The sequence below is a fragment of the Lycorma delicatula genome, chromosome 12, assembly GCF_047948215.1.
Source record: "Lycorma delicatula isolate Av1 chromosome 12, ASM4794821v1, whole genome shotgun sequence".
Taxonomy (NCBI): Eukaryota; Metazoa; Arthropoda; class Insecta; order Hemiptera; family Fulgoridae; genus Lycorma; species Lycorma delicatula.
In genome coordinates, this window is record NC_134466.1 from 29,005,404 (window position 1) to 29,293,761 (window position 288,358).

At 31.6% G+C, this 288,358-nt stretch overlaps 3 protein-coding genes across 6 annotated transcripts; all 3 read right to left on the bottom strand.

Moving 5' to 3' along the window:
* Window positions 1-6,593: 6,593 nt before the first annotated feature.
* On the bottom strand, window positions 6,594-94,682 carry kermit (PDZ domain-containing protein GIPC-like protein kermit). 2 transcript variants are annotated; one of them, XM_075379862.1, is made up of 8 exons: window positions 94,404-94,681; window positions 93,912-94,188; window positions 31,818-31,914; window positions 24,711-24,844; window positions 22,699-22,837; window positions 20,465-20,574; window positions 8,110-8,191; window positions 6,594-7,025 (listed from the first exon to the last, which is right to left on the bottom strand). In XM_075379862.1, the coding sequence occupies exons 2-8, from the start codon at window positions 94,053-94,055 to the stop codon at window positions 6,859-6,861; spliced, it is 873 nt and encodes a 290-aa protein (XP_075235977.1). In that variant the 5' UTR covers window positions 94,056-94,188; window positions 94,404-94,681; the 3' UTR covers window positions 6,594-6,858. The 2 variants fall into 2 exon arrangements, with proteins under 2 accessions (XP_075235977.1, XP_075235975.1); XM_075379860.1 differs by having other exon boundaries at window positions 93,912-94,682.
* A 3,732-nt stretch (window positions 94,683-98,414) lies between these two features.
* Window positions 98,415-152,561, bottom strand: LOC142332868 (4'-phosphopantetheine phosphatase-like). Of its 3 annotated transcripts, none has more exons than XM_075379546.1 (15): window positions 152,353-152,561; window positions 146,394-146,482; window positions 146,014-146,210; window positions 135,761-135,944; window positions 134,559-134,651; window positions 131,628-131,778; window positions 128,062-128,168; window positions 125,271-125,433; window positions 120,016-120,226; window positions 116,651-116,803; window positions 113,768-113,855; window positions 110,011-110,215; window positions 106,788-106,942; window positions 105,374-105,543; window positions 98,415-98,746 (listed from the first exon to the last, which is right to left on the bottom strand). In XM_075379546.1, exons 1-15 carry the CDS (start codon window positions 152,447-152,449, stop codon window positions 98,503-98,505), a joined length of 2,307 nt encoding a protein of 768 aa, XP_075235661.1. In that variant the 5' UTR covers window positions 152,450-152,561; the 3' UTR covers window positions 98,415-98,502. The 3 variants fall into 3 exon arrangements, with proteins under 3 accessions (XP_075235661.1, XP_075235660.1, XP_075235662.1); XM_075379545.1 differs by having other exon boundaries at window positions 131,622-131,778; XM_075379547.1 differs by lacking the exon at window positions 105,374-105,543 and having other exon boundaries at window positions 98,601-98,746; window positions 131,622-131,778.
* Window positions 152,562-162,033: 9,472 nt separating this feature from the next.
* Window positions 162,034-167,473, bottom strand: RpL37a (ribosomal protein L37a). The gene is made up of 4 exons (XM_075380031.1): window positions 167,341-167,473; window positions 165,648-165,783; window positions 163,465-163,549; window positions 162,034-162,175 (listed from the first exon to the last, which is right to left on the bottom strand). Exons 1-4 carry the CDS (start codon window positions 167,341-167,343, stop codon window positions 162,121-162,123), a joined length of 279 nt encoding a protein of 92 aa, XP_075236146.1. The 5' UTR covers window positions 167,344-167,473; the 3' UTR covers window positions 162,034-162,120.
* Between the last annotated feature and the right edge of the window lie 120,885 nt (window positions 167,474-288,358).

The window sequence follows — 288,358 nt, forward strand, 5'->3', positions numbered from 1 at the left end:
AATGAAGACTAAAGTGAATATTAGTGTCTTACTAAAATAAAATTACGTTTAGAATGAAATGTATTAACAAGTCTCAATTTTTTAATATTTATTAACTACAGTGCTTCAAAAAAGTAACAGTTAAAATTGTCCACTCTACATAATTAAAAAAAATTGTACAATTACAACAAATAGTAATTTACATGAGTAAAAGTGAAGCAAATCAAGTTCCCATTCACAGATCTTGAATTAAAGATATACACATCTGTGTAACTTTTATTTCTATTTATTAAACATTCAACTGAAAAAATAAAAATCTCAAGGTATTATGCTATAACATGTGTGCAGGCCTACCTTGTTTTTTATCAATTATATAAAATAATACATATTCACATGATTAAGTATTATAAATTGTACTGTCACTTAAAGGTATGACTCGTTAAGTCTAGACTCTAAAGTTGAATCTAACTTTTTGAAGTATAATAATTTGTTTGTAAATAAATAAAAATTAACATCATTGTCTAGGTACGCAATATTAATTAATTTTTAATTGCAGATATAAAACCGTTAACAGAAGACACAAAGTATACTTAAAAGTACAAAAATGATTACGTTGAGATATAGTTGCAGTTGTAAAGAATGTAATTCAACACGCATCAGTCCAATCATCTGCAGTACTACAATTTAGGTTTTGTTTTGATTACATATTGACAAAACATATTTTACGGAAGTAAACTTAATGGTTAAATATTTACCGCTATCAAACTTTGTTGTTTTAAATCCTCTTGAATTTAATTAATTACTAAATAAAAACATAAAATTAAGAGACATGAGATGACCTAAAAAATTATCTTAAAATACACTATTATCAAACAAATGTATATAAAAACTAGTTTCACAACAAATGAGTTGTTACTTTTTGAGAAACAAAAGGTTAATTATTTATTAATAATTATTGTTATTCATGAACGTCTGAGATAATTTATATACCTACAATCAATAAAATAACTTTAACCCTAATAAGTTTCACAGATCTTTATTTATTTTTGTAAACATGCTTTATCAAAAATTGTTTTTTACTTTCAATGAATCGCTGGAGTATATCATAAAATCTTCAAAATGCTACTGCAATTTATTGGTGAAAAAGTTTACCGAGAAAATTAAAATCATTTAATATTTTTCATTTGTTTGTTTAACGTTTACACATAACCTCAAAAATGACAAAAGGTAATACTAACAAAAAATAACTAGTACTTACATAATTTAGTTCTTAAATTTATCGTAGTATAAAAACTGCTTATAATTGGATAGTTAATTTAATAAGCAATAAGTTTGACAATAGCAAAAAGGCATTAATCTAAGAACGTTTACTAACCTTCACTCTTTGGAGGGAATTCACCTACGCTTAAAACTTTGAATTTGAAACTTGCCTCCTTACAACAGCTGACTAAAAAAATATTTCCCTGCAATGTTACGAAGTGGAAGTGTAAAATGTATTATTATTGGAAGTTATTTTTTAAAAAGTATTCTATTTATTAAACTGTAAGAACAGGAAATTAAAGCAACAGGTAAATAAATACGTACATAGTTTTCATTTCGTAACATTTTTGAAACTATACGTTTGTAAGCAAAAAAAATTACCAATTTTAAATATTTTTCCAGTAAAATTTGTTTTATCAATTACTTTAAATAACTAAAATTGTAAATCTTTTCATAATAAGGATATTTTTTTACAGTGTCACTAGATGGCATCATCACGTTACTGCTAAAAATTTTATTAGTTATTGTTTTTATTTTGCGGAAAATTACTTTCATTATATTAATATATTTAAGAGATAAATGAAAATTACCATTTCAGTAGTAAGCTAATGGTTTTTTTTTCAAATTTATCTTTCTTCAACTGTACGATATAATTGTATTTGTCAGAAAGGACACCTTTAGGTCCCAGAATAGCCTTCATAGCCCCAGGTGGATGCAATCTCAACCCGCTGAGAAAAATTTGCAGACGGGTTCAGTTGGTAATCAATGGTGTTGAGGCGTTTCCACGGCTAGAGTGCTCAAACGAAAAACTTATTCATGTTCCGTAGTTTTCGCACGATTGATATTATTTGATACGGTTCAGTTCTTAAAACACAATAATTTTCGTATTATCTGTATTACATTCTTTGACAATTATTTCAGTCGGAATGGAAATCATTATAGTTTTTACAAAATCTATCTTCTGTGATGTGTTTGTTAATGACGTCAGATCTGAAAATGATTTAATTTAAAAACACAAACTTAATCGTATTAATTTAATATAACGAAATTTAAATTTTAATAACTTAAAGCCACTACTTAAGATGCCCGCAATACGACTGAAAATGTTACGACGTGAGTTTTTAAAATGTTATGTTCAATAGATTTGGTTCGGTTAGTTAATAAATTAACGAACTAAATATCCACATAAAATTAGATGAAGCAAAACTGAAAATTAACGTTAATAGAATTTAACGCATAATCTTAAATCCCAACCCAATTCTTCAATTACTTGACCCTAATAACAATTAATACATTTTTGTGGTTTGATGTTATATGAATTAAGAAGTGAAAAATTCCAAGTTTTGAACCCAGAACTGAGATGAAATTTATTACTTGATAAGATATGTAAATGCATGACTACTCACAAAAAAAATACATGTGAAAATTAATACAAATTGGTCACATGCATAGTTCATTTTGTGTTTTTCATTACAAGGATTTTTGTATTAACTGTATATATATTAACCAACCAAGTTGGTGTAGTGGAGAACTTGTTATCACAAATCAGCTGATTTCAGTCTAAAGTTCTTCGGTTCAAATCTTAGTACGTGCAGTTAATTTTATACATGTTTGAGTACTAGTGTTCTTTGGTGGTGGTTGGGTTTCAATTAACCACACATCTCAGGAATGGTTAACCTGAGATTGTACAAGACCACACTTCATTTACATTCATATAAATAATGCTCATTCATCCTCTGAAGTAAGGAATGGTTAACCTGAGATTGTACAAGACCACACTTCATTTACATTCATATAAATAATGCTCATTCATCCTCTGAAGTAATACCTTAAGGTGGTTCTGGAGGTCAAACAGAAAAAAAACTAAATATCTGCTGCTCAGATTTACCAAAGAAATATCCTAAAAAAGATTTTAAATTGGAAGCACCAATAGAGTAAAATGCATATTGTTAAATTTTTTCTTGTTTGATTGAATTATTTTTTTATAATTAACTATAGTTTTGCCAGATGCGATACACAGGTACAATTTATTACAGTTTTGTATAAAATAGATGAATTTATAAATTCCTTATGTTTAATTGTAAGAATATTAACATTTATTGTACAGAGACAGTTTTTTTGAGTAGCTTGTGAGATTCATTATGCATTCTATTGTTAAGTATTATACAAGATATTTCGTCTATTATTAATTACTTTTGTTTTTAATGAGATTTTTGTTATTATTTATTAGTGTAAGAGTATAAATTATCTACTTATAATGCCATACAGTGGCGGCTTGCATATAGACACTGTAGAACTGGCACCTCCCTATTTCCACTTGATATAATCAATAACATTTAATATAATGAAAACTTTTCTTTATACTTGTACAATATATAATCCTCAAGCTTAATGTCAGTAGCCATCCCCCAGTTTATGAAACAGATATACAAAAATCTTTGTTAGGAACTGTGCACTTCAGTTCCAGTGGCATGGTATTTGGCTGGTATGCATATGCGTACATGGAAAGCTGCAAGGGAGAGAGAGCATGGTCGCTCCTGGCGTGCTGGTGGAAGGTAGTTTTTTTTTACTCTGTGTATGTATGGAACATTCCTGTTCGTTCCCTTTTCTAGTTTAGTTGGTGGAAGGAATATGAAAGTGGTTTACTTTTTTCAGTAGTGATCAGATGGCAGAAAGTAAGGCCCCTGTTTGCCAAATCTGTCCAAAAACACACTGGAAGGGTGAAAGTTAAACTGAAGGTTAACTGGAAGTTAGTAAACTAATTATGTTTTTGTTTCTGTGTACATAGAAATTTAAATTAACTATAGTTAATTTAAAACACTCAAAAACACTATAGTTGGACTATAGTGTTTTTGAGTGGACATTTTATTATTTATTCGGTTAAACCGAATAAAAACAGCGTTTCCATATTCTTAAATGTGATAAATGTAGAATTAGATTATTACTTCCAGCTATTCTATTTGATTCTTTTATTTTACAGAAAATTTTAACCATGGCCTTGAAAATGCCCAGAAAAATAATTTCTGTAGCAGCACCCCCATGAATTTTAGCTATGAGCTGCGACTGGTGCTCTACATTCTACAGTAGGCTGCAACTTTCACAATTCGTCCAATTTATTCAAAATCCTGAACCACAGCTTTCTTCCCCCTTTTGTACACCAGGAGTTTTTAGTAGATAAATTCATGGCATTCAGAACACTTTCATTAATCAGATAATCTCGGATAATCTCTACATTCTTCCTGCCTATGAAAAATTTTATTAGATTATACAATTCTCATGAGTTGATTTTACTGTTTTCTTGCAAAGCACCCTAATAAAATGCTAAACTTATTATCATTATTAAACATTATGCTTGACTTGTACATTATTTTTCCTACTTTATAAATGAATATGAAATGACACAAAATGTACCTTTTCTTCCATATGCCCTTTTGAATCTAATTAGCAGCATCTAAAGAGTAGTTGGTAATGTTGATGGCCCTATTATAAAATGGTTAGGAAACCTGTTAAGCATGTAATCAAATAATGTATCAATTTATGTTTAATACATAAATTATATATCATTTAATATGTTATTTTTTTGAAAATTCTATGTATATCTTGGTTTTTTTGTGATATGTAAAATTTGCATGTCCAATTATGTGTGTTCTGAGCTGATTTGAAAAGTTTGATTTAGTTTTGTGTGCATTGCCTGTTTGTGTTCTTGTATCTATGAGTGAATTTGCATCCTGATTTACTACGAAGTAGTACACATGTACACATACACACACACTTATATTTCATTTATTTTAGTAAAATAAATTATTTTTTTGTCCATATCTTCCTCTGTACAAATTAATACCAAAAGCATAAACAAAATTCAGCATAATTTTGTTTATGCTTTTGATATACATATAAAAGCCCCCCCTCATTGGCTTACTCGCGTCAGTTATTCTTCCATTTCTTGAATAGTTCAAAAGCAAAAATCTGGCAAAAAAAATTTTTTTATTAATTTTTATAATCTCCAAGAGTCAAATTAAAAAGAGGTTACCAAGAATAAGAGAGTGGAAAACTGAAACCAAGCAAGTATATTTCTGTTTTGTAGTATGATGCATTATTAAGGAATTATTTGTCAATTTATTACTAAAGGCATTGAAAGTGACTTATATTTTATAAATTGCTCCAACTGAAAAACTAAATATACAAAACTGAAATTAATCAGAAATATTTACTTCAACAATAATGATTTGTATTTATTGCAAGTTTAAAATTTTAATTTAACAATATTTCAAATGGAACTAACGTTATGTTTCATAATGTGTAGGTATTTTTTTTATATTACATGCCATAAATACATATTTTAATAATCAAGAGTTTGATAAAATTGAAGATAAAAATGCCAGCACTAACAACTACTAAACTAACTAGCTAATTTTCTGAACCTTTTTACAGAAAGTTGAAATTAAGTGCCAAAAAGTGCTTGTCCAGCCAATAACAGACTTCAAATTTGCTCTGAGGAATTCCCATGTTGTTCAATAATTGGCACGCTTCAATCCACAGACACAGAAAATTCATTTTCTTGATATAATCCAGCAGATTGGTTTCTACTTCCGGGTATTTCACCTTTCCGTGAAAAAATTGTCAAATTTGTGATTTTTTCAACAGCATCTTTCATTCCAAACCATCTTGGAACATTTTTCTTATCGAGACTGAAATTTTTCCCAACTGCTTAGTTACAATTTTCTTGTGCATAATGCATTGTTTGCAACTTAAATTTACAACTATTGCTCTTATGCGGCCCATGTTTCGCTGCTTAGTGAGACCAGTCATCTGAAGAAAGAGTGTAGACAATCCTGGTAGCAGATGAAACTTCTCAACATTCATCCCTCTGTGCAGAGGAGTACAATTATGTGGACAGTGCAGATCTAAGTAATTTGCAATGTTGTCAAGTTTCTTGATAATACTGTTTTGGTCTCAGAAACCGGGTCTGGCTTATACACATGTAGCCTATATATGGGTAAATACAGTAAAATCTCTTGTAAGTTCTGACTGGATATGATTAATTTAGGTCACATTTAATAACTATGGGATTCTGTGTGTCTTTTCCAATAATGATAAGAACTTCAGTAAAATAGAAATCAGATTTTTTTTAGATTTTCAGTAGTAGGAAATTAACTTTCAAGTCAGATTAATTCTCTTTCAAGATATAGAATTGAGCTTGTACACTTAAGTAAATTATAAATAAGAAGCTGTTTGGACTGTAAGTACTCCTGTAATTTAACCTATTAAATAAATAAGGAGCAAAAATGTGAGCTGGTCAATTGATAATCAAAAAGACCTAAAGGATAAAAAGGAAAAATATTGAATTAATACGCTTAACAAATTAAAATATATTTTAATATACACATGTTTCATTTATTAATTTAAAAAAATACTCATGTCATATAAATATATATATATATTTAAACACTAAAATAACTGAATGCATAGTAATTTGATCAATGTAAAGATTGAACTTATTCGTCTTCAGATAATAGCCTCTATACATTATATATTAATTCAAATACATAAACATATATTGAGTTGACAGGAATGCACTGTAATTCTGTTTTCTCTCAATATTGTTTTGAATTATAACATTTAACTAGGAGTTTGAATACGACCGGATCTAGCATCAGTAATGATACCCCATAATTCAATAATAAAATCATCAGTAAATCCAAATTCTTCTAGATCAGAATTATCAATTGCTTCAGCAAAATCCATACTATTAGCTTTACCTTCTGCTTGTTCCCATATTTGGGTTGCTGTAACAACAAACAAAACAATATACATATCATTTTTTTTTTAATTATTTCAAGGTTATACTGTGTTAGTGATTCAGAGTAAAGAATAATTCACATCTGGCTCAAAGATCTGATTATACTGCACCAAACATTCAGATAAATATAAATTAAACGTTAAAAAAAAAGAAGTAATTCCTGAAAGCAATAAAGAAATAAATAATGAACGATAAAAGAAACGTGAAAACTATTCTAAAGCATAACATACTCATAATTTTGATACAGCACAATAAACTAGGACTACTGGTATGTTTTCATTAATTGATTGTTTACTTCTTTATATACTTAGTGCATTTATTTTTACATAGCATCTACAGATTATGATTGTTTAACAATTTAACAGTTAAAAATACATTTTCAGTCACTTTTTAAAAGTATTTAATTAAAATGAAATTTAAATACAATAATAATAAAAAATTTAATAGAATAATTAAATTCTGCTGAAAGGATACAGTTTGCTTAACTATTCACATGTACATAATTATATTATTGTAAGTATAGGAAAAAAAGGAGTTTTACAATGGGAAAGAAAATATTTATAAGTCTGATTACAACCGATTAACTTGACATATTTTATAATTTAATGTAAAATGTATCAGTTGTGCTAGGTATAAGCATATACTTTGTTGTCATTAATTTATTTTCATAAACATGAATGTATAATATTATAGAATTTAAGAAGAAAGCATTATGAATTCATTTCAGAATTTGTGATTTATTTATCAACATATATAATAATTTATGTACATTAATCATTACATGATGAACAAATCTTGCTTTCCTTCAAAAATAAAAAGAGGCACGAAGAAAAGTAAAAGTTTCATAAACATCCCTGAACTAATGCATAGGTATCTAACAACAATAAACCATTCAGCCAGAAAATGTATACAATTGGATAAAGAATGATAAATTACTTGCATAAAGGTGTACAACCACATTAAATTACTTCACATAACAATAACTGATCTGATTATTTATTACAAGCATGATCCAAGGAGTATTAAAATGATCTATAAATTAAAAGTATGAAAAAAAGCAACAAACCTACCTAGTTCAGAATCATTAATTCCCATAAAATTTTCCAGTAACTGATTTATATTTTCTATTCCAACTTGTTTAATACCACTTGCCTAAAAAAAAAAAAAAAAAATATTAAAAATACATGCATTGCATATACCTTACAATTTCATAATAAATTTATTACACTCGCACGTTGAAAGAATTTACATCTTTTTTTTTTATGAAATATTTTATGCTCATGAGTTTAGAAAAAAATTTCAATGAATAAAAATAATAAAGTTTCTAAGAAAATAAACTGAATTCCTTATAGTGTAATAGTACCAAAATACTTGAAATTAATAGGTAAAAATAATAAAATTAAAAGGAATAAATAGGAAATTATAATAAATAATAAATTAATAGGAAGTTGATAGTTAAAATTAATAGGTATTACTTAATCTAAAATGGTAACAAACTGATGATATATATTGTTACAATTAATGCTGCACCCACTTCTACTGCTTTTTTAGCGTTTAACAACAGCTAAGTCACAGCAATCATTGACAATTAAATGAAAAAAAAATTTACCATTTTTACATATGATCTTTTATTACACAAAAATTACATATGTTGTTTTGTTTACAAGAATTGAAGCTGAAGTTAACCTCTGTTGATTTCAACCAGACAGCTAAGAACTGAGGAAATAACATCAAACAGGTGCAGAATATTGTGATTATAAGGAAGTTCCTTTAAAGCTGCTGTAAATTAAATAATTAATCATAAAATTAATTTGGATGTTATGTACAGAGAATGGAAAATAGTATTGATATAAAGGTTGCTTTTAAATGTCCTTAATTTAAATCAAAAGAAATACTAAAATGGGTGATAGGGCCTATAAACTATAACTGAAGATGATGTACATTCTTTTACAGTTTAATTTGAAATATTTATTCAGCAATATAGTTATAGTTTTTAATTCACTATATATTACGAACTAGAGAGATTAAAGAATGGAAAGAACAAGAAAGAATTAAAGGTGCTTTACATGGAAAGTAGAACATTATACACACTCTTAACATAATTTGGATGACATTTTAATTAAGAAATGCTTTTTGAAAGCCTATTATTCAGTAACTGGTATATAGAATTGAAGAGACAGTTTCAGTAGAAAGAAACAAGACAAATCACAAACACCAAGATCAAGTAAAAAGCTAGGTTGTAGAAAAATGTATTCATAAAGTACCGGAAACTTTATCCTGAAGATATACTAATATATTAGGGTTAAAGAGATGTTGCTACAGCACATTTTAAAACAAGATATTTTAAGGTGCCAATTTAACATCCAGCTTGAGCAAGAAATTCATTCAGCTGAGTTTAGATTACAGTTGTGCCATATTAAATAACACAAATGAAGATACAGATTTTTTAAAAAAAAATTATGGATGTTAGACAAAACAGATTTTACCAAAATAGTTTTGTAAACAAACAAAATTCTCTTTACTGGGATACAACAAATTTTTACCAAAAGCCTCTTCAAGGTGATACAGCAACAATTTAGTGAAAAGAAAAATGATCAGACCTTACCTTCAAAAATGAAGGGTATTCAGAAACTGTAAATGATAACTGAAGTAGGGATTTGTGTAAAATCTTTTTTTAATCGGTTAGAAGCCATATGATTATTAATCATGATTGTAATAGTGCCACAGCCACAATGGCTCTTTTAAAGGGTCAATCCATTTGAAGTGTCCCAATAAGACAGCTGGTTGCTTGACCAATTCAAAAAAAAAAAATTGAACTTACCTTACCTACTTCTTTCCTACATGTTTCAGAACCTTAAAACTATTGGTCCTGGAAGAATGAAACAAAAAACAATCTAATCATATTTTTTCAAGGTAAAAATATTGTTCCAGTTGTTTATTTACCTCTCTTCTTTCTATGAGAAAATTATCAATAAAGTTGAACATGAAAAATGATGAAATTTCACTTTTGGTATTTTTTTCAACAAGCAGGGATGGCATACACAGTTTGGATTATTTTGTATATGTGGATATACATTAGTAGTTTTACCATAAATAATATTAATGGTGACATTAATATTTCAATTTTGGCTTGAAATAACTCTGATGTGGCTGGTGATAAAAATCTCAAATTTGCACAACTTGCAGTGTTCTTGTAGATGTTTATGGCAAATAAAAAAAAAAAATTCTTGTATGTTGTACTAATAAAAAAGATATAACCTGTCAAAAATAATGAAAAACCTGTTAAAAGCGATACTATTTTGACTCACTAAATAAGTGCTCCAATGGGGTTTCTTGTCTTCTTTACACTTTACATTTTTTATATTTAGCCCCTAACTTTGTTAAAGTTGACATTTTCAATATTTTTCAAATAGTTTTTTTTTTTTTTTAATTATTAATGGTAGGTCATAATTTAATGATAACTTAACCAATTCCAGTAACCTAATACAATTTTGATTCAAAAATGCTTGTAAAACTTACCCAAACTGAGATTTCAATAAATAGCCTCTATATTTTTTCAAGAATTCATTTTTATTTTTGTAAACACTATCGAAGAAAAAATTAATTGTAGCAAAATTTTAATTATTCTTCTATGAAACGGCCTGTTTTTGTAGCAATGAAAGTTTATTATTAGTGTGGTTAACCAACCAACAGCTGTGATATCTCTTCTGATAATTCTCTTGAAATTCTGTGAGAATGACCCGTCACTGTAGTAAGTTCAAGTGATGTCAACTTTCTCAGGACTTGGCAGATCAGTACCTACACTTGGTCTTATTGAGACTTCTGAAACGATGTATGTGGCCCAGTTGGATGGAAAATATGAATCTGCACATCATCAATTTTGAGGTTAATATCTACTACTTTTCCTATCCACCACTGATCGTCATACATACAAGCAATAATTTTTTTTCTTAAGTGAAAGTAGTACAATACTTGACACAGGCTGGTCTTCATAGTCCTCAGAGTCTGAAGTAAAGTAACATCTTACAGTGCCTTGTGACACAGGATCATACTTGTGGTACCAGGCTTCTAGTACCAACAACTCTTTCATAGCAGTCAAAATGGTTTTTTAGAGTTTCTGAAATTTTAGCTATCTTAAATGATTTAATCAAAAAATACTTGATGTTTTTCAGCTTGTGATTACAAAATGAATGCATTTCATCAACATTTAGTATCCGACTGTTTAATGGCCTTTTGCTACCTTTTGTTTTGTTGTTCCTCCCACACCATCACAGGTGTTTTTCCCATGGGATGATCCAAAGAAGTACCATTTGGCTTCAAGTTTGAAGTCTTTTTGTGACTGCACAAATTAGCAAAATTCTTTTTATTTTTATACTGACTTGAAACACCATTAGTAAAATGGATGAGTTTTTTAATGTTCTGATATACTTACTTGATATGGTCTGTTAAAAGTTTTTGAAAGCTAAAATGCTGCTGCACCGTGCTTAAAGTAATCACTTAAAATATACAGACACTTTTGTGTTGTAATACATCATTTTCCTTGAAATAGAACACAAAAGGACAAACTGTGGTTTGGCTTTTGATCCAATGGAAACTTTGTATCTGATTTTGAACAAGAAATGAAAAGTTCTCTGCAAGTCTGCCAACACCAAACATTCTTCTTCACCTAATTCTGATTTTTTTCTTCTTGAAAAACTGAGCTTGAGATTTTGACATTAAATGGGGAGTTTTCAGTTTTTCCAATTTTTCAACTAATGATTTGAAAAACTCATCTTTGGTCTGAAGAAGAATCATCTCTGCCCTATCAGCTGTTATCAACTGTTTGTACATTAGTGTATCTGGCAACACATCATACTCTTCAGAAAAATTGAGCATATCGAACACTGACTGCTTACCTGGACAATTGGTTCCACATTCATCATACATATATATACTTGTCACAGACAAAGATATCTACTAAGTTTTTATAATCAACATTAAGTTTGGGATCATCAATCAGGAGTTTGATGTCCTGGTGATGGGGGAAGACACAAACTGTACGAGTCCTGGATGCATCATCTAAGATTCACCATTTTAGACAGAGTTCACAGAACTTTGTGAACTCTTGTCACAAAACTGAATTTCAATTCAATTTTACAATTTTTTCTCAGGGTTTACACTTTTAAAGGAGACATACAATTCGTTTATCAAAACAAGGCGCTTTTGCTGATGCACTGTGACACATCAATATGCGTGCTAACACAATCCTTTTTACCAGGACAGTCTGCTGTTATTATCATTTTCATAAAATAACACAACTTTTTTAATTGTGTCATTACCCATTCCTGTTTATATCTTTTACCTAACTCCAGTAGGAATGCCTTGCTCATTAATCAATTCTCTAATAAGTCTAACCAAATGCTCATACATTGAACTCTGATATTATTTTAGATCTGGTCCAAGGTTGGGGAAATAAACTGATAATTTTAACCTTGTCTTTAGAAACAAGAACACATTTTTCTTTTAATTTTAAAATAAGATCATCATATTCATGTGAAGAAGATTGAGCTGGATTTCCATTTTCTGAAACTGAGTCAAAACACAATTCAAGATTCTTTTATAATTTTTCAGATACTTATCTATTTTAAATTTTACTGCTGATGGCCTTTGATCTGTGCTTAATTTTTTTGATTTTGATGGAGGTGATACACCGAAAATGCATCCAAATGTTCAATATTGTGATGAGGGGCAATGGTCTTCACATTTATAGTTCTTTGTTCTGCTGAGAAAAAATACTTTTGAAGCAGTTAACTCAAAGAGACTTTCCAGGAACTAAATTTAAATTTGGAAAAATGTGTTCTTTAAGAGCTTGCTGTAATGTTAATTGTTTTAAGTTTTTCTTAACTGTTTTTTAATGAATTCTCAAAGGGTCATAACAGAACTCTCCCTTTTTTCATGATATTTACAAACATTAGTAACATCTGAATTAACATGTAAAAAGGATAAGTTGTTGGTTTTCATCACTAAATTCACAAATTTTAACGAGTTCTTTTGGCACTATATCATACACTGCTTTATGGCATTCACATAAATTCCTATGGAACATTGTTCTTCCATTGTTTTATGTGAAATTACTTGAAAGTAATGTAAAAATTTAACTGATTTTAAAATTTGCAAATATAATATTATTACGTAAAACTTATTTATATTTAATAAACACTTCCAAACACAGGATGAAATTTGAGACACTCTGTAAAGATGTGAAGAGGTCACTGACTAATATCAGACTGACCAGTCTGTAACTGAGAAGCTAAATGATGCAACAAGCATAAATGAGCATATTGCAACATGAATTTTCCTGACTACTAGGAATGACTTCAAGCGCTTGTTATAATATGATCAGTACAGTACCAAGAAGACAAGAACCCCTTGGAGCACTTATTTAGTGAGTCAAATAGTATTACTTTTAATAGATTTTTCATGATTTTTGAGATATAACTTTTTTATTAGTACAATACACAAGAAACTTTTTTATTTTCCATAAACATCTACAAAACACTGCAAGTTGTGCAAATTTGAGATTTTTATCACTATCCCCATCAGAGTTATTTGAATTAAAAAAAAATTAGTTTTCAAAAATTCATAAACACTTAGGGGTAAGTATATCACCATTAATATTATTTATGGTAAAACTACTAACATATACCTACATATAAAAAATAATTCAAAGTGTATATGCCAAACCTCTTGTTGAAAAAATTATCAAAAATGAAATTTCACCATTTTTTATGTTCAACTTTTTTGGTAATTTTCTCACAGAAAGAAGAGAAATAGGTAAATAAACCAGTGTGCCAATCTTTTACCTTGAGAAAATATGATTAGATTGCTTTTTGTTTCCTCCTTCCAGGACCAATAAGTTCTTTAGTTACGATTTTTTCTGTAAATCCTTAGAATCACAAAAGTAAGTGTGCTCACTGCAACAAAGATGGCCAAGTACAGGTAAACTGCTTAAATAAAAAATTAAAAAAAAAAAATAGTTTTAAGGTTCTGAGAAATGTAGTTAACAAGTGGGTAAGTTCCAATTTTTTTTTTGTATTGGTCAAGCAACTACCATTGGGTCACTTCAAATGGATTACTAAAAAACAATATTTTCTCAATTTCTTCACTAAAAAAAGAAACTGTTGACGACTCCCAAAAATGACTGCTGCATATCTTTTCCTGTGGAAATTCTCAAAGAAGAGGTTCATACGGATAAACGTCAAGGTTTACAACTGAAAGAAAATATCTGTTTGAGAAATATTGGGGATAATTTAGGTTACATTAAAAGAAACCAGGAAGAATGTTTTGAAAATTTTTCTAAATTGTGAGTCCCTCAAAGGATGACACTTGATGGTATAATTTTTCACAAATGGCTTTAAAAAAATTACAATGTTAACATTAATTTACAATCAAAATAAATAACAGCCTTATTTTTCTCAATATTTTTATAGTTAAAATTGAAAAGAAACCACTCAGTATCATCATTATTGTATTTATACTAAATTGTTAAATCTTAATGAAAAACGAATTAAATTAAATGTAACTGTTTTCTTTTTTCATAGACATAAACATATTTCTGTTTGATGTCTTTTTCAGGGACATTAGTAAACTATTGTTTTATATTTCAACTTCATCAAAACTGTAATGCTTTTTTTTTCAGGATGGAGTAAAATAGGGTAGACATTAACTAGCAATATTATATAGGTATTCTCGTTTATTTTTGAATAATTTTATATTATCTATAGGATTAAGTGTTTTACATTTCCAGCTGCAACACTTTAATTTTACCTGACTATGACAGAAGGGGAGGTTTGTTTGATTGGTATATTTATGCCCCCTGCAACTCCAGAGTAGAGTCGCAGGGATAGTGATTTATATAAAAAAGATTTGACAAATTTTCAGGAAATTCTCAGGAAAAAATGTAAATACGTTTATAGATAGTGCCATTTCATATGGCTCGTGAACTTACTACTACTACTTTAGCAGAATAACTATATCTATCCCCCCCCATCCATCCATAAGTGTACAATTAATTACGCATAAATGAGTGATCTGCTGTAAACAGAAATGATCAGCAACAAAACCTTATTATTCATACATATGTGTGTACATTAAGTACGTACTTTGTATTCAGAAAGTATTCATAAAAAAGAAACTATTACATCTGTTAGATTAATTATCTTAAATTAAATAACAAGTAATTTCATTATTAATGTACAAGTACTAATATTATGGGAATACCTTTCTATAGTTCATCATTACTGTTCGCTGTGTTCACATCACAGACATATTTCATAAGTTATGTTTTTTTAAGAGTAAAATATATAAATTATTTTTGTTAAAAGTACATAAGTTACTTATACAGGCTAGTTGTAGTGTTAGTTTGTTAAATTATGTCTAAACTCAGGGGAAGAAAATTTGTACATAGTCAGTCTCGTGAATTGTGGGTAATGTTGTGAAATTTATGACTGAAGAGGCAAAAATGGGGTATTTATTATTGATCCTAAAAAAAAATGGAAAAATTTTGCATGCCAGTGAAGATATGGGATTCATACCACACTGCCTTACTATGTGGAAATTCATGAGAGACTATCTCAAAATGAATTTTTCAGAGTGGATTAAAGAGAAACTGCTTTCAAATTTTCCACCTAATTCAGTAATTGTGCTAAGTAATGTTCCTTATCACAATAATTAAAAGAGAACAAAGACCCTAATTTGAATTCAAAAAATCAATACGCAAGACTGGCTGAAGTGACACGACATTCCTTTCTATGAAACCAATCTTAAAGTAGAACTTTATGAAGTAGTTAAAGAACATACAGCGTCATCTGAAGTTTTTTCAGTAGACAAAATCATTAAAAACACTGGTCATGATATTTTACAATTTTCCCATACCATCCCGAGCTGAACCTGATAGAATTGATTTGGGCAGATATCAAAAATTGGGTTGCTGTGCAAAATACTACATTTATCCATGAAGATGTTGACAGACTTTGCAAAAACAAATTTGCATCAATGGTTATAGAACACTTGAGAGAAAAAATCAAACACTGCTTGAAAATAGAGAAAAATTACCAGGATATGCAAGGTCCACTGGTGGAGGCTATCAAATCAGTCATAATAAACTTAAGCTATGTTAATGGCAGCGACGACATGCGTTCTACAGAAATTGAAAGCACTGATGAATATGAAGATGGGAACAGTGAAGGAACTGTGAATGCCATGAATGAAATGTAATTGTTCAGATAACAATAGCAAACAGGTAAGTATTTATAATTTCAATACTGAATCAAATAGGAAAAAGAAAAGCAATTATTTTATAACGCATGAATATTTAAACAGCGTTTGTTTATAAAAAAAAATATCTATTTAGTTTATTTTATTAATTTGTTTGTAAAAACTATAATTCACAGTAATATTGGCAGTTAAATTCATTAATGAAATAATAAATAAACTGTAAATTATAATGTTAAATTATATTTTATTGTTTTTTTATACAATTATAGGCCGACATGACATCTACCATTACCGATTGTAATGCTATAAAAAAAACCATAACGCACTTATTAGCATCCAGTATTAGCAATTCTAAGTCTGTTGTGCAATGGTTTTACTGCCCCCATTCTCCACAAGCTACATGAAATAGCACTATCTATACATCTATCTCTATTGGTTTCAACTTATTTTTTTTTTAAATATGGCTGTAGATTTTAGATTAAATCTTCTAAAGCCTTCATGTCAGCAATTGAAACATGATTTTATATAAAAATATCTAAACACAGCAGAACATGTCATGAAAGATTAAAATGATATTGTGCTAGATAATGCATGCATTTTATAACTTTTAAAATATGGTACTACATCATGCCCTATATAAAAATTACACTTTTAGAATGTACTGCATTTTGAGATATTTTTCTGCTCCACTAAAACAATTCCCCAGTTGCATAAATGCTTTTATTCTCTTGTATGTTTTTTCAATAAAATATAATTTGACACTGATGAAGGTTATAGTGCCTCTGTTGATAATAAAACTAAACAATTTTAAAAACTATTAAGTCTTATATACTGTTCATTAAAAAATAAATAAAAAAGCTGGCAAAAAGCTTAACAAATTTGCTTAAGTAAATTTTTATCTAAATCTAACACTCCCCTCAATAAATACTAAAATATAAAAAGAAAGAAAATTAAAAACCAAATTTTTCTGCATTTTACATCAGGGGGTCAATAATGTAATAGCTCTGGATATGAAGTATAAACTTTCAAAAAAATATTTAAACTGAAGAGAGATAGAGTAAAAGAACAAAAAAAGTACACTTAAATTTAAGAAGGGGTTGATTTTTGAAAACTTTTTATTTTATTTATAAATTCATTGTAGGTAATAAATTTTCTTTAATAGTTTCCTCTAAAATGCCTCTTAAGAAAATCAAAATTGGTTTTATTGCGACATCCCGCCACCATCTAGACAAATTTTGAAAAAAATTAATGTGATCAATGCCCCCATATATAGAAACATTTACAAGTCTGAAGAAAATTGGTTCAGTTAATCCTGAGATGTAACGCCAAAAGTAGTGAGATAAAAATATGTATGCACACATACATATTAGTGGATCCTAAAATGTACAGATTTGTAAAAAAAAAAAAACCACCGTACTTCATTTTTGACATGGTCACCATACTTTCCTGTTCAACATAGCTACTCTAGCTATATTTGTCAGGAAAATAAAAGCAATACCTTCAAAAAATGTTATTGATAAATATTTTTATTTGTGAATAGAAAACAATTTTCAATTATTGCTTAAGCTCAGAAAAATTCTGTGTCCATGTTGAATTTAACAACTAGATTAACAGAAAAAGTGCAAATGATATCAGATTTAAACCTTGCAGAATTATATCCTGCAGCAGGTTAAATACGTAAAATGGTTAAGTGGCTATATTCATGAAATCATGAATATATACACGGACACATGAATGGTATCTATGAGCTATGATAAAGCCAAGAGGAAAATCCCTTCCTCTTAACAAATTCTATGGCTATTCATGGACTGGCTGGTGGTAAAAGTTATCAAAACACAGCACATAACAGACAAGAGTGGGAGTCAGACAAGGAATAAATTGACTTATCTCCAATTTGAAGGCTATGTCACTTAAATATTAAAAATTGTTACATAATAAAGGAATCTTTAACTTTTTTCCTTCACTTAATATATATGTGTGTGCTGCTTTAAGATTTGTTCCATTTACTATGTATTGTATTAAATACTGTAATCACTGTTTAAACATTTCAGTTAATTTTTATAACTATTGATACAATTTTTCTTAACTAAAATATTTACATATGTAATTTTTTAATGTTCTGATAAGCTACCAGTCAGAAAAGATTCTGATATTAAGTGTTATACGCTACCAAATAAATATCAGATAATTTATTTATTTTATTATTTTTTTTAATAAAATTCAGTTAACTTTTCTATAACTAATATATTATTTCAATCCAAACATGACCACCATTCTAATTCTTGGTGTTTTAAGGTTCCATGCCACCAAAAGTTGTAAAATTTGATTACTATAAAAAACAAACCTTAAAATCGACTTCAGAAACATACAAAAGTCAAAAGAAACAAATTATCTTTAAATTTTGACTTTTAGACGTAAGTGCCAAATTACAAACAACTATCACAGACATAAATTTAAAGAATTGAAAAGTTCATTTTAGGAAATTGTTTTTCATTTCTTTCAGTTTAATTTTTATTTAAAATATGGATAAGCATATAAAAAAAATACTAAATCAGAATGAAAAAAAGCTGTATTTAAGAAATGAAAAGGTTAGAACATTTTAAATACCTTGATAAAAAAAAGAAAAGGAATGCATACAAAAAATGTGTGGAGATAATTACCAAGAGTAAGATTTTTGGAAATATGTAAATTATATTATTTTTTTACTGTATTTCATAAATTTGAGCGAAAGTACATTGAGTATCAAAATGATAACGGGCTACATATCATTAAATTATAATAATTCATTACTAAACAAGAATGGCAAAAAATATTTTTTTAAATGTTCAAATCATCATGTAATTTTTTTGTTAAAAGAAATTCTTTCTATATTTGTTATGTGGAGAAAAATTTATTTAGACCACAGGAATTTTCCCCTAGATAATAAGAAATTATTATTGAAATCAGTCCATCTCGTAAAAAGTAGGTTATTTATTAATAATTGAGAACCTTCTTATTTTTAAATCTGTTAAAAAAGATAATAAATAACTGCATTTTATTATTTGATTAAAAGATTTATGGATTCTGGAAAAGTTTTACATAATTTTATTCTTTTGTACAAAGGACTTCTATCTGTTTAGAGGTCCCTTTAGAAACCCCTTTTAGATCTTTTAATTTACTGTATACCATACTTGAAAATTTGTTTTGTTTTTTTTTATGTAAATTTATTTAGAGATTTTACTTTCCTGGTTACATAGTTAAACTACTAATACTACAGTTATGCTTATGGCATAACTGTAGTATTTACTATGCAAGGAAAAGTATGCTAATCTGGTAAAATCTTAATCTGTTTTTTGCAGAACTTGATGTATCATAACTCCCCTCTCTAACAAAAAAAAAAACACAATTACAGCATTGAAATTTGTGTGTATGTTGGTCTGATTTTGCTTGATATCTCAAGGCTGAATGAAATATGACAATGATTTCTGAATATGGGGCATTAATGCCATTTAATTTTGGTCACAATCATGAAGGGGATAGGGAGATGGTCTTTACAGGTACTACATCTCAAAATTTTACTTAAGGTTAGTTAAATTTTTTACATAATTTAATGTCCCTTAGCAAATAGGATACTTTCTAAAGGGATTTGGGTTTATTCAAACATCCATAAAGAGGTAGGAGCAAAAAACATTTTTTTTGTTTGCAAGACTGCAATCACTGCAAGACTTAGTTACAGTCTTGCAGTGATAAGATGATTCCATTAGATTAATATGTCACATCGGTTATGTATCTGGTTGATTTCATTCAGGAATATGAGAAAAGTCTTAACTTTTTTGCTGGTTATGGTATTTCTTAATATCTTCAGTTTGGAGCAATGATTTTTACAAAATTTTGTAAATGTCTTCTGATTTACTTAATGTATCAATCTCAGCAAGAAGTTAATCAAATTCCTGTAAAGATTCTGCAAAGAATGATCATCTAAAAGATGTTACTTTTAAATCATACAATGTTTTGATGTAATTTAATACTTTTAAATTTAAAAATGAAATAAATGAAGAATTTCGTGTTCATTATATTTTTAAATCACAATTCATTGATGGAAATTGTATAATAATACAAAGGTAAAAGTTTTTACTTTAAAAAATAAAACTAATTTAAAAAAAAACAAATATATATGATAATTTACTTTACCTCTTCTTCAATTTGACATTTTCCATTTGCTTTAAAACGTAATGTTTCTCTACCGGTTCCATAACCAGGTTTTTTACCCTTTCTTGGATTGCTACGAGCCTCAATATTTGCTAAAAATAATTTTATAAAACATTTCATTAATTTTTTTTATAAAGAGATACAGTGATAAAAAGGGGTTTGTCATGTAATTGCAATGTAATTAAGTATTACATGAAATTGCATTAAATCTACATAATAAACCTAATAAAATTATAAGATTAAATATAATTATAAGCAGATATTAATAACAGAAAAAAAATTCAAACAGCTGATAAACAATGTTACCAAATTTAAACTCATTATCATCATTAATTCATTTACACAATTTTCAAATACATTAAAAACTGTACTTGTTATCAGAATCATCGTGTTTTACATATTCATTGAGATTGTAAGTATTAAGTGTTTATAAAAATGAAATTAAAGTTCTTTATAATAAAATCCTTTTAATAGAACGAACTTAACAGAAATAAAATTTAATAACCCAAACCTATTCCATTTAAATTAATAATAAAAATATTCTGTAATAGGAAACAAATAATTATAATTAATTAAAACAATAAATTTACATTGTATAATAAATAATCACATGTTCTTTTCTACATTTAGAGAAATATAGTATAAGAAATACGGTTAAAGGACCGCCCACTGTCATTATACAATCATACACTGTAGAAATGTGCAAATAGAAAATGAGTCAAAAATTATAACTTTAGATTTTTTCAACAAGCATCTTTGGCCATTTAATTATCAAACGACCACGGCAATCTATCATAACATGTAAAAAAGTTATGGAAAAATAAACAAAATTTTCAGTTTCAGCAGAAAGCAAATAGGAAGAGATCACAATGAAAGATTGGCTTAAGAAATTATAAATGCTTGTCAAATGATAAGAAAATGAAGCTTAACCATATACAGAATGTGAAAGTTATTATTAACTTTATCATTAATATGTACTTCTCTATGACTGAAACAAGATTGCTCACTGCTGGTCGATCTTGAAGTAGCTGCAGAAATGAAGTTCTTGTGAGTATTGCACAATATACGCAGTGAAATTACCAATGAAGCGAAGACATCTAGAAAGAGATAAATGTAAAAGTAAAAAAATAGTCAGCATCGCTTTGACTTATGTTCCTTTCGTCAGCCTTGGAAGTATGGCGATTTCCATTACGACTAAATATTAAATTCTCCTTTATGGATTGTAACCATACACTCAAAATTCATTACCGGTATCACAGTGGAAGTTAGTCTGGTACACGCAAGCATGCACAGTGTAATGTTAAAAATTCTGTTTCTGTTCAAGGTTTGGCAAAAATTTCATACCCACTCAGTGCATGCTCAAATCACTTGTTAAAATCATGGGTAAGAAACCATCACTAATCTCAATATCATTTACAATTTCTGGAATCGTCAACTAATGATTTTCCATTATCAGCTCTGCATATTGATAATTCAGATTTTGGCTTGTTCACAGCTTACTGGTATGCTACTCACTCCCATCTGAAGTTCAGCCATTTTGAAAACAATTATACCACATTTTAATTTGTGTAACCCCTTCATAGTTTATTCCTGAGACCCTGCTTAATCTGACAAATTGGTTCACTTTGAGTATCACCAAGCAATTGACAGAACTTGATGCATTAACACTGTTCAGTGTATTCTGTTATGCACAAAATAAAAAAAAATCACTGTTACACTAACACGCAATAAATAATGCACTACCAATTTTTACCATTGGCATTCAAATGCTTTACAAGAAAAAAAAGTCGGAAAATAATAAATATATATATATATATATATATATTTTACAGAAATTAATCTTTTTAAGATTCATATTATTTCTCTGAACTATTAAATTATATTATAACTATTAAATCACCTAGTTCAGAATATTGAGACAATTCATATCCTATCTTAATTTTACCCTGAAAGTACTTTCGCAGTTTCCTGTATCCTCGGTCATGATTGTAATATTCAATAGAAAATAGATATTCAAAGATTGAAATATTCTTGGTAAAATTAAGCTAAGACATGATAAAATTAAATAGTTTCAAGACAAATTAAGGTAACACATGTCTAATTTCAATATTCTGTACTAGGTGGTTTAATTAATAAATTTAAACTATATATATATATATATATAGTGTGTGTGTGTGTGACATATATAAAAAAACAAAAATATTATCTGAACTTACAAAAACCAGCTTTTAGTGGTTCAACCAATCGTATCGTAAACGTTGAACCACGTGGTATATCTTTTAATAACTTTGCTACTTCAAAATGCCTTCTTCCAACTAAATTAACGTTATCAATTTTTTCTATATGATCGCCCACCTAAAACAAACAAAAATGACAAAATATTTTAAAATTAAGATGCTTATTAAATTTAATATGAAACAAAAGAAAAATTGGCATCATTAGAAATACGGTGATTTCCATTCTAACTACTTAAATATTGGTTTATGGATTGTTCATCACCAGTATCACAATTTTGGTTAGGATATCAGTGGTGCACTTCATAACTTAAATTATTATTATGGCATGTCCAGTATAACTGTCTGGACCCATTACAAAATACAGAAGTGCTTTTTCTTAGCGCTCAGAATGGAGAGGAATACGCAGATCAATGGTCAATGTCAGGGGGCCTGATGACACTTTAAGAAGAGAAGATTCTGTAAGTGCAAATGGCGAATAGGATTAAGTTATCAGTTTTTTACTTCCTTGTATGAAGTAAATAAAGTATTGTGATTACAAAAAATTTCAGATTTCAATGAAAGTATCCATTTTTTGTACATTTTATATAATTACAACAAAAATGTTTCTCCAGTAACAATGGATTGATTATTTGAGAAATTTATTACAAATGCTATATGTACTCTGAGAATTGGAAAATAGCATCTAAAATGAGACAAAAAATTGAATCAACGTAGATGAACATGTTGGCCAATGATTTTGGACTGTATTCAAAATTCAGAACAAAACTGGTGTAAAACATCACTTTAACGTATAAAGAGTAACATTTATCATGATATGGTCACCTAAATAAAATGTCTTAGGAATGAATTACTCAAATTCTTATACATAGATTCTAGTTTGATACAGAAAGAAGAGAAGACCCAGAAAGAAATGGTTAAATGGCGTAATATTGGCTATAGGTTGCGGTTCCAGTTATAAATGAGGACCTGCCACATCATTTGCTGGGATAGATCAAGGGAACCTTTGTTAAGCAAGTAATCAGTTGCAAAAAAAACAATTAATAATAAATATATGAAGAAGTTGTAAATAACATGTGAAAATAGTACAAAATAAATAATAATTTAGAGAGTATTAATTAAAATTATTTAAGCATATATTATTTGCATTAACTGAATAAAAATGTAGAAAATTTAAGGTATTTATATTACTTTTTAATTACTATTATTTAAAAACTCATTTACAGAATAATATTTTTTTTTTTTTCAATTAGTTGTTAGTTGATAAAGGTAAATTTGTTAAAAAAGATAATATGTACGAAAAACAAGCTACATATTTATGCTGTAGGGGAGGTGTTAGATGGGTAGTAACGCATACTCTCTTAACTTTTTAAAATGGGGTCCATCAATAACAATGCTGCTGGATATTCCACCAAAGAAGAAAAAGCTCCATTAATTTGAAAATAAGGCATTCATATTAATTAATTTTTGAAGTTATCATGTCTCATTATGCTGCTCAATTATTTTATGCATTTAATGAATTTCTAGATACTAATGTAAATGTTCAATATTGAACTCTAATTTGTTTAATCTTTTAACATTCTTGATTTAATTAGTATTTATTATGCATGTTTATGCTGCAATATAAAATAGTGAATTACATATAATTTATTCAATTAATAAATAAAATTTATTTATTTTTTTGGGATATCAGGAAAAGATTTTGCTAACATTTTTATATGGATGCTACTTAAATAAAAATCATTCAAAATTGTACAATAATATTCTTGCCAACCACCATGGCAGAATGGTCTCTACATTTCTTCACTACCTTTCAACCAGAAGCTTCTGGGTTTGAATTCTCATCAGGCTTGGTGTTTGTCACATATTATAAAACTCATTTTTTATCATCTAAAAAAGAAAAAGGTAAGTAGGATAACTAATTGGTTGTAGGACTTTAGTTATCGTACAGAAAATATAAAAAGCATTTCTACAAAAAAATTCAAAAAACTTACTTGAATATATTCTATATTGTCAATTATACTTCCTTCTTTGATTCGTTTTATAAAGGCATATCCAGCACCATTATCAGTTATAGTCAATCCAAGTGCATCTTCAGATTTTGTTATTTCTATCTCCTTTGGACGACCTAAACAATTACCAAAAAAAGATATTTTTTTTGTTACCATCATTTGGTTGCATTATAGAGTGAGCCTTAAGTTAAATCTAATACTAAATCTGTAACTATATAACAGATAAAATTCCTGTTATTTAACGTATAGTAAGCATCATTATCTCCTTATTGTAAATGACCTTACAAGTGATACAAATCTCTCTAAATACACACAGCCTTTCTCAAAAATAACAATATCCTATGCCAGGTTTACTAGGAAAAGAGTAATGAATTGATTTCACATAATCCTCTCTACTTAACTGAACACACTAATCTGATATTTAAACGACACATAAATCAAACTGACTAAGAAAAACCTCTCAAAAACTTCAAAATATTCTCTATCATATTCACAATCATCCTCAGTGAATAATGAAGCTGTTTTCACTCTGATCTCCGCTAATGTTATTGTTGGCAGTTTTTTTCTTTTAATTACGCAGATATGTATTAAGAATACAGCTAAAAAGTGTATGTTCATTTAATTTATCATTGTTATGTATTTTTACATATTTCATAATGTACAAGTGACATATATGACAATGTTCAAATGTGTGTTATTGGGTTTAGATATTTTACATACAAATAAGCAATTGATTTGGCCAGAATTTTACATGTAGATGAACACAAATCGCAAAAATATACCACAATAATGTTCAAGTGAGCTCAACTACAGCACTCTTTTGCTGTATGTGTTTATCATACTAAAATGTATTATACCATGTGTTATTAGTTCAACAAAATATATCGAGAGATCTACATTTGTTAAATTTCCTAAAATTAAACAAATTATTCGTGATCATCTAATTTACAAAATAAGTAAATTATATGTCACTAACAATAATAATTCTGATTTTACTGTGAAATTGACATTAACTAATGAAAATTAATAAAAAATTAAGAACTGATTTTGACAATGAGATTACAATTACAAATGTAATATTTACATCTATCACTTACAAAAGGAAACTAGCTTACACTTTTATCTTGAAAGTTCACAATGATTTCATAAAACAGCTTTTTACACCTAACACACAACAGGATACTGTCAAACCTTTATAGCAAAATTATACTTATAACATGCTCTTCATTCACATGTTTTGACTATTATCATGCACGCATCTCTATTTACCTAGTCTTGACAGTATTTCTACACCCAAGCCTAGGGATTGTCCTGATGTAACAGCGACTGAATTATCTCCTTGTTTATTCAAGCATAATAGTTTTAGAACTACTGTCCCAACTACCTATTATTTTATTTTTCAGAATTTTCTTAATTTCAAATTTTCTACTCTATTCTAAAATTTATTTTCATTGTTATTCTTTGTTGTTTCTCAATTTTTCTCTTTTTACATTTATTTGCGTTTTTACATCCTTCCTTCATCTTTCTTGTCCTCATTCTTGCATTTTCCACTTCTAGCTTCTCTATTTATCACAATAGATTATGAAATATATTAACATTCAACTAGAATAAGACTGTTCTTGGATGGCTCATTAGCAACTCGAGAAAAATTATCGCTACAGCATATGATCAGTGCAAAATTATTGATCAGTAATGTGCTGTTCCTATCCCAAATAAAATAAACTGATCTCCTGAGGAATCATAGACAGATTATCATCTACAACCGTGAAAGAATTTTAGAGCACTTCTTTCAGGTAGATTATTTTAGTCTCTAAACAGGTTTATTTTCTACCCTTCCTCTTAGGCTTGATCACAACTTCTCAAGTGTACTGTGATTTTTTTAACAACAAGCTCACTGCATCTATGCTGTGAAAGATATATGACAGCTGTACAATTGCTATAACTGTTATTATTATGGCCTAGTAGAAATTGATGCTCCTTATCGATGTGTCCCAAGAGACATTTTACTTTTTATAAGAAACTATACAAAAATCTAAAACTGGAGTTGCTTATTGGTTAAATTTAGGCCTTTTAATACTCACATATATTTAAATGTTTAAAAACGAACACAATCCTTAGTATGAAGATGTAAAACTCATAAATGAGTAAATTCTATGTTACTCTATTTGATCTAAGGTAAAATTGCATTCAAAATTAGCTGTATGAAACACATGCACTAATTTTACTTCAGTATCCATTCCTTAGTTTATATCAGCAACTTATTTTCCAGTGATGACTCTGAGTTTTTGTTACATATCTGTATATAAATCTTATACACACACAAAAGACTTGTAAAAATTACATGACTTTTATGAACTGAAAGAAGTAGGCAATGAAAAACATTTAGAGTATTATCACTGATTTTGATATTTTGCTATGAGAATAGGATTGGGGTGTGAGTGTATGCACACACAAACACACACAATGAATGCTTATTGTAGAAACTCTCACCATGTGAAATAGATCTTTTATTACTTGCTATATTAAAGAGAAAAGTATAGTGATTGTCAAAAATCGGGTATCGGTTTTTTTGCAAATCTTTACATATTAAGAATCAGCTAGTTAATCTAGACCAGTGATTCTCAACCTTTTTAGCTAAATGAGCCCAAAAAGTAATAATTTAATGAATATTTCACGACCCTCCAATCCAATAAAACATAGTACTTGTCTGTAACAACAGCGTTGTTACAGACGGGTATGAACATGCATGTATAAAGTGTACAAACATGAGCAATTTTTTACAGGTTCCAACTAGATGTGTACATGCTTCTTGTAATTTGGTATGCTTGCATATAATATTCACTGCGAGAGATACGTTTGAACATGTCATGTTTTCGGCAGTACAAAACAGGCGTAAGGGATTGCAGAACATCAGTTTACTTTCGGATGTGAATGTGTCTGGTGCCTTTATTTAAGTTTTTAAAAATGCAGTTTCACTGAAAATAATAATAATTGAGGTTTCAGTTTTTTAGTGTGTGGTCAGTGTAACAGTTTTTTTTCAATTAGATTCTTATGCAAAATTGGATAAATTTGTAAAAAAACGATGTGAGCCATCTATATCCAGTGAATCGATTGGTAAAAAGACAAAATTGTATATCAGTTATATAAATTAAAGTTTTACCTCATTGGATGGAAAGCTACAGTCCTCTCTGATGAAAGCATGAAACCATTAAAATTAATTTGACACATGCAAACTAAACATCTGAATCGTAAAAGCAATCCCTTGGGAATTTTTCAAAATTACATACTCTGAGAAATCAACAAGTTTCTTTTTGTAAATCAAGCCATACTGATAAAAGTACTCTTGAAACATCATATTTCAAAGAATTAAGAGTAGCTAAGATGTTCAAACCCCATACAATCAACAAAAACTTCATATGGCATGCTGCAAATGATACGGTCAATGTTTTAATAGGCACTGAAGAAGCAAAAAAATTGAAAAAAATTTCACTTTCTAACAGCAGAGTATCAAGGTGAATCAATGACATGGCTTCCAATGTTCATGATCAGATAATTCAACAACTGAGGTCAAGTGAATTTTTTACTATTCAATTAGATGAATCAACAGATTTGGCAAACATTTTTTAGTTCTTATGTTTTTTGAGGTATGGGTGGGATTGGGACAGATCAATCAAAGAAGATGCATTGTTTTGCAAATCAATACCTGGTCATGCAACAGGACAATGTCTTTTTGATATTTTTTATGAAGCCACTAAAGATTAAAATATAGATTGGACAATATAAAATGTACTGCAGTATGTAGTGATGGTGCAAAGGCGATAACAGGAAGAACAGTGAATTTCTAGAAAAATTATAAGATCATCTTATACAAAGGGTGGAATGGACACACTGCTTCCTTCACAGACCTGTTCTTTCCACAAAAAATATGCCGGAAAATCTCAAACTAATTTTTTGTAAAGTTGTAAAAATGGTTAACTTTATTAAAAGTCAACCATTACAGAATAAGCTGTTTGCTAAACTATGTGATGAAATGGATGAAAAGAAAAAACATCTTCTTTTCCATACAGAAGTCCAATGGTTATCACAGAGGAAAATATTAACCCAGTTATTGGAATTCCTAGGTGAATTAATAATATTTTTCGAGGATTAGAAGCATCATATGTACTGTTTTTATAGAACAATGAGTATATGTTGTAATTGTCTTACTTACCTGATGTATTTTTACATTTAAATTACTTGAATGTGAATTTACAAGAACATGATAAAAAAATTTTATTAATGACAGACAAACTTCATCCTTTCATTAAGAAGCTTGATATCTAGATTACTCGCCTTCAAAGCAAACATTTTGATATGTTTCCAATCGCTTCCAATTATATTGAGAAAAATTTGGATGAAGAAGACACTATTATTCACCACAGTTCGGATAGCAAGAAGATCTATTGCATGAGCTTAAAAATTCAGTTGACTGAGTATATCCCAGAAGATAAAAATGATTTCTCGAAGATATGGATACTGAATCCTTTTAGTGAAACTGTTATTGAAACTACTAAGTTAACAATTAAGATTCACAACCAGCTCATCAAAATTTCTGCGAATAAAACATAACTACAATTCACATCTAAAGATTTACATACGTTTTGGCTTGCTCATCGAAGTGAATATGTAAATTCAGTCACAGAAGCATTAAAAATATTAATCTCTTTTGCCATATTTTACTTCTGTGAAAAGGATTTTTCAAGTATGGTTGCACTAAAAACTAAACATAGGAATTGTCTTTTATTACTTGAAAATAATTTGCTTTAAACGTTGATCTAGATCAAAAAAACATAGCGTCACAAAAGTCAAATATAGTGTCAAAAATCAGTGTGTCATACTGCTTTTGGCCTTTACCTCAGTAATGGTAAATCCTGAGGAATGAAAAATGAATACCCAATGCATATCTATCTAATGAGGGTTAAGTTTTCTATAATATACATATTCATACTAATGGATGACTTTATAGTCATATTACGATTGTACAAAATACTCATTTTCATAGTTACAGATCAGTCAGACTATGGAGGTGAAGAAACTTTATCCCTTTGCATATCATTGGCTATGAAATGAGATGGCTAATTCATATAACTCTTATAAATATTATCTTTAGTTCAAAGATAACCCAATTAATTACTTAGTGGTTTTTCAAATAAAATTTTGTTATTAAAATATAGAATAATAATAATAATATTACAAAAATAAAATATTTGTAAAGACAAATTACAAATGAAATTACTGTCTTTATTTTGTTAAATCTGTTATAATCAGAATAATTCTTCCAACTGAATTGCTGTATTGTAGTATTTGGAAATAGTGTATCTTTTTCATTTATTTTATTATATGAATGTGTGAAAAATTAACCAGCCTGAAGGTTGCAAATTGAGCTTCTACAATGGCATCATTAACTGCTGTATAAGTCTTATAGCAGTAGCAATATATATTGACTCTATTATGAGATAAGAGTTCATTTCAGACAACATTCATTTTGTTTACACAACAAATTTATTCCTTTCACAGAGTCGGAAGAATGGTCTTAAGAACCATTAATTTGAGTTACAGTTTAATTTTAAATTCACACTTTGAATAATTTTATGAAAGTGAATTTTAAAAAAATTATGAAGTGAGCAGTTCCTTTACAATTAAAACCTTAACACAAATTATACAGTAACCAGATAAAAATGTATTTTACAAAGTTAAGCAGTTCCTTTACAATTAAAACCTTAACACAAATTATACAGTAACCAGATAAAAATGTATTTTACAAAGTTAATACATGTCCATTATATTCTGATTATAACTAACTGGTAAGATATACCTCAGTAGCCATAAACCATTACATTACATATTTTAACTATTTGAGATAGTTTTAAACCAGAAATTCGTGTTTTGTAATTTATTATTTTTTTAAAGGGAAAAATGCCAACAATACGTTTTTATAGAGTGAAATGAAATCCACACATAGCATAATTTAACTACAGTTATTTAAAATAATAGGTTTTCAAAATGTAGCTTTGGTTGCTGACATTCATTCTTTATTAAATTTTGCTTTATTTTTAAATGTTCTAAAGAACTGGAACAAGTTATAAGAATTATATGGTTAATGGAACAAGTTCTTAATCACAATTTTACTAAGAACTTACCTGTATTTGTAATTAATAACAAGATCAAATACAAATACTAAATGTTTTGTAATAAATTAGATCTTCCCATAAAGAAAGAATAGGAAGTGGCTTTTTTTTAAGTATGTGATTTGCATTCTTAAAGAGTAGTGATGTTATTACACAGTAAGTTCCTGTGGTGGCCAGCCTCTGTGGCAGAGTAATAGCATTTTGGCCTTTCATCCGGAGGTCCCAGGTTCAACTCCCGGTCAGGCATGGCATTTTCACACGCTACAAAAATTGTCATTCATCTCATCCTCTGAAGCAATATCTAATGGTGGTCCCCCCCAGAGGTTAAAAAAAAAGTTCCTGTGGTGAACAGAATAAAGTGAAGGATCACTTGGAGGGTTTAGTTTCATCTTATTTTCAGATGATATGCTGTAGTATAGTCAAGCTAAGTGAAAAAGGCAACAAGAAACCATTTCGCTTCTCATAATCCTTTCAAGGCTGGTATAGGATGCTTGTTTTTGGTGAGAATGATTGTCAGTTTTTGTGTGATTCAAGTCAGGCTGCTGATATTCATTATTTTAATCGTAATAGTATACAATCTATAATGATGAAATGTTGTAGAAGTTAATACTTTCTTTCCAATAAAATGGTCATTTTCAAGCAGGCAAAGCCAAATGAATTATATTTTTATAATGGATTCTAGATTCTATCACCTGACTGCCATTCCATTACTGAATTGTAAACTACATATTCTTTCCTAATAGTCCAGTAATATAACATACTATATATTCGACCACTAAACTGCAGTTACAGTTCCCCCCCCCCGAAATCAATAAAGCTCTACAAGATCCAGAATGTTGTATGATTCAATCCATTTATTTCACAGATTCAGTGAAAAGGAAAAGAAATATTTAATTAATCAATATAAAATAAAATAACATACCTTTTCTATGTACAAAAATGAAGTCTTCTAGCCCAATTTGTCCACCCAATAATTTTGTCATGTCAACTTTGTGCGTATTTAATGTACAGTATAAAATCTGTAACAAATAAACAGTACTAAATTTATAAAAATATAATTAATTAATACAGCAAAATCAACATATTTTTTTAAAAAAAGCAGCTTTCTTGATAGGTGTGTGATGCGAGTAGGAGTAATGTTTGTCCAAAGTTATTCTAGTGGAAATTCTGCACAAACAGGTTAGGCGATGAAAATGTGACTGGTAGGGTACACTAATTCTAAGACTTTTATGAGGAGATTTATACAAACAAAGAATGAGCTCTTAATATATCTTCAATACATTGCAGTATAATTCAATAATCTCCTTCATTTACTAGATATCAACACAAAGGCATTGGAAAATACATTCTCCACAACCATTATCTATACTAGAAAGTTTTACAAATTGTACGTAGATGAAAATGTATTGTCATTATTATTGTTTCAAATGAAAAATGAGACTTATGAATATCAGTAGTAAAATTGGACAACATACCTGGTTACATTCATTTTAAATATTATTACAGCCGATTTATATAGCTTAAAAGTAAAAGATCTGGTGGGGGCATTTTCATATTATTAGGAATGAAACAATCAATAATAGATAAGTCAAAACTTATACACAACCGAAGTAACATGCATCTGATTTTTGAAATTATTAAACTAATTTTAACTGTTTTATTGATTTTCTTAGTTAATTTTAATTTAAACATTTTGTATGCATTTGTTTGAGTAGTTCCAAGTGTATGGACAAAACAAAGCCGGCAAAGTATCGCATGACTTTCCTGGTTAATAATAAAAATTAAAATAGTTAAAGCAAAAAATAGAATATATATTATTCAAAGAAATTGTAAACATTTCTTAACAGCTCTATATATGTAGTGTAAATTTAAAAAAAAATTTCAAAAATATTTAAACTGAGGAAAAATAGAGTGAAAGAACAAAAACATATAATTTCAATTTAAGAGGTGGGGTTAATTTTTTGAAAAGATTTTTTTTTAGATTAATTTATATATGCATTGTAGCTAAAAAAATTTGCTGTAATAAAGTTTTTTATAAAATAACTACCTCTGAAGAAAATCAAAATTGGTTTTTTGCAATATCCCCCACCACCATAAGGAATTTTGAAAAAATTAATGATGCATGCCCCATTATACAGAAATATTTGAGTGAAGAAAATCGGTTTGGTCAATCCTGAGATATAAGGCCAGTCAGTATGACACACACACGTTTTTTTATCTAGATGAACTAGCTAGACCCTATGTTAAAAATCTGCAAAAACTCAATAATCCATTTTTAACATGATCACTACACTTTTCCCTTTAATACAGCTACTTTAACTATACTCCCCAGGAAAGCAAAAGAAAGTAATAATACAAAATGTAAATAATTATGAGCACTAATTTAGCACAGCAGAAGATATCTATCATCTTTTGTGGATGGGTTTGAATTATTTAATTACAAATGAAACATTTTTTCTTAAGGATAAATCTACCCATTCAATAATTTTTATGATGTCTCTTTATGTTAATAACTGACTATATCATTTGGAAATTTAATTTATTGTAAACTGAGAAGCACATTTCCAGCACCAAGGGATTCAGTTGTAATTTTTCACTATCAGTTTTTCCCCGAAAATCAGAACTTAATAAATTTTTTTATAAAAATATTAAAATACTGTATCAACATCAAAGATTACCATGAGGTAGGATGTGCACAGACTGGAGTCCAAGGATTTAATTCATTTCCTTCTCCAAAACACTAGTACACAATTCAGGGACTAAACCTGAAATGATATTTCAGGAAGGGTATATGGATCTTTGCTGAAATATCTGGATTAGCGCTTAACAAAATAATCTTTAAACTCTAATTTTAATAATTATTAGTATTATATCTAAATTTAAATAAACAAAGCAACTTTATTACATGTTTATCAACATCACAACCACCAAATCCATTAATGCCGCTGAAATAAATAAACTAAGATACTCTGACTGCATATTGTTTTACAGTGGACAAACAGGATGTAATATTTTTTTTATACTCATACACATAAAATTAATTATATTTTGAGAATTCTTCAAAAAGTTAAAATGGATTTTAGAATGAAAAATTGATCATATCAAAAACAAGTTTGCCAATATTTAAGACATTACAAATTCTGCATAAAGAAAGAGTATCGACCTTTATCAAACCAGATAGCAGAAGAATTGTCACATAATACAATACAATACAATAAATGGTCAATGAATAAAAGCCACATTATGTTTTTATTTCAATTTTAAATATGGGAATAGAAGCATACTAAATTAACAGCCCTTATGATTGAATGTAGAACAGCAAAAGAATGGCTTCAAAAATGTATGTTAGGCTTAAAGATAGAGTAAAACAAATAATAATGAAGTATCTAACTCTAGCCGCTGAGAAACAGACTAAAAATAATATGTGGGACATCAGAAGTAGGTCATATAAAGAGAAGAGACCAGATGTTCAGTCTGCAGAAATGGCTTGGCGATTGAAATTTCCCCTCCATTGTAACCTCTCCTTTCCCTTATTTAAGAAAGATAGTAGAGTACAGCTAACATTTTAAAATGTAAAATTTTATGAAAACTAATAATTCATATGTTGTTCCATATAACAGCAAGGAAATTCACTGTAAATTGGAAAACATGTTGGCTGTAATTATGTTATAAATACTGACTAATTGAGTTAGTTAATTCAGGACTTTCGTCAAATTAGTATATTAATTAGCATTGGCACTTAAGTACTAGCAATAATTTTATTAATGAAAAATAATTAATTGATATTGTAGATGATTTTTTTTTTTGATTAAGAATGTACAGATTACACAACAAATAGACGTGCAAAATATAACATGATGAATGAAACAGTACAGCAATAAGAAATAAAGAGAACAAATAAATATAGATCAGGGCAAATGAAATTATTGTATTACAAACTGGACAGTGAATTGACTTCAGTGATCAAGAACTACTACTGTAATAGAATGAATTCAGACATAATCAACAAACTGTGTAGTTATCTCTACACTACTGTACTTTTTACTAGCCTTCAATAGCAGTGGACCATAAAAAACCAACTGACAATCCTCCTTTCTCTCTGTAACAACTATACACATACACACAATCTTAAAACTATTTTCTGTTCTAATCATTAATAATTCTCTTATTTTGTTCTCCTATCTTTCATTTGTTTTAGTAATCATTATATTTAATGTCTTTTTATACAGAATAAATGCAATTTTATACTTATAATAGGTTTATACGAAGCAATTCTCATTCAGTTTTTTTATTTCTAACGTTAACCACAAGAATAACTTTTTCTTAGTAATATTAAAATCTTTCATGACTTCTTTCAGTCAAATATTTTCTAATTTATACAATAAATTCTATATTTAGACTATTGTAATGTAATATGGCACAATATCTTAACCAACATGTACGGTGTATAATTTTTTTCTTCCTTCATTTCTAAACAAATATTGTTCTTTTTTATTGAATGAGACCGGTTTAATCTGGCGTAATCCACACATTATAACTGACTAAATAACATACAGATGTCATATCAATTACTAAAGTTAACACAACAGCATCTCAAAATGTACAATTAATCATAAATTAAAAAAATAGACATGATTAAAGTTGATATTAGTTATTTAAATTTAATGAAATAATGGTAAAGTAGATAGATACTAAATATAAAAAACAATTCATAATTCAAAAGGCTTTATTTTGGCACATATTTAGTACATGCACATGTACAACACAGGTTGCTGAAAAATCAGTTTTTTTATTAATTAATATTACATAATTTGAATAATTGTTTATTAATATTATTTAAAAATTTACTGACAAATTATTTCTGTAAAAGCAAATTGTTAAATTTTATTTCAAATAAATGGATGGGAAGAGTTTTTAAAAGTCGTTTGGTAATTTATTAAAAATAGCAACAGAAGCATAATAAAGTTCTTTCTTTTACTAAGCTAAAATATTATGACCAGTTAAATGAAACCAGTTCTGTTGTCTGGTTAGTTATAGATGGATATTCTTAACTAGAAAATCACAATTCAAAAGGTATTAATTGAAATTATTGGACACAATGTTTATACACAAACTGAATGGAATTCAGAAAATTCAGAATTTTTACAATTTTTTATTAATATTATTTAAAAATTAATTGACAGATGGTGGTATTTTTGTAAAAGAAAACCTTCCCAAATCATTTAAACTTATTTTAAATGAAATGATGAAAAGATTTTAAAAATGTTGTGTAATTTATTCAAAATGACAATTGAAGAGTAATAAGACTCTTTCTTGTTAGCCGAAGTAATATGTTATATAATGTGAAAAGAGTACTATCACCTAACCCACCAGGATGGTCTAGTAGTTAAACTCATCATCGCAAATCAACTCATTTCGAAGTCAACAGTTCTAAGGTTCAAATCCTAGTAAAGGCACTTTTACATAGATTCTAATATTAGATTAAGGATACCGGTGTTCTTTAGCGGTTGAGTTTCAATTAGCCATACATCTCAGGAATGGTCGATACCTGAGACTATACATCATTTCCACATTCATCCTCTGAAATAATACCTTACGGTGGTTTTGGAGGCTAAACAGAAGGAGAGAGTGCTGTCATCTGGTTTAACAGAGGAAGAATGCGATTCAGGCTACAAACAAAATTTGATGTTTATGGAAATGATGCGATGTCAGTAGGTGTGATATAAAGCAGGTTCAAGTGTTTTCATTCTGGAAATTTTGATGTCATAATGCACTTTTCTCTGATTGGGCAATCAAGAAAGAAATTGAGCAACAGTAGAACACTACCAGTCACGATATCAGTAACCAACTAAACATCGATCAGAAAATAGTAATAAACCGTTTGAAGAACGGTGGAAACAAAAATCTAAACGTTTGGGTGGCGTATGATTCAACAGTGAAAAATTTATTTGATGGAATTTCCATCAGCGAATCGCTGCTAAAACCGAAATTATATCCAACCGTTTTTGAAACTGCTCATTACAGGCGATGAAAAATTGATCGCCTACGACAATACTTTAAGGAAAAAATCATGGTTAGGCAAAATGAACCTTCACAAACGGTGGGAGAGCTGGGACTGACGTCAAGAAAAGTGATCGTGTGTTTGGTGGGATCGGGAGGAATCGTTCATAATGAGCTGCTGCCGTCCGGTCAAACGATTGATTCTTATCTCTGTCAAAATCTTTCTTTTTCCGTTTAGCTTCCGGAACCACCGTACGGTATTACTTCAAAGGATGATATAAATGAAGTGTAGTCTTGAACAGTCTCGGTTGACCGTTACTGAGACTCAAAAACTGGGAAGATTTCGCCGAACGATCGAGATAATGTGACCAGAAATAATGTGATAGATAATGTGACCAGAGATAATATGATCGATAGGAAAGGTACAGTCATCATGAAAACGCCAGACCAAATACATATTTGGTGAACCGTCAAAAATTGAGAGAGCTTGGCAAGTTTGGAAGTTTTGATGCAACCACCGTATAGTCCTGATCTTGCACCGTCGAACTACCACTTGTTTCGGTCTCTACAGAACTCTTCTAACGATATAAAGTTGGATTTAAAAGAGAACTTTGAAAATCATTTATCAGTTTTTCGTCTAGAAAATACAGAAGTTCTACAGTGACGAAATTATGATTTTTTTTATCTCAAAAATGCTAAAACTTGATCGATCAAAACGGCTTATTATGGGTTTAATAATAATAAACTTAAAATATTAAAAAAATCTGTTTTAATTTTTCATTAAAATACGAAAAACATTTTCCCCGACCCGATATTTTCCACTAAAATAATTTGTTTCTTTCACAAACTTCTCTCCTCTACTATTGGTCTGAAGACCTCTAAATTTTATATTTTTTTAACCCATCTAAAAATTTTCAACATCCTTTTGTAAAAAAGGAACAGATCCAGATAATTACAGAGGAATTACTCTGCTGGACTGTACCTATAAAATTTGATCACGAATAATTTTAAATAAAATTAAAAATACTCTAGAAATACAACTCGGAGAATATCAAGGCGGATGAATTTAGACCGTACATAAGTTGCTCAAACTAAATTCTAACCGTAAAATTAATTATAGAAAATTGTACAATACGCCAAAAACAATTGTTTATTTTATTTATAGATTTAAAAAAAACGTACGTTTGTATTCAGACAAACCCTGTTAAAAATCCTAAAATATTATGGATTACACCCAAAATTGATAGTCGTATAACTGGTCTGACTTTAAAACAAGGCGATGGATTTTCACCACTTATTTCCAACGTTGACCTTGATTTTATCATGAAATTATGATCCAAAGAAAATCAACAAAATATAAAAATCGGAACTGGGATCAACGCAATAAAGAGAAACCGTCTGTGATTTACCTAAAATATGGGAGAAGTTAAAAAGCAAATAATCAGCCTGGAAAAAATTGCTGGGAAAACTGAGCTAAAACTATCGTATGAAAACACCGATATTACGGCCATAGAACCTTTGTACATAATAAGATAAAAATTAATAACAAACAAATTAAATTTAAATATTTGGGCGAAATTATAGGTAGATTAAAAGAAAATTTAACCTAGAACAACAAAGCGACAAAAATGAGAAACGTTTAACTAAAGTGTTAACAAAATCAATATACAATATAGAATGTTACTCAACAAACGCAAAAATGCGACGCTAAAGAACAGTAATTTTACCAGAAGCACTTTACGCTTACGAAACATTATACCAAATTAAAAACGAAAATAAAAGCGATCAAACAAAACAGAACGAAAAATAATCAGAATATACGTAAATAAAAATTATAAAAAAGATATTACACAAAAGAATTATACAAAGATATTACAGTACCTTAAAATATGGTGGGAAATACATAAAAGAAATAAAGACCTAGAAAATATCGGACTAAAAATTGAAGACGTAAATGATAAACCAAAACTCAACGAAATTCAAAAACAAGATATTTTTATACAGACAAACGAACCCGAAATACAACGGTTTCGGACGAACTAAGAAAGATCAGATACGATAGGATCTGATCTCGGTTTCTTCTAATACTGCTTTCGTCATAGCGGGTGTGTCGCCTGTGGAGCTGAGAGTTGCCGAGCGTGTAGGCCTGGCAAATGGCGTCTCGAAACACGATGCTCGGAAAAGGGGTACTGGTAAGGTGGCAGGAAATGTGAGAAAAATCAACAGTGGAAGGTGGACCTTTCGCATTCACCCAAACACAAGAAGGTGGATCTGTCGGGAGCATGGGGAAACTAATTTTTGGTTGACCCAACTCCTGACGGGCTACGGTGCGTTCAACAATTATCTGTTTCACCGATAGAAGAGAAACGCCCCCGACGTGTTCCTACTGTGAGTGTGAGGATACAGTATGACACATCTTCTTCGACTGCGAAAGTTGAGCGGCGAGAGAGCCCGATACTGTGCGGAAGTTGGTCAGCTGGATGTAGACAATCTACTAGAGTTGATACTGGCCAACGAGACTTCTGGGAGGGGTGGTTGCCATCTTAGCAGAAAGCATCCTAAGGGTAGAGATGGCCGAAGAACATCAGTAAGGATAATCGTCAGCAGTGTGGATGGTGAGGGGACAGCCTGGGTAAGGAAGCAGTCGGGGGTCTCTCGGGGTCGTCACAGCTGCTGACACGCCCATGACTTCTCAACCCAACCCGAGAAGACCCGCAGGTGATACCGGCAACCCGTGAGTTATGCCGTAAGGCAGGTATCAGGGCTAACCCACCGGGTTGGTCTAGTGGTGAACGCGTCTTCCCAAATCAGCTGATTTGGAAGTCGAGAGTTCCAGCGTTCAAGTTCTAGTAAAGCCAGCTATTTTTACACGGACTTGAATACTAGATCGTGGATACCGGTGTTCTTTGGTGGTTGGGTTTCAATTAACCACACATCTCAGGAACGGTCGAACTGAGAATGTACAAGACTACACTTCATTTACACTCATACATATCATCCTCTGAAGAATTATCTAAACGGTAGTTACCGGAGGCTAAACAGGAAAAGGAAAGGTATCAGGGCTCCTGAACAAAAGGAGGAGGTGTTTTTAGCGGGTCACCGCACTATGCGGAAAACCCCGCACACCCAGTAGCGCGGGCTCCTGAGCGTCCGATTGCAGATTTTTCCTTCTCCTACCGAAAAAAAAAAGAAAGATCAGATCTAATACCCTAAAGAAATATCGGAAAATACAGAAGACCGAGCCAACGAAGAAAGTCAGAAGGAAAACTGACATAAATTGTCTACAGCGGTCATAAAATAAAAATAGAAATAAAAAAATTATTCTACATGAATATTTTTAAAAATCTTTTCTAGTTCTTGTATCTATGAGTTTCTGATACTAGCAGATTCCTCCTTCTTTAAACTAATTTGATATTTTCGTTAATATCTACATTTCTACAAGTAGAGTAAGTATCATCTCTCTTTAAGCTCCCTCAAGAAGTCAAAACGTGTTTTCAAAATACAAAATTTAATTGCCAAATTTTGTTTGGTGCTCATAATGACCCACAATTAAGACCGACATATAGAAAATTGAAAATTTTAACCTATTCTCGTGTTTATATTTATGAATATGCAACCTTTGCTAAAAAGAATGGTCACTTATTTAAAAAAAAGAAAAGAAAAGGAAACACAATATCCACCTCTATCAAACCAAACAAGGGAACTGTTTTCTTATAACTGACCGTAATAATATTTTATCTAGAAAAAACGAAAATTAAAAAATGACTTTTTTCAAACACAAATTTTATAAAATAAAACCAAAAGATTTTCTTTTACAGAAATAATCAGTCGGTGAATTTTTAAATAATATTAATAAAAAATGAACCCTATATAGTATTAATTAATAAAAACCCTATATTTTCAGCGTCCTGTTCAACTGTTTACACATATATGTGCTCAAATAATTTCCAATAATGTCTTTTGGATTGTGAATTACGTTTTATATTTATTATCTTCATTTATTTACCTTAACATTATTTCACGTATTAATGTTTAAATAATTAATATGGGATTAAATCATATCTGCTTTTTACTTTATTATTAATTGTATATCTGTGATGTTGTTCCGATCAAGGTTTTACCATAGTTTCCCCTGCTCCATCAAGGAACTGCTGGGGCTGATCGTTTTGTTTTCCGTACGTACTACATCTAGAAATTCCAGAGTGACGTATATTACTACGAATCTATAAAAAAAAAAAATCTATTTATTTACTAACCGATCCGGGCTCGCTTCGTTCACCCTGTCCATCCAGCTAAGGGTCTCCGCCCCCTGGACCCCTGCTGTGTTTGTTATCCTCATGGATGTTACAATAATACTGATAAAAATCTCCAAACCAAGTCGTTTGAAAGGCGCTGTTGTAGGCTCTTATACAGTTTATAAAATCTTTGGATTTAGGATGATCTCCGTTCAACATTAATACTTAATCAGTACATTATAGCTAAAGCCATTTGTATCCTTATGTGACCACGGTAGCTCTACAACGACATCAGTATGAACGCAAATTCGCGTTACAAATTTATTGTACCTCGAGTCTGGGCTCAATTCTATCGCTCTCGGCCAGCAGCTAACCGAGAAACTCTCATTCTTATAGCAGGCTTCGAATAATAAGAAAAGTTAATTTTCTTCCTTGAAGGCATACTTTTTTAAACTTTGACTTTACAAAATCGACGGCCAAAATAAACAATCAAATCCATAAAAGCTCATTAAATGTGCTAATTTAAGCTGATTACAATAACAATAAAATGTATATTTAAAAGTATGTAGATCTAAGCCCAAGAACTCTTTTTCCATTACCAACGTCACAGAAATATAATGAATTAAAAGGATTAATTTTTTTTCTTTAATGAATATCTTTAACATCTAACTCCCATTAGGAATATCGAGATAATTCTAATTGGAAATAACCATAACTCAAATGTATAAATCTGCAGTTTTTTTAAAATCTGTCCAATAGTTTTTGCGTGATGCGCACACAGGGACAACCCTATACATATGTAAATGTTCGTTTGTTCAAAATCTTAATTCTCCGAAGTTCTTCACCGATTGCTTTGAAATTTTAACACAACGTTGCATTCGAATACGCACGTGTTTTTATATATCTACTATTTATATAGCTAAGATGTCAACACCTCTCTCTTTTTTCCTGTTTAGCCTCCGGTAACTACCGTTTAGATAATTCTTCAAAGGATGATATGTATGAGTGTAAATGAAGTGTAGTCTTGTACATTCTCAGTTCGACCGTTCCTGAGATGTGTGGTTAATTGAAACCCAACCATCAAAGAACACCGGTATCCACGATCTAGTATTCAAATCTACATGTCAACACCCGTGTGAGGTAAAACATGCTTTTTTTGTAAAAACAGCGCTCTCTGTTGGACGTAAAAGCAACACACGCTATACTAAATATTTTACAATTCCATTTCAATGTTTCCGATATGTCCGCTGTAGACTAAAAAACTACTGGACCGATTTACGCGCGGGGAAAAGGGAAATAGGGAGTAATCGGTAAAGGGAAAATCTAAAAAGGTAAAAGGGAAGAAGGGGGAAACGAAAAAAGAAAAAGGGGGAAAACGGGGAAACGGAAAGGAGAAAAGAAAAAAGAAAATGGAAAGTGGGAAATTCGAAGGAGAAAGGGAAATAACGGAAAGATATATTGGGAGGAAACGGGAAAAAGGAAAGGGGGATATGTGGAAAGGGAAAGGGAATATGGTAAAAATGAAAATGAGAAAAGGAAATGGGGAAAAAGGAAAGGAGGGAAAGGGAAAAGAGCAATAGGGAAGGGTTAAATTTTGTGAATTTCCGTAATGTTCATTTTGTAAATGTTTTATCAAACTTTCAACTGCGTTCATTTAATCTATATATATATATTCAAATCTAGCAATAGCGAAGCATTGCTAGTGTGTGTGTGTGTGTGTAAAAATAAAGCGAAAGTTTGTTGCCTGTTTGCAACAGCACTACGCAAAAACCAACCGACCGATTGCTTTAAAATTTTCAGGATACATTCGGGTAATCCCAGGGAAGGTTTTAAGCTACATATCAAGGCTCTAACCCCCTTGGGGGTGAAGTTGTGAATTAAAAATATTCATTAAAGAAACAAAAATTAACCTTTTACTCAATTATACTTCTTTCATAATGACAACAGAAATGTAATTTAGTAAAATGACGAATTCATTCTTCTTTAATGAATATCACACTATAATATATATTCACACTACTATCGTTACTACAATTCAGTCTTTTGTAATACAGTTTTTTCTTTTCAAGTATTTATAGTCTGCACACTTACTTCTTTGTCATTTCCTCTTCTCTTTTCTTTTTTTTGCCCCCTTTCATTATTAATTTTTGTTCTTCCTTCCAGGTAGTTTTTTAAATTTTTTTCATTAAGAGATCGAATCTAGGAAAATCACCAGCGCCGCTAAGCGTAGTCGAGTTCCACGAAAACAAGAAAACAAAGAGGAAAAAGATCAGCCGCTGAAGAATGAATGAGCATATAAATGCGAAAGTGTCTCACAACCTTGGGAAAAACGAACGCGTCGGAGGTCCAGACTAGTTTTCTTATATATATAGATAGATAAATCTTCACACTCATCGGTAAAGATCCAACTGTATAATTATTCTAATTGATTTTATAAATATGTATGTATGTATGCTTTAAATAAATTATTTTATAAACATAAATGTATTAGTCTGTGTTGTTTATATTACTTAATAATAAAAAAAAAAAAAACTGCTGATCTGCAAAACGATAGAAGAAATGAAACAAGCTGTGTGTGTGTATTTATTATTAAAAACAATAACAATAAAGATATACGATTGACCAATCAAACGTTGATTGGTATGCCGCATAATTTTGTCACGTAGCCACGTACTGTCGTATATTTTATCATTATTTAACATTTGACAACTATAAAATGGATAATTTAGGCGTGTAAAGAATACTCAAAATTAGTTTACACGTACTGTTTAGTGTTCCTGATCGAAATATCAATCTTGGTAATAAAGTACGTTTCATTAAATTATTATACGGAGGAAATGTTTATTTATTTTTTTAACTATAAGTACATATTTTATCAATTTTTACAAATAATTATGGCCAATATACAAACTTCTATCTCGGAAGAATCCAAACGAAGCCGTTGATAAAAGTAGAATTACAATAAAAATAAAAATTCAGAATCTTTTGGAAAAATTAAAATAACATTACAAAATAAAAGTCGGTAACAAATATTTTAAAAGAATAATTCAAGAAAGTTTTTCCTTTAATAAATCTACGACACACAAGAAAAATTCTAGTTAAAAAAGAAACTATTAATTAAAAATAAAGCAAGAAAACAAAAAGCGTAAAAAAAGGTACGATATCTGTTAGAACTGCAATATAAAAGAGGTATTTAAAAATTAAATAAAAAAAAACTAATTAAGTAAAATGAAAAACAAAAATGGTAAAACCATAATGAAAGAGAGTGGATGGAAAGAACACCATCCTGTTATTTTTTAATATTGTAAAATTTTTATTTTATAAATTCTAACGTAAAACTGTGTATTAAACAATTTTTTATTTATTTATTTATTTTTTTATAAAATTAGCTAGTTTCGTTCTAATTGACGTTAATCATTCTGTTTGTGTTTATTGCGTTTTCGTTGCTTATTGTAATAATTCGAATTAGGTTAATAACAAAACAATATTCTTTTAAATTTATCACAGGAATCCCTACTGCCTTAATAATAATTATATTGATAAATTGCCGTATATTCCCATATATCACGCACACCCAGGTTTGGAAAATTAAAAATGTAAAAAAAACTTACTTTTATGCATTTTATTAAAAAAAATGACCATAGAAGATTGAATGTAGTATTTGTTATTTTCAAACACCAGTAATACTAAATATTTAATTAAAAGCACACAAATTATAGTAGGTATTTAAGTTAATTACTGTTATCAATGTTCGAGTTCCGTCATTTGTAGAATTGCAATTTCTTCGTAATCAGTTTTACTATAAACAATCTTCATTGATTCTATCGATAGCGTTCGAAATAAATTTTTTGAGCGATCTTTCAAGCAAATTGACCGGTATTTCTGGGCGAACCGCAATATAATCAACTCATAAATCTTTATCAAAGACAGTTTATTAATTTAAAAAAAAAAAAATTAGTTTTGTGTATCAAAATCGCCATCCGATTTGTGTAGTACTTAAGGAGTTTGTTTGATTTTATATGGTCGGTTTACTCATATCTAATGGTTGAAGAACAGATGTCATTAATAATCTAATAATAATTAATAATCTGATCGTACTTTCCAGCAATCCGTCTTCGCTTTACATCATCGAACGTATGGTCCCTAAAACTGTCTACCAAAAGTACGGGAGGTTTTCCTAATAAAGCGCCTGGTTGACGCTCCCAGAAGTTTTTAATCCAGTCCAGTAATAATTCATTATTCATCCAGCTATTTTCTTGTGGTCGTACGACAATATCGGTGGAAATTTTTCATATTTCGGTAGATGTTTTCTTTTAAAAATTATATACGGAAGTAATTTTTTCCCGTCCGAAAATATTGTCAGAATCACCAAGCGATTTCGTTTTTCGTAACCGGAAATTTGTAACTGAACACTCTTTGCGACCTTTCTTACTTTTTCCTGTTTAGCCTCCGGTAATTACCTTTCAGATAATACTTCAGAGGATGATATGTATGAATGTAAATGAAGTGTAGTCTTGTACAGTCTCAGGTCGACCATTCCTGAGATGTGTGATTAATTGAAATCCAACCACCAAAGAACACCGATATCCACGATCTAGTATTCAAATCCGTATAAAAGTAAAACCTTTACTAGGCTTTGAACCTTAGAACTGTCGACTTCGAAATCAGTTGATTTACGATGACGATTTTACCACTACACCAACCTAGTGGGTCAATCGGCGTACCCAGTCCAGACTATCTTTAAATTCTTCCCTACCGATATTTATTCATCGGTGATATTCGTTTTCATTCTTTTTTCGCTCACACATGCACTCTGCTACATTAAATTTTCTGCCAGTAACACGATTTCCGTGCTCCTTTGTGTATGTAACAACAACTTTGCAACAGTGAATAAACGCAATCTCTTTTTTTCACTAGTTCTGTAGCTCTAATGTATAAAAGACTTTAACAAACTGAGTGGTAGCTGTCAAATTGAAAACTCATACTTGTAAGAATAATAGTAAAAAATCACAATTAAAGCTTGTTCAACTTATAAAAATAAAAAGTGTAATGGAATTTCTTCACAGCAACAGTTTGGTCAGCATAGGATGAAAACTTGGAGTGTTCTGAAGTATGCGAGTTTCAGAATCTGGCCCAATCTTAAAAATAATAGTTATAACTGGTTACCGTCCTTTGTATAGGTAAAAAAGGATTTTGCGCGGTTCTTGACATTACTCGAAAAACATCGTACTTCGTTTCTCATTTTTACTTCCTTGTACGAAGTAAAGGATGTATTGTGATCGCGAAAAATTTCAGTTTTCAGATTTTAACGGAAATATCAATTTTGATCATCCCTGAATCCATTTTGACTAGTTTCGGCATGACGTCTGTACATACGTCCGTATGTATGTATCCCGCATAACTCAAAAACGATTAGCCGTACGATGTTGAAATTTTTGATTTAAGACTATTGTCTTAAATCTGTTGTCTTAGATCACAACATTTAGTTGTGCATCTCCCTTTTGATTGCAATCGACTGAACCAAAAGTGTCCAAAAGTCCAAAATCCAAAAACAAATTAGATGGGACTTTTTCTTAGTAATAAGTCCATTGAGAGCCTTTTAAACGATATATCATAAGTGGTACTTATTTTCATTTGTTACAAAGTTACAGCCAAATAAAACTTTAATTAATGAAATATTTGGATCTTATAAGAAGAAGGCACATCGGTTCGAATCGGACTTTATTTCCTTTTTCTTTTAACTTTATTTTTAATTTAAATATACTGATTTATTAATAATTAATTATTAACCTCTAATCATAAAGACTTTTACGATAAATAATAATTCAATGATAACAATAAAAACATTTTTAAATATCATAAGTTATTAATAAAATAAAATTTTATGTACTTCTCATTTAAAAAAAAAATTGTATATGTAATTTAATAGGCCTACAAAAAAGTCATGTGGTGTCCACATCAGATTTTTAATTTTTGTTTTTTGTTTACAACACAATCTATACAATGGACTTGTATACAATATTTACAGCTTTTTTCTCTGGAGTGTATGTATGCAGCACATTCCCACAAGAGACTGAAAAAAGCCTTCTTTTTCCTGTTTGGCCTCCGGTAACTATCGTTTAGATAATTCTTCAGAGGATGAATGAGGATGATATGTATGAGTGTAAATGAAGTGTAGTCTTGTACATTCTCAGTTCGACCGTTCCTGAGATGTGTGGCTAATTGAAACCCAACCACCAAAGAACACCGGTATCCACGATCTAGTATTCAAATCCGTGTAAAAATAACTGGCTATTACTAGGACTTGAACGCTGGAACTCTCGACTTCCAAATCAGCTGATTTTGGAAGTCGCGTTCACCACTAGACCAACCCGGTGGGTCTCTGAAAAAAGCCGCATAAAGTTGCCCATACGAGAGGCATTATCTCTACAAGTGAAAATCGCCGCTAGAAACGTCTGCCCTTGTGTTTTATTTATTCTCATCGAAAAATCAGTTTTACACGGAAACTGAAAGCGTTTGAAGTAAAGAACAAGCGGCAAAAAAAAATGTACACCGTAAACCGTCGCACCTTTAAAGCTATTTTTCAGTATATCCGAAAGAAATATTGAAAAAGACCTTTTTTGTAAAAAAGTTAATTTCAAATACTGCAAGCGGTCTCCGAATTCAATATGATCAATGGTTTGGCCATAATAAAGTTGAATATCGGCAAGGAATATTATCCAGTTTTAACCGCAAGCCTTTAAATGGCCACCATCTTGAATCGGTGAAACATTTCGTAACGGCCTATGTTCTTCTCAGGTATAAAAACTATGTTGCATCTAAAATTTCACCTCAATCGGTCGAATAATTTTTACGTGAAAGAGTAATAAACTCACAAAAACTACTAGATTTTCATATTAAGTATTTGAAATAATAGTAAAATACTTTATTTATAGAATGGCCTCTTGACGAACAATAACCTTTTATTATTGTTTCGGTATATACATATAGCACAATTAGACTACAGGTACCCAAAACAAGTAACACGTCACAACATATTAGATGAAGAAAAATAATAAACTATACACTATAATCATGTGATTGCTCTCTCTCTTACTCTCTCTCTCTCTCTCTCTCTCTATATATATATATATATATATATATATATATATATAGTCATGTGTATAAACTATAACATGTCATTTTATTCAAGGCCTAAAACGAGTATTCTAAATGGAAAAATTACAAGATATTACAAAAGAACAAACAGTGAATCCCCATACCCACTTCACCGTATCTATCTCTTTTAATAAGCAACCGAGCTTCATGCCACCTGTTGAACTTACACACGAGTATAACTGAATTCTTACTACATTTTTAATATATATATATATTAAAAAAAAACTGTAATCACAACGTAACGATGAGAGATTATGATACCACAAGCTATTTGCAGGTGTAAAACAAACCGTGCGTATCGGAAAACGTTTCAACGTAAAGTTAAATAAAGTAAAAAAAATCCCGTTATTATTAAAATTTGATTCGCTTTGTCTTAAATGCTTTTACAAACTTCTTTATTTACACCAAGATAATACGAGTAAACGGTAAAGTAGAATGGACTACAATTATAATTTCTATTTATTTCGTTCGCCCTTCTACAGTATTTAACTAACGTAATCTAATGAATATTAAAAGAATTAATTATAATAATTAGAATTTTTTTTTCTTTTTTGTTTGATTTAATTGTATAAAACAAAGGACGAAATAAAAATAGAATTAAAAAAAAAACAAAACAGATTGCACGTGTATACAGATGAACAGGGAGTATTTTATAGAAGAGAGGGTGAGTTGGAATAAGTTAGACCGAGAGAAAAATAGCGACAAATAATGTTTAATTTTAAAATACATAAAACAGTAGGCTTACTAGTGACGTCACAGGATTGGAATTACGGGCCATCAGACTCGAACGGAAATCCTGCCTTTTGTAAAACACCGGATATGCTCGGATGCTAAATGCTTTGTTATACATTATTTCACTTTTATTTACTAGTCGCATAACATAAATTAACCGATAAAAATAATGCTATATAAAAACATAAAATAGTAATAAAAGTTATGCCGCTAGTGCATTGTTAATGTAATAAATAACATTTTAATTTTGTTATACCATAATATAAATGTAAGCATAATACATGTTAAATTTTCTTAACATCTAACACCGTTGGTATGATAAAATTTATATAAAAATAAGAGTATCCACTTACCAACAATTGTGAGTATTGACTATCCAAGCGTTTTCGGATTATTCCTCCATCATCTGGGATTAATTATGAATTTTATAGTTATGCATATAAATTTTTATAAATGAGAATTAAAATGAAAATAAAATTTAAAATTATAATGTTCATAACAGTTAAATGTCAATGGTTAAAATAAATCAACGTTAAAAGGAAAACGTCTTGTCAGTAAGATGTTTACAACTGTTATAATTAATCAGTAATTCCTGATGATGGAGCAATAATCCGAAAACGCTTGGATAGTCAATACTCACAATTGTTTGTAAATGGATAATCTATTTTTATATAAATAATACATGTTATTAAAAATAATAATAATAATTCCACTTACAGATTTTATATTTGAAGGAGTAGTTTTTATTATTAATTCGAACATTTCCAATTCCTCCTCTAGTTCAGTTGTAGTATAATTTACATTGAATATTGAATTAATTAAGAGCCATGATGATTTTTTTTACGTCAATAATAGCTTGCTTTTAAAATTTCGATAAGCTGCTCCTATACGCAGGCAGTGAGGGAGCGTAAATTTGTACACAGATTTTTTCAAATACTGTTGATCTTCCTAAATTTCCATACGACCTTTTATTTTCCCGGCGAATGTAGCTTGAACAGTTATATTAACGGGGAAAATATGATGATCATGTGAAAAATAGAGTATAAGGTTTTTTTGCAATCTTTACGTTTTAGGGTCAACTAGTTCATATATACCAAAAAACATACGTAGATGAGTCCCACTGCTTTTGGCCTTCTATCTTAGAACTGACCGAACCAATTTGCTTGAAATTTAGCTCAAATATATCTATATATGGGACATTGATCAAGTTAATTTTTTTTTCAAAATTTGTTAAGGGGTAGGAGGGGAGCGAAAAACGATTTCGATTTTTTAAATATTTTAGAGAAAACTTTATTAAAGCAAATTTGTTATCTACAATAAATAATCTAAAAAAACATTTTTTTTTAAAACAACTCCCACCTATTGAAAATATATGTTATTTTTCGTTCAATCTGCCTTCGCTTTAAATATTTTTCAAAACCTTTTATAAGGTTTATACTTCATATATACAGCTTACAAGAAATGTCTATTTTTTTTTTTTAATTATAAAATTAAAATGGAGCAAAGTTTTTTGAAATTTTTCTTTTCCTTATTTTATTTAACATATTTGTAAAACTTTTTGACCAGTATAGCGGGAAATTCATGTAACTTAGGTAGTTTTTTTAAACGTACAGAATTCTCGATTTTTTATGCCGCCTGCCCCTTTTTTTTCAAATGGATTTATATAAAATTATGATAAAATATCATTTACATCATTACATCAAATGATTAAATAATGTCACAGACATCTGGTAAAATTGTTATTTTTTTCTGCTCTCCTGGGTCGAATTAACAACCAAGTATTTTTCCATTCTAGGGAAGTGTCCTTGGAACTCTAACGGGCCTTCCCACCCACCGTCAGTACGTCCGACACGGCAGGTCGGCCCGCCGTTTCTGGATCTTTTTTCTCTTTATGCCTGCCTCAAATGGCCGGACAGGGGTAAATCCGGACCCGGCTATACAGTTCCAAGGGTCCCTGCCCAGGCAGCCGAGACTAGGTCTTTCCACTTTAGTTTATTGCCTGCCTCAAACCGAGAGACAAGAAGATCGGGCCCGGCTATGGCGTTCCCGGCTCCCGTTTTTTGAGTGACTTCAATTCCTTCTCCAATCCTGGATGTCTTCCTCTTTCTGTTTCAAGATATCCGTCACCAAGTTCTTAATGGCTCTCCATTCTTCTGCGCCGCGTAGCATATGCCCAATCGTGTTCTCCTAGGTAATCCAACTCAGGTGTGTTGTTTCCTTAATTTCATCCCATTTCGGGTACTCATAAAAAGTATGTAGTGGCGAATCCAGTGCTCCACAATATACGCAGTTTGGAAACTCTCGTCTTTTGAATCTATACCGATATTCTCCAAACTCTCTGTGGCCAGAGAGGAGCTGGGAAACATAGTATCCCACGTCCCCATGCTTTCTCTCCAACCACGGTTCTAAATCAGGTATCAACGGGCGTGTCCAGGCCCCACAGCATGCATCATTCCAGCTCTCTTGCCACTCTTGAAGAAGGTGTGTGTGTGTGTGTGTGTGTGTGTGTGAATGCGCGCGCGGCCTCTTTTGTAAAATTGTTATCTATGTCGGCCTGTACGGTTTATCGATAAGACAGCGATCTGGCATCGTCTATTTGTACGCAATATTAATATCTCGTTATTCTGTGCACAAACATTAATGCGCCTGCATGTCCCGTTATTCGAAATATTTTTTAGGTTAGTTGTAATTAGTTAATTGTGTAGCATCGTTTTAAAAAGTACTTTACACTCGTTGGTTACTTTTCTACGTACGGTAAATCTGCTTTTGGATGACCTAATTCTAAAAATTATAAACGAGAAATTTTTTATTTGTAATTTCTTTGTAAGATTTAAGCGATGTTTCGTTAGTTGCGTGTATAATAGTATGCTGTAAAACCGTTGTTATGGTTGAAACGACTGTATAAGCTAAAAGTTGTCCTACATTACTGTAAACTTGCAGTGTCCGAGAGGAAAAAGTGCTAATCTTCTGCGATGGTCGTAAGTTCCAAGCTCAGCGAATATGTGAAAAAACTACAATAATTAAAAAAATAAATAAAGCAGGGCGCATAACAGAAAAGACCCGAATTCTCTACAATTAGGTACGTATGTACGTACTCTGCACGATGAAATATAATCGATTTTTTAACCTTTGCGAGAAAGAGCCTGTTGTTTAATCTTTAACGCTCCATTTTTTTGCGAATAAATTTGGAACAACGAATAAAATATATTTTAGAAAATTTATTTTCTTATAATTTTCATTAAAAACTTGCCGAGTCAACTGACGGAAAAACCCGGACAACATTCTGGGTTCTCAATCTAAAATTGAAGAAAAGATATTTAAGACGGAGAAACTGGGGTGCTTCAACACAGTCAAACCATCCCGATCAAGCTTCTGACTTTAGCCTTCTTTCCTTTCTTTTTCCTGTTTAGCCTCCGGTAATTACCGTTCAGATAATACTTCAGAGGATGATATGTATGAGTGTAAATGAAGTGTAAATTTTGTAAAGTCTCAGTTCTACCATTCCTGAGATGTGAAGTTAATTGAAAACCCAGCCACCAAAGTACACCGGTATCCACGACTTTACCCTCCTGATGACAAGTTTCTAACGGTTCTTTTAAATTCCGTTAAGTTCAATTAACTAACGACCGTCGCGTCGATTCTTCGTTACCGGTCGGCGGTTTGGCTGTACACGAAAAATAATATTCCTGAATTCAAGGTCAGACGTGGTCGTGACGTTGACTACCGTGTATAAGTTATTTCCACCGGAGACAGCTGTAACGCCGTGCTGACGCGTCAATGAGAGCGGTGACTAAGTACCCTCTCTCATCTCTCTTTTTCCTGTTTAGCCTCCGGTAACACCGTTTAGATAATTCTTCCGAGGATGAATGAGGATATGCATGAGTGTGAAGTGTAATCTTGTACATTCTCAGTTCGACCATTCCTGAGATGTGTGGTTAATTGAAACCCAACCACCAAAGAACACCGGTATCCACAATCTAATATTCAAATCCGTGTAAAAATATCTGGCTTTACTAGGACTTGAACGCTGGAACTCTCGACTTCCAAATCAGCTGATTTGGGAAGACGCGTTCACCACTAGACCAACCCGGTGGGATGACTAAGTACCCTGGCACTGCTCTAATACACAGACTTTGATAAGATTTTATAGAAATTATACTTCCGTACAATATTACTGTATATATTTTTTCTGAACCGATCGCTATTCTCATATTGATATCCTAAGTACGTATCATGTATTTAATTTAAACGCCGAGTCATTATTCATTTCAAAGTAGTTCAAAATACGTTCTTCTTCACCGCACAAGTCAATATTGTAGAGGATTTTACATGCTTCTTCAGAAGTCTGTTTTTCTGTAAGGAGAGTTTTTTAATAATTTTAACCTTTATTTTCGATTTGATTTTTTAGTTTAATTTTACTATCCGGGATAGGGATTTTTGCACAACCCATCAGAGTTAGGTAAGTTTTTATACTTTCTTTATTCAATTATTTTATCTTTAATGTTTTGTCAACTTTGTCTGTGATATTAGTTTTGGGTTTTATTTTGCCTTCTCGGCTTGTTTTAGTAAATTTTTATTATATGATTACTATTACATTTGCACCTTGTATAGCTTATTATTTCGGAGTTATTTTACCCTTTTAATAATACCTACCGGGCGATGATAACGCCCAAGCGTTTTTCGCCAACAAACACCCAAAATAAAAAAAAATAAAAAAGAAGTCTGTCAGTAACGGGTAAACAAAAAAAGTTTTTTTTTCTGGACGTATAAGTATTTGCAAACTAATATCCAAACGTCATCGTTTTCTTTTGATACGCCTTTATTTATTTCAAAGATGATACAACTCTATACAATCAGAAAGAGTAAGGGCGATTGGAAGGCGGGATAGAAAAGGAGTGCAAGATAGTTCCCGGTCGGTGTTGAGGAGGTTTTACTATACTTTGTCGCGATGACGGTACTCTTCCGTTCATAAGATCTACCACTGAACGTTGGCCAGCCTGTAACGTCGCGTCAACCGGTAAAATTGACGGTCCCGGTCAGGCTTCAGATTCCGGTCACCGAATGACAAACCAAATATGTTTTTTAATAATTATACCAACTTTTGGAATGTCAGGCTGGTCCAGCCGTTGCTATTTTATTAACATTATTTATCAATTTTCATAATTTCTCTCTCTTTCTCTTAGTCAACATGCCATGAAATAACTCTTCTCAGTATACTTATCATCTAAAAGATCTTTCATGGTAAAACCTATGAACTTTATTTTAACAATTTAAACTATAAAATAAGTTCAAATTAGAATATAATTTTAATACGGCGATCTAAATATAAATTCAGCCTAAAATATAATAAAATCGAAGGCAAACTAAACAAATTTATTTTAATTTTGATCCTGTGCTCCTAAATCCCTGACGTCTTGAATAGGAATAGAATAATGTGTAGCTTTTCACATATAGGTAAAATACAGTACAAACTGCTGATTTTTCTTAAATCAGTGCAAATCGATCGGAATTCGTTTCGGTGTTTTAGCACTAACGGAGTTCAGAGTCAAAATTACACTGATCCCTCAGACCATTTGATTTTATTATAAATTTTTTCCGGGTTTTTGACAATTTTGAATTCACAATTTATACATCGGAAGGCGAATATCCTTTCTTAATACTGTAAAACATATATTTCAAGAAGGGATATTCATCACCAAGAACTGAAATAGCAACTTTTTTAAAATGTCAACCTAACTGAGACCGATTCAAATACCATGGCGATTAAATAGTCTATTAAACCAATATATTTAATCGTAAATGATGGTCAGCAAATGAATGTTACAGTATATAGTTAAAAAAAAATCTTTGTCGTCATAACCTCAGATTGAGGTTATGTTGACTTAAGAACGACCAAACCGGTCTTCATCTGGGACTGTCCTCCCACGGGGCAATGGGAACACCGTCTGATCCGGCAGGTCGAGCCTTGGGTCAACCGCAGCTTAGGTGAAGTCACCTACTGGTTGACCCAATTTTTATCTGGCCACGGCGTGTTACGGGTGTGCTTACGTGCCAGGAAGAGAGCTGACGACCCCTTTTGCCTTTTTTGCGGAGAGATCGATACACCGGAACACGTCGTGTTCGACTGCCGGACGGGCTACTGAACGTCGCTCCTGTGAGTCGGTGACTGGGCTCTTACAGTTAACACAATCATATACTGTATGTTAGTGGCAGAGAGGTTTCGTGCGGTAACGGACTTTGTGACACGGATACTTCAGCACAAGGCGTGGGAGGATGGGACGGCGAGGGGTTGAAGGACAGCCCTCTGCGGAGCTGCCGTTCGTCTGCGCTTGCACGGATGGGCGGCAGTGATGAGGCTCTGGGACTCTCTCATCCCTTCGCGAAAAGGACCGAGACCCGGTGTGAGTGCCCTGAACAGAGAGCTCTCACTACAGGCACTGGCGTCAAGACCGAATCCAGGCTTCTGGGGTGGGGTCCAGGAACGACATAGTCGGGCTTGGATACCCCCCTAGGGGTTAGAGGCAGGCCCGTCTGAGCAGACAACCTCCTTGGCTGTGCTTTGCTTTGTTGTGAATCCGGCCCAGGGGGTAAGGTGTAAAAGAAAACCAATCTTCAACAAGTTTTCACATGCACAACTTCAGTTACACTACTACAGCCTAAATTTCAAAGAAACTGATTAAGTGGTTTTGGAAATTTTCAACTCGCAAATTTTAAACATAGGCGTATGTATGTGTATGTGTGTGTGTGTATATATATATATATATATACATTTAAGGAAATTACATTTTAAGTGAATGGTATTTTCATACTCCACATACCTCAAAACGTAAAGAAAATTCAATTTCTCCCTCCCCTCACAACTCCATCGTGCGACCGAAAGTAATACTGTAATTTTCTTCAAAATGTCAGTAAAAAAAGAATATGAAATTAATAGGAATTAGATTAAATGAAAATCCTAATTTAAAAATAATAAAGATGAAGAAATCTCGTTGTTAAAAATTTATTAAAAATTCTTTTCTGAAGAAATTAAAACCATTAAGAGTTATCCCCTCCCTTACATTTTATTTATGGGAGGGGACATCTTTGATCGGTTTAATTTGATTGGTTCATGCCATCTCGAGTTTTATTGTGTTAAAATGTTTCTCTTATCCTATATAAGAAAAGTGGTATTAGATATTAGATAATCTGGATTGCAGGGGTTAGGTGTTTTTAAAAAATTGAAGTGTTTAGATTACCTAAACCGACAACAGCCGTTTTAGTTTAAAAAAAAAACACAATCCTTTTTTATATTTCGTAACTATTGCTTCTTTTCTCATTATCTAATGATGATGAATGCTTTACAATCGAAATAACTTTTTTTAAGCGGTTTTTGAGTATTTCATCATTAAAAATGTATAAATAATAACAATAATTTTTCAGTGGGAAGAGAGTTTATCTATTTTCTAAATAATTTATACAAATTATATTGTAAATCATTAATACTCCAGGTTGGCAGTTGAAATATATAATATGGTTAGGAGTAACACAAAATCAATCAAGAGTAACCTTTCTTTTATTTTACGGTTTTAACATAGGATGACACACACACACACACACACACACACACACACACACACACACACAAAGAGAAAGAAAGGGAAGGAGAGTGAACATGAGAGGGGGAATGCATGTTAACTGTTTACGAATGAGGCCACCGTACAGCTTCAGTAGAGTCAATGACCCCTTAACTACTTTCAGGATATTTTTTATTGAAAAAAAAAAATTAAACCAACCTGTTTTCTACGGATGTATATTTATAAAAAATTAAATTGTTGTTTACCTAAAATCGTTTGATATCTCGAGAGAATAAATCACTAAATATAACTGTTTTGGTCCAAGGAAGCAGAGCTCCCGATCGAAAAATAAAATTAAACATTCCATGAAAATTTATTAACATTTCTGTTTGTTTTTATTTAATTTTATTGATTTTCTTTTTAAGTGGTTCTAAAACTGAGTGAAATAATTTCAGCATGATCCACCGCCAAAATTAACCAATCACTGTCTTATTAGAATTGCACGGGCTGTGTTTTTTACTACCTTGTACGAAGTAAAGCAAGTATTGTGATCGCAAAAAATTTCAGATTTCAACGGAAAATATCCATTTTGACCAACCCTGAATCCATTTTGACTAGTTTCGGCGTGACGTCTGTACGTATGTATCTCGCATAACTCAAAAACGATTAGCCGTAGGATGTTGAAATTTTGGATTTAAGTCTGTTGTAGCATCTAGTTGTGAATCTCCCCCTTTTGATTGCAATCTACTGAACCAAAAGTGTACAAAAAAGCCTAAAATAAAATAAAAATTAGATTTAGGACTTTTTCTTAACTGCAGCCCTAATTGAGAGCTTTTCAACGATATATCATATGCGTTACTTATTTTCATCGGTTCCAGAGTAACAGCCAAATAAAATTTTAATTGATGAAATGTTTGAATTTTACAAGGAGAAGGCACATCGGTTCGAATTGGACTCTCCTTTTTTTAAATTTAAATATATTGATTTATTAATAATTATTAACCTCCGATTATAAAGAAATTTTACAATAAATAATGATTCAATAATAACAATAAAAATAAAAAAATCATAAGTTTTAGGCGTTAGTCATGTGGTGTCCACATCAGATTTGTTTTTTTTTTTCAAAGCGAACGTACGAAGTGAAAAGATGTACGTGTAACGATTTTTCATAAAAGTTTCTGTTTCAAAAAAGATGATCAGCGCTGATAGGAAGATTACTGCTCCTGAACTCATTCACCGACCTGATGAATGCTCATTTGTACATATTGTAAAGTAAAAATATTATTTTTTTTATTTATTTTTTTTTTTATAGGATCTCCGCATGAAATGCGGAGATCCTATCGAATTCCGGTCAGGAATGGCATCTTTTCATACGCCAGGGAAAAAAAGCCTTGGAAAATCGTTTAAAACTGTAAAACAATAGTTGATAAACTGGACAAAAACATGAGAAAGAATTAATTACTTAACATTAAATGTAGAATATTTTTTTTCTAGCAAAGGATTTAAGTTGTGTTGCAGAAAGATTTATTAATAAATAATAAACAGTTTTTTTTTAATTTTGTTTCAATATTTTGAATATAAATTTTACTAATGAAATGAAATTTTAAATAATTTAAAAAAAAAGTGAATGAGAAATAAGATTACCCATTATTTTTATTAAACTTCAAATTTATCGGTAAAGATATAACGCAATTATATTGACGTATACTCTTATTCTGAAAAGCTTAAAAAACTCTGAGAAAAAACTTTATAAGCACACTTGATGAAATCATTATCAATTAACTATAACATTTGTCGTGCAATATCAATGAATATAAATAGAAATACAAATCATATCTAAGTTTAATTATTATACCAAGGCGCATATGAATACAAAATAAAAAATGAAATTTATAATGTTTTATAATTGTAATATAAGCTCCATATAAAAATAATCTAGAATAAAATCAGTAACACCAAGGTTCCTTTCTCTTTAACTGCCTGAATTCTAATAAGTAATATTTCAATATTATCTCTTACTGAACTTTACTTTTACCCAATACACTTATATACACCAGTTTCAATGTTAAAAGAACAAACTTATTTCCTATACAATAATCTTAATTTTTAAACTAAAACAACAATTTATACCAAATCTATCTTTAAAAAATAACTTAGGAACGTAATAAATATATAAGGCTCAGGAAATTGTGGAAAATGTTATATTTTTCTTTTTTCCAAAATTATATCAGACTCTCCTTACCTCAAAAAATTACAAAGCTAATTACAAACAGCCTTTAAATCGGTGAATAAGACAACGGGAAATATGACAACGGGTTTCAGTTATTGTTTTCCCAAATAAGTATTTGGGATGGCCTGCTAGTTATTCTTGAATAGTTTAGTACGGATTTGTACCGCGCATGAGGTCGCTTCTAACAAATTTATTTTATCACGATGTTCGTTAGAACTTCATCGGTAAGACGCGACGAAGTCAACGAACTACGTATACAGTTCTAAACATGACCTAACCTAACAGTGAAATGAAAATGGGGGGAAAAAATACGCGTGAAAACATTACATTTTGTCTAGATAAGGTTTTTTTTCCATTTGCTGAACCGCGGAACTCGAATGTCATTTCATTCATTTTTTAATGTTTCTTTACGAATCGCGCCGCTAGATAGCAGTACTTGATAGTACTAGGTAGCGTACAAAAACTTTATAATGTACTGAAATAATAAAATTTAAAAGAATATATACTACAGCTTGTTTTAATAGTAAATTCTGTTATGTAAATGAAAATACTGAAGATGAAACTTTTTATTTTAATTCCCAACATTTCTTTAAAAAAAATAATAAAAGTATTAGTTTACAAAAAATTATACTAGTTTTATTAAAAAAGAAATAAATTCGATCGGTAAATATTGAATTTAACGATAAAAATCGAGGGTTACATTTACAAAGTGAGTGCAATATTACATCACGGATTTTCGATTCGTGAAGGTCATTATACTAGTTTTATTTAAAAAAGGAAAAATGTGGTATGAAGTGAATGATATGACTATCAACAAAAAACAAATGGCCGTGAAATTCAATTTGTTTGTTCTAAGGCAATAAATTTTAATAGAAAATCCATAAGATAACAATCAGTAATTCACAAAAAAAAAGAATAAACTAATAAAATGCAGTGATATAAAAAAAAATTACATTGAAATTGTAAACCGTACGGTAAAAGTCTAGCAGATAACATTTCCTCCGCTCAAAAAACAAAAGTTTCTTAATATAAATAAAACTGTTTTTAACAAAACGAATCAAAAAAGGTAAAACACTACATTTTTGTTAATTTAGAATTTTCTTTAAAAAAATACATGTTAAATATATATAATAGACAATATATATACAATAATAGATAATGTTTAAGCGTTCCATAAAAGCAAAAAAAAAAAAAAAAAAATTTGTTACAAAACTCTTACCGGCCCGATTTCATTTATATGTAATACATATCACATTTACAGAAATAATACAATTCTTATGATTATTCGTTGTTTAAAAAATGAAATCGGACAGGTAAAAGTATTGTAACAAATTTTTATTTTTTTTTACTTATTATGTGGAACGCTTAAACATTGTTTATTATCTATTATTGTATATATATTGTCTATTATATATATTTAACATGTATTTTTTTTAAAGAAAATTCTAAATTAACAGAAATGTAGTGTTTTACCTTTTTTTATTTCAGTATCGTTTTGTTAAGAACAGTTTTATTTATAATTAAGAAATTTTTGTTATCTGAGTGGAAGAAATGACATCTACATGATTCTTACCGTACGGTTTACAATTTTATCATAATTTTTTTGAATTGTATTTAAAAAATAAAACGGTCTTTTTATTCTGCTACATAATATTTATTTAATTTGGATTATCCCTTCACACGGGCAAATAAAAAGTTTGTTCTTTCCCGCATAAAAAGAGAAAAAAATAAATAAACATTTTGTACCTAGTAACCAATAAGCAGTTTTTACAGTTATGTTAATTTTAAATTTATTTTTTTAAATCTGATATATATACATATATAAATCGAGTGGTTTCTGTGAGTCACCCTTTCACTAGACCGATTGATCTGAAATTTTTCACGAACATAGTTTTTATATCTGGAAAGAACAAAGGACTTACTGCCGTTACGAAATGTTTCATCGTTTCAAGATCGTGGCCGTTTTAATATGGCTTGCCGATATTCAACTTTACTATGGTTAAATCGAATTTGGAAACCACTTGCAATATTTAAGATTAAATTTTCTACAAAAGAGATTTATGTTTTTTTTTCAATATATTTTCTGGTTATCGAGAAAAGTAGCTTTAAAGGTGTGACGGTACACAGCGCGGCGGCTCAACTAATAAATTTACTGCCTTGTTAACAGTGTGCGACGCGACTAGTTGTACCTGTCTGCGGTTACTTAACTAAAAATAAATGCTAAATAATAATAAAAAGATAAAAAACGAAAAACGAAGTATCATCACCTCGTGATGTTTGTTGGATAGTACCCGTACGAAGGACGGGTAACAAAAAAACTGACGTATGTTAATTGTTAGACAAAGAGAGTATTCAGAGATTACTGATGTAAAAATTCTTACAAATTCAATTTATTTATTTTTTAATACCTTAATATTTACAAAATAAATTATACTTGACCGCAGAACGGAATATTATCGCTCTTTCCTCGAAAATCGGAATATGCTCGTGAAGTCCTCTTCTTTAGTATGTATATACTATCTCATTCGAAAAACAGAAGTGTATAAAGGGATGCTTTATCCTCCTATACGCGTCGTAGACGTTGGATATTATCTCTTGCTGCTGGCTTTTTCTAACTAAATGACAGGTATATATTTGATTTTCTTTACACTATTTATTTTTTACCTTATATTTTGGATGCCTTAATTTGTAAGATACCTCTTAATTTATCTTATTCTATTTGAAATTTGGGACTGCATTCGGATCTAGATGGAGAATCTTCTCCAATTCACTGCGGTTATTCCTCAGGAGAAATGTAATATTATGCGTCCTTCTCCCATAGCGATTCCCTCTTAATCGTATGCACTGGTGTGTTTAAAACAACCTCCTAAGAGGTTACCACCGTACGGGAAAGGCTCTCCCAATCGATTTAGTGTGCCATGTGGAAATTGCGAAGAGGCAGGGAGGCCGAGGTATTTGGGATGTGGTTTCGAGCCGGGCATACCGAAGCGGAACGGTGATCTCAATGCACCGGTTCTAAATTTCAAACAGTTGCCCATCTCCCGCCTGTGGAGAAGGCTTTACAGCCTCGCGATAGAAGCATGGCAGCAAGAACGGCACGCCACGACTAAGGAAAGATCCTAGAATAAGTTTATACAGGATTTGGGGGGATGGTATGGCTGTCCTTCGTTTATAAGAGCAACCATGCCCGAGCGCCGGAATGCTCTCCAACCATGTAAATTTAAAACAATAATTGATCCGGTTCCGCCTGGCAGCTGAAGAGCTGTGCGTCTGCGGGGAGGTCCAGTCGAACGAAGACATGATGTTCGACTGCTCTTGAGGGGGCCAGAACTTCAGGCCATCCTGGAAGGTCAAGGGGAAAATTGGCCACTCACAAGGGCGAGTCAATGTGGCGTGAGCTACATTATCGGACCGTATGGAAGTTCCTTGGTGGCGTTGCTTTGTTCAACCGGCATCAGTAGTTTAAGGGATATAAGACTCCTACCGATAGCCGTAGGAAGCTACCCTAGAGAAATGGCTGGCCATCGGTCAAATATAGCTCCAAGCGCTATAAAGTGGTGGACAGGTACTTGCTGGCATGCAGCGACCTAGGCGTGGCAGCAAATTGCTGTCCTTGACAGAATAAATTTTAATTTATTGACAAGTCATATATTTTAGTATGTAGACGGGGGGCGCCTACCAATTTTAGTAAGTAAGCGGTGGGACACGCAAGCGAGTGGTGTAGGGCACCACGCTTATTCCGTTCACGCAGTTAGGTAGGCTCCAGGAGCTAATTAGGAGCTAAACCGTTTTGAGGCACAGTAGCCGTTTGTGGTACGGCCAATCGGTCTTATTCTTTAGGGCGACCTAACGGGGTGGTGGTGGGAGAAATGCCAGACAAACTAAGACGGCTGGGCCAATTTTGATGCGGTTTTATGCATTATATAGGCCTCCCCTGGAGGTTATACGCCGCCAGGGAGCTCTGCAGTAGATAAGTTTCTTCAAAACGGCTTTTGAATATTTCTAAGTCTTTCTAATTAATATTTTTTTTACTTAACGTTTCTTCATCGTGGGTTTTTTAACATTTTTAATTTTATCTACTAGTTAAATTAAAAAAAAAAAAAAAACATTAATCAGTATACTTCTAAGACGGTAGGTTATTAGTCACAACCCACCGGGTTGGTCTAGTGGTTAACGCGTCTTCCAAACTCAGCTGATTTGGAAGTCGAGAGTTCCAGCGTTCAAGTCCTAGTAATAGCCAGTTATTTTTACACGGATTTGAATACTAGATCGTGGATACCGGTGTTCTTTGGTGGTTGGGTTTCAATTAACCACACATCTCAGTAATGGTTAAACTGAGACTGTACAAGACTACACTTCATTTACACTCATACATATCATCCTCATTCATCCTCTGAAGAATTATCTAAACGGTAGTTACCGGAGGCTAAACAGGAAAAAGAGAGAGAGGGTACTCTCTCACAGGAAATAGGAAAAGAAAGGAAGAGAGGAGAGGTTATTAGTCACAATTTCTGCCTTTTCTTGTTAAAAGACAATTATTTCTCAAAATGCGACATAATTAACAAAAGGATAACGAGTGTAATATAGAATCTTAGATACCTATCAGTGTACTTTAGAATTAACTTCCGCTTGCTATCTGCCAAATCGGAAAATTGAAGTAAAAAAACAGCTACACATTTTGACTAATACCAGCTTCTGATCGGTAATCCCAACCCCCATACGGGAAGACACCCGCCTTGTGACGATTCCGGTCGCCAAGCCCCCCTCAATAGCCCTGATGAGCTTTAATGGGATTCTGAATAGTCAATGGTTGAACACCTGTTTCGTAACGACACTCAATATTATACAGGTTCCAGCCGCGTAATTCGAACGTTATAATACAACCGTATAAAACATTTTTATTTAATTGTCTTACATACAACATTTAAAATTATTTGTTTGTTATAAATATAAAATATTAAAAAAAACAACGTTTTTATATTTTTATTTATATAAAAAAGCCTTTATTGCTTGGCTACATGTAAACCATAATTCCTTGAATACAGGAAAAAGCGCAAATTAAACTATTTGGAGAAGAATGGTTAAGTGCGTACATAAGGTTTCTTAGAAGCGCATTAAAGCCTACTTATTATTAAATTCAAGAAGCCTGTTCGTAAAAAACGCGTTTGTGTGTATGAACAACCGTAAATAATACAATATTATTTCACGATTAAAACTAGCAATCTTAATAATTTAATTACGTACTTAATTTAGCTCTTTATTAACGCTTAAGTACATCAAACAACAGATTTCAATATTATGAAACATTAATTCTTTTAAATTAATTATTGGATTTCATATAACAAAAAAATTACGTTTCCTATCACCTAAATGTTTATTACATCCTGCAAAAAACAAAACAAAAAATACTAAAGGAATGGACTTATCTTAATCCGAACTGAGATTTAGAATATATTTTTAAAATATTAATTGGAAGTACCCCATTCAAAAAAGGTGAAATTTTAAGTAGATAAACAATTTAAATATAGTTAAATAAACAATTTAACTTTATTTATTTAACTTTAACACTGTTCGTCAACAAATCGGCTATAAATGACCGATATAAACAGCATTAGGAAAATTTCATTTTACGCATTTCATTAACGATTAAAATCATGATGAATTAAAAGGTACTTTGAAAATGTACATTTTTTTAGTTTTTTTTATTTATTTATTTATTTTTTAAATTAAAAACTTATAAAATAAAATTTTGACCAGTTGGATCAATAATAAAAATGTAAAGAACAAAATTAAAAATTTTATCGAACAAGGTGAAATTTCATTACTGACATAGTGAAAACTTTGGGTAAAAGAAAAAATCTTTCTATATCTTTCTTTATGAGTAGGAAAATAAAATCTAATCAGCAGAGGGCTTTCTGAGGGAGATCCAGGCGAGATAAAATTCCCGAAAGAGATATCCTTTCGGAACTCTGATTTCAGACACTGAATGACCGTATCAAGGACTATAGGATGCAGTGGAATAGAAACGATGTCGTCTGGGAAACTTCCTCTTGAAGCCATAAAATATCGTGTCTTTCAAAATGAATATCGAGGTTTTAAAGTTATGTAAAATTTATTAAATTTTACTTCCACTGATAAATTATACATAAAATGAAAGAGCAACTCAAACGGTTTTTCCTATAAGTGTTTAATGTGAGCACCGTTCGCTACACGGAACACATCCAGCCGATAGGAGAGTTCATCCTCTACATCAGAGGTCGACAACCTTTTTTTCAGTACGGGCGCAAAATAGATTCAAAAATTATTCGGGGCGCCGTACTATTATTACACAATAAATAGATACATTTGCCTTTAAAGTTAATAAAACAAAATTGTTCTTCCCAGTCAACATTAAAACAATAAATTCTCTTTCTTTTACAATTATTCATGATAGGTTATTTATAAAATCCATTTAATCAGTACGACACGTATTTGATAGTGAAAAGCGCGACTATCTTGCGTGATATGGTTACTAATAATACGTAAATAATAAAATATAGTCAATAATGATAACACTCAAAATACGGTAACATACTACCAAATTTATCAGAAGCGAGAATATTCCTACGTGCTAAGTAGCAAGTGTGTCAGTGTATGACCTTGATTGCTATTTGCTGAAACTGAGCTTGTTCAATTATACTGTCTTATATACGCGCGACGCCGATGCGGTTATTGGTCTTAGTAGGTGTGTAATATAGCGAGGGCTTAAAAAAATCGCATCGAGGGCGCCACGGCATCCGCGGGTACCGCGTTGCCGACCCCTGCTGTACATCATTGATTCTCAAACTTTTTCGCCCACCACCCACAATGAGAATCAAACATACATTTTCTAGCCTCCCCCCCCCCCCCCACCACATGGTGATCACAATGTACCGGATCTAAATTTCGTTCAGTTGCCCATATCCCGCCTGCGGAAGAGGCTGCAGAGCCTCGCAATGGAAGCATGGCAGCTGGATTGAAACACCACGATTAAGGGTAGATCCTTGTATAAGTTTATACAGGATTTGGGGGATGGTATGCTTAAAGTTCGTTTTTAAGGGCAACGGATGCCCGAATGATCACAAACCACGCTAACTTGAACCAATAATATCTGTTTCGGTTCCGCCTGGAAGCTGATAAGCTCTGAGTCTGCGGAAAGGTCCAGTCAGATGAACACCTGATGTTTGACTGCCCTGCTCTTGGGGGGGCCAGGGACCGGGCCATCCTGGAACTTAGAGGTCAAAGGGAAAATTGGCCGCTCACAAGAAATTGCTGTTTTTAAGGTGCGCTTTTAAAAACCCTTTAATTTCCATATTTATTTGTGTCAGTACGTTACTTAGATCGGAAGATATGCAGCATTAAAGACAAAAGTGGCCTTTTTTTCTTTAAAGTGGAATATTTCGGTTCAGAATAAATCATACAATACAAAAAAAAGAAGAAATTAAAGCCAAAGTCTTACGTTTTTAAACGAGTTTAATACAGTTTACTGAAATAAATTCGTTTTCCCCATGTGCTCGATCAAACACAAAGAAAACCTTTCACATTTTTACAACTTTTCTTCTCACTTTATTTTTTAATTTGATGATTTTTGAAATCTGAAGTATACTGTCAAAAAGTCGAGTATTCAAACTTTAATTTCCTTTTTCGTCTCTCTAAGCCTTTTGGTTGCAAAGTTAAAGTAGTTTCAATACAATAATTTTTTAATCATAAAATATACATATCCCTTCAATTTTTTGTACTAGTGAAATAGGTATTTAATTTTCGTTTGAAATATCAGGAAAAAATATTTTTTTTTTTTAATCAGCCATCACCTTCCTAGACCACCTGAACGCCCCCAATTTTCTGTGGGCCTTCTACCGCCCCCCCCCCATGAAGGCCTCCAACGCCCAAGGGGGCGTTATTGCCCACTTTGAGAACGAATGCCCTACATTAATCAGATAGTCTGGAGTAATCGATGCGATAGCTGCTTCAATCTTGTGTCTGAAGTCTAACAGGTCAACTGGTAACGGTGGCACAGATACTTGATCCTATATAAACCCCGAAAGAAAAGATCGCACGGGGTCAGATCGTGCGAACGTGAAGGACACGGCCAACAAACTCTGTCAACTGATCCCCGGCGACCGATCCAGCGGTAGGGGAAAATTTCATTCAACCGATTACGTATAGCGTTATGCCAGCGAGAAAGCGCACCATCTGTTGCCAAATAAAGTTCTGTGGTTCGAATTGCAGTTGAGGAAAGACCCGTAGTTGTAAGATATCAAGGTAGTTCATTCTCGAGACGGCGATTCTTGTTCAGATGACACTCTCGGTCTTCCTGTACTCTTCCCTTTTCAAATACAGCCCAGTGGTTTCAAACTTTTTATACCATCTACGAATTTTATTGTCATTCGAAGGATCACAACGGAACGCACGTTGAACGGTAATTACAGATTCATACTTTTCAAACTGCAAAACACAGAACGCTTTCTGTCGGGAGTCATCTTTGTTATCAGCGCTTTCAAGCGGAAGGTACGAGAAACAATTTATGAACTTGTCCACAGATAAAACTGTTTTAGTTGCTCTTTCATCTCATGTATAATTAATCAATGTATGCGAGACTTGAGATATATTATACAGCTTTAAAACCCCGATAATCACTTTGGAACACATAGTATAAACGACAAGGTTTATACATCTCATTAATTAGGCAGAAAGAAGATTAATTAACGCATTTGGTGATATTCCATGAAGTAACAACTATGGGGATTGTAAAATAGTATATGCTTAAACCTTGTTATCAAAATGAAGAAGAAAAAGAATAAATAAAATTGATAGGTTAAGAGAAAAGTGATCTAAGAATAACAAATTTTTGAAAAAAATTCAACAGACTTCAAAAATAAAGAAATATTGCACCAAAAAGGAAAACATATTTTCCAATACTCAAAACAATCTTTGAAACGCATTTTTCGAAGTCGGCGCAAAATTTTAAATAAATTACAAGTACACAAGATAAGGATTACGAAATCTATGATAACCATACACTAATTGAATAACATTCAAGGGAAGTAATTATGATCTGTTACTTTACTCATTATAAGAAATTGACTTTAAAAATCCTGCTGTAGGTATTGTAAACATTTCCTTTTAAAGGAATTCGTAATCATTGTCGTCTGCATACGCATGATCCGAGTCATTTGGAAGTCAAAACATGTAATTCATTTAAAATTTGGTGTCAATTTAAAAAAAAAATAATTTCAGTGCAGTATTTTTTCTTTTTAGTCGTTTTTTTAAAAAATTCTTCATTTTATTCCTTTCAGTTTTCTAACTTTGTCGAAGCAGAAATATAGGCAACCCTACGAAAAAGACTGTTCATTTTAAAGAGCAGAACAAAATTCTGAAAAGTATCTAAATAATAATAATAACTGCCTACATCGGAGTTTTTCGTCCGATACTACTTTTTAAATGTACGACTCGATAATGGTACGGAACCACCATGGGATGATCATTCTGAATTGTTTAAAAAAAAGTTAAGTTGGAGTAATTTGTGAAAAGTTATGTGCAGACAAATATTTATACAGAATGTTTCTAAAATGGTGGGCTGGCTGTACGTTTTCGGATTCTACTTGTAAAACTAAACAAAAAAAATATCCTTAAGAAAAATGGCAATTTCTTCGTTCTGCCCCGTCCGCCATTTTGTTATTTTTATATAAAAATGTATATCTCAGTTCGGATAGATGAATCACATTAATATTTGGTAAGCGTCTTGTTAATAAAATTTTAAAATTAGAAAAAATCAGGAATTAAATACCTTCACAAATTACAAAATGGCGGCCATGTTTATTTTTCAATCCGTTATATCTCCGTAAATATTAGTTTTATCAAAATTTATGTTATTTGCTAAAATATAAGCCTTTTATTTTAAACAAAATGACATTTTATTTAAACAAATAGCCGAATTATGGTTGAAAATTGATGTAATTTTGTGCCTGTATTCATGTCCTCCACTTTACGTCCATTTCGATGAAATATTAATTGTTTTTATTTATTGTTAGTTCTAATATTGTAAATTAGTATCAAATTTCTGATTTTTTTAATAATTTTAAAACTTTATTACCAACACGTTTACCAAATAATAATATGATTCGTCTATTCGAACTTGAGATATGAACTTATATATATATAAATAACAAAATGGCGGACAGGGGGAGACCGAAGGAGAAATCGCCATTTTTCCTGCGGTATTTTTTGTTTAGTTTTACAAGTAGAATCCGAAAAAGTATAGCCAGCCCACTATTTTAGAAACACCTTTATATATGTATATATATATATATACAGATCAAATTGAGAACTTTTTAAAGTCGACTAAAAGTAAGGTCACTGACAATTGAAGTGGTAGCGTCTTAGCTTTTCATCCTAAAGGTCCCGGGTTCAAATCCCGGTCAAATATGGCATATTTCATGGCTCTAAAATTATAATTTATTTACCTGCGCATACGTTTTGAGCTTATATAGTGAATTAATCAACCTTCCCCCAAAAATGTGAATATAAATATATATATATATATATGTGTGTGTGTGTGTGTGTGTGTGTGTGTGTGTGTGTGTGTAAATACACAAGTATATATTGACCATCATGTTTACCGTTATTTTGAAGACGGTTATTAATCTTCAACTCACTGTTAAAATATGATACACGTCATGAAAGTGTTCGTATCGATAAAAAAAAAGCTTATCTTTGAACAATTATTATAACTTTTATAAGTTATTATAACTTTTAAAATAAGAACGCCTTAATCACAGTAACTGATTTTTATATTAAATTTTGTTCAATTTTTTTCAAGAAAACTTGTAGGGGTTACAACAGATTACACATAAAACGTACTCCGTTTTTGCGTGATTCTACGGTAATACAATTTAGACGACTCAAACTCTGTTTAAAAGAATACATAAAAAGTTCATGTTTAAATACATCAACAGTTTTATTTACCATCTAAGTGTAATTTAAAAATTTTTCAATTTCAGTATCCGGCTATTTACAAAAAGAAAGTTACCCTGACTTGGTAAAGATTATGCATATATAAACAAACGAGTGTATAATTATTTATTCATTTTCACTAAACTTTCTTTTTCCAGTTAGTTTAGCCTCCGGTAATTACCTGAGTGTAAATGAGTATAGTCTTGTACAGTCTCAGTTCCACCATTCCTGAGATATGTGGTTAATTGAAACCCAACCACCAAAGAACAGCGGTGTCCATGATCTACTATTCAAATCCGTGTAAAAATAACTGACTTTACCAGGACTTGAACGCTGGAACTTTCGGCTTCCAAATCAGCTGATTAGGAAAGACGAGTTCAGCACTAGACCAACCAGGTGAGTTTCTGGCGGCGAACCGCGGCAACTCAACCTCACCCGAGCAAAGCAGCACTCTGAAGATTTTTACATCCTGAACTAACAAAGCTATACCAATAATTGGAATAGATTCAACTTTCAATTTAGTATTAATTTTTTCATAACGTCAAGATCGGCTACGTCACAAAGAACTTCTAGGATTATTAGAATTTATGATTGTAGACAACGTGAATCTATCCCAGAGCGTTCTCAAAGATTTGAATGAAGAGCTACGTATACGCTCAGCTCAAAATAGAGTTCAACGTTCTGGAAATATGTTAGATCTTAAATCAGCTTTTTAATAACGTTTGTAATTGATTATCTAAAATATATAAAAGAAATATATTCAAACTCTTGGGCTTTGCTGTGCTGGTGGCAATTTCAATATCCTCATCTCATTAAAAACTCGATTTTGGGAACAGATCTTTTATCTAAACATATTTTTTCAGGTAAGTTCTGGTTAGCGATAACAGTCCACAAATAATTACTAAAAAACATTTTCAGCTTTTGAAGTTCTACACGCGTGTAGCCCCGACCGGGGTTGCTACAAATAAAACGTTTTACCTTTAATGAGATACGATGTATTAAAGATTTTTTTAAAATAACCACTATTTTGAAACAGACTATCGGAAAAATTCTACAAAACTATTTAAATTACAGATAAAAGACCGTTTTTAAATAAACAGTTTTTTCTGTAGTCAATTAGTTATGAAATATTAAAATTACCGTAAAATAGTTTATTATATACGTAATTGTTGTAATTCCTGCAAGTTTTCTTTAAATAAATTGAAATACTCATAAATAACGTAGTAAAGGACAAAGTTTATTACCGTACTGTAAAAAAAAAAATATTTTTTTTTCTATCAAATGGTTCGAAAGGTATAATTCTTATAAAGATAAGCCTTATCGTTTACGTTTGTATTACAAACCTATAAAAAAAAAACTTGTTTTTCGACACCAAATTATGTGTTTTACGTCGGATATCTTAAAAACTACTTGAGTTACAATTCTGGAACTTGTTTTATATTATTTCCCAGCTCAAATTACATAAGAAACCATCAACTTTATTACTTAATTTGAGTCCCAAAAACAGTTTCCAGACAAAAAATCACTCTGTTCAAAACTCATAAACGAAAAAATAAATTCTGAATCTGATAACATATTTTCTGCATTGACAATAAAAGATAAAGATCAGTAGAATTTTAATCAGTTCAGGTCTAAAATTAAACCGGATGGATAACTGAGTAATTCTGAGCGCTTTTTGTATATATATATATATATATTAATATGCGATATTGTGGTATGCTGTTATATTTTTTTATATGTAAGACTGACGAAACGTGATGTAGATCATTTTCATTCCCTGAAGATGCTGGTACACTGATGCGGCAAAACGTGTCGGAAAAAATGTACCTATGGCAAATGTATGGTAAGACGATAATAAAAATTATATATGTATTTTTAGTAAAAAATAAAAAAATAATGTTACTGTATCTATTTTTATTACATTCCAGGAATGTTCGGAGTAAATGTTTAATTATACTGAAATACATCTATTTTTATATATGTTCGTCTCTTTATTAAGTTAAACGTTAGAATAATATCTCCAGTACGAATGATAAACCGTTTTTAATTCTCCAAATATCCGGATCGGCCTTGCAAAGCTCAGTCAATATAATAGGCATTCCACTGTATAGCTATGCACATTGCGTGCGAGAGAGATAGTATAACAGGACGGGTGGAACAGTTAGATAGTTATTCCTTTACAAAAACATCTCGTATAGATCCGTATACTTACAAAGTGTGCATTAAGATATCTTCAGGATAGATAATAGCGTGGTACTCCACTTTCTTTTCTTTTTCCTGTTTAGCCTCCGGTAACTAACGTTTAGATAATACTTCAGAGGATGATATGTATGAGTGTAAATGAAGTGTAGTCTTGTACATTGTCAGTTAGACCGTTCCTGAGATGTGTGGTTAATTGAAACCCAAACACCAAAGAACACCGGTATCCACGATCTAGTATTCAAATCCGTGTAAAAATAACTGGCTTTACTAGGACTTGAATGCTGGAACACTCGAATTCCTAATCACCTGATTTTGGAAGACGCGTTCACCACTAGACCAACCCGGTTGGTTAGCGCGGTATTCCAGCCGTCAGCTATGTGCACAGCAATACGTCGCCCGCTATAATAGGCTTGGGATAGTTGTGGTGCAACACTACTAGTACATAAAACAAATTATCTTTTTAAGACTTTGAAATAATATAATAAATTTTAATAACTATTTATAATTTCAGTTATATATAATTTATACGCTTTTACTTGGGATATTTTCTCACATTATTTAACAGTTAATAATTTCACAGATAAACAATCATAATTCGTTTGTAAGTCGGTAATTAAGGAAAAAATTTAACACCGTTATTATACCTAACATAAAAGTGTTATAACGTAACACCTATATCAGATAAGCGAACTTAACTATACGCTGAATATATGTACTCGAAATGGTGAGATAAAAACTGAACTCCTATGTTATTAGTTTCTTTTACGCAAGTACAAGAAATCGATCACACGCACTAAATTTTTTCCATGTGTGTTTTACTCTTTTATTTATATTAGGAGGATAATAATAATAATAATAATTTTTTTATTAAGAAGTTAATAAATAATGTAAAATTTTATTGGATCGAACAATCTGAAGCGAATAAGGTTTGACTGGCTTCTTTAGAAAAATTCTTTATTTTAATCGACGATGACGTCATCGATTTTTCCGTATTATTTTTCTTTCAATCTCTGACAGCGATTAAATACAACGAAAATGTAAAATCATATTTACCCTGTTCAATGACGAAAATTTGGAAATGTACTATTATACGCAGGTACCCAACACTCTGTTGCAAAAAAATAAAAACACGTCACCGGCCGTATTATAACATCATGAACGCTTTCACGTTATGAAACAATGCTGTATCTCTTATAACTATTTTAAACAAAAACTGAGGAATTTTTTAAGCTAACTCATACGTAGTATTTCAATCTTTAATATTACATCTGGAGAGAGAGTTCACTGAAACGGTGGTAGCTTTATAAAAGCAAGCAAGCTTTAAATAACCTCTTAATTAAACGTACTATAAATTTTCAATAAACTTTAGTCACCTCATAAAATATCATTCTTTCAAAGACTCACTTATATATCATCCTGAATTGCTCGAAAAAAAATCCCGTTATTGAAGTGCTATCTTCGTGCATCACCAAAGAAAGCTCACCAGTACTTAACTGACGTCCAAAAAGAACTTTATCATCCAGCACTACACCGACTCACGTACATTCGCTGATTCTATTGTTTCTATTAAGTGAAGCCTTTTTGTATTTTATATACGAGTTTCGACTGAACTACACATTTTGCCAGATCTTTCAAAAAACATGTTTTTCAAGTTAGATATGGAAATATTTAGATTACACTAGTTATTCAGTCTTCTAAGACGATAAAAGCCACTGGAACTAAGTTTTACAACTGTTGGTGTGAATTACCAACCATTAAGATCAAGCGTTAAAAACGGGATTATCGATCAAGCTACGGATATCCAAAAGAATCCGGAAGTGAAATCCACGGTGACTTTACCATAATAATTTCTAACTTTTATACGGGCACAGCTAAATGACTTACTTTAAATAAAGCCGTTGGATTAGTCAGAATCATGTAGACAGGATAGATTCTAGACAAATGATTCCCAATTCGATACCGGTTTCAGAGAACTAACGTTTCTTTAATAAAATTATATTTGTATCATTTTGAATAACGTCTCTTCCGGTTAATACAAAAAACTACTAGCCGTTTTGGGCTAGACGGACACACATTGGACCCCCGCTGTGTTCATTATCCTAACGCTTATGAGAATAATACTGATAAATAATAACGGTTAAAGCCTGTTCAGTTTAAAAAAAAACTATCAGTGTATTGTAATTTATTCAGAGGTGATCAGCATAGGACTCGAAACTTTGAGTGATCTGAATCGTACGGGTTTCAGAATAGTCGGCCACAATCTTAAAAATAATAAATAAGGCCGGTTACTCGTCCATCGTACAGGTACAAAAGTATTTTGCACGGTTCTTAGCGTTACCCGACAAACATCACGAGGAGTGTCCATTTTTTATATTTTTTTTATTCAAGTAACCGGAGGCAGGTGCAGCCAGTCGCGGCACGTTGCGTCGCACACACACTAACAGTGACAGTGGCTGTGTTTGGTTGGTCCGTTCCGTCGTACACCATTGCACCTTTAAAGCTACTTTTCTCGATAAGAGATATTGAAAAACGCAAAGAAACGACTTTTTTTTTATAGAAAGTTTAATTTCAAATACTGTAAATGGTTTCTGAATTCGATTGCACCGACGGTATGACCATACTAAAATTGAATATCGGCATGGAACATAATCGGGTTGTTATCGCAAGCCCCATTAAGACGGTCACAATCTTGAAACGGTGAAACATTTCGTAACGGCAACGAGTCCTGTGTTCTTTCCAAATATAAAAATTATCTTCACGTAAAATTTCAGCTCGATCGATCAAGTAATTTTTGCGGGAAAGATTAACAGACTTGCACAAACCACTACATTTTTATATCTATAGTAACATCCCTGTCGCGGTCAATTTTTTTTCATTTTATTTTTTAATCAAATAACCGGAGGCAGGTGCAACCAGTCGCGTCGGAAATACATTAACAGTGGCAATAGCTGTGTTGATTGAACCGCGCGTCCTGCACCGTCGCACCCCTTAAAAGATCGAAATTTAAAAAAAAAAAATCGAAAATGGTTTTTAGATATTTATCTGAAAAAAGTGTTTACAAGCCCAAATCTAGTGAATTTTTCGTTTAGTGTAGTAGGAAATGGGGAAAATTTGTAATCATTGTTCAAAATGTTTTTTACCTTTTTTCATCCCTTTCAAGGTGAAATTTAGATATCGGCGTTTATATATTCACATGAAGATTACACACACCAAAAATCAAGTTGAAATCTTCATCTGTTAGCAAGATATTAAAAAAATTGTAAATTTTATTGTTACTCCATTCTAAGTATTAAAACTCGGAATTTCAACAAATATTACAAAAACTTTTAAAAACTTGCTTTTTACTGCCCGCCAAAAATCATCTATATATATATATATATATATATATATATATATATATATATGTCGGAGAATAAAGTACAGTGGAGTATCTTCCGACAAAACGATGAGAATATTCTTTAGAATGTCTGTATTTTTAGTAGTTTTAAGAAATGTATTATTACTTGTAATGTTTTGTAAAATAAGGTTTAAATTGTTTTATTGCGGTAGGCTTAGGCTAGGTAGGCACATGGTTGTCAACGTAGTCGGGATCCCAGGACGATAGGGGTATCATAAAATTAATAAGGAAAAGGAAATATGCAGTAGGTATATTATTTGAGAATATGGAGAAAGGGTAGTCTTGCTTTGGAACCCAGATCGAACAGACGTCCTGGTGGTCGCGAATTCGTTATTTCCCTGAGCCTCGGTCTATCGCAAGTTGTTTTAGTATTGTTTGAGTTCTAAATTAAATTAATCTTATATTATGATTCGTGTACTGCTGAGTTATTGATGGGTGATAGTTATCATTTGTAATTGTTTCATTGTACGAGTTGTCTACTCATTTTTATTGGTTGAGCTTTATTATAGTCTTATATATTCTCCACTTGTATTAATAAAAGTGAGTGAAACACAAAACGTTGAATCCCTGACAAATCTCCTCGCCTCTCCGATATATATATATATATATATATATATATATATGAGTGATGACGAAATGTCAAGTTCGAAACCACTAAAACTCCCGTACCAAGTTTTTGTAATTTTTTTTATGTCAAACGGCTATTGGACCCCAAAAACCCCTCATAGTCTTCTTCCAATTTTTTACACCCGCATCTATAATTAACCCCGTACGGGAGGATATTTGCAAAAGTAATGGTACAATATTGTATTGTCAACCACCCGGCCTTAGTAACTGTGCAAAATTTCATCAGTAGGCAATCTCAGGAAGTATGTTAAATTAAGGATGCAAGTTTTAGGGACAAACATGAAAAAAAAAACATTATGAGTTAAAGAAAAACAAGCAAATATCCATTCTTAATGTGCACATACACCGTAAGAAGAACAAATTTTCAACAATTTATCTTTAGTTTTTTTTTGTTGAGCGTTGATTATGAATCTCTCATATGTTATTATATATATATATATACTGGATTTAAAAACGATATCAGATAGACAGATTGATAACAAAAGAAACACCTCAAATTAATTTAAATAATAAATTTTCCTTATATTTAAAATTTAAAACTTTAAATTTTAAATATAAGGCAAATTGTAATGAAGAGAATGCCTTCATTAAATTATTATTTGATCCACTGAATGTTAAAACACCAAAATATAAAAATGATTATAATTGATCATTTATCAATTAGCAATAAATTATGAATAAACTTTGTTTTTTAATATAAATTAATAATAAAACAGAGTTAAGTTGAAGTTAAATTAATTAATTGTACACCAATTTAATTTTAAAATATTATCATAAAATGTTAATTATCTTTATTAGGCTAAGGTTAATTAAAAAAAACAAAGATTCTATTAGCCTTATTTTATTTTAACACGCAATTAAAAATACAAATGAACGTTATATACACACACGTATAATTTTACTTTCATTACCGCATTTTTATTAAGAATTATGCGTTATGTACGTTATTATAAAAATTATACACATATTTCGTATATTATTAAGCCACACTATGTGTGGGTATATATATATATATAAGAAAGTGAAATTCGCGTGTGAATAAAAATATAATGAAAGATTTTGTTTGCGACATAGCTACCTTTTATGATAATGTTTTAATAATACACTATAACTTATGCATCCATTCCCCGTTTTGTACGGGTAAAACAAACTAGAACAGGAAATGCCTTTGTAGTTCGTTGATTCAGATGTATATTGCAATTCAATTGCTAACAATATACAATTTAATATAACTGAGAATATATGAACATGCAATTCCGTTTATTTATTAAAATAATTAAATATAAATTACATTTTTTTTTAATGTTTATTTACTTGCAACCTAAAAGAGATGGGTCTTATTTCGAAAGCGGACACAAAAATCTAAATTGATATTATAATAATAATATTCCTTTCGGCACGCCGTAAGGCGGAGATTTCACCAGGGCAAAATAAGAGTAGGCGAACTCGGATCAAACATTACTTTCTATGTTTTTTTCTCATTAGATTACAAGCTATTGCTAAATTTATCAAGACTTCCTTATGATTTTTCCTAAACTGCTTGACAACACATCTATTTCAGGATTAGTGGGAGATGCTAATCCTGAAATAGTGTGAAATAGTCTCAATACTAAGAGACAAACCTTAGGGTTTGTCTCTTAGTATTGATAAAAAAAAAAACAATGTTTTAAGAAAGTTTTGTTTAAAACATGTGTAAATCTAACAACAGTAATGTTGAGAAGATGATTTGAAAGTACAATAAGCCTACATCACCCGCATAAAATACTGTCACTTACAAAAATTAAAATATACTCAGTACTAAGTCACGGCAGTTTAAATGCGTTCACTTGAAATTCACTCAATACGACAATGGTTTCATATGTAAACAAGTTTCACACGTTTAGCATATCGAAAGCCTCTTCTTACAAGTTCAACAAAATTTTGGTCACCTCTAACCGTAACGGTTGCTCACATCAAAAATCGTTTCAGACAAATGGTCATATCGTTTGGTCATTCCTTGCCGTAAGGGTTGGTTGGTCATATCAAACATTGTTTCAGACAAATGTTTTAGGCAATATTTAGAGGACTAACGACCACTTTAAACGGATTCGATCCTGTATTAAGGGAGGAATGATTTTTTTTTGTCTTCAAAACCCCATTTTTTCCACCCCCTGGGACAATGGTTGGTGATAACCAAAAACTTTACTTATATAAGTTTTAGGTCCTTATCCAAATAATAGTAGGAACTTTAAACGAATTCGATATTTTACTTAATAAGAAAGTTATAGCGATTTTTTTCTCTCGAGAAAGCCTCCCATTTCCATCCCCTTGTTCCGTTTTTACCTATTAACGAACTCGACCGAGATTTTGGGTCGTTATATTTTATGTATCAATTTGAAAGTGATTTGGACTGACAGTGGTTTTGGGGTCTGGGGGATGTAAAACGCGAAGATATGTCGAAATTTTCCGGAAGTCGAATCATGGTACCCACTACAATAGGTAGCTTTCTTATGAAATCTACCTAATAAGTCTGACTTATAATCACTGTTATGATGGGGAATCACTACTGAAAAAACAACTAAACCGCTTTCACATTCCTTCCACCGACTAAACTGGAAAAGGGAACGAACAAGGAACGTTCCATATAGACGCGGAGTAAAAAAAAAACTACTTTCCATCAGCACGCCAGGGTCGGCACTGCGGGAACGACAACGCTCTCTCTCCCTCACAGCCTCGCGTGCTGCTTCCTATGTGCGCATACGCACAACACCCAAACACCACGTCGCTGGAACTGTGAAGCGTACAGTTCCATACAAAACGTTTTGTATCTTTTTCATAAACTAAGGCTTGGCTACTGACATTAAGCTTCAGGATTATATGTTGTACAAATATAAAGGAAGAATTAAAAAAAAAATAACTCATTATATTAAATGTTATCGATAATATCAAGTGGAAATAGGGGTGCTGCAGTTCTAGTGTATATACGCGAGCCGCCACCGCTTAACGTTATTTTATTTGTTTGTCTTTAAATAATTAACTTTAAACAAATCTAATTTTTATCTATAATTTGTTTTTATATTTATAGTTTAGCTTATATTGACATGATTTATTATTATGTAACGACCAAAATAAAAGATTTATTTTTTTATTTTATTTATTTATTCAAAAGCCGGAATCCAGTCCCTCTCCATCTTTCTCGTCATCCATACAATAAATAGGAGACTCCATACATAGCAATTAGTTAACCTCTTAAGTAACTCTAAGTTCAGACTTTTAGAACACAGTAATTTCCTCTTCTTACTGAAGCTTTCCTTTGCCACTGTTATTTTTACTTTTATTTCCATTGCGCTCTTCCAATCTGTCCCTGTAGTACCAAAACGTCTCTAATTATTTATTTCTTCTATTCATCCCTCATTTGTCCTTACCATTAAATAATTTTTTTTAAATTAAACTTTTTGCTAAAATGGTTCCTGAAAATATAAACGGCAAAAGAAAAAATATTATTTTAAAAAGAAGACTGATATTTCATTTATAGAAAAATTATTTATGCTTTATTTTTTTTTCTTATTTTTACTTACTTGTAAGAAGTAAAGGAACTATTGAGATCGCCAAAAATTTCAGTTTTCAGATTTCAACGGAAAAATTCATTTTGACCATCCCTGAATCCATTTTGACTAGTTTCAACGTGACTTCTGTACGTACGTATGTATGTATCTCGCATAACTTAGCGATTAGCCGTAAGATGAAATTTGGATTAAGTTTTAAGTTGAAATTTTGGATTTAGGACTGTTGTAACCTCTAGTTGTGCACCTCCCCTTCTGACTGCAATCGACTGAACCAAAAGTGCCCAAAAAAGGCCAAAATCCCCAAAAAATAGGATTTTGGAGTTTTTCTTAAGTGCAGTAATAAGCCCTCATTGCGAGCATTTCAGCGATATACTACCATAAGTGATACTTAATTTTATTGGTTCCAGAGTTATAGCCAAATAAAATTTTAATTAATGAAATATTTGGATCTTACAAGGAGAAGGCACATCGATTCGAATCCGACTTCATCCATTTTTTTAAATTTAAATATATTGATTAATTAACCTCTGATTGCAAAAAACCATTTACAATAAATAATAACAATAAAAAAAGAAAAAAATATCACAAATTATTAATGAAATGAATTTTTATGTACTTTTCACTTTAAACAAATGTGTATATGTAATTTAATAGGTGTACAAGGAAGTTATGTGGTGTTCGCATCAGATTTCTCATTTTAAAGAACTGAATGAAAAAATATAACAAAAAAAAATAATGTATTTTATCAATTTATTTACATAAATATATTTACGTCTATTCTTTCGAGATCCCTAAATAAACATTCAAACCGAAAAAAAACAAGCCAAAACTTAGACGAGTTGATTTGTTTTAATTTTACATACAACTCGACGCAATGTTAAATATTTATGACCGACTTAAATGTAAAAAAAAAAAACTTCAAATAATGTGTAAATAAGTACTTTCTGAAAATACTGGATTATCAAGTCGAAAGGTCATAACATACTTTCAGACCTTTTGATAATAATCAAAACAAATTTTTCTAAAGTTTCCTAAAATTCTTCCTATTTTTATTGGAAAAAAAAAATTTGATTTCCTAATTATTCGGAAAAAGTGTAAAATTAGTAAGCGAAAGATTCATAAAAAGATCGAAATGAATTTGCAAATAAACGAAAAAAAATCTTTTTAATTGTAAGATAATAAGATGAGCATTTACATGTTTTAAATCGTTTCACGTACAACCGGGTAATCGAAAAGACCCGTTTATGTTACAATTCCTGTATTTGCGAATATTTCACTAAAGAAAAACAGGTATAGGATTCGTAAAGAAAAAATTTCACCAATCTTCGGGATGATGGGAATGAAAATATCCATCTTAAATCAAGTATTAAGCCTCATGTCTCGTTGTAATATTCGATTAATGCACACAAAGCAAAGGACTGTGTTAAACCAATACAAATAACAAGTAACGGATAAAAAAATAAAATAACGGAACAGAGCCGATTCTCAGGTAGATATATCATGATGCAAAGATGTTAATGTAGTAGAATACGATAAACTAACTGCCGCTTTAATTTGTTAATATTATTCTTATTTTAAATATTTCTTATTCCGAATGATGTTCTTGTAACATGTTACGCATCCATGCGTTAAGTCTGAGTCTTACACTTAATACATATACATGTTACATTGTATAACATATAATTTGGTATATAACATGATAATTCCATCACGCTTCGTCGTTACGTTTAAAAAACTGTCTTCTACGTTAAAATGAATCGGTTATACTCGTTAGTACATATTTAAACTATGAAAGAAATGCAAAACAGCATATATTTTTTTATTAATGTTAATTAATACTGCAGTGTATTAATAATTCTAATTTAATCCGTAACGTAGAATTCTTTTATTTGTTTTAATTTTAATAAACTCACGAATGGCATTTATAAACTTAGAAAAGTTATCTAATAACGTAGACTGGAATAAAATGTTTAGAATTTTTTTTAAATTATGTGAAGTATAGAGACAGAAGAACAATTGCTAACATTTACAGGAACCAAACTGCAACAGTAATAATCGAAGAGCATAAGAAAGAAGCAGTAATAAAAAAGGAAGTCCGACAAGGATGTTCCCAATGGGTTACATTTTAAACTTTACACACAACTAGCAGTTAATGATGTTAAAGAACAATTTAGATTCGGAGTAACAATACAAGGTGAAAAGATAAAGATGCTACGATTTGCTGATGATATAGTAATTCTAGCCGAAAGTAAAAAAAACATTTAGAAGAAACAATGAATGGCATAGATGAAATCCTACGCAATAACTACCGCGTGAAAATAAACAAGCATAAAACGAAAGTTACGTAATTTAGTAGAAATAATGTACATGGACCGCTGAATATAAAAATCGGACGAGAAAAGATTATGAAGATAGAACAATTCTGTTACTTTTGAAATAGAATTAAAAAAAGATGGACGAAGCAGGAGCGACATAAAATACCGAATAGCACAGGCAAAACGAGCTTTCAGTCAGAAATATAATTTGCTTACATCAAAAATTAATTTAAAGATTAGGAAAGCATTTTTAAAAGTATATGTTTGGAGCGTAGCTTTATTTGGTAGTGAAACTTGGAAGATCGGGGTACTTGAGAAGAAAAATTTTTGAAATGTGCTGCAGGAGAATGTTAAAAATCAGACGGGTATAAGTGACAAATGAAGAGGCGTTTCGACAAACTGATGAAGAAAGAAGCATTTGGTAAAGTATAGCTAAAAGAAGAGACAAACTTATAGGCCACATCTTAAGGCATCGTGGAATAGCCTTTTTGATTTAGAGGAACAGGTAGATGGGAAATATTGCACAGGAAAAAGCAGATGTAAAACACATTGCTAGGGATGTTGGATGTACGGAGTATACCGAAATGAAACGACTGGCACTACATAGGGAATCTTGGACAGCTGCATCAAACCAGTCAAATGACTAAAGACAAAAAACTCACGAAAAAGATAAGGATATATTAAATACTTTACGAACAGGATAATTCAACAATAGTTCTCTAATGATGTACAAACGTTTACCGGGTTGAATCCCTTTCACACGAAAAATATAAAACGCATGATTTTCTAGTCGAGAAAGGAACCGTACAATACAAATAAAAACTGCTACGTTAATTTACTCTTCAAGGCTTATTCAAATAAATCGAATCCACCCGTAAATTCCTAAAAAGGTCAGGGGATCTTTACCCGAAACAGGAACATCCTGAAACTAGAACAAGGTTCCCGTCAGTTCCCATACATAAGAAAAAACATTTTTTTTATAGAAACCATTTATATTTATTTTTTCCGACTTGAGCTCAGCTTATGTATGGAAACTTATGGGACGCCCATCTTGCGGCAAGGATTGATTATGGTGATTAATGGTTTAAAACCCTCATCACTAAAAACGTTATCAGATAAGCATCGATAAAGATTTCACTGATACTTGAATATGTCCCGGTGGACAAATCCGATAGCATTTTTAGCTTTTCCCTAATTCTTCGGAAATCGTCTTTCTATCAGTTAAGCCTTCTTACTGTGAAAACGGTTCATGAAAGTATTGATCCCGAACTTGAAGCGATCCGATTCAATAGTTTTTTCTCGTGAAATTGTAATATTTATCGGATCGATTTTGTACCGTAAATCGGATAATAGTAGTTTTTAAGTGAAAGAACTCAAATTAAACCCTAATATTAGAGTCCTGCTAGCCACAGGTAACAGGAAGTGCAACCACACGCCCCAAAACATTACTAGCAGTATTGTTGCACGAATACATTTCCTCACACCACTAAACAGAAAACACCAAATCTCTAGAAATAGAAGCGACTCATCATTGAACAAATGATTTTGAATTTACCAACTAAAATACGTGTATAAATACCGCAATAATGTTTTTCATCTAGATACAAAACAAAAAACCATCTAGATAATAAGTTGTGTTAGAAAGATTAACCAATCACTCAGACCTCTACTGCAGGATAATCATGTTAAAAATTAAATATTTACAATTCATCCGGTGAATATTTTATTTTTAATCGCTAATATAAAATGTTCCAGTCCTTTTAAAATAGTGATAACTGAAGGTGATGCCGGCCTCCGTGGCGCGAGTGGTAGCGTCTCGGCCTTTTATCCGGAGATCCCGGGTTCGAATCCCGGTCAGGCATGACATTTTTGCAAGCTAACAAAATTATTATTCATCTCACCCTGTGAAGTAATACCTAACGGTGATCTCGGACGTTTAAAAAAAAAAGAAAAAACTGATGGTCATACATGAAAATTTCTTTTTGTTCTTAATATACTTAACAGAATTCATATACGGTCAAAATAAACGATTCAATCAGTAATTATTATCGAGTAATATTTTTAACGTTACACTTTATCCAGAGAAAATACAGTCTTATCACTTCAGATATATGATGAAGCTCGTTACATTGAACGAGAAGCAGACGTAATATACATGTAATTGCATACATGCATCTACACGGGTTCATTAAATCCTATGCCGGATGTTAAAAATATAACCCCTGTTGGAATAATAATGTAAACGAACAAGTTTACAACCGGTTTAACATGCCGGAATATGATAATTTACGAGTAGGAGTGCCTATGTTTGTATCGCACACACAATATTAACTGTAGTAGAATTGACTATAAAAATTTCTACCTAAATTCTCAAAAAAATAAAACAAATTTTATTACTTAAAAAAAAAAAAATAATAATTTTATATATACATATATATATATATATATATACACACACACACACACACAGAGTGATTCAGGAGAAAAGAGAAACAATTTGAAACTGGTTCTAAAGCTTGAAAACGAAAAAGTACATACAAATATATGTCCGAAAACGCTTTATCTAGTTACAGATAGAGAAAAATTTCAAATTTCAATTCCCCCGATAAAATGAGGTGATACTGAAATTTTTAAACTTGAAGTATAATAACTTTGTTAAATAAATATTAAATGCGTAAATTTTATTATCAAAACATTACAGAATTTAATTTTGTCAAAATTGATGTAAAAAAGTAAAAAAAAATCAATTTTTATTATTAAAAACAAAATAGTATTAAACTCAACAGAAAACTGTTATGAATTTATAAAAATTAAAAACAGTTGTTTTTAGTACGGTAAATTTAGAACTTTGAAAAATTAGGTTGGTAACATTAACTCTCAGCTTCGAAATTAATTTGAATACTACTACTTATTGTTGCCATAAAATTGTGGTTTCGTATTAATAATAAATGTTAGGCGGTTTAGTTGTTTTTGAGATAATTTTGATTCTGTTTAATTATTTTTGAGAATCAAGTTACGTAGTGATTTTGCGTTGTACTTTAAACTGTAACAACTAGATTTCGATCGAATCTGAATTTAAAAAAAAATGAAATTCCGTTTCGACTTTATTTTCTTGTATTCTTTTTATTTTACTTTCACGTAAAATGAACGAACTTAAATTCCCGGTGAATAAAAAATTACAACGATGCAGATAATAATCAGTAATATGTAAGATCTCATGGAAAAAAGAATTAACAGATTTGGAAAAACCGGGAAAAGAAAACCGGCATATTATTTCATTCAAAAGTGTGAATAAAGAACAACAATTGCGTGTTAAATATCCAGAAAGAGTAAGGAAACATAAATAGAAAAAATCTGTCGGATGCATTCTCGTATTTCTTTCAGCACATCCAGAAAGAACACGAATCGTGAACAACCTGTCACGTAGGTTAGATTATTTCGACATGAACGCAATGAGAAGGATCATAAAGCAGTTTCATAAGAAACATAAATAAAGTAATAATTATATGATAAAATAATAAGTTTGTAACGCGCGCTTAATAATAATAATAATAATTAAAGTATCGCGCGCACATTATACTCGCTTAAGTTTTAATTTTGAAAATTAACTAATTCAAATATAAATAATTTTTTTAAGTTTGTAATACTATTTTACACGTGAAATTACTATAAATATTTACAATTAGTGTACATAATTATAGTATAATAAATTATTAGTACAATGTATAGTACTAGAAAAATTAAAACAGATCCATATGTTATATTAAAAGGATAGTGGAATGTCGCTGGAGCAGGTTCCTTCCGTTGGATCACTAGTACGCTTTAAACTACGTGGACACCAGTACACACACAGTACACCAAAGAATTCAAAACTGTGAAAAAAAAATACTACCTAATAGTACATAGATCATACTATAAGACAAATAATTCATTCAACTATGAATAGGACAATAATACTTCCTTCGAGACAGCAGGTGCATATTCCCATTCACAATCACATAGGAGATCGGGATATTTTTACCCAAAATCAGACTGGCAAATTACCGATTAATAATTTTGTATTGACCAATCTGAACAATGTGCAAACTAAAAAAAAATTGTTTTACTCTTACAAATTAGAGTCGCTCGATTATAAGTTTGAGATTCCTGAAAGAAGTAACTCATTCATTTTCAGAAAAATCGAATTGGTTCGGGCTTCCTAAAGAAATAGCCTCGTACATCCCGTAGAACTATGAAACAAGTAAAACGTCTGACTTTAATTATAAACTGTTCATCAAAGACTTCCACCCGGATTCCTTTACATATAGAAATAGAAAATCTCCATTTAAATTTTTAAATTTAATATCGAAAACTCATATGAACTTTAGTTGAATTATTAATCCGTGATACAACATTTTATCTACGACGATCGGTAATAAAGATTATACAAAATTTTGTATTTTTTTTTTCTTTTTTAATGATGGAACAAACTACATTAACAGTAAATATCCATGTTTTACTTAAATCAAAATGTTTTAAATCGCTCTTGATGTACCTAACTGATATGTGAAAAAGGAAAATAAAAAAAACAGGATTTGCCATTAGTAAAAATCACCATCTAAATAAAAATTCGGTTCGGTTTCTCATAAAAATCTTGTGTAAATTTTTTAAGTATTCCTGTAATAAAAAACGAAAAAACAATCCGAGTTGAAAGTGAAAAGTTAAATACGGCCTAAACCATTCGTTATTAAAGTGGGCGATAACGCCTCCTTGTGAGCGCTGGAGGCCTTCAGGTTGGGGGGGTAGAAGTGCCATGGAAAATTGAGGACGTTCAGGCGGTCTAGGAAGGCGATGGCTGATTAAAAAAAAAAAAACGGCAAAAATTATGTATGGCTACCAAAACTTTTGGCTGCAAAAGCCAGTCCCACAAATGTACCCTGGATTATGGTCGATTGTTCAACGATTTCTGATAGCACTTCCATCGTTGTATTTTTTTCAACGTGAATTTAGTGCTGTAGCAACATTGCTAACCAAAAAGAGAAATCGGCTGAATGTTACCGAACGCGGCGACTTACGGTTGCTTTTAAGTAAATTCGAGCCTCATAGATATTAACAAACAAAGCACATTCGTATTAATATAAGTGTAATTTTTCAACTAAAAAGCTTTCTTTTAATTATTGTATTGTTACATTGAATATGCAATTTTTAAGAAAGGGAAATTTAGGTGGAATAAAAAAATGTATTTGTTACTTACAAAGGAGATTTAATAAAAAGCTATTACTTACATAATTGTTAAAGAATATGCTCAAAATGCCCACCCCTCGCGGTTATACACGCACTCTTTTCAGCATATTAGCAGAAACCTTTTTAAGAGTTGCATTGGAAATATTCGTGATTAACTCTGTAATATTGACTAAGTTCATCAATAGTGTGAGGATTATTTTTGAAGGCCTCGGACTTAATATAGCCCCACAAAAATTAGTCAGGAGATGTGAGGTCTGCGGAACTTGGAGGCCATAAACCCTTGCTTATTATTCGATCAAAGAACTCTTGCAGAAAATCCACGGTTTCTCGAGACGTGTGGCATGTAGCGCCGTCTTGCTGAAACCAACAATACCGTTCTTGAGGTTCCAGGAGGAACACAAGTTGGCGCACAATATTCCTGTATACTTCATTTACTGTCTGTTCGAAGAATATGGATCCGATTATACGATGAACCCACCGGGTTGGTCTAGTGGTTAACGCGTCTTCCCAAATCAGCTGATTTCGAAGTCGAGAGTTCCAGCGTTCAAGTCCTAGTAAAGCCAGTTATTTTTACACGGATTTGAATACTAGATCGTGGATAACGGTGTTCTTTGGTGGTTGGGTTTCAATTAACCACACATCTCAGGAATGGTCGAACTGAGAATGTACAAGACTACACTTTATTTACATTCATACATATCATCCTCATTCATCCTCTGAAGAATTATCTAAACGGTAGTTACCGGAGGCTAAACGGGAAAAAGAAAGACTATACGATGACCGGATATCGCACACCACATACCAATTTTTTCAAGATGCCAAGAATTGTCTTGTAAAGCGTTAGGATTTTCAACCGCCCAATTTCGACAGTTTTGACTGTTCACATAACCATCGAGATGGATCCAAGCTTCATCACTAAAGAACACCGTGTTTAAAAATTCGATTCCGTTATCGTTTACGAGAGACCTAAACCAACGGCAATATTGCAATCGCCTGTTTAAACCTGGAGCCTGAAGCTCTTGGACTAATCGTACGCGATACGGATACAATTTCAATTTTTCAGCGGCTTTCTGAACACTCGAATATGACAAACCGACTTGCGTTGAAAGTTTTCGTAAACTTTTCCGTGGAGAATTGAGCGATCTTGTTTTCACATTCTCTAAAACGTCATCTGTCAAGCGAGTCGGTCGACCACTACGTTTCTATCGCAAACAATCGAAATCTGTTTGCTAGCCTAGAAATTGACATTTTTTCTGGCGGAGAAATACCGACAAATTTAATTTGAAATGATTCTTTTACACTCGCGTACGATTTCGTAGCAAAATATTGTTCAAGAATGAAAACTCGTTGTTCTATGGTAAAAGACATTCTGTTCGTAACACGACCGGAAACGGCACAAAAGTTTAGACAGCTCTAGGAGAATCAACCCACACTGCCGTATCTATACCGGTTGAGTAGCGCTACCAACTTCGTACCACAAAACAAAATTTCCCTTTCTTAGAAAAAAATTACCAGACATTAACAATTGGGTAACAGAACTAAAAAATCAACCTGTATAACTACATAGATACAATTGTAGTATTTTTGCAGGCAGTTTAAATAAAAATACTTCCAAATACGATGAAATAAGCGTTAATTGCTCTCATTTAAAATGTAAGTTTCAACCCAGAAATAGGAGACGCCACGTTTAAAAATAATAATCGCAACTGCTGTTTTCAAGAGCGCATTTTAAAAATAGCAATGCAATTATTATTTTTAACAGACGGTAAGTTTAAAAATTTTGGGGTCGCTAGAAAATGTTTGATTCTCAATGTGGGCGGTGAGTGAAAAAGTTTGAGAATCAATGGTCTAAACTAATTATACCTCACAATTGACCAGTTACTACACCTTATAATACATGCCTTTTGTATAGGGTAGGTTACTTTCTGTAGTGTTTTTTGACATACTTATTTTAAATACATATTTAACTGTTTTATCAATCAAAATAAAACTTAGAATTTTATTTTTGCATTATGTTAAAAATAATTAAAATTTTTTGAAAAGCTAAAAACAGTTATTTTCGATATTTTGCAAGGGGGTAAATTTTTTGTTAAATGTTAAGATAAGCATACACACGATATAAAGTAGAGTTATGTTTGCAAAATTTTGAGAAAATTGATTTCAAAAAAATATCTACCCGGTCCACTGGAGATAATGGCCCCAAAGTTACCAACAATACAATATACTTAAGTCTGTACAAAATTTTATCAAAATCAGTTTATCAGGTCAAAAGTTATTCAGCTTCAAACATGTCAACACACATACATATGAATATTACCCTTTTTTTGGGGGGGGGGAGTGTTCCTGGGTCATGAAACGTCAAGAAATACAAAAGAATCCCATACCCCATTTTTTGGCATACCTCTAGAGCTATGATGCCAGGAAATTACAAAAAGCGTAATAAACAAACTGTGAATGATCGAGTAAAACACACGAACACAATATATATAAAATGATTGGATCAAAGAAATACATTTAATTTAATAATATATATATAAAAAGAAATACAGTAGAAAAAAGGGCACAAAACAATAGTTTTGTTATCTACCAAAAGACTGTAAAAGCAGCAGAATATTTCATTTTATTTCAGACAAGAGATAAGATTTATCTTAGAATTTTAAAGTTTTAATTAATTTTTCATAAACATAATTATTCAATGAAGGTCATAAATAAGTAAAAGCTGCAAGTGAAAAAATGTTTAAGTTAATTAATTTTAATAAAACTTGCTTAAAATATAAGAAATGTCCTTCTTAGAGCAGACATACATTAAGAATAGAGGACAAAAGAACAAGCTTTTTGGTAAATGTAGTAGTGAATATAGGCCAAATATAATAATAATTAAAAAAGGTGAACGTTTAAGAATGTAATGTAGGTGCAATATTGGTGATTACAAGTCAATGGTAGGCGTTAAAAGGCTTGCCGTATAATTATTATAATATTTAATGTAGGTTATAAGCATTAGAGAAATATAATAGAAAAGCAAATAAAATAGCCTTCATACTTATTTAAAAATTCATTTGTATCATTAACTTCAATTGTTTTTTTTTTTAATGAAATAGTTTATCGACTTCATAATGAACTCTATTATTACCATTTACAAATTAAGGTCACTTTAAAAAGTATAAATTAAAATTTGTAAAATATTACAAAATATACATATAAATTAATTTATTTAAAATCAATATATATTTGAATAACGAACAATTTTATTCATATATTAAAAAAATATACGCTGATGAGTTGAAGGAGGATGTATATAATTTATTGTATCACAGTAGAATGGGATCAATATTAATTTGTTATATTACACTATGTCCCAGACATTTTTATGGCTGCGGTATTATTTAAGGTGCACAAGTTACAAAAGGCCTCAATTAATATTCCTTTTAAATTACTATGTTGGTAATCCCTGCGGTGAACAGAATGAATGTGTTACTTGGTGCTAAGTTGTACAGGTTAATATCTCTTCCATTTCATTGGATTTGCATGCTGATATGTAACCGTATGTTTGATTTACTGAAGAAAACAATTTTCACTCCTTACTTTTTCTGGTAAACTTGGTATGATTGCCTTATTACTCTTAAGGATGGCTGTGTAGCTTTTGTAGTGAGTGACCTGCAACTACCAATGACTACTACTTGTAGATCACAGACGACTGTTATCGGTTATGTATTTAATATAATAACAATTTAACAAACACAGAGACATAAATTTAACAAGCAAAAATAGACGTTACCCGAGGAAACCCTAATTTAAAAATGTTCTTTTCTATTAATGAAGGACATTCGGATTCATAATATAAAATTCAGATTCGGTCCTGGAATACTGTAAAAACGTTTTTGTTGAGTAATGATGTTAGCCGCTAATCTTGGAGCGCATTTATTTTTATTTTGATAAAACTTTATAACAATAGAAATAGTATTTGTAAAATGTGATAGCGACTAGTTTGTCTTGATACAATATTTGAAATGATGAAAATATTACCTACAGCAAGACGGATTCTGATTGAAATTAGGAAAACAGTTACTAGATGTTGCCGATCTCCATGGCGGAGTGGTAGCGGTCTCGGCCTTCCATCTGGAGGTTCCAGGTTCAAATCCTGGTCAGGCATGGTATTCTTCATATGCCAAAAAATTGCATTTCCATAACCCGTGCACAAGCTTCAAGTTTATGCGGCAATAACAGAAAAAAAATTATTTATACGCTGTGTATTATCAAATGAATGTGAATTGCAAGCGGTAAAAAAAAAGTACAAGAAGTTGTTGGATATTTTTACTTATGAAAAACGGATGCAGAGAGTGAAATGGATGGATAAATGAGAGATGAGGAAGTATAAAAAATAAGACAGAAGAAGATTGATGAAAATAATAAAAAAAAGGAAAAGCATCTTTGATTAGAACACATCCTATGTAAACATTATCTTCAAGAAAGGATCATAAAATGAAAATTGAACAAAAGAAAATATATATTAGGAAAAAAAGATATTCAGGATCAAGAAAAATTAATGCCATCAGATTGTAACCTGTTAAGGCATATTCAACCAAAGAAGAAATCACAAAATTTTAATGTGGGACATCTCAACGAAAGAGGAAGGCCTTGTGGCGCTTCAGGTCATCACAACCTCCACCGTTCCTAGCCCTAATGGGCTTTAACAGGATTTAATGTGGGACAATATAATCATACAATTCATGAGAAATATAACAGTATACTTTTATTTGGAAGTAAATATTTTGGTAATAGTAAGTACTTGAAACCGGCCAATAACAAAAAACATCCCTGCAGGCATAACTGGATTTTAAAAAACATGACAGGTACACTGGAAATGAGGGACAAACACATTGTTTGTGTACAAAATATATATCATACAAAGATATTTTACAAATTTTAATAAACAATTAGCAAATTTTTTACTAACAGCAGAATATAATTATTTATAAAAATTAATTTTTCCATGAACGTTTTGTTTTTTCTTCCATAGAGATCTCGGCTTCATCAGAACATTTTATGTGGAGATTAAATAAAAATATTCAAAGAATAAAGGGGTATTTTATCAACTCGGTCACTGATGAAAAATAGTAGTGATTGATATTTTAATTTAATTTCAACTAATGATGAAGAGATCTCTGTAGAAGTCCTAAACATGGAAGAAAAAACTGAGAAATTAGATAGAAAAGTTAATTTCCATAAATAATTTTTAACGAATATATGCAGTGCAAAGGTTCGGTAACTCTGAAGAAATGCACCTACTAGGCCATAACTAACAAGATAATAGCTATTTCTTTCATTTTTTGGCATCAAAATAATCAATTAAATTAAATCTGTTGGAACAGATGAGAAAATGCTACAAAATTTAACATTATTAAATGCTACACTTTCAAAATAATATAATTTCTCACTCCAAAGGAAAAAAATCTAATGTGGACACATTACGTCTTTCTTGTATGCCCATTAAATTAAACACACACACTTTTTTTTTAAATGAGAAGAACATACAATTTTATTTCATTAATAACTTATAATATTTCTCCATTTTTTTTTTTTTTTTTTGTTATTGAAGAGGTTTTTTGCAATGAGAGGTTAATAATTATTAATAAACCAATATATTTAAATTAAAAAAAGAAGTTAAAAAAAAGGAGATGAAGTCCGATTCAAACCGATGCGCCTTCCCCTAAGATCCAAATATTTCATTATTTAAAATTTTACTAGCTAACACAATAAAAACAAGTACCACTTATGATATATTGTTGAAAAGCTCTAAACGAGGGCTTATTACTGCAGTTAAAAAAAAGTTCAAAATTCAATTTTAGAGGATTTTGGGCATTTTTGGTTGAGTCGATTGCAATCAAAAGGGGAACTGCACAAACAACTACATGTTACAAAAGCCTTAAATCCAAAATTTCAACATTCTACGGGTAATCGTTTTTGAGTTATGGGACATACGTATATATATATATACCACGGCAAAACTAGTCAAAACGGATTCAGGAATGGTCAAAATGGATATTTCCGTTGAAATCTGAAAAACCGAAATTTTTTGCGATTACAATACTTCCTTGTATAAATTTTTTTCTACGATACACTACAGTACAAAAGCTATGTACGTAAAATATTAATTCTTTTCTAGTTCAATCTAGAATCTAGATGACAATTGTTTTATTATTTAGATTCTAGATGATAAAAAAATTATTGGTAGGTAATGTTGTGTCCTACAAGGAAAGGAACTGTACAATACCCCACAATAACTCTCAGTAAACAATTAGGCCTTGGATATCAGCTAGTAGTAACAATGGAAAGGTCAAACCATTATTCAGGCTGATTTCCTGAGATTTATACAAGCCATTAAAAAAAAGGAACATTTCGTTAAATATTGGTTTAGTCGTTACATCAGGCTAAAAGAAAATTTTGAAAAAAATATTTTAATATACTCGTATTATATTATAGATTAGTTGATAAAATTATACGATAATTTTAATACGTACAGCATAAATATGTAAACAGAAAATACATTAAAAAAAAAAACCATAAAATGTAAGTTTTAAAATTAAATTATTAACAACAATTGTAATCTGCGAAGGATTGATCAAAGTTTGAATGTTAAAGCAGACTGGGAATTCTCAGCCCGACCAAACGCTCGTTAGCAAATAGATTATCCATACGGAACGTATATCTTCCGTAATGGTAGTACCAGGATCCTGGAATGAGAAGCTAACGAGGATGTTTGTGAATGATTCTACATTCACCTATAATGAATATATAAAAATAATAATAAAGAATTTACTTTTCACTTACGTCTTCCGGTGGAAAATCGTAACATTCCGAAATTTTTTCATATAACTCCTTCACATTAGAAAATCCAGAAATAAGTCCGGTCGGGCTGCCTTGCGCTTGTTGACAATGAAAAACTAATTTCTGCTTTTGAGATTGCTCAGCCATAGTTACTTCACCATTAGATTTTGGAATATTACCGTTGCTATGTCTTTTTAAAGAATTACTGTCGTTGTTAGACAAATTATCTTGACTATTTTGCTGTCCGTTTGTATCGATTTCTTCTTTTTTAGCACTTTTCCTAGAAATAGAAAATAATGGCATTTTTTGCTTCTGTATAATAAAAATAAATTATCCAATTTTCACAGTTTTCTTTGTTAAAACAAAACGATATGACTAATGAATAAACAACGATCTAGAAGTACCATGATAAGAAAAATTAGATAAGGTAGTAAATATGATAAAAGTACTAGATATCACAAACAGCTTGTATACCGTACCGCTCAAGTTTCTCACCTGCACTGCAGTTAAGTATACAATAAACTTTTACACGCTTGCATAACAAGTGAGTGGAATGGTTAAAAACACATATTTTACAACACTATTCACATTTTAATAATAAAAACACTTAAGAAACAAAACACAGCAGTTTTTATTAAACAAAAGTATAAATTACGCAACCATGTCTTATAAATAAAATATTATTTTCATTAACACAAACACCCGTTACCGTGTCACACGTTTGGTGCGACAACATGCAGAACACAGCATCGTCGTTGCATCTGACAGTTGTTCTGTAGCTACTATTAGAGAGCGCTACTATTTCAAGTCAAGTGCAAACCTAACACAATGCCATTTTCTAGACAGCCTATAAATTAGTGGCATATTACCTAAAGTAATTGAATAAATTACGATCTTATACTAATTATGTAATTTGTTATTAGTAAATAATATTGGAGAGCAATCAGTTGTTAACAATGAGTTAATAACATTTTAATTGGAAAAGAAAAAAACCATTCATGTGAACAAACTTCAGAGTTCACTACCTAGCGGCACTAATTGGAACTTATACTACCTGTAATCTAAATACAGTACATAAACCTAATTTTGTGAATCTGATGAATAATTTTAAAATTATAATATCTTAACCCTTCTGAAGACTATATTATATTTATTCATTATACTTTTCAGTGCCTAGCTTTTTTTTATTTTCCGAATTATGTTGAAATCAAGGGCGTATCCAGCTCAAAACAGAAGGAAGGGGGCAAGCTTTCTGAATTTAACTTCTTTCATCGTGGAAGGGTAGTCCACGAGGGGGATTTTATGTAATAATACACAGTAACAAATGTAAAAATAAAATATTTATTAAAAAAAAAAAAATTAATTCTGTAACAATAGTTTGCGAGAATTACATGCAAATTGTCTAAGTGCTCCTTTAACTAATTGCTCCTTGGTGGCGAAAATCCATTGTCGGTAAATGTTTAACATAGCTAACCCATTTTACAAGTTTTCAATGGTGCTTATTAGCCATGTTTTAATTTGACGAATGTAACTAAATAAACGCTCGACAGTACTTCTTGAGCAGGGCTGTTAAAACAATATCAGAAGTGCTTTTCCATTCATCGGGAAAAACGATTTTTTTTTAAACCTCAATTATGTTTGGCGCTTACTGTACTTTATTCCACATTTTGAACCACAAATTGGTCTTTGAGTTGTGAATCAACTGCTTCGATGCGTAAATTTCATATGTCAATAAATATGCCTTCATCCAGATTTTTGGCTCCGAGAAGTAATCATATGTGCTGGAAAAATAATTGAGGACAGTACTTTATTTTTTCTATTAATCTTCGTCAAGACTGGTGAAGTTGGTTGTCCACTGAAACGTCCTCCATGAACGATTTTGCAGATACCATTGCAATCTGATGTCCCACGTACTGCACATGAGCTTTGAAATAATCATGTTAACAACACACAATATTTTCAGAAAGCACCTTTGAATTGTCTTGAATAAGCTAGCCATGGTAAATGTGTCCAGCTACGGGAGATTAAATTCCCTCTTGAGGTGTTTGGCATCTGCCGCAAAATCATAGTTCTTCAAAGGTACACAGATATTTTCCAAGAGATATTTTTTCTTATGAACTGGCATAATGCTCATCAGGCAGACAAATTTTCCAACATCATCATCAATTTCACTTTCACTGTGTTCCATATTGGACGAACTGTACATGATGAATGTTCATCCAGTGATGAACATTGGATGAACTGTAGGAGGCCCCATAGTCGTTTTTGAACCTGAGGGTGGTTGAACTTCCTTGTTCACATCCTCATCACTGCTGCTGGTATATTTTCATTTTAAATTCACTGGAAAAAAATTTATTTTGATCAAACATTGATGTGGATATGGCATCTTATTGCATTGGCTTGACAAGAAAGGTTTTAACTGACATTTTTGTCAAAATTAAGTTTTATAGGTATGACTATACAAATTTATCTTTATTCAAAAACATGACTCTTATCATTATAACATTAAAAACTTATTTTTGAATCAACAGAAAGTTTGTCAGATATAGACATTTTTCAAAATCCCTGTTTTGGACTCAGGCGTCCCAAAACGTATATTTCCATAACGATTTTAAATTTGTCACAAGGTAATTATATGTTTTGCTTTCTTTACTGACGAATAAACTCTATTTTATGTTGGAATATCTAAAAGAATCCCTAATGGCATAACACTTGCAAGTATAGAAAGATAACCAAAAAACGAAGAATAACAAATTTTAAGTTAATACTTTTAAAGCAAGAGTTGCACTTATGTAAATTTATGGTACATGCATTGCAAGTTAAATAAAACCATGTAATAAATGTCACAGTAGGCTACTTACCAAAAAATGTTTTAATATCCATTTATTATATAGTAAAGTGAATGGCAGCTGGCTGGCACAAAAAACAAACTTTACAGTTGTAAAAAATTGCATAAAATTGGCTGGAAAAGCCCTTGCAATTGTTTTTTGGGATGGAAAGGTGTATTACTCATCAACTTTCTCATAAATATTGTACTGTGAATACTCCATACTATTGTCAGCTCTTTTTCAAAGTGAAAGCCATCTACAAGAAAAAAAGGCACCGTCAGCCAATCAGAGATGTAATTTTCCTTCATTACACACCAACGCCTCACACAACTATCAACGCTTGGGATAAACTGGACAAAATTTACTGGAAACCTTAAAACATGTCCTGAACAATCCAGATTTATCTTCCTGGGAATTCCTTTTGTTTGGGCCATTGATTCTAGAGTGACAATAGAGTAGAGGAGTTTATGCACAAGTGGTTAGTGATCTATCATGCAAGCTTTTTATGAGGAAGGGATCAGAAACTCCACACGAGGAAAATGTGTAAAACTTCAGAGAGACTACGTAGAAAAGCAAACAATTTATTTTGTATTTTTATTCTGTAGTAATAAATAATAAAAACAAAAATCTAGTTTAAATTGACTGGCTTACTAATAATAATAAAGACAATGTTATCAGCAGTGTAAACAAATAATTCCCAATCTTTTCAAATATGTATAGATGTATGGATCTCCTCAGATATACCTTCTTCACATTTTTATGTTATGAAACAATAAAAATTTCAACATGACTTTTTTTAATTTTGTATCAGACAGAACATCCTAAAAAGTCATGTATGTATGACTGTATCATTTTTCTTTCACCACTCTTTTTATATAAAATAATCCATAAAGTAGAAGATGCAAATTCACTTGAATCTTGTCTTACATTTTATTATCCCAACAGATTTGTAAGAAATGTTAATTAAATATTTTTGTTAACTTTTTGTGTAATTTTACAGTGAAGATGTATTAACAACTTTTAAATGTATTATTGCTATTCTAAATTACTACTGGTTGCATTTACTTTAATTATCAATTAGCACATTTTTAATCCCATCTCATCACCATTATTATCAGGGTTTTAAATGTTTGTATTTTACAACTTTTTTGTTTTCTCATTTGTCTGTTTAGAATTGCCTTACACAGTGGTTGTTCTTCCTATAGACAAAAAGGAAAGAAGTGCAAAATAGGTTCATATAATTTGTTTTTAATAAATAAAGTTAGGAGGTTTTATGGTAGTCATAGAAAGGAAACAATATTAAACTGTATATTTTATTTCACAAGACTGACTTATATTAGAAAACGTGTCACTATAAAATCAGTCACTACATTATGTTTTTTCTTGAGCAGAACTTCAGCTTACTGATGAAACTTTTTGGAAGTAAATCCAATAGTCACATGGTTTCTCCCCTCTCATAATATTATTGTTGTTACCAACTTATAAACGGAAAAATATGACTTGTTAGCATAAACAATCAGCAGACTACTCAAAATGTATTTTTGACTGCAGATAATTATGATGAAAATGCACAAAACACAATATAACATGATTTAAAACAAGGAAAAGGGATCAGAATTATGGAAGTAGAGATATTGTTATTGAGATCCAAGCAAGTTGGACAGAATCTAAAATAAAATAAATTTAAAAAAGTAATATATTTATTGCTTACATACATACATAATATATATATACATTTACGTAAATAAAATAAAATAAACCTAAACCTAACCTACTTTAGAATGTAACTGACATAACCATCCTTCTACTCTTGATGATTCAAATTTACAAAGAACAGAGAACATTTGTCCACCAAGTCTATTAGCTAACCACCTATTTTTAATAACAGCTACTTTAAGGCAATCACAGTTGAATTTAGCATCTAAATTTGTATGAACTGCTCGTCCCATACCTTCTATCACTAACAGATCAACAACTCTCATTTGTTTAGCTAATTCTCCATTAAGTCGACTGAAAACAAACAAGTAAATATTAATTATATGACTTTATTTTAAAAAAATTTTCATAAAATAATAATAATAAGAGGGTAGAATGGAGTTCCATGGTGATTAGGCGTGTTTCTTTTAACTCCGTGCTAGTGTTCGTTTTTACGTTCTTTCGGTTTACTGTGCTTGTTTTTGTTTGTTATTGTTTTTTGCTGGATTGGTTTGAGTTCAGTTTTCTGCTTTTGTTCCCGTTTTTATTGTTTTATTAATTTAATTATACTTTATTTACATCTGATTGTTTACCATAGCAACGTAGGTTAACAGTGACTATTTCTGTTTCTGTTCTTTATATTTTGTTGTGTTGGGTGTTATTTATTATTTACTTATATTTATTATGGATTATATTATACATATATATACATTTTCTGCCATTTTACATCAAATTTAGTTGGTAAAACTATATATTTGCATGGTTTGTTTACAACAATTGTTTGTTATTTCTTTATTGTTGGCGTTGGAAGATTATCCTGTTCGTTTTTTCTGATGTCCAATTTTGAGGATCCAAAAAGTGAAGAGGACTGCCGTCCAGTTTTGAGGGGAGCGGGGAGGCCGTTGCGGGGTTGCAGACCTCGCAAATGTTCGTCTGGTGACTCTGATGGTGTTCATCTGGTGATTCAGTGGAGGCACTGGTTTACCTTCTAGGAAGGGTCACCACTCAAGCCCGTTGAAGGTAATATCGGAGGATACCAGTCGGAAGACGCGTTGTAAGCGGAAGGATGATAGGGTTACTCAGTTGGAAACCCGCCGGATTGCTGTAGTGGAGTACGCTGGTTCAGACTCTTCTTTGGGGGGTGACAGTCCCGATCTCACAGACCGTTGTGTAGTTCAAATGGAAGAGTGTTTTGTGGTGGGAGGCAAATCTAGCCTTAAGCGACAGAAATCGCTGACTCCGCCGGCAATGTCCTCGCATGCCATCAAGCGGAGATCGTGTCCAGATGATGGTAGTTCTATGACTGACTGCTGAGTCCGGTGGTGATTCAGGTCCTGATCTCCAGAACTGTGGGACCCAGGAGGAGTGCCCGGAGCTGCTAACCACGGGATTTGCAACTGTCCTGGAAGATCTATGTTCCTGAGCTGAGCTGTTGGATTCTCTCGTCAAACCGTGTTCTGAGGTTAAGCAGGATGTTAAGTCAACGTCTCCGGCCCTGGTTGGCTTGGTGCAGCGGGTTAGGCTGATTATTTCAACTGGTTGGCTGAATGAACTACCTCGAAAGACCGCACAGACGGAGGGGTCTGAGAATCAGAGGTTATGTAGCGGTTGTAGAGCAGGTTATTCCTGCTCTACAACCGAATCACTCAAAAAGAATTTCAGACACTCAAAAGAATCAGCTCTGATGATATCATCAGGAAACTGGAGGAGGGCGTTGATGACAATGAGGTTCCTATACTTGTTGCCAAACACTGTGGTGAGGAAGGTCTCAAGATGGTAAAAATGGCTGATACATCATTCACAGACAAGGAAGGATGAGAAGTTGTATTAATACATGATTTACGACCAATTTCAGCTAAGCGGACGAGTAGGACTTATCGGATGGCGCCAAGAGTCAGAAGATTGGAGGACAAGTCTGAGATTAAGAGTGGACTATTATTGGTTGACAGTCTAGGGGCCAAGGATGTATTCAGTGGTGAGGAAATAGATGTGGGAGGTACTATCTACATGATAGTAATGAACTCAGAGGATGTAGATGGGATGATAGCCGACTGCTTCAGGGGCATCAAAAAACTAAGAGATATGGGAGTGGAAGCTCCTTTTGTGTCTCCAGCTGGTAGAACTGGAGCCGTCTTGAAAAGATTGCTTGAGTGTGATGGTAGAGGGCTGGTAAGGAGCAGATGTTATACATCTATGAGTCTACTGGAGAGCGAAAGGCTACTCGACAGGGTGAGCCGTCACGTACAAAGTCGATCAGAGCTGAAGGGCGGAGCTTTGCTGAACTGTTCAAATGTGTAAAGGAAGGAGACAATAGTGTGGTTGAAGTGCTATCAGTTAGGAAATGGAACGCCAATGAAGTACAAATACGTGTCAAGGCAAAACAAGCGAGTCTGTTAGAGCAGTCCATCAGGCAACATGTTGATGGGGTTGCAGTCACAGAGGTCGGTCGACGAACTCGCCCTGCATACTATTATATAAAAGATTTAGAGCATGACACGACAGCTGCTGAGGTGGTCAAGTCGGTGGCGGCATATGCTGGCTGCATGGAGGCAGATTTGAGTTACATCCTTGCGGCCGGCTTATGGAGGATCGCAGAATGCAATGATAATGGTGCCTGGGTTTGTGGCGCGTAGGTTATAAGTTTAGAGTATACAGATAGGCTGGATTAATTGCAGTGTGCCGGAGGGAGGAAACATTGAGGTGTTTCAAGTGTGGGGAGAATGGCCATATGGCTGCGAAGTGCGGAGGGCCAGACCGGTCTAGACTATGTTTTAGATGTAATGGAAAGGGCCATAAGAGCAGTGGATGTCAGCAGCGGCCAGTTAATACAGAGGGGGTGATTGTGCTCAAAACGAAAGAAGAACTGATGGCGGCCGGTGAAGAAGCGGCTGACATGGATAAGAGGTGGCTAATAGCTCATTGTCTACGGCTCGCTGAAGACAAAGTGAAAGTGGTTGTTATGGCTAGAAGACGCAGACTGCATCCATTGTGTTTTAGAGTGGGACACGATAGTCTACCTTAGTCCAGCCGCAAAGTATTTAGGTGTGTGGCTGGACAAGAACCGATCCTTTACTATACATGTTGAGGAGGCGGCGAGAAAGGGCGAAAATATGGTGAAGGCGCTCAGCAACATGATGAGAAATAAGGGCGGTCCTCAGACAGGTAAGAGGAAACTGTTGGCCAGTGTGTACTCTTCGGTGGTGTTATATGGAGTTCCTGTATGGCTGGGAGCGTTGTCGAGGGCCAGGAACGTGAGGCGTTTGGTTATGCAACAACATAGGCTAAACATACATGTCATCGCAGGGTATCGTACGATCGGCTGAGGCGGCTTTGGTTATAGCTGGAGTACCGCCCATAGACTTACAAGCGCAAATGAGAGCTTCAATAGTGAATGGAGGGGACAGAAAGGAGGCAATTGATGGCGAGATTCGGACAAAGGAAGGTGGACCTATGGGCTCACCCTTGAGACATCAAGAACTGGGTGGAGCGAAAGCATTGTAACACAGGCTACGAATTCACCCAGTTCCTGTCTGGACATGGATGTTTTCGGAACTACCTGTACAGGATGGGCAGATGCCATACAATTCGCTGTCACGATTGCGGCGGACTGGATACAGCAGAGCATGTAGTGTTTTTTTGCCCTAGATGGCGCAACTTCCGCGTAGTGCTCGAGGATCAGGGTGTGGAGGGGGCCAACAATATAATCAAGGTAATGCTCAGCAATAGCAACAAGTGGGGTGTGTGTATTGGCCTTCTCGTATCACATCAATGATAAGAGAGAAGGCCAATGAAGAGAGGCGACGGCAGGCTGAGTAGATGTGAATCTATGGAGACTTGGGAGTTTGATGACGGGTGATCTAGGGAGGCCAGCTTCTGGGGGTGGGCGGCAGGGGCTCCTTGGAGTCGTCGCTCGTCGATCACCCCCTGGGGATGCCTTCCGGTTACACAGATTCGGATAGTAGAGTGCCTGGGTGATCATGCAGGGTCTGTTCATACCATATGGCTTAGATCCAGCCCCTGCATGATAGGAGGGGAGGTTTTTTAGCGGGTGAGAGCCCCGCACTGCCATCAGTGCGGGCCTGACGGCGGCTGGCAGAGCTTTTTCCTCCCCAATGGAAAGAAAGAAAAAAATAATAATAATAATAAAGTATGAAAGTGGTGAATAGCAACTTTGACAGGTGACCCCTTGCCAGAAACATGAAGACAGATATATCCAACCATGTATATTTGAATGCATTCTTAGTTTAAAATGGGTGCTGTTGTTATAGATCATACGTGATATGATCAAGGTTATAATGCTGTTGCATACGGAAATAAAAATGATTTACCCCTCTATTGAGATTGACTACACAGACTCTCTATAGTTTACACGAATGGCTCTAAAAACATTAATTCTGTTGGTTGTGCTCTTGTGGTTGGCAACAGAACATACATGTTTGGCCTTACCAGTACCATCCGTGTTTTCATTGCGAAGCTGTTACTTTTAATAAGGCCTTAAATATAATTAGCCCAAAATTTTGACACGTAGTTGTCTGTTCAGATTCCATGAGTAATTTACAGGCGATTAGTGACATGTACTCCAGACGCCCTGTTGTCTGTGGCATACAGTCTGTTATATCTGAAAAAACTCAGCATAACACAACTATGAGCTTCTGCTGGACCCCAGCTATATTGGAATTTCAGACAATGAATGCGCTGAGAGTATTATGACTGTGCTGTTAGTTCTCTGGTTATCTAGCAAAAGAGGCTTGTTTCCAGTCTTCTTTCGCTAATCATGTTGTTCCCAATGATCTTGTCTGTTTTCAAGAGGGTGATCTGTGATGAGTGGCAAATTGAATGGAATGCTACCATCAACAATGAACTTCATCCTGTTAAGAATACTGTATCAATGTGGAGCACCTAATGCAGGAATAGACGTCGAGAGGAGGCTATTTGCTATTTGAATATAGGAGACATTAGGCTCATACATGGACATCTCATGACTTGACTGATGCACTGGATTGTATTCCCTGCAACTGCCAACTGACTGTATACCACAACCTTGCGGACTGTGTCTGTTATGTGGCACTGCATCAGAAGTTTAAACTAGGGGCTAATTTCCAAAATATGTTAGGACACAATGAGATGACATTATCGAATGTTTTACAATTTCTTAGGGCCCTCAGTTTATATTCAAATATTTGGTTTTTACTATAGTTGGTTAACCTATTTATACCATTTATTTTGCTTTTAGAATACGGAATAGGCGTTTTAGATCAGTCTAATTTATAAATCAATTTTTAATTGCTTATAATAGTAATATTGTCTGGGTGCTGATAACAAGCATGGCGCAAATCATTGTGGGTCAAAAAAAAGATTCCAACTACATACATACTTTATTCTTTTTTTTTTACTACCATTTTCACAGACAAAAGTAATAATTTAACAGCAACAATCAAGGTTACACATATTTGTCAATAATAAAACAAAATAAAGTTTGGTGAAGCTAAACAATTTCAATTTTAAATATTTTTACTTTGTATACATTTTGAAAACTAGTTTATTAGTTTTACTGCATGGGATTTATAAGATAAGTTTTACTTTCCCTATGTCATTTATAAAAGTGGGAAAGTACTGGTACTGCATTTGTAAAAAAGATGATCTATAAGATTTATTGCTTTCTTGTGGTCTAGGGATCTCAAGAAGATGAGGGTATTTGAAAAAAGAATTCCATATCTATCTGTGTGTGTGTGTGTGTGTGTGTGTGTGTGTGTGTGTGTGTATATATATATATATATATATATATATGCATAACCTCCAATATTGCTTTGTACTTCAGCACCAGAATAAATGAGGGAATTTGAAAAAAGTTCCATATATGTTTGTTTATATATAAGCATCTCCACCTACATTACGTTATATTTCTGCACTAAGTATTAACACTCTTAGCGCCATGTGTATCAATCTGATACATTTTTAGCAATGTCAAAATGGCCACGTGTATAATTTTGATGCACACGTAATGGTCTTAATAAATAAATAAAAAAATGTCTGGCCTGTGGTGAAGTTTTACTGATTTAGGCGTGGCGCTAACTTGGAAAGTCGAGAGTTACAGCGTTCAAGTCCTAGTTCAAGCCAGTTATTTTTACATGGATTTGAATACTAGATCATGGATACCGGTGTTCTTTGGTGGTTGGGTTTCAATTAACCACACATCTCAGGAATGGTCGAACTGAGAATGTACAAGACTACACTTCATTTACACTCATACATATCATCCTCATTCATCCTCTGAAGAATTATCTAAATGGTAGTTACCGGAGGCTAAACAGGAAAAAGAGAGAGAGAGAGAGGTGTGGCGCTAACAGTTATTTTTACATGGATTTGAATACTAGATCATGGATACCGGTGTTCTTTGGTGGTTGGGTTTCAATTAACCACATATCTCAGCAATGGTCGAACTGAGAATGTACAAGACTACACTTCATTTACACTCATACATATCATCCTCATTCATCCTCTGAAGTATTATCTAAACGGTAGTTACCGGAGGCTAAACAGGAAAAAAAGAAAGAAAAGAAAAGCTAAGTGTTAAAAAAAAATTCTGAAAGGTTATGGTTTTTGCACAGCCACCAGATGGGAAACAGTTCCCTGGACAAAACTATTAGCAGAGCTGCTTCCATCAAACCACACAAATACCGAAGACATAGAATTCAGAGGTACCTGCATTCTTAATGGAATCCAATAGTTATCTAGCAAAAACCACTGTAGAGAAAAGATGAAGGATAAGGAAAAGGAATGGATGGTGATAAAAAAATGATCTCATCACAAAGGGATGAAATGATATGTGAAAAATAATGCATCTATTCTTAGGAACTTAATCAAAAATAACCAGATTTAGAAGTCAACATATGCCATTACACCAAATGACCAGTACTAATTCTGATATTACTTTTTAAGTACCTTAAATCTAAACAGGGACCAGCCTGAGCTGTTTCCATTGCAATTAATTCACCAATAGTAACAGCTTTTTCAATAACGGGACACACAGATGAGGCTTGTCTCAATATAACAAGCAATTCTGAATAAGTAACATCATTCAAAGCTGGAGCAGAATTTGCACACAGTATCACCTGTAAAATAAAAAATACATAAAATAAACTTAAGTAACAAATTTAATGACAAAGATACATGATATGATAGTAGGTAATTATAAAGCTGGTGTTATTTCTGGCAAGTTTTGTTATTTTATTTTGGCTGTTTTTTTATAATAATATTGTGTTTATATTTCATAATGTAAGAGAATTTTAACATCCATTTTTGTATATTTGCAGTATTCCAGATAAATAAGTATACAAGTTGTTGATGATGGTGGTTTTCTAGTATATAATTGAGATAGCTGCCAAAAGTTGATTCTACATTGCTACGGGTGGCTTTTAAGTATAATGATTTTGATATCATCATAGGAAATGAGTACGTTTATCTGTAAAATACTGTGTTTCTCTACCTACAATAATAAATTTGTTATAACATTTTATAATTGGGGAAAGTCTATGTTACATGCTATTTACACTTAGATAAATTCATAAACACTAGGGTTTATCACTGAAAATATCTATCAACAATTAAGTATACTGATAATATGCGGGATCAAGTAGCACAGCATCTGTAGTGTATGTAATATCTGCAGGCGGGTCAGTAGTGTGTGTGGCATCCCCTCCACTGCTCTTAACATCATTCAGTGACCTCTCCTCATACCAGCAGCTGAAGTAGTATATTCCAAAAGTCATATCCATTAATTTGCAATAACTTGCACCGTATCCAATTATGATGTTACTATTATAGTAACAAGATATATTTTGGTAATTTTTATTACAAAAAAAAAATTATTTATGACTAATATTTTGTTCAAAGTGTATACAAAGTAAATTTACTTATTTATTTTTTGAAAGTATATGTTTTTTTTCAAGTACATTAAAACCAAAGTTTTGCTATAACTAAACAATGATGTAATACAAAAGTATATGAAATGAGTTGTTCATTTATTATAGGCTATAAAGTTATGATTTTCTTTGACGTGGTATAGTTATTTATGAAAATTATTTTTAAATAGCATGTACGCATTAACTCTATATCAATCAGTAGCAAGTGTTCTGTATACCTGGTTATAGGAGTGAGGTAGAGGAGACAAGTAGAGGCAGCTTGTAGGGAGGACCCGCCTTTAGATTTTACACACAGTAAAATGTATAATTAGAAATGCTACTGCTATGAAGAGGCATTTATGATCTGCACATTCAGAAAAGAAATGGTTTACTTACCTAACTTAATAAAATATAAAATTTATTTAGATATCAGTCTATTAAGAAATGATGCTCACCTTAGTTCCTCTTTGTATAAGTTCTCTGGCAAATGGTAATATACCAAGAATGATATCAACACCACTATTATCAACAAATATTGCAGCACAATGATGTGGAGGACCCTTCATTCGATCTAACCAATCATCCAGACAGTCAACTAACCATGGACGATCTAAAACCAAACAGAAACAATGAAAATCATGGGCGAGCTATCAAAAACACAAATACAACTTCATATAGATATAAATATATATATTCAAGGAAAAAGTATAAAAGCAAATGCCATGTTCTTTAATAAAAATTAATCAAATAATTCTGTTTCATTATAATTTTTTAAATGTTTATAATAATTCTTGAACCCATGTGCACTTATTTCCAAAATTCAGTTTTATTTTTTGTATATACAGGTTGTGTATACAAATTAATTTATATGGAGGCTATTCAGAAAGTAATTTCCAATTCTTATTAAAAAGAGACCAACTTACAAAAAAAAGCAATTTATTATATACATCTTATAGCTACTTTGCTACATCATAATTGCCATTCAAATTAAGGCACTTGTCATATCTGCAAACACGTTTTTGAATACCCTTGTCATAAAACTCTGCCACCTGTGAGTTAAGCCAAATATGGGATTAACATCGTCACTAAACTGGAGTATCACGGTTTTTATCTCCTCGTCATTTTCAAAATGCTGTGTCATTAAGCATTTCTTCATTTTTGAGAAAAAGTGATAATCACTGGGAGCTAAATTAGGGCTGTGTGGAGGATGGTTAAACAACTTCTATTTGAAACTGTTGATTTGGCATTGAGTGCGTACTGCGGATTTTTCATTAAGAAAAATTATGCCTGAACTCAGCATACTGCGTCGTTTGTTTTTTATAGCCTTCCTCAATTTCTTCAATGTCTTACAATAAGATTCAGCATAAATTGTGCCTCTTTCAATAAACTCAACCAACATCACACCTTTACAATTCCAAAAAACTGATGCCATCAGCTTTTTTGGAAATGTTTGATGGGCCTTCATGGGTTTTCGAGAACTGGTGTCCCCCACTGCATCGATTGAGCTTTTATTTTTATGTTAATAAATTTAATCCATATCTCATTGCCTGTTACGATATGGTCAAGGATTTTTTCCTTATTGTATGTTAATAGTGAAGAAAGATTAGTGCTGACCCCATCCTCTTTGTGTGTTTGTCAGAAAGAGCATATGCACTCAGCAAGCAACCCAGTGGGTTGGTCTAGTGGTGAACACGTCTTCCCAAATCAGCTAATTTGGAAGTCGAGAGTTCCAGAATACAAGTCCTAGTACAGTTACTTTTATACAGATTTGAATAATAGATCTTGGATACCAGTGTTCTTTGGTGGTTGGGTTTCGATTAACCACATATTTCAGAAATGGTCAAACTGACACTGTACAAGACAATCATACATATCATCCTCATTCATCCTCTGCAGTAATACCTGAACGGTAACTCATGGAGGCTAAACAGGAAAAAGAAAGAAAGGCACCCAGCGAGCACAAAATTTTTAGAAGCCTAACCTACCAGTTAAGATTTCATGTAAGGGAAACATTTGAATAATTTTGTTATTGTGAATCAACAATTTTCTTGAATTTTCACATCGACACTTGCAACAAGTTCATCTGTACAATTGAGGGTCAACCACTTCTTTCACTGTCGTGAATTTTTGTTCAACCTTCCCATATCTTTCATTGTCTTACTGCACTGTCACACATTATATTCCCTCCATAAATTATAAAAAGTTTACAATGAATTTTGACAGCTGAAAAGTTTTCTGCGTGAAGGAAATGGACGGCATACACTTCACAGTCGACAGGATTTTCTACACCAGCAGCCATTTTGAGCAAGAGCCATCTTTACAGGAACAAACAAGCAAGTGGTATTTCCAATAACAATATTAGAGCCACACTGAACCAAGCTAATCAACTGTGCAAAGATAGAATCACTAACCCCCCATTCCTTCGTAGAATATAAAGGACTAGAAATTAATTGACAAATAGCCCTCGAATAAGGCTGTACAATTAATTTCCAAATTTATTATTATTAGGATTTTTAATTTTTGTATCAGTGAAAGAAGATCTAATGATTTATGTAAGTGCTACTTCCCAACATGAATATGTTACTGTATATGATTTTTAGAATTATAAGTATGAAAATTATACTAATTCCAACTAGGTTTTTATTTAATTTTTCAAATTTTCAAACATAATATCTCAATAAATAGCTGATTTTTGTTGCGTAAATTTTACTGTCTTTAGACTTTTCTGAAGATTAATTTTATTTTTTCTTCTTTTCCTTTCATTGAATTATAACCCTTTTAAAAATCTATACTTTTTGATTAAGAAAAAACATTTTAAAATAAATAAAAACAATATTAACATATAATTTTATTTTTACATCAATGTTTAAGTTATTACTAGAGTTATAAGAGAGCTAGAGTAGAAGTCTGGCTTTCTGAATCATTGACAAAATTAAATAAATAAATTTTTATTAAATTAAATTTTTCAATTCAATTTTTTTTTGTCATCACACAAAACATTTTATTGTTGTTAAATTTATTAATAACATAAACAGTATTTAAATATAAACACTATATATATTCTATTAATATTATACTTTTCTTGGCTCACAGTTAGCATACCATATTAGAAGTTAAGTAAATTTATTTTTTCCATTTTCCTCTTCATAAAACAGTTATTATTTATATTCTTCATAAATGCTCCAGTTTCCTGAAGCTTTGTCTAGTTAATTATTCAGCCATTATTCTTTTTTAATGAAGCTGATCTGATTCTGTAACTCTGCGGGAGTTCTCACTGAGTGCACAAGACCTGATACTTGTTTTTTGTTACAGAAGTAGTAATTTTGAAATTTGTTATCCACAACTTTTATTGTATTATGTCTAGGAGCAGAACCATGACGGAATGAATATTTAAATGCTTGTGGAATGTCAAAATTTCAAATGTTATCTTAAATCACTAATTATTCTGCCATTTTTCGTACTATTAAAAACAATAAATATATATTAAATTTACCAAAATATTTTCTAAATCATTACCACTGATATAAATTATAAGAGCCATATTAAATTATTAAATAAAATAGAACTATCAAAATTTGCCAAGTAAATCAAATTCTTTTTGGACCCAAAAAAGAAGTTAAGAAAAAGAGAAAGGGTTAATTCTGGGCTATTTATATTTCATAGAACTCAAAATATTACCTGGAATTTTACTCCTTGCTTCAAAAAATCCAAAATCTTTATTTTCCATCATATCAACCACCTCACGAGCTCCCCAGTCAAACATGTTACCGGCAAGTATTGAGGTAACAAGTTCAATATGTCTTTGGACAGTATCCATTTTATCCAATTCTACCAATCGTTCCCCAAGCAATGACAATGCACATTCATTTTCAACCTGTTTTTGCTGAAAAATAAATGGAAGAAATATTATTTTAATAGTATTTTGTTCACATTTTAATGTTTATGATATTTTAATTTGTTTATTTTTATATCACCGTTTCAGTAAAATGTTCTATTGATTACATGTCCTACTTATGTTTTCACTCTCCCATGTTACTAGTTACAAACAGATTTTAATAAAAATTCTAATAAAAGGAAATTTTATTAGTGGTATTAATCTGAATATGGATAATTAAGTTTTATTTGTTTTAAATTCCATTATGGTTCCTTAAATCTTATATACAAAAAAAATGAAAAATACCCTTAAAACTAAAATTTTTATTCATTACACTGAAATAAAATATTTTACAACAGAAAATAAATTGAACAACTTAGAGTAAGATCAGCATGAGTAATATGAGGGCCAATCAATAATTAAGCAAAGTAACATTTTTTGTGAAGGAAATGCTTAATGCAGGCAAATGAAACTTTAGTGTTAGTCGGCAACCTTGCAAAGAGTATTAGCAGCTGTTCGATTAATATTTATGTAAATATAACCTCTTAAGTCTTAGTTACAATGGCATGTCTACTCGAAGGAAGTACTTTTGAAGAACAGCGTTCTGTGATCTGATTTTTACTTTTAGAAGTGTACAACTGTCAGAAATATTTTAATCTGATGAACAAACAATTGTGAATTTTTATATGCTGGTGGAAAAGTTTAAAAGTGGCTGCAAAAGTGTGACTGACGAGCACTGTTCCAGACATCCAGTAACAATGTCGACCTCAGTGTTAGATTCTCGTACTGATTCCCTTATCCAAGAAGAACGACGATTTACAGTTGAACAATTGCTGAAAAGTGTCGAGTAAGTGTTGGCATAACTCATGCCAAAATTCAAAACAAATTGAACTACTGTAACACTTGCGTGAGGTGGGTTCCCAGAGAACTTATCAAAGCCAAGAGATTTCGCATTTGTACTAAATTCAAAAATCATTTCATTAACAAAGGTGGTGCATTTTTGGACAGGATAAATCTGTGATGAAACCTGGATACATAGTTTCAAGCCAGAGTCCAAGCATCAATGCATGTAGTGGAAACACCTTGAATCGCCTGTCCGTAAGAAATTCAAAATGCAACCACTGGTGGTAAGGTCATGTTAACCACCTTTTGGAGTGTCCATGGTCAATTTTCTGTATTTGGTGGAACAATGCACTATCAAGAGCCTATACTACTGAACAGCCATGATTGAGAACAAAGTCAATCCTGAGTTGAAGAGGAAATGTTTGGGATGGCAGAGGAAAAGTGTGCTTCTTCTTCAAACAACGCTCAACTTCATACGGTACAACTGATGCTGGAAACTATTGGCAAAGTGGGTTGGGAGCTCCTACCTCATCCTCCTTACAGCCCTGACCTTGCCCCTTCAGATTTTTATTTGTCTGGTTCGATGAAAGAAGCTTCATGTGGCATCAAGTTCAACAACAACAAAGAGGTAAAGAAAAAAGTACAAAACTGGCTTCGAGATCAAGGTAAAGAATTTTTTGTTGAGGGGGATAAGAAGACTCATAAAAAGATCGGGCAGGTGCAGAGAAGTTGGTGGGAATTACATAGAAAAGTAGACAAAAAAAATTGTATTTATTTAATAAACCACTTTTGCTGTACAGTGATTTGTCTGTTTAATTATTGAATGACCCTCGTATGTTCAAGAATATTCTGATGAAAGAACTTCCAAAAGATATTGTAGTATATTATACAGCTGCAAGCTGTTCAAAAAAAGCAATCATATATATTGGGAAATCTGTACATCACATCGTCTTACACCAGCATATTCCATTGTGGTTTTATAAATATTTGAAAAAAAATTAAATTTTGCATGTTAATAATGCAAGTTGTATGGAGTACAACATTTTTTTAGATAATTGCTTTGCAATTGTAGGCAACTTTAAAAAATTACTTTTAAAAAAAATCAGTATTTGGTTTTAACAGCTTCACATTACCAACTGCCATGTTAGAATTATGGCTTATATGGATTTCATATCTGATAAAATATTAAGTGTTTAGAACATGTACAAACAAACTGTAACAACAATAAGTACATATTCGAGGCATATTCATAAAGTAAGGGCCATTTGATCGTTAAAAAAATTAACTAGTGAGAAAAGGTTTTTACTTACAGGTTTAGTTTACTACATATCTACTTCACTTATCCACATAATTGCTATTCAGTTCTTTTCGTAATGCTGCACCAATTTCTTTAACCCCTCTGCATTAAAGTTCACCGCCTGGGAATTGAACCAGTTGACAACGGCGGTCTAAAGTTCCTCACTGTTTTCAAACCGTTGTTCACCAAGCCACTTTTTCAAATGCAAGAAGTAATCGCTATGTGCAAGGTCGGGACTATATGGAGGGTGGTCAAAAAGTTCCCAGTGAAAATCTTGAATCTTCTTGGTTAAGGCAGCGGGGTGAGGACATGCATTGTCGTGAAGGAGCATTACGCCAGACGACATTTTCCTGCGTCTTCGATTTTAGATTGCATGTCTTAGTTTGGTGAGCATTTCATAGTGTACGTCAGCTGTAATTGTTGATCCACGTTCCATGAAATCAACAAAAATGAGGCCCTTTTTGTCCCAAAAAATGGTAGCCAGCATTTTTCAACTTGAGAAAGGAGATTGCTTAAACTTTTTCGGTTTTGGGGAACTTGAATGGTGCCACTGTATTGACTTGTTTTGATTCTGTGTTAGTGTAGGAGGATATCCACATCTCATTGCCCATAAAAATGTGGGAAAACAAATCATCTCCATCTAGTTGATAGCGGTCCAAAAATGCTCATCCATTCCATATTCTTTGCTCTTTGTGTTGGTCAGTGAGCACTTTCAGTTCCCACCTTGCACACAATTTGTGATATCCGAGCTTTTCTATGATAGTCATGTAGATAGAAGTGCATCCAACATGCGGAAATTCATTAGCCAGAGTACTAATTGTCAATCACCAATCACATCACAGTTTTTGGTTCAATTGTTCAACGATTTCATCGTTCTGAATACTGGGCCTACCACTCCACTCTTCGTCATGCATGTTTCTGTGGTCATTTTTAAAGTCTCTACACCATTGTTTCAATCCTTCCTTCACTCATTATTGTAGGTCCACACACTAGACACAACTCCTGATGAATTTCAGCAGCTGAAGATCCTTTTGCACACAAAAATTAAATCACAGTGTGAACTTCACAACTGGCGAGAGAGAAGATTGTCGCAGACATTGTGATCTGCATTCACTTGTAGGAAAATGACTACTGGATCAAAACAAAAACTGCAGTGGCTTTGTAAATAGCTGGTAGATGGCCCTGCAGGTGTTAGCAGATCTGAACACCCACTAATATTTAAGCCGATGACTCTTACTTTATGAATATGCCTCGTACTTAGAAATAATTTATAGTGTACCCAAGGAATTATTAAAACCACTCTAAGGGAGTTTACTTTTTATTATTTGTAAATTATAACACACACACACACACACATATATATATATATATATATATATAGATAAAAATCAAGAAAAAAAAACATGTTATTATAAACTTACAGTTAAATATGGGTCGGGAAAATCAAACTCTTTAAGGCAATGCTCAATTGTATCCAATAGACTACGAACAGTCAAATTTCCATAAGCACTGAAAAGTAAAATAAATAAGATGTTTATTAAAACATATTCTTAAATGTTCGGAAAATTAGTTCTAGGACCTGTAGTTAAATAGGGGCTCTAGCTCCTTGAGAGGCCCTGCAGAACCTACGATATTATTTTAGATAGGGTAAAATAATAACGGCAGAGGCCAAATTTAATAAACAAGTTCTCACAGATTACCAAAACTGAAGAACATTGTACAGTATTTCACAGTATACAAAAAAAAATAGTTTTCATGAAAACTAAATTTTTAATTTATCGATTACATTCATTTAAAAAACTTATCAATCATTAAAAAAATCTGATGTGGACAGTACATGACTTCCTTGTATGCTTATTAAATTACATATACAAATATCTTTTAAATGAAAAGTACATAAAATTTTATTTCATTAATAACTTATGAAGAAGCATAGCTTTTAAACTAAGTTTAGAAGAATCAATGAACAAGCACCATTACAAAGTGTCTCCATAAGAGAAGAAATGCCATTACAAAACACTAAGCCATTTTCTTCAGAAAAAAAGTCTTTAATTCAGAATGACGATTACGTTAAGTACATATCTTTGTATTCTTTTGAAGAAGATTTTATCCTTTTAGCCAGGAAGTAACCATTTCAAACTGTTTTTTGGATAACTTTAAATCTTGTGTGAGATCATTAAGATTTTCTTGAGTCAGCAAACAATGTTCAGATGAGAATCTGTTTCTTTTTCTTCCTTACTTCCATCAGACTCTGATCCTGTATGTTAAGCAGAAACAACAGGCAGAAGAGTGATCTTTGGGTTCCCTCCAAATGATAGGGATAGCAAATGGCATGTGGCATTTCTCCATGCAGTGAGAAGCCTAGAACACGATAAGCAACATATATGTTATGCCCAGGTCCTAGTTTGATCCCCGACTTTACACCCAAAATAAAGTTCAAAATATTTTTTACTAATGGAGTAAGGTTTTGCCTTTGGGACTTCAGCGTCACTTCACCACATACACAACAAAAATTGTTAGGATGATTTAAAAAAACTCCAGGCATTTTGTAACTAATGACTAATTAAAAGAAATAATGTTGTAAATACATAATACACAATAATTGAGACACACAAAGCGCTCACAATGATGGGTTTACTAGTTCACTACAATCTCACAACTGGCATCGTTCTGATGAATGTGTACTATACTAGTACATTAAATTAAAAAAAACATGTACATGTCTATACACATCAGAACTTTTTTTTTGTTTAATCTCTGGGTCCACCGTTAGGTATTGCTTCAGAGGATGAGATGAATGATTTATAATGTGTGTGAAAATAACATGCCTGACCAGGATTCGAACCCAGGACCTCTGGATGAAAGGCCGATGCGCTACCAATCATGCCATAGAGGCCGGCACACATCTGAGAACCTGTACAACAGTAGCAACATTACCCATTGAGATACCTCATTTGGTTCCACCATATTTACAATGCTCTAGGAGCTTTTACTTGACAATGGACAAAAAATGTTTTCAAATATTTAAAAAAATTAAAATAACAAAAAAACTATGGTGATGGAGAAATTCTGAATACATATTTGAAAACAGGATAAAAAACTGCATTAAGTATACTATACCTAATTGGCACTTGTGAGACAAAAATCATGTTGACCAGTGTTATTAATAAATCAATATATTTAAATTAAAAAAAAAGAAAAAAGAAAGATGTGTTGGATTTTAACCAATGTGCCTTCCTCTTGTAAGATCCAAATATTTCATTAATAAAAATTTTATTTGGCTATAACTCTGGAACCAATAAAAATAAGTACTACTTATGATGTATCATTGAAAAGCTCTCAATGAGGGCTTATTACTGCAGTTAAGAAAAAGTCCAAAATCCAATTTTTTTGTATTTGGGCTTTTTTGAACACTTTTGGTCCAATTGATTGCAATCAAAACAGGATATCATGCAATCAATAAGTAGATGTTATAACAGTTCTAAATCTGAAATTTCAACATCCTATGGCTAATTGTTTTTGAGTTATGCAAAGATACATATCCCCTATGTACAGACATCACGCCAATACTAGTCAAAATGGATTTAGGGATGGTCAAAATGGATATTTCCGGTGAAATCTGAAATTTTTCGTGATCACAATACTTCCTCCTTTACTATATACAAGGATGTAAAACAAGAAACAATTCTTAAAATCATTATAAATACACAATTTAATTAAATAAATATTTTGGCAACAAACTTAATAGAACCATTAAAAAAGAAATGAAACCTAGTAAATTTTTTACAAATCAGATAATATTATACTATTAAATAATATTATATTATTATATATTACAAAGAAATATTGCCTGCAAAATTACCTAATTTTTATACCAGATAATCTCTATATTGGCCTTAATAAATTTAATACCTGTCATTCAACTTTATAATTAATTATAAAAAAAAAAATACTTTGTAAAAGAAATAGCTTTTTCGTTAAAAACAGAAATTTTATTATTCTCCGAAATACTTATATATAAAAAAGTTATTTTATTGTTGTAAAATAGTGATAGTAATATTGTTGTAAAATAAAATATTTTGGGGAAAAATTTTCAACTTAGGTAAATTTTTGTATATATTTTGATAAATTTTTAATGGATAAGAGATGTTGTTTTCTAATGAATATATATATTTGTGTATATAACTCAACTTGATCCACCCGAGTACAGAAAGTTATAAATACAATAATTATTAATACAGAGGTCATATGGGTCTTGAAAAGATAGATTTTAGAAAAATTACACATATATAGTATGTTCTTACAATGGTTGATGCTGAAGATGATGTAAACGAGTAACATATTTATCCCGGAACAACTGAGCACGTTCTTGGGCAGTTTTACTATGTGGCTGACTAGCTATTGCATGACCCACAAATTTATCAACCGATTCTTCAAAACACTGCAACCAATACTCCCTACATGATATAACAAAATACATTTTAAAGAAAAAATAATAAAATTTAACAATACATGAATAAAAATGTCATATGTGGAATTTTTCTTTATACAATGAGGACTACTCCAAAACTGACTTATAGTCAGCTGTTGAAAATAAACTGGTTAGCTTATCAGTAAAAATGGATTACATATAGTACCTAGCAGCAATCTAACCACACACACTCACTTTTTTTTCCGGGACTGCTGTTAGGTATTGCTTCAGAGGATGACATTGGATGACAAATTTATAGCTTGTGAAATGCCATGCCTGACCAGGATTCAAACTTGGGTCCTCTGGATGAAAGGCAGAGATGCTACCACTCGCACCATGGAGGCCAGGCAAACACACTCATCTGCTACTCATTTTATTCACGGCTGGTAAAGAAGTAGTTGATAAAATATATTGTTGTTCCTTCCATCAACTAACAGGAACATGATCTAAATTTTTGCGAGCAGAATGATATATCTTGCTTCCACGATTAAACGTTAATGAGATGAATTAAGAGACCTATGAGAAATTGATTTTGAAATTTAGAGAAAGGAGTACAAAGGGAAAAGAAAAATAATGGTTATAATTATGACTAATAAACTCCTTCAAAAGGATAAAACAAATTCTTCATGATAAATGCTCTTTCACATTTCTATTCTTTTAAATGAATTTTCAAAAAAATTGAAATGACTCATAAAAGAATCATGGCAAAACATACTAGGTTATCATAAAGTTCTGTGTATGCTGGTACCAAAGCAAGTAATTAATAATAACTTCAAAGAATGGATAAACATTATGACAAAAAGAAAGATGAATATCTTGCACACATTGGTCAAGTTTATAAATTTAGAGACTAAGGAACATTCCAAACAATTAATATTCATTCCTTCAAAAAATAAATTTTAAAAATGCAAGTAAACGTATGAGGTTAAAAGATTTAAATGGCTTCATTTTTGTGCCTTGAAACTTTTCTGTCACAAAAAATGAAAAATATGAAATACGTGTGAAACAGCAAAAAAACTCCAAACTTCTGCTTTGGAAAACTAACAGTCAAAGATGATCATAAAGGGGAGAAATTCTTTTGCATTATGAAGGGTTTACGTAACAAAAAGATGTCAGAAGATGTTTTATCTTCCTATTTATTGCAGATCCTGGACATCAATCCCTTACTGCTGGATCTTTCTACTTATCTGACAGTTATAAATTTATTTTTACTTTAATTTTAAGATTGATGGAGTATGAGACTGTTCTGATCCTTTGTAGATAATGTTTGTGAAAAGTATTTATTTGTGCTATTCCTTGGGATTAGCAAGATATTTGCATCTTTCTCCTGATGCAATTCCTCTTCAGTCCATCTACTGAATGCCTTTCGTTCTAGCAGGAATCTGCCTGATGGGGGCCCTAGTTATATGAGTGGGAGAGTCCAGTGTACTCCCTTTGTGGCTTCGTGGAGGGAATCACATATGCTGTATGTAAGCAGTAGACTGATTAGTTATTGTAAGATGATGGAAAGAAAGGGGTTTACTTGAGCACCTCTAGTGTTTTATTCTATTTTCTTACTACCTTCTGCCTGGGCTTAATTTCAAGTAACTACCATCTCTTCATTAAAATTAAAATATGACTGGTGACCTGGAATATTGAAACCAATGAATAAATAATGAACAGGGTTAATAAATTATAGGATATCCTGAAGGCAGAGTTCTTTGACAAAGTCTGTGAAAGCCAATGTCACAGCATGATAAATGCTTGGATGATCATTATAAAGAGAAATAATTTAACTATTACTTGTAGCTACAAGTACATAAAAAAGAAATTTTACACAGAATTTATTATCTTAATATTTTTATCAGCTAATCAAAAATCAATTATGAAATAGCCCTCATAGTCCTGACTGGTTTTATAAATTTTCTGTTACATTTTCTTAGTAAACTCGAACATTTTTAATAAGAATTGGAACTACATATTAATTAATGATTTTCTATAGATCACTTTATATGTATGATACAAAAAAAATGAAATCATAGTTATATAAATTGTAAATTTTTTTTTGGTTGGGTGGTTAAAGGCGTTTTGAGTAAATATTTCATAATCTGTTTTCTGTAAATTTAATATTCCCTGTCAGTTTTTCATGATAGTAATACTAAAGATTAAAAAATAAAGTTTGGTTATTTTCTGAACAGATCTCATATAAAAATTATTAATTAATAATCTTTTTTTTATTTTAATATACAATTATTTAGTTTCAGACATAAAATGGGAACATAGAACAATTTTAGCTCTCAAATTAATTTTAGATGGCAGGTTGAAGTAAAGTAAAGGTTTGGACATGGCATTTTTAGATCATAAAAAATCATTTACTAGTATCTAATAAAACAGAATACTTATGGTTTAAAAAAAAAAAATCAAAATACAGCAAGAAAAATTAGTTCTAATTTTTGCAAGAATGAAGTGGCTGTAATAAAAGTTTTTCTTACCAAATTGGAACAGTCTGTTATGCTTATTGGTTTCACAACAGAAAGTACGTTAATTAATTGAAATTACACTAATTTAAATTATCTCTCCCAGATTTACTTATGACTGTAATATGTGTAAATCACCAGAGGTATAAATAAACAATAAAGTTACTTTCTCTGATAGTAATGATATTCACTGTATAGCCAACCTGTACAATTAACAGAGAGAAAGTATTACTTGTACGACTGAATATCATCTGTACTTTGTTGGACTTCCATGCAAATATGAAACAGTGGTGTATTCAGATAAATGAAGATGCAACAGGAAACACTTCACTCCTCTTTTCCCCCTAACAAGCCTACAGGTATTTTCTTCAGATTGGCTGTCAATAGATTTGACTTTAACTCATATCAGGTCGCCTACAATATTTACATTATGACACTTATTGTAATTGTTAATGATATTTAGAACTGCTCAAATTGTGAGTACAGTATGATTGTAATTATATTCGTGTCGATATGTTATTATTTTATGACCATGTTTGCTAATCATGAGTATGTTATCTTTTAATTTTCTCTTTAGCCTCTGTCGACAGACATTTGTAAACACATAACTTTATTACATTCATTTATTCAAAATGGTCAAAATACAATAACAATGACTACAAAATAACACTTTATATCTTGTATAGTAAATATAGATTGCAACTTTTTAACAAAAATATTAAAAACAATTAAAATAAATCACCTAGCTTCCTGGTCAGCATTTAAATCAACTGTATCTGGTATGTAATTAGCAGGATCAGATAAAAGAGGGCAGAATGCGAGTAAAGATTCTAATCGATCCATTTCTAACTGATCAACAGGTACTCTTGAATCAAAAAGAACAGCTGTTTGTACAGTACTATGCAAACCAGAACTACCAGCATAATTTTCCAACCAAGAATATTTTTCATCATCTGTACAGAAAAAAGATTCATGGAAGATTTAAAGAATTAACCAATTAATACATAAGTACTATATTTAAAAAATAGTGTGCAAAACACCTGAAAGATAAAATTATCTGACAGATCTCAAAAATAATATCCACATGATATTTTTTCATTACAAAAATAAATAATAAAAGATCAAAACATTAACATTTTGAAGACTAACCCATCATTAATTAAACACTAATTGCTAAAAAGGTAACATGACACAGAAAATTTTAAATAAAATTTATTATGCTCCTATTTCTGGTAGGCCAGTCATCAAAATTTGTGATTATCATATTACGTTACAAGCAAAAGTGACAAATTTATTACCCCATCACATTTAGGATAAGAAATAATAGTCATGAAATTAATAAGTTGTAAAACAACAAAAATAATCAGTCAAAATCAATCTCACTAATAAACAATTCTTTTTTCATTCATAAGATTCTTTTATAATTCATAAGAATTATTGCATAATTTTCATATTTATTCATTTGAATAAAATTTCAATAATTGATAATTATAGACTGAGATATGTTTTCAGTTCTGTTTAAAATTTTATAAATTTTCACATTATCATGGCACTAATGTTAATTTACTATATATTTCTAATAAAATTTTTAAAAACTGAATTTTTTCATATCATGTTTAACATGAAAATTACAGTCATGTAATGACAGAACTGTTATCTGAAAAAAAGTGTTATTGAAACAAAGAGGATTATTTTTTAATTCCTATAATTATTGGGCCCCCCTTGTATATCCATAATTGTTGATGTTTGGCAGTATATGGTATAAAAACAAAGCATGGTTTTCTTATGTTGAACTAGGTGTATATATAATATATATATATATATATATATATATATATATATATATGTATTAGTGGAGATCTGCCAATTGAAGCACAAACTTTAATGAACTGTGTGAGTCTATCACTGTGTGAGCTGGGTTTGAACTGAATGATTCGAATCAATCAAATGAATAATATTACAAAAAATAATAGAATTAAATTTGCATTAAATAAAATAATATTAAATAAATTTTAAAAAAAAATCTGTTTAACAATAATGGCCTTCCCATGGGGATTGCATGTAAGGCTAGAGTGGTGAAGTATGCGAGCTCTTTGTGGAAGGCTAGGCCAATCATAACCATCAACTGACAATAAACGGAGTACTCCAGGAGTGCTGTTTTGAGATGTGGAATGAGGTGATATTATAATATCTCTGCAAATAATTGTCTGATTTTCGAAATTCAAATTGGTTGTTTGTTAGCAGGTTAAAGGCTAACTTTTGTATGTTTCAAGTACATTCTTGAACTAACAGATCAGTTATTTGAAAATTTTATCAAAAAATGAATAATTATTTATTCAAATGAGTAAATAATAAATAATCCATTATGGTGCTGCATTTCTCATTTGGGCCACTACGTGGTGAGTCGCTAAATTCTCACGCTCCTTTCTTATAGCGAGCCACTCCCAAGATATTTTTTAGTAGAGGTCTTATTGAAATTGAAGACAGCATATCGTGGGCAATTCATAGTCAATGCCAAGCAAAAACTACTAAAGATAAATTTATGAAAATTTATATACATGTTCTGCTTACAATGTAACTGCACACTAAGAAAGGATTTTTGAAATTCCGAGTTTAAATGAGTAAAATGGAGTAACAATGAAATTTATTATTTTTTTAATTTCTTGGTAACAAATGAAGATAACAGTTTTTTTCCCCGTGTAAATGAATATCTAAAAACAAATTTCTAGATTTTTTAAAATTCCGAGTTTCAAGGGTTAAAATCGATTTTTGAATTTTTTTGAAATCTTGCTATTCTTTAATTTCAAGGTAATAAATGAAGAAATCACCCTGATTTTTGGCGAGTGTAATCTTCATGTGAATAAACCAATTTCTAGATTTTTTTAATTTGACCTTAAAAAGGGGTGAAGAAAGATAAAAAAAATTTGAACAACAATTATCCCAATCCTGACTATACTAAACAAGATACTCAGTATATTTGAGCTTGTAAAGTACTCTTCAGATTAATATTTAAAAACCATTTTCAGATTCTTTTGAATTTAGATTTTTTTAAAAGCGTGTGAAGGTCAACCAACACAGCCACTGCCACTGATACTGTATGTGTGCCTGGCTGCACTTGCCTCCTGTTAATTGACTAAAAAACATTAAATAAAAAGATTGACTACTATGGGAAACGCAAGTAATCATGTAGCACAGGCAAAGCTGCCATGGGGAGCTAGAATATATGTATGTATGTGTGTATATATATATATATGTTGAAAGTTTATAGATTGATATAATTAAAACTTAACACATTCTGTTAAACTGTATTTTTGATGAATGGAAAATTTATAATTAAATTCCTAATTTGCCTAGAATGAATTTCAAACATTTAATAGATAAATGAGAATTTTGTAGAACTGATAACAAAAGCACATAAAAAGACAATCATGACATTGTGTAGATCTCTAAATAACATTAACAGGTGTCAAAGCAGTATTAGTTGTGTCTTATCTTTGTTAGTTCTTGTAGACATCATACGGAAAATGATTATATATTTAAACATGTATCAGCAGATAGTCATGCATTCTAGCTGCATCATCCAAGGCTAGATTAAGTTAAATTTTTTGATTAATATTTTGCAAAGTCTCATCAGTTGATTTTTTTATAATGAAGGTAAGTCATTTACTAATAATTTTTATATAAAATTAAAAACATTTTCTACAATCTTAATAGTGTAACAATAATATTACAACTTTAAAAATATTATGTTATTAAGCAATTTGTTTAATCCATGGTTTTTCTAATCCTACATTACCTAACATCATTAGAGATCAGTAGAAGCTAAATATGATATGTAATGTAAATAGACAGAATGGTCCACACATAAATTTGATCCTAATGAAACTGAATTGGTACAATAAATACAAAAAGAAATTATTAAATTCCAGAATAATGTAAACTATATGAAGCTGTGGAATAAAGATAAATATATGGTACAAAGTTATAAAAACATAAACTTTAATCAAATCTTAAATGAATTAATACCTTAAATTTTAAAAACGTCGTGTTTTATTATTTTAAATATTCATTTTCAGCAACGTACCAGTGGACTCAAGAAGTACTTCACAACTTAAAAAGCATATAAACATTTATTGAGATTCAGTTGATATATCATTTCATACAAAAACACATCAAGTTTGTCACCCAATATTCACTTTGGTTTGACATGGCTTTCATTTGTAATATAACAAACATCCCTCCTGAAATTGATTTCATTCCAGACTGTAGCCAGCAAGTCGGGTGTTAGCTCTGCAGTTGTGGCGTTAATTCAAAGTTTTAGTTCTACAAAATCACCAGGCAAAGAAGGTAAACAAACTCAGTCTTTAATGAAACCCTACAAAGAAAAATCTAGCGGGGTCAAATCTGGTAAGCAAAGTAGCCATGGAACTGGACCTTCACATCCAATCCACCAACCTGGGAATCAAGTATCAAGAAAGTCTTGGACTTCCAGGCTGTATTGAGGTAGTGCCCTGTCTTGCTGATAGTATAATGACATCCATCTTGGTTATCACTGTCTAACTGAGGAAGAAGAAAATTTTGAAGGATGTCCAGATAGCGATACCATTTACAATTGACTCTTGGAAGAAAAACAATCTTTTGTTTGCTTAGGGCACAAAAATATTGACCTTAGGGTTATCACAAATGTGCCACAAAGTTTCAGGAGGGTTTTTGCTACTCCATATATGGCAGTTACGGGTGTTCACCTTGCCATTGATGTGAGACATTGACTGTAGCCGAGCAACTTTGTCATCAACTGTAATGTGTTGAACCGTGATTAGGTTTATATGACTTCAAGTGCAATCGTTTACATAATACGCACCAAACAGTCGTTTGTGGATTACCAATCTCATGTGACGCACATTAAGTTGATTTCTTTAGACTGTGTGCAAAGCTTTTGCTGAGTTATTCCACAGCAGCTTCAGGGATCTGTAGGTGTCCTGGTGATTTTATATGTTTTACAGAACAACCTGTCTCAATGAAGGTTTGGTGCTAAGAGTAAACTGTATGCCTACTAGGAGGCTCCCTACCATACTCTGGATGAAAATTATGTTGAACTGCAGTTGGTGATTGCACATCATGAAAGCAAAACACACGCAAGCATGTTCCACACCAGTAAATGTATCCAATTTTAACAACACTAGTTACAGCAGTGGTAGCCAAATTCGGTACTAATGAACCATGTGAGTAAACGTTTAATGTGTTTTGTCAAAACTACTGACAACACCCAAAACAGAAGAATAAAAGAAAGCCTTGTCTGAAAGAATAAAGGCTTACTGGCAAAAAAGAAAAGAAGCTAGAATGGCTAGGAATTAACTGATTTAACATAACCCTACAGTGCACGAGTCAGGAAGAAATGAACTATTATTTGAAGTAAAAATAATTTTTTCATCACTGGTATATAATAAAAGACTTAAGATCGCTTGCATGTTCTCATTCACATTTCAATCTAAAGAATGATTTTGTCTCTTCCCATACCAGTTAAATGAAATTAATCCAGAATTCTTAATAACAGTTAATCATGCATGCAATTTTAGAATTTATCCTTATGAAATTGAATGCTATCTATTTGCAATAAGATTTATATAAATAAAATAACAAATTTCTATTAACTAATAATTCAGCTAAGGATTTATCTAAACAAATCAGAAACTATACGTGCTGATCTTTTTCAAGAAATTTTTTTTTAAAACTCAGTTGTGTGAAAGTTATGCAATAAATAAAAAAATTCCTTTAAATTTTTAGGCTTGTTTATATAATGCTGAACCCTAAATTAAAGTTTGTCTCTCTTAAAGATTCTACTGCACAATCCCACTGAGTTGGTTAGCAGGGGTGGGGGGGTGGTTAAAAGGAAAAACACAAACAGAGCACAAACTGTAAAGAGGAATAACTACATTAATAATTACTTTATAAAATATTCAATGGAAACGAGGTAGCAATTTTCTACCAGCAACGCACCACATTCTTCAGCGCCTTTAAGGAATGCACCAATTGCACCGAGATAACCTTCATGACGAAGAAATAATGATTGTACTGTGCCTTTAGACCAATAATTTATTGCAAATGATACCGTATACATACTGAGTGGATGATTTCTAAGAAAATAACCACCAAAATATACCTGAAATAGAATAATAAAAATTATAAATATTAATGAAAATTTTGATAAAATTTCTGTCATCTAAAATTACATTAAATTGAATAACCATAGAACAAGATATATTTTAACATTTAAATTATTGTAGGAGATAGAGGTATGGAAAATAATTTATTTCAGTTTTTAATTGATGAGGTAGAGGGGCTGGATGAAACTTACCTTTAAATATATTATTAAATTTCATAAAACTCTTAATCACTACATATCATAAAACATGTAATTTAAAAATTATAAAACTGAGTAAAACAACAAACACAAAAAAAATTAAAAGTATATAACAAATGCTAAGCAGTCATTACTGCTAAGCAGTTATTAGTATTTCTATTTCTGTACTGAAAACTTTTTTTTGCATCTTCCAAGTTCAGTAGCTCTATCATTTATTATGTTACTGTAAAAGTGTGAAGCGGGATAAATTTTAAGATTTACCAGTATTTTCTAAGATTTCCCATTCTATGATTGTAAATGTCCAAAGATCCTTAGATCCTCTTCAACTGTTTCCATTTCTGACATATTAAATTTCAAGATTTATTTAATAATTGGTTGCTGTATACAATTATGGACTCAGCCTATCAATCAGTCAATTTAATATTTTAGGTTAATTACATGATGTTCACAAGCAAAGTGAGAGTTAACTTATGTTTGCTGAAACTATATGAAGTTAACTAAATAAAATCATTAGTTACCTAACCTAACCTTAATCTTGAACTAAACCTAATTAAACTCAATTAAATTTCACTTAAACCAAGTTACTTACTCCATAAATAATATACAAGATGTGTTCAAAAAGTAACGAGAATTTTGAAATTTTATGGGTTGTATTAGTCTGATTCTTGGGATTTTTTCATTGTATTCATGAACATGTCTGAAAAGTATCTGTACATTTTTAGCCATATTGGATGTTTATTTTGTTGTCAACTGTCAAAAGGATAACATGTTTTGGTACGATTTTTCATTTGTATAAATAATGGATCAGAGAATTTGTATTAAATTTTGCTGTATTAGTGGAATAAAGTGTAGGAATGTTTTAAAAATGTTAAATATTGCTTTTGGTGAGTCTGCTATGTGTAAAGCAAGGGTTTGTGAGTGGTATAAGCATTTACAAGAAGGTTGTGAAGATGTTGAAGATGACGAGCGCCCCGCACGCCCCACCACAACAACCAATGAAAATGTAGAAAAAGTGAAAGAAATGATAATGAATGATCACCGAATCACAGAGAAGTCAGTGATGATGTTGGGATATCAATTGGCTTATGCCATGAAATGTTTTGGATATGAAACGTGCGACAGCAAATTTGTTCCAAAATAAATTGTTGAATTTTGAACAAAAACAGCGATAAATGGAAGTTGGTCAGGAGTCACTAAATAAAGTCAACAAAGATGTAGAACTACAGAAATGTGTCATAACAGGTGATGAAACATGGGTTTACGGATATGATGTTGAAACTAAGGCTCAATTGTCCCAGTGGAGTCATTCTGAATCACCAAGACCGAAAAAAGCTTGACAAGTACGGTCGAATGTGAAGGTTCTGCTCACCGTGTTCTTCAATTTGAATGACATAGTGCATCATGAGTTCTTGCTACAAGTTCAACGCCGTTTGCATAAAGCAATCTGAACAAAAACACTCTGATTTGTGGTGAAACAATTCATGGCTTTTGCACTACAATAATGTGTCTGCTCACACTTTATTGCTTGTTTGTCAATATTTAGCCAAAAACAACATTGTAACGATACCCCAGCCACCACATTCGCCAAATATGGCCACATGTGACTTTTTTCTATTCCCAAAAAGAAAGAGACCCTTAAAGGGCCTCTTGCGTAAGTGTATATAGTATCTAATAGGGACTATTTTGAAGGGGATAACATTAATGTAAACGAATAAATAAAATTCTTTCCAAAAAACAAAAATTCTCATTATTTTTTTAACACACCACGTATATACTGCACATTTACTATAACCCACAACTTAAACCTAACCTAACTTAAGTCATAAGTGAATACAATCTCATTCCTAACTTAATTTCACTGAAACTAAATTACTAAGTCTGAAAACAGTGTATATTATACTTGTACAGTGCTGAATTACAAATTTTTGGGTAAGGATAGTGTGTAACTTAAAAGGGTCATAACTCAAATGAAAGGAATTTCCAAAAAATAATTTCAACTGTGACGAATAATTTAGGTCTCAAATAACGTATACTTCTCCAAATTTCATCAAAATTAGAGGCTAGTCCATAATTATATATAACTATTACTGTAAAAATCTGTGGGCATAACAGTAAACAAATTAAAATAAAACATGTTGATCAGATATGGGTATACGAGTGATTAAGTAGCCATAACTTCTACCAAAAAAAAATTGCCAAATGGTCATAAAATTAGGTGAGCATATAAACAGATTGAAAAAACTCATTTACTTGCAGCAGACAAGGGAAAATTGGAAATGAGTATACTCACAGATAGTAATAAAAAATCTAGCAAGCCAAGTTAATTTGTTTACTTACAATTATTAAATGCTACACAGAATATAAAAATTAAAAAACAATTTATTTTTAAAAAAGAAAAAATAACAGATTGAAAAACAAAATGAATACCTTTTTTAGATTATGCATCATGGCATATAAGCACGCAATTTGTCCTATATCATTACTTATTGTGAGTAAAAGACTTCTTGCAACATCTGCTTCTGAACACTGTATTTCTATAAGATAAATAATTAGAAATTTTATCAGTTAAATAAAAAAAACACAATAAACACCTCAATGCATGTATTAATATGGTTACGATTACATATGTTAAGCATTACAAAAGAATAAAACAAAAAGAAGAGAAAAAAAGTTATATATATATATATATATATATATATATATAACAGAACGGAGTACATAATTTGTTAATAAATAATAAAAAAAAAAAAAATATATATATATATATATAGATACATAAAATTCTATATGTATAGATACAAATTCTATATATGTATAGATACATAAAATTCTAATCTTTCTTATTTACTTTAAAGATAAAAAAATTAAAACTTCTTTTTTTTTAATAGCTAAGAATGGATTTTAGAAGAATTGTAGTAAAGAAACCCAATGCCAGTAACATTTTAAGCACATTTAAGCTCTTTTTTTAATATAAAATGGGAAAATAAATATTATGATCTTTGGGAATAATTTATTTGTCATTTACATAAGGATGGATTTTGTTAAAAAATTTCAAGGGACAAGAATTAAGACAAATGAAACTTACAATTATTTTTTTTAATTAAATCTTTTTCAAACTTTAACAACAGCATAAAATGTAAATATTGCTGAAATCAAGAACACACCTACAGGAAAAAAATATTATGATAAAATTAATGATGATAATGATGAATTATTAGAAACTATGTAAAATAATTTTCACCATTTATAAAACTACACTTCTTTCCTTTCCATAACTATTTAATTTTTCCCAACATTTCCTTAAATCCTCATTTTTAAGCCATAACCATAAGCTGCCCTGCTCATTAATCGTAAATGTACGAATGTACACAATGTTGAATGTTGTGTAATGATACGCTTCCTAGCCCAGGTGATGGATGGATGTATAATTAATGTTATGACTAAACTGGTAGATTATTTAAAATGTATTTTTGTTTATTTGATGATGTTAAACGATGATTTAAATACCTTGGAGTTTAAATTATTCAGTTTAATTATTTTAATGTTTAATCACTAGCACAAGAATATTTTTATTAAAGTCAATAAAAATATTCTAAATAAAATTATAAAATTCTATAATTTATATAAAATTATTATTAAATATTGTAATTAATATTACAAGGGTTATTTTTTTTCAAGGTCCGATTGGTCACAAAATAAAAACCCGCGCAAAAATCAGATCAACCTTTGCGTATGTGTTGCGCAATGTCTCTAGTATGGCCTTCACTCCATATTGTCTTCAATCCAATTTTTTATTTTCACTGTGGTCTTAATTTCGTGACCAATTGGACCTTGAAGAAAATAACCCTCGTATATAAATATTAATACACAAAACAATATTATTATAATTATTCAATTATATTTATACTGATAAAAATGAAAATAAAATGATACCGGTAGATTATTAGTAAAACAAAAATGTGACAGTGTTAATACTTAAATCTTAAAAAAAAACTTATCGTAGATTGTTTTACATGCAATATTGTCATAAATTTTTATCAACCTTTGAATCAGTTTGAAGGAAATAAATGAGTGAGATGCTGAGCCATATTAGGAAAGAAATTGTATTGCCAATGAAAGATCATGCCAGTGACACCGATAAAGTAACAACTATATTTAAGCCATTAAATACAAAATTATTGTTCAGTATTGTGCTGCTTCTGTTCAGGATAAAAATAACTTAATTTCTCAAAGGAACTAATTATGTATGAGGCAGGTGCCCAATGCCTTGAACCCTCTCTCTGAACAAATTTTTTATCTTATGTTGTGGTTCCTTTACAAATAGTCATCCTTTCTTATTGTCTAAACATTTTTCTTATCCTTAATCATTTTTTTCTCATCTTAGTTTCTGTATGTGTAAGTTGAATTCCTACATAATTCAATAGGGTATTTCCACATGCTACATAATTTTGGAGATGGTTTCCTCTTTAGGGAAAGCTCAACCAGTTATTAGATGGCTTTTTAGTATCAGGAGGAAACGCCTTTTGTTGCAGAATAGATCTGAACCAGGTGAAATGAAATTACTGATCTTTCATCAGTAATGTGCTGCTGCCATGAGTAAAGATACCTTGATCTTCCAAATAAATAAGAATAGGAAGGATGCTTAATTCTGAGAGCCTAGAAGAAATGCTCCTTCAGATAGAACTGACTTGTTTCATAATTCTTCAGTTGGTATATATCATCTCTTTATAACTTTCTTTCTGGTAGTGTTCTACAGGTTTTAGTTACACTACTTTTTATGTTTGCTAATGTTATGAGAGCTAGGTTGAATGACAGTGTCAGAATTTCTGTGATGCTGAGGACAGATTAGCATTTGAATCTACTCAGGAGACTTTTTTCAAATCCAGTAGTCTTGAAAGGTCTAACTTTAATCAGTCATTGGTGTCTTAGTACAGAGTATAGGATGAGTCAAAAGTTTAATATAAATCTAATTCTAAATCTACCGTAACCTCTTCCAGAGTGAAAATAATTCTTCTACAGCAGTAAAACTTTTTTTCAATTTAAAACTGCTATGCAAATTTTTGTATTATCACAGGTACTAATGTCATACACAATAATTTTCCCATGAATCTTGAACTTGCATAAGACAAGCTAGTGGGTAAAGTGAGACCTCCTAACCCATCTTAATAAATATAAAACTCTACTGATTCCATCTTACAAGTGTAGAAGCCTTCGATTGAATCAATATATTCTTGTTTTGATAACATATAGTGGATGGGGAGGGTAGGCTGATATGGTCTTGGAACTGGTGGTTACACAATAACTTAATAGCTCAATAACTGTCAAGTTAATTCAAGTGAAGTGATAATTTCACCTGTATTTCCCTTGATAAAATACATACATAATAAAAGCAATGGCCAAAATGGTTATGTTTTAAAAATAATTTTTAACACTTAAAAAAACTTTACTGAAATATCAAAATTAAAAAAAAAGAAAAATTAAGGGAAATATTTGGCTTTCAGTATTAAGGAACAATAACAACAATAATATACATTATAACTTATTACTACGTAAAAAAACTAAGTTACATCTTTGGGTGATTTGAATTATTAAATAAATTCAAAAATAAAAATTTCTTACATATATTTAGCATATATTCAAAAATATATTCAGTTATATTATACTCTACATTTGAAGAAGTAGGATGAAAATACCAAACAGCCCAACAGATGATTAACTGAATATTCCAGCACCAGGGTACACATTTAATTAAAACTAATGCATGCAAGGAGATTAAAATAAAAAATCTATATAAATACATACAAATTAACAAAAAACAAAATTTATCATTAACATGCAACCCGATATATATCATCATGCTTCAAAATAATTTAAGTACGTGAAAAAAATACAGACAGAGAAATAGAGAGAGACAGAACAGTAGTGAAGATGAGAGAGCAGGGCCTAAAGTAATTCAGCAGCCGATACCACCGCTATATAAATGTTACCTGTACCACGCTTAGGGCAGACTTTTCCAAAAGATGATGCTATAAGATCAGCCGGCAAACCAAGCACTTTGTAATCGCCGCCATATATATCTTTAACAAGCATATCAACATGTCTATGATCACCACTTTCTGCTAATGCTAATAACTCATCAAAGCCCTGCAAAACAAAGAAAACTCATTTAATCAAAAAACAACAGAAAATAAATTAGTTAATAATATAGTAGAATAACAATTATATGAATAATCAATTATGTGAAACATACTTCATGAAGCACAATTCAAGTTAAAGCACTATCTCATTAATTAAACACAGATGATCAGTTTTATTTATTCACTTAAATATTACCACCTTAAACTAAAGAAATATTGTCAAAACATATGTACTAGTCCTACTGGGAAAGTTTTCAGCCTAACACAGAAATTTGCTCATAAGAATGAGCAAATTGTTGTAATATTTGACTAGTATAATCCTTTAGATGGTGTGTTGCAAAGTTTAATTTATTTAGTTACTTTTGTTTCTGATGATTGAGTAAATGAAACAAGTTTTGACATTTTCTAAAAAAAATTGTTAAAATTGAATTTTGAGCTGTTATAAAGTATTTTATTTTAAATGGTTTAATCACGATGGCCACAGAAAAAGAGTTATATTCTCTACTTTAAAGTATTCTTCCTTTCATTTTTGACACAGAAAAGTGGGTTTACTGAATTTTAACACGATTGTACACCCATTCAAGATGATGAATAGTCAGGACTACAGAAACCAATACGTCCTTTGAAATCATTATCAAATCCACAATGCAATATAAAATGATCAACAATTGAAGGTACGTGAGGTTGCTGACATTCCAAGCATCAGATAAACCACGTCCACAAAATTTACATGATGATATGGGAGAAGCTTCCTGCTTGAAGGGTGCCACGTTTATTTGCAGTTAACTGAAAACTTTGCATTTGACTGAATACTTATCAAGGGTGTTTAGATATTTTTATATGCGATTCAACTGAGCTTCTTTGATGTTTTAAAACAGTAGATGAAAGATGGATTCACCATTACCAGACAGACCACAAAGTGGGTGGGCCCACCCCCAAATGAAAAAGTGCGCCAAGAAAGCAAAACTGATTCTATTTGCAGGAAGTCATGGCTATGGTTTTTTTTTATTCTCATGATGAGGTGCTCAAACAAACGCTACCTGGAAACAGGCACGAATATCATTAGGGAATACTACATTTCACTAATGGACCGACTAAACAGTGCTACTCAGGCTAAGCATCCACATATGGCCAAATGTATAACTATTTCACTATGATAATCTACATGCACACACGTCTCAGATTATTGATGCATGACCTTCGCTTCAAAGTGCTTCTGCATGGTGTTGTATATACCAGATTTGGTTCCCAGCAATTACTTCCTCTTCCCAAACCTGAAGAAATGGTTTACTGGATGAAAATTCACTTTAAATGATGTGATCCAAGTTGAAACAACTGCTTGTTTTGCAGAGCTGAACAAATCCCATTACATTAAAGGTATTAAAAAGCTGAAAAGCTGCTGGTCTAAGTGTACTGAATTGCAAGATGACCGACTATGTCGAAAAATAAAAAAAATGTTTTCTAAAAAAGTAGACAAAAGTTGTAGGTAATACTTTCCTGACATTGGTTATTGATTCTTATATAGTGGAAAATGATACCCAAGATTTTTTTTTGGGGTGGGTCATAATTTATGATAAAGTTTTTTATTGTAAAATTATCATTATATGTTTAAATAAACAAAAAAAAGGTTAAAGATATAAAAAAAATCTGTATTTAAAAAAATTTTTCTCTCCCACCTCCAAAATTACCTTCAAAGAAATTTTTTTTTTATTTTTTATGTTTACTACATAAAATGGTAGAAACTAATAAAAAAACTCCATCGAAAAATGTACATACAATAAAAAATTAACCAAGATTTGATTTCTTTTTTGGGGGTAGGGTGAATTATGATGAAATGATATATTATTATTAAAATTTTAAATAAACCAAAAGACATTTTTTTTAAATTAGAAATTTTTAAACTTTGATCGACTACCACACCTGCAATATTGCCTCCAAAATATTTTTTTGGGGGCACTTGAACTACTAGTATGCCTAGGAAGACATAAATAAAGTTTAGTTAAAAAATATGCAATAAATAAAAAGATAACTTTTTTCAATTTTTTGGAGAAGACGAAATAATTTTGGGACAAATGTTTTTTTTAAAAATTGCAAGAGAAATAAGCACAAGTGTACTGAGCTTAATATAAAGTAGAGTTATGCTTACAAAATTTGTGAAAATTGACCCTAAAAACTATCTATTCCACACCCTGGTAATATTAATCCAAAATTTTACCAAAATATAAATACCCCATATAAGTGAGTCTATACAAAATTTTATCAAAATCTGCTCCAGTCAAGTTATTAAGCTTCAAACACGCCAATACATGTACGTGTGAACATTACACCCCCACTTTTTTTTTGTTTTTTGGGGTCACTGGGTCATAAAATGTTGAGGAATGAAAATAACCCATATTCCATTTTTGTCTGATTACTATACTTTCCTTCTTGGAGCATAGCACTAGAGCTATGATCACAAGACAGTAAAAATTTTCTATTTTCTTTATTAGAACAAGAACTTCTCAAATGGCTCTCGTGTAGTATCATGAGAATAAAAGGCCTGATTATAATTTTTGCTCAAAAAAAATGTACCTTTCCAATTTTAAATAGACCAAACTATTAGAACCAAGAATCTTAATAGGTTAGAAAAAATAAGTAAAATGAAAAAAAATTAATAATCCCTAACTATTAATCTATTCAGTTCGTCTATTTTTACTTTATTAAACACAGACAGAAAAAATATTAATAATGCTAGAGAAAATATGTATCTTCAAAAAGTCTACTGTTTTAAACAATAAAATAATTTACCTTTGCTTTGGTTAACAATGCTCCTAATCCCCAAAAGGTGCCACCACCAGTTGCTGTACCACCAATTCTTTCATATGAATCTTCTGATTCTACCTGGAAATATATTAATAGAATACTAAAAAATTATTTATAGTAATTATTACTAAATCAAGTTATATGCATAATTATTATTTTAACTTATTTCTATTCAACTATGAAACAAAAATGATAAACAAGGCATATCCAAAACCAAGTTCTGTTTCTAAAGATTGCTGCTTCAGTACTACGATCAAAATTCTATTTGTGCATGATATGTTAGGAAGAGATTGACTCCATTCTTATTCAGATATAATGTTTAAGAAAATCAAGACACTCGCCACGTGTTAAATACAGTCTGTAATCAGTTTTTTGAAAGTAAGAAACGTTAAACTGGTTGAAATTCACTGTCAGATTTGCAACAATTATGTAGAAAATGCGATGAATGATTCTATCGTACAGAGTTGGTGCCACTGTTTAAAGATGAATACATAATGAATGAAACACGCAACCATTTTTAATTACTGATGATTTGGTGGTGCAATTGATTACCACGAGAATAGATGATTGATTCACCATCACATCTCTTTCCATGCACTTTCTGGAAATTTTACATTTGGTCTTGCATAAAATTATGTCTGAGAAATTGAATTATTGGAAATTGTGTGCATGATGATGATACTAATGGAAAACCAAGAAATTAAATGGTTTTGCAGTGCACTGAAAGTTTTGACTTTATGCAAAGAACAAGTTGAATTGAAAAGTGTGAAAATAACTTAGATAAAGGGAATATTTCATTTATATTGTAATTTTTTATTCTTTTTAAGAATAATAAATGAAAATGGATATTATATAATCTAGAGAGAAACAAAAGCGGAGAGAATTTCAAACCTTTAAATTCTAATACCATAGTAAAAAAAAAAAAAAATAGGAGTTGAAATTGTTTTTTCAATTAACCACACATCTCATGAATGGTCAACCTAAGACTGTACAAGATTATACTCCATTTACATTCATACATATCATCCTCAGAAGTAATACCTTATGGTGGTTCTGGAGGCTAAACTGAGAAAGAAGTTGAAATGTTCCTAAACTAATTTGGATAAATGTTGATTTGGAATATGACTACCACACTTTAATCTTGATTGAAATCTTAGTAGATTATTAATTCTTATAATTAAACAAACCTTCATAATACTGACACCAGAACCAATATTTACTAATAAATATGGAAATATATTAGGGTCAGCAGTCTGAAATTCATATTCAGGATTACCATGTCTATGGAATACAAATGCTTCGTCAGTAATATTTTTTAAAAGGAAATTACAGCCTTTTATTAAGCATGCCAACTCATCTTCTTTATCCACTCTGAAAAAAAAAAAAGTAATAATCACTAATAACTAATTCAAAAATTAAAAAAAAAAACACATGGTATTATAAGAGGAATGATCGAATAACAACTGATCTATAATAAGTGGCTATTGTTAATAATTGTAATATTAAAAACAAACAATTTCTTTTCATAAATGATTTTTTTAATTTAGTACAAATCCAGATTTCATTCATAGATAACACATAAAAAAATTTCGTATGACTTTCATATACATAAAAATTTTTAATCATTACTCAACCATATTTATTAAAAACCTTTAATTTTAGTACCAATTTTGAGCTATTTATTTAAAATGAATAATTCAAATTACCAATTCATCATTAACTTTTATTAAATTATTAAACATTTAATTCTTTATATAGTAAAACTTCCCAATATTGGTCATGCTTGAGAACAATAATCTGTACATTATTTAGAGGCATCTGCTATTTAGAAAAATGTGAATACAGTATATTATGTTCAGTTATTGTAAAGAAAAAAAAAACTCTGAATAGAACAATAAAGTAAAATATCAATTTACATTTTCTAAGTTAATGCTAGGATGGAATTTTGCAGTCTAGTATGACTTTCCTATTCTGCCATCCCATTCTACAATTAAAACTTAACAATCAGAGTTCATCAGTATGTCCCAAGTCATCTAAGATTTTTCATTTGAATAGCATTCAATATCTAATAAATTTATGTTTAAGCCTTTAAAACATCGTGGCTTTTCAGCTTTGCCGATTGTTAATGGTTTTTCAACCATTACCTGACATATTCACAGCCAAATAACAGTCAGTCTTTCTTTTGATATCTTCCCCCTGTACATTTTTCCTCTTTCAAACACACTGTTTCACAGGGCAAAACCTGGAATAAAAGACCCAACTCATCACAATTAAAGATGTTTCTTCATTATAACTTATACATATTTCATTTAATTTTTCCTTCCACTCAGACACCAAATTCTCATTACAGCACCAGCTTGACCACAAACATTTTTACATGAAACATTATGTCTAATTCGGAATTATCTAACCAACCCCCTGATGAAATTCATCGTAACCGAGTTGTTTAGCAATTTCTAGGGTTTCCTCACACATCAAAGTTCTAGAGACCAGAATTTTATTAGTACGAGCCCTTTAAAACCACTCATAAGTCAAACTATCAACCGCTAGGCCTGGTGTTTAGGAAACGCACACTTACATAACTGTCTATCATTTTCATTACATGACTTTCGGATACAAAGTACTTTTTAAGATATCAAAATATTTTTCCATAACATGCACACTCGCGCGCACGTGAGTTTTCTACTTTTGCAGACATTTATAACTTCTACTTTTTCTTTTAATGTCAAACGTTTATGATTTTGAGATATTTTAAGTTGTGATAATGATGGTTGTAACAATTTTCATAAAATACACAAAACTGAACGTACAGTAAACATATGTTCAAAAAATTTACCAAAAGAAGAAATATAGTACTATACTGTAACAAAAATATTACACGTGTTCACTGTACAGTACTTGTACAACAGCTGATGATGAATCATGCTGTTTGATCAAAATCATAACATCCATGTCTAGGCAGGAAGTTATGTAATTTACAAGGATAAACAAATTAGTCACAATGAATATAAAATAAAATAAGTAAAATTACAATTTTTATTCCTGCTGTCTGCTTTTCAGAACTGACTGAACAGTTTTTATAGATAAATTCATTGTCTGTATCCATTATTTAAAAGGTCCATTATTGTAAAGTATTTTATCCGTTAATACAACTATAAAACTACAAGGGAATCACGGTGTCCAATATTAAGATCTGTCATTGGGAAGTGTCCATAAAGGGAAGTTTTACTGTATATTGTTTCTTGACAGAAGGGATACCTCTTGATTAATAAGTGAATAATGTAAGTGTATTAGACAACAGATGTAGTAATAATGAAGAAACTAAAATACTACTTTTAAATAGAAGCTAATTTTTTTTTTAATTTTATAAAAATTTTTGTTTTGACAATTAAACGGATACAAGTACATGAAATGTTTGTAAAGATAAAACTACATTAACTTACAGTGACTGCTACAGAAAATGGATAAATGTTATGTCATGGCTATGTTATTCCAAATTTATAAATTATGCGTGCAAGTAACAAATATGATTCATCATTATGCAATTTGTAAACAATAGTTCATGGTAATCATTTTTTAATATTATAACTTTTATGATTTTGTTTATCTATTACGATGTAAACAATAAATTGCATAATAAAAGCCAGTGCTGCTAAATGTAGATTAAAGAAACAAATTATTGTAAAGTAATTTAAATATTTAAAACAAAAAGATTTCTACATTAAAATAAATTGTTTCCCCCCCAAAGAATCCACTTATAAATGATGCTATTATGATAATAAAAATATACCATCAGTTGTAATTTAACATATGTGCTAGTAATAGATTAACTTATGAGTTTATAGTCCACTAGCTAGTTAGGTCTTCATCCCCATAACCTCCGCTGTATTCATTATCCTCATGCTTGTGAAAATAATACTGATAAATAACAATTAAAGGCTGTTCAATTTATAGAAAACTATCAATGGATTGTAATTCAGAGCAATGGCTGTGTTATCAGGACTCAAAACTTCAACATAAATTGTATGAAACATATCAACATGATCAAGTATGAGGGTTTCAGAGCAGTTGGCCCCTGTCTTAAAAATAGAAGTTATTGTTGGTTACCTGAACTTTGTACAAATAAAAAAGCATTTTGCACAGTTCTTAACATTACCCGACAAACACACCACAAGGAGTTGGCCAAAATTCATTTATCATTTTCTTATTTTTTTTTAACTTTTTTTTTTTGTTATTGTGGAGCAGTTTGTGAATAACCCAATCTAAAAAATCGGGTTGTATACAATATTTACAGCTTTTCTCTGTGAAGTGCATATAACAAATTGTTCCCACCGGAAACTGGAGCAATCCACATACATTTGCCCATGTGAGAAGTATTTACTCTCCAAGTGGAGACCAGCCAATTGAAGCATCTGCCCTTGATACTTATTTTTTGTCATTGAAAAAGCAACTTTAAGTGGAAACTAGAGGCACTTGAAAGTGAAGGGAAAGTTTAAAGGAATGTACATTGTATATAGTCACACCTTTAAAAGTACTTTTCTCAATAACCGAAAGAGATATCGAAAAAGACTAACAGACCTTTTTTATAGAAAATTTAATTTTAAATACTGTAAGTGGTCTTTGAATTTGATCCGTTAGGCCGTTTTAAAGTTGAATATCCACAAGAAACATAATCCAGTAGTTACCACAAGCCATTAAAATGGCTACCGTCTTGTAACACTGAAACATTTTATATTGGGAATAGTTCTATGTTCTTTCCAAGTAAAAAACTATCTTTAAGAACAATTTCAGCTTAATTGGTTGAGTAGGTTTTGCAAGAAAGAATAACAAACTAAACACCACTAGTCAGTTTATATATATATATTTATATAAAAACTGAAGATTGTATATTGGAGCTGTTTCATAACGCATTTACATGCTCAGACCAGCACTGTTATCAACTGAGTAGATCTGTATCATAATTTGTTGCTTTACACTAACAGTCCCCTAACTAATATAGCTGTAATGTAAAAGTTTTACAGGGGTTCAAGAAGTAGCTGCTTTAATTAAATGTTAACATTATAAAAGATAAAAGTTTATTTTCAACCTGCTCCTTTGAAGAACAGAGAGATGTCACTTGTAGACTGAATAAAACCTGGATTTTGGTAGGCATGACATGACAATACCCAAACAGTATGTTTGACTAATTAAAGAAAGCAATGGGAAACTCCTTCACTCCATACTATTCCTACCAATCCTGGCATGGGATGTTTATTAAATACTAATTACAGATTATGTTTATTATGATCTTTTTAATTATTTTATTATACACTTGTTGAGTACTATTAATATTATATCACAAATGAACGTAAATACCATTACTGCTAATCATAAAATTAACAATTTAATTACAATCATGTATCCAACTTATTTATAATTTCTAATTATGTTACTGATTCTAATTACCAAAAATCATATGATTTTTGGTGGGCAGTTATGTTAAGACGCGGGTTATAAAATGAGGAACTTTAAATTTTATTTTAAAGGACTTTTAAAGATTAAAAGTCCTTCGAACAGCTGCACACAGCTCCTGGTGGCACTGAGCTCCATCCACGCTAAAAGTAAAGCTTTGCTTTATGCTGGTTCCCCACTAGAACGGTCAGTCTTCTGCCAGCTGTCAATGACTCATCATTTATTAATATAATATTGGTATATATAATGTTATTGCAAGTTCAAATATTAAAATAAAATACTAATCGTATATATAATAATAAAATTAATTAGCGATATAAAATAATAAAACTATTATTTATTTAATTGAACCAGTAAAACAAAGTATTTAGAATAATTAAACCTAACCAAGGTACTAAAACAAGGCAGCAATTACTAGACATCATTTTTGGCCATGCAGGCCAAAACTACCACTAACTACTGGCCTCTTATCTACTAACTTTCCAGGTAGAAACTTCAGCACTAAACATTTGCATCACTTGCATATCGATAATGAAATGTTATTTTTTTATACTTCATACTCTTTTGCTGATAATTAATTTTTAAAAGAAATTTGGGTGCCTGTTAACTGTATGAAAAATACAGTCATGACATTCAGTTGATCTGAATGGGTATACATTATCTGCATATAATAAAAATAAAATGTTGGTGTAATTTACATTACATTAATTGAACCTCTGTAAAATGTCTCATCCAGTAAAAAAAGCAGGCAATACATTGAATATACATTTAAATTTACTTTGATTATATGTAAATCTTTTATTTTAATTTTTGAAAACAAGGTGCTCAACAAAATAAAGTGATTACCAAAATTGTTAATATAAGTATATTATTAGAATCACCATTTTGAAAATTTTATTTGACTTTTGAAGATTCCCCATCAGGGGAGGAGTATATAGTTATTTTAATGATTTTATTTATTAACAAAGTACATTTTGAACATTAAAAATTTGAAATTGTGAAAAATTTTTTTTTTCATTTTGCGGGTTCCACACTGAAGAGGAAGCGTTTGGGTAAAAGTAATATTTATAAGAAAATACTAAGTGGTAATCATATCATTTAAAACCTTAAGTGGTGATAATAAATTTAAAAAAATTACTTTTTAAAATTATTTAAAAAATAGAAAAATACATCCATAATTCTAAATAAACAAAGTTGTAATTTTCTGAGAAGAGTGAACATTTTTGAGTAAATTTTTTTTTCAAGAAAAACTAAAACATAAGGCCATCAAAAAATTAAGATTTTTAAATTTTAAATGCAATAACTTGCATATGTCAACTTGGGAGTTGGATTTAAATTTAAAAAAAGGATTCTTGTTTTATCATAGATCACTGGAGTTGGATGGGCAAAAACTTTTTATGGTGTTTTGAAGGTCTGTCAATGTAAAAAATATAGATGTAAATAAATTCCTTTTCTAAAACAACATATAAATAAAAAAATAAAAATATTAAGTCATTTTTTGGGGAGGGGTGAACATTAAATAAAATTTTGGTGACCTGTGATCTTGATAAAAAAAATTCAACTTTTATAAAAGTTTTTGCTTAAGCACCCAAGTAAAGTTTTGAAATCTTATTTTGGCCAAAACACCCTCACCACTTTTTACAATTTTTGCAAAAATTTAATAAATTTTTTCTCCCCAAAGGTAGTACCTGTCTACCAAGTTTGAAGAAAATTGTCAGCAGGACCAGAGTTATAAGATCAAGTGTAGGTTAATATACATAAGAACTTGAAAGCATTAGAATAACAATAAACAATTTTTTTTGAGATTATTTACAATTCTTGTTTATTTTAATGACCAATTTTTTTTAATGACCTTTATACTTTCCCATTACAGCAATACCTACAATAGCAATATATATATATATATACAGCAGAGAAAGTAAAAATAAAATAAAAAAGAATGGATTTCTATAAATTTAACAGGAATAAAAATAAATTAGGCAAAAACAAAGGTTACCTTAAATATATATAATACTCATTTTAGAGAGGTTTTTAAAAAAATAAAAAAATAATAACACATTATCTAAAAATTTCATACATTTAAAAAATAAAGCTTCATTTAAAAATTCATTTATGATGTCATAAATACTGATAGTGTGCTATTATTACACCTTAGGTTACACACTTCAACAGAAATTTAATTAAAAAAATATTAAATGTGATTATTTAAGTTGCCATGAACACTTAAAAATGTTTTGAGATTAAATAATATTCTGTCTCACTAATAGATAAAAATTCATTTTTATACTCCCAGCTATTATCTTTAAAATACAAATCACAGAATGTTCATGTGCTTGATTGTATACAGACGCCAAAGGTCACTTAAAACCGAGAAAACTTGACTGCTATGAAAGATAATTTTACCATTGTACTTCGTGAATACAGACAGACATCGTAGTTCATCTATTTGAGTGTTTCTTAGATAAGATTTAATTGTAATTCTTTTATATTAATGTTTTTGTAAACTAATTGTTATTATATTAAGTGCACTTTGAAAAAGGTTTTGGGTTTAAATTTATCAAGTTAATTCCATTAATGATTAATGGATAAGAAGTAAGAGACTTAAAAAGAGTTGTGTTATACAGGATGTCCCATATAAAACGCAACCCATCAATCACTCATCCATGAAATTTGAAAAGTCAAGCTTACTCCCTTACTTGTTACTGAAATGGACTCGTCCAACATCTTAACAGCGCGGCGATGCAGTAGAACACTACCGATAGTAACAACAATACAATCACAACGTTCAGTGTATTGCTAGAGAAAAGATGGTGTTTTCGCTAGATGAACGTGTTTTCATTGTCGAGTCGTACTTCAGTACGAAATCAGTAGTTGCAGTGCAAGATTTGTTTCGCCATAAGTACCCAGATAAACCAGCTACTTACAAAACATCAGTATTAAGGTTAGTTGCAAAATTTAGAGAGACCGGTTCTGTTAATAACAAGGAACACAAAAGATCTGTGTCAGTGTTGAATACAGATACAGTCACTGAAATCAAAGACCGATTACTCGCCTCGCCAAATAAATCGATCAGACTTTTGTGTGCTGAAATTAATTTGTCTAAATCAACTGTTCATCGGGCGCCCAAACAATTACAATTACGACCTTAGCGCATTCAAGCAATTCATCAACTTCTTGAGCCCGACAAAGAAAAACGGCTACAATATTGTCAATGGTTCCGTCGATTTCTGCATGAGGGAATTAATGTTATGGATTCGTTATTTTTCACAGATGAAGCACGGTTTTATTTGGATGGCTATGTAAACAGCCAGAACAGTAGAATTTGGAGTGTTGAAAATCCCCATGTTTATCACGAAAAATAATTACACCCGCAGAAGTTGGGCGTGTGGTGCGCGATATCGCAGAAGAAAATAATCGGCCCTATTTTTTTCAAGTACACCATTAATGCAGAACGATATCAGAATATTTTATTTCAGTTCATCGCACTCTTGGAAGAGAAAGACAGACACTGCTGGCTACAACATGACGGTGCGACATCGCACTACGCAAGTTCAACTTCTGATTTCGTTGAGGAATTCTTTGGTAATCGTGTTATCGGTCGAGGCTTGTGGCCACCAAGATCTCCAGATTTGACTGGGGCGGATTTTTTTCTACGGGGTTACCTCAAAGAAAAAGCCTACAGCAACAAACCTCAAACAATTGAAAGTCAATATTGAACAAGCTGTATTAAATATCCAGCCACAAACTTTGAAAAAAGTTGCAAGAACGCTGTAAAAAGAATTGAAGCTTGTATTCAAGAAGATGGCGGCCACTTCCAACATTTACTCTAAATGTAAGGTAATGGATGGTAATAATAAAAATTACATTTACATTTATACATGCCTTTTTATTATTTCAATACCTACCAATATAAGGTTGGGTTGCGTTTTATATGGGACACCCTGTAATTGGCTTGCATAATCACACGATCTAATGGAAGATACCTAAAAAGTATGATTTACAGTACTCACTGTAGATTAATGATGAAGTTAAACATCTTCATCAGAACACTTAAGTATTTTGACATATCACGCCAACATTTAAACATGTGCTCTTGGGAAAGTAGAACTGGCATACAATTACTTATATCTATTTAATACTTATATTGTTTAAATTCTGTTAATTTTAAATAAATCTGCTGTTTACTGTAATTGTGTACACAGTTTATTTAATCCTATTTTTTCCTATAATGATAAAATAACATTCACTAAGTTAATAACAGGAAATGTTAATTTTTTGCCATGTTAAAATGGCAAAAAATTGTGTTATGAACATATTTTAATTTTTTTAAATTCTTGTGAACATCTTAGTTCCTTTTTTATTTATTACTGAAAACTGGTGTAAATATGTGAACCAAATATTTAATAATGATTTTTTAATCTAATTTTGATATAATTTTTTTTGAAAAACATAAAAAAATCATAGGAAATTTTTTCATTTTATTATTTTTTTTACAGTATTTAATACAATATAAATTTTTTTTAAACATGAATGTATGAGGGGTGAGTAATGAGAAAACAAAATATCGCACTAATCAACAGATGCTGCTTTCTCACAGTTTTATTCCTCTAGAGTACATAATGATATTGAGTCTGCTACTATCAACATGCAGAGATTGAATCTTTATCAGCAAAAGAAGTGAATACATGTGATAATCGTCATTGTTTATTTTAAGGTATTTACAGTGAAAATGTTTATCAAAGTACTGTGAATAGGTGGCCAAAAAAATGTTGTGCATCAGAAGCTGTTAAAGCAAATGTACAGATGAAACTTGCAGTGAACCAGTTTCTGTGACTGATGATAAGTACCAAAAGGTGTTTCTACTTCCTATGGTGTTTAAAACGCCTTAGAAGACATGTGTATTGTGTTTAACAATCCCATACAGCTGACAATTCTGCAACACAAATATGCTCAGCCTCACACATTGCATGCAACTGTCAAGGTTCTTGAGAAGTTAAAATTTTAACCTATTTTATACCCTCCATACTCACCAGATTTGGTGCTCTGCAATTTTCACTTTTTTCACAATTAAAGAGGGATATTACTCATCTTACCACAGATGATTAACTGGAGGACACAGTGAGGTCAAGGATCAAGGAAAGACCACCTTATCATTATTCATTGATGGATTGAGAAAACTGGTTCATTGTTGAAAGAAATGTATAGCTGTAAATGGTGACTAAGTTGAAAAATAAATATCAGTTTTTTATAACAAATAAAATGTACTTTAATGCCATATTTATTCCACTTGACTATCTCTTTTTATTTGTATGTTCATGAGCAACTGAGAATTACATTTCAGTCATTCCTGTTAGTTTAAATATTATAATTGTTAATTTATTAAAACAGAATCTTCCTGTAGACAAGTTTTCAACAATTTGGCTTAGCGATGTTACAGATAGATTTACGACTCTCTGATTTATAACCATTCAATAACCCATCATAGGCCTCCCACTATAAGCCATTATAGTGACAGATCTATTGAGTATGAAAAGTTTTTTCACTAATACATGTACCACAAGAGGCAAAGTCTATCATATTAATTTTTGGAGGAAAGAGAATAAAACAAACCTAGAAAGTTAGGACCAAATCCTGCTAAAACAGATTTTTTGTTAAAGTAATCTTCCTACAAATTACATTTATTTAAATTTAATTCATCATAATAAATAAATTAATAATTTCAAGCGATAATTTGCAATCAGAAACTAGATAACATATGGATGGAAAATCTAATTATATGAGTGGTAGGAAACAGAAAATATAGATAACTGCTTACAAAAGTAGTCATTTGGAGTTCAAAGGTTGACAGTTACAAAATAATACCAATAAACAATACATAACAATAATATAAACAATAGTTCAATACTCCATGGCCATATAAAATTTATGTAAAGAAAAAAAAAGAATAATTAAATACAAACAAAATAATAAATATATTAGAAGTACTTACGAAAGTCCTAACTTCTCATGTAATAGTTCAGCATAGCGATAAGCACCACCACCTGTAGCTTTAATTGTTTTACCAGTCATCTGTTCTCGTGTAGCAACTAAATTTTCACTGATAAAATCTAAACAACTTTCTATATATTTTGTTTCAAACTTAACAAAATGTAATCTAGCACCTTCTGATATTTCATATTTATTTTCCTGAAAAATACAAAAAAGTGATGGGATAAGAATCTAGTTTTTTATTTGTCATTCTTGATTGGTTAATTATCATTTACATATAATAAAATAAATTTTTTACTAAAACAGAACAGACATTCTCAATTTGGCCAATGTAAATTTGAATTTTCTCATAATGTTACAAGAACTTAAATAAATTAATACCTTTTCTGGTCCATATTCTTGATCAGTATCATAATTAATACGTCTGTAAGACACTGTTGAATAATAAGCTATTTTAGTTAAACTTCCTCCTGCAAACAAAAAAATAATAAAATAGTTACTTTAAACAAAAACACATAAAAAATAATAATTAGCTCATAATATATCATATATTTGCTTGATTATAGGTCAACCCTGATTCTAAACCACATTATAATTTTCAAAAGGTTTTTTGTAAAAAAAATAGCTGATAAATAAAAATAATAATAAAATTTATTTATAAGGAATTAAAAAAAAAATCTGATGTGGACACCACACGACTTCATTGTACGCTCTTAATTTACATTTACACATTTTTTTGGAATAAAAAGTACATAAAATTTTGTTCATTAAAAATTTATGATATTTTTTTTTAATTATTGAATTATTATTCATTGCAAACAAATTTTTACAATGAGAGGTTAATAATTATTATTAAATCAATGTTTAAATTAAAAAAAAAAGTTATAAAAAAAAAGAGGTGAAGTTTGATTCGAACCGATATGCCTTCCCCTAAGATCCAAACATTTCATTAATTAAAATTTTATTTGGCTATAACTCTAGAACCAATGAAAATAATTATCACTTATGATATATCGTTGAAAAGCTTTCAATGAGGGCTTATTACTACAGCTAAGAAAAAATCCAAATCTCTTTTTGGAATTTGGGCTTTTTTGGTTCAGTCAATTGAAATCAAAAGGGGAAGTGTATAACTAGATGTTATAACAGTTCTAAATCCAAAATTCCAACATCCTACAGCTAATCGTTTTTGAGTTATGCGAGGTACATACATACTGTTACCACATATATGCCTAACTTAATATTGGCGGACGGTAACGGTACCAGCTCAGATGTCAGCAGGAGTACAGTAAACACATCACTTCTGCCGCGCAGTTGTTCTCATCTATTCCCTTTTCTAAACACCTTACTCTAGCTTATTCAAAATTTATACTACTCACCAAAGTTTTACAATGCATTTTAAATTGGATACCATAAATATGTTCTTGTATTTTTATGTTTTCCTCAACAAGTTAATAGATTCAAGAGATCACTCGAATGTATTAACTTTATAAAATAGTGTATTTCAATCAAAATATTTTATTTTTACCCAGCCAATAAATAATAAAATTTATATAAAGATAAATAAATTTTGAACATTTTTATCTGAAATATAAGCATAAATTTAGTGGTTTCAATGAGTCTATTATTCTTTCCCACAAACACTGACTGAGCTGAAATTTTGAATGAACATAGCTTAGTTTTTATCTAGAAATAACATACGTCTATTGTCATTACAAAATGTTTTATCTTTTAAGATGGCAGCCATTTTAGTGGCTTGCAATAACAACCAGATTTATTTGTCGCCAATATTCAACTTTATTATAGCCCAACTGTTGGTTAAATCAAATTTGGACACCACTGGCAGTATCTAGGTTTCACGCAAAATCGTGAAGCGTTCCACATTTTTGAACGATACAGAGAAGATTAGCATGGCAGTATCTAGGTGTTATCCTTGATGAGAATCTTTGATTCAAGGAGCACTTTCAATATGCTGCCAAAGAGGCTTGTTCTGCTTTCTTCAGTGTTCAGAAAGCAGTTCACTCCAACTGAGGGCTTAATTTCAGAACCACTTGTCTTCTATATAAGCTATATAAGGGTGTATGCAAAGCTGTAATGTTGTATGCCGCACCTGTCTTGGCTCATTAAATGAGGAACAAATGTTATATGAATATCTTGTTGAGGGCCCAGCATCTTCTATTGTTATCTGTGGTTGGAGCCTACAAGACTGTCTCTTGAGAGGCAGTCCTTGTTATTTCTGGTATTAAACCCATTGATATCCTTGCGACTGAACACCAACTACATTATGATACTAACAAGGTAGGCCAACTTACCTCTGGGTGCATAAAAGAAATAGAACAAGGTTTCAGTTTAGGTCCACCATCAGGTGGACTGAATCGCTTGATGGCTGTTAGATGCATGATAATTTTACTGATTTGAGAAATATGCAGGTAGATATGTGAATTTCTCCCAATCGGCACATTATGTGGTCTCTTCCTGGGCATGACGCTTTTTGAGGTAGGTTGGCAAGATATGGTTTGATTAATTTAGGTTTGTGTCCAGAGTGTAGGACCACTGATGATGTGCACTATGTCTATATCTCAGCCCCAAATACAAAGCTAAACATACCAAAATAGCCAGAGTGCTAGTAAGAATCAATTCAGGTTTTCACTTGCAGTTAACAGGAAAACTGAAAGGGAATGGAACACAGTTGCTGGCTTCCTTTGATCCTCAGCTATGCGGTGGATGGCTGAGAGGGTCTAAGCTGTTACAGATGTGTAGCTAGAATAGCTACCCAGGTGGCTAGCGGTCCACCAGGGGGGTGCTTACTTCACCAACGCCAACATGCTTACTTTACAACACCAAACGCCAAGATAGGCGTTTTGCATCGAGCCATGGTTAGCCGAGATATTCACCGTTAGGATGAGATGGTCATATGGAGAACTCTGCGATGGAGCTGTGGTGTGGAAGGGTGTAGGCATTGACCTCGCTTCCATTGTCATACAATGATAAGTTTTCAGCTTCTGCAGTTAATATGTTCAAATGGAATTTTTTTTGGCAGATTAATTTATTTTTTATGTTTTAAAAATTAAAAATATTCATTTTTGCACTCAATGTTAAAATTGACCATAAACTAACAGGTACACACAAAATTAAGCAATCTCTTCTAAATTATGCAAACAAAATTTAACTAAAGGAATATCTGATACAGAAAACATTTCCAGTCAGCTGTTGAAATTTTACACAAAATTAGTGAATACTTATCAATTTTAAAGTATATAATTTTTTACAGATGAAGCTACTTTTCATCTTAATCAGATCTATTAATAGATACAATTCATAAATATTTGGGGAAGGATTGAAAACCAACTTTTTAGAATGTGCATGGCACACCTAAAGTTAGTGTATGGTATTGTTTAATAAAAAATTGTATAATGGACCTTTTTTCTTTACTGAAAAAATTATTAATATGAAAATGTTTATCCTGATATATTAAATGACTATTGCTTTCCTCAACCAGATAAACTCAAAAATGGCAAATAAAATTTATTTCTGGCAAGATGGTCCACCCACACACACACTTTAATGCATTTATTAGCTAGGCTTTGAATGATAAATTAGTAATTAAATGGATAATCCAAGAAAGCCCAATACTCTGGCCTCCAAGTCCAGACCTAGTAATCCCTTCTGATTTTTTTCTTGTGGGATATATTAAAAACACTGTTTACTTCATGTACGGGTAGAAGCTGAATATGGATTGGATATTTGTCAACAGATGAAGAGTACACTTACTGAAATTTACTGATTATATAACAAAACTATTTGAGGAGGAAAATTTAACAAATAAAATTTAAATGTAAGTAATTTGTTATTAAATTCATGGCTTAAATTCAAACATTCTTTTATGATAATCCTGAATATGAATGAATATTCATATTATTGTAGAATTTTAATGATCACAACATATTTTGTAAAATATTAAATGTTGTGTTGTATTATACTCGTACATAAAGTCATTATGTAAAATAAACATATACAATAAACTTGAAATGTGAGCATGCAAATGTTTGAGACATTTAAATAAAACAATTTTTGGTCAATTTCTTATTGGCTTGTATATTTGACTAATATTATGTAAATTATGTTTTTAATGAAGAATTATTTTCAAACGTTAAATTATGCAAAACAGTAAAGAAAAATTGGTTGATTCAGAGACGTAATAAAGTAGAAAAAATGTGATTACTGGAAAAGTTGATCTAGCATATAGACAGAAAATGAACATTTTTGGGAAATAAAGCTAAAATGTATTACTAACAGATGCATGGATGGAAAACCATTGTTGGAAGAGAATAATGGCGCTAACTGGCAGCAGTAATATGTATATGAACTGTACTGAGAAAATATTTATCACATGAAGAGAAACAAGGTTAGCCAACCAACACCAACTGGCTAGCCAGTTGAATATAATATTCAGCTGAAATGTTAAAAACTTATAAAGTCAAGTTATGCACACAACTATACACGTTTACGTTTGGTGAATCATTAAATGAATAAAAGCACATTTACACACAATAGTCATTCCTTAATCAGTACTGTGCTTTCATGGTATCCAGATTGTATAGCTATAAATTTTATTCACTAAGTGGATTGTATCAAAGATTAAAATAACTTGGTAATGTTTTTCTAAGAATGTGGTATTGTACTCTATGCAAATGTGATTATGAGCAAGAAATGATTCTGCAAACCTGTTTCTAGTAGTGTTGGTGGTCATGACTACAAGATAGATGTAGCAAATCTAATAAACTACAAGTAGATAAATTTTTTTTTCTTTTAAACTCAGAGACCACTGTTAAGTATTGCTTCAGAGGCTGAGATGAATGATCTGTAGCATGTGAAAATGTCATGTCAGACGAGATTCGAACCTGGGACCTCCAAATGAAAGGCCGCTACCACTCACGTCATGAAGATTGGCAGATAGATTCTTAAGTGTTACTAAACTATCCTTTTAAGTTACAGTTTTATTTACTATTGGGCACAGAATCTCACATCCATTCAATTTTTCAAGGAGGAATCAGAAATAAATCTTAATACCAGAAAAGAATGGTCAATTACAAGGGGGTGATATTTGTGCCCACAATGTTTTAAACAATCTGACAAAGATTATTGGGAAGCACCTTGGTCAGTTAAAATTGATGAGCTTTCTTTTAATCTAGTAGAAATAGTTAGTGCAGCAGAGCAACAAAATCCAATGTGAAACAATTAGAGAACAGCTTAAATTCAAGTTAGTGGGCATCTAGCACAGTAGCAATATTATTGTGATAATTTATTCCGACATATTCTGGCAGTTATAACCAACTAATGATCCACCAGAACAGAAGTAAGTTATTTTAAACTGAAAGTTATAATTGTAGAATAAATAATTGTGGTGGATGAAAACTGGAAGTTTCTTAACACATAAAATATAAGCTGTAACATTTCCATTGTTAATAGAAAAGTTATGATAATTATTTCTAAAAGGCTTTTATATAAAGTCCCATTAATTTGAATATCAGGACTCCAATATTTATAAATGTTAAAGTAATGCAATTCTAAAAAATATGTCATTCTTAAAAGTAATGAACTAACCATACAATAATATGTATAAGGTTATGATTCAATATGACTGCATGATTAAACAATATCATATAACTGGCCAATCTCCAGCAATCTTCTCCCATATCATTTAAACCAATAATTATTACCACAAAATATTAATCTAGCATAACAGTCTATCCTTGAATTAAGCATGATAAAAAAACCAGAAAATACAGAAAAATTCATTTAAATGGAACTAAATGTTCAAAATGATAAAGACTGATCAGGAAGTATTAAAATTTATTTCATAATAAATAAAAATGCCTTCTTTTAAATTATCAGAATAAAATTTAAATATATTAAAATGATATATAAATAAGAACATGTCAAATATGTAAACGGACTAAAATGATTTGTTACAAGATTACTAAACTGATTCCTGAAAGAAAAGTAAATCCTTAATACTTCTACAGCAAAAGAAATTATAATAAGGTGTTGCAAACATAAGTAAAGAAAAATAATTACCTAAAAACAACCCGTAATTCCTCACCTCTATGTAAAAAAGGCATTAACAGTAGCAATAACACGAAAAAACATGTTTTCGAAGACTCGACATAGGTATTTTAAATAGCAACGGTTAGTCTATAAAAGTTTATTTCTTTAAAAAGACATCAATAATTCTCTCTAGTACATCTAATAAAAAGAGGATCTGTATATTAAAAAACCAATCAATATGAAATTTATTAAAAATATGATGAAAATACGATTTAAAAAACAACTTACTACTCACCTATATCTATAGCAAATCTTTTAGCATTTTTTAGGTTACCAAAAGCTTCAACAGTTTCTGGTATTTTTATACTTCTAGGGTTACCTTTTTGATCCATTTTATTTAGTCCTTAAATTACTAATGAAAATTTTACCCGCTCACAAACATTTTGACAACCAAAACATTAATCAAACTGCCTTATCATTTCCAGGTGATTGCCTGAATCAATATTGCCAACAATCACTAAATAAAATTACCATTCTTTTTTTTCAAACAATGAATAAATTAAAATTATTCTGTTATTGAATAATCAATCTTTTTTTATTGTTCTATTATTCTAACGAAAAGTGTGTAGAGCATTTCTGAATTATTAAATACATAAAAATATACCTCTTTTTTAATTAAATATTCGATTAACGATAAAAAAGTTCTAGCAAAGTTAAGGTTCATCTCATCCTCTGAAGCAATACCTAGCGGTGGTCCCGGGGTAAAAAAGAAATTAAATTTGTTGAATTAACACGTAATTGTGACTAAATCGTTAAATTTTCATTTAAAAAAATTTCAATTCTTATTTATTATGAAACCCCAATTCACGTAATATTCTTGGCGGGTCGCCAATATATATTGCGGTGAAAACAAAAAGTAGAAATACAAATACGTACATCAATTAGGAAATTTATTATTTTGCGAGGTGGAACATCTGTCAAACTTTTTGAGGTTAAAATACTTTTTTTTTCCTGTTTAGCCTCCGGTAACTACCGTTTAGATAATTCTTCAGAGGATGATATGTACGAGTGTAAATGAAGTGTAGTCTTGTACATTCTCAGTTCGACCATTCCTGAAATGTGTGGTTAATTGGAAACCCAACCACACCAAAGAACACCGGTATCCACGATCTAGTATTCAAATCCGTGTAAAAATAACTGGCTTTACTAGGGACTTGAACGCTGTAACTCTCAACTTTCCAAACCAGCTGAGTTGGCAAGACGCGTTAACCACTAGACCAACCCGATGGAAGTTTGTTTTATGAAATTCACATCATAGAGGTAAAAAAAGTAAAGCGGTATTTTATGAGAAATTCTATTAGCAAAGAAATAGCAGCAATAAACTGTTGGAATCGTATTAAATTTAACGAACTATTGCAAATAATAACAAAAACAGATTTTTATTCTTTATGAATTTATTGATCAACATAATGAATTACTGTTGAAAATATTTTTAGAAACAACTCTAAATATAGTTTTAATGTTAAATGACTTAACTACTGTAAAATCATTTTTTCATACATGTAAACCATAAGTATGATTAGGGCAATTTATTTATTAATCGAGTTGTCTTTGGTCCTTTACACAGACGAGTATAATCAACACAGTAATTTATAAATAATACAATACATGGAATAGATGAAGTTAAATTTTTTTTTACTACAATAACCAAGAATTATATATACAGTTCATCATGAGTAACTACTGGTGATATTTCTATACACATTTTGTTTCAAGGATATTTTAAAATTGCAAATTATAATTTCATTTTTGTTATGGTGGTATTAAAAAGTCTCTGAATTCTAATCATTGATGAACTATGTTGGTAGTCATAAAATTCATCATTTCTACCTGGTTTATGACAAAAAGTCTGTGGGAATTGATTTCTCATCTGTAACTGTTCCAGGTGGTGAAACCAAGGTACATCTATTAAATACTTGTAAAATATATTAGCATTTTCAAATCTATCTCAAATCACCTCACGTTAGTTTATCAATTTATATTTTCTTGGAAACGTTTAAGAATTTTCCTTGGCGGGCATTTTATCAATGTTTTAAAAATAATTAACTTAGCTTTTCTTAATTCATTACCAATCTAATTTTAACTTATTTTTATTTAGTTTCAAATTATTTTGATTTTTAATTGCCATACACAGTCTGTCAGTTATCCAACAGTTTTTCTTAGTTCATAAATTTTAATGCATTACTTTTTTAGCACTATTCTGAATCGCAAATGACCTTCAGAAGATTATTTAACATCACTGCTATTTCAAATTTTACTCCAATCAAAATCTTTTGGTGCTAGTCTTAAGAAGTTTTTATATTCAATTATGGTTTAACTGTAGAAATTAGGTGGAATGTGTACTCTAGAATGAGCTATAGCTCTATAATCACTGATTTTCAATAACTTCACAGGACACATGCCAATTAAATTCAAGAAATATGGTCACTACAAATTGAAATTATAGTGGTAATATCACATTCAATTAAGGATTCATATTCATTTGAATTTAATATTTTTAACTATACTTCTTAATAAAGTAAGAGTTACCATTCATATTTATATCACTTACTGAAACCATACCACAATAAAGTGATCTAATAAATACCAGTCCTTCAAGAACATGTCAATATTAGAGTCGTGACATTATCAGAAGCTAATAATGTAAAACTAAGTAATTAACAACTTGCAATTAATGACAGCTAAATCTCTTTAGTTGTATTTAACTACATTAGAAGTAAGATTTATTGTTCAAGGAGACAAAATATAATTCCAGAAGCCAATGAATAATTACTGCAAACAGCAATGCTGATTCTTCACTGGTCATAACCCGTTTCATTTAAAGTCATAATCCTTGGTTTATTCTTTTAGCAATTTAAATAGGCTATAAAATAACTGAAATTGTTATTTATATTAGATATGGTTCGCTGTAAATTGTTAGTATTAGATCATCAATGCTGTTAAAAAATGATTGCAGACTACTCTGTTTTGTTATTTAATATTGTGTAGTGTATTCAACATTTTACAACCATATTCATACAGAGGATAAACATCATTAATGCACTGACAATTATTGTTTAATGCACTAAACAATTATTATTATTACTGACAATATAAATCTTTAAAATAAAAAAACTGAATAGAAAAAATACTTCCATAGGTTGAGATGTTATCTTACCTATGCATGTAATTAAAGTAAATGTGAAATATTTTAACACATAAGAATAATATAGGTAAATAAAATCAATTAGAATATAGATACCAAATTAATAACAAAGTGGAAAATAATAATAAATTTTATCAGCCGCACAAATATATACAATCCTACACATCAAATAAAAATATCTATAAACAACTATGTTCAAGTAAAAAATAAAATTATATGAAATGACCTCAAAATTTAAGAGCATATAAAATGAAGTAATAAAATAATAAATACTTTACTAAGCATTTTATCAGAAGCAGAAGAAAACCATTTATATCTTTTTAACTTATTTGTCATCATCAGAATTAATTAACCACTAACACACCTCACAGTTAACCTGCTTTATTTTCCATACATATTTAATAAATTGTTTTTGCAAGTCAAGAATATTTTTTTCTTTTAACACAAAAATAAATATAAGTTTATCTACAGTTAACCAGATCTGTTTGGAGGACACATTTTTACCACATTTAGAATTTACTTAATGAATTTTTTTTTCTTGATATTGATAAAGTTCTTAGATAATGGATTAAATTTCACTTACATTGTAGAAAGCAAAAAAAATATCCTGATACATTATTTGTGGATAACCAATTATTATTATCACTATTAGAATTTTATTGAAATCTGTTCTGATCATCTTAATAATATTGCATTCCTTCATAACCTTACCAAATGATGACAAGCATCAATACTAATTTTTTAGATATTTACAGAAAGCCTTTTGAATACTTTCACAACAGTTTCAAAACTGCTTTCCGTATTGGTTTTTGGTACACCATATATTTTTACAGTTCCCTGTTAGGGACACATTTTAAAACAACTTCTTTTTCTAAACTGATCTAGACTTTAATCATTTGATTTCAACTGTTCACATGGCTTAGGTCATTCATCTAATCCTGACATAACATTTAAAAAAAGGTTTGCTAAGTACAAGAATATCAGTTAGATTTTACAGATTTCAAGAATAACTGGTCTGTAGGTTGATAACAGTAAACACAGAATTACATATTATTACACAACCAGGGTAATTACAATTCAGCAATCCACATTTTATAGTAAAAATGTTAGGTAATACTAAGGTACAGGGTGTGTCCCATATAAAACGCAACCCAACCTTATATTGGTAGGTATTGAAATAATAAAAAGGCATGTATAAATGTAAATGTAATTTTTATTATTACCATCCATTACCTTACATTTAGAGTAAATGTTGGAAGTGGCCGCCATCTTCTTGAATACAAGCTTCAATTCTTTTTACAGCATTTCTTGCAACGTTTTTCAAAGTTTGTGGCTGGATATTTAATACAGCTTGATCAATATTGACTTTCAGTTGTTGTGGTTTGTTGCTGTAGGCTTTTTCTTTGAGGTAACCCCATAGAAAAAAGTCCGCCGCAGTCACATCTGGAGATCTTGGTGGCCACAAGCCTCGACCGATAACACGATTACCAAAGAATTCCTCAACGAAATCAGAAGTTGAACCTGCGTAGTGCGATGTTGCACCGTCATGTTGTAGCCAGCAGTGTCCGTCTTCCTCTTCCAAGAGTGCAATGAACTGAAATAAAATATCCTGATATCGTTCTGCATTAATAGTGTACTCGAAAAAAATAGGACCGATTATTTTCATCCATGATATCGCGCACCACACGCCCAACTTCTGCGGGTGTAATTGTTTTTCGTGATAAACGTGGGAATTTTCAGTACTCCAAATTCTACTGTTTGGTAGCCATCCAAATGAAACCGTGCTTCATCTGTGAAACATAACGAATCGACGGAACCGTTGACAATATTGTAGCCATTTTTCTTTGTCGGGCTCAAGAAGTTGATAAACCGTTTGAATGCGATAATGTTGTAATTATAATTGTTTGGTCGCCCGATAAACAGTGGATTTAGACAAATTAATTTCAGCAGACAAACGTCTGATCGATTTATTTGGCAAGGCGAGTAATCAGTCTTTTATTTCAGTGACTGTATCTGTATTCAACACTGACGCAGATCTTTTGTGTTCCTTGTTATTAACAAGGTCGGTCTCTCTAAATTTTGCGACTAACCTTAATACTGATGTTTTGTAAGGAGCTGGTTTATCTGGGTACTTATGGCGAAACAAATCTTGCACTGCAACCACTGATTTCGAACTGAAGTACGACTCAACAATGAAAACACGTTCATCTAGCGAAAACACCATCTTGTCTGTAGCAATACACTGAACGTTATGATTGCATTGTTGTTACTATCGGTAGTGTTCTACTGCATCGCCACGATGTTCAGATGTTGGACGAGTCCATTTCAGTAACGTAAGGGAGCAAGCTTGACTTTTGAAATTTCATGGATGAGTGATTGATGGGTTGCGTTTTATATGGGACACCCTGTAGAAAGTAGTTTTAATGATAAAAAAGTATTGTAGTAAGAATCAAATACATATTAAAGAATATATTTTTACAATATTCAGAAATAATTCTATGTTGACAGACAATAGGCTTTAAAAATAATTATTTCTCTAACATTTCCATCAGCACAAAATCAGTCACCTATTTGTGTATTTGGCAGAGATGAGTAAATGGGGGTACAGGACAAATCCAAATTTGACCCTATTGTTTGAGATTGACCAAATATTAAAATACTAAATAACTAATTTGCTACTGAAGTAACACTGTGTCGCTACATGAATAGCATGTAGTATCTCTAATATCTGGCCCTTCATAAGGTAGTCCATGTTTAGACAATGTTGCACAATACAAACTTTCAAAAACTTACTAGTTCCATTTCATGTCATTATTATAAGTGACTAAATTTCTCTTAAAATTTCCCCTTAAGAAAACCAGTATTGCTTTATTACAGTGAAGGAATAATCAATATCTTAAAAATATTATTTATAGATTTCATACTTCATTACCACTTCCATAGTTCCAATGGCTGTCTTCTGCAGCTGTAAACTCTTCACCATTAACACGTCCACTGCGTATCACGCGGCTCCCGCGTGAGTGTGGTTGTCCCCTGCAGCCGGGCCACACGGCTCCCGCGTGAGAGGGACTATTCCATTCCTTGGTCTCCCCTCCCTTGCCGGCTGCAGGTATAACATCCCAACCTTATGACGCACTTAGTTAGTGTCCTACCTTTGCACTGTGAAAGTCGTAGCGAGTTTGTGTTAATTTTTTTGCATTTTTTTTGTGATCAAAGTTGGCTTTGTGTTTTCTGCTCCAGCTCTTCTTTCTTCAACAACATAAAGGTAATTTCTTCTCATAACACTTATCTAATTGTAGTTTTTATCATAATAAATACAGTATGTGGCAAAAAAAAAAATAGCATCCTTTCACACGTCAAGATTTTTAATTTTAGCACATAATAAATTGCACAGCCAGATTTTTGCTTATTTTTTTTTACTTTTACTTTCCTTTCAGACATGGCTGATAATGAACCATCAACTTCTAGGGGTCCTGAACCAAAAAAACGCAGATCGGCTGAACCGAAAAGGGTGTACACAGAAGAAGAAATTCAGAAAATTATCGAGGATTTGGAGGATTCTGATGATGATTTGGAATTAATCGACGATCTGGAGGAATCAGATTTTTCTGATCCGGAAGAAGAGCTAGTTGCTCCAGAACAACCACAATCACCTGCATCAATCTGCGAGGAAATTCCCGACGTTGTCGAGGAAGGTGAAGCTTCTGACTCCGATATTGCGGTTCAACAGCCTATTTCTTTACCTGGCCCTAGCAACACAACGGACAAGTGGCTTCCTAATCCCCCAGATGTGACGAAAATAAATTTTACAGGTAGACCAGGTATGAGGGGAAAGCCCAACGTTCAATCCCCGTTCGGTTATTTCAACCTGTTTTTCAATGAGGATTTTTGTTCTTATCTGGCTAAAGAGATAAACAATTACGCAATAATTGTTTTATTCGATAGACAGTTTTCGGTTGCCCGTCATGCCCTGGTTTTCCTGGTCTTTGTTTGGACCCATGTTTTAGGTTATACCATAAGTATAAGTAGTTTACGATTTTTTTTTTATGTATGTACAAATGTAATTATCTTTTAGAGCATTATAAATGAATTTTAGTTGTAAGATGTTTGAAATTAATTTTATGTAAATACAAATTATAAAAAAAATATACGCAAATTATAATAAAATATTTTAACTTTCAACTTATTTTTTTAATTCACCAAGAACCACTAATTTATCAAAAGAAAGATTCGAATAGAATTCTGGAAATAATTACGTATAACCAGTTGTTTTTACACTCACGCGGGAGTCGTGTGATTAGCATACCATTAGCAAACATACATTGATTTCAAGGGCCGGGCTGGTCACGCGGCTCCCGCGTGAGTTATATAATCTCGATAATACGCATTACTATACCGAAAATCATTTTAAAAATGTCAGGTAGTATTTAGTCCATAACAGTAGAGTAGCTTTACTAAAAAAAAAAAAATCAGCACGGGCGTTCACACTAGTGATTGCGAGAAGCAGCGAACGTGTTAAGGAAGATCAAGAATTTTCCTCAGGATGAGAGAGTAACATGTTATGTATAACTGATTACTCTATACATAAGAAGCAAGTTATTTTAACTACGCTAATTTAAAATCACTTGAAAACTTCAAATTTCTTAAAGATAAGATTTTGGCTATCTTTAGAATAATAGAAAATAAGGTTACTGTTATATCAATGTAAACACTTTCACGGAATAATGCTGAACTAAAAATGATGTTAAAAAGCTATGAATAAGATTTTAAGTTAAGAATATTATCAAATATCAGAATGCAAGTGATATTCACCCCAAGTGACATCTCTTTTCACATTGAGTTTGATTGCATATTCAACATCAGTTTTAGTAAAAGCAACTATTGAGAATTTTACACCGTAGGTGCTTTACAAATATCACAGTATAAGAAAGACTAAGTCAGATTGATTTTTAAGCATCAAATTAATGTAAAAAATGAATGTTGTATTTATTTCATGGTTTTATAGTACCTTCCATTCTGTAATATGGTATCATTCTAAGCTTCACTGCATTGAAGGATCTATCTCTACAAAACAGTGATCCCTTAACATAAAAATTTTATTTTATAAATGAATGAAGAATTCATTGTAAACTTAAGTTTATAATTTGTCCTCAATTTTAATTAATGCTAAAAAATCTTGAGCAATTAATTATTTTTCTATCTCTTCATTCTAAATTAAAAGTTGTACAATGAAATACTTAAGTATCTCAAATATAAACTAAATAATTCTGCTTATATTTTACTTTATTTACAGTAACAACTAATTAAAACCATGAACAAGGGATTAATGACCTTTAATCTTAAATTTTATTCACATATGTATCGTGCAGTAGTATTACTATGCCAATCTGAGCAAAATGTCAAGATAGATATTGGCAGAGGGCAATCGCATGGAGAAGATTCTCATGAAGAAGACCTTTGCTTGTTATCTGGAATTTCCAAACCCGAGTCTTGATCAGGCACATCATTCTTCAGATGCTAAAAAATACATTATCACTCATTGGTAATGTTATTGGGCATCAGCCTGTTATTGCTGTATAAATAAAGAAGTAATAATAAATAAAATTTATAAGAAACTAATATTTCTTTTAAATATTTTTCAGAAAACTGATAACACTGAGCCATTAAAGTTCAGTTAATTACAGTAACTTGAGGAAAGTTGGCCTAGATCTAGGCAACTATAAAATTTACTACCAGAAAGTTGAATGTGGTGTGTGAAGTGGATATATTATTGGTTAGTGAAGCTAGAGAGTGTAAGCTACACTTCTTTTAAGACAATCAGTAAAGTAATGATATCATTATACCTATAGTTTTGTTTTTGTGATTCTATGTTGAAGTGAAAACGAATGACATAAGGCAATAAATCTGCATCAAATTCTGTTTCAACTTGGCAAAGTTTTGTAAAATTACACCAAATACCTTAATCACACACAGATGTATGAAAATTTTTAAAATTGACAAATCAATTAATGATAGGCATTCCTATTCATCCTTCCACCTGAAAACATAACTCAAGATATAGCAAAAATACATAGAATCAGCCATTGAGATTATAGGCCTACTATTAGAAGGTGTGCAACATGCGGTGAATCTGTTCTAAAGGTTTTCAGCACTGAATATAACAGCACTATGTTCAAGATTGAACTAAGCTAAAAAAATTTCCAAAACAAATCCAAAATTCAATTTCATCAAATGTCTTCCCATTTCTAAAGATGAAATTGAAGCTTAAAGGATGAGACTACAGAAGATATCCAACCCAAATTGAAGGAGGTAATGAGCAGCATAACAAAGATGATTTCCAGCCACGGGAAAAATGGTGAGATCACGCCATCCACGTAGAAGACTACTCTGAAGGGTAGTACAGATTCTAATAATTTTTATGGTAATTATTTCTTATATGCTGATTTCAGGATCTTTTGGGCCTCTCACGTTGTACTACTATCTAAATGCTTGCTGTTGCAGTAAAATACCAATTAATAAACAAAAATAACAATTTGTGACAGTAATGTTAATTCGGTATACCAATAACAAGTTAAATACAAGGTAAATAACAAGTTAATACATGGTATACAAACAATAAAGAGAATCCTTTCAATACTTCACCAATTCCAAGATGACCAAAACAAAGATGCAGTAACCCATTTATGAATTAATATTAATACTGGGCTTAATGAAAGTGGATAAAAATAACAAAAATATATAAATAAAACATTAAAAATTAGTAATACAAAATGGATGTAGAATGATATTTTATTACAAACAGTAAATCACATAACAAATAAAATATCACACCAGGTTATTATTAATTAATAGGTAAATTTACGATCCTGCAACTTTTTTTGAGGCAGGCTTGCCTCCTTCTCTGAATCCATTCCTGAAACAAAAAATAATCATTAATAAATTAAAAATTTCATTAACTTCACTAAAAGTTCACAAATCACAAAAAATAAATCCTTTGTATACAGTAGAATCATGTTACTGCCAAGCAGTTGGATGTCGTAAATAACCATTAATAACATTAAAATAAAGACCTAATTTTAACATTTTTGTTTTTTTATCTTTTTAGTTCCTATTTACATTAATTTTATGATTTATTTATATTATAAATTACACTGTATATTTTATTAATTTCAGTTCAGAAGAGTATTAATAATTTAACATAAAAAACATATACTGAACATTTTAGCTATAATTAAAAACTTTTTTTAAAAAGTAAACTAAAATCTTAACTCAAGTAACAAAACAATTTAAAGATGTACAATTAGTTTTGGGAGACCTGAATTATTCATTACTATAACCATATTTATTTGCCCTGAGGCAGGTCCCATATTCACGTTCATCGTCATTATCTTTTATTTCTACTGAATTTAAAATTCTTGAAACTAACTTTCTTTCAGATCTGTAACTTTTAGATTTTTCATTTGCTTTCATTTGAAACTTTTAATAATCTTTCTAACTTTGTTTTAATCAACTGCTGTCTTCTCATACGAGGTGTGGCTATTAAATAATGAGACTAATGTTGTTACAGAACTGCACAGGCGCCAAATTCGCACGACTGACAGTTGCGTAGCGTGAAGCCTTCTCTTTCAATTGTTGCCACTCCAATTTCTATAGACATATTAGTCTGGCTGTGGCCTTGGTTTGGATAACATCTGTTTTTTGTTTTGCCAAAAAATTGTATTTTATTAGAGCAAAGAATTGTCGTGAAATTTCATATGAAACTTGGAAAAACTGCTACTAAAACTTATCTATTATTAAAAATGTATACAGCAATGAATGCTTATCACATGTGCAGGGTTTTTGAATGGTTTAGGCGTTTCCAAGATGGCCGAGAAGACGTTAAAGATGATGTTCGCCCAGGTCGCCCTTCCACATACCATGCGACATTTATCTGTTCGTTTCCTAAGGTCAAATCTGCATTAAAAGGAACAAGATTTCAGACCAGTTCTAAACAATGGAAAATTCGCATGGAGCGTTGTAAAGATAGAAGAGGGGTATATATTGAAGAGGATAATAACTAAATATGCACAAAATTTAAAATAAAATATTTTACAGCATTAGTCTCATTATTTAATAGCTACACCTCGTATTATAAAATAAAAACATTCATAATTATAACAAACTAAATAACTCTTAATAGAATCTCATTTTAGGCTTACATACCTGAACCTTCTGCGTACAATTTTGAGATGACGCATTCGCCCAGTACCTGTTGTCTTCCTACGCTGGGCTTTCACGCTCCAGTTATCTAAAAAAAAAATTTAACATCAATTATACAATTTTTAAAACCGTAACACTAAAAATTTATATTTCAATAATTGTACATATACCTTTAAAACAGCATCACTAAAAACAAACATTATGAAAATTCATATTAACCAATATCTAGTCAACCAGTTTGTATATTAGCATTAATCAATCCTCTTCAAGTGATTGGTCATAATACAGTTTATATATTTTTTGTAATCAAAAAATTACACTAAAAACAATTTTTTTCTGAGCTGCATCTGAATATAGTAAAAGCATTAAAAACTGATATCACAGGATATAAAAAAAAAAACTTTCTTTTGGGAATTAGAATTTTAAAGGGAGGTCTGTTTTATACAGATGGAATTAAAAAAAAAAATTATGTCTAATAGTAGAAATTTAGTATTAAAAAAAAGAAATAAAATAAAAATAATATAATTTAAGAAAATAAATAACATTATTGACTTATATAACACACTTTGCCTACATTCTGCCAAAAATTCTGATGGTAGCCAAAATCTTTAGTAGTGATCTAAAAAATAACAAAATTTCACTGGCACTGTATATATACTATGAGCTTCAACTGGGATGATATCCAAAAAATCCATTTTCCCAAAATTCTTGCCTCTTGTAAAAAGCTTGAGCCTGAATACTGAATAATTATGTTGCATTTCTGTTTCATAATGGTAAAATTATTTTCCATTTCTGAATCAGACAGATTTCAACTTTGACAAGGATCTTGTACACTTTAAAGTGACCCAGGACCTACCATTTTTTTTTATACTTTGGCTCATTGCCATTTTTAATAAATTACTGAACCATAATACCAAAATACAAACAATAAAAATTTTCTTTTATAAAAACAATATTATTGTCAATGAATTTTTAAATATTACTAATTAAAAAAAAAAAAAATCCTAATTTTTCTGTATCCCATTCAATGAATACAAAAATATATGCTCAAATAATTTTTATTAATTTCTTGTGAATTATTTTTTAATTTTTAAGGACTTCAATACATCTATTTATTTTTTAACTGCATACATGTGATGCTGGTTAGATTTTGGACTTTTCCACTGCAGGACTGCATGGGCTTAAACTTTTCCTTTTGGTTATTTTGATTTACACAATTTGTCAGTACATAGAATCAACATAATCTAATTAAATATAACTTATGCTCACTAATCTTGTCTAATTAATGTTAAATATACAAATTATATACCACTTTACTATAAAACTTATATAACAAAAGTAAACATTGTATAAAAAAATACAATTACTAATGGTACTTAAAAACAGCGCAATAAATTCAGTAATTACTGCTTAAGAGTTATTTTAATATCTGACTTCTACAGAAAAATGTTTAAGCAGTGCAATCCTATAGTGGAAAACATCAAAATTTTTTACTGTCCCTTAATCTATCCAAGCAAATGTGGGTTTTTTATCTGTGTAGTAGCATAACTTAATCCAAATCACAATATTTAAAGTAGACAAGAAATTATCTATAAACTAAATTTTTTACATAAAGTAAGCAACAGTCACAATCTTATTTAAGTCAATATTCATCAAAATCTGAACATGACGTTAATACAAAATAAAATTAGTTTAAAGTGGACATAGTATTTTCAGCAATCAATTACGAAATAGTTCATTAAGGAAATCCAAAGTTCATTTTGAGAATATTACAGACAACATATCCATATGGAATGATCATCGGAAAGATCAATTACAATTACGTCCAAACAGTCAAAGAACTGGTTATTTTTTGTGGAAGTATCAATGTCACAAGTGTAGCGACTATCATCATATGACTACACTACCCATAGTTATGATTGTCCAATTTTTATCCATATACAAATATTAAATTTTGTTTCACTTTACATCACATAAAATAATAACTTTAGAATACTAATTTTGAAATACTATAATTGCATTATTGAGAAAACCAAAAATAAGGGTAAATTTTATGAACAATTTGATTCAAATAACAGATTTTAATAATCCATATAATCAAAATATTTCTGGTTAAACATTAGGTTATTCTAATCAAAGACAAGAATTTTTAACATGTAAATCAGCTGAAAACTAAAATTACTCACAATGTCGAAGTTTACTACTAGGATAACCACACTGAGCACATTTTGACTTCTGAATGTGGTATGATGAACGACCACATCGACGGCACAAAGTGTGCGTCTTATTGCGCCGTTTTCCAAAACTTGATGTTCCCTTAGTCTGTAAAACAATTAAAATAAATTTTTTAAGTATAATCATTAACAGGAAAATGTCAAGTATATCTTAAAACTTTCAAACTTCTAAAATAAAATTTATAAAACAATTCTAAGAAAACTATCTAATGCTAGAAGAGATTTATTTTATTGTAATCCCCAGAAACTTAATTTAAAATGTACTTAATATAAATACCAAAGCTTTAAAACTGACTTTAAGCAAACACAAATTCATTTTATACTTCTAGCAAACACAATCAAATAATAACAAGCAACTTAACATTTTAATGTTCAAAATGTTATATGCCTATGCTTAAACTTTCAAATACTATGATCATATGTATAATTTAACTCCTGTAATAGACTAGACATACCAGTATGTTTTCTAAGTATCTCCTCAAAAACGATTAACATATATCTAGGTTTGTTTTAATTTATAACTACTAATACTGCTATCCGTTATAAAATCTTTTGCACATTTTCTAACAATCTCAAATTGTGTTCTGCTTTTATTTGTTTATATGCCTTTGTGTATAGTTTGTGGATTGTAAAAAAAAAAGTTTTAGTCAACATTATATGTTGTTGAAGAATAAATTTTACAATTACAAATTCAGATTCCAGATTTTGAAAACAAAAATTTGAGTGATAATAAATTTTTTTATGAGGATGGAAAAGTTAAGAATCTGAAACCAAAGCAAACCATAACATTGTTACAACAAAATAGTAGGGTAATTAGGCCTATATAAATGTAAAAAAAATCTGTAACTGTTAAAATTGGCAGAACCGTAAAAAATTTCATAATTTCCATATAATCAATCCTGGGATAAATCTCATCATAGAAAATTGTAACCGATTAAACATTCATTTCAAAAAAATGTTTTATGAAACACCCTGGTTTCATTTCTATTTTTGCCCCACCCCCAATCACTACATGAATTTGTGTACTTTTTGTTATACAGTTCATAAATTATCTGGCAAAAAATGGATGATAAAAGCTTAATATATCAGCATAGGAAATAAAAAATAATATGAAATACTTTTGTTAAGACTATAGGTTTAGTTCGACGTGTAAAAAATATTTCTTAGGTTATATTAGAATTTAATCTTTCGAAAGGTAAAAGTAAACTTTCAAAAGTAAAACTTACTAATCATTACGACCATGAAATTCTGCAAACTTACTAATCATAATTACATTTCATAACTTCATAAAATATGGTTTTATTAAACGCGTACAAAATGTTAGGTTAACAAATAGCACAATACGCGTTAGTCAATTCCCAACACATTTGGTGTTTAACTAACTATTAAGAACATTTACTTGCACAAAATAAAATAATAATTACTAAAATTTGGAGAACATTAACTTGTATACGTATTGTTATCTTTGTCAATACGAAAGTTGCCTCGTGGACAAATAAGTTATTTTATAAAGATTAAACGAAATAAACTTAAGACCTAGAAAACATAAACGTAAATCACAAAAATAAATATTTACGTTAATTTAAATGCACAAAAAATATGGATGTAATTATAATAAACGGATAAAATCGCTGTAAGGACTTACCATTCTTCATCTACAACTAGCAACCGGAATAAGAACTTCTCTCCGGTTTTAGAACCTAGTGCTAGAAACCATAATGCGGGTAATACGAGAACTTCAAAGAGCGCATTGTCTGAACCTCCAATTTTTTTTTAACAGCCAGTTAAAAACAATGAATTGATTTTAATAAATTAGAAAAATATTAAATAAAATTTTATTTTACTATTCTTTGGAGATGTCAACATGTATAAAAAGGTCAGACCTAAATCATTAAAAATTAAATTATTATTATTATTACTCCTGAAAGACATTATAATGCTTTGGTATTACAATTGAAATGTAATGAAAATTCTAATTGTTTTGTTGAAGTTAATTAAATCTGAAGATTTTAAACGTGTTATATCAACATTAAAAAAAAAAAAATCATTTGAACATGGTTTATGGAGAATGAACAATTATTTATATTAAATTAAATTTAGTTTATCCACTCACCACCAGATAACGTAGTGTTACAAAATCCAGTCAAAGAGTCTCTAAAGGTGTCACTGGAGAGCGTAATAATCAACTTATTTATGAGGAAGCAGTAACGAAGTGATGGTGTATAACTTATCGCCTGTTACTACCAAAGTTAGTGAATGGGTTGCAGTTATTCAGTCATCGTTCCGCGCTCGCCATTAAATACCGCGCCAGAATTTATGAACGTAAAATTTTTATGATCCTTGAAAAACAGATTTAAAATAATATTGTGTGAGTCCACCAAAATGAAAAATAAATGTAGTTTATCATCCAAAAGGCTGACTGTCGTTGGTCCAGAGTAATACCAAACTTATTTTTTTATTTTGAGGTTATTACTTACTTGTCTTTATAACAAATTGTAAGTTCAGTAATACAGTTCAAAGGCTATTTTTTGTATAGTGACGTTCAGTTATAATTGTAGATCTCACATAATTCTTTAAAAATCTCTTATTGAAATACGAGTACATTCTCAGCATACTATATATATTGGGGAGACTTTAGTCTCCCCAAGAAATAGAGCTTTAAAAAATCTTACCTACAAAAGTTATTAAAAACAAAAAAAAAATATTCACAAGAACTACGCAACGATTTACGATAGAACACATCTCGTCTGTGTCTCAAAAAAAAGATCTATACAAAACAATGATGTTGTGCAAAATATTACTCAGGCTTCTGATTTTTAATTCTTTTTGGAATGTTGTATTCAATTTTTTGGTTTTAATTTTAACAGGGCTAAATCTCATCAAAAAATCTGAAAACATTTAAATTAACATAATACTTCAGGTGACTTCCTTGCTCGAAAATACGACTTTATTTATTCTAGCAAGGTATAACAATTTTTATTTTATGTTAAATTATATTCATTACGAAATTTATATCTTTGGCTACTCGGGAATAATAATAATAATAAAAAATTACATTAAAATAATATTTCGAAAAGAAATTTATTGAGTTTATACTTGAATTTGATAAATGAAATTATCAAAGTAAAATTCAACTATTTTCAACAATTCAAATTATTACACATGAAAAATTTCAGTGTAAGAGTTGAAGTATTAATTAGTTGGAAGTGTAAATAGTTGAAATAGATTAATTAATCAATATTTGTTAAAAATTTCATTATACCTGCTTATACCTAATTTCATTATAATAGTAAAACAAACATAAATCGAGATAATGTACATAAATTGTAAAAGCAAGGTCATCGGTGTAAAAATCCTTTTTTTTTAGTTTAATGCAAAAATAGCATAAAAATAAAACGCTCCAAGAACTAATTTGATAAAAAAACTTTAATAATATATTCATATACGTAATACGTAGATCGGTGGTTACATCGATACCGATATTACAATACATTAAAACTACTATTAGAAGAAGAGAAACATCGTAGAAAAATAAAATTTTCTATTAAATATCTATACCTCCAAAACAGTTTACCGATTCTGATGTATATATATATATATATATATATATATATATAAATTAATATAAGAATATTAATTTAAATGTAATCTGTTTATTTTCCTCTTGATTGGATAGAATTAAATATAATAAAAAGACAAGACATTAAAGAAGGTGGAATTTTTAAGTAATATATGTAAAATAAGTAAAAGATGTAAGTAATACACACACATATATATATTATAAAATTAATATAAATATATATTGTTTTACTAACAGTAAAACAGTTGTAGATTGTAATAATGAGAAATTTAAATAATTACATTCAAGCAAAAATCCTTCTGCTTTAATTTTGTATAGAATGCAAAAGTATAAAATAAAACGTACGCTTAGTAATCACTTTCAGATGTAATTAAAAGTGCAGTACATAGATAGTGCTCGTTCACTCCCTTACGAAAAACTGTCAATCAATCTAATAAAAAATAGTGGTACAAAAAACAAATACAAACAAAAAAAAAAAAATAATAATTTTTTTATTTACTTGATTATTTTTTGATATTTCGAGATCAAACTACTCATTTGAATAAATTAAACACCAAAATAAAATTAAGTTTTTCGTACATCATTGGCGTGAACTATCTAGTTTTTTTAAGACTGTGATTTAGCCGTAGATTCAAAATAATTATATTACATTGAATGAATGATTTATACTATGAAAACGTGTATCCTAAATTCGACAATTTTTAAACATCCTTTAAAATTTCTTAAGTTAAATTTGCATTTCTTTTAATAATATATATATGTATTTAGTTTTATTAATTTTATTACTTATTACAGATTTTTTTCCTTTCTTTTATTATCGGTTTTTAGAATATTACACCGTCAGATAGTTTTTTAGGCCTAAAATAAGTTTCATTCACAATTAACATTTATTAATTAAAAAACCTCCTCTATGAATCATGAGACCTTGCCGTTGGTGAGGGGGCTTGAGTGCTCAGGGATACAGAGTAGCTGGACCGAAGGTGCAATCATATCGGAGAGGTATCTGTTGAGAGCCAGACTAAGGAATGATTCCTGAAAGAGGGCAGCAGCTCTTTCAGTAGTTGTTAGGGGCGTGAGTCAGGACGACTTAAACGGCCGTATCAACATCACTCAGTCCTTTGAGTACTGCGCAGCTGAAAGCAATGGAAAACTACAGCTGCTTTTTTTCCAAGAAAATGTGGCTCTCTGCATTTTCACATAGCAATAATGGAGGCGCCTTCCTTAGTAAAATATTCCGGAGGTAAAATAGTCCCCCGTTCGGATCTCCGGGTGGGGACTACTAAGGAAGGGGTCACCAGAAAATTAAAAAATAACATTCTACGAGTCGGAGCGTGGAATGTTAGAAGCTTGAAAAAGGTTGGTAGGCTAGAAAATTTAAAAAGGGAAATGGGTAGGACAAATGTGGATATAGTAGGAATTAGTGAAAGGCATCCTGGGAATAGTCGCTTTAATATTGGAAGGACAGGTAGAAGGGAAAAATTGTGTAGGCAGGCCATGTTTGGAGTATGTAAAACAAATTGTTGGGGATGTAGGATGTAGAGGGTATACTGAAATGAAACGACTTGCACTAGATAGGGAATCTTGGAGAGCTGCATCAAACCAGTCAAATGACTGAAGACAAAAAAAAAAAAATTAAAAAAATCCATAAACTATAGTTTACTTGTTATAAAATTTCAAAATAGACTTATTTTTTATGTATGTACACCAACAAAATTAACACTGGTTGGTTAAAATGTATGATGAAATTTATAAAAAAATTTAAAAGTATCTGACGATGGAAAAATTCAAAAACGAGTAATAAAAAAAAGGGAAAAATGCCTGTGATAAGAAATAAAATTAATAAAAACGAAAAAATAAATAAAATTAAACTAGTGTATAATTAAGTATTAAACATATAAAAATACAGTAATATTTTTAACTACCGGAAGAAGTTTCTTTAAATCGTGGTTTATAGGTTAGGTTGCCTATAATGAGACCAGAATAAATTTTATTAATATTTAGGCTATCAAGGTGACATCTCCACTGTAATCATTTTACGTGAATCAAAATAAAATAAGAAATTCATATCCGTGTATAATAAAAAGAAGAAAAATGGAATAATAGAATATAGAAAAGAATACAGTAATAGAAAATAATAAAAAAAGAAATTAATGATACAGAATGACAAAGTGACATTTTTATCTAAGTAGTGTTAAACGTAACCCACATTCATTTTCAATTTAAAGTACGAAAATTCTCTACATTTAAATAACTGACACAGTATTTATATCGAAACTAGTTTTCTGATATCTTTTATTTTCTGCTTGCATTATCTTTTAATAAAAAAAAAAAGAAATCAACAAAATATTTAGGCGCATAAAAATATTTAGGTCTTAAAACACATAAAAATGATAAAAAATTTAATTTAATTTAATTTTTTGTTTTGTTTCATTTTACGAATTTCTAAACTTTTTAATCTCTAATTTAAGTAAATACCATTTTGTATATATATATAAACTTTTACTACAAATTATGAGTTTATTTAATAGCAACTTAAATTACCTTAATAAATAATATATTATACAAATAACATCATAATAAGATGGATTATAAATTTAATAATTTATGTCATAAATTATAAGATAAAAAAAAAAATTGATGTGATCAAAGTCCATGTTTGTTATTTAAAATATAAATCCACGAAGTATTGTAAAGTAAATACAAAATAAAAAATTACTACAACCATCTTTAAACAGCGTTGCTCGGATATTAAAAAGATTCCTAAAGTCTTTCACGGAGAAGACATTTAAAAACTACCTCAAACATCTTTCATCTTCAAAAAGAAACGAATACTCTGCGGAAGGCCGCGAGGAAATTTCAGCGGCCATCGCCACAGTTACCTCAGCTAAAGAAGTCACATGGATTTTGGGCTATGCTACTCATATGCGATCGGTCAGTCGGCCACTTAACATCTTCAGTTTTGGTAAACAGGAAATTCTGGACTTCTTAAAGAGCTCTATTCCGATGAGTCTTCCAATTAAAGTCTTTCTCATCTAGGGAAATGCTGAAAGTGATTCAAAAGGAGCGAAACTCAAAGAAAGTCTGGCCTTGACTTGGTTACCAACAAAAAGCTCCCATCTAAAGCCGTAATTTATATGACTCAACTATTTAACGGCATCATTCGAACGACATGTTAGCCGTCGGAGTGAAAAGTGACCTCGTGTAGGCCAATAAACTAACTACCTATTACGTCTAAGGTATTCGAAAGGTTATTTCTTCAGAGATTCTGGCCTGTATTAAAGAAGAGACAAGTTATTCCTGACCAGCAGTTAGGAAATTGAACAACACTGAACAGACATACAGGATCATAAGTGTTGGAAGAGAAAAAATTCTGTTCGGCTGCCTTTCTAGATATCTAGCAAGCATTCAGTAAGATCTAGCTGCCCGGTCTTCTATACAAACTAAAAATAGATCTAACTCAACCCTTTTATTTAATATTGCATAGTTACCTTTTTTTCCTGTTTAGCCTCCGGTAATTACCGTTCAGATAATACTTCAGAGGATGAATGAGGATGATACGTAAGAGTGTAATTGAAGTTTTGTCTTCCACAGTCTCAGTTCGATCATGAAACCCAACTACCAAAGAACAACGGTATCCACGATCTAGTATTCAAATCCGTATAAAAATAACTGACTTTACTTGAACGCTGGAATTCTCGACTTCCAAATCAGCTGATTTGGGAAGACGCGTTCACCGCTAGACCTACCGTGTGGGTCATTGCGTAGTTACCTGGACGGACGTTTCTCCCAGATTAAATACAAGGAGGAGTTATCTAAATTCTTTGACATTTCCTCGGGTGTTCTTCAGGGTTCAGTGTTGGGACCTATCCTCTACTCTATCTTCATTGCGGACCTTCCAGTCATAGATAGGGAAATCCCTTTATAATTTAATTATTGTGCTGAAATTTAACAAAAAAAGATAACTTCACACTTCATTTACATCCATACATATCATCCTCTGAAGGATCATTCACCTTACGGTGGTTCCGGAGGCTAAACAGAAAAAGAGAGACCTTATGCTATATAAGCGTATTTCATTACTTTCACCAGTACAACATGTCCTGAAAGTTTATCCGTTCCTTCGTGGTACACTACGTATATCAGGATTGACCGAACAGATTTTTTTCAAATTTGCTCAAGTATTTTTATATATGGGGCATTGCTCACATTAATATTTTTTCAATATTCGTTATGGTGGTGGGGGTTATTACAAAAAACCAATTTTGATTTTCTTCAGAGGCAAACAAACAAAAACGTTTTCAAAAAATCAACCCTAAACCTCTTAAAATTGAAATATATATTTTTTGTTCTTTTTAGTTCTAACTCCCTTCGGTTTGAATATTTTTTGAAAGTTTATACTTCATATATAGAACTATCAATAAATGCCTACATTTTAGGTGATTTCATTAGAAAGCTTCCTGTAATGGGTACCATGATTTGACTTCCGGATAATTTCGACATACCTTCGCGTTTCACATCCCCTAGACCCCAAAACCACCGTCAGCTCAAAAGTTTATATATATATTTCACTTTCTTGTGGACACGATAACTGCCGTAATTTTGCGGCAATCACTTTCAAATTCTTCCCTAAAAATAACTCGACCAAAAATCTCTGTCGAGTTCGTTAATGGCCAAAATCGAACCATGGGGGTGGAAATGGGGTGGCTTTTTTGGAAAAAAATCACTATAACCTTCTTATTAAGTAAAATATCGAATTTGTTTAAAGTACCTACTATTCTTTGGATAAAGGCTTAAAACTTATCTAGGTAAAGTTTTGTGATATCACAAGCATTGGCCCACATGTTGGAAAAAATGGGGTTTCGAAGACAGAAAATTATACTTCCCTTAATAGGCACAGTATCGAATCGGTTTAAAGTGGTCGTTAGTCCTATAAACATTTGTTTGTCTTTAACAACTTTTTATATAACCAACCCTTACGGCAAGGGATGACCAAAATGTTGCTGGAATTGTAGGACGGAGGCTTGTCGAATGCTAAACATGTGAAAATTTTTTTCACATGCAACCATTGTCGTATCGAGTAAATTTGAAGGTTTTCTTAACTTTAAGGTAGAAATTTTTTTTATCTCCTATTTAGCACCGGTGAAATCTACCTCCGCCCTCCAGCGTGCCGAAAGGGATTATTTAAAAAAAAATATAGATCCCGGACCTAAAAAGCAGAGAAGTTTTTTAGGAAAATTTTAATTTTCTTATTTTAGCCTTTATTGAAGGGGCTGTTAGATTTAGAGGAGATTTTACTTCAGCGAATTTGTTATGGATTTGTATATATTCTGATTTTGTTTTTTTTCTAATTCTTAATGTTTATTATTTCTTTTTTCTTTTAATTCATAATTTATAGGGCTATTATAATTAAAGTAGCTTTGGCACGTATATTTATATTCGGACCCAAAATGAGAAGCATTTTTTTTCATCGAGCTCATAAAATTTAACCGGCGTAGCCGAGAAAGTCACGGATTACATCGCCAGCTTTTTATAATTTATTTAATTTAAAATGAATTATTATATTTGTAAAAAACATATTTTCGCAGCAGGGACTTGTTATATTGCTAAACCGATTTTACAGATATATTAATAAAATAAATGGAAATTATACGGTACTTGTCACCAATGAACGTATCTAGTACAGCATAAATTAGCATAAAAGCGTTTAACACACATCTGCCTATCAACAACGCGTAAACGAAATAATAATATAATATTTAACCGAATATGTCTGTTTAGGACATGGCAATCAAACTGTAACATTTTTTCACATATCAAATATTTTTAAGCTGCTCTCTAGGGGAGTCAAGTGAAAAAAAAAAAAAAAATTTTGGATGATTCGACACGACTAGAGTAATTATTATAAGAACTCAAAGTAGAAATAAGCTATAATACCGAGTGGTAGCGTCTCGTGCTTTCATCTGGAGGTCCCAGGTTTGAATCCCAGTGCAGGCATGGCATTTTCACACACGCTACAAATCATTCATCTCATCCTCTGACGCATCTCATCCTCGAAGACGCGGTGGTCTTCGAGGTTAAACAAAAAAAATAAATAAGCTGTAACATCAAATAAAATATATTGTAATTACTTATTTGTACGTAGTGGTAAAACTCGTCGCAGTAAATAAGCTGATTTCGAAGTTGAGAGTTCTCCAGTTCGAATCCTAATAAAGATAATTGCTTTAATTCGGATTTGAATACTAAATAATGGATACCGGTTTTCTTTGGTGGTTGGGTTTCAATTAATCACACGTCTCAGGTACGGTCGGCCTGAGTCTGTAAAAGACTATACGTGACGAACAAGGGACACGGCTGCCTACGGACCCTGAATCCAAAAAAGCTGTTTGGGATGTCTGGAGACTTCCGGAATATTCATAATAAAATAAATAATACGTATTTATAAAGTTATACGGTTTCTTTAAATACGAGTATAATACTTAGTATAATATATATACGAGGTATGCTCGGAAAGTAAGATTAAAACATTTTACAAAAATCGATAAATACATATTTATTAATGAAAATTTTATATGACATATTCCAAAAGTATACTACTACTTTTCTACGTATCTGACAGTTCCAATTATTTGTTCAGCAGGGGTGAACTTTCGTATTCCTGTTACACGTCCCTGCTACCACCTCTTTTGACCATTCACACACGGCATTCTTCGCCTCTTCGTCAGCGAAAAGCGTTTTCCGTCCGTATGATCTTGCAAAAATGGTGAATAGAAAAAGCCATTCGGTGTCAGGTCGAAACTATGGGCAGCAGGTTCAAAATATCTCGACCAAAACTGTTGAGGAGATCGACCATTTAGCGTACGGTATGAGGGCCGAGCGTTACCGTGCAACAGACACGCTCCCTTTGACAGCTGCCCTCTTCTTTTGTTTTGAATGCTCTGACGAAGCTTTCGGAGGACTCGCAGTATCTGTTGGTGTTTACGGATTGACTTGGAATCAAAAAATCGATAAGCAAGACGCCTTTTCGATCCCAGAAAAAACATGAAAATCAATCTGTTGCGTTTTGAATTTGTTTGCCTGCGGGGAACCATTATACCGTCCGTGCATATGCTTTTGGATTCAGGTGTGTAGCGAGCCATCCCCAATCACAATAGAGTTGACAATTCTTCACCTATCAGCTCATAACGGTTGAGAAATTCCCAAACACAATGAACTTGATTTGTTATGTGTTCTTCTGTTAACATTTTCCGTATCCACCGCGCGCACAGTTTTCGAAAATTTAAATGGTTAGTTACCGTTTCATTCGTATAGTTCGACCGACTTCTGGACAAATTTCATGAAGTTCGTCCACAGTCAAACGGCGATCTTCGCGAATTAGTAGTTTGAGTTTGTCAAACTAATCCGTCTCCAAGAATCGACGATCTTCTATTTTTCTACTCATCGTAAATATTTGTTCTATCATCTTTAAAATCCCTGCACCGCTTGTTACTCTATCCACGTTACATCACATCGCCGTAAACAGAAAAAATTTCGCGGTAGATATTGGCGGGCTTTTCATTTTTAGAGATAACGAGATATCGGATGAGGGCTCGCACTTCACCCCTGGCAGGATCGGGAATCGCCGGATTCAGCTTAAGATACATAGACGTTCTGTTCACTTGGACCTCCCTTTCACGTAGGATTGCCAACTTTGAAACGAAAAAGTTCCCTCGAAGCTACAGACACGTAATCTTACTTTTCGAACAAATCTCTATAAATGTACTTCGCGGTTAGAGGGGGATCTTCTTTCCAAGCGTTAGAGTCCTTTTTTCTTTTAAATTATGTTTAAACATTTAAAATATTGTTTGTAATAAGTATTACAGACGAAAATTCGTAAAGAAAAAGGTTACTCGTTATTTTTTGCTCTGCTCCTCATTTCTTCGAAGAGGTTATACCTCAGAATATATGAAATTCCCGTTAGGTGTTAAGGTGATGGGGAACAACAAATATTCATGCCGGTTTATCTGTGTAAGGCTTTTTTATGTCTCAATTTGTTTCATAAACATTTTTGGAACTGTGCCCCCAGGAAGTATTAGATTTTGATTTTTTCCCCTGTTCTTTTATTCGGTTTTGCGATATAACGACAAAAATGTTACCGTATTTACGATCTTTCTTCCCCACAAAAAATTACAAAAATGACTTAATTGTTGTGATCATTATTTATTTTTTCGTCGGAGGTGGAAAAACCTTTTATAGACACCATGTGATATCGAACTCCCATGATAGCGTAGGATTTTCCCTTGCGGGTCTACCCATTAAAACCTCTTTCTCTCTACAACATAAGGTGTCAGGCACAAATTTTTTTTGGTGAGGAGAGGAATGTAATTTACGCACTAAGTGTCGGGCTCGCTAATAGGTTCCGCAAGGTGTTATTAAAGTGCGTGTGTATACCTGCGCCCTACCAACTAAACCTCCACCTCACCATTTATGAAATAAAACAAGGAATCATTCAAAATCATTCACGGAGACAAAGGATTGATCAAATCAGAGGAAAAAACATACGGTCTTCCTTTAATAAAGTCGTTTAAAACGGTTCAATCTATAAAACATATTCAATTAATATAAAAATAATTGTAATTTATCATATTAACATACTGCATCCAGTTATCTTAAGCATTAACCACGATGCATACAAACATAATTTGTGGTTGAGATAAGACAGGTGTATGGAATTGACCACACAGTTAAATATAATATTAGTAGTTATTCTGGTTACTCCTCTTATACGGTTAGCTAGATATGTTGAAAATAATAGTAAAAGAATGCAAATAAAAATCAATACCGCTAAACATAGTACTATTACAATTTACAATGACTATTCCTCACAAATAAATTCCTTTAGTGTAATGATACGTGTAAATTCCCCATTCATCAAAAGTACTGTTATACAACTATAATAATAATGCACATATAACCAATTAAGATTATATAAAAATTATAAATCTTTTCTATAGCTGACAACTTCAGCTATATAAATATATATATATATATGTATATATCAACTATAAATAAAAATAAATTAAACCATTTATTCTTATAACAATAACTGCGTCATACAGATCATATCAGGAATGAATAGGTGTCCTATTACACGGTAGGATTATGTAAGGAATTATTAGATCATTTGTATTGAAGGATAAAGGAAAACCGTGGGAGAGGCTTCATCCTATCAGATTTTACATAAATATATTAATTTCCCGACGACTATAGCTAGAATATTAAAGAGGAAAAAGTATAGCGAAAATGTCAAAAATAAGATATCAGTTTTTTCTGAAAATCTTTACATTTTAGGGTCCAACTAGTTCACCTAGGCCAAAAAAACATCTGTACATATATGAGTCGCACTGCTTTTGGCTTTATATCTCAGGATTGACAGAACCGATTTTCTTTAAATTTGGCTCAAATTTAAATATATATATATATATATATATATGGGAGCTTGATCACATTAATTGTTTTACATGACTGCCCAAAAAGGAGTGTACTATATTTAGGGTGTATGTATCTATGTTTCTTCCACCATAGCAGCTCAAGAACTGAACCGATTTATATATATGACACCGCGTTGGAATCCTTCTGTTAACAGGAATGTCATAGGCTATATATATATATATATATATACTAGCAGATCTGGCAATATTTCGCTATGGCTAGATTTGCGTATATATATATATATATATATATATATATATATATAGATTAAATGGACACAATTGAAAGTTTGATAAAACATTACAGAACTTCACAAAATTTAACCTTTCACTTTATAAAAGTCAGAATGTAAGTAAATCCAATTGGTAAAACAACAGCTCGACCTATTGCATTTAATTCAAACTATTCTCTAAACACAGTAATCAATTCAAAATACCCCTAACTTTCTTTTTACTAGTCAAATCAAGGAATAAATAAAAAATTTAAAACAAAATTTGGATAAAACTGGCTGACAGAAAAACAAAAAAATTATAAACACACACAACGCAATCATTGGTTAACATTGTGGGCAACTATAAGTAAAGATATAAGAATGCTTAAAAGCCCTCCACAGTAATATGAAGTCAACATTTGAAAACCATTTTATAGGTTTAAATTACAAATCCATTAAAATTAATAACCACCTTGTATGTACATTACCTATGTACTATTACGGTTTTAGGCAATTCATATCAAATACCTGAAAATAGAACAAAATTTAAAAAAAATAACAAGCAATCTATACCAGGCTTACTAAGAAAAGGATGAAGTGAAGCAGTTTCCATTTACCTTCTTCGTTGACCTAAATAGCATATCAATCATAATTGAAAAATGCAGATGATGTCAGCTTTACAAGCGATACCAACATTCTGTTCACTGCAGAAAGTGGGAGTATATTGGAGATCATTACTACCAGAGAAAGCTACTTATATTGTGGCTCTTGTAGATGCTTCGTATGCCTATCCACCAAATTATTAGCAAGAGATTAAAATACCTCTTATGGTCATAAAAACAATCTGTTATACACACTGCTTCAACTAAGTGGTAAATTTAATATTTTACACACATATTAAAAATTGACCATATCTTAAGAACACACTTGTTCTAATCCTGGCACTTTGGTATAATTTCTGGTAGTTTACTTTATAATTGAGTAGATATGTACTTAAAACGTGGTTGAGAAGTGTGTGGGATTTGAATTGTACCTGCTCATTAAATATATCTTTGTTGGCTTATATATTTCATAATGTTTTAAAATGTATTTTTTTGTGTACAGAATACTCAGATTTTTGGTAATGTTTGTAGCATTTGTATGTAATTGCTCGGCCTCTTGGTTAAGATCAAAGTATATATATATATATATATATATGATTGATAAATGTAGAGTGTAGCAATATAGAATCAACATTTTACAACAATTTTAGAGATGTAAATCACAAATCTAATAAAATACATGTAATAAATCTGATATTCTATACATACAAAAAAATAAAACACCACACTTTAATGTAATTGAAGATTGTGAAATGTATACACCCTCATAACAATGTGTGTATATCACTGTCTTCTTAATCCTTATTTCAACAAAATTGAAATATTAGATGGAGGTTGTACTATGATCCTTCGCAATGTGTAAGACGTTACAGATTGTTCAAAAAGTGACGCTACCTTATGGGAAAACTATTAAGTTACAATAGTTGTTGAAAGTGGCCTCATTAAGCAATTCACATAATTGAATATGACGTTGCATACTTTTAAACACATTTTGTATTGTTTGTTGAGGAATTGCAGCAACACATAGTTCAATTTCGCTCTGTAATTCAGAACACTGTGAGGATGAGATTTGTAAGCAGTATCCTTAAGACATTCCCACAAGAAAAATTCAGGAGGGGAAAAATCAGGAAACTGAGGGGCCACAACCCCTATGAAATTATTTGTCCATGAAAACACTGATGCAAGAAAGTCACAGTGTTGTTGGTTGTCTGAGCCATAGCATTATCCTGTTGAAATCATGTGTACTGTAACCGGTCTGGAGGTATAGTGTTTACAAATTGTTGAACCATTTGTATGTAGCACGCACTATTCACTGTGCTGCAAAAGAATGTAATGAAGATTTGCTTACATGACATCGTGCACCGAACATCCACTTTTTGTCTGTGCAGAGGAGATTCATGCAGCTGATGTGAATTTTCTGTATACCACACCCATGAATTCTGTGCATTCATGTATCCATGAAGCTGGAGCGATATCTCATTAGACCAAAACCAATCATCGAGTTCTTTGCCATCTGTTGTTACATATGACATGAACCACTGACAGAAAGCTACACTTTTTCCAGTGCCTGCAAGTAACAGCTTGTGAATAACCCAAATTCTGTACAGATGAATCTTTAAACATTTGTGTGATGCCATGCGAAAGACCAATGGAAAGACGACTGGCTAGATAGGTGTCATACACACTTCTTGGGACTAATGGAACATGCAGTTTGCACCTTGACCACCTGCAAACTGGTGTTAGTGCTTTTGGCTGCATCTGTCACATTCCCATTCCCTGTCTCTTGGAACTTGTCGTACAGCCACCTGATGGAGGACTTGTTTGATGCATCCATACCGTACTTTTCTGTGAAGGCATTCTGGATCTGGGTATAACTGGCACCTCTAATGTATTGGGAGGCAATAAATATTCTCTGCTGCATTGTGTAACCCATTTTTTCTCAATTAAACTTGCAACAAAAGAAGGATTCTTCTATAAGGATGCATCACTTTTTGAACACTCAGTTTTATAAAACTATGTATAAATGTTTTTAGTTAACAGTCGAGATGTGTAATCTGATGATTATCAATAAGATACTGAAGAGGTCTCTCAAGGATGCTAGCATAAAATTTAGGTAATTGTTGTTCTTTCAATGCGTATCAAAAAAAAGAATTAATTGAAAACTCAAAATTTGCCCCAAATGAGTTGATGCAGTACATATATAATGCACTGTTTCACAATAGAAAGAGATAAATTAATTTGTTGCTTTACACTATATGTTTTATGGCTATGATATATGTAAAGCTTTTGAGGCACTAGATAGAGTTACTGTCTCTGAGAATAATGTTTTTTATCACACAGCAAATCCTTGAATTTTAAAGTCCTGTAATCAACAGAATGAAAGTGTTCCTTACAATAATATATTCAGTTCAGTGAAGAAGTTGTGAGGGGAAGGGAAGCTAGCACATTATTATTCTCCTTTCTTGAAAATAGCAAGCACTCTCTCACTCAAACTGAAGTGATGATATGAGTGTTTTGCCATATGACAGGCCTTAGCATATGATCAGCCTTGCAAACTGACAACAAACCTTTAGTATGCCCATAGATCCATTCCACCTGATATCATCAATCAGTTGAAACCTTTTCCTTCCTGCTACCATAACTTCCACAATCTCTATTAGTATACATTTTCTTTTTAACCGATGCCCTATCCTATATTTTTTCTTTTCTTTATTACTTTATTTTTCTTCATCTCCAATTCTGTTCAGTATTTCTTCATTTCTCACTCTCCATTTTATCTTCTCTGTAACCACATTTTTAACACTTCAAATCTATTTTTATCTTCTTTGCTCCAAAACCGTGTTACTGCTCTAAACAGATCTGTGCTTCGGAAAAAAAATTTTGGCAATATTTTTCTCAGATAACTATCCATTTGCCAACAACACTATAGTTTTCTTTTTATATAAAAAGTTGGTTAATGGCATCATAAATTTTATCCCTGACTTCTGTACAAATCTTTACTAAACTTGTTGACCAGATATTTGAAATGACTACCTATTTTATCTATTGCTGTCTTAACCGTATTCCTGTACTTTTTTTTATTTTCTCAGACCATGTTTTTAATTTTCTTTATGTTTGTTCTCACATATTCTTGCACCCAGTAAATCGGTTAAAAAACAAGTCGTATGATTTTAAAAACCATAGTTCATCTTTAAACCTTTTCCTGAATTCTTCAACAAAACAACTACAATGAAAATGCATGATGTAATACTCCAATTTTAAAAAAAATATTTAACCATGGATTAGATAGTTTTTGAATCATCTGGAAAACGATTTTTGAGGTTAGACCATTTTCCAGAAAGTTCTATTTTTTGTGATAACGAGATGATAACATTTCCATGCGGTTATGTCTTTGAATAAAAGTGATTGTCATAAAAGAATGAAAACTGGCGACAGAAAAGCAGTAATCATTAAAAAAAGTAAATATCTTTAATATGTGGTTTCTTGAACTTGTAATATTAATTGATCGATTAAAATTTAATTTTATCTGTTCAATAAAGCGTGATATAACAATAGTAGTAATAATATGTACATATAATAGAAGTCAAGGTCTAATAACGTAAAGATGTTAACAGGAAGTGTCAAAATTAGATAAAAGACACGATCAGATTCACAGTTTTTTCCTTACAAAATCTTTTTGTTCGTATAAACTGAATTGAAAACGTGTTTGGCACGGCTGACCATACCGTAAGAGAGATAGACATCGTCTATCTCTTTTTAGTGCATCAACGTAGCATAGAGAAAGAGTCAAGCGTAGGTTATATGTCTGTCCGTGCCGCGTAGCCGGCCGGCTACATAACATATAGCAAGTACTGATGTCGGTCTTTTACACGACCGATGACTGTACCAGCTATCCACACGTGCCTCATTCAATAGTCCGTTTGTAAATTCTTGAATAACTAACGGATCTACCTTCTGGCTGCAGGTTGATACTCTAATCTTACGTCACATACAATATCATAACCGTGAATTTTTTCCTTTTTTATTTTTATTCTTGTTTTTTATTATAACATTTTTTCCCTAGTTTAACGCTCTTCGTGTTTTTTTTTTTTTTTTACATTATTGCGGTATTTTCAATGACGTTTTTGTACTCGTAGTCAATCTTAGGAATAGTGTCATAAAATAAGTATAGATGTATATAATTATTTACAATATAACTATTGTACAACCAATGGACAGGTATTCAGTGACTTGCTCCCTTAGTACATTAAATCATGTAATCTCCACGACTTCATCATTGATTTGAACTTGGCCTGACCTAAAATTGCGATAAAGGAATTAAGGTTAAAGAAAAAATTAAAAATTCATAAAGGAAACGGAACATAAATAAAAAAATCCACGCAGAGGATTGTTACAAGAGGGATTTTTCACATAACACGGGAATATCCCGCCTAAAACTCTTTGGTATGTGGGTTACAATATATTAACGATCAATAATTTTGGGTTAACCAGCTTCAATACATTCAAACAAAACTGCATTTCTCCATTCAATAAAAAATCATATTAGGTTTCTAAAAGGAAAAATTTCGACAAGTTCATGGATTTAAATGAAAAGAAACCGATTATGCTAAGTAATAAAAAAAAAAAACAAAAAAACAAGCAATCAATTTGAAGCTTTGTATCTATTGGAAGGTATATGTAGGGAAATTTAATGTTATACTATTGGTAATACTGATTCTTTCTTAACATCGCGTTCCTTTAACTAAATAGTACTATTTCGTGAAATGTTTCTTGTGTAAAGATTTAAATTGAATTTTTCATTATAACAAAGAGCTTTTATTTTAAAACCATTACCTACAAATTTTTACATGCAAATTTAAGAATTATTTCAAAATATTCCGTTACTAACTGGACAAATGCAAAAAATTTGTTCGATATTTATGTTAAAAATCTGATATGGACATTGCATGACTTCCTTGTACGACTATTAAATTACATATACAAATTTTTTTTTTTAAACTTATTTCATTTGAAAGTGAGCGATCCCCCAATTCTTTATTAAAGTAGACAGTTACACAATTGCATTGTGGTGGACACCAAAATACATCAAATTTTTTTTGTGGTGTCGGTTCAGCATTTTATATTATTTTATTTATTAATTTTGTTTCATGTCGCTGAAGTAGTTATGTGGTGAAAGCGAAAACGTGTCAGATTCGTAACCCTGCACACATCGGTTCGAATCCGACTTCATATACATATATATTTTTTTAAACTCTTTTTTTAAAATTAAATATATTGATTTACTAATAATTATTAATCTCTGTAAAAATGTTTGAATTATAATGAAAAGTACATAAAATTTTATTTCACTAATAAATTCTGATTTTTTTTCATATATTTTTTTTTATTGTTATTTTGTCGTAAAAGTCTTTTTACAATCAGAGGTTAATAATTATTAATAAATCAATATATTTAAATTAAAAAAAAGTCGGATTCAAACCGATGTGCCTTCCCTTTGTAAGATCCAAATATTTTATTATTTAAAATTTTAGTTGGCTATAACTCTAGAACCAATGAAAATAACTACTACTAATGATATATCGTTGAAAAGCTCTAAATGAGGGATTATTACTGCATTTAAAAAAATCTAAAACCCGAATTTTTTGGATTTTGGTCTTTTTTGGATACTTTTGTCCAGTCGATTGCAATCAAAAGGGGAGGTGTACAACTAGATGTTACAACAGTTCTAAATCCAAAATTTAGAACGGCTAATCGTTTTTGACTTTTGCGAGATACATACGTACGAATAGAAGTCACGCCGAAACTAGTCAAAATGGATTCAGGGATGGTCAAAATGAATATTTCCGTTGAAATCTGAAAACCGAAATTTTTCGCGATCACAATACTTCTTTTACTTCGTATAAGGAAGTAAAAAGGAAAGATCTATTTCTCCAGTGAATAAGTAAAGGTACCTCCTTGTCGAACACTGTTTCAGAAAAATCAATGAGTTAATAAAGCAATAAAGACCCAGTAATATATATAGAAAAAATGGTTATTTAGTGTAAATATAGTAAATTTATAAGGGCCTGGGAGGGCTTTAGTTCTAATGAAAAGATGTTAAAAATCGTAACGGGGAACTGAAGTCGAATAGGATTCACTATTAGAAGCCGATTAATGTGACTGCTTTTGTCACGAATTAGAGCCTTTTACAGTAGCAATTGATCAACTATGCCAGACAATCCTATTTTAACGAGTCCTTGACGCGATGCCTGGGTAAGATGTGTCGGCATGTGGGTTGTCGTTATGTACCCGGATGAAAAGGCGAGTACTCGGTTCCTTAAAGCGAAGACAATACCTAGAAGCTTCCCCGATAGATGGGTCCTTGATCCTACGGATCGGATATTGGGTGAAGTGTGACAATCCAGCATTATCAAAAAACTGAAACTAAAAGAGTCAAAGCTTATTAAATGTTAATGAGCTAAAATAAGTGGGATTTCAGTTACTGGTTGGGCCAGAAAAGAAAAGAAGGAATTTTCTTACGAAAACTCATTAATGTCGAGCTGGAAAATTATTTTCAGATGTCTATTTCAATCTTTGACGAAATAACGTTTAACTTTGATTATATATTAATAACTATTAATATATTTATTAATTAATCTTATTACCCTCCCGGCGAATATAGCTAGAACAGTATACTAAAGGGGAAAGTATAATGATCATGTCAAAAATGGGGTATCGGATTTCTTAAATATTTCTACGTCTTAGGGTCCAACTAGTTCACCTAGGCCAAAAAAAATTCGTATTGTATGTATGTGCGTAAGTATGTACGTATGTGTGTCGCACAGCATTTGGCTTTATATCTCAGGATTGCCCCAACCAATTTTTTTCAGATTTGTGATTTTTATATATATGAAGCATTTGATCATACTACCTTTTTCCCACAATTCATCATCTGAGGAGCGGGTATCGCGAAAAAACGAATTTCAATTTTCTTCAGAGGAATTTTAGAGAAAACTTTATTAAAGAAAATTTATTATCTGCAATGTATACATGAAAAATCAAAAACATTAAAAAAAAATCAACCTGCACTTCTTAAAATCAAAACATGTATATATTTATATATATATATATATTTTTTTTTTGTTCGTTTGTTCTATCTGTCTTCAATTTAAATATCTTTCAAAATTTTTTTGAAAGTTTATACTTCATATATAGAGCTATTAAGAATGTTTACAATTTTTTTAAAATGTAGACCCCGAGATCTGGCATTTGATATTATCAAATGCCTTTTCTAAGTGTATAAATGCCAAGTATGTTGGTTCGTTTTTCTTTAATATTCCTTCTACTATTAATGCGAGTGCTAAAGTGCTTCCCTTGTCCCTATACTTTTCCTGAAACCAAATTGGTCTTTAACACTTCTTCCACTCTCCTCTCAATTCTTCTGTATTTTAGTTTTTTCGATGCGTGAATAGTTAAGCTAATTGTTCTGTATTCTTCACATTTAACTGCTCCTGCTTTTTTTGGTGTCATGACAATAACACTCTTTTTGAAATCTGATGGAACTTCCCCTTTTTCGTAAATATTACACACCAGTTGTGTGATCTATCTATTGCTTCCTCACCACCACTGTGCAGTAATTCTACAGGTATCTCGTCTATCCCAGGCCCTTTTCTGAGATTCAAATCTTTTTATGCTCTCTTAAATTCAGATCTCAGTATTGTATCTCCCTTTTCATCCTCTCGACCTCCTCTTTTCCTCTATAACACCAGTTTCTAATTCATTTCCTCTGTATAACTCTTCAATATATTCCACTCACCTAACGACCTTTTCTTTCTCAGCAAAAACAGGAATTGCTGAGAAACGCAACCCTAGTTCATCGCAATTGCAGATATCGATATAGTATATCTCAATTGTAGCCTCTATTGAAGAGGGTGTTGGACTTGGTGAAAACTTTACTTAAGCAAATTTCTTAAGATTAACAAATATATGAATATTTTAAGCAAAATCTTTCTTAAAATTTATAATTTTTTTTCTAAAAAATATATACCTTTTTTGGCTTTCTTTTAATTTTTATTAACAGTCGATGAAATTCTTGAATATCTGGAACTTCCGACCGTTCGTGAAGTTGTGAGACAGCAGTGTGTAAATACCAATCCATCGGGTTCGTCTAGTGGTGAACTCGACGTCGCAAATCAGCTTTCAAAGTCGAGAGTTCTAAGGTTCAAATCATTTTAAAGGTAGTTACTTTTATACCGATCGTGGGTACCGGTTTTTTAGTGGTTGGGTTTCATTTAATCACACATCTCAGGAGTGGTTGATCTGACACTGTACAAGATTTATATATCTCAGTTACATTCATACATATAATCTTCATTCATCCTCTGAAGTAATACCTTACGGTGGTAAGTTAATTAGAAGAAAGAAAGGTAATATTAAATTCTATAAGTAACACTTTCATTCACTCTGTTGATTAAAGGATTTTAATGTTCAAGGATTTGCTATGAAAAAAAAGGAGAGTCAGAAAAAAGTCTGTTAAATACCTTCTAGAAAATCACGGTAACCGCTTAGCGATCAATCTGCTTGATAACAGTGGGGAGGTCCGAAGGTTGAAACGTCTCCATGTGATTCACTTAGGGGCTACTGAGTACGGTTTGCAATTACTATCGCCAAATTTAATGATTTTATTTTTGTTTAATTTATTTTTTTATTCTTTGGTCGACTAACTATCGCTTGATTATTTGTTTGTTTTTTTTTTATTGAATATTTATTTGTTTTTATGGACTAAAAAATGTTGACAAAAATTTTTATTTTCTAATTAACTTTAAGATTACTGCTTACTGATTACAATTATTGTGGATTGACTTATTATGGGAGAGTTCCTTAAAAATCCCCTGTCATGTTCTTATTGTCAAATTATTTTCTTATTGTTTCACTTAATGAACCGATTGTAAAGATATTGGTTGTGGAAAAAAAAAATATATATATAGTCGGGAAGTAACGAAATATTTACCTGATTATATATATATATGTATGTTGTTAAATATAAATTTATTATTACTTAATTACATCAAATTTGTATTGAACTCTGTCTGTCTATGTTGAGTCAAAAGTTGAGTAATTAATTGTTAAAAATAATTGTAATTTGCGCTTGTTCAATGCTACATAAATTAATGAACAAAGTATTAAAGCAATCCGAAGAAGAATAAAATAAAAAACATATGTTTCTATTTATTTATTAAAACAAAAAACAAAAAAATTGTTTATGTTCAAACGAATTTTTCTCAGTTGGAGTTTAATTAAAATAATTTACTAATTTTTAAGGCAATAATTACGATGTTTTAACGAAATAAATCGAAGAAATCTAGTGAAATAAAACTTACCAGGTAAGCAAAGATTTTTTAAAAAATTAGTTGCTAAACTGGCCGATTTATCCCGGATATTTTTTATGTAAAAGGTTTTTTACCGGCTTTTCGAAAAAAAGTATGGTATTCTTTTGGTCGCATGATGAGAGGGGGTAAAAAATGGATCTTCTTTACGTTTTGAGGTATGAGAAGTAGAAAATATCAGCTACTAATCGAAAATCTCCAAAACTACCACATCAATTTCATACGAATTTATATATGCTGTAGTAGTGTATCTGAAGTAGTACATGTGAAAATTTAATGAAGATTAATTAAACTCGTTCTTGAATTGCGCTCATGACCGAAAAAATTTGAGCGGGACAAGTAAGAATCCTGGTTCGTGATGATGCTGCAAACTGGAACGTTAATATTAAAATATTAAAACCAAATTAAATTAACGAAAAGTTTACCTTGTTGCGTACAACTGCGCAAGAGTGTTTTTAGAATTAATCTATTATTTTATATTAAACTATATTCTACTGCCATATTCTATTAATTAAATATAGTTAAATTCATAAGCAGAAATCTTTACAAATTTCGAAAAAATAATCTAAAACTAAACTTGGATTTCGATTAAGTTAGTTATCAGTTGAAATTAGTTATTTTTTTATAAATAAAGTTAATTTATTTTATTAAATATAAAATAATAAAACCGTAAAATAAATAGAACCAATCTCGTTTACAAAGTAAATATATCCCAGCGTTTTCGGCGCTACATCATCAGGAATAAAAACAATTTTTAAGGGTAGTAGCACTTATCTCTACATAACTGGATCCTATGTATTGGAATTGGTAAAATTTGAAGCATAAACTAGAGCCACTAAATTAGTGGTACAACTAAATAAAATGAAACTGCGCATGTTGAAGGGTAAGTGTAAAAGTAGGTACAAAACCACGTTTTAAACCGATTCAGTAAAAGTGTTCTGATTTTGTATTTTGAACACTGATCTCTACATAAATTTTCTACAACTTCTGCTTGTGTTGCGAAAATGCCCGTTCTTTTGGTTCTGATAGAGTAAAATAAACATCCTACCATCATGATTATAGTCGCGCAAGCGTACAATGGTTTTATTTAGTTACCAGCCGCTCATTCTGCAGCGCTGGAGTATGCTTCAGTATTGAACATTTAATTGTATTTTACGCCTTGCGGATCTTCTAACCGGTTATGTAGAGATCAGTGGGTAGTAGTCAAACAGTTTTATTTTTAGTATGGATAATTCTAGTTTTTCATTTTTTTTATTGATACTTTTACCGACTTTTCGAAGACTATATATCGACTTTAAAATTTATTCGAAATCGATATTATTTTCGGTCGCACTGTGGGATTGGGGGTGAGATTGAATTTTTTAACCTTTTGAGCTATGAGCATTACGAAAATACCATTCATATATTTTTTAGCTCGAAAATATTAAAAATAACATTTAATAAAATATTTTTTGGCCCAAAAATCTCCAAAACTACTTGATCAATTTTAATGAAATTTAGATATGCTGTACCAGTGTATCTGAAGTTGTGCATGTGAAAATCTGATGAAGATTGATCGAATCGTTTTTCAGTTACGCTCAATTTAAAGCTGACAACAGACTTTTTACTTTACTTTTTTTTTTTAGAACAAAAATATTCTTTTCAGTATTTCTCCAAACGGAGGAAATTTTTTTCCGAAACATGAAATCAGCCAGGTAGGATTCCAATTGGTGCTGAACGGTAACCCGGTGTTTTTTGTTCCCCCACTTAATTGATCCCTACGTTCTTTCGATATGCTGAGTATGTGGTCCCGTCTCCGGGTCGATAAAATTTTAACGATGGTTAACTTGTAGATGCGTAACCAGGCGCCTCCCAATTCATCACGCCGATAACCATGCTGCAGTCTCATAAAACGGGATCGATCCCGCTTCAACGTTTCCTTTAATAATTTCCGGCAGCGTTTTTTCTCAACGATCAGGAACTTCGACGACGAAAATTTGGTTTAGTTCTTTGAAGATTTCCCAAAAAACCACTGTTGTGGAATAACCCTACTCGCATTATTTTTGCGTTGTGTAAACAGACTTACATCAATCTCCACAAATGCACCGTTACCATCTATTTTGCCCGTCGGAAACCGATTTACAATAAAAGCACATATTTCTCTTATGTACATTGCAGTCAGTCGACTTATGTTCAATTATCGATCGCAGAAGTCTACTGAAATCGGTTCCTCGTAAAGACAATAAATCAATCGTATAACATTAACTATCGGAAGCCTACTACTCTCCAGCCGATTTCGAACACGAAATCGCTTGGTTTCGTTACAAGTTTTTTTGTTACATTTCCAGTTCACACCGTGACTGAACTATAATTCCATGTCGTGATCCTGTCTGCATATTCGGGAACGTAACACCACTTCGTATTCCTGTAACGACAGTAAGCATCAACAACAATACTGAAGAGGCCTTTGTCATGATGCCTCTTCACTATTTGGTAGCTACCACAAATCCATTACTTTTATTTCTTGTTACAACGGAAGGAAAATGAATGATGAAAACACGACAACTAAATAAATGAACAAAATTATTACGATAAGTCAAGTAAATAGCAAGAAATAAAATACCGGTAACTTAGATAACAGCGTCCACAACAAAAATAATGTGTAATAGTAATATATAATAGCTATATATGTAAAATAATAGCTTTACATGTGTATATAATAGCTGTAGGTACTTTTTCGCTTCTCCCTCCCCAAAAAAAAAGTTTGTATTCCAGATGAAAAACTTGCAAACTTTTGGATTATTGATATTCCTGCTATTTTGAGTTATTTCCAGGTGAAAAACTTGCAAACTTTTGATTTATAGATAATATCAATATTCTCTGTTATTTGGAGTATGGTAATATAAATGGTTCAGAAAAAGTTTTTATTTACAATCCAATTATACATGGGCTCTATCAACTTCGAAATAGTTCCCTTGGGAAGCCATGCAACGCTTCAAAAGGTTTCCCCACTCTTCACAGCAGTGTTGGAACTCAGAAATCGGAATATCCTTAAGATGGTCGGTTACGTTTTTTTAAATGTTTTTTACTGTTCCAAAACGGTATCCTTTGAGGTGCTTTTTAAAGTCTGGAACAGGAAGAAGTTGCAGGGATTCAAGTCAGGTGGATAAAATGGTTGAGGAACTAAGGAATGTCTTTCTTTGCCAATAACTCATTAATTGAGAGTGCAGTGTGACAAGGTGCATTGTCATGATGCAGCATCCAGTTTTCTTTAATGGCTGGTCTCACGCGGGCAACTCTTTTCCACAGTCTTTCAAAAATTTCTCGGAAAATATATTGATTTACAGTCTATCCTGTGGCAAAAATTCATTATGGATAATGCCTTTAGTATCGAAGAAACAAATTAGCATGTTTTGATTTGCTCGTTTTTGTTTTTTTTGGGACGTGGTGAGTTTGAAGTGTGTCACTCCTTGCTCTGGCATTTTGTTTCTGGGTCCTATTCTGGGTAAGATTCATCACCAGTAATAACATTTTTTAAAGAATCAGGATCAGTTTCAATTCGCCGTAGAAGATCGCGGAACACTTCCACCCTGTTGTTTTTCTGTTAAACAGTGAGGTTTTTTGGGACAAATTTTGCACAAACTTTTCTCATGTACAATACGTTTGTCAAAATTTGATATACTGTGATACAGTTCAAATTCAATTGTTCTGCAATTATTCAGACAGTTAATCGCCGGTCGTACCGTATCAAGTCTGATTTGCCCAATATTTTTGTCACTTTTTGAGGTTAATGACCTTCTACAGCGTGGATCGTCCGCAACCGATTCCCGGCCATCTGAAAATGCTTTAAATCATCTAAAAACTTGGGCTCGTGACAGAGCGTCATCTCCATACGCCCTTTTCAATTTTCAAAAATCTCAGTAGCATTCTCAACACATAACCTGATTGCTCATAATTAGTGTCATTCATTTTTTAACGGACGAAAAGTTTGTTTACGTCTCACGTGGCAACAATACACTAAAAGTATTATCTAATTTAAATCAGCTGTTTGTATAAATATGTTTACTAGTAACTTTACAGTGTTGCCACTTTGGCTGCCAAAAAAAAACTAGTCTCATTATTTTATTTACAGACCTGTGGAAAAAGTACCGCTAGGTACTTTTCGCTTGCAGCAGTATATGTAAAAAAAAAAAAAAATGCGTGCCGGTTAATGCATAAGTACCCTTTTTTTTAATAGCGTTTACTGGTGTCTGTGTATAACTTAAATCATAAACTAGGTATATAATATAACCAATTTTTTTTTTTTTTTTGTTAAAAATAACATTTATTTTAAACACGAATAAAACCGTTGAATTGCGCTTCAATGATAGATGTAACATTATTAATCTCGTTATGATAATGATATTATTTCTTTTGCCCATTTTACGAAATTTCTAGTTGTTTGTTGACATTTTTTTCTTTTTGGGACAATCAAAATGATTCAGTTTTCACCAAAATCAAATTTCCGTTTTCTTTCTTTGACCTAGAATATATTTTGAGTAATAGATACTACTAATTATTACGTTGAGAAACGCCCTGTAATTCAGATTATAAATAATTTAAACGAAAAACAAATGAAAAAAAAAATTTAAAGAAAAATTAAAAAAAAAATCAGGTTATAAGCTATTTAAGATTGATGGGATGTCTAATTATAGAATGAGTACAACAGAGGTAATTTAAACAAAAAAAATTTACAAACAAGAAGAACAACGGTACAAAATATACTACCAGATAAAGTAGAGGAAATATAAAGAGAATGCATGATAAGGCAAAAAAAAAACGTAAGGGGAACCAATTCGTATAATTTGCTTGTTTTGCTGCTTTGATATGAAATAGGCAGGCACATAGCAAAATACTTTACAGGAGAAAGAATATTATACTTGTGTAGCTCGGCTTGGATCTTTGCTTTGTAATAATGTTGCCTTCTGCAAATTACTGTAACGTACCTATTTCTACTGTACAAGAAATAAAAGTTAAAGAAAAGGGTGGACTATGAACAACGAACGTAGAAAGAAAGAAAGATTGTCGGACAATTTAATAGTAATAATACTAATAATAATAATAATAACCTATTATTATTCTTTTACTGGTTAAAAAAGAAACAGGATTCATTACATTAAGAAACACAATAGTCTAAAATTTATATACATCTATGTGAGAAAAATTTTGAAGTGTTTCTTTAAATATTATTAAAAAAAAAAAAAAAATAGTTTCCAAATCATTTCATGATTTTTGAATGGTAAATAATTTTACTTTCCTGCGTAGTTATGTTGCAAGAAGGTTAATATGGTAATCAGTGAAAAAATGGATTATGGATTTTTTTTACAAACCACAACGTTTTTCATTACCCAGCGACTCCAAAAAACAAAAAACAAAATGGAGGATATATTTGTACGCGAGCTGGCGTGTTTAAAGCTTAATAACTTTTGATTGGATAAACCGATTTTGTTTAAATTTGACACAGAGATTCGTGTATATGGAACAATTTGTTGTAAAATTTTGGGGTCAATATCTCCAGGGGGTAGAGTAGATCTTTAAAATAAATTGCCCCAAAATTATTCTCCCTTTCCCAAAAATCGAAAAAACATATCTTTTTATTTATCGCATATTTTTAACAGATTTTTTAAAAAAATGTCTTCCTAGGCATAGTAGAGTGCAAGTGAGCCCCCTAAAAAAAAAATTTGGGGTAATATTGGAGGTAATTCACAAAAATTTTCGAGGAAGGTGGCAAGGTGACTGGACTGCTACAGTAGATAATAAACCCCGATACATCAAGAATGCTGGCGCTGCTATAGAGCTCTTAAATTCGGAATAACCGTCCAGAAGGGGTGGACACCTTATGAATCAGAACGATGCACCGTTTGTGTTTGCTGTGACTGCCGGCTAACGATACACCATATCCTTGTGACTGCATGTCCACACGGATGCGGCGTTGCGTCAGAAATTTAAATTAAGAGCTACCATCCAAGATATTCTAGAAAACAATATGAGAATTTATCGGACATCGTATTCCTTCCTACATGTTATTCTTTCTTAAAGCCGGACATCTATATTCGATTATCTAATAGTTTTTATAACATTTTTTCTTAGTATTTTGTATTGTGATTTAACTTTATCTATTTTACCTGCGTTATTGTGCGCTTTGTTTGTTAATTTTCTTTTAATTTATTTTTTCTGTTCTTGGTTTATATATTGTTACACTTTGGGCAAGTTGTTTAAAATTAGTAAAATAAAAATAAAATAAAAAAAATGCATCACCCCACAACCAAAAACTCTTAAGAAACAATATATTGGTTGTACATTTTTCATTGAATTTGTTTTTTAGTGTTTTCCATTTAACGTAAACGTAGAAAAAGCAAAAAAAAATTTCTTGGAAGATGATTGGAGAAGGAAGAGTAGAAAACTAAAAAAACTGATTTTTAAAATTCTTTGTTTTATTTAAACAATAATTATAATTTTAAAATAAAAATTCATCATAGATTACGCCCAAAAAATAAGTCTTAGATAATGCCGTTAGGTATTGCTTTAGAGGAAGAGATGAATGAGATTTTTGTAGGTGTGAAAATGCCAAGCCTGACCAGGATTCGAACCACGGACCTCCGGATGAAAGGCCGAAACGCTACCATTCGCGCCACGGAGGAGAATTATTTTTACTTGCTTTCCTTAACTCGCAATATTTTTTTTTTCATGTTTACCCTCAAATCTTGCATCTCTAATTTAACATACTTCCTGACATTGCCGTTTGATGAAATTTTGCACAGTTACTAAGGTCGGGTGACAATACAATATTCCACCATTACTTCTGCCAACATCCTCCCCGTACGGAAGTAAATTAAGGGTGGAAATTAACCTACTAATTAAATTCATGAAATGTATGATGACGGTTTGATTAAATAATGACTAAAAAGTATAAAGCAAGTTTTTAAAAATTTTGTAATATTATTTCACTATATAAGAATAAATAACCAATGCCAGGAAAGTATTACAACTTTGTCAACTTTTTTTTATTGTAGGAGTACAGTGAAAAGTTTTTATAAATTAAACAGAAAATTTTTTCATAGAAAATATTCTTATTAATTTACCATGTTTTTAACATTACATGATATTTTAGCATACAGTGAATTTTATAAACGCAGTTCACGGAAAAAATAATTTCCCCATCGTTTATTTAAAAAAACCAGGTCAAAATTTGACCTAAATAAGACAATAAATTATTAATTATAAATAAAAGACGATTTTTTTTTTATGTTTCAGAATGACTGAACACAACACTAATTACGATCGAATACAAATGAAAGAAATGTTAGGAGAAAGACCTGGGTTCACTTTACAGACGACAATGCCATTTAGTAGTGTTGCAACTCAAGCCAAAGTTGATAAACTGAAAACAATATATGTAAACGAAGACCTTGATTATCTGGTCCAACATCCTGAGGTAATTTATAAAGCTAAATCATAACAATATATTTTTGTAAAATTCTAAAGTCTCTTTTTAGACATTTCTGCAAAATTTTAAGGTTTTTAAGAATCTGCTAGCAAATCACAGTGGTCACATTTCTTTTCAGGTCATCACAAACGATCTAGGTGTAAGGAGGGGGTGAGCAATTTAAAACCGAACGGAGCTGGCTCGAACTTTGAGTATCATCTTTAACGCTGTTACTACTAGTTCCACTGTTGGTTGATAATGATAATACTACTGCTGTCTATTGTTGTCAGTTTCAATCTGTTAGGGCTTCATCGCAGCATAATTTCATTCTTTGCAGTACTGCATTTTCTAAAATGCCTTATACGATCGAGGAAATACTGCTATAATGAAAGCTTTATGTACGTTCTGCATTCTTTCAAGAAACTCGTCAAATATTTGCTGAATAATTTCAAAATACCAGTAAAAGATGATCAAATACGATTCGGTTAAAACATGGCGAACATCGTGGTCGATTTCAAACGCAAAACGAAATAGGCGACCTTATGTTAGAACTCCAGAGGGCGTAATCGATATTCAAAAAAGAACTTGTGGTAGTCTGAAAAAATCTATCTAAAAATCTAAATCATATTATCAATATAATTTAAAATATACATCATGGGCAAGATTCTACACGATTTAATTCTGAAACCGTATCGTATACAACTTAGACAACAGGCAACCCAAATGTCTTAATTTTTGCGACTGGCTTAACAAAAACATTGTCGATGGACAGATAGACCCGATGCTGTGCCTCGTGTCAGATAAGGCATGGCCTCATTTAACTGGGCATTTTAATTTGCATAACACCAAACTGCAAATATTTACCGGGTATTTAAGCGTCCACGAGGAGAAATCCTTGTGTATCGTGATATTTCTGGTAATCATAGAATGGGGCCAATAATTTTTGACCGGAGAGTCAATCTTGAAGTATAGCTTAAAATTATAGTAAAACTTCCTTCGATTAACAGATATGCCTTTTCCAAGTGGGAGCAACGTGTTGCATATCAAACGATTCATCTTGCCTGAGTTTATGCGTCTTTCACGGAAGAACGAACTGCCAGCATACAGCGGTGGATTCCGCGTTCTTCAGATTTTATCTAGTTGCGATTTTTTCCTTTGCGGCTATTTGAATTATACAATTTATGAATCAAAATCCCCACATTATCGTTCGATAAACTGAAGGATAACATTCATTAAGGAATGGACGGCATTGACGACAACGTTTTACGCCAGATGACTGTCAATATGATCATAAATGGTGGTTTCGTAAATAGCCGATAGATGGCCCAGTATGCGTGAAACTGTGTTCAGACCCGCTAATATTTAAATATAAGCCGACGGCCCTTACTTTTTGAGTACATAAATACGTTCCGACAAATCTAGCATAAATCCGTGGGGCGTCTAGCAAATATATATACAATACAATCAGGAAAAATATGAGATCAAAGGAAAAAATAAAATATCTATCCGAATAGGGACCACGAAACCCAACAGACAATCTAGTGTAAAGAAGTTTCAAAGTCTCCTTAGTAAATAGGCGATCATACCATCTTATATTGCTCCAGAGATAAGAGTATATTTAGGCGTTATAATGTTTGGAAATAGTGCAATACAGATCAGCAATTTTGCTTTGATTCAGAGATATACGGTGACAAATTGACCTTCCTCCAGATATAAAAGGAAATCTTAAAATAGGAAAGGAAATACTAAAGTAAGGATAATATCAATGAAACTTACACCTGTAATTTTTTTTTTTCATAAACAGTTAAGCTACTTTCAGATTGATTTTGCAATCAAGTAATAATATTAATGGGAACTAACAAGGGCTATTACTTGGTAAATGAAGCAACGAAAGCAGCAGAAACCTGGAACCTCGATACACTGGTATTACTAATAAATGAATTCATCAACGTTAAAACAGTGTTACTAAATTATGGACTTAGAAATGAAACGATTAACTGGTATAAAAGTGGTCATTACTGGGTCAATTGGACTAATCCGGTTACGTATTGGTTTCATTACGAAATATACAACACCAAAAGAAAATGATTCAATTACATGCAGAAAGTTAGTGTCGATTGTTTTTTTTTTTGTCTTCAGTCATTTGACTGGTTTGATGCAGCTCTCCAAGATTCCCTATCTAGTGCTAGTCGTTTCATTTCAGTATACCCTCTACATCCTACATCCCCAACAATTTGTTTTACATACTCCAAACGTGGCCTGCCTACACAATTTTTCCCTTCTACCTGTCCTTCCAATATTAAAGCGACTATTCCAGGATGCCTTAGTATGTGGCCTATAAGTCTGTCTCTTCTTTTAACTATATTTTTCCAAATGCTTCTTTCTTCATCTATTTGCCGCAATACCTCTTCATTTGTCACTTTATCCACCCATCTGATTTTTAACATTCTCCTATAGCACCACATTTCAAAAGCTTCTAATCTTTTCTTCTCAGATACTCCGATTGTCCAAGTTTCACTTCCATATAAAGCGACACTCCAAACATACACTTTCAAAAATCTTTTCCTGACATTTAAATTAATTTTTGATGTAAACAAATTATATTTCTTACTGAAGGCTCGTTTAGCTTGTGCTATTCGGCATTTTATATCGCTCCTGCTTCGTCCATCTTTAGAAATTCTACTTCCCAAATAACAAAATTCTTCTACCTCCATAATCTTTTCTCCTCCTATTTTAACATTCAGCGGTCCATCTTTGTTATTTCTACTACATTTCATTACTTTTGTTTTGTTCTTGTTTATTTTCATGCGATAGTTCTTGCGTAGGACTTCATCTATGCCGTTCATTGTTTCTTCTAAATCCTCTTTACTCTCGGCTAGAATTACTATATCATCAGCAAATTGTAGCATCTTTATCTTTTCACCTTGTACTGTTACTCTGAATCTAAATTGTTCTTTAACATCATTAACTGCTAGTTCCATGTAAAGATTAAAAAGTAACGGAGATAGGGAACATCCTTGTCGGACTCCCTTTCTTATTAGGGCTTCTTTCTATGTTCTTCAATTGTTATTGTTGCTGTTTGGTTCCTGTACATGTTAGCAATTGTTCTTCTATCTCTGTATTTGAACCCTAATTTTTTTAAAATGCTGAACATTTTATTCCAGTCTACGTTATCAAAAGCCTTTTCTAGGTCTATAAACGCCAAGTATGTTGGTTTGTTTTTCTTTAATCTTCCTTCTACTATTAATCTGAGGCCTAAAATTGCTTCCCTTGTCCCTATACTTTTCCTGAAACCAAACTGGTCTTCTCCTAACACTTCTTCTACTCTCCTCTCAATTCTTCTGTATAAAATTCTGGTTAAGATTTTTGATGCATGACTAGTTAAACTAATTGTTCTGTATTCTTCACATTTATCTGCCCCTGCTTTCTTTGGTATCATAACTATAACACTTTTTTTGAAGTCTGATGGAAATTCCCCATTTTCATAAATATTACACACCAGTTTGTATAATCTATCAATCGCTTCCTCACCTGCACTGCACAGTAATTCTACAGGTATTCCGTCTATTCCAGGAGCCTTTCTGCCATTTAAATCTTTTAATGCTCTGTTAAATTCAGATCTCAGTATTGTTTCTCCCATTTCATCCTCCTCAACTTCCTCTTCTTCCTCTATAACACCATTTTCTAATTCATTTCCTCCATATAACTCTTCAATATATTCCACCCATCTATCGACTTTACCTTTCGTATTATATATTGGTGTACCATCTTTGTTTAACATATTATTAGATTTTAATTTATGTACCCCAAAATTTTCCTTAACTTTCCTGTATGCTCCGTCTATTTTACCAATGTTTATTTCTCTTTCCACTTCTGAACACTTTTCTTTAATCCACTCTTCTTTCACCAGTTTGCACTTCCTGTTTATAGCATTTCTTAATTTCCGATAGTTCCTTTTACTTTCTTCATCACTAGCATTCTTATATTTTCTACATTCATCCATCAGCTGCAATATATTGTCTGAAACCCAAGGTTTTGTACCGGTTCTCTTTATTCCGCCTAGGTTTGCTTCTGCTGATTTTAGAATTTCCTTTTTAACATTCTCCCATTCTTCTTCTACATTTTCTACCTTATCTTTTTTACTCAGACCTCTTGCGATGTCCTCCTCAAAAATCTTCTTTACCTCCTCTTCCTCAAGCTTCTCTAAATTCCACCGATTCATCTGACACCTTTTCTTCAGGTTTTTAAATCCCAATCTACATTTCATTATCACCAAATTATGGTCGCTATCAATGTCTGCTCCAGGGTAAGTTTTGCAGTCAACGAGTCGATTTCTAAATCTTTGCTTAACCATGATATAATCTATCTGATACCTTCCAGTATCGCCTGGCTTTTTCCAAGTGTATATTCTTCTATTATGATTTTTAAATTGGGTGTTGGCAATTACTAAATTATACTTCGTGCAAAATTCTATAAGTCGGTCCCCTCTTTCATTCCTTTTGCCCAGCCCGTATTCACCCACTATATTTCCTTCCTTGCCTTTTCCAATGCTTGCATTCCAATCTCCAACTATTATTAAATTTTCATCTCCTTTTACGTGTTTAATTGCTTCATCAATCTCTTCGTATACACACTCTACCTCATCATCATCATGGGCGCTTGTAGGCATATAGACGTTAACAATCATTGTCGGTTTAGGTTTTGATTTTATCCTTATTACAATGATTCTATCGCTATGCGTTCTGAAATACTCCACTCTCCTCCCTATCTTCTTGTTCATCACGAAACCTACTCCTGCCTGCCCATTATTTGACGCTGAGTTAATTACTCTAAAATCACCTGACCAAAAGTCGCCTTCCTCTTTCCACCGAACCTCACTAATTCCTACTATATCCACATTTGTCCTACCCATTTCCCTTTTTAAATTTTCTAGCCTACCAACCTTTTTCAAGCTTCTAACATTCCACGCTCCGACTCGTAGAATGTAATTTTTTAATTTTCTGGTGACCCCTTCCTTAGTAGTCCCCACCCGGAGATCCGAACGGGGGACTATTTTACCTCCGGAATATTTTACGATATGTCGATTGTATTTCACCGTATTCAGACAATAATTAAGGATGAGTACCTGGTGAAAGAGTCGTTATTGATGATGATTTGTTTTTCGTAGAAAATATCATTTTGGCCTGGTCCTACCTCAATAATTTATTTTCGGTGGATACGGTGCGAGAAAGGAAACGGTAGAAAATAGAAGTATAAACAATGCTATCTGTTATCAATAAGACAGGAATGACATAATTAATGAGAAGCCTTTCTTCTTTATCTGTAGTGAAACCGTCTATTGACAGGTATCAACAAACAGCATTCTCCATGTCGAGTAATTATAACTGTTTTGGGTATTTCGAAGATTCCCAAACAGCAACATATGCTTAAATTGTAAAAATCATACAAGAGCAAAGTAACACAAGAAAATACAATAAGGGATGACTAAAGAATGCTTGAATCGTATTAAACTTTAATAGTTACAATGTTTATTGACCGACGAAACCGATGATTTTACGCCGAAGCCTGTTAAGAAGAATTTTGCCTTGCCTTTTCAGAGCGTATACTAGTCGAAGGGGAGTGACATTCGTCATCTTTGAATGTTCCATGTAAGTAATTGCATCGCTGATTACGTATTAAGGAATATAATAAATAACACTCTGGGAAATAATTATTTTGTGTCTTTCGGTGTAAGAGACAGGCGCTGGGATCGCGCTTTCTCGAAACGAATTATCATTTAGTTGAGAAGGCTACAAATTGGAGTAGATAAGCGAATTTGGAAGAAGCATAATTTGAAAGCTACAGTAGAATTGAATGAACAAACTGATGGAAATATCTGCCGAGACATTTGCATCGGTGGTATCCCGATGGCTGTGATATGTAATCAGATTTAGAGGGTCTAAAAAACAACTTCCTATAAAGTCCATCAGGGCTATGAACAAAGGGGATGGTGTGTGGAACGTCATGATGTCATCTCTTCGTATATAAAACCGAAGATACGCTTTGCGTCGCCGTTCCGGGCCAACCGGCGTAATGATCCTCTGCTGTTACCTATAATCCCTTTACGGTAACGCTTGTTGTCTCCGCTTTTATCCTAAACTTTTCGGCATCTGATCACTGCAATTTTCCTTCAATGAATCATGTTTTATAGTTAGAAAGTAAGTGATAACGATTTATTTACAGGGGATGAATTTATTAGATTTAAACCACGGATGTTATGTATACATATTTAAACGAGAATTTGGTGGATAAAATGATTGGTAAAATATTCCCTTAAAATAGGGAACAACATTGTTGGATCCCTTTCTTATTACGGCTTCTTTCTTATGTTCTTCAATTATTATTGTTGCTGTTTGGTTCCTGTAAATGTTACCAATCGTTCTTCTATCTCTGTATTTGAACCCTATTTTTTTAAAAAATGCTGAACATTTTATTGCAGTCTACGTTATCGAATGCCTTTTCTAGGCCTATAAATGCCAAGTATGTTGGTTTGTTTTTGGTTGGTTTGCTGTTGGCCTAAAATTGCTTCCCTTGTCCCTATACTTTTCCTGAAACCAAATTGGTCTTCTCCTAACACTTCTTCCACTCTCCTCTCTATTCTTCTGTACAGAATTCTAGTTAAGATTTTTGATTCATGGCTACTTAAGCTAATTGTTCTGTATTCTTGACATTATCTGCTCCTGCTTTCTTTGGTAACATGACTATAACACATGTTACTTTAGAAATATTTAAAAACAAATTTTATTGTATAGGTTCTCAATACTAACAGCAGGTCAGCAATGAAAATTGTGTATTTCGTTTGAATCTGTTGTCACAAATTAACATACAGATAAGGGATGTGTAGTGTTATATCGTAGTGTAAAAATTCCGTTTTAATTTTCTAACGAGGAATGTGCCGCAATAATCTTTGTTTATGGATTTTGAAACAAAAATTCTGAAGCTGCTTGACGTGAATATCAGGAGAGATTTCCTGGAAGGCTGATTCCAAATACGAAAACCTTTTCTTCGGTGTATCAGCATTTACGAACGAAAGGGTCATTTCCGTGTTCGTTTTCTATTGAACATCAAGTAAATCATCGTGTTATTGATGAACATCGTGTGATTCGGCATAGTCCTAGCCCAGGCACTAGTAAAACGCAAATTTTATGTCGTATTGGTTTATCAAAAAATAAAATGTGGCGCATCCTACGGAAAGGAAATCTTTAATATTTATCCCATCAGCCTGCAGAAGGTTCAAAGTTTGCGGCCAACAAATTTTTCACGGCGGATAAACTTCTGTCATTGGCTTCTAGAGATAAATTCATTTTATTTACTGATGAATCTACTTTCATGAGAAACGGAGTCTTCAATTCTTTTAAAAACAGTCATTTATGAAGCCAAGACAATCCACATGGTACTATGGAAATAAGTTTTCAACATACGAGGTGCGACAATAAAGTAATGAGACTGATGTAAAAAAAATGTTGCTTACCGTTTTAGTCATTTTAGTATTTTCTCCTTCAAAGTAGTTCCCCTCTGATTGCACACACTTATTCCAGCGCTTCTGCCATTGATGGTAACATTTCTGGAACTCATCTTCTGTAATATCCTCCAAGACCCTCGTCACAGCTTTTTGGACATCTTGTGTTGTTTGAAAATGTTGTCCCTTGACCGCCATTTCGACTCTTGGAAATAGAAAAAGGTCGCACGGAGCGATATCTGGTGAATAAGGTGGCTGTGGTAGTACTGATATTTGTTTAGAGGTTAAAAATTGCTGTACTGACAGAGCAGTTATGGGATGGCGCATTATCGTGATGCAGAATCCAATTATCAGCAATGTTGGCACGGACACGAAGAACTCGTTTACGAAGTCTTTCTAAAATTTCTTTGTAGCAATATTGGTTAACTGTTTGTCCAGGAGGCACCCACTCTTTATGAACAATTCCCTTTTAATCGAAGAAGCACACAAGCATGCATTTCACTTTTGACTTTGACATGCGAGCGTTTTTTGGTCTGGGTGATCCCTTTGAGCACCTTTGCGAACTTTGGCGTTTTGTCTCTGGATCGTATTGAAAAAACCAACCTTCAACACCAGTGATAACACGGCACAACAAATCTGGATTGATTTCCGTTTGCTCTAACAGATCGGCTGCCACATTTTTCCGTGTTTCTCGCTGTTGTTGTGTGAGATTTTTGGGGACCACTTTTGCACAAATCTTTCTCATACCCAGATCTTCAGTTAATATTGGACGAACCGTTTCTCGATCGATGTTGAGTTCTTCTGCGATCATTTTCACGGATAATCTTCGATCAGATCGTACGATTTCACGCACCCTGGTCAAGTTGACATCTGTCCGTGAGGTTGATGGTCGTCCACTGCGGTCTTCATCTTCAACATTCGTTCTGCCTTCACTAAAAATTTTATGCCACCGAAAAACTTGAGCTCTTGACATAACCTTCTGAAGCTTACCATAAGTTGTCGCGTTTTCACCCAATTTAACGCAAAAAAAAATGGCATATCGTTGCGCAATATTTTGCGGCTTCATTTCTGTGACGAGAGATACAAACACGTGTCAACTTATTACATAACAACTCACGACTGAGCAGTTGCATCAATGTGCCGCTTGGACTAGAAGTAGCTTATAGATCATGATCAAAGATGGTGTGCCTACGCAAGCTGCAGGGTTGCCACATCTTGCAAAGAAAAATCAGTCTCATTACTTTATTGTCGCACATCGTAGATTTCATATTAATGTTTAATGTAGTATGATTTATGACAAAATTGTGGGACCGTTTGTTTTTAATGAAAACCTTACGGGAGATGAATACGTTTATTTCTTGAAGAATAATTTTCCAACCGTTTTTGAAGAAATACCGTTACAAACTAGATTGAAAATGATTTTACGGCACGACGGTGCAACGCCACATTTTTCTTTATTAATTAGAAATCACCTAATGCTAATTTATTAAACTGAATTGGACGCGGTGGACCAATCGATTGGCTACCACGATCACCTGACTTAACGCCACTAAATTATCTCATTTGGGGCCAAAAGGAAACAATAGTATACTGACAAAACGTTAATACTAAAGAAAATTTAATCATTAAAATACGAAATGTTATTGAATTTATACGAAGCGATCCTGTGATTATACGGAAAATCACTGGAAATATTTTACGTCGGGAAGAGTTTTATGTAGATTGTGAAGGAGGGAATTTCGAACAATTTCTGTAACTGAGGTTTGTTATTCTGTTATCATTTATCATTTCATGAATTTTATTTTATTTTTTATTTTTCTACATTAAGAATAATGTTTATTAAGTACAGAAAGAATAATAAGATTTTCTAACATTAGTTTTCTCAAAATTAAATTCTCTACAAGTTTTGTTATTAAATCTCTTCCACATTTATTAGTCATTTAACAAAGCTATTGTACTACAAACTTAAAAAAAAACTTGTTTTTCGACACCGAAGTTTGTATTTTACTTCGGATATCTTTAAAAAAAATACTAGAGTTACAGATATGGGACCTATTTTATCCTATTTCCCAGCTCAAATTACATAAGAAACCACCAGATTAACTCTTTAATTTGGGTTCCAAAAATTATAGTAGGGCTTCTTTTTATCAGAAGAGCTGAAATCCGGGAGAAATATTTCGCTAGCCGTAACTCAAAAAGAAAGTGTTTCCAGAACTATATTTAAACGAACGTTTTTTTATTACTTTCACCAGTGGAACATGTCTTGAAAGTTTCTCAGTTTCTTCGTGGGACACTCTGTATATAAGAATTAAGATCTAATACTGCTTATAATTAAACCCCGATTGTCAAAATAAAGGGGTATCATAATCACACTCGATTGATTACAATATTTCATTGGATTTAAATATATATGAGAAAACACTCGAAAGAAGGAAGATATACTCGTATAATGATGTTTGATGTAACAATAATATAAATTAAACTGGAAAGATGAAATCGAAAATGATATTTTATTAAGAAAGTAAAATTTAAGAAAAAGTAAAAGCAGTCATAAAATAAAATCGAAAGATAAACGAAGAAAACAAAGATCTTTAAAAGTGTACAATGTATAAAACTGGGAAAGGATATCTGTAAAAGTATGAAGATCTTTTGTAGAACAATTTACTTCGTAATAGGTGGCCTACGTACTATGCTACTTTTAAGCGTTACAGTATATATATATATATATATATATATATATATATATATATATATATCTGGTGGTACATAAAGAGAGAAAGAGCTGAGGTAAAAATAATGATGCTTGTGAAATGGTCTGTTATTGTTAGAATGATGATGAATACAAGTAGCTAAAATAGAAAGAGGAAATGTACCACCAGTCAATAGAGTGAAGTCAATTGTTCGGTGTTAAAAAATTACCAGCAGAGCAAGAGAGCATCATCCAAATGACGGCCGATAGTCTGCCTGTTGGTTGCCCTTTCTACTGTTGTAATACTTTCAACAGACCTTTTCTTCCTTTCTTCTTTGATCCCTAATAAATCGAATCCAAGATTGATATATATATATATTTTTTTTTATTCAACTGATGCGTGGCGGAAATGTTTTCACATCTTCAAAATGATGTTAATAATTTGGTAGTGTATTAAAAAAAAAAAAAAAGAGGCAATTAATTGCATCATTCTCACAGCAAAGTTCATCATTTTAAAATTTTCCTCCCCCCCCCCCCATAAATATTACATGCAAGCTTTTTAAAATATGTAATTATTTCTTCTTTTGGAATACTTCTATGAAGATATGAACCTCGACTCCTTGATAAGAAATTTTGATGTCTTCCTTGTACGCCTATTAAATTAAATATACACATTTTTAAAAGCATATTAAATGTTATTTTCACTAATAACTTCTGATAGTTTTTTTAATTTTTATTACTGAATTATTATTTATTATAAAACTTTTTTACAATCAGAGGTTAATAATTATTAATAAATAAATATATTTAGACTAAAAAAAGTTAAAAAAAAGGGAAACGAAAAAAGGAAGAAAATTTTGCAAAGAAAGAAAGAATAAAAAGACTAAGAGAAAATGATAAATATAAAGAGGAAGGAAACGTTAAGATCAAGGAAAGAATAAAAAGATTAAGAGAAGATGATGAATATAAAGAAAGAGAAAATTTGAAAACTAGAGAACGTATACATAAATTACGATCAAAAGAATTATGTCAAACCAAAGAGCATTAAATGATTGGCAACAAAAAAACAAATAAACGAGATGATCAACTCCAACTCAGGGAGAATATTGTCGGACAATATCAAAGGTGTAATGAACTAAAATATAACTATTTTTTGCAATTAAAGATCGGGCATGTATACCTAGGTGTATATGTTGTTATTATGAGGGTTTATCTTTCAGTCACTTTGTAGTTAATTTTTATGTAGATAAAATTAAACAGAAATTAAACTAGAAAATCCAAAAATAATACGATTCTAAATTCTAATTTTCTATTAATATTAAATAATCAAATATTTCACCAAATCTATTACATTTACATGTATGTAATAATGCCTATTAAATTACATTTACATGTTTTTAATACTTCTATGAAGATATGAACCTCGACTCCTTGATAAGAAATTTTGATGTCTTCCTTGTACGCCTATTAAATTAAATATACACATTTTTAAAAGCATATTAAATGTTATTTTCACTAATAACTTCTGATAGTTTTTTTAATTTTTATTACTGAATTATTATTTATTATAAAACTTTTTTACAATCAGAGGTTAATAATTATTAATAAATAAATATATTTAGACTAAAAAAAGTTAAAAAAAAGGGAAACGAAAAAAGGAAGAAAATTTTGCAAAGAAAGAAAGAATAAAAAGACTAAGAGAAAATGATAAATATAAAGAGGAAGGAAACGTTAAGATCAAGGAAAGAATAAAAAGATTAAGAGAAGATGATGAATATAAAGAAAGAGAAAATTTGAAAACTAGAGAACGTATACATAAATTACGATCAAAAGAATTATGTCAAACCAAAGAGCATTAAATGATTGGCAACAAAAAAACAAATAAACGAGATGATCAACTCCAACTCAGGGAGAATATTGTCGGACAATATCAAAGGTGTAATGAACTAAAATATAACTATTTTTTGCAATTAAAGATCGGGCATGTATACCTAGGTGTATATGTTGTTATTATGAGGGTTTATCTTTCAGTCACTTTGTAGTTAATTTTTATGTAGATAAAATTAAACAGAAATTAAACTAGAAAATCCAAAAATAATACGATTCTAAATTCTAATTTTCTATTAATATTAAATAATCAAATATTTCACCAAATCTATTACATTTACATGTATGTAATAATGCCTATTAAATTACATTTACATGTTTTTAAAGTACATAAAATTTTATTTCACTAATAACATCTGATTTTTTAAAATCTTTTTTATTATTATTGAATAATTATTTATTGTACATTTTTTTTTTACAATCATGGGTTAATAAGTCTGATTCGAACCGATGTAGTTTTCCCTTCTAAGATCTAAATATTTCATTCATTAAACTTTTATTTGGCTATAATTTTGGAACCAATGAAAATAAGTAACGCTAACAAATCGTTGAAAAGCTCTTAATGAGAGGTTATTACTGCAGTTAAGAAAAAGTCCAAAATCCATTGTTTTTTTGGATTTTGGGCTTTTTTTGGACACTTTTGCTTCAGTCGATTGCAATCAAAAGGGGAGGTGCACAACTAGATGTTACAAAAGTCTTAAATTTAAAATGATAATCTACGGCTAATCGTTTTTGAGTTATGCGACATACATACGTACGTAAAGACGTCAAGCCGAAACTAGTCAAAATGGATTCAGTGATGATCAAAATGGATATTTCCGTTGAAAACTGAAATTTTTGCGATCGCAGTATTTTCGTACAAGGAAGTAAAAAAAATATGACATTATTGTCTTTGTTTTATGAATGGTAGTCATCAAATAAAATTAAAATTTTTTATGTAAACTACAATTGAAATTTCATTCCTTTTATAATACGTATCAGAATAAGAATTAAGGCATTCCTAAAACACATTTTAAATAATTGTTAATAATTAATCATTTACAATACAATTTCCGTACGTTTGAGGAGGAAGTGATTTAAAAAAAAATTACTTTTAATCATATTAAAAAAAAGATAACTAATTGCAGCTTTCCTGCACTGGTTATTTATTCTTATACAGTGAAAAAGTAATAATATATGATATTTATTTCGAATAATATTCGGCGACAATTTTTTTCAACATTGGTCTGCCATATGTGAAGTAAGAGATATAAGGTATAAATATCAACATCAATGTGCCTGGTGAATGTACAAACTATGTGGTGTTGCCCAGTGTTGTTGGTTCTGTGAGCATGTAGTTGAGGCCGATTTCATTCTTCTGTAATCAACGAGGGAGCTGTTGTGTCGTTGATAATATAATTACTTACATTTATATAGTAATTGCATATAATACAATTATGTAGCGTATATATATATATATATATATATATATATATATATATATATAAATGAATGTTACTATTTATCTGATTGCGATGAAACTTTGATGAGTTGTGCGCACACCCGCGAAGATTTCTGAATTAGTTTAGACCCGCTAGGTGGCGCCTGGGGTCGAGATATTTTGAAAAATTGTATTTATTGTCAGATTTGACTTATATTCAGAATAAATATTATTTATGTGAAAAGTAATATTTTTGCAAATAATGGAGAAAGGGAAGATGAATAAGGGATAAAGGGAAAGGTTAAATTTTGTGAAGTTCGGTAATATTCAGTTTTTTAATGTTTTATCAAACTTTCATTTGCGTTCATTTAATCTATATCAGGATTTTCCTTTCCATAACCGAAAAGTTCCAGCTTTAAGACGCCTTTCATCTTCTTCCATCCTGCTTCTTAACGATGCAGGAATGTATCGCTTAGGGATCGAATCGAGGAATTATGGGAATAGAATTGATCTTTTTGGTGAAACCAAATCGATATCAGTTCCTCTGTCAGTAACTATTATTAAACTTTAATATCTAAAAATCCAATACGTAGAGAGGGTGGCTCAGGAAACTATATAAGGAAATTTATGCAAGCCTCCGGGATACGGAGGAGGAGATGATCCGTGATAAAACATTACGGCAGATGGGATGTGAAAGTAAATGACCTGTGAAACATTTTTTTTAATTTAAGATTTCTATTAAAAACGTTTTTTATCTATATGTTTTTAAATTAGTTTATATACGTTTATAATGTAAAACTAAACAATATAACCGGCAGATAGTTTGAAATTACTAAAATTTGTATATGCATCAATGAAAATTAGGTAAAAAGATAAGTAGAATAAAAAAAAAAAAATAGTTAACTAAAGAGAAATCCAATCATCTTCCCACACCATTACATAGACAACATGGAAGTGTAGTTGAAAATGATGAACAAGCGGATGGAGTCCGTTACTTTGTCATTGCTCTTCTGGTTCTTATGATTTATCCACCATGCTTCACTACTAATATATTCTTCTTTTACTTTAAACTATCCCCCACCATAAGCTGTTTTATCCTTCTCCCTTCTCATCATTCCGTAACATTAATTTATTTTATATTTATTACTACTATCATTATTCATAATTCATCTATATTAGATCGGTGTTAAGTAACCGTTTCTTATTAAAAAAAAGAGAAAAAAAGAAGACAGAATATATAAATAAAGTCTCGTTAAAACGTTGACGTAAAAAGAAATTTAGTTAAATTATGATTGACCATTATGGAAGCACGAAGAGAGGTCAATTGGTCAACTAAATTATTTTATCTCACGCTTATTATCGTACCACCAAAAATAAGAAAGAAAAAAAGAAGTAAAGAAGGAATTTTCAACCTAAATTATTTTATACTACACGTATATAGTATTATATTACATGTTATATACTGTACTTCGCACGGGATTCGCTGTAAAATTTATTTTGTTTGAATGCGTGTTATTTGAATAAAAAAACCCCCGGCAAAAATTGCATAATTTTTTGCGATTTACAGCTGAAAATTTTTATTTTAAATACGACATAAGGTTTTTAAATATTAATTATTGAATTATACAATATTTATAGTAAAACTGTGAAAAAAGATCAAAATGTTCAGTAAAAAAATTTGGGTCCTATTTGAAAATCCCCTCGCTCGATAACTATCACGTATAACATTTTTAACAGCTATAAGTTGAAAAACAGACAAGTGATCCCGTGGATTATCTTTTTAAAAACGTTCCCAAATCGTTTTCTACGTTAATATTAGGTACAGTTGGATTTTCACTCTGAATATTTAAAGTTTAAAAAATAATAATTTATGTTTTCCATTTAATTTTACATTCAGCTCCCTTGTATTTTGGAGTTAAAACGTTTATTTATTGAATTATTTATTTCAACAAGCCAGTGTATTATTATAGAATAAAACTAAAAAAATATAGTTTAATAAAACAAAAAAAGGGTACGGTGATATGCCCCCTTATTCTACGAAGTATAAAAACAGGCCAAAAATTTATAACCAAATTTCCACATATTTTAGTTAACGGATTTTCAAAGCAAACCACGAGAGAAAACTGTTCAAAAATAATGTTGAATATCCCTTCTCCAAGATCTGATCTAAAATTATAGATCGCAACACACAAATGAGTTTCTGCTGAATTCCTAGCCACGCGGTAATTCCGGGTAATGAACGTTCAGATTTCGCTACGCATGCAGTCAACTGTCTTTCACAATTCACAATTGTCGAACTGCGTAAAACAAACCCTTTGAAGAAGGCGGCAAGGTGGCTGGATTGCTACAACGGATAATAAACTCAGACTCATCAAATATACTGTGTTGCCTTGGGACTCTTCATTTAAAAAAATTTACGGAGAGGAATTGCTCCTCTGCTGATTACGGTTAGGACATACCAGAGCTACTCACGGGTACCTGAAAGTAGAAAACGCACCAATATGCGATGTTATTGCCGTTTGACTGTACTACATCTTAATGGATTGCATACGTTATGCGGCCTGCGACGTAAATTTAAATTACTGAAGAACGTTCACCGAATCCTGGACAATGATAAGGAAGTTTTAGATGATGTTTTAAATGACAACCGGGTGTTGTCATTTCTACGACGTATTAGTATATGTAAAATACTAATACAAATACAATTTTTGATTCTATTTTTCTATTACTCGTTTATATATTTTACACACTAGTAATAAAACAGTTTTTTAATGTAGTTGTTTTTCCTCTCGGATTTCGTTATATTTTATGATTTTTATGTCTGCGTTGTCTAGTTTTAGTTTCTTTTTTAGTTAAATATTTAGTCCGAGCGATTATAACGGGAAAGCGTTCTTAGCTCAAAAAACAATTATAGAATTTTAAATAAACTAAAAAGTACTTTCGTCGTACTACATCTGTTTTTTCTACGACCACTATTCAAAAAAATAAAATTAAAAATTGCTATAACGACCACTTCACTTATAAAATCTTTCTTAAAAATTGAATTCCATCAATAACCCACATATATAAATGTTTTATGGCTATTTTCGAAGAACTTATGTTGAGCCAGTCCGGAGATATTAATCGAAATACAGGCCAATACACGCACTTCCGTGAAATTTCTACAATTCTTTTTTGCGTTATTTTTGGGACTAAAGAATCTTGAAACGTTGCAAAAATCGGTGCAAAAATCCCGACACCCAAAATTCTGACCGATCGCTACACTTTTCTTTTATACCTATACTGCAGCAACAGCAGCAATAGCCGGAAAAGTAAATGTATAAAAACGTATAGCCAGGAATGACTAAACTTCAAAATCCACTGAAGAATTTACATTATTGCAATACATTGTAAGGAAAACAAGTGTTGAAATTCTTGAGATTCTTTTAACCTTGAAACCAGTAAATCTGACTCCATTTCAGACGTATTCAGATCACGAACCTGTTTATTTAGTTCTGTTTGGATAATTTTGTGAGGTTCAGTGCTCTCACCTTGGACATTTGAATCTTCTTCTTCTTCATTACTTTCTAAATCACCATGGCCTTCTTCAGGATCAACATTTTCTTCTAAACTGCATGTTACTGGAGAAACTACAACAGGTAACTCTTCACTGTCTGGAATATGTCTTTTAGCTGAAGAAAGACTATAATATGGTACAGATTTCATAAAGTTACTTGTAATACCTTTGCTTTTTGTAATGAAAAAGTAACAGTCTGTCAAATGGCCTTTACGCTCTCTCCAAACTTTAGGAACAGCAAAAGGTATATGTCACGGCTTCCCATTTAACTACCAACTACTTAGTAAAATTTCGCAAGAATTACAGCAGATATGAGAAGCCCAAGACCTGACCCCGTAGGGGAAGACACCGGTGGTAGTTTCGGTCGCCACGCCACCCTTCCGTACCTAACCCTGATGGGCTTTACCGGAGGTCATCTTAAGAACCTTGACAAAAGGCATCTCTCGGCCTTGTTCTTACCTCAGTCAGGATGCCACCGATGCGAATGCCACATGTGACATTCCCATCGGTGTAATACCAGGAAATGAAATCTTTAAAAAAAGAAAACACACATTTATGTAGAGGATTTAACAAGACTGAGTGACATGAAGGAACTGAAATTAAAAACGCAACTACCTACCCGATAGGTTAAAAGTTGAGTTCAACATAGGACCATAACGTAACACAAAACAAGATATAAAAATAAACTTAAAAAATAAAACTGAATAAGCAAAATTCTACAACAACATCAAACCTTATAATATAAGAACAACAAAACCAAAACACAGGAAAGACCAGGTAGAACCCTAAATTCCTTTGGCAAACCGTTCTCTTGCCAGGTACCCGATGAAATTTTCAACGATTACCCATTTGGCCAGGTTTTTCAAATTCTCACGGAGATCTAATGTCGACCCTATAACGTCGAACCGACAAATAGTCTCCGTGCGCATAAGATGTTATTTTGCGCATTCGTAAATTCCACGATATGCGTCATCTAGTTGTCTAAAATATGGACACACAATTGAATCAACCAGGCCAAATCGCTGAAGTCCGTCTTGGAAGGCGCCATGACCGTAAGCAAATTGCGTCACACACTTGTTATGGTGAACCTAAGTCGCGAAGTTTTTCTGAAGTCAATTCATTGACTTCTTAGCAACATAACGCTGCTGCTTTTTTGGCGCAAATAAATCTATCGGTTTCACATCTGCAATCACCAAGATTGCCACCCGTGAGATAGTACGGTAACCACCTGTTACCGTAATAATATAAAGCGTTGAGCTCTTAATAGTGTGTCCTGATAGCTTTTAAATTTTGGCCTCTGCCCAAACAGACACGGCATATAGCATAATTGCTTCGCACACGCTCTAGAAGCCCAAGAGCTTTTTTTTTCTTTTTTCTGTTTAGTCTCTGGAACCACCGTAAGATATTACTTCAGAGAATGATATGTATGAATGTAAATGAAGTGTAGTCTGGTATAGTCTCAGTTCTGAGATGTGTAGTTAATTGAAACCCGACCACCAAAGAACACCGGTATCCACGATCTAGTATTCAGATCCGTATAAAAGGATTTACAAGGATTTGAACCTTAGAACTCTCGACTTCGAAATCAACTGATTTGAAATGATGAAGCCAAAGACCTGTTCTGATTTCCTATTTTACATAAAAATTATGAATTTTGAAACGAAAGAGAAATATTTCCTCTTAAAGATTAAAAAATTTATTCACTACACATATACTAAAAATTGTTAGGAGGATTTATATATATATATATATATATATATACACAACTGTGAAGCATTTTACTAACAATACACAAAAAAATGAAGCAAAACAAAAACAATGTACGTCTGTATCAAAAAAGGAGGAACAAAGCAAAAACCACACATGCGATGGTATTCCCATGAAAGCCAGAATGAATTTGAATCTGATGGATTATTTGTTTGAATTTGATCTGAGTTATTCCACAGTAAAAATTAGCGTTTAAATTAATTTTATTAATCATGGCCCGTTGGTATTGATGTACGAGGGCTATTCAGAAAGTAAGGAACGTTTTGGAATTTAAAAAAAAAACCAAGTACAAGAAAGATTTTTTATTATGTACATGTGAAAGAGGGACTAAAATACTACTTTTCAACATAATCACCATACAAATTCAGGCACATTATAGCGGTGGACAAGCTTTGAAATTCCTGTGTCATAGAATTCTGCCGCCTGTGATCTCAACCACTCAGTGACGCACCCATCTTGCACAAAATTTGTGGTAGCCTAGCTTCTGTGAAACAATTTCAAACAATAAAGTCAGTGAAACTTGTGGGAAACATAGAGATAGCTCAGTTATTGTGAAACGGCGGTTTTCACGAATCTTTTCGTCAGCTTTGGAGACCAGATAGTCAGTCACAATGCTCGGACGTCCACTCTTCTCTTTATCGTGAACGTTTGTTCGGGCATTTTTAAACTGAATGCACCACTTCCTGACAGAACTTTCACTCATTACGTTGTTCCCGTACACTTCACACAGTTCCCGATGAATTTATATTGGTTTTAAGTTTAACACAGACCGCATCTCACAACTGGCGGGATTTTCGATTGCAGCACACATAACAAAAACGTGCAGTGCGGAAATGTTCCCGTTGTCACGTCTGGACGCTGACTGAGGTGCCGAGCACGAGCATACCAATATACGCGATTGGCGTGCGCCTGGCGGCGTCAGGTGGAAACGTTCCTTACTTTCTGAATAGCCCTCGTATAATTTATTTATATAATAGTTTCCACTTACCAACAATCTTTAATAGTACGTTCGAGCGCTTTCGGATTAGTAATCCATCCTCAGGATCATTGACGTGTTCTAATTATTTACTTCACATATCATTAATTGTACTAACGTGAATTTTAAAAACAAAAATTATAAATACAATTGATCGTCAAAAGGTAAAATAATGTCAACGTTATCCGTTATTGTCTCAATTTTTATGTACAACAACGGATAACAATTGAGTTCTTCATACTGACATGACGGATAACGTTGACATTATTTTACCTTTTGACGATCAATTGTTATATTTTATTTGTTTATAAAAATTTAATTTGGTATATTAATGATATGTGAAGTAAATAATTATAATGTATAACACATCATTGTTCCTGAGGACGGATTACTAATCCGAAAGCGCTCGAACATACTATTAAAGACTTTTGGTAAGTGGAAACTATAATATAAATAAAAAATTTAGTGATGAAATGACTATATCAAGTATCGATCATTAATAATAAAGGCCTTTAATTAATTCATATTACTATGAGAATTGTATTTTTTTTCTTAAACAGTTAATATCGATATCATTTATATTAGTCACTCCTCCAAATTATTCCATTTATAAAATATTTTCGTATATACATATTTCACTATTAATATAAACGTTGCCTTACAAAAAAAACTTTACAAGTGTTTGAAAGAAAAAACAAACCGTTTTACTAATTTTCATTTTTTTACGAGTGAGAATAAAATTAAGCCCTTAAGACAAAGTTTTATATCATATTTGGATTCAGCGTCAAAAAATTCATAAAAATAAGCCATAATTATCTTTATAACAAAATTCTTGTAAATAGTGCATTCAATACTAATTTAAGAACGAAATATTAAAAAGATAATACCAAAATATCTCATTTTTTGTATAAACGGTTAAACGATATGTGATTAGATGTAACAGAAAAAATAAATAATAATAAACTTATATCCTACAATAACATGTAAGTTAAAATGACGATCTGAATGGTATTATTATATTAAGAGAAACGAGATACAAAAAAATATATATATATATAAAATACCATTCTGGTTGACTGATACGTCTTAACGTTTTTAGTTCTCACTGATGTCGGTTGTTGGATGAAAACTACAAAGATACCCAGCTGAGTCATTGTCATGAATCTTTTTTCACACCATTTTTTCCCTTTTTTTATCTTTATAAAAACAAAACTAAGAAATAAAAGAATTCAAACAATAAAATTTAAAGAAGTTTAGGTTTTTTTTTTACAAAAATTACTTTTTTTTAATTAACTGCTAAAATAAGAATACGTAAATAATTATTTATAATATCTTTATTAATAAAACTAAAAATACCGTATTTATCCACATTAGCCTCGCTAACATATAAGACCTACAGACTACTTTTAAGATTAATGAAAAATAAAAATAAATTTTAGAATATATGTTCATTTACGCATAGATATTTCGATAAATTGAAGACGATTTGGTATTAGTAAAAAAAAAATCTAATATGAACATCACGTGACTTCCTTAAACGCCTATTAAATTACATATACACATTTTTTGCTGCAATTCATTTGAAAGTGAGATACGATCCTCCAATTCTTTAATAAAGTTGACAGTTACACAATTGTATCGTGGTGGACATTACACTGCATCATATTATTTTATGGTGTCCGTATCAGCATTTTATATTAGTTTATAAATTAATTTTGTTTCACGTCGCTCAAGTAGTTATTTGGTGTAAGTAAGAACGTCGAATCCGTAAAAAAGTTTAGTATTAAAATTATAAGTACGAGTATATAAAATTTTATTTCACTAACAACTTCTGATTTTTTTCATATTTCTTTTAATCAGAGGTTAATAATAATTAATAAATCAACCGATGCGCCATCCCCTTGTAAAATCCAAATACTTCATTAATTAAAATTTCATTTGGCTATAACTCTGGAACCAATGAAATATCGTTGAAAAGCTCTCAATGAGGGTTTATTGAGAAAAGTTAAGAAAAAGTCCAAAATCTAAATTTGTCGGAATTTGGGCTTTTTTGAAAACTTTAGGTCCAATCGATTGCAATCAAAAGGGGAGCTGCACAACTAGATGTTACAACAGTCCTACATCTAAAATTACAACATTCTACGCTAATAGATTTTGAGTTAGGCAAGATTACATACGTACGTACAGACGTCAAGCCGAAACTAGTCAAAGTGGATTCAGGGATGGTCAAAATGGTTATTTTCGTTTAAATCTAAAACCAGAAATTTTTCGCGATTACAATACTTCCTTTACTTCGTACAAGGAAGTAAAAAAAAGAGAAAACAGAAATTATTGAAAACAAAAAATAATATATACGAGGTCTGTTCAAAAAATAACCGAGCATTTTTAATTACAAACCAACAGAGATATTTAGTGACGTGCGGTTGGCAGCACTGTGTTCCGCATAACCTCCTTTGTAACCACATGTTCTTGGATTGTTAAGATATCCTTTAGTTTTTGTGTTATTTTTATTTAAGTGCAACGTGTTTAAGTGTTAGTAGCGATTTTTGTAATGAGTTTGAGCAACGGTACAACGTAAAATTTTGCGTGAAACTGGGTACAACTTTCACAGAAACTTTTCAAGTTTTGAAACAAGCTTACGGAGATGATGCTCTGGATCGTACGTAATACTGCGAATAGTTTTCACGATTTAAAAGTGGTTGTCAGTCAATTGAAGATGACCCTCGACCACGAAGGGCTTCGACTTCAACTGATGGCACACACGTACAGAAAATCAACGATCTGGTGCGTGAAAATCGCCGATTGACTGTCAAAGAACTTGCAGAAAGAGTTAGTATCTTGATTGGATCATGCCATGACATTTTGACTGAAAAATTGAACATGTATCGAGTTGCAGCAAAGTTTGTTTCTCGTTTGATGGCCGAACAGTAGAAAGGACATCGAATGGAAAATTGTCGGCAACTTCTTGAACAAGCCAATGACGATGAAACATTCATGTAAAGGATCGTAACGGAAGACAAAAGCTGGGTTTACGGCTACGGTATCGAGACAAAAGTTCAATCACCAAAAAATCACACATTACAAAAATATCTTCTAACACTTAAACATGTTGTACTCAAATAACAATAACACAAAAATTAAAAGAGATATCAACAATCTAAGAACATGTGGTTACAAAGGGCAGGTTATGCGGAACACAATAGCAACCACACGTTACTAAATATCTCCGTTGGCGCGTAATTAAAAAAGTTCGGTTATTTTCTGAACAGATCTCATATAATATATATGACGTCTATATATATATATATTGATTTGAGACCCGATCGGACATGGGCAGGTACCCGTATTTTTTAATAAACTCAATATTTTTTAGCTTTGTTGAATAAAATTGCATCAAATTGGTGCAATATAGGATATAGGATCTTAGTAGTTTAGATTAAAAATTAACGATTTGATAGTTTAGATAAAGAATCTAGTAGTTTTTTGGAGTTTCAAGCTACAAATCTTTTGGAACAATTGAGCAAAAGAAGACCGACTTTCCATTTCCGACGCCCTCACTATTTCGCAATTAGAAACGCATTGATTTTTAGAGTACAACGCACTACGTAGGTTCGATTAAGAAATAGTGATCCTACATATAAGCATAAGTTTAGACTAACTCACCACTGTGACTCGCTGCATAAGCGCGTATGAAAATTACTCCACTAAACAGTCAACATAACCTCAAAATGAGGTTATGTTGTCCGTAATTGAAGTACGACTCAACAATCTTCATTAAATTTTTTTACATGCACAACTTCAGATAAACTACTACAGCATATCTAAAATTCAATGAAATTGATCTAGTAGTTTTAAATTTCATACATAAGCATATATAAATTATATTTTAAGCGAATAGTATTTTCGTAATTCTCATACCTCTAAACGTAAAGAAAAATTAATTTACCCCCTAATCCATCGTGGGTCCGAAACTAATACCGTAATTTTCTTCGAAAAAAGGTAAAAATAAAAATTCTTATTTAAATTGTGTGAACATAAGGATCAGAGAGGGGAAAGGTTTTGAAATTCTTTAACGGCTATTTTATTTATTTACATACGAGTATATTTATGTACTGTCTACTGATGGTAATTGTTAAACAAACGAAATTGGAATCTAAGTTTAATATTCTGTAAATTGTTATTTGAGCGTAACCTTTCATAAGAAAGCTACCTATTGTAATGGGTACTATGATTCGACTTTCAGAAAATGTCGACATATCTTCGCGTTTCACATTCCCCAGACCCCAAAACCACCGTCAGTTCAAACTTTTATATTAACATTTATATATATATTTCACTTTCTTGTGGACACGATAACTGCCGTAATTTTGCGCCAATCACTTTCAAATTGATACGTAAAAATATAACGACGCAAAATCTCGGTCGAGATTTTGGGGGAAAATCGGACCATGGGGGTGGAAATGGGAGAGTGGCTTTTTCGAAAAAATAAAATATCGCTATAACTTTCTTATAAAGTGAAATATCGAATTCGTTTAAAGTTCCTGCTATTCTTTGGATAAGGGTCTAAAACTTATCTGAATAATTTTTTTTTATATCAACAACCATTGGCCCAGGGGATGGAAAAAATGGATTCCGAAAACAACAAAAATCATACCTCCCTTAATAGGCACAGTATCAAATCGGTTTAAAGAGGTCGTTAGTCCTCTAAACATTACCTAAAACGTTTGTTTGAAACAATTTTTGATATGACTAACTCTTACGGCAAGGAACGACGAAACTTTTGCCGGAATTGTAAGATCGTGTGCTAACCATGTAAAAATTTTTTTCACATGCGACCATTGTCGTATTGAGTAAATTTGAAGTTTTTCTTAACTTTAAGGTGAAAATCTTTTTTATCCCCTATTTAGCACCGGTGAAGTCTACCTCCGCCTTCCGGCGTGTCGAAAGGGATTTTTTCCAATAAAATCCTATCCTTTTAAAAATTAAAACGCTCAGTAATTGTTTTCATAAACCTTTATATTTTAGCGGTAACGGATTTTCAATATTGTTCCTGGCCGATCATTTTGCTGCTGTATCTCATAACACATCATGTCCTTGGGAGAGTGATCCGTGGATATAACATAAGAAGAGACACAGCTATCCACTTCCAAAATCATTAAAGCTACACTAGATATCTTTAACCTTCAGAAATATTACTTCGAATTTATTATCCATAATTTCAATTTTTTAAATTTACTAATTATACATTTAATATTTAAAATAATAATTTTACATTATCTTTTTTTTATTTTTAGGTGGGCTATATTATAGAACTATTAACAATCGAATTACTTAAACATCGACCATCATCGGCAACAGAATTTGCATCAGATTTATTCAATAGATCAGATATAAGGGAATTAATTTCTCAAAGATCAAAAAAAAATATGGAAGAAAAATTTCCGACTGAAAATTGGAATTTAAAACCTTATACTACTACAGACTGGAAAAATGCACCACAAATGGAATTGGGCGTAAGCAGTGATAGTGATGATGGTGATGATGATGATGATGATGATTATGATGATGATAATGATGACATGGAAGATAACGATGAAAACGAATTAGAAGAAATTACATTAAAATCGTTATCAATAACGAGTGAAAAATCTGATCATTACAAAGATGTAGAAGGGATAATTTTAAAAAATATTCTTGGAGAAGTCGAAAGAAGAGTTTCGTTAAATGAAGAAATAAAAGAAATGAACGAATTAAAATTGGAAGAATTTGAAAATTTTATAGATGCAGATAGAGATTCTGATATCTAAGAAAATTTCATATGAGAAACTGAATTTTTAAAATAAATCTGTACCGTACATGATAAAAATAAAATTTATAAAAATTATTACAAATGAAAAATCATCCGCATATGTAACAGAAGGACCTATATTATTATTACAATTACCTATTTGTTCATTAGAAATTATGTCATTTTAATGTAATATATTTCTGAAAATAATAGAGAAATGTACTAAAAATCTGCTAATTAATTCAAAGATTTTCGGTCATTTCAAAAAGTCAAACCGAAAATAGATTTTGAATTTTAGGATTTCATTTAATCGATCAACAACATCGTATAGATGTACTTTGAAGAAAGAAATACCGCTTTTGTAATAGAAAGTAAAACAATATTTATGTATTTTTTAGTATAAGTTAAACAAATTTTTCATAAGTAAAAATATTTTTTTTTTTTAAAAGGAGCTTATCTTCTCGTATTTATTCTATAAATAATTACTTTTCAATCGATCTTTCTCAAAATATGAAACAATTATTCATTGTTCCTGTTTATGAGGATAAAACAACTCTAGTCATATCCGAAAATAAATACTTCAAAAATAAGAAATTCTTTATTAGTGTCCCGGAAATTGTTAAAAGTTTGACAATTTTGTGCTTGTTTTCGCCTACTTTAATAAATTGAATTAACAATAATTTCTACTATTAGTAATTATTACGAACAACTAAAAAAAAAACCTGATGTGGACTTCACATGAATTCTTTATACTCCTATTAAATTACATATACACATCTTTAAAAGTACATAAGATTTGATTTTACTAATAACTTCTGATTTTTTTTAATTGTTATTATTTGAATATTATTCATTGTAAATTTTTTTTACAATTACAGGTTAATAATTATTAATAATCAATATATTTAAATTAAACAACAAAAAATAATAAAAAAAAAAAAAAAGAAGGAAATGTAATCGAATTCGAATGGATGTGCCTTCCTCTTGTAAGATCCAAATATTTCATTAATTAAAATTTTATTTGACTATAACTCTAGAACCAATGAAAATAAGTACCACTTAAGACATATAATTGAAAATCTGTCAATGAAGACTTATTACTACAGTTAAGAAAAAGTTCAAAATTCAATTTTTTTTTGTATTTTAGGCTTATTTTGGACATTTTTGGTCAAGTCGATTGCAATCAAAAGGGAAGGTGCACAACTAGATTTTACAACAGTTCTAAATCCAAAATTTCAAAAAACTACCGCTACTCGTTTTTTACGTTATGAGATACATACGTAATACAGACGTCACGCCGAAATTAGTAAAAATGGGTTAAGGGATGGTAAAAATGGATATTTCCGTTGAAATCTGGAAAAAGTAATTTCTCACGATCACAATACTTCCTTTACTTCAAACAAGGAAGTAAAAAAAAAGAGAAAACAGAAACTCCTGAAAACTAAAAATAATTCAAATTTGCTGTGAATGGTCCATTGTCGGTATGAGGCCTGCAGCGAAGGCAAAAGCTGAGTTAAAAAATCACCGATGTAAATGTCTACCGGCATTTACATCGGTGGCATCCCAACCGAGGCCTGGCTTATTACTGTGAGGTGTAATCAGTTGATAGTCTATAGGATGACTCCCGTTCAGTCTATAAGATGAAGCCCATCAGGTAAAGTAACGGGCTGGGATGGTGTAGCGACCGGAATCGTACAAGATGGGCGTCTTCCCCTACGGGGGTTGGGATGTGAATGGTCCATGCTGAAAACAAGTCAGGTACTTACAGATTAACTGTTTAAAATAACTTAATATTATTTTTTTTAAGGTTTTAATACTTAATTTGTAATTTTATAAATAATACTAATCATTTGTTTTAATTCAGATATTTTTAATCACAAATCAGTTGACCGGTTTGATGAACGTCTTTCGTTCGTTCTATTCAGTGCTTATCTCTGCAGCATAACATTTTACATTCTATATCCTTTATTATCTGCGACATATAAATTAACATGAATTATCTTAATACAATTTATTGTTATTTTATCTTTTACTTTCCCGTCTAGATAGCGGTATAGCTCTGTTATAGCGCTATCTAGAAGAAGAAGAAGGAAAAGTACTGTATACGGTCCAACTTTGGGCATACGCGGTTTTCACCAGATATTGACATTTTCACACCTAAGGAATCCGAAAAACAGGATGGAAATTTTTCGCATGTTAATGTTCGTATGTACTTGTGTGTGTTTGGAGTAGGCCTCTAAATCACCTTATATCTCCAGAACTACCGAACCGATTATTACCAAACTTCAGATTACTTCTATATTTGGGCCATTGATGCTATTAAATTTTCAACTAAGGTCAAGGGGATAGGTTGTAGATCGGTCACCCTCAGTATTTCGAGATTACGCTTTATTAAGATCATATTTTTCAAAAATAACAATATTTTTTAAAAAAGTTTGCAAAATCGCACCCTTATCCCAAAAAACGCTGTTGTAGTCGCCTAATAATATGTTGTGACGTCACAGGTGAGTGGTAGAACTAAATAAATGAATAAGATTTAAAGTGTAAAAAAGTAACTCGGTCTGGCTGGATCTCGAACTCGATCGCCCGGACGACTCGGTACCTGATGTGTTAAGCATCGCGGCTACACCAGTCTGCCGACCGTACAAGCAAAATTTGTTGTATGTAAGTTGTGAAATTACATTAATTGAATTAGTGTTGACCGCTGACGCTGCCACACCCACGGGAATTAAATATGGTATGCGTGCCGCGCGCTTTGGTTAGAATCATTGAATTAAAATAACGAAAAATTATTATTTATATATATAAAAATGTTAAGTTCGTTTGTGTACGGCTTAAAAAACTCAAAATGTTCTGCACCGATTGAGCTCAAATTTAGCACGATATATAACCCGCATCAAAGATTGTTTTCATCTATTTTTAATAAATCTATCTATCTATTTTTAATTTGTACAGTTTTTTAATAAATAAGAGGCTAATAAATCAGATGTAAACAAAGGAAAACCAATCAGATCAATGCAAGATGGCCGCTATCAAACACAACGACCAATCACAAAGAGCCAGTATGGCCGTTGCCAATGTAAACAAAATCACAACTGATTAAGTAACAAATTTTTTTTGAATAATATTTAACAGCTAAAACATCTGTATTTTATTTAAAAAAACCAAAACAAAAAGAAAAGCCACCAAGAAGGATGACTTACAGTAAATAAATTAAAACACCCTACTTTCTTATAGGCCAGATAGACTTAAGACAAACAAAAAATGCAAACAAAAAAAGTCGAAATAACCAAATACACAGAAAATAATATCCCTACATAATGACCAAAAAATCCTTTGTTAGATTATTTTTTTACATATATATGACCAAACAATCGTTTTTTGGTCATTTAGCGTTCTTTGCTATGTAAAAGCAAAGAACAAAATTCACAAATAGTAACACTGAAACCACACAACTAAATATTCGTTTTTTTTTGTTTTTTCTAACCTCCGAAACCACCGTTATGCATTGCTTCAGATGATGATATGAATGATTTATAGCGTATGAAAATGCCATGCCTGACCGGGATTCCAACTCGGAACCACCGGATTAAAGTCCGAGACGTTACCACTCGCGCCACGGAGGCCGGCAAACATATTCGTTAGGAGCCGAATAAAAACACGACTTACCAAAATGGCGTTGTGTGTCAAAACTAATTTTATACGGACTATAATTACTTTTAAAACGCGAAACCCTTTGCAATGATTGACCATTAACTTAAATCTCTTCAAAAATTATTCCTTTTGAACTAAGCCGCATTTTGATATCATTGTTTTTCTATAACACGGCTGGAATTCTTTTCGTTTAATGATAAGAAGCGTTGTCGAAGACAATAACTGAATTCTCTTCCAAAGGACATAATACACCGCTAAACTATTTCTAAATAATTCAGATTCGTGTAATTTTTTTACGAATCGCGTTTTTATCAAAATCTCACCTTTTTTTCAATTGACCTGCGGGGTTTTGTTTTCTTTGGAGACGGTAATTCATTAGTAGATTCATACTCGAGAATCACGTTGTACACTGAAGCAGCACAACTTCTACTTACGTTAGCACGTTAGCAGTTTATTAACATCTGAAATCAACGCAGTTTGATTATTCTGTAATTTGTAAGCATTACTCTGCTTTTCTAAGCATTTAAATGATGTGTTTTTTTCGCACGACTTTAGGGCTTTTTTTCGCAGCCCAGAAATCTTTATATATATAAATGTTAAGTTCGTTTGTGTAGCTTCAAAATGTTCTGCACCGATTGAGTTCAAATTTTAGCACGATATATAACCCGCATCAAAGATTGTTTTTATCTATTTTTTGCATCAATCACATACCCGCGACCGCGAGAAAACAATCTTTTTAACGGTCAGCTGAGTACCAGTGATCGCGCCATCTGCCGGAAGCGAGGGGAACACTCGCCATACTAGCTAACGACAACCGCAGTCACATGTGAAACAATATCTGTTCCCAATTACATTGTTTATTAACAAAAAAAAACAAAAAAAAAACGGATCCACTTGCATCTGATTCAGATTATTATACAATCTGAATTAAATATTCACTTCAATCGAGGTACTTTTGTGTGATCGTGTCGTGATTGAGCTGCGCCTTTCACCAAGCTCTGAATTTATTAGAAAACGACCAACAGTGGGATATATGTATTACTGACGCATGCAACACTGCACATCCAAACCAAATTCGCGCATTATTCGCAATTATATTGACCGCTTGTTTCCCTTCATCTCCCACAGAGTTATGGGAAAGATATCGATAGCATATGGCTGAGGATATTTTGCATAGAGTACGCCTAGAAAATACCAATATGACCATGGAATTTACAGAAGGCATTTACAACGAAGCATTGATAAATATTGAAGACAAGTGCTTAGCTATTGCAAATAAAGTTCTTAGTCAATTGGGAATGCCAGCACCCATCCGAGCTGCGATTGCTTCATTTGATGTGGATTTACGCCGTGAACAGAGTTACAATGGTGATCTTCAGTCATATGTCCAATCAAACATTACCAAATTAACGCGTGAACAGAAAGGCATTTATGATCGCATAATGCAAATTATAAATGACGGTGTTGGGGGGGGGGGGGGACCTTCTTCTTGGATGCGCCAGGAGGAACTGGGAAAACATTCCTCATTAGATTGATTCTAGCAACGGTTCGATCAAAAAAATGACAATTATCCTGTTGCGGAATATTAATCAGCCAAAACTCTGCAACGGCACGCGACTTGCAGTTAAGAAATTGATGAATAACGTAGTGGAAGCAACGATTTTAACTGGGCCTTTCAAAGGTGAAGATGTCCTCATTCCTCGAATACCCATGATCCCGACCGATACACCATTTTAATTTAAAAGATTGCAATTCCCAATTCGATTGGCATTTGCAATCACAATCAATAAAGCTCAAGGTCAATCTTTAGAATTGTGTAGTTTAGATTTAGATGCGGATTGCTTCTCACATGGGCAACTGTATGTTGCGTGTTCCCGAGTCGGCAAACCAGATAGCCTTTATATCTACAAGTATTGCAATATCCTTTAGATATATAAGTATTGTATATGCACAAGTATTGCAGAATTAAACTTCTATGAAACGTATGCTTTGTTTTGTTTTTCATCCATGCAACCACAATGTGCCACAGCGAAGCGTGGCGGGTAGAGCTAGTATTTAAATAAAATGATAAATATTTTAAATTAAGTTGTGTGTGTAAGCCGTGCATCTGAAACAACCCACGTGGGTTCCCGGAACGCGGTTCCGGGAAAATCCTACATCTGTGCCAGCTTTTTTAAATGTTTTGTCACAAACTTTTTTTTTCTAAGTCAACCCGTCTAATTTCACATTATCGAATTAAACGTTGAACTTCAGGCTTCAATATTATTATTTTGTTTGGGACTGAAAGTGCCTGTGGATGAATCTTATTTTGCTTAGTAAAGGGAATCAACTGATGCCCTTTTTTCACTTATGATAGTACTAATGAGGGCAATCGACTACAACCAAAAAGGTATACGGGTGATGACGGTATTACAATCAGGCAGTCATGAAGTGATTTAAAATACAAGTTCATTCTTTTGGCAAAAATTAAGTAATGTTAATTGATAATTTTGTAGTATAATTGCTTTTTTTATTTTCTTCATAATAAATATCATTGTTAAACGATCGAAATGCACATCTGAACAATTCGTGAGCGTTCTAATTATTTCTTTAGAATAATAGAAATTGGTTCAAGATAAACTTAACCCCATAATTGGTATAAGAGAAAAGGATTAAAAAAGAAGCGAAATTAATTGTTTACAATACAGTAAAAGTTAAAAAAAGTATGTTAACTAGCTAAGAGATTATTATTTTAACAAAAGAATAACAAGTAAAGAGAATTAAATAGATGCCAAAATAAAGAATGAATCCTATTTAATCGTTATATAAATATATAATATTAGACTATACTATGAATCGTGATAAAGATTATATGCCTTGGTAATAATAGTATTTTCCATTAGAATGATACACGCGCACACGCAGCAGAATACATTCTAATCTACGGGTCACGTAAAACATTAATATATGTAATAATTGTTATACGAAACATACTGACATATATAAATGTTATAAGCGTAGATCTTGTGACATACTTCTAATAAGGTAGCGAGAAATAATGTGAAAATAATAATTATATAAATAAATAATGCATACTCACACACGCGCGCGCATGCGCATTATGACAATTGTTTTATTTACACTATTGAATAATTTAAATATGTTAAGTGGATCAGTACCAATTCAGACGGGCGTATTTGTATCTCTTTGTCTCTCTCTCAGATGTCGTTCTCAAGTTGCGTGATCGATAGGATACGTACATTCGGCGTTAAAAATGCCATTTTTAAACTCCGAACCCCTCTGAAGATTCACCGATGATTCAATCAAAATTTCTCGATAGATGTCCCAGCCGTAGTTTTTGATAAATAACCCGAATCAGGTCTCAAAACCTGGAAGGCGAATAGTAACGATTCACCCGAACTGAATCTGTAGATTATTCGGCATAAATAAACGCTACTCACTTTTAATGTAACCTAACCTACTTCATTAACTATAATAGTAGTTTTTTTTAAGCCTCCGGGACTATTGTTAGGTATTACGTCAGAGGATGAGGTGAATGACAATGTAGCGTGTGAAAATGCGATGCTTGACCGGGATTTGAACCCGAGACCACCGGATGAAAAGTCGAGACGCTACCACTAGCGCCACGGAGGCCGCCTATAATAGAAGATTTTTTTGATTTTTTATCTCTACTCCCCTGGGCCGGACCGACTTGATGGTATTACGCCACCCAGGGGTGTCCGTTACTTTGATAGGCTCTCCCCGCCTACCGGCTATATACCGGCATGGCAGGTCAGGCCTACCGGTGGCTTTTTAGATTTTTTATTCTCTATTATGTCCTCTATGGAACCACTTCATACCTGCAAGTCGTAATGTGTTCCCAGATCTTTTATAATACGCTCTTGTCCCTACAGCACAACCCAAGGAGTCCTCAGCGGATCATTGAAACCAGCACACCTAAGCATGCTGGCTCTCACCGCTGAGGCTGTCCACCCAACCTAACATACTAGAAACCCATACTTTTTTCATCTTCATTCTTCTGTTTTAGTACTTTCTTTATATAATGAGCGACCTTCCTCCAGTTCTCCTTACTGCTGAGCATAAAATCCACGGTCTCCTTCGGCGTTTTTCCATGAATACCCGCGTCGTGTTTTAGCCTTATCCATTTATTACATACTAAAAACGTATGCTCAGAATCATCGTCCTGTTCGCAGTACATGCACCTGGGTTCATTCCTTCTTCCCACCTTATGGAGATAACAATTGAAACACCCATGTCCCGTCAGGAACTGGGTGATCCAATAGTCAGTCTCTCCATGCCGCCTGTTAATCCATCCTGTTAATTCTGGAATTAAAGTTCTTGTCCATCCAGCCACTCCAGCCTCCGCCCATCTCTTCTGCCAGATTCTATGTATGTTTTCCCTGACTTCATTTTCTGCTCTCCCGAAAAACCTGTCAGTTCTATATCTGGCGATAAGGTCAATCGGTAACATTCCTGAGAGCACACAGAGGGCCTCATAAGAAACAGTTCTATAGGCAGATACTACTTCCAGTAGTATCCCCCTGTGTGCTCTCTTCAACCTGTCTCTGTTTCTGCTAATAGTGAGAGCACAGCTCCATGCCGGCACGGCATACATCATTGTTGACACTATGGTTGTCGCTAAAACGTTTCTTTTTGATGCCCGAGGAGCGCTCTGCTTTGACAAAATTATATTTAGGCATTTTCAGTTTCTTCGCACTCTGACAGACACTTTACTTTGCTCAGTAAATATGCAGTTTTCCTGTAAGATGACTCCAAGATATTTTAATACTGTTACTTCCTCAATATTATAGTCTCCAATTCGTATATCTATTGGCTGCAATACACGTTTTCCAGTGAATTGAATGTATTTACATTTTTCAATCGAAAGCTGCAACCCCCTATCAATGAGCCATCTACCGACTGTCTCTAATGCAGCGTTTGCCTTGTTTTTAACTTCATCGATCGTTCTGGCCTGCACAATTGCCAGATCATCTGCGTATGCTATAATTTGTACACCCTCAGGAAATGTTAGCCGAAGTACACCATCAAAGGCAATGACCCATAAAAGTGGTCCAAGGACTGAGCCCTGCGGCACTACGGTGCTCATACTAAAGGATATCTCTTGCTCTTGCGCCTTGACTATACAGCTGCGATTTTTGAGGTATTCCTCTACTTGCCTCCTCAAGTACGGGCTAATTCCCTTTTCAACCATGGCCGCATTAATATGTTTCCATGGAATCGACCCGAAAGCATTATTCACGTCTAAAGAGACAAGCAAAGGAATGTTTCTTGTCCGCCAAGTACCTCTTCTAGTTTCGTTAGCCCAATTAATCACCTTACTAATTGCCTAACTGTTGACCTGCCTTTCCAAAAACCAAACTGACTAGCACTTATTTTCGCACCATCTTCCACCTCCTGCACTATGCGGCTAGCCAACATTTTTTCGACCACTTTTCCCATCGTGTTGAGGAGGCTCAACGGTCTATATGTCAATTGTCCTGTATCATCTGTGCCTTTAGGTAAAAACACAACTTTTGCCTCCTTCCAACACTCCGGGAAAGTCTTGTGAATCAGGCCGTGGCTGGCCACCTCGAGTATCTCCCAAGGTGCTTTCTTGATGAGATTCTTAATTAATGCAGCTGGTATTTGGTCCGGTCCGGGGCTTTTCTTAGTCGCAAGCATCCTGCCAGCACATTGCAACTCGCATAAGGCAAATCTTCTGCTATCGCATTCAGTGGGGTTGCGCTCCTCAACAGTTATATGCAAGAAAAGACTAGATACTTGTGTTTCAGCCCAATCCTTGGAGAGTATCGGAAGTCTTCTGCCAAACTTCTTTGTAACTATTTTAAAAGCCATGCCCCATGGGTTACTGTCTAGTTCAGCACACAACCTCGACCAGTGTATTCTCTTCTCTTTCTTTATAGCTTTACTAAGAGGTCTTCTAGCCTCTTTATAGTTGCTAACTGCCTCCTGATATCTCGAGTCACCCGCGGGTCTGAGCCTTTGCATTACACGTCTCCTATTTGTAGCGTCTGTCTAAGGAGCGCTATCTCACCTGTCCACCAATAGACCGTGTGTTTCCTGAGGCCATTGCGCGATTCTCCATCCATCTCTTGCATCACAATTTTGGTCAAAGTATCTGGCGTAAGATGTTCAGCCGCCTCTAGTCTTGTAGCCACTCTATAATAGAAGATTAGGCCTACTCTTCTTCACGCAAAGACGATTCGCTAAAATTTTTTTTTATTACTTACTTATTATTTCGTATTTCTAACTGGATTACAACAGAGATCGGCATTTTAAAATTCAAATATTAGAACAAAATTGTAAAAAAGATATTTCTTCGTAGATGTATATTGCAAGTATGTAGCTTTTAGATTGGGTAGATATAAAAGAGTTAACCCACCGGGTTGGTCTAGTGGTGAACGAGTCCTTCCAAATCAGCCGATTTGGAAGTCGAGAGTTCAATTCCTACTAAAGTCAATTATTTTTATACGGATTTGAGTACTAGATCTTGGATACCGGTGTTATTTGGTGGTTGGGTTTCAATTAACCACACATCTCAGGAATGGTCGACCTGAGACTGTACAAGATTACACTTCATTCACATTCATACATATCATCCTCATTCATCCTCTGAAGTAGTACCTAACGGTGATTCCAGAGGCTAAATAGAAAAAGAAAGATATAAAAAAGCTGGTAAAGCATTGCATAACTTTCCTGGCTACGCCTGTCAAATCATACAATACATATCTTGAACAGCTTTTTCGTTGCAAGATCTTTTTTGGCATTTTTAAGTCCGGGGTTAATAATAAAAAAAAAAAAATTTGCATATTTTTCGATAGTTCATACATGAATATAAACTTACAAAAAAAATTCTTGAAATATATTTAAACCGAAGGGAAATAGTGCAAAAGAACAAAAAGCATACATTTCAATTTTATCAGATGCGGATTGATCTTTTGAAAAATATTTTTTACATTATATATATATGCATTGTAGGTAACAAATTTAATTTAGTTTTTCTAAAATGCCTCTGAATAAAATTGAAATTGCTTTTTGGCGATATCCCCCACCCCATTAACGAGTTTTAAAAAAATGATCAATGTCTCGTATGGATATATGTCATAAATTTGAAAAAAAAAGTTAGATCAATCCTGATTTATAAATCCAAAAAGCAGTGCGATATACATACGTGTACATACTTATAGTCTTTTGTTGGTCTAAAAAAGTTTTACTTTTTAGTTGGACCCTATAACGTAAAGATTTACAACAAAAAAACCCGATAGCTCTTTTTTGAAACGATCACCATACTTCCCTATAGAATATCTATTAAAGGGGAAATTAATGCTATGTACCAAAACAAAAAAAAAATTATATTAAAAAATTCAAATATACAACTAAAAGATAGCTTGGATAAATTTTCCCGGGATATCATCGATCGATTAGGGAATGATTACATGTTAAACCGGTTATTACCTGTATTTTTCACGTATATTTTATGATAAAAAAACAAAACAAAAACCTCTTTGGAGTTTCTATCATAACTACTTAATTAATTTTTATGTATATTGTATGATATTAAAACAGGTTTCCATTTTAACATTTATCAGTACAGCCTCAGGAAGAAATCTATAAGCAGAATCATCTTCACCGATTAACATCAAAGATCATAGATAATTTGGGCAACTTCTAAGATAACGGTTTTAATCTTTCTAACATTGTGTACCATATGGAGTAACCAAATGAACTAAAAAATTAGTCAGCCAGACTCCCAGGCTACCGGTCAGGAAATGGTGTCTTCAGAAAGATTTGGTCTGGGTTCTTCCGCTAGCATCGGATCACAGTTGCTAAACTCACATGACGGTCCCAATATTTCAGCATAGAACTAAACGGGGTTCCGTCCACAGATTTAATCTGATATGGTAAAGGAAAAGAAATTGATGGTAATCAATTTAAAGAAGAATAATTGCACGAACTATCTCAAAATTTAGTTTTTAAAACTATCTTCCGGGAGAGAGCACCTTCTTCTTGTTTAGTAAAGCAGTTAGTACCAACATGTTTTTTATGTATCCCGAGATGAACAGGATAGAGATATATCCTCTATCCTTTTTTAGTTAAACAAAACTCCTCAGTTATCATCTCCGATAAACTGCTAATTCTTTTTCTGCGTATTCATACTATTCCTTTCCCTTCTGCTCTTCACTTATTTAGTGATCTTTGCTGAAACTACACCTTCTCAATACATACCCAATCCATTGCGTTTTCCTCTTTGCGTTATCTCAACAGACAACTTTCTCCATCAACTCGTCCTAGCATCTCTGTATTTCTCACTCTGCCACTCAATTTTTTTTTTCCATTTTTCACCTATAACAAATTAATTCTTTCAAATTATTTATCTCGCTTATCCATGCCTTCCTTATGTGTATCACCACATTGCAAACAAAACATTTTGTGATTGCTTTTGCTTCCTTGTACGAAGTAAAGAAATATTAATTTTGACCATCCCTGAATCCATTTTGACTAGTTTCAGCGTGACGTACGTACGTACCTATGCAAGTATGTATCTCTCATAACTCAAGAACGATTAGCCGTAGGATGTGAAATTTTGGATTTTGGACTGTTGTAACATCTAGTTGTACACCTCCCCTTCTGATTGCCATCGACTGGACCAAAATTGTCCAAAAAATTTGGATTTTGAACTTTTTCATAACTGCAGTAATAAGCCCTAATTGAGAGCTTTTCAACGACATATCATGTGGTACTTATTTTCATTGGTTCCAGAGTTATAGCCAAATAAAATTTTAATTAATGAAATATTTGGATCTTACAAGGGGAAAGCACATCGATCCGAATCCGAATTCGTGTACATATATTCTTTTTAACTTTTTTTTTTACTTTAAATATATTAATTTATTGATAACTGTTAACCTCTGATTGTAAAAAAAGTTTTACAATAAATAATAATTCAATAATAATAATAAAAAAAAATCGTAAGTAATAACTTACGAAATTTTATTTCACTAATAAGTGAAATAAAATTTTATGTACTTTTAAAAATGTGTATATGTAATTTAATAGGTGTACATGAAAGTCATGTGGTGTCCACATCAATTTTTTTTTTAACTTAATTGTATTTTTCTCGATGTTAACAATTTTTGAATCCTTCCTAACATAGAAAAAAACACTTATCCCAATCAATATTTTTCCGAAGATATTTTAAATTAGACTATATAATTGAATATTACATATATCATAAAATTTTGGCCTTCAGTAACCCGAGAAGAAGCTCAGGTTTTTTTTAGGAATACCTTAACCAATTCCTAGAATTCTAAGTACATCGACGTAACCAACTTAAATATATATCGTTCAGAAGAAGTATTTCAGTGGAAAAATGTATGTATCGTGATTCAATATAATGAAACATTTGCAACCAAAATATATATATATATTTTTTAACATCTATAAAGTAATGCTTCAACATTATCACACATCTTCACCCAGAAACAACATAGGTAATGTAATAAAAATATAATTAAGAATATAAAATGTAATAAATATTTTAAGGTTAAAACTAGAATAGGGGAAATATTGCGTATTTCATCAAATAAGTCGAATGAAGAATAAATAAATAAAACAAAACGAAATCGATTTGTCTGTCATGGATAAACTGCTACCTGTTAATGATTATTCAGAACAATCAAATCACCTTTCTTCTTCATTTGTTTTGATACAGTCTGTGATTTCTATCGATTTACATACTTTTTATAAATTTTTATGTCCTTGAAAATTCCAAGGGCATTTAATTTTCAATGAGATGATGCTAACTGAAAATAGCTAAAGGAAAATTACGAAAAAAAAATAAAAATAGATAAATAAAATATATCCTCAATTATGAAAAAAAACAACTGTATAAATTACTACAATTGATCTTTAATATATATTTCCGGTAAATTAAGTAATTATGAAGAAAATTATATATTTTTTACAGTAGAAATTTTTTATACTGATTATATAAGTACAAATGAAGCTGTTTTAAATTATAGCTTTTAAGAGCTATTGTACCAAATCTTGGTTTTTTTATAGCAACAGCTGCAAGATCATCACCAAAAAAATTTTATTTTGTTAAATCTACATAATCATAGGCAGTAATACATATTATTTGCGCTAAACGTGTATAGTACATTTTTAAAGTGATGCTGGTATGATGGAACCTTTTATTTAAAAAAAAAATATTTTCCTAATGTGTACGTTCCGATATGTTCAACTATTGAAGAATAAGAAACACCCTCCACACACGGCACCAATGAGATAAGAATGACATTTAAATGAGGTTTAGTCTTGTACAGACTCATTCCTCAGATGTGTAGTTAATTGAACCCCAACCACCAAAGTACACCGATACCCACTATCTAGTACTCAAATCCGAATAAAAGCAACTAACACTTAACTGAGATTTTTACCTTAGAATCTTCAACTTCGAAAATCAGTGTTAAATAACTGATTTGCAACGACGAGTTAACAAGAGTCAACAAGAGCCCGGTGGGCTAAATGTACCTTTTTTTAATAATTCAATTATAAAGATTTCAAACAATTTCAAATACTTCTATTACAAACTGGAATATATTATTTAACTTTTTTTGCTACTATCTACAGTTACAATTTTACTTCAGTGTACGAATTAAAGGAAATATTGTGATCGCAAAAAATTTCGGGTTTCAGATTATGACAAAATATCCATTTTGAACATCTCTGAATCTATTTTGATTAGTTTCGGCGTGACGTCTGTACGTACGTTTGTATCTCGCATAATTAAAAAACGAGTAGCGGTAGGATGTTAAAATTTTGGATTTAGGACTATTGTAAAATCTAGTTGTGCAGCTCCCCTTTTGATTGCAATCGACTTGACCAAAAGTGTCCAAATAAAGCGCAAAATCCAAAAAAAATTTGGATGTTGGACTTTTTATTAACTGCAGTAATCAGCCCTCATGAGCTTTTCAACTATATATCATAAGTGGTAGTTATTTTCATTGGTTGCAGAGTTTTAGCCAAATAAAATTTTAATTAATGAAATATTTACATCTTACGAGGGGAAAGCACATCGGTTCCAATTCGATTACATTTCTTTCTTTTTTTTTTAACTTTTTTGTTTAATTTAAATATATTGATTATTAATAATTATTAACCTGTGATTGTAAAAAAAATTACAATAAATAATATTCAAATAATAACAATAAAAAAGAAATGAAAAAATCATATCTTATTAGTGAAATAAAATTTTATGTACTTTGAATTTTTTTTTAAATGTGTATATGTAATTTAATAGGCGCACAAAGAAGTCACGTGGTGTAGATATCAGCTTAACTATATATTAAACGAAACAAAATTTTTAATATTACCAAACAAAAGAACTAAATAAATATTTTATAAAAATAACAAATACAAACAGCAAAACCAACTTATAAACAATTAAAAGACTGCTGAAATTTTCTTCCGCCACACAGTCTGCCCGACGAACAATGTGTTTGGTGGTTTCCCGTACTTCAACACGGTTGTTTTGTATTAGTTGTTCCACACTGAGAATTGTAATAACTACCACTTCTTTTGTATTACACTTTTGTTCATATAGTAATGATTTCAATTTGACCCAAAAGTACAGGTTGTCCCATATAAAATGTCCCATCAATCACTCATCGATGAAATTTCAAAAGTCAAGCTTACTTCCCTACTCGTTACTGAAATGGACTCTACCAACATCTGAACATCGCGGCGACGCAGTAGAACACTACCGATAGTAACAACAATGCAATCATAACGTTCAGTGTATTGTTAGAGAAAGATGGTGTTTCCGCTAGATGAACGTGTTTTCATTGTCGAGTCGTACTTCAGTACGAAATCAGTGGTTACAGTGCAAGATTTGTTTCGCCATAAGTACCCAGATAAACCAACTCCTAACAAAACATCAGTATTAAAATTAGTCGCAAAATTTAGAGAGACCGGTTCTATTAATAACAAGGAACACAAAAGATCTGCGTCAGTGTTGAATACAGATACTGTCACTGAAATCAAAGACCGATTACTCGCCTCGCCAAATAAATCGATCAGACGTTTCTCTGCTGAAATTAATTTGTCTAAATAAACTGCTCATCGGGCGACCAAACAATTACAATTACGACCTTATCGTGTTCAAACAGTTCACCGACTTCTTGAGCCCGACAAAGAAAAACGGCTACAATATTGTCAACGGTTCCGTCGATGTTTGCGTGAGGGTCATTAATGTTATGGATTCGTTATTTTTCACAGATGAAGTACGGTTTCATTTGGATGGCTACGTCAACAACCAAAACAGTCGAATTTGGAGTGCTGAAAATCCCCACGTTTATCACGAAAAACAATTACACCCGCAGAAGTCGGGCGTGTGGTGTGCGATATCACGGAAGAAAATAATAGGTCCTATTTTTTTCGAGTACACCATTAATGCACAACGATATCAGGATATTTTATTTCAGTTCATCGTACTCTTGGAAGAGGAAGACAGACACTGCTGGCTACAACATGACGGTGCGACATCGCACTACGCAGGTTCAACCTCTGATTTCGTCGAGGAATTCTTTGGTAATCGTGTTATCGGTCAATGCTTGTGGCCACAAGATCTCCAGATTTGACTGCGGCGGATTTTTTTCTATGGGATTACCTCAAAGAAAAAGCCTACAGGAACAAACCACAAACACTTGTACAATTGAAAGTCAATATTGAACAAGCTGTATTAAATATCCAGCCAGAAACTTTGAAAAAAGTTGCAAGAAACGCTGTAAAAAGAATTGAAGCTTGTATTCAAGAAGATGGCGGCCACTTCCAACATTGGTAATGGTAATAATAAAAATTACATTTACATTTACACATGCCTTTTTATTATTTCAATATCAACCAATATAAGATTGGGTTGCGTTTTATATGGGACACCCTGTAGAAGTTGAAAGGTATTAACTTGTCAGTGTGACTGATTTTTTAAACAACTAAAAATACAGTTGTGGAAAATATTTTTTTAATTTTTCAGGACAGATTTATATAAAACAATTAAATTTATCCCATAACTTGGGACCTAAGAATCAGTCTTTTTTTTCCTGTTTAGCCTTCGGGAATCACCGTCAAGTATTACTTCAGAGGGTGAAGTAAGTAGGATGATATGTATGAGTGTAAATGCAGTCCTGTACAATCTCAGGTAGACCATTTTTGAGATGTGTGGTTAATTGAAACCCAACCACCAAAAAAAAGTCGGTAACGACGATGTAGTATTCAAATCTGTATAAAAGTAACTGCCTTTATTAGAATTTTAACATTAGAACTCTCGACTTCAAAATCAGCTGATTTGCGAAGAGGCGTTCACTACTAGACCAACCTGGTGGGAATTCAGTTTGGGTTAATTTTATCGAACGCACTGAAATCAAGGAGAATTCATTCGACAGCCGACATTCGCTAACCTATGTTTATCTGAACTTTCTTTTTTATTTTACCATAGTACATATCTTGAAAGCTTGTTACAGTATTCTTGAATCACTCTGTATAACGGTTTAAAAACTTTTCTCTCACGGGCTTGTTGATGGGACACTTAATTAGAAAATTTCCCATATTTTTATTTTCATATAAATTATAAATACTACATATTCTATTCCCTTGTAAATAATATAATTCTCCGTTCAACGAGCTGTTCATAAGTTAAGTAAGAGGTAGATTTAGGAAATCAGCGGATTAGAATTAAATAAAGAAACTTTGATTTTTCTATAATCAATTCATTCATTTTTTTATTAAAAATTATTCAATTGTTTTGCAAAAACAAATTTTAAAAATGAAATGAAATTTCCTAGGCTTATAGAAATATGAATGGGAAATTAAGTAGGACCGACCACGATTTTCTAACTTTTATTATGAAACAAGTTATAAAATTTTAAACTAATCGGCAGAGATATAAGTACCCAATATAAACAAATTTATGAAACAAATGTAAATTAGAAATAAATGGATGTAGTACATGATACAAATAACCCGAACTAAGCTTGCATAAATTATTAATAAAAACAGCAGTAATAATAATAATAATAATAATAATAATAATCAATAATAATAGGAAATTTTAATTAAACTAGTAATAGATAAAAATAGGCCACGTTCTAAAATGTGTAAAATCAAAATCATATATAAAACAAATTAAAAAAGTTATTTTTTTTAATTTCCAATCTTTATAACTTCCGTTTATTAGAAATTTCTTTATTATGGAAATAATAAAAAAATTTAATTACAAACTTTTCTTTTGTAGGCTAATAGTTTTTTTTGTTTATTCTGAAAATTGTTAAATTACAAAGTTTTTTTCACATTTAAAACATAATTTTATTTACTTTTTTATAAATATTATTTATAATTAGATCGTCAAATAGAGAATTTAATTAAAATAAAGAAAAAAAGGATGTACTAGATATAAAAACAAGTTTCCAATAAATAAAAGAGCTGGCAAAATACTGGATGACTTATCCGGCCACACCAGTCAAGTATAATTTTTGTGAAAATAATGAAAAAAAAATTGCTTCTCATTTCGGGCCCGGGAAATAATATAGGTGTTAAACTTAGTTTAATTTCAATAGTTCTTTAAGTAATGAAGAAAAATAATTTTTTTTAATAAAAATTAAAAGATAGGCAAAAAAATAAATTTTAAGAAAGTTTTTTCTATAAATATTCATATATAGGATAAGTTTAACAAATTTTCTTACGTAAAGTTTTCTCAAAATTTAATACCTTCTTCGATAAAGACTAAAAATAAAAAAAAAACATTTTCAAAAAACTTTTCAACATTTTAGTTCGGGGTCTTTAATTTAAAAGAAAATTGTAATCATGTCTTGATAGCTCTAAATATGAAATATAAATTTTAAACAATTAAAAAAATAATCAGATGTGGGCACTACATGACTTCCTTGTACGCCTATTAAATTACATATACACATTTTTTTAAAATGAAAAGTACATAAAAATTTACTTCATTAATAACTACTGATATTTTTCATATTTTTTTATATCATGAATTATTTATCAAAAATTTTTTACAATCAGAAGCTAATAATTATTAATAAATCAATAAGTACCACTTATGATATATCGTTGAAAAGCTCTCAATGAGTGCTTATTACTGCAGTTAAGAAAAACAACAAAATCCAAATTTTTGGGATTTTGGGCTTTTTTTGAATACTTCTGGTTTAGTCGATTGGAATAAAATAGGGTTGTGCACAACTAGATGTTACAACAGTCCTAAATCCAAAATTTCAACATCCTACGGTTAATCGTTTTTGAGTTATGCGAGATACATATGTCACACCGAAACTAGTCAAAATGAATTCAGGATTGGTCAAAACTGATATCTCCGTTGAAATCTGAAAACCGAAATTTTTCGCGATGTTATTACTTCCTTTATTTCGTACAAGGAAGTAAAAATATTTGAAACGACGGGAGATAAAGTAAAAGAACAAAAAAAATATACATTTCAAAATTTAAATAGATGCGGGCTCTTTTGTTGTAAAAAAATTTCTTTTTAATTTATAACATAACAAATAAGACATTTGTTTAATAAAGTTTTTTTTAAAATGCCTGTGCAAAAATCGTAATTGGGGTTTTCGCAGTATTCTCCCACCTAACAAATTTTGAAAAAAAGAATTAATATGATCAAGACAACATACTCGTATGTAGAATTATTTGAGATAAATTTGAAACAAGAGATTAACGTCCATTTCTGAGTATATAAGTTAATTTTTGTTCTGATTTGGTACCATCGTCATTTGGTATTATAGTAGCAAATACCCCGTTTGAATTTTGAAAATCGTAAGATTGGTTTCGAAGATTTAACACTTCCGAATAACGGTGATCTGTTAGATCGAGAGTGTACTTGATGCGTGTAAAAGTTAGCCTTCAACCTACTAACAAATACCACGTTTGAATTTTTAAAATCGGACGATTTTTTTGAAGAGATATTATAAAAGTACTCCACTGCACCTCCCAAAACAGCGCCACAGGAGCAGCCCGTTTGTTACCGGTTGATGGTGATGATCGGTCTAGCCTCCCACGAAGTGCTCGCATCATCTCACCACACTAGTCTCATACGCAGTCTACAAGGGAAGCCCATTACTATTATTAAACAGAAATTTTTTAAATTTATATATTATTTTATTTTATTTAACGTAAATTTAATTCTATTACTTTTGTAATATTACTCATTTGATTGGTTCGAATCATTCGGTTCAAACCCAACTCATACAATAATAGAGGCTCACAATTCACAGCCGGCAAATCTCTACTACTACATACACATATAATATACAGGATTATCATAAAAGAATGGTGCGGTTTTGAACATGGTTTAAATTAAAACAGAATTACATACAGTTTATATTTTTTATTTTTCAAATTTGTAGCCTCAAACGTTGTTTACATAATTAATAAATTTCAATATGTGCGACCTTAGTCGCTCGATAAATTTCCAAACGATACTCAACTTCTCTCCAAACATTAGTTAACATTTCTTCGTTAATGGTTGTCATTGCTTCATTAATCCTGTTTTTTAAGCGGTTTAGGTCGCGAATTTTTTGTGTATAAACAACGCTTTTGATGTACCCCCACAAGAAAAAATAGCAAGGTGTCAGGTCTGGACTCCTTGGAGGCGAAAGTATGGTGGGTCCTAGCCGGCCTATCCATCGATCTCAAAATGTTTCGTTCAAAGCGTCCGTGACCAATGCATTGAAGTTCGGGGGAGCACCATCTTGTTGGAAATGAAAGCAATAATTGGTTAACACGTCAAGATACACAACTCCATTAATTGTTTTTTCAGCAAAGAAGAAAGGCCCTATTACACGATTTTTCATCACACCACACCAAACATTAACAAAAAATCCAAGAAAATGTAGATTTTGGAAATTTTCTTGCAGTAATAAGCCCTCATTGAGAGCTTTCCAACGACATATAATAAGTGGTATTTATTTTAATCGGTTCCATAATTATAGACAAATAAAATTTTAATTAATGAAATATTTGGTCTTACAAGGGGAAGGCACAGCGGTTCGAATCAGACTTCATCTCCTTTTTTTTCAACTTTTTTCTTATAATTTAAAAATATTAATTTATTAATAATTATTAACCTCCGATTGTAAAAAATGTTTTACGATGAATAATTCAATAATAATAAAAAAAAAAAAAAAAAATGAAAATTATCAGTAGTTATTACTGAAATTAAATTTTATGTACTTTTCATTTCAAAAAAATGTGTGTATGTAATTTAGTGGGCGTACAAGGAAGTCATGTGATGTCCACAACAGAATTTTTAAAATTAATATTAATCACTAATCAAGACAGATAAAAACTAGATTAAAAAAATATATTTAACAAACAAAAAAAAAACACTATTAAAAATATTTTTTCAACTGTTTAATATAGAAAAATTAAATTAATAAAATTCTACTTCGAAGAGATCTATTTTTTTCTATCACGAGACCAATTATAATTCAAGCACACAGGAGCTTCCATGGAAGGGGAACGACTCAAAAATGTTAATTGGAAAGGGTAGACGCATTGTGACATATCATTTTAAAAGGAATTGGAAAAAAAAAATTACGTTAAAAATATCGGGCTACGAAAATGCTAATCATAATGGTGGTAATTTAATATTTTACTCACCTAATTTAAAAAAAATATTTTGCTTCTACCCTAAAACAATTTTTTTTTTGTGTGAAACTATTAGTTCCTCAAACCTCCAACGATCAAAAAATTTAAATGGAAAAGAATGTTTAAATAATAAAAAACAAACTTTGAGCTTAGACAACCCTAACAAAAAAGAAAGGACAATAATTTAATACTCCTCATAGATAATTTTTACGGTACATCGCAAGCAGCGATCTCATACCGAAAAATATGTCGTTTCAAGGTGGGGCTACTTATTAAATTTTATTTTTTTATGCGTTTTACTGTTGAACAGTTTTTAAGAAATATTGTACACAATTTTAGGTAGATTTCATAAGAAAGCTACCTATTGTAATGGGTACCATGATTTGACTTCCGGAAAATTTCGACATCTTCGCGTTTCATATCCCCCACAATCGAAAACCACCGTCACTTCAAACGTTTATATACACATTTATATATATATATTTCACTTTCTTGTGGGCACGATAACTGTCCGTAATTTTGTGCCAATCACTTTCAAACTAATACATAATATATAACGACCCAAAATCTTGGTCGAGTTCGTTAATGGGCAAAATCAGACCGTGGGGATGGAAATGGGAGGGCTTTTTCAAAAAACAAAAATTTCGCTATAACTTTCCTATTAAGTGAAATATCGAATTCGTTTAAAGTTCCTTCTATTCTTTGAATAAAGGCCTAAAACGTATCTAAATAAAGTTTTGTGACATCACAACCATTGGCCCATGGGTTGGAAAAAATGGGGTTTCGAAGACAAAATAATCATACCTCTCTTAATAGGCACAGAATCGAATCGGTTTAAAATGGTCGTTAGTCCTCTAAACATTATCTAAAATGTCTGACTGAAAAAATTTTTGATATGACCAACGCTTACGGCAAGGGATGACCATAATATTGTTGGAATTGTAAGATGGGGCTTGTCGTATGTGAAACTTTTTTCACATGCAACCATTGTGGTATTGAGTAAATTTGAAGTTTTTCTTAGTTTTAGGGTGGAAATCTTTTTTATCCCCTACTTAGCATCGGTGAAATCTACATCCGCCTTCCGGCATGCCGAAAGAGATTTTTTGAAATTAGTTTTGTAAAAGATTCAATGATCATGATGTTGCTTATGGTTATTGTTGCTCGATATTCTTTTACTTAAAAATTTTGATTTTCAATGCTGTTCAAATGATGTCATATTTTTTTGTTTTTTATTTAAAATTTTTGACTTCGGGTTTGGAAATCTCCTCTCGAAAAGACAGATCTTTTTGAGCTAGTAGCACTTATTAAATTAATTTTTTATAATGTTTAACGGTTGTCATATTTTATGAATAACTTGTTTAATCTAACAATAAAATTAAGAAAAACTGAAATTACATCACCGGACGAAAAATTTAGTATTTTAAAAATTTATTTATAATTTTATAATTATAAGAAATAAATAATTCTCAATATGGTATAAAGCTAAATTTTTCCATGAAGTGGTTCTTAAGATATAAGTACTTAAAAGACAGGATTTTTTCATTTGTGACGAATCCTTCTGTAGTTAAGCCGGGAGATATTTGATTGGCCGTGACGTATTAACTTCTTTACCCATTTACCTTACAAAACGTTTTCTTACAAATTCCTTGCTACTTTTTTAATTTCCTGGCATCATAGCTCTATAACTATGCTGCAAGAAGGAAAGCATGGTAATCAGCCAAAAAATATGTTACGGGTTTTTTCATTTCTCTACGTTTCATGACCCAGTGACCCTAAAAAACAAAAAAAGTGGGGAATAATGTTCGTAAGTACGTACGCCGTTGGCGAGTTTAATGAAATTGGGCATAGAGACTCGTGCAGATAGGGAAATCTTTTGATAAAAATTTGAAATCAATATCTCAGGGTAGGTAATTTCTTTAGGGTTAACTTTCTCAAAATTTTGCAAATATAACCACACTTTATATTAAACTCAAGTAGATGCGTATATGCTTATCTTTTTGACTTGGGCATCAACAACTGTGCCATTAGCTGCATTCTTATGTTATTTTAAAAAAGATTTGCCTCCGAATTTTCCCCTTTCTCAAAAATCGAAAAAACTATATTTTTATTTACAGCATATTTTTTTAACTAAATTTTTTTAAGTTTTCCAAAGCATGGTAGTAGAGAAATGGCAAAAAAACAATAATTTAAAGGCAATATTGTTATGGGTGGAGATGATCAAAGTTTAAAAATATCGTTTTTTTTTTAATTTTTTAAAACAGTTTTTAGTTTATTAAAATTTTTAATAATAATAATATTACAATAGGATTTCATTATAATTGCCTTCCCAGCTCAAAAAATGAAATCTCAGATAAGTATTGCATTCCTGTTTAGCGCTATAGCAGTAGAAGGGAAAGTATTGTAATCGTTCAAATTTGGGTAAATGTGGTTTTCACCGGATCTTGACGTTTTGACACCTAAGGAGCCCAAAAACCGGATGGAAATTTTCGGATGTTCGTATGTACGTGTGTTTGTTCGGTGTCTCGCACTTTATATATCCAGAACTACTGGATCGAATTTGATCAAACTTGGTCAGATTACTTCTTATATGAGACACTGACGCCAGTAAATTTTCAACTTAAATAGTCAAGGAGGTGAGGCTGTAGAGCAAGGTCACACTCAGTATCTCGAGATTTCGCCTAATTAAGGTCTTATTTTTCTTAGACACATTTGTTAACAATTTAAAAGTAATAATATTTGCAAAAAAATTTCAAAATTGCACCCTCAACCCAAAAAATGCTCTTAACTAGTGGCTAAGTGGATATACGGCGACAATAGTACCCCCTGTCGCCATAAGGAGCGATAGTGTAGCACTGACGTGCAGCTGTTGTAGAAATATTTAAATAAAATCAAAAAAATTACAATGAAATTGTAAAACGGACGGTAAGAGTCTCGCAGATATCATTTCTTCCAACCCACCGGGTTGGTCTAGCAGTGAACGTGTCTTCCCAAATCAGCTGAACTGTAATTCGCGAGTTCCAGCGTTCAAGTCCTAGTAAAGTCAGTTACTTTTATACGGATTTGAATACCAGATCGTGGATACCGGTGTTCTGTAATGGTTGGTTTTCAGTTAACCACACATCTCAGGCATGGTCGACCTGAAACTGTACAAGACTACACTTCATTTAAACTCATACATATCATCCTTATTCATTCTCTTAAGTAATACCTGAACGGTCCCGGAGGCTAAACAGGAAACAGAAGAAATATCATTTCTTCTGCTCAAAAAAGCAAAACTTTCTGTAATATAAATAAAACAATACTGATATCAAAAAAGGTAAGACACTACATTTCTATTATCAAAATCAAAATTAATTTAGAATTTTCTTTAAAAAAAAAATACATGTTAAATATATGTAATAGACAATAGATATACAATAATAGATAAACAATTTTTAAGCATTCCGTATAATAAGAAAAAAAATAAAAATTTGTTACAAAACTCTTACCGGCCCGATTTCATTTATTAAACCACGAATAATAATAAGAATTGTATTATTTTTGTAAATGTGATATGTATTACATATAAATGAAATTACCTAGTCTGATATAAAATGATATAAAATAGTCTGATGTAAATGTCTTACCTAGTTTGATATCTAAAGAAAGATTTGCAATTTTTTTGGATGTCACTGTGTTTTCTTAGATTGTTCTTTTATTTTTTTTTTTATGAATTACTGATTGTTGTCTTACGAATTTTTTATTAAAATTTATTATTGCCTTAGAACAAACAAATTAAATTTCACGGACAATTTTTTTGTTGATAGTCATATCATTCACTTTATACCATATTTTTCCTTTATTAATATAATTAGTATAATAACCTTTACGAATCGAAAATCCGTGACGTAACATTGCACTTATTACTTTTTAAGTGTAACCTTCGATTTTTATCGTTAAATTCGATTTTATCAATCGAATTTATTTCTGTTTTATTTATTCCTTTTTTAATAAAACTAGTATAATGTCTTGTAAACTAATACTTTTATTTTTTTTAAAGACGTAATGCGAATTAAGAAAATTCTTTAATCTTCAGTACTTTCATTTACATAACAGCATTTACTATTATATTAAAACAAGCTGTAGTATACGTTCTTTTTAATTTTATTATTTCAAGTACATTATCAAGTTTGTACGATACCTAGTATTGCTACTATCAGTAGTGTTTGTACTATCAAGTACTGCTATCTATCGGCGCGATTCGTAAAGTCACCTTTAATAATAGAAAAAAATTGACATATTCGAGGTATTTTTTGAAAGTATTCTTTATTACAGATCTAACTGAACTGAAATATAATGTTTTCACGCTTATTTTTTGTCCCATTTTCATTTCACTGTTAGGCTAGGTCATGTTTAAAACTGTACACGTAGTTCGTTGACTTCGTCGCCTCTTACCGACGAAGTTCTAATGAACTCCGTGGTAATAAATATTTTCAATTATGTACGTAAGCCGAGCATCAAAAAAAAAAAACCCGCTTGATGGGAAAGTCCTACATCGAGTTGACAGCTTTTTCACGAATCATTATTTTTCTACTATATACGAATAAATAACCAAAGACAGAGAAGTATTACGACTCCACAGTCAGATTTTTTTGTTTTACATTTAATTAGTTGATCATTCACAAACTTATAATTAAATATTTTGAGTATACAATTTGATAAATAATAATTAAAAATAAAAATGTTATGTTAACGTAATTAATTAGAGAAATAATTTATAATAATAATTAATTTTCAATGTAATAATAGTTTTTACTTTCAACAATAAATAAAAAATTATAATATAATTCATAATATTATATTTTTATTACAGGACGGCAAGTCATTTATTAAAAAGGATGGAATATACATATAAATATATATATATACATATTATTTAGTAACGTTATATTACGCTAGTTAAAATATAACGGATTTTTATTGTTTTATGATTACACATACCTTTATAATTAATTATTTTTTTGTTGAAATTTTATTGCAGGAATAGGGTAAATTTAAAGAGAATTATACGTGGTAAAATAAAATAACAAAACAATGGGAATACGGTGTGAATATAAAATTAGCATAATTCTGCATAATCGTATTCGTCTAATTTAATATTCATTAACTGTATCAGTACATATCTCTTGTGATCATCTGATACGGGCTATTTGTCAGTTTAAAAAATACTATAATTAATAAAATAAAAAAAACACACGCTCATCCTACCGGAACTAATTAGAACTAAAAATCTCTTTTTCTTGTTCCTTTTTTTTCTTTTAAAGACAATTTAATTCAACAAAAAATATATGTCTTTTTTAAATTACGAATAATGATAGAGGATAATGTAAAATTAATTACATTAATTTATAATGCATTTCCTGATTAATATGCATTTTTTAAACACTTATTTAAAAATATAATTGCTTACTTATCACCAGTAATTTTTGTCTCGTTAAAGAGATACCGTTAAATAACCTTCTCAACCCCAACTTTACAAAATTTAAAACCCTAATTTAACCGGATTCGACAATTACTCTTTTAAATTTTATATTTACATACACGTAGTCATATCCGAGTTAAAAATTATTTTTCAGTAATATTATATTTCTTTTACTTTCCTGACGTCATAGCTGCAAGAAGGAAAGTATGATAATCAGTCAAAAAATCTGATGTAGACACCATATGACTTCCTTGTCCGCCTATTAAATTACATATGCACATTTTTTTCTGCATTTCATTTAAACTTATTTATTTAAAAGTGAGATACGATTCTCCAATATTTTAATAGAGTGGACAGTTACACAATTGCATTGTGGTGGAAACCACATTGTACCACATTTTTTTGTGGTGTCCGTATCAGCATTTTGTATTAGTTTATATATTAATTTTATTTCCCGTCGCTCAAGTAATTATGTGGTATTATGTGAGAAGGTGTAGGATCTGTAACCAACCATGCACACATCGGTTCGAATCCGACTTCATATACGTATATTTTTTCTTTTTATTAATTTAGATATATTGATTTATTAATAATTATTAACCTCTGTAAAAAGTTTTGAATAAAAATGAAAAGTATATAAAATTTTATTTCACTAATAACTTCAGATTTTTTTTTCACATTTTTTTAATTATTGTTATAACTGGTTTATTGTAATTTTTTACAATCACAGGTTAATAATTAATTATTAATAAATCAATATATTTAAATTAAAAAAAAAAGTTAAAAAAGAGAAAAAGTTATGAAGTCTGATTAGAACCGATATGCTCTTGTAAGATCCAGATATTTCATTAATTAAAATTTCATTAGGCTGTAAGTCTGGAACCAATCAAAATAAGTACCACTTATGATATACTGTTGAAAAGAACTAAATGATTAGTACATTTAAGAAAAAGTCCAAAATCCAGATGTTTTGGATTTTGGGCGTTTTTTGACACTTTTGGTCCAGTCGATTGTAATCAAAAGGGAAGGTGCACAATTAGATGTTACAGCAGTCCTATATCCAAAATTTCAACATCCTACGGCTAATTGTTTTTGAGTTATGCGAGATACATACGTCACGCCGAAACTAGCAAAATGGATTCAGGGATGGTCAAAATGGAAAAACCATCTCTGTATCTGAAAACCATTTCCTTTGAAATCTGAAAACCAACATTTTTCGCCATAGCAATACTTCCTTTACTTCGTACAAAGAAGTAAAAAAAAAAAAACCTATAAATATTTTTTGGAAGCTGCACGCGAGGCTGCGAAGGAGTGAGCATTGTCGCTCCCGCGGTGCCGATCCTGGTATGCTGGTGGAGGGTAGTTTTTTTTTATTCCGCGTGTGTATGGAATGTTCCTTGTTCGTCCCCTTTTCTTGTTTAATCGGTGAAAGGAACATGAAAGCGGTTTAGTTTTTTTTTCGGTAGGGATCAGAAGACGGCTCTTTGATCATCAAATCTACCCAAAAACACTCTGGAAGGGCGAAAGAGACGGTAATTAGTAAAAAGTAATTATGTATTTATTTCTGTGCACATATAAATTTAAATTAAGCATCAATGGAGTATAGTTATTTAAGCGGACATTTTATTAAGTTATTATCTAATAATACTACAAGATATTATTTGTATTGACATTTTATTTATTCGGTTAAACCGAATACGGCTTTTAAGCACAATGTGCTTAAAAACCGTGTACTACCTTCTTGAATATGATAAAGTATAGAATTAGATTATTAAACTGCTTCCAGTTATTTTATTTTATTCATTTTTTTTCAGTTCTTTTATTTTACAAAAAAACTTTAACCATGGTGTTGAAAAGGTCCAGAAATAAATTTTCTGGAACAGCATCCCCATTAATTTTAGCTACGAGCCGCCACTGCAACCATCTAGACCAATCCAGGCAACAGAACAGTTTTCGTATAATTCAAAACAATACTTTGAATTACATGAAAGGGACCTTATTATTCTTCAGAGGTTACAGTATTTTAATAGATTACCGAACCATTTTAAAAATCTTCCTCTGAATTTATTTAAGTACATTTTTTAAGTATTAATTTATTTAAGTACAATTAAAAGATTTTTGGTACTTTTATCGAATATCGGCGCCACCACTTGTTCTTTTCAAATCGGTGGTTTTTTCATTAATAATTTCTTATTTATTGAAAACTATTTTATTTCAACTTAAAGATCACGGAAAGTTTACTTAATGATTGCTACATGGGGACTACCGGCGGCCAGATGTGCCTTATTGCATAGAATATTATCTGCAACAGTTCTTGTTTCCTATCATGCGACGCCAGGTGAATTTTGAGAAGTGGGATCTCAGTTGGAGCGTGGAAATTCCTTTCTGCATTTTATTCGCCAATAAGCTTTCGATGCCATACAAGATATATTTGGCAACATTTGTTACAATGCCATATAATACCGTCAATATCATAAAGACGCATAGCGCGTCCATTGAGACATGCCTCGTTCCTGTTAGAATGCTACCAGAATTTAATTAAATCGCTAAGTCAATTGATATTACTTAAAATTAGCGTACTGCCAAACCGTAGAAGGGAAGATTTTGAACATTTCTTGTGTACAGTGGTATACGCTTTCAAAGTTTATTGTATTAAGTAATTTTAGGATCGAAAATCTTTAGCTAAATTTTAAAATTAAATATCGTAATAACTAAAGTAAATAATATCATTTGATCTAGTCGTTTAATTTTGTAGCAGTGTTGCCAATTATTAGGTATTATGTAATATTATTATTTATTATTGTAAAGACTGTTATTATAAGTTTTTGGGTCATTAATTCCAACATTAACTGTTTAAAGTTTGTTATTGGACGTACGATGGATATCTCTAAAGTAAAGACCTGTGGGAAATTTCCCTTCTTAAGGTTGGCGAACCTGTTCATGGCTACGCTAGTAATGTACACACTGCATTGTTGTCTATACCTTGTCGCGTTGTAGTATCTTTGATTACGTATGAGTTATAAAATGAATAGGAAAATCGATGTTGCCGCCGACAGTGAAATAGGTGAAGTCATACGTTTTTTAAAGCATGAAAACGTTAAGTAGGATGAAATTCATAGGCAGTTGGTTGCTGTGTACCGTGATAATGTAATGAATGAAAGAAACGTCCGAAAATAATGTAAAAGGCTAAGAAATAAGAAAATTAATGGTACGTTGAAGAACTTCGGGGAGGCCCTCGACAATCATCGACGACTTGAAATGTCGATGATGAAATCACAAAAGATCATCCCTCAACGATTTCCGACCTGACCCTTGTTTTTCCTGATGTTTCAAGATCTGTTATCGGTAGCATTGTTCATGACCATTTAGGCTACAGAAAGGTTTATGCACGTTGAGAGCCGTACGTCTTAACGGAACGTCATAAAAAAATCCGAATGGGATCTGCTTTGGAATATTTGATGCTCTACACAGTAAAAGGTGAGGAGTTCCTTAATTCGATTGTTACCGGCGATGGATTTCTTATTACACGCCAGAGAGAAAACGGCATTCACGTGAATGGAGTCATCCTCAATCACCAACCTGACCGACAAAGCTACTACCATTTGGACGCAAAGTGATTGCCACAGTCTTTTGGGATCGGTTTGGCGTACTGTTGATTGATTTCATACCACGTGGAACGACTATAAATGTAGAACCTACTGCGAAACTCTACGTAAGTTACGGCGCGCCGTTCAAAATTGTCGACGTGGGCGGCTGATTGACGGCGTCATCCTGCTGCACGATAATACACGTCGCGGGTTCGATACGTGATTTACTGAGAATATTTGGATGGGAAATTTACGATCATCCACCATATAGTCCGGACTTAACTCCTGATTACACTTTGTTTGGGAAATTGAAAGAATTTTGAGTGGTAAGCAATTCGCGGGTGATGATGAACTTAAAACTGCTGTTAATCAGTGGCTAAATGGACTGGCGGCAGAAGAATATTACGAGGGTATATTGGAGCTGACGTATCGTTACGATGAATGTCTTAATTCATGTGGATATTATATAGAAAAGTAGTATAAGGTATGTACTTTAAGAGAAATAAAAAAATATTTATCAAGCTTTCAGAATAAATTTTTTTACAATGAAATAGTCTTTACTTTAGAGATAACCTCTCGTTATTCTGAAGGGAATACGAAATAAAAAAACGTTACTATAAAGCTACCTCATTTTATTACTACTGGGATTTTTAAGCTTTTGCTACACTGATTGATTGTAATTCGAAAACGAAAGGATTTATCAAGAAACAGTTTTCGCCATCGTATTTCTTGGAAAATGTTACAATAAAATAATTTATCACACAATCTTATTTAAAAAAAAAAGTTTGATTCAATATGAAGGAAAAACTTTCAAATAGCTAAATGTTTATTGTATATGTAGATCCGCACTTGTTTCTACCTCATACCTCCTTTAAATTTCCTTCTCCTTCTTCCCCCTTTAAATCTGAAATCGTTTCCACACTTTAATATCATTTGTGTGTGTGTGTGTCTATACAAGAACGCTAAACGTATCATGGATGGAAACGAGAACAAATATAAATTCTCAAAGGAATCTTTTAGAAACGTTTATCCTCCATACGCTACTGAAATTCTTTGGGCACGTAATAATTCGGCAGGAAGACAAGATGGAGATAATTGATATTTAAGAAAAAAATTGAAGGATAAAGACTTCTGTCCTACAATACTATGGGTAGATCGGATGAAAAACAAAACATACAAAACTGTAAATCAATTGATCCGAGAAACAGAACATCAGATGTTATCGAAGACAAACAACTGAAAACGTAACGTGTCAGGCCATTAACTTTTAAAAGATCTAATGATGTATAATATTACAAAAACTTTTCAAAGTTTGTAAAAACTTGCTATATACTTTTTAGCCATACCTTAACCATATTATTACCATATGTTGCATGAGTTTAATTAGCAAGTTTATTTGGATTTCAAAACATAACATCATATATTGAAAATTCTGATATACAGAGTGTCCCATATAAAACGCAACCCAACCTTATATTGGTAGGTATTGAAATAATAAAAAGGCATGTGTAAATCTAAATGTAATTTTTATTATTACCATCCATTACCTTACATTTACAGTAAATGTTGGAAGTGGCCGCCATCTTCTTAAATACAAGCTTCAATTCTTTTTACAGCGTTTCTTGCAACTTTTTTCAAAGTTTGTGGCTGGATATTTAATACAGCTTGTTCAATATTGACTTTCAATTATTCAAGTGTTCGCGGTTTGTTGCTGTAAGCTTTTTCTTTGAGGTAACCCCGTAGAAAAAAATCCGCCGCAGTCAAATCTGGAGATCTTGGTGGCCACAAGCCTCGACCGATAACACGATTACCAAAGAATTCCTCGACGAAATCAGAAGTTTAACCTGCGTAGTTCGATGTCGCACCGTCATGTTGTAGCCAGCAGCGTCTGTCTTCCTCTTCCAAGAGTACGATGAACTGAAATAAAATATCCTGATATCGTTCTGCATTAATGGTGTACTCGAAAAAGATAGGACCGATTATTTTCTTCCGCGATATCGCGCACCACACGCCCAACTTCTGCGGGTGTAATTGTATTTCGTGATAAACGTGGGGATTTTCAGCACTCCAAATTCTACTGTTTTGACTGTTTACTAATGAAATCGTGCTTCATCTGAGAAAAATAACGAATCCATAACATTAATGATCCTCACGCAAAAATCGACGGAGCCGTTGACAATATTGTAGCCGTTTTTCTTTGTCGGGCTCAAGAAGTCGGTGAACCGTTTGAACGCGATAAGGTCGTAATTGTAATTGTTTGGTCGCCCGATGAACAGTTTATTTAGACAAATTAATTTCAGCAGACAAACGTCTGATCGATTTATTTGGCGAGGCGAGTAATTGGTCTTTAATTTCAGCGACTGTATCTGTATTTAACACTGACGCAGATCTTTTGTGTTCCTTGTTATTAATAGAACCGGTTTCTCTAAAATTTGCGACTAACCTTAATACTGATGTTTTGTTAGGAGCTGGTTTATCTGGGTACTTATGGCGAAACAAATCTTGCCCTGCAACCTCTGATTTCGTACTGAAGTACGACTCGACAATGAAAACACGTTCATCTAGCGAAAACACCATCTTTTCTCTAGCAATACACTGAACGTTATGATTGCATTGTTGTTACTATCGGTAGTGTTCTACTGCGTCGCCGCGATGTTCAGATGTTGGACGAGTCCATTTCAGTAACGAGTAAGGGAGTAAGCTTGAGTTTTGAAATTTCATGGATGAGTGATTGATGGGTTGCGTTTTATATGGGACACCCTGTATTTATAAAATATCAAAGAAATTTTCAATCAAACACTTACTATACAAAGTAAAAAAATAGTAAAAGTTTTACTTCATTTATTTAATTAACTATCACAATTTTAATAATACTTAATTGTATTATAAATATCACTATTTTGTGATATTTAAACAATTTTGTGTATGCTAAATTATTATACCTGCATCCTTAATTTACTCCCGTACGGGGGGATGTTTGCAAAAGTAATGGTGGAATATTGTATTGTCACCGGACCTTATTAACCGTGCAAAATTTCATCGATCGCAATGTCAGGAAGTATGTTAAATTAAGGATGCAAGATTTCAGGACAAACATGAAAAAGAAAACCGTTGTGAGTTAAAGAAAATCAAGTAAAAAAACATAATCTGGTTAGTATAATGAAAGAAAGAAAAAGATCTTAAAATAATAATATTAGAAGAATGTCGGTAAATTTAGATAATTTATGAGTATATATGTAGTGAGCAAACAAGGAAAGCTTAATGGAATAAATCTATACTCATTAAGGTCAAAGTACTCGGACTTTGAAAATTGCTTACTGATATCTTCTTCATATGTATATAAAGCAATAAACATTAATATATAAGTACAAAATTATTATTAGTGATCATAAAAATAACTTAATTTATAAATAAATCTTTAGTCATAATATATAGACAAATAACATTTTTTTCCAACCAAAGTCGTCTTATGTTTTTTATTTCTTTTTTTAACATTTTTTTATTAGTTTTATTCGTAACTGTGTATTCGCTCGTCATTTGTGGTAGCTGATGTAATGAGGAGATAATATAATAAAGAGGAAAACAGCGGTTGGTCATATAATAGGAAAAAAGATGACCTTTGGGTAAACCAAAAAAATGGGTAGATTGGTTAAATAAACATAAATTTGTTTTTTTAATAAACAATTTGGAAGAACAAAGACAAGATTAAACCTAGTCAAGACTACTTATTAAGAAGACAACCCTTTATCATTAGTTTTTATAATAATAATAATAACAAGAATAATAATAATAATAATTTGTAACTTTCAAACTATGAATAAATAAATAAAAAATACATGTAAACTCGGAATTTTTGTCCGGAATAACAGTTGCAAAAAAACCTGCCAGTAGTAATCCGTAACGGAGTGGTAGCGTCTCGGCCTTTCATCTGGAGGTTTCCTTTTCGAATCCCGGGTCAGCCGTGGCATCTTTCATACGCTACAAATTTCCGTTTTCATATTCCCATGCAAAAGCTTCAAACATTGTGGCGACATCATCAAGCGAAAAAAAAATAGCTAAGTTTCACATTGATGATATGTAATTGTTAAACGCAATATAATCAATCCATACAGAATTTTAATACAAATTGCTTTTTATTTCCTTGTACGAAGTAAAGGAAGTATTGTAATCGTGAAAAATGTCGATTTTCAGATTTCAACCAAAATATCCATTTTGACTAGTTTCGGCGTGAGGTCTGTACGTCATTATGTATATCGCATAACTCAAAAACGAGTAGCGGTAGGATGTTGAAATTTTGGTTTTGGGGCTGTTGTAACATCTCAGTTGTGCACCTCCCATTTTGATTGCAATCGACTGAACCAAAAGCGACCAAAAAAGCCCAAAGTCCGATAACATTTTTAAGTGATACTTATTTTCATTGGTTTCAGAGTTATAGCCAAATAAAATTTTAATTAATGAAATATTTGGATCTTACAAGGGGAAGACATTTCGGTTCGAATCAGATCATCTCCTTTTTGTAACTTTTTTTTTTAATATAAATGTATTGATTTATTAATAAATTACCCTCTTACTGTAAAAAAAAATACGAAAAATAATAATTCAGTAATAACAATAAAAAAAAAAAATGAAAAAATATCGGAAGTTATTAGTGAAATAAAATTTTATGTATTTTTCATTTTACAAAAAATGTGTATATGTAATTTAATAGTCGTACAAGGAAGTCATGTGGTGTCCACATAAGATTTTTTTAGATTATGAAATTGCATAGTAGTGTTGACTATGAAACTACTCGTACATAGTTCGGTGTTGTTTGTGATGACTGATTATGTGTGTGGGCGTGTTATTCTCCTCCTGAAGTAATGCTTTATCAGCGGTTATCCAGGAGGGGGCTGCCGGGGTGGAGGTTTAATCGGTAGTGCGCAGGCACACATACGCACTTAATAACATCTTGCAGAATCTGTTAGCGAGCCCGATACTCCTTAGCCTCCCGTAAATGGGGTTCCTCCACGTCTTAAAAAAAAACAAAGACTATGAAACAATATCGATTGAAATAGAATGATTTAGTTAAACAAATGGCTCAGTAATTAACGGTATATCTACGACGTATCGGAAGCTGTCCTTTATATTTTTATATGCATAGGCTACTCTTATTACAAACAGAAAGATTTTTATCGATCGTTTCATGATCAGTTTTCATTGTGACGACAGTCGGTACGTAAACGTTTCGAGTACAATCGAAATACAGCGTATGTGAAAAAATAAGACTGCGTTCATTCACTTTTGCAAAAATTTTACGAGTATTGCTTACGCAACGGAGCATAGAAATCATCATACAGAAAGAAATGTAATATAGAAGTTAGATGAAGTGACATAGAAATATTCGCAATCAGAAACGCACTGATTTTTAAAGTACATCGCACGTTCGATTAACGAGTAGACTCTACACACAAGCATCAAGTATAAACTCACTCACCACTCTGACTCACTGTATACATAACCTCAAATTTAGGTATGAACCTCAAATTGAGGCTATTCAGTGGATATTCATCCACTTCAGAGGATGACTGAGGATGATATGTATGGATGTAAATGAAGTGTAGTCTTGTACAATCTCAGTTCGACCATCCCTAAGATGGTTAATTGAAACCCTACCACCAAAAAACACCAGTATCCACGATATAGTATTCAAATCCGTATAAAAGTGTAACTGCCTTAATAGGATTTGAACCTTAGAACTCTCTTAACTAAAGTTTAACTTTAGTTAACTTAATTTTAAGATAATGGGTTTTAAAGTAATAATGGATGATATTGTCCTTTTTTGGCCCACGTAATAAATGTTTGTGTTCATATATAGATATGCAATGTTTCAGATATTATTATCTGTTTCAGTTTTCATTTATTCGTACAATCATTTCAATTTGCAATTTTTTTTTTTAATTAAAAAAAGATGGATATTCGTTTGCACATTTTTTATCTAAAAACTTTAGATAAAAGTTTAGATAAAAGTAAATATTTTTCCGGAAATGCTAGTCCAATTTTCTGTTAGATATACGCACAAAATAAATGGGGGGAGGTTAACGGAGTGCAACCAACTTAAGTCCCAGAATCGGGTCTCGTAGGAGTCAACCGGTTAATTTTGTTAAAGATTACATAAAAAAATTAGTTAGTGTGGAGTGTCATCTAGAAGGTAAAAACAAAACGGAAAATACAAAACGAACAATTGTCGATGATATTGTAATAAAAAAATATTTAAGTCTAAAGAATAACATAGAACAACAGAAAGCAAAGGAGTAAAGCGGGAAACCGATCAAGTGTCAGATGATTACCGATAGGAAATTAATAGACTGATGCGAGAATAAATTGTGGCCGTTTGTGATTATTATTATTATGGAGCGAATTATTTAACCTCAAATTAATAGGCAAAGATAAAATCGAATAGTATAGATGAGAAAACCATCTTGTCTAATAATGTTTTTAAATTGTTACTAAGCGAAGGATTATACAGTTAAATGGTCGCGTTGTTAATTAAAAACAGAATTTAATGAATACTATATTACGTAAGGTGAACGCACACCATAATACCATACATACAAGGTATAAGTTAATTATAATAGTAATATATTATGAAATATAATTTCTTTTCATAATCAGCAAAAAATTAATTTCATCGTTAAAAAGTACAGTTTTATTTAATGAGGTGAACGAACTTAAAAATTTACAATAATAAAATAATAAACATCAAAGAATAAAAAAAATTAATGTTATTAAATGTTAATAATAATAAAATTCATAATCTAGATATTGATGGAAAATTTTATTGATAGTAACGTTAATGTGCACACATGAGCGGACAACGAATTAAATTACAATCTATATAAATAAAAATGTAAATATTAGTTTGTTCAAAATCTTAAATCTCCTAACGTCCTCACCGATTGCTTTGAAATTTTGACACAAAGTTGCATTTGAATACGCGCGTTTTTTTTATATACCTAAGATGTCACACCTGTGGCAGGTAAAAACATACTTTTTTTAAAAAAACAGCGCTATCTGTTGGACGTAAAAGCTACACACGCTCTATTATATATTTTGCGATTCCCTTTCAATGTTTTCGGTATATGTATCAACGATAGACTAAAAAACTACTGGACCGACTTATGAGCAAGGAAAAATGGAGAAAGGGAAAAATTGAAAAAGATAAAATGGAAGACAGGGAAAATGGAAAAAAGAAAAAAGGGAAAACGGGGAAAAGAAAAAAAACGGGAAGAGCAAACGGAAAGGGGAAAGGAGAAAAAAGAAAAGGGGAAAGCGGGAAAGAGACAAGAGAAAGGGCAATTAGGGAAGGAGATAGAAAGGGAGAACAGGGGAAAGGGAAAATGTGGGGGAAGGAAACGGGGAAACGGAATATGGTAAAAAATCAAAATGGAAAAGGAAAATGGCGAAAGTGATGGGAGAAAGGGGAACACGAAGAAAGGGCAAAAGTAAAAAAGGGAAAGGTTAAATTTTGTGAAGTTCCGTATTGTTCATTTTGTTAATGTTTTATCAAACTTTCAATTGTGTTTATTTAATCTGTATATACTTAAATCTAGCAATAGCGAAGCATTGCCGAGTATGCTAGTATTGCAATAATAATTTTAATACTGAACACTATTTTTCGACGTGATACTACAGTTAAAAATAATTAAAAAATGTTTTATCTTTTATTTACGGCAGGAGAAAATTTTCACGCTAAATTTTGCTGTGCAGTTAATACAACGTAGTACAAAAAATTGAAATAAAAATAATGTAACCAAAAAATTGGTGTACTTTATGTATAACTAACGTAAAAATTGTCCCCAGATTATTAATATTTTTACTAATAAATTTTTTTTTTTTTTGTCTTCAGTCATTTGACTGGTTTGATGCAGCTCTCCAAGATTCCCTATCTAGTGCTAGTCGTTTCATTTCAGTACACCCTCTACATCCTACATCCCTAACAATTTGTTTTACATATTCCAAACGTGGCCTGCCTACACATTTTTTTCCTTCTACCTGTCCTTCCAATATTAAAGCGACTATTCCAGGATGCCTTAGTATGTGGCCTATAAGTCTGTCTCTTCTTTTAACTATATTTTTCCAAATGCTTCTTTCTTCATCTATTTGCCGCAATACCTCTTCATTTGTCACTTTATCCACCCATCTGATTTTTAACATTCTCCTATAGCACCGCATTTCAAAAGCTTCTAATCTTTTCTTCTCAGATACTCCGACTGTCCAAGTTTCACTTCCATATAAAGCAACACTCCAAACATACACTTTCAAAAATCTTTTCCTGACATTTAAATTAATTTTTGATGTAAACAAATTATATTTCTGACTGAAGGCTCGTTTAGCTTGTGCTATTCGAAATTTTATATCGCTCCTGCTTCGTCCATCTTTAGTAATTCTACTTCCCAAATAACAAAATTCTTCTACCTCCATAATCTTTTCTCCTACTATTTTCACGTTCATTGGTCCATCTTTGTTATTTTTACTACATTCATTACTTTTGTTTTGTTCTTGTTTATTTTCATGCGATAGTTCTTGCGTAGGACTTCATCTATGCCGTTCATTGTTTCTTCTAAATCCTTTTTACTCTCGGCTAGAATTACTATATCATCAGCAAATCGTAGCATCTTTATCTTTTCACCTTGTACTGTTACTCCGAATCTAAATTGTTCTTTAACATCATTAACTGCTAGTTCCATGTAAAGATTAAACAAATTTGGCCCAAATTACTTTAAATTTGGGCCAAATATTTCTGCGTATGCGGAATTGATCATTTTATTATTTTTTTAAAAATTGGTTAAGGGAGTATGAGGATATCGCAAAAAGAACAATTTCGATTTTTTCCAGCGGCATTTTAGAGAAAACTTTTTATTAAAGCAACTTTGTCTCCTACGAAGCAAATATAAATAACAATAAAATTGTTAAAAAAACGTTAAACCACACTTCTTAAATTTGAAAAATATGTGTTTTTGTCCGTTTGCTCTGTCCCTTCGGTTTAAATATTTTTCAAAACCTTTTTGAAAGGTTATATTTCACATACAAAGATATCATCAAACCATGTCTACAATTTTGTTTTTAATTATAGGCCCTATACCTAAAATCCAAAACGTTTTTTGAAAAATTGTTTTTCTTATTTTAACGTTTATCGAAAGTTAAAATAAGAAAAACATAAAGAAAAATTTACTTAACGAAAAATTGTAAATTTAACCTATATATGAATATTTTTAAGAAAATTTTCTTAAAATTTATTTCACAACTTAAAAAATATATATTCTGTTTTTTGGCTTTAATACTTTTAATTTTTATTATTAATAACCGGGAAAGTCACGGAATATTTTTCCAGCTTGTTTTTTCAAAACGTTTGTAGACTTCTCATCAAAAGTACGATATTTAAAAAAAAAATAAACTTTTTTTCCTGACCCACCGTAAATCTGAAGTCTACGTTTGTGGACTTTTCATCAAAAGTACTTTTTTTTTTTGTTTAGTGAAAATTAGTTTTGATAAATTGCCAATTAACAAATAAAAATTAGTAATAGATTTTTTATTAGAATCTAATTCTTAGTTGATATAAAAAAATTTGGCGAAATATTTTGGTAACAGTAACTTGAGAACAAAGCATTATCGAACCTATGTTTATCGAACCTCGCGAAATACAGTATTCCAAGAAGAAACGGATAAACTTTCAGGACATGTTCTACCGCTGAAAGTAATGAAACGCTTTGTTTTCGAATTACGGCTAGCGAAGACTTCAGCTCTTCTAATAAAAAGAAGCCCTACCGTAATTTTTGGGATCCAAATTAAGGAGTAAAATTGGAGGTTTCATACGTAATTTGAGTTGAGAAATAGGATAAAACAGGTCCCTGAACTGTAACTCCAGCAGTTTTTAAGATATCCGATGTAAAACGTAATATTCGGTGTCGAAAAAATTTTTTTTAGGTTTTGTAGTACAATAGCTTTGTTAAATGACTAATAAATGCAGAAGATTTAGTAACAAAATGTAGAGATTTAATTCTGAGAAAATTAATGTAAATCTGCTGTATTTACATAAAGATGGAAAATACATTTGATCCTTTATAAACCTCCAAAAAAAAAAAATCGCACGGGGTCAGATCGGGCGAACGTAGAAGCCACGGCAAACAAGCCCTGTCATCAGGTATCCGGCGACCGATCCAGTGGTCTGGGAGAATTTCATTCAACCGATCGCGTACAGAGTTATGCCATTGAGAAGAGGTGCACCATCTTGTTGCCAAATAAAATCCTGTGGTTCGTACTGCAGTCGAAGAAAGTATACGGTTAATACTTATGGTTTCTAAACAACGATCTGACATCCAATTTTATGTAGATTATATAAGGATTGATATAACCGGAAGAACGAGTGTTAATTCAATTGGCAATTATTATTATCATTTTAATTTTAATTAATTTGATACAAAAACAAATAAATATTTTTTTTTACATTAACATACAAACGTACTATTCTTTAAAAAAAAGGTCAAAACAGTTAGAAAGTGTGATATAAGTGAACTACCTTTTTATTTTTAATTTTATTTTTTTACTTAACACTATTTCAAGAAATTGACCCGAAAACTGACATTCTTTACCTTAATATAACCATGATTTGTCACTATATTGGTTAGTGTCGGTTACTGGCCTGGGAATAAATAATTTTTATGGAAATTACCTCCTGCATACACTTCCGTATCTATAAAACCAACGAACATACATAATTACACATGCAATGACATAAAACATTTTTAACTGCTTCATAATACTTCATAAATAATTCGATGTGTGTGTGTGTGTGTGTGTGTAAGATTTTAGGAAGGGAATATAAACATTAACTTTTTGTAAGAACATAAACACATAAACATACTTTTCTTAAAAGGATTGTGTATATATAAATTACTTAATAAAGAAATATGTACTTAAAAATAAAACAACTTTCATGTTGTTTTTTTATGCAAACTATAATAAATCTAAACGATATAATAATGATAAAAAAAAAATGTGGTCATTTTGCTGTGAGAAATTGGAGATTTTGTTTCCTATATCCACATTATTAATATAATGACTTCAATTTAAATATATTTTTTTAAAAAATCAAGTTTTTTATGTATTATGTCAATTCCTTTTGAATTCTTATTATAATTTAAAATTACCTATTTATTTTTTCTTCTTTTTTATTTGTTATACAAATAAATATTAAATTTTTTTTATTAATAAATTACTCAAAAAGAAAATTAAAATATTTATTTAAAATATGAAATTTACGTGAGTGGAAAAAATTAAATAAAAAACTAAATAACTACATCTTAAATTACCTTTAAAAAAACTATAGAAGTAAAAATGGGTAAAAAACAAAAAAAACCATCGTAAAATTAAATAAATCTGATGTGGACACCATATGTCTTTCTTGTACGCCTATTAAATTAACATATACACATTTTTAAAAGTACATAAAATTTAATTTCATAACTTCTGATATTTTTTTCCTTTTTTTTGTTGTTATTATTGAATTATTATTTATTGCAAATTTTTTTTTACTATCACAGATTAATAATTATTAATAAATCAATATATTTAGATTAAAAAAAAGGAGATGAAGCATGATTTGAACCGATCTGCCTTCCCCTTGTAAGATCCAAATATTTCATTAATTAAAATTTTTATTTAGCTATACCTCTGGAACCAATGAAAATAAGTACCACTTATGGTACATCGTTGCGAAACTCTTAATGAGGGATTATTATTGCAGTTAAGAAAAAGTCCAAAATCCATTTTTTTTTTTTTGATTTTGGCTTTTTTGGGCATTTTTGGTTCAGTCGATTGTAATCAAAAAGGGAAGTGTACAACTAGATGTTACAACAGTCCCAAATCCAAATTTTCAACATCCTATGACTAATTGTTTTGAGTAATGCGAGATACATACGTACGTACAGACGTCACGCCGAGACTAGTCAAAATGGATTCAGGGATGGTCAAAATGGGATATTTCCGTCGAAATCTGAAAACCGAAATTTTTCGCGATCACAATATTGCTTTACTTTGTACAAAAAGTAAAAATTATAAAATTATACTGATTTGAGTTATCTAGAAGGGTGGGGGACCAACAGGATTTACTTATCTTTGGAAGTTGGTAGTTCTCTATAGTGGAGTATATTTATTCAAGTGCTGTTTGTATGATAGGCCAGACCAGCTAGGCGAAGTTTATGTTGGTATTTTTACATTTGTCATAGTGACTTTAATATTATTTTTAGTGCAATTGTTTTATATTTATGTAGTTGGTAATCTATATATATATATATATATATATATATAAAATGAGTAAATAACTTTTCAACATTTAAAAATAGAAAAGTTAAACTTAGGAAATGCTTTCACTTCAAAACGATATTTTTGCGATATATCACCAATTTTCCAATCCCCCTACGGGAGATCAACTAAAAAAAATTAAATGAAAAGGGTAGGATGTAACAGATCATTCTAAAGGACATTGAAGACCAAATATTTTGACGTGAAAAAAGCTTCGGGTAAGACAATAACCCTACCAAATATGGCGACCGTTTAATATTTTTCACAGCTAGTTTCAAAAGTGTTCTACGGTACACAGCAAATAATGGTACCGAAAAAAAGACCGTTTTGAGTATGACCGTTTGCTTAATCTTATTTTTTAATATTATCTTCCCTATTGAGAAGTTTTAAGAGCAACTGTTGTGAACTACTTTTGAATCTTTTGTGTAAAACATTAAATTTTATCCATTTTGATTAAACATTACGTCAAAAGTTTCGGAAATGAACTTTCTCAAGTCTACCATTTCCAATAAAAAAGAATATCGTGAAAAATTTCGGTTTTTAGATATCATCGGAAATATCCATTTTGACCATCCCTAAATCGCTTTTGACTAGTTTCACCGTGATGTCTGTACGTATGTATCTCGCATAACTCAATTACTATTAGCCGTAGGATGTTTAAATTTTGTATTTAGGACTGCTGTAACATCTAGTAGTGCAACTCCCCTTTTGATTGCAATAGACACGACCAAATAGCCCAAATAGACAGCCCAATAGACAGTGTCCAAATAGCCCAAAATCCAAAAAAATGAGGATTTTGGCCTTTTTTTAAACTGTAGTAATACGACCTCAATGAGAGTTTTTCAACGATATTTCATAACTGGTACTTATTTTCACTGGTTCCAGAGTTATAGCCAAATAAAATTTTAATTAATGAAATATTTGGATATTACAAGAGGAAGGCACATCGGTTGAAATCCGACTTCATATCCTTTTTTCAATTTTTTTTTTTAAATTTAAATATATTGATTTATTAATAAAACCTCTGACTGTAAAAAAGTTTTCATTAAAAAAAAAATGTGTATGTAAATTAATAGGCGTACAAGGAAGTCATGTGGTGTACCCATTAGATTTTTTTTTTTTTACCAACGGATCGGCCAGTCGGTTTAATTATTAGTATTTTTGTTTCTAAATATGCTAACTCCGGGTTCAATTCCTGACAAGGATAAGAATCATTTCATACATGTCATCTATCTTAATAATAAATAATTTATAATATAAATAATTTGTATTTACATAATTATTTATTTTAAACGTGTATCGTAATAATTGTATAATAATCCGTATGACTGCGCCACATGTACATATTATAACGAGGAAGTGAACAAACGTTATTGTGAAGTTGTACATTTGGAAATGGTTTTCTTAATAATAAAATCAATGATTTTTCCAACTAAAAATACTAGATAATTGAATTTTGCAATAAATCTCAAAAACCTGAATCGCTGTTTCAGTGATTTATTTTAAAAATGCATAAAATGATTTTAATGTATATCATAAAAGCACATACAACCGCTAGTGGGCGTATAACAAGACTTTTATACATATGTACATATGTTGGTATGAGCACTAACACATAATATACATTTATATATATATATGTTGGCATGAGTACCTTCTTGTATGAGTTCAATAACTCTTGTATTCCATACAGTACGTCTGAGTTATTGAACCTGTTTTCTCAGGTCAAGTAAGGACTGATATGAGTTAACTTCATAATAGAGTTCGTTTTTTAATAAATAAAAAATGATCTAGTCTAACTTCTACAACTCGAATTTACAATATTAAAATCTCTATAAGTCGATTTCAACAAAAAAAAATTTTATCGTTAAAGAAATTTATAATTACTCTTATTATTTTTTTTTAACTTCCCATCAATTTTAATCTTAATTATGCTTTATTAATTAACATGTTAAAAATACTATTTTTTTATAAAGATAAAATGAAACAAAATTTTATCTACTAAACCGGTATGATATAAAAAATGTACTTATTAGATTTACAATATAATTGAAGAGAAAAACATTTTAAGTTTTTTTCCACTAAATACATTTCTTTCAATTTATATTAAAGATAACAGTAGCAATAATAATAATACATTCAAATTTATTTTATAGAATAAATAAAATAAAAACCGTGCTTATTTAGAATAAAGCTAAAATATTTTTTTTCTCTCTTTATTTAAATAAGAGAAAAACCTTGAACTAGATTTCATTTTAATGAATGAACTGGTTTAAACATTTTATTCTACTCATTCTGGAATTCCAGTTTTTTGATTGTGTTTTCTTTTTTATTTCCTTGTTCTGTTTCAAAGATAAGTATTGTTTTTCATAAAAACCGTATCGTGATATAAAACAACTTTGTCATAAAAAAAAATCTATATATATATATATATATACACACTAGCCCTCATTCATCCATTACATAAAAAAGGGGATAAAACTAATCCGGAAAACTACAGAGGCATATCTCTCCTGGATTGCACATACAAAACCCTGTCGAGAATCATATACAACCGATGCAAAGACCAACTTGAACTGGAACTTGGGGAATACCAAGGGGGATTTAGGCCATAGAGAGGTTGCCCGGAGCAAATAATATCCCTAAAACTTATGATGGACTTATATAAAAGACGGAAAAAACAACTAATAATCACCTTCGTTGACTTTAAAAGGGCCTATGATTGTATACACCGACCATCCATGCTGAATATTCTGAGAAACCTGGGCCTTCACCCTAAACTCGTAAACATGATAAAATTAACTTTAACCAATACCCAGTCCAGAGTGAAATTCAGAGGTGAACTCTCTCAACCCTTCTACATAAAAACTGGATTGAGGCAAGGAGACGGCCTCTCACCACTCCTTTTTAACTGCGCCCTCGAATTTGTCATGAGAAAATGGTATGATATAAATCCCAAAAATATAAAAATGGGTACTAAGAAAAACTCCATCACACTAAATTGCCTAGGATTTGCAGATGACCTCGCTCTTTTAGCAAATAATATTCAAGAAGCCAAAACACAAATCATGAGCCTTCAAAACCTAGCACAAAAGATAGGGCTTCATATCTGTTTCGAAAAAACTGAACTAATGGCCATAGATCCTCTGGTAATAGAGCACATTACGGTAAACAATCAGAAAATTAAAATAGTAAAACAATTTAAATATCTAGGGGAAATAATAACTTATAATTTAAATGAAAAAGTGACATGGCAAAACAGGACAAATAAAATGATTAAATCCCAAAAATTAACTTGGTCAACATATAACAAAAAATGCCTTTCTGCTAAAACGAAACTTAAACATTATAAAACTGTAGTACAGCCAGAAGTCACCTACGGAAGCGAGACCCTTTTCAAAATCACTCAGAAAAACCGAATTGAAAAAATTCTGAAAATAGAGAGGAGAATTGTCAGAACGTGTATCAATAAAAAACACCAAAAAAAAGGCCAATGGTGGATTGTGCCAAATGAGGTGGTGTATCGAGAAATAGAGCCTGTTACTGATACTATGCGGAAAAAAAGAATCTCTTTCTTTGGTCATCTCATAAGGACACCGGAAACAAGACTGTCAAGAAATATCATTGAAAAGCTCTGGTTCCAAAAGCTAGAAGTAGGATGGATCAAAGAAATTAAAGAAGATATGAAAGAATTGGGAATTTCCCTGACTGACCTACAGAATAAAACTGGAAAAATTACAAAGCTAAAAGATAAAAGCATTAGATTTAAACAAAAGACAGACAAACGACAAAATACAACGAAGAGGGTCTTTACGGATGAAGAAAAGAAAGCAAGATCTGAACGGATGAAAAAATACTGGGCAGCTCGGAAGAGTAAAATAACACGCTTTTCTCAGAAAAGATCCAACTAAAATTGACTTAAGTGGTCCCATGTTGGCCGTAAAAGCATAATAATAATACACACTAGCATCCCCGTCCCGGCTTCGCCCATGCAATATGCGTACAAAACTTCAAAAATTGGAGAAAGTTTGTTAAATCTTCGAAAACGTTTTTGGAGAAGCATTTTAAATTGGAGAAAACGTTTTCTAGTAAGTATAGTTTACAGTGACACCTTCGGGACTACCGTTAGGTATTACTTCAGAAGATGATATGAATGATTTTTAGCGTGTGTGAAAATGTCATTCCTGACCAGGATTCGAACCCGGAAACTCCGGATAAAAAGCCGAGACGCTACCACTCGGCCTATCATCCGAGGTCAGTTTGGTATGCTGTTAATGCATAAATACAGTATATAAATTGTTTATAATGATATCGGGTGTATGTACATATTTTTCCTACTGCAATGCAACATTTTATCGCTTACAATAACGGTCAGATGTGACTCATCAGTAACGTAGTGTTGCTACATTGTATCTGCAGAAAAATTTTGACGATTCCTTTTTTCTTACATATGTACTATTTCTTCGTGTTCTAGATTATTGTAACATGAAGCGGTCACATTCAGTTGTTATTAATCTTTTGCTGTGAGCGTATATCGTGCGGGAACAGTATTTTATTTGTTTCGTACCTGTGTAATTTATTCAATAGTAATTTAATTATGACTTCGTGAAAAACATTCACGATAGAGGAAAAGGCACGCATTATCAGGAGGTTAGAGAATGGCAAAACTAATAAGGACATCGCCCAAGAATTAGGCATAGGTCATTTGTCAATATCGGTGATATGGAAGAACCGTGAAAAAATTACGAAAAATTATGAAAGAAATTATTTGAAATCAAAAAAATTACGGCTTAGTCAACATGATGATGTAAACCAAAATGACCGACTCTTTGCAGAAAAAGTAATTTTTACTCTTGTTTTAGTCTACCTTATTTGTATTTACTACTGCGTAGTTTTGTTTTTTTATAATATTTTTGCGAAAATAAATTATTATTTTTAATAATTATTAATGTATTACAATAACCGTGTAGATGGCTTATTAACGTAATACCACTAAGATACCTAAACATCGATTATAATGACCTAAAATCGTCGGTTCCTTGGAGGTCGCTATAAACGATATTTACTGCATTTGTGGACTGATTCTCTTATAGTTATCGCTATTCACAACTTACCGGATAAAATAAAATGTTTTCCCAAATCAAATTTTTTATATAATCAGGAGGATATTGAATTGCTGAAGAATTACTTTGCTCTCAGCACAGCAAAGTCGAGGAGTTTTATCATTCCATTTTTTGGCGTACTGTGATTACATATTTTAATCGTATTACCTACTTCAATACCTATTCGTGTTACCTATTTATTATTAAATTAATCTGTTTTTACGTAAATTACGATAATACTACTAACTGATCTTTTGCAGACAATGATAATAAATTTAGTAAATCACAATTACTTACTGAAGAAGTCGATGTCGATAAAGACAACGATCGATATAAACGACGATATTAAATTTAGTAAAAGAAGTTGATTGTAGGTTAGTTTTATACGTTTTTTTTTTTTCATTTATGATTTACACAGTAGTGAGAGTGGTGAGATTTGAATCGTGGTAAAAATTCCGGAGAAATCATAAGAAAGCTACTGTTAAAATTTCGTAATGACTGTTTAAGCAATTTTCGGTAACAACAGTGGCGGCTCGCGTATAGACACTGTAGCACTGCAGCACCCCGTATTTCCCATTATGATATAAAAGGTGAATAATACAAACCCCCGGACAGTTTGAAGGTATCTCTCAAAAAAAAACAAAACAATTGTTTGCTCCGAATCGGAAAAAAAATTTTATACAAAGAAACTGTATACAGTTTCAATTACAAAATAATGTTACTCTAAATCATTCATTCTCAAAGTGGGCGATAACGCTCCCTTGTGGGCGCTGAAGGCCATCAGAGGGGGCGGTAGAAAACCCACAGAAAATTGGGAGTGTTCTGGCGGTCTAGGAAACCGAAGGCTGATTAAAAAAAAAAAAAAAAAAATTATGTTTTTCTGATACTTCAAACTAAAATTAAATACCTACTACACTGGTACATAAAATTAAAGGGACATATATTTTACGATAAAAAATTATCGTATTCAAACTAATTTAACTTTGCAACCAAGAGACAAAGAGAGACGAATAAAAAAATTAAAGCTTAAATACTCTACTTTTTAACAGTATACTTCAGATTTCAAAAATCATCAAATTAAAAAAAAATCAGTGAGAAGAAAAGTTTTAAAAATGTGAAAATTTTTATTCGTGTTTGATCAAGCGGATTGGGGAGACAACATTTTTTCAGTTAACTATTAAAATCGTTTTAAAGCTAAAGACTTTAGCTTTAATTTCTTCTTTTTTTTGTATATCTCTACGATTTTTCTGAACTGAAATATTTCATTTTAAAGCGAAAAGGCCACTTTTGTCTTTAATGTTGTATATTATCTGATCTGATGTTTTAATTATTGTATCTTTATATTGAATATGCTATGACTAATGTTGTTATATAATTATATAGATACAATTATAATTTTTTTCAAAGCAATTTTAATAAAAATACTTCCAAATATGATTAATTATGCGTTTTAATTGGTCTCATTTAAAATGTAAGTTTCAACTCAGAAATAGGATATGCCACGTTTAAAAACAATAATTGAAATTGCTTTTTTTAAGAGCGAGCGCATCTTAAAAACAGCAATTGAAATTATTATTTTTAACAGATGATAAGTTTAAAAATTTTGGGGGCGCTAGAAAAGGTTTGATACTCAATATGGGCGGTGGGCGAAAAACTGAGAATTAATGCTCTAGATAGATGTTAGTAACAACTGAGTTGCTTGCTTGTTTTTTTTTTAACAAGTTGTTTGTTATATTTTGAAACAGCTCTGTGGCGAGTGAATTTTTGTTATTTTTTTCAAGTTTATGTACGACTTAATTTATGAAATATTTTTTCTCTGCGTTTGAAACAAAGAATTATGTTATAGAGAAGTTTGAGATTAGTAAATAGTATTTTAAGGGATACCTTCACACTGTAAGTGTTTTATATTAGTCACCATTTTTTCGATGTAATTTTGTTTTTGTAATAATGATATTCACAAACACTTTTACAATGAAATTTTTTTGGAGGTTGTGATTTAATAACTCCATCGCTGATTCTGATGGTTTTTAAAAAAATTTAATTATTGTTACAAAAACCAGTCAACTGAATAGAACCGATGTCAACGAGTCAAGTTGAAAGAAAAAAAAAACTGTAAATCTCCGTCCGTTTTTTCAGTAACGAGTTATTAAGGTAAATAACAAACGTAATTAAATTACCCATAATCCTTATCAATGTATAATTATTATTTTAAGACTCCGTGAATTACATTAACAAATAATAAACATGTTGTGCATGGGGTGTTCTGTGTATTACATTAACATTTTATTGCATTATTACAGTAAATAAGTAAGATATACGTATGTACAGTTACAGTACGGGATAATGATATAAAATTAAGGATGAAATAATAAGTAATACCTTACTAACCGTCACCGTCCTTTCCCCTCCCTTGAAATTATTTTAATGAACGATATTATTATTCTCTGCATATTATTTATTTTCTCAAAACAACGCGCGCGTATGCACATACACATACAAATAAACACAGAAGAAATATGTCTTTTGTTTAATTTACTACGTTATAGTAATGAGAAAATAGTTTATAATAAAAAAATATACGTAATATTTAAACTAATTAACGGAAGAAATTTCGTTAAAATTTTTAAAAATTCTTAGATGTGAATGCTGAAATTTAAAAAAACTTTCCTTCAGTTTATTAAAATCATAATTTGATTACAGTATTAAAAAGAATCGAAGAATAAAAAAGAATTAAAAAAAGTTATATAATAATATTAATAATTTTTATTAATATTTTTTTGATTTTTATTATTTTATTTTTTTTGGGTAAAGATAAAGTATAATGGTTAACAAAAAATTCAAAATAGTGAAAAATGAATCTTAATAAAAATATAAAAAATTTAAAAAAACCTATTTAGGATTGATTTATTTTGGAAATCGACAGTTCCAGCGTTCAAATCCTAGAAAAGTCAGTTATTTTTACACGGATTTGAATACTAGATCGTGGATACCGATGTTCTTTGGTGGTTGGGTTTCAATTAACCATACATCTCAGGAGTGGTCGAACTGAGACTGTACAAGACTACACTTCATTTACACTCATACATATCATCCTCATTCATCCTCTGAAGTATTATCTAAAAAGGTAATTATCGGAGGCTAAACAGGAAAAAGAGAGGATTTATTTATTTAGCGTATGGCATCAAGGCACAACACCAAATACGGTAAAAAATTACAAGCAAACATCTAACAAATTAATATAAGCTATTGATCCTGGAGTCACCATCAGAAAAACTTCAGGAGTCCCTTCATAAGCTGTCCTAGGGCAAACTTCTGTGATGAGTTTAACGGTTTGATTTTCACCATACTCACAAAGGGGCGTCGGTGTTTTACCCCATTTATACAGGAAATAGGCGCACCTACCTTGCTGAGTTCGTATTCTGTTTAAGTTGACCATGTCTTACGTGGCAAGTCAAAACCCGGTGGCCTTTGAGTAATACATGGGATTCGGTTATTCTGCTTTGCGGTCCATTCTGGACGCCAAGCGTCAGTTAGGCTCCTTCCTCTGTGGCAGCAATTACTGTTATGATAGATGGCTTTCTAGATCGAAGGCGACCATGATTGGCAACCTCAATGTCCTCATGTATTGGTAGGTTTCGATTGTCCATAATCTTCTTGTACTCTCTTATGAGAGCGTTCATACGGCGCAGATTTGAGGGTGGTATGTGACTCAATACTGGGAGTCATTCCACAGGAGTAGACCTGATAACCCCGGCAATTATTCTCATAGTGTAATTAAGTTGAGCATCAATTCTATGAACATAAGGCCTGTTAAGGCACACTGGCGCACAATATTCTGCAGCCTAGAAGACGAGGTTCAGAGCCTATATGCGCAAAGTGGAAGCCGATACTCCCCACGTTGTTCCACAGAGCTTATATATAATGTTGTTTCTCGCTTTCAATTTCTCTGCGGTTTTCATTAGGTACTCCTTAAATGAAAGCGGTTTATGAAGTGTCACGCCTAGGTATTTTGGTGTCTTATTGTGATAAAGCCATGTATTCCCGAATAAAATTTTAATCTCCCTATTAGCGAACTTGTTACTTAGATAGAAGCATGACACTTCTGTTTTACTAGCATTCCGTTGGAGGCGCCATCTTCGGAAGTACCTTCCTACTCTCTCCAGGTCGGCCATCAGGACCTCCTCCGAATCTTCAAATGATCTACATTTTGTTGTTAGTACCCAGTCATCGGCGTAACCATGCTTTTTAGATCTTGTCTTTTTAGACCCTTGTGGCAGGCCAATCTTGAGTTTCCTTGGTGAACTTATATCGGATCCCATGATAACTTGGAACATCCTCTCGTTCAACATGTTATTAAGGTGGCGAGCTGTTAATTTGCATGGGATTACACGGAGGACCTTCCAAATCATGCCTTCTCTCCAGACAGTGTTGTAAGCGGCTGATAAATCAATGAATGCAGCAGAGGGTTTAAGATTTCTTTGGAACCCCGCTTCAATGTACGTTGTGAGCGAGAGATCTTGGTCAGTGCAACTTCGTTTTGGCCTAAAGCCTGTTTTAGGCTTTTTATTTCCTAATGTGTACATTGCTATCTGTTCAATTAGTGGGCATTAAACAACTCTCCCAGAGATGAGGATGACATGTAAACGAGGTGTAACCTTATACAGATTCAGGTCGACGAGTAGTTAATTGAACCCCAACCACCAAAGTACACCGGTATTCACTGTCTAATATTCAAATTTCAAATACGTATAAAAGGAACTAACCTTTACTAGGATTTGAACCTCAGAACCTTCGATTTCGAAAATCAGCTATTAAACAACTGACTTGCGACGACGACTCCCGAATCAGCCCGTTGGGCTAAGTATACATTATATAATAACAACCACGAAAAAGTAAAATAAAAATTGACTTAAATGTTAAACTCATAATAGAAATAACTAAGCAAATTTTAGGAAATAAATTTAATCTAGGCGGACAGGGTATATTTATTACACAAAATAAAAATCAAAAGAATCTTTAATTTAAAAGACCCTTAACGATAAAAAATCTGCGTCTGCCTAAACGATCATAAATAATCCCAATTAAATAAAGAAGACCAGAAGAAACAAAACCACGAGCAACCATAAAAGAAACAGAACCAACTAATCCTTATATGTCTAATATATGTGTACATATATTAGCGCTCCGTCGCAGCTTTGCCGGTGCTATATGGTTACTTGCGTTTCCCGTAGCGGTCAGTCTTTTTATGTTTTTTAGTCAAGCAACTGGGAGCAGGTGCAGCCAATGACACATAGAATAACGGTGGCACTAGGTGTGTTGGTTGAGCCACAGCGCCGTATACCTTCGCACCTCTTAAAAAAAACCAGAGTTAAAAAAACACAAAAATGGTTTTTAAATATTTATCTGAAGAGTATTTGCAAGCCCAAATGTAGGCCGTCAAATGTACATGATGTACCGAGGTGTCTTTGAAAGCATAACTCTTTACGCGGCGCCCGTTTGGGCGCATAGTTTGGATATCAATAGAGCACTTCTTCAAAATTTAAGGAGTGCCCAGCGCACTCCGTAATTGTATGCACAATTGTAAAGCCTTAATTGTATGGACTGGCTTTTCTAAAACAAGCTTCTACGAGACTACCATCGTATTGGAGAAGGTTCTCCCAATTGATTTAATGGGTGAAAGTTCGGTCAACCATGTGGAACTTGTGAAGAGGCAGGGTGGCCTAGGTATTTGAGATGCGGATTCGGGCCGGCCCTGTACCGGAGTGGAACGGTGATCTCGATGCACCGGTTCTAAATTTCGAACAGTTGCCCATTTCCCGCCAGTATAGGAGGCTTTACAGCCTCGCGATGGTTGCATGGCAGCAAGATTGGCACACCACGACTAAGGGAAGGTCCTTGTATAGATTTGTAGAGGACTTGGGGGGATGGTATGCCTCTCACTCGTTTTTAATGGCAACGGGTGCCCAGGTGCTCTCCAACTACGCGAACTTGAACCAATATTTATTTCGGTTCTGCCTGGCAGCTGATGAGCTGTGCGTCTGCGGGAAGGTCCAGTCGAACGAACACATGATGTTCGAGTGCCCAGCTCTTAGGGAGGCCAGAATTCAGACCACCCTGAAACTTAGAGGTCAAGGAGAAAATCGGCCACTCATAAGCGGCGAGTCAGTGTGGTGAGAGCGTCACTGTCGGACCGTGTGGATGTTTTTGGATGCCGTTGCTTTGTTCAATCGGCATCAGTAGTTTTTCGGGGAAAAATAACTCCTACCGTGCTGCTGTGGGAAGCTACCCTAGAGTGATAGTTGGACACCAGCCAATAAAGCTCCAAGCGCTTTAATGTTGGTGGACAGGTACTTGCTGGCATTCAGCGACCTACCCGCGGCAGCGAATTGCTGTTTTGACGATGTAAATTAATTTATTGAGTGTCATATATTTTATTAGTTGACAGGATGCGCCTATACATGTTTTTTTTAGTAATATATGACAAGTGAGCGAGTGGGAAACAAAGCGAGTGGTGTGTGGCATCACGCTTAGTTCGCTCACGCAATTAGGTTAGCTCTAGGAGCTGTTAGGGCACTGGTCGCTAAACTGTTTCGTGCCTCAGTAGCCGTTTGTGGCACAGACATTCGGTCTTATGCTTTAGGGCGACCGAACGGGGTGGTGGCAGGAGAAATACCATGCAAACGAATGATATTAAAAGCCCAAATCTACTGAATATCTCGTTTACTATAGTCTATAGTCGGGATTGGGAAAATTTATACTCATTGCTCAAAGTTTTTTTTTACCTTTTTTCATCACCTTTCAAGATCGAATTTCATAAAGCTAGAAATTTGTTTAATGACATGAAGATTACACTCACAAAAAATCAAGCTGATTTCTTCATTTCTCAATGAGATATTAAAAAAGTAACAGGGTTTCAAAAAAAAAAAAATTCAATAATCCATTTTAACCCTTGAAACTCGGAATTTCAAAATATCTAGAAATTGGTTTCTAGATATTCTTAATCATTCAGTTCAAACCCAGCTCACAAAATGATAGACACAGTTCACAATTCATTAAAGTTTGTGCTTCAACCGGCAAATGCCCTCTACTACAAAAATATTTTTTGTTCGAAATTTTCCGAGATGAAATGTAGTTTTAAAAACCTTCTCATTTATGCCAAGAAGCATGGGTAAAAATTTGGCTGCGATTGATCAGGTAGTTTTTTGTTTATCCCAAACAAACAAAACCCTCTTCCTCTTTATATAATATATATACATTTTTTTGTTATAAAGTATTAGGAACTAGACAATATTAAAAATTTTCATTATTAAATAATAAAATAAAAAAAAAAAATTATTTAAAAAAAAATCCCTTCAGTACGCCGGAAGGCGGAGGTAGATTTCACCGGTGCTAAATAGGTGATAAAACAGATTTTCACCTTAAAGTTAAGAAAACCTTTAAATTTACTCAATACGACAATGGTTTCATGTGAAAAAAAGTTTCTCATACGACAAGCCCCATCTTACAATTCCAGCAGCATTTTATTCATCCCTTACCGTAAGGGTTGGTTATATCAAAAATTCTTTCAGACAAAAGTTTTAGGTAATGTTTAGAGGACTAACGACCACTTCAAACTGATTCGATAATGTGCTTATTAAGAGAGGTATGATTTTTTTTGTCTTCCAAACCCTATTTTTTCTGCCCCCTCGGCCAATGGTTGGTGATATCAAAAAACTTTACTTAGATAAGTTTTAGGCATTTATCCAAAGAATAGTAGGAACTTTAAACGTATTAAATATTTTATATAATAAGAAAATTATAGCGATATTTTTTTTCAAAAAAGACCTCCCATTTCCACCCCCATGGTTCGATCTTTCCCATTAACGAACTCGACCGAGATTTTAGGTCGTTATAATTTATGTATCAATTTGAAAGTGATTGGTGCAAAATTACGGCAATTATCGTGTTCAGAAGAAGTGAAATACATTATATATATATATATATGGTTTTGGGGTCTGGAGGATGTGAAACGCGAAGATATGTCGAAATTTTCCGTAAGTCAAATCATGGTACCCATTACAGTAGGTAGATTTCATAAGAAAGCTAAATAAGCATTTTTTTCCCTTGTTTAACCTCCGGGACCACCGTTAGGTATTGCTTCAAAGGATGAGATTAATGATTTGTAGCGTATGTGAAAATGCCATGCTTAACCGGGATTCGAACCCGGAACCTCCGGATGAAAGGCCGTGACGCTACCAAAAAAGTAATTTAACTTTTTTGCTTACGTGAGATCCCTTACGGAATACTATATGCGACGTGTAAAGAAACTATTGGTGATGTTTCAATGTTTATTTCCTATTTATTAATCTTGTTCTAGTTTGTGTTTATTTATTATTTATGATTATGTAGTTATATAAGTCTCTAATGACTATAAATAAAAGTATTAAAAAAAAATGCATTCAAAATTAAATAAATAATACATTTTTAAATCTCAATTTTTTTAAAAAGTGAAATAAAATTAAATATCTCATATAAATAAATCTGACACGGATTTTTAAAAAAACATAAACGTGATAGATATTAATTTATTATTTAACAATTTATTTAAGTAAATTTAATTTCACAGAATTTTTTTTTAGTCGAAAATATGAATAACTCAAGTAAAACTCTGTCACTATTAAAAAAATTTGCTCGAAAAAAAAATGAAAAGAGAGAAATCTATAAATTGATGAAAAAATAATTAAGTGAAGTGACGTAGAAATTACCGAGAATAAGCTAAGACTTTCCGGAACGCGTATATTTCCTTTTCTTTTCTTTTTTTATTCTACAGAATAACTTATTAACCATCCTTTTTGAATTTCAACATGAATATGAAAATATTAATATCCATTCTGAATATTATAAAAATAAAATCAGAATTTTTCGTTTAAATGAATCTTCCAATTAATTTATGTATGAAATATTGCAATGAAAACTTCCACTAAACAATTTTTAAAAAATCTGATGTGGACACCACATGACTCCCTTGTGCGCCTATTAAATTACATATACACAATTTTTTTTAAATGAAAAGAATTTTATTTCATTAATAAGGTCCGATATTTTTTCATAATTTATTTTTTTTATTGAATTATTATTTATTGCAAATTTTTTTTACAATCACACGTTAATAATTATTAACAAATCAATATATTTAAATTTAAAAAAAAAAAGATGAAATCTGATTCGAACCGATGTGCCTTCCCCTTGTAAAATCCAAATATTTCATTAATTAAAATTTTATTTGGCTGTAACTCTGGAACCAATGAAAATGATTACTGTTATGATATATCGTTGAAAAGTTCTCAATGAGGGTTTATTACTGCAATTAAGAAAAGGTCAAATTACGGATTTTGAGCTTTTTTTAAACACTTTTGGTCCAGTCGATTACAATGAAAATGAGAGGTGCACAACTAGATGTAAATCCAAAATTTCAACATCCTACGGCTAATCGTTTTTGAGTTATACGAGATACATACGTACAGACATCACGCCGAACTAGTCAAAATGGATTCAGGGATGGTTAAAATGGTTATTTATATTGAAATCTGAAATTTTTCGCGATTACAACACTTTCGTACAAGGTAGTAAAAAAAAAATCAGGGAAATCGGTTTTATATGTAAGAAAAACAACATAATGTTTAACATTCATCTTCCATTGAAATCGGTAAAAAAAAAAATGTTATATATTAAAAATTTAAATACCCTTAAAAGATTAATATTATTTAAAATTTAAATGCCGTTAAAAATTTATATTATTTAACATTTAAATATTGTAAGACTAAGATAAGCTCTGAAGTTCAACGTAGCAATTCTCTTTTTTAATCAGAAGGTCCCGTATTTAAATCCTGGTTAGGCTGCTTGGGATTTTACATGCTATAAAATTTATCTCACAATTACAAAAAAAAAAATTAACGGTAACTGTAATTGGATATTATGTAACTTGTAATTGAAAGCGTGTATAAAAATAAATATTAAAATTTTACGATCCTTTTTGAGAAATACAGCTGCATTAAAATTAATATATATATATATATATATATATAAGCTTAACCGGTTTGCAAATTATATATTTATATATATAATTTGCAAACCGGTTAAGCTTGCATGAATGAATTGTTTTCGATGTCACTTGATCTCAATAAACGGATTTTTACTGAATATAGAACAAAATATTAGTATTACTATTATTATTTTGTTTTATTAATTTTTACAGTTATCTTCTACAAAAATATATAGATATAAAAATATCATGAAGTAAAGTAAATTTATTTATTTAAAAAGAAACAGTTTATATATATATATATATATATATATATATATATATATACACGACAAAAAAACACACAAAACAAAATTGTTATTATCATGTTTTTCTTTGCGTTCTCATTTACTAAGCAGATAGATATCCACCGACCAGGTCGGTCACCTGTTGGCTTCTAAACTGGTCATTCTTCCACTTAACGACTTGAGAGTGTATGGACATTCACAACACGACCTCATTTAAAAAACATAAATTAAAAAAAAAAAAAGACTAAAAAAATTTTTAATATTTTTATCCTCTTACTTTATTTCAACTTTCAAGATGAATTCCCTTTTGTTTTGTTTTATTCTCTTTTTTTTCTTCTTTATTATATATAAAATCTGACCTTTTATTCTCTTTGCATAACCTTTTCGTGATCTTACGTTCGTAAATATATATAAAAAGGTAATAATAATAAAAATAAATAAATAAAAACGGAAACTGTAAAATTTCTTTACCGTTTTTTTTCAAAACATAATCGATACGATGTTTCGTTTTTACAAACTCATTAATTAGGAAAAGTCAGTAATGATAATTTATCGTAGTTCATCAGCTGCTTGTTATAATTTCTGATAAACTGAGTGTAACTGCTGAAGTTAAATGCCCAATTTATCGTGTACTTTAACGGGTGGGATTTCAATTAATAGCCTTTCAAAAGAATAACAAGCATCCCAAGCCACGGTTACTACAAAAAAATATGGAATGAAGTAGTAATTTTCTATTTATTTCTTTATAATTATTTATTATATATATTTATATATTATTATTATTATTATATTATTTATTATACCGAATATAAGTGGTACCATCATTCTGTTCATAACAAAGAATATTACTTACACAAAAAATAATTATGATTATTTAGTTCTAACCGTATCTTAAATCAGAGGTTACCGATTGGTTCGTAGAGCAATTCAATTTCTACGGTGGAGCCCTTTTGGCCATTCAGTGTTATTTTTTGTCTTTTTCTGTTTAGCTTCCGAAACCACCGTAAAGTATTACTTCAGAAGGATATATGTGAATATAAATAAAGTGTAGTCTTATATAGTCTCAGGACCATTTCTGAGATGTGCGATTAATTTAACATTGTGGGTGGGGCGAAGAAGTGAGGAACAAGTAGTAAAAGAATGTAAAGTAGACATCTAAAAAATTGCGTAATGCCTATGTGATGAAATTATATATTAAAATCATTGAAATTTACGACTTCATTCTATTTTTATTTTCTTAAAAAAGCTCATGAGCTCTTGGAAAATGCACGCTGGGTTCTTAAGGCTCAACGGGGGGCCTTAGGACACAGGTTGAACTTTTTTTCTTTTTTTTTTTACAGTGTTGCGGAGAAATACCATTTACGTACCCCCCACAAAGTGGGGGAGTGTCGGACTCGTACAGGTTCGGCTAGATGTTGTTATCAGAACCTATGTGTGCCCGTACCCTACCGACTAAAACTCCTATTTCACCGTATCTCCCCACCCGAGGCCGGATCAACAGTCAAGCATAGCACAACCTCGGGATTGTCTTTTGGGCTCAGGGGGTCAAAGAGTCCCCGTGCCTCATCACCAGCACCCATCCGCACAGATGCAGACGAGTGATGGCTCTGCAGAGGGCTGTCCTTCACCCCTTCGCTCTCAGTTTAGTTTACGTCTTGTGGTCTTCCTAACCACCAGTAGTGTATGTTACACATTGACGCTGTTTTGTGGAGGTTATCCCTCATCTCTTGTCATTCCGTCCTCTCTGCTTTTGATTGTGAATACATGTGTTACGTATCTCACCACAGTGTTAAATTTATCTCTGCTGCTTAACATCACCTGTATTATCGTGTCAGTTGTTATAGGTCCGGTGACGTTGACGCATCTGCGCCGTTCACCTTCCCAGTGCCTACATTCGAACATGACGTGCTCTGGAGTATCGGTCTCTCCGCAGTATCGACATAGTTCGCCATCTGCTCTTCTCCTACCATGGAGGTAGGTTCGGAACAAGCCATGACCCGTCAGTAGTTGGGTCAACCAGTAGTTCAAGTCCCCGAACTTGCGGCTGACCCGTGGTTCGACCTCTCTTATTAATTGGTGGGTCCATCTTCCAGTCGTCGATTGGTCCCACCGTTCCTGCCACTCCTGGAACAGCCATCTACGCGCCACTATCCAGTCTTCCCCTTCCTCTACTCTCTTCCTCATGCGAGCAATCAGGGTGAGAGGGGGAATGCCTGCTATGAGAACTTCAACCTTAGATACAATTAACCGCACATCTCAGGAATGATGGACCTGAGACTTTACAAAATTACACTTCATTTACATTCATATATATCATCCTCTGAAGTAATACCTTACGGTGGTTTCGGAGGCTAAATGGATAAAGAAAGAAATACTATACTTTACATATGTCAAAACTAAGAGAAATAATAAAATATTTTTTTTTAAATTGAAAAAATAAATGCAAAATGTACAATAATCTTTGGTAAGAAGAATAATTAGTTATAATCTCAACAAACCAGAAAATAGGACGACTGTTTTTCTGTAACTCCGCTTACAAAAATGGCTTACGAGAAAGAGCTTTATTATCCCTCACTTGCCATTAATAAATTATCGAATCAATAAAAACATTTTCACATTAATTTATTTAATAATATTTAAAACACAATTAAACGATTTTTTCTTTTACAGAACCAGCATTACTCTAATGATGAATTTTTACATTTATACTAATTTAAAAATAAAAAAATCCTAAATTTCTGCACCTCGTTTAACGTGTACATAAATATACGTTCAAATAATTTTCATTAATGCTATTAGAATTATTTTTTATATGTAACATATTCATATATTTACCATATAATAATCCCATGTATGTTTATGTTTTAAATAATTAATATTAATTTCTAATCACATCTATTTTTACTTTCCCGGCAAATATAGCAAGAATAGCTAAATTAAATGGTAAAGTATGGTGACAATGTCAAAACATCGGGTTTTTCTCAAATCTTTACGTTGTAGGGTGCAATTAATTTATCTGGACCAAAACATTACGTATGTATGTACTATGTGTCGCACTGCTTTTGGTATTACATATAGAGAGTGTTTCTAAAATGGTAGGCTGGCTATATTTTTTTCGGATTTTACTTGCAAAACTAAACAAAAAATATTCTTAGGAAAAATGGCAATTTCTCCTTCCTTCTCCCCCTGTCCGCCAATTCACTATTTTTATATAAAAATTTATATCTCAAGTTCGAATAGACAAATCACATTAATACTTTGTAAGCGTCTTGCTAATCAAGTTATAAAATTAGCAAAAAATCAGAAATTAAATACCTTCGAAAATTACAAAATGACGGCCATGTTTATTTTTCAATCCGTTATATCTCCGTAATATTAGTTTTATCAAAATTTATGTTATCACTAAAATATTAAGCCTTTTATTTTGAACAAAATGACATTTTATTTTTTTAAATCGGTTAACAAATAGTCGAGTTATGGCAGAAAATGGATGTTGTAATTTTGTGTCTGTTTTCATGTACTTCACTTTACATATAAATTCATTTTTTTGTTTTTTGACTCTATTCCATTAAATTATATTATTACAAAAAGTTTTTTTCGAATTTTTCTTCTGGACCCAAAATGAAAAGCATTTTTTTTCCATTCTTTCATACAGTTAATACGTTATATTTTCAATATTTTTAAACAATACGCTTTTAAATTATAATTTTTTTTTTACGGATCGCTTCTTTGTAAATAAAGTATTCCTAAATTTTCCCCACAGAGTAAGGAAACCTAAAATAAAAATTATTTTATTCAAAATTTGGGAATTTTGATGCTTAAATCTTGTTTTGATAATCGTGACTTTACCAGATACCCGGCAAAAATCACGTAATACTTTGCCAATTTTGATGTCATTGATTTTGTGATGTCGATCTGATCAAGATTTTACAATGGTTTCCCTTGATCCATCCAGACAAATGTTGGGGCTGTTCCTTTATAAATTCCGTGAAGTATTTTAATTTGATAATTTATTTACGCTGTACAATATAAATTTCAATTAAATATAACAGATACATAACACGTACATTAACTCTTGTTAATGTTTTTAGGTATGAGGAGTACGAAAATCCATTCACTTAAGTTGTGATTTGTCTATAAACGTATCTATTTATTTGTTGGTCTATGTATAAAGTTTTCTGGTTCGAAAATCTCCAAAACTACCAGATCACTCTCATTAAAATTGAAATATGTTGTAGTAGTGTATCTGAAATTATGCATGTGAAAATTTGATGAAGATTGGTTGAGTCGTTCTTGAGTTGCACCCAATTTATGATCGAAAACACTTGAGCCGGGAAAGTTAAAAGAGTGATTCGTTATGATGCTGCAAGTTGGAACGTTGACGTTTTATAATGTCTTGTATTTATTGTTAGCAATATTAAACCAAATGAAATTCTTTAAGTGCACAGTTACACAATTGCATTGTGGTGTACATCACATTTTTTTCTGATGTCCGTATCAGCATTTTATAATTTTGTTTCAAGTGAAAACGCGTTGGATCCGTAACTACGCACACATGGGTTCGAATTTGACTTCATATACATATTTTTTTAACTTTTTTTTAAAATTTAAATATATTGATTTAATAATAATTACTGATCTCTGTAATAATTTTATGAATTAAAATATGCGTACATAAAATTTTAATTCAGTAATTACTTCTGATTTTTTAATTTTTTTAAATTGTTATTGCATTATTTATTGTAATTTTTTTTTTACAGTCAGAGGTTAATAATTAATAAATTAATATATCAAAGTGTAATGTGTCTGTCTTATTTTCTAAAAAGTATCGTTTGTCATTGTCAGCAGAAAACGCCGTTTTGGATTGACGAACGGTAAAGATTTTATTTTTGTTGTTTCTTATATACAATGTGCATCGCTAGTTGTGATGGACAATGTCAAAAAGGCAACGTTTATAGAAATCATGCTTCAGATCTTTCGCAATCGATATGCTAGGGATATCTTTTGCTACTTTTTTTTCGTTCTTATCGAAACCGGGAATATTACACATCTTGGCACGAAGCCCTACAAATTACGAATAGGTTTACCGTTCATTTCATCCTTAAACTTATCAAGTTTCTTCTTCACTCAACTAAAACTCGGATGTTGAGGGGGATAGTCAGAAATATCAAATCTATCTAAATCTTCCAGGATATCGTTATAAATGCGTAATCTTCAACGGTTTCTCCGTGATCATAATTTTATTTATCCATTAACCATGAACGAAAAGCTCATTTAGCTTTTTCCACAACTTTTTCCCCAACAACCGTCGCCAGGTGCAATACAGGACCGACACAAATCTCTCAATTTTCATCAACGATTACATAGCAGTTATCCGAAGGTATGTGGAGACCACTTTATTCGTGAAACTGCTATGCGATTGAAGGGTGGCGGTGTCAGTGACTATAAATGACTTGAAATCAGCATAAAGGGTATGCAGTGCACGGAGTGGATGAATCCCGGAATCGCATAACACATTCCTTTTCCTTGTTAGGATAGGGCATCTTCATCCGTTGTAGCCCATGCCATTCGATCAAATGTTTCTCTATGTTTTATTTTGCAACAAGAACATCGGATGAACAAACCCGATGTAAACAGTATGGGATAAGTGACAGGTTTTTTCCTTACGTCAAAACTGTTTTACGAGTTTTGTGATTTGTCAGTCCATTCAGTAGTCGTGATAGTTCGTTGTATCCGTTTTTGGTGTTAATGAGGCAGTAATGAAACTTGTCTCGGTTGTCTCCTATCACTAGAAACAGGGGAATCATGTGCTTGCGATCCGGGTGCTCAGTTACAAGAACTGGATTTAGACTAAGATCGTCCTTTACCAGTTTGAATCCGTACACGTTTATACTGATTTCTTGGTTCTGCCGCTGGAACCGATCGATATCCATCACCTTTACAGGATACTTGATACCGGTCATATCTAGTTTCCCCTCAAGTTCAAACCGACGGTGGTCAAGGCGAGATTGGTTGAACAGATGGTCCAAAACTGATCATAGGAAAAAAATTTGATTACGAGTATTTTTAATAGGTGATAACCGCTTTTTTCTTTTGAATTCGCGGTGGAGGTTCAATTTATGAACTCTTTCCGCCGTGTAGTGGGCGATACCGAACTATGTTCAGATCTATATGATAAAACTTACTCAGTGCCCACCCACTACCGTTCTGAATAAAGGATGTGAGAATCTCATTGATTTTTTCCACAGACTCCCACCATTGATCATTATTTATATCATTAGGTCATTATTTATATCTACATTAATGGCAGTTTTCGTTTTTCCGTGAAAATTAATGTTGTTTAGAACAATCACTGATAACATGTCCATCCTAACAGTCTTTGACATCTCTACGTTGACCACTACGTACCTGTGAAAAATAAACAAATAAACATATAATAGTACATATGAAAATAATTTTTAAAGGTGGGTAAAAAGTACAAATAGAAAAATATTTTTATGTACCCAACATCATTTAACGTTACCATCAAAGCGTATAGCTTTGATGCTACATCTTCAGGTGTTCTTGCACAGATATTTTGTGCTGATGGAGGACTGCTGATACCAATACAATGTAATTTCTTCAAATTACATCGAAGGAGGACCATGTTATTGTTGATGGCACGCACAGTTTTCGGGGATGACATTTTTTTTAAAAACGATGTAGCTGAAACATATGAAGAAAGCAAAAAATATTTTATAATACTATTCCACAGATTAGAGCAGAACGTATGAAGTATAACATACACAACATTATTATTAAAATAAATATTATATTCTTATCTTTTAATTATATCGGTAGAAAGCTTGATAGTTTCTGCACGGTTGGTAGCTGGTGTAAACTATCTGAAACAAATAAGAAAAATACATTTCTTTTCAATTTTGAGTAGTAACAAAACATGGATAATTTATAATGAGTGACACTTTTTGCATGCTTACGTAAATTAACATCGAACAATTTAGGTTATCATACAACATCGAATAATATCTTGCATTTTATTTATCTAAATAATTACAGGTTTACTGTTTCATAATGTGATGGGAATGGGTAAGTGGTAGTAAGATGATGGGAAGGTAAGGGTAGTGGAGATCGATGAAGGGAAAACTGGCAATGGGGTCACGGGAGAAAGGGTGGAGGAGGTGAGTTTTGATGGGTTGGGTTGGATCTTTGAGGTACATCTATACTTTATTTACACATATATCTTAACACAAATCTTTCCTAAGCAGGGAATAGAGGGTTGTGACGTTTCATGATATTGGGTGAGGCACACGTTAACTAACATCGAATGAGGTTAGGGCGATATGTAACCGTTACAATCAATTTAGTTTAGGACAATATGTAACCGATACTATTAATTTAGGTTAGAACGATATAAAACATCAAGATATATGTTTCATTTATTTAAATAAATATAAAAAGAGAAAAAGCCGAATTTACAATGTATTTCTTTAAGTTTTAGTTTTTAATATTGTAAATTTTAATTGACTTTTATTAAATTTATGTTTTACTATTATTTATAAGCATCGGTTTACCGAAGTCGTAACGGACTGGTTGGTGCGCATGCGTTAATTCAAATTCCAGACTGTTGATTGGCTGGAAAGGGCGTGGCACTTTGAGCGTGTGTATAGACTAATGAATGGTGACGGGAGTGAGAGGTGGTGTCGGTGGAGGGGGAAGGACCGGAAGTGATATCAGCAAGTGACGGACCAAAAGTGCGGCAGTACCGGCATTTCCACACTAGTGTGTAAGAGGGGTATAGGGTGGATATGGAGGGATAGTGGTAGTACGAGGTAACAGGCAAATTCTCAAAGGGGTAAAAGCAACATTTTCACAAGGGAACGGGAAGTGGGGAATTCCCATATGTGAAGATGGAATTTCCAAGCTGACACATTAGGAAAAAAAGGAGGGAAAACGAAAAATTCCAAGATGTCGGCTGGGATACTAGCGCTCCTTGTGAACAAAGGGAACAAGGGTAGAACAAAGGGTTCTATTGTTGCAGTCCTCACGGGAAGCCCACAGATTTTATTAATCATTCAATTTATTCGAATTATTTAGTTCAATTCAAAAACCTTTGTACTTCAGTCTCCATAGCCTCGCACGGGGTACTCACACCTTATCTAGCCTCGGATGGGAGTTCACACATTTTGCACCTCACCCAGCAACGTCAATCCAAGTATATGTGTGTCTGTGTGTGTTGGTCTATTCTCACGCGGTGGGATTGTTCATAGTCT

What these genes read in the sequence shown, in the direction of transcription:
- kermit (XM_075379860.1), bottom strand. Translation starts at nt 94,211, where the DNA reads ATGCCATTATTTTCTATTTCTAGGAAAAGTGCTAAAAAAGAAGAAATC. An exon ending in ACCACTAAAAGCTGGTTTTT is followed by an intron (nt 20,575 to 22,698) that starts GTAAGTTCAGAT and finishes AATTATTTTTAG; the next exon opens with CAAATATTGAGGCTCGTAGC. An exon ending in AATGTCAAATTGAAGAAGAG is followed by an intron (nt 8,192 to 20,464) that starts GTAAAGTAAATT and finishes TTTTTTTTTTAG; the next exon opens with GCAAGTGGTATTAAACAAGT.
- LOC142332868 (XM_075379545.1), bottom strand. Translation starts at nt 152,449, where the DNA reads ATGGATCAAAAAGGTAACCCTAGAAGTATAAAAATACCAGAAACTGTT. An exon ending in CTGGTGTCAGTATTATGAAG is followed by an intron (nt 134,652 to 135,760) that starts GTTTGTTTAATT and finishes ATATATTTCCAG; the next exon opens with GTAGAATCAGAAGATTCATA. An exon ending in CATCTTCAGCATCAACCATT is followed by an intron (nt 113,856 to 116,650) that starts GTAAGAACATAC and finishes TTTACTTTTCAG; the next exon opens with TGCTTATGGAAATTTGACTG.
- RpL37a (XM_075380031.1), bottom strand. An exon ending in TAGTAGTAAACTTCGACATT is followed by an intron (nt 163,550 to 165,647) that starts GTGAGTAATTTT and finishes TTTTTTTTTTAG; the next exon opens with ATAACTGGAGCGTGAAAGCC. An exon ending in ATTGTACGCAGAAGGTTCAG is followed by an intron (nt 162,176 to 163,464) that starts GTATGTAAGCCT and finishes TTTTTGTTTCAG; the next exon opens with GAATGGATTCAGAGAAGGAG.